The 288,358-nt window shown below is 36.1% G+C and overlaps 1 protein-coding gene and 1 pseudogene across 6 annotated transcripts; one reads left to right on the plus strand and one right to left on the minus strand.

Moving 5' to 3' along the window:
* Nucleotides 1-61,621: 61,621 nt before the first annotated feature.
* Nucleotides 61,622-226,282, plus strand: Klhl13 (kelch like family member 13). Of its 6 annotated transcripts, XM_070039852.1 has the most exons (9): nt 61,622-61,878; nt 124,334-124,407; nt 159,980-160,045; nt 192,179-192,320; nt 210,015-210,147; nt 210,676-210,872; nt 213,332-214,127; nt 222,408-222,521; nt 224,709-226,282. In XM_070039852.1, exons 2-9 carry the CDS (start codon nt 124,358-124,360, stop codon nt 225,194-225,196), a joined length of 1,986 nt encoding a protein of 661 aa, XP_069895953.1. In that variant the 5' UTR covers nt 61,622-61,878; nt 124,334-124,357; the 3' UTR covers nt 225,197-226,282. The 6 variants fall into 6 exon arrangements, with proteins under 6 accessions (XP_069895953.1, XP_069895958.1, XP_069895954.1 ...); XM_070039857.1 differs by lacking the exon at nt 159,980-160,045 and having other exon boundaries at nt 61,623-61,878; XM_070039853.1 differs by lacking the exons at nt 61,622-61,878; nt 124,334-124,407 and adding an exon at nt 158,235-158,310.
* Nucleotides 108,371-108,440, minus strand: LOC138840536 (U6 spliceosomal RNA; annotated as a pseudogene).
* Nucleotides 226,283-288,358: the final 62,076 nt, after the last annotated feature.

Consider the following 288,358-nt stretch of genomic DNA (forward strand, 5'->3'; position numbering starts at 1 on the left):
TGTGCTGGTCCTGGGGCTTGAAATCAAGGCATGGGTACTGTCCCTGAGCTTTTTTGGCTAGCATCCTACCACTTGAATCACAGTTCCACTTCCAGCTTTCGTGATTAATTTGAGATAAGCCTGTCTAGGCTGTCTTTGAACCAGAATCCTCAGATCTCAGCTTCCTGAGTAGCTAGGATTACAGGTGTGAACAACTAATACCCGGCAGTTAATATTTTCTTTGACAGAAGAATTATTGTTACAACTGCAGAGGTGGTGTGTTGTAAAAAGTGGGTTTGTACACAGTTAATTATCTGCAGCCCAGATTTTATAGATGTTGAAAAAGTCACAGAGGTTAAGTGAGTTAACAGACTCAGTAAAAGAGACAAGCATAGAACATGACTCTGGACTTTTAGGATCATATAACCACTCAATTACAATTAGAAATTGGAACATATTTACCATTTATGTGATTTTTCAACAGCTTTGGTTGACTAATTATGCTATAGTCACAGCATGATTTTCCTAACAAGTATGTATGAGTTTATAATCTAGTCCCAGGCTGAAATTACCTTTATCACTGTTAACCATGGTTGTAAACTAAGTTCACATTTTGTTCCAGCTTTTATAAAGACAATGAATTCTATCAATGCTCTTCAGAAAGTCTTATTTAATAAAATCTATGATGCACAGATAGTTAAGATCTTGATAATGAATGATTTTTCTTGCCATTTTCTAAATTCACTATTGCAAACTGGACTAATCATAAAGGACTCTGAGTACCAAAAGCCTGGAATTGTCTGCTGTTCCATTTATCCAATACTGAGTCATTAGATAAAGGACTGTCAATTTCAAAAGGTCTTTTGAAAATGTCTTAAACTGTATAGAGTTTGTTTATATTGTGTGGTTAAAGTCATTTATTTGTTTATCAGTGGAAACACTGGGAATATTTCCTGTTGCAATGTTTGTTCTTGTTTTTAGGCTTACAATACTGATAGTTTTCAAGGAACCATATTAGACCCATATAAATCAATTACTTCACATGTATCTCATATTAATTTCTAAGGTTCTGAAACAAGAAACTGCAAGTGATCCTGGAAGACTATGAGGCTATCAACAGATCATGTTAGGTAATGACTATAACACGTAACTTGAGCCCTCATCATCAGAGGTAATGGTCTTTAAGATTAGGAGGGAATAGTTGAGAAAAACCTGAGTTAATAAACAAAGCCAAGACCCTTTGACCTTGTTGACATAACTAGCTTTCTGAGGAGAATGCCTCTGAGCTACTGCATATGATTTGGTTTCTGCCTTGCTATGAATTCCACTTCTTTTTTTCCACTTCTTTTTTCCTTATTTTTATTACCTTTAAGTAGTTGTAAAAAGGAGTTGCCATTTAAGAAAGCCGTTTATGAATATCATTCATCTTGATCAATGTCACCCCTTTCAATATTCTTACCCGTCCCTCCAAGCTTGCCACTCCCCCCACTTTTCTTGATTTCATTCTTCCCCTTCTCTTCATTCAGCTACCCATCTCCATTTGTCCCACCCTACCCCTTTCAAGTACCATTTCCTGGTCTTTATTTTGTTGAGCTTTGCCTTTCTAAGAATTACCCTGTTTGAATTCTCCCTTGATTTTGCTATATTTCAGTTAATGCATTTGTATACATTTGCAAAAAACCCAATGAATTTACCCATACAGTTATGTTAATTTTAACTTCCACATATGAGAGAAAACATGCAATTGTTTTTTTCTCCAGTATTGACTTACTTCACTGAATATTATTTTTCCATGTCCTTCCATTTCTTTGCAAATTATGCAATATCATTCTTTTTAATGGATGAATAAAATTCCATTGTGTATGTGTCACATTTTGATCCATTTGTGTATTGAGGGGCATCTGGGCTGATTCTATATCTTGGCTATGGTAAACAATTTTGCAATGAATGTGATTGTGCTGGTGACTTTGTTGTATTCCACTTCTGTGGCTTCTTTTGTATCTTTTGGAGCCCTGATTCCACCCTTCCTTGACTAATATGCTTAGTTTACTAAATGGATACTACTTTAGTTTATATTTTTGATCTGACTCTTTCCCCAAGCGCATTCTTTTTTTTTTTTTTTTTTTTTACTTTCTCTATAAAGTACATTTCTCCAGCACCATTCCCAGTTTGTCAATCTTTGGTCTCCATTTTACCTTAAACCTGAAACTGATGAAAACTTTGCCCTAGCTTTACTTGTTTTTAGTTGTCTTTACAAATTACTAATTTTGGATGTCACACAGCTGAGTAATATATTTTTAGTATCCTACTAGTTTTCTGTAGGTAATACCTCTAATGTGTAATTTATGATGATAGTGGTTGCCTAGGTTACATTTCAGAAACTTGAAAGCCACTTTTGTCAAAATAGACTCTTTACTAAGGTCTGTGAAGGTGTCCATGGTGAAACAGCTTGGCATTTCTGCCCCCACATTATATTTATCTCCTTTGCTACCTTAACCTTTGTGTCAGGCTGTTTCTGTTTGACTCCACACTTAGAAATGTTAGACATTTATGGAATGTTTGGAACTGGTAGTACAAGATTAAAATATTGGAATCTTCTCTAATCTCTTTTCTCCTTTTTATACACCAAGATAAGGATAAGTAAGACATTTTAAAGATTTATAAGGGCATCATGACCTTGTTATTATAAGCATACCAGCCACTGGGTTTCACAACATCCTGTTCTAGACCACCAGAGCAGTACCTACAAGTTTCCAGTCATTACTTCTTTCCACATCTAACCCTCCTTCTTTCCCCATTGCCTAAAGATAAAAGGAGCTTGAAACATGCCGAGTTAAGATGGTCTTTTCAATTTATGTTGAGATAAGATGGTCTTTTCAGGATGCTATTCCGCCATCTTCTTGGTTTGGCTGGTTTATTGAATAAATCTTTTTTTTTTCTTAGCCCAACATCTTGTTCTCAATTTGTCTATTCCCTTTTGAGTGAAAATAGAATTAGGTTCAGTAACAAATCTATTTATTTATTTCTACCTCTTAACATTATGCCTTCCTTATTTTATTCCTGGGCCTTATATATTCCCCAGTAGACTGAGGGGTGTAATTGGTTATTTCACTCATATTTTTTCAATGACAGTTATCTATCCACATCTGTTCATTCAACATATATCCATTGTGTGCTTACTATTGTCACTGTGGTAGAAAGGAAGGACAAATCAGTTAGGGTGATTGTCATAGTGTCTGCTCTCATGGAGTTAAATATTTAGCAAGAGAGATAGTCATTAACCCAATAATCATATTAATGAAGATAGGCAAACTTTGACAAGGTCTTTAAGGGTAAAAATAGGTTTCATGAGAACATTTAGTAAAGTAAGTTTATTCAAGCAGGGGTTAGAGGGTTGGGATCAGAAAAAGATTCTGTTAGAAAGTCATACTTTAAGCTGAGATTTGTAGGAATACAAATGATACAGTTGAAAAGATGATACAATTTGTGGGTGGAGATGGGAGGGAAAAACTGTGAGAGAGTGAGGGAAGGGGTGACATTGTCTAAGAAGAAATGTACTCATTACCTGACTTATGTAACTGTAACCCCTCTACACATCACCTTCATAATAATAATAATTTTTTAAAAAAGAAATGATACAGGTAGCTGTAGTCATGTGGATGCCTTTAGAGTGGCCTTGGAAGATGTGCTAAAATGGGATGTGTAATTGCTTAAGAGCCTCACCTGCTATGTCCTAGCATTTCCCATAGTTGTGCCCACTTATGACTATTGTGAGGATATTAAAACAGACTGGTTCCCTTGGGGATGTCTGGAGTCCTTTGTTGTTCAGTTTTGGCTCAAGGATGTATAGAAGCTTCCTTGGTCTGTGTGGTAGATAGTCTAGGATACTTCCTCACAACATTGTCTCCTTTTGCCACAAGAGGGTCAGACTTCAGCATGGGTCCCTATGTGATTTCTTTCACAGCGGCATTTCCCTTAATAATATATTTTGATGTTTAATTTGAGCTTGAAATGTACTTCTGGGAAGTAGAAAAACACTATTGATGTGGGTTTCTGAGATGCAAGGAAAATGTTTAATTTCTAGCTTTAGATTTTAATCACATGGCTTGCTATAATGCTGACAAGAGTGAAAGAGACACACACAGTGGGAAGACCACATGAAGACACAGTGAGAAGATAGTCATCTACATAGAGCTAAAAGGAAAAAAGCTTTGGGAAAACCCAAATCCTGTCCACACCTTGATCTTGGACTTTGCCTCTAGAACAGTGAGAAAATAAATGTCTGTGGTTGTTTGGCTTTATTTTAAAAGAAGACTGAAAGCTGTGAGGCTCCAAAAACTACTTGTTGGTAGCTATGCATGCGAGACCAGATTATTAGACATAAAATCAGAGGGCATAAAAAGGTAGACATTGTGGACTAGTGGCTGTCATTCCCTTCTGCCATCTAAGGTTTGGAGAAAGGTCTTTGAGCAGTGGCCTTGGAGACAATATTATCTATTTTCTCCCACCTGCTCTAGTCTATCTTCCTGGCTACAGCTCCAATACCAGATTGAATTGTTACACTTGCCAAGTGAGGCAATATTCAAAACAGTATTTGGAATTTCAACTAACAACTTTCATCAAGATGCTCTCAGTCCATCAAGGCCTAGTTTCCAGCTTTCTAAGGTCTCACTTTTCTTCGACCTTGAAAGCTTGTTCAGAGGTTCCAGTGAGGGAGGGCAGTTGCTCTTACATATATGACCAAAGAAAAGTCTTCCTCTCTCTACAAATGTTGTCCTCTTCAACCATGGGCCAAGGTTTAGGAGGGAAAACAGATAAAGTGGTAAGGGAGGAAGGTGGCATGGTGACACATGCCTAGATAGCCAGATCAGCCAAATCAACCCTGCTGATGAGTGAGATTACAAATGACATCTCATTTTTCTTGGTTTAGGACTTTATTTCCAAGCCTGAAATCTTTTCTTTTCTTCAGTCAATGAAAATTCCCTTCTGGCATCTTGATCAGTGGGATCCCCTTTAACTATTCTTTCCTTACTTATCTTAATTTTGTGGTATATACAATGAATTCTTGACTGCATGCTCTTGTCTACCCTTCTACCCTTGCCCCCATCCCTTTGCATGTATCCATTTCCTGGTGCTGATTCTTTTGGGCTTAAAATAAAAATGATAATAAAATGATAGTACCTAGCTCCTGAGATTGTTGCAAGAGTCACATGACATAGAGTATAGAGAAGGGCCTTGTATTGGCACTCAGAAAATGTTTGTTCCTTTTTAGCTCCTTTCTATCCTTCCTCTTGGAATTCTAAAATTTTCTTCCCTTTTTAGATTTCTGGTTCTCACAGCAGATTTCCTCTTTTCAAGACAATGAGAACTTTGGATGAGTCATTTCCTTCTGGATATTTTTCTACATTCTATTTTTCTAAGCACAAGCACATCCTTTTGCTTATTAACTTTCATTATCCAAAACTTCAGCTCACTTGTCCTTCATATGAAAGGTTTCAACTCATCATAGAGATACAGAGCTTACAGTGTCACAAAAGGCAAAACTGCAAACTACTGATTAGATAGATACCACTCACTCATTCATTTATTCACCAAATATCCATCAACTTTTATTTCTCCCCTGGGTAGGGTATAGCTGTCCCAATGTTTACTTTTTCAGGATAGAACATAACATAGTGTAAGAACTGATACAAATTTTGATATAAAAGATCAAGATTCTGGAAAGATTCTGGTCCATATCCCAGTATGAAAAATATCTGCTATCTTTTTGGGTTATGCAAGCTATGGCCAGGAAAACAGACCAGTGTATGCAATGCAGGATGGTGAGGATAAACAGCATTGTCCCCAAGATCATTCCACTTTGCTGTGCTGTGGGGGATTGCTCTTTCTCCACAACTTTTCCATTTTCCAGCTGTATAGCTTGCTATGTCAGTTGCTAAGATACTTGTAAGTTGTTTACCTTAAAGACACTGTTTTTATTCATTTGTAAAATAGCATAAAATTATTTTCTCCCAAATGTTATGAGCTGTACATGAATTGACATATATAAAGTGCTTTATACAGTGCCTGGCACATAATGAGTACCCAATATCTGTCAGCCTGCTAACAGTATTATAATCATTATTATTCTGGTGAAGTGAGACTAAGAGCCTATATTCTCAGATTTTACATGTTCACAGTATTTTCTCTTTTCATTGTAGGAGAATGTCAGATGACAAGTATGAATGCCAACGCTGTCATTTAGTAGCCATGGGAACTTCAGTAAGACAGTATCACTAAACTACAATTTTCAGATCTGCAAAATGAAGAGTGTAACATCTCGTATTTTATGAGGCTTTTAGGAAGATTATATGGAGCAAGGTATTAGTGTGTGTGTGTGTGTGTGTGTGTGTGTGTGTGTGTGTGTGTGTGTGTGTGTGTGTATACATGTGCCTGGGGAATCTCAGATAGGCTAGACAAGTGCTCTAATAGTGAATTGTACTTTCATCTCAGTGAATTGTCAGTCCATTTTCTGCTGCTTTAATAGAATACCACAGATGGGTTAAATTACAAACAATTATAAACACTCATTGGCTTATGTTTCTGGAGGCTGGGAAGTCCAATACTAAGGAGCTGCATTTGGGAAGGACTTCCTTGCGGCACCATAGCATGACAGAAGTAATTTTTGCATTGTAAAAGAGAACACATATGAGGAATGACAAGGGAGGAAGGGAGAGAGACAGAGAGAGAGAGAGAGACAGAGACAGAGACAGAGAGGGACGGAGGGAATGAGGGAGGAAGAGGGAAAGGGAGAGGGAGAGAGAGAGGGAGAGAGAGAGGGAGAGGAAGAGAGAGAGGGAGAGGGAGAGGGAGAGTTTCTGCATCTGAACCAAGACAAGTTATTAGAAGCCAGATAAACATACACTTTTATCGAGACTACTCCTGAGAATCAGCATTAATCTATTTATGAAGGTACAGCCTTCATGTTGTAACTACTTTTTTTTTTTGGCGGTCATGGGGCTTGAACTCTGGGCTTGGGTGCTGTCCCTGTGCTTTTCAGCGCAAGGCTAGTGCTCTACTGCTTACGCCACAACTCCACTTCCAGTTTTCTAGTGGTTTATTGGACATGAGTCTCACAGACTTTCCTGTCTGGGTTGGCTTTGAACCATGATCCTCAGATCTCAGCCTCCTGAATAGCTAGGATTTCACGTGTGAGCCACTGGTGCCTGGTACTGTTGTAACTACTTTTTAAAGTTCCCATAGGAGTTTTGGAGGGGACATTGAGAACCATAGCAGGTACTTAATCCAGTGTCTGAACTAACATGGTAACATGCATTGGAAGATAGGTATTCTAATTACAGAGTTACTTTTCTATCCTTTATAGCCTCTCTTCTTGCATTTCCTGCTAGGGGAGATAGACCTTCCTCTTCCTCTTCCTCCTCCTTCTTGCTTTTTTATTTTTTGTGATGGTCCTAGGGCTTGAACTCAGGGACTGGTTGCTATCCCTGAACTATTTTACTCGAGTCTAGCACTCTACCATCTGAGCCACAGCTCTACTTCAGGCTTTTTGGCTGGTTAATTAGAGATTAATCTCATGGAATTTGCTGCCTGGGCTGGCTTCAAATCACAGTCCTCATATTTCAGCTTCTTGAGTAGCTGGGGTTAGAGCCCAGGCACATAGTTTTATTCTTTAAACAAGCAGTTAGATCCCTTTGACTAAATGACCCCATTTCAGACTATACTCTGGGCTATTGTTATTATCACCTAAGGGTCCATGATGATTAGTTTAATGGTTTATACTAGACAGAAGAGCAACATCCTGCATTGATCCTTCAGATAGATTCTGCTGTCCCCTCATCCAGTGAAATATATAATCTATCTATCTATCTATCTATCTATCTATCTATCTATCTATCTATCTATCTATCTATCTATCTATCTATCTATCTATCTATCTATCTATCTATCTAGTTTCCCCTTCATGGATCACAATGAATGCAACAAATCATTAAGCAATGATTTTAGGCATCATTCTAAGATCTTAGAACTCATTGACTCAACTATGAATCCTTTCCTCTTCTTTGCTTTCACCAATTCCAATTTAGAAATGTCTCTGACCTATTAATGTCAAATGTAATGTACTCAACACTGTTGTGCATGTGAGTAGTCTTTGGCCTTCAGATGCATTTATTCCATGTTGATCCAAGGAAAGTTTCTGGCCAGTCTATCTGAGGAGATAGGGAAAAGTATGTGCATGAAGTAGGAGTGAAGAACAGCAGTTAACTACAGAGTTATAAACCGCATGCTTACTATGTTATAAGAAACATTAAACAGCCTGAACCATCAATTTGCTGAAAATACCTTTAATTATTTCCACAAGAACTAGTCAGACATGTGAGCCTATAAAATAAACAAAGAGACACTAGCTTTTGATTTTAATGTCTCTCTATTTTGCCCAAAGCCACAATTTAATTAAAATTCGGAATAGAAAATTTAACAGGACATTCTCCTCCTTTAGCAGCCAGACAATGAAGATAAACCAACCCAATATCCTCCTGGAATTTGGAACATTTTAAACTAACTGCCAATAACAGAGACATTGATGAGAGGTGTTTGCTAAGCTCTATGCTTTAAATTGAGACCAATTGCATATGGATCAGACACTTGGCTATTTATTTTAGAAAGAAAGATACAGACCTGATTATTAGAAAATCAACCAAAAGAGATTCAGGCAAGTGTGAGCACTGGGGAAAAGGTATGGTTGTATTGATGTGGTTATCATTGGTAGAACAAGTGTCAAATCTGAATTTAGGAAACTTTGGTTCTGATTCTGGGTGCAATGATTAAAAATTATATTTTAAACAGATCATTACCTCAACTTTGCTGTCTGTAAAATGGAGTAAAGTAGGCCAGTGAGCTTTAAGGTCCTTCCATTATAGCATGCTATTTTTTTAATGGTGTAATATGAATACCAAAAAGAATTGTATAGACATCTATTTTTATGCTAACATGCCTGGAACGATGCCAGGGGCATAGTATATGCTCAATGCATATTTATTGGCTTCATATAGAAATTGTTTGAGTATTTGAGATTTCAGTTTTGGAAATTTTATTTTTAACTTTATTTTTTATTGATATATTAATTATTTACATAAATACATACATATATAGACATTATAAATTATGTCTAACCCATCTTTTTTCTCATATTAGGCTCTTACTTCCCTATCATTACAAATCACTATTTTGCTTTCAGGTCAAATTTATTTAGTTTCCACATAGGAATGAGATTCGGTACTTGTCTCTCTGAGTATGACTTATTTCATATAATGATGTCCTACAGTTCCATCCATGTTGCTGCAAATGATGTTATTTTGTTCTTATCAATAAATAAATAATACTCTGTTCAGTAAAGAACCACATTTTCTTGATCCATGTATCTGTTGAAAGGTACTTAGGCTAATTCCATAGCTTAACTATCATAATAGTGATATAATAAACTTGAGCAAGTAGGTCTTTGAGTTTTTATTTTTAATTACATACCTTTTTAGCCCATGTTTTGAGGCTATTTAAGATGTTTTGATGTACAGTGAAGAATATCTACTTAATAGGAACTATTAGGTACATTTGAAAAAATTATCTTTGGTTGTTATATTTAGACATAACATTTTAATTTGCCTTTCCCAGTCAATAAATTACTACCATAATAGATTTCTATTTTTATTTGTGCTGGGGTTTAAACCTGTGCTCTCTTACATGCTAGACAACATTCCACCTCTGAGTTATAGTCCCAACCTTACCATGAAGGAGTTTAAAATATGTCATCTATATATCAACTAGAATAAATCTTGGGGAGAGCAATAATTTGTATTCTAGCTCAACATAAGTTGCTGTGATTTTTATTTAACTTTGTGTGTATAAGAATTAAAGGCCTGGGGCTGGGAAGGTGGCTCAGTGGTAGAGCGCTTGCCTTGCATGACTGAGGCCCTGGGTTCAATTCCCCAGCACCACATAAGCAGAAAAAAGCTGGAAGTGGCGCTGTGGCTCAAGTGGTAGACCGGTAGCCTTGAGCTGAAGAGCTGAGGGACAGCGCCCAGGCCCAGAGTTCAGGCCCCACAACCGGCCCCCCCCCCAAAAAAAAGAATTAAAGGCCTATACACTATGGAATTCTATGTCTCCATCAGAAAGAATGACATTGCTCCATTTGTTAGGAAATGGGAAGACTTAGAAAAAAAATTATATTAAGTGAAGTAAGCCAGGAGCAAAAAAACATAGGTCCCATGGTTTCCCTTATTTGCAATAACTAGTAAGGTACCACATGATTTTTTTTTTTGTTGTTTTGTATGTCCCTGTCCCACGGTATAACCCCTGTTTTCACTGTATTTGATGTTGGTATACTTTGGGGAGTGGAAGGGAAAAAACAAATTGTTTAAATAGGAATACAGGTTGATCCATTGCAACAATGAGATGTACAAGACTCTATATCGAAAAACAAACTTTATTATGTTGAAAAACGAACTTTACAATTTAGGCGGGGGTGGGAGGTGGGGGGGAAATGTAGTTGTGGAGATGGGAGGGAAGGGATGGTAGGAGGAAAACAAAGGAGGAGGCAACAATGCTTGATAAGAAATGTACTCATTACCTTGCTTATGTGATTGTAACCCCTCTGTACAGTATTTTCACAATAAAAAACTTATTTAAAAAAGAATTAAAGGCTTAAAATAGTTTCACTTTCACTTTCCAATCATTTCTTTATATAGCTAATAAAGCATAAATACACATCTAGATTAAAAATCTTTTGTTCCACCATCACAGTTTAAGAAGCTCTTGTGAAGTTGAGAAAACCTTAATGTGTAAGCCCAACTTCTGATCAGCAGAAATGATTAAACCTTTGACTTTAAGCCATGAAACTCACTTTAATTTGTCATCAGATACTTGGCTCCCTTTCACAACAGCTCCAACAAATAATATTTCCTGACAATGGCTATAGTTTCTTTCATATAAGCTGCTTGTAACTATTACTTCCCCTGTAGTTAGTCTATTTCTTTTCTTCCCACTCTAGCTGTGCTTCTGAACTGTTTGACTTTCCTCATTCCTGTTTGTTCTGCATTGTGGTATGAGTTAGCACAGATACTGTTCTCATTAAAGTCACCAGTGACCATTCCAAACCAATGGATACTTTTCTTGTTTTGCAATGCATTACAGCATATGAAATATTAATTAATCTCTTCTTGGAAAATATTCTCTCCTTTGGCTAGTGCTTCTTTGTTTCTTTTACCTCTTACCTCATTGCCTGGCTCTGTTTCTTAGCTGGAAAGTTTATTGTTGTTTCTCAAGGCTCTAACCTTGACTTTGTACTCTGTTCTAAACTCTTTGTGAAGTCTAAACCATTATCATTTTTTTGGATGTGACTCCCACATTTATCTTTATCCAAGATCTCTCATTTAAGTTTCAAACCAATATATCCAGATGTCTTTAGACTTTTTCCACCTAGGTGGCTGATAGTCACCTTACCACTTCATCCCACTGTCTTTAGTCCTTGACACTGCTGACAAAGAAATTTTTTTAAAATGCAAACTTGATTAATTTTTAAGCTGAAAATCATTTTGCAGCTTTTCTTTACTTATAATATAGGCAATATGTTTGTTTATAGGGCATGTAAGACCCTTTTTATGACCTGACCATTGCTTTTTCTCTAGGTGCATCTCTCTGCACCTCAATCTGTTTTAAAATCCCTTACCAGAATCAAGCTCCTTGATATACTATGTCCCTTCATATACATAAATGTTTTCCCACACCCTTTACCTTTCAAGTCATCTTAAGTACAGCTTCCTTTGGGAAATCTTTCCTGACTCACTTTTTTATCCCATTTTACCAAATATCAATTTTCAGTTTCATTCATACTGTTAAACAATTGCTTCTATTGTGTATTAATTTGATTAGATACTGGTTAAGTTCTTCCAGAAGTAAAGCAAGAAGTAATCAGATGAGTCCCCATTTGGAACATGACTCAGCTTCACAGCCAATAGATAGAACACCAGCATACATATACTTTGATAATACTCACCATTATTCTAAGGAACACTGGAGAAGATTAGGATTCAATTCTTAACCCAAAGAGGCAGAGATGGTGGCAATTTCTTTTGGCTTGTAGTAAGAATTGCTGGTAGCATAATTCATAGACTAGATGCAACTTTCCTAATAATCCCATAGGCTATCAAAGTAGAGCCTTCCTGGCCACCTAGCAAAGTGATGACCCTTTGTCAGTGGGTTCCAACCATGTCATGAACTTTTAGTGTACTGTTGCCTCTGGCTGTCCCTTCATATTTTGGTAATAGCTCAGTATTGTTCTACATGTTATGGAAGGAGAGAATCTATGGAGTCCAGGCATCTTGAGTGCATTAGTACATTTCTTTTTCTTTCTTTCTTTCTTTTGTGTTTGTTTTTTTGCTTATGTGGTGCCGAGGAATCGAACCCAGGGCCTCATGATGCAAGGCAAGCACTCTACCACTGAGCCATCCTTCCCAACCCCTCTTGAGTGCACTAACAATGACAAAACAGAGGCTTGTTGTCCAAATCCATTGAGGGAGATTCAGCATTTAGGGGCTCTAGACAAATATATATATCCAGGACTTAAAACACATATGATTAATTTTAAGAAAACTTTCCTAGCACTGCAAAAAACATACAAAAACCCAAACCTAAATAAAATAAGACCATATATAATAAGACTATTAGACAATAATGAAAATAAAAGCTACTATATTATTTGTGGGTGAAAGTGGTTGTATGCATTTCTTTAGTCAACTAACTTACCTAATCATAGCAGAGATTATTTCATTGAACAATAGAAGTTTCTGGTATTTATATTGTTGAAATGTGAGTTAGTTTTTCTAAAGAATTATGCCATTTGAATTCTTCCCCACAACTATACTTTGAACGATATATTTGTGTTCATTTGCATACAACCCTGTATGTATTGACTTGTATATTTATATATTAGATCTAGCTTCCACATATGAGATTAAACATGCATTCTTTGTCTCTCTGAGACTGACTTACATAATTTTTTTCCAGAGTGGCAGTGAGGTCAAGTGGCAGGAGAAAGATAAATGAGGAGATGAAATGGGGAGAATATAGACATACTATTGAATGTAAATCCAATAAAGCTAGGAAACTTGTGGACAAGGGTTGGGCTGGGAGGGATGAGGGAGAATGATGGAAGAGGTGACAGCAATGAAGATGCATTGTGCTTGCAAACTGATTTGTTAAATGGCAGTTGCTTTGTACAACTACTTAAAGATAATGAAAATATAATAAAAGAGAGGTTTCTGATATGCTTGAATATTTCATATCTTAATTTATTGTGTTTCATTTAGGGTTTGTGTACTTTATATATATATATATATATATATATATATATATCAATAAGTTCAATAATAGAAGACCACACTAAAGCTACCAGCACAACTATGTTTATTGCAGCACTGTTTACTATAGCTAAGATATGGAACCAAGCCAGATGCCCCTCAGTAGATGATTGGATCAAGAAAATGTGGTATATATACACCATGGAATTCTATGCCTCCATCAGAAAGAATGACATTGCCCCATTTGTTAGGAAATGGAAAGGCTTGGAAAATATTATATTAAGTGAAGTAAGCCAGGCCCAAAGAAACACAGGCCCCATGGTTTCCCTGATTTGCAATATTTAGTATGTGTCTGAGTCAAGCAGAAAAGGTCAGATAAGGTGATGTTAGGGAAATGAACCCTAAGATATGTATTCAAATTTTTTTCTTTCATGAGATTGTTTCTAACACATTTATAAGATTATTTCTTTGTTGCTTTGCATGTCCTTCCCCCACAGTATAGTCGCTGCTTTCACTGTATTTGATGTCGGTATAATTTGTGGAGGGGAAGGGGGAAAACAAATTGTTTAACTAGGGATACAGGTGGACCCATTGCAACAATGAGATGTACAAATCGTTATGTTGAAAAACGAACTTTACAACTTTGGTGTGGGGGGAGGGGGGTAGCGGGGAGGATTGGGTGGGGGGTGCGGGGGGAGGATGGGAAGGAGAAACAAAGGAGGCTACAATGCTTGATAAGAAATGTACTCATTATCTTGCCCATGTAATTGTAACCCCTCTGTACAGTATTTTCACAATAAAAAAATAAAAATTAAAAAAATAAGTTCAATAATAGGAGAAAATATATATCAACACTTCATATTTCAAATATAATATTGATCCTTAAATTCAAATAGCTTTTTTATAATCATGTTTATTCATGGTTTTTCCAGCTTTAACTACCTTAGGGGTCACCGTGGTGGCCAAAGAAAGGAAAATTCTTTTTTTTTTTTTTTTTTTGCCAGTCGTGGGGCCTGAACTCTGGACCTGGGCACTGTCCCTCAGCTCTTCAGTTCAAGGCTAGCATTCTACCACTTGAGCCACAGTGCCACTTCTGACTTTTTCTGCTTATGTGGTGCTGAGGAATTGAACCCAGGGCCTCATGCATGCAAGGCAAGTGCTCTACCACTGAGCCACCTTCCCAGTCCAGGAAAATTCTTTAAACGTGGTTTTTCCTTAAAGGTGTTTAAGCCAATAAAGACTATAGTAATTGTCTGTTTTTCCCATTGTATTATAAGCCTTTCAAGGTCAAAAACATATTTTTCATATACCTATCCCAAGTGTGTACATACAGTAGTATGTAAAATCCAGTTGCCTCTACAACAGTTATATTCTTTTCCTGCAAAAAGTGTAGACCAGACAAAAGCTTCTTTTACCTTCTGTCCTTTTCTGTGTTCCTGTCCTCCATCTTGGTGCCCTACCTATCACCTCTAGCTCCTAGATGTTATAGTTGTAGCAGCTATTGCCTTCTGGAGGGGCATTGTGCTTGTTACACAACAGTCAGTCAGCAAAAAGGTATATTGGGGCACAGGTAGCGTTGATGACAAGGAAAACAAACTAGAAGAGAAAGTTTAAAAAAGTAGTAGAAGCCTGATATTGGTAGCTCATGCCTATAATCCTAGCTACTCAGGAGGCTAAGATCTGAGAATCGTGGTTTGAAGCCAGCTTAGGCAGGTAGGTCCTTGAGATTCTTATCCCTACTAAATGCTATCAAAAAAGCCAGAAATGGAGCTCAGGTGGTAGAAGGCTAGCGTTGAGCACAAAATCTCAGAGACAGTGCCCAAGCCTAGTGTTCAAGCCCTAGGACTGGCAAAATAAAAGGAAAAGGAAGAGTAGTAGAGCCCAGAGGCCAGAGCTAAACCTGGGGTCTTGGGATCTAGTTGCCCAGCCACTGGAACCAAAGTAAAAAAGAATTAGAGCCAATGAAGACTGGTTCTTGATAAGGTTTGAATAAGAGATTCAGGTAGAGGCTGCTTTTTGTCCAGGCTGACAGTTGTGAATTACCTGTAACAAAATTCTTTATGGACTATGCCTTGTAAGTTTGTTGATCTTAAAGTGGTTGTATGTATTTCTCTGCTTGTCAACAAACTTATCTAATCTTACCAGAGATTTATAAAATCACATTAATACTTCCTAGTTGTATAATTCTTAAGGTTTGAAAAATGTTTTTGTGTCTATTCCATTTCAACTGCAATCCTAGGAGGGAGCTGCAGAAAGTGTTATCATAATCATTTATCTGATAAAGAAACAAAGACAGAGAAAAACAGAATATTTTTCTCTGCATCACATAGGTAATCATTAACAGTCAGAGTAAGGATCCTTTGGAAATAAGTCTAATTGACTTAAAAAAATCACACTACATTACACTATGGATACCTAATAATGAATGATTTGAGGAGTTACCTTTCCTGATGAGATATACTTTTCCATAAGGAATTCTGGAAAATGGAAAGTCCTCTAAGACATAGAGAAATGACTTTCTAAATAGTGGAAATGTGAAGTGTTTTTTCAGGAAATGAGAGCAGTAGGGGAAGAGGCAGAGAGAGAGGGAAAAAGAAAGGAAGAGAGAGAAGAGAGAGGAGGGAAAGAGAGAGGGAGAGGGAGATAGAGAAAGAGAGAGAGAGAGAAAGAGAGTGAGAGTGTGTGTTTTGAGTAGGAGAATCTGTCCAATTCTTTTGAAATGTTCTCCTGAGAAAATCTCAACATGTAGTTGTGTTTTCCTGAGAAAAATCCCAGCTATATAGCCTATGGATTATATGTTCTCTGGGCCAAAGTGGGTGTCACAGGATAGTCCTTTGCCTCTTGCTCGACAGACAGATCAGACAGTGTGGCATAGTTGTTAAAGTCTCTGGAGCCAGACAGCTTGGGTTGTAATTATAGCTTTTCAATGTCCTGACTGTGAAGCCCAGGGTGAATTCTTTTACTTCTTTGTACCTCCATTTCCTCTCATGAGAAATGGGTAATCCTAGCAGGCTTCATTTAATGTGAGGATTCAATGATTGAAATGAGTTTAGAATAGTACTTGGTACACAAGTAAGTGTGGTGGAAGTTTACCTATTTTTTAATATTAGCATCAATTCATGTTAGATTTTTTTTTCTGGCGAGTGCTAGGTAACATGAGTGTTCTTGGGAAAGTTAATTAGGTAGAGTAAAAAATAGGATCTTTAGACAGATAAATATATGGAGCAGGAAGCCCACCCCATGGTTCCTCCTCCTCCATCAATACCTCAGGATTCTTGAATATTACTTTTGTCAAGGGTCAATATGCCTGAGCAGGCTATAGACACAATGGGCCCCAGATAGCAGCAGGTCATTTCAAAAACAGCTATTGCTATCCTGTGATGGCCATCTGATTATAGTCACCAAATTAATTGTAGAGAAATGTTTCTCCAAATGTTTGTACCATTCATGGGTAAAGATTTATATTTAATTCCCTAGTTTTTGACAGTATTGGGGGTTGAAAGTAGGGGCCTGAGCTTGCCAGGCAGGTGCTTTAGCACATGAGTCATTCCACCAGACCTTTTTAAACATGGGTTGTTTTTGACTAGGATCTTGTTTTATACAAAGAAGATCTGGACTACATTCCTCCTATATGTGCTTCCCAACATAGCTGGGATGACAGGCTTCCATACCCAGACATTGGTTGAGATGGAGTCTCATAATGTTTTTGCCCAGGCTCGCTTCAATCTACCATCTTCCAATCTCTACTTTCCAAGTAGCTAGGTTTACAAGCTTGAGACACTGCATCAGGCTAATTCCCTAAAAAAATTTTTTTGGTCTGGTCGTGGGGCCTGAACTCTGGGCCTGGGCACTGTCCCTCAGCTCTTCAGCTCAAGGCTAGTGCTCTACCACTTGAGCCACAGCCCCACTTCTGGCTTTTTTCTTTTTGCTTATGTGGTGCTGAGGAATCGAACCCAGGGCCTCAGGTATGCAAGGCAAGTGCTCTACCACTGAGCCACCTTCCCAGCCCCATTCCCTAAAATTTTTATGAGAGAGAATGTTCATTTATTCCCTGCATAACTAGATTGCAATCAGACCCTCTCCCCTTTACCATGGTTCTGGGAGATAGGCACGATCTCCGCGAAAGAGTGGTTGAAAATAAGTAATCGAGACATGTAAAATTCCATCCTCTTCCATGGCTTGTTTCAGGAAATCTTTTACAGTTGTTCAGCTTCCAGTGATCTCTCTGCCTGTAATCTCCAGAGTACTGACTGCTGCTCAGTTTGGCACTTAATTATATACTGCCTAAGGTGAAATCTCCCTTCCCAATTATAGTCCATTCAAAGTATACTCCTTTTTCTCCCAGCCAAAACCTGCCTGAGACAGCTGATATTTGAGAGGGAGAGTCTAAGGCATAAATTAACTATTTATTCCCCACAGTCCTGTCAGCTTTACCCTTGTGTCCAGTCTGCTTCCCAGATAATTGAACTATAATACTTTCCTCTCCCCATCCCATTCCATTCTTCTAAAATAGCCACTTACAGAATTCTGTTTCACCACGAATGTTAGCTTTTTATGTTTTCCTTTTCTTGTTGTTGTTGTAGTGGTGGTGGTTGTGGTGGTAGTGTGTGTGTGTGTGTGTGTGTGTGTGTGTGTGTGTGTGTGTGTGTGTGTATTTGTGTATATATTTTGGTTGTAAGGGGTTTTAACCCAGGGTCTTATGCTTGCTCAGCTTCCTTTCTTGGCTTACATTGTACCACTTAAGCCATGTTCCAGCTGTGTTTTGGCTGACTGTTTGGCTATTTCTGCCCTAGCTGGTCTCAAACTATTATCTGTTGGATCTCAGCTTCTTGACTGACTAAGCAACTGGTACCCAACTGTGTTTTTTAAACATCCCAAATCCTCCATGGAAGGAACCAACATGACCATAAATAAGAAGTGAGCATATACATACATAATTCAAAGTGAATTTATATTTAAAGTAGAAAATATTGTCCCCATAATTTGAATTCTGTATATGCTAATAAAATGAAGAATTGTGGAGGGATTGTTTGATGGGTGCACAGGGAGTAGGCAGAGAGGTAGTTGTTGAGAACTCAGGCTTTTAGATGTCTGTAGCTTCTGAAGTACCAGAAAATGTGAAGAAGTAATAAGTAGAAAGCTCATGACAGTGAATGGAGCAGAGTCCTGGCTGCCTGAAAATGGTTAGAAACTCTTCTCTGTTCATCTTTTTCCTTCTAAAATGTCTGTCCATGGAACCACTATTTTAGACTGCTGTTCTCTCCCTTCAAGCTTCAAAAAACGTCCTTACTCAATTTGAATATAGCATCCCAGTGTCTCTGGTGTATAGTTCCCCCCCCCCCCACTAAATAGCCCATGTACCAATCTTTTATTTAACTTATAATCTGTGTGTTTGGAAGCAAGTATAAAAATATATTTATGAACTGGTAACTAGTGGCTCATGCCTGTAATCCTAGCTGCTCAGGAGGCTGAGATCTGAGGAGTGCAGTTCAAAGCCAGCCTGGGCAGAAAAGTTTGTGAGATTCATATCTCCAATTAACTACCCTGTACAGAAGTGGAGCTGTGAATCAAGTGGTAGAATGTCAGCATTTAATGGAAAAAAGCAAGTGAGAGCATGAGCCCCTGAATTCAAGCCCTCATAGAGGCATGGGCAAACACACACACACACACACACACACACACACACACACACACACACACACACACACACACACACCACTCTCTCTCTCTCTCACACACACACACACAATAAAATGTTTATGGCTTGCGTGGCCATTTTTATGATTTTAGTTATGAGATGGAAGCTTATTTTAGATAAGTTGTAAAGTGGAATCCTGATTCCCCAAGGCCTGTTGATACTCTGTGGCAATGTGTGTTAGTATCAAGGAACTAAGAGAGGTGTCTGTCTGATAGTAGCTACCATGTAGCAATGGCAAGATTCTAGTATGATCTCTTCATTATGACTGCATATTTTGGGAATTAGTAGAAAACATTTTTTTCCTTAAAGTAAAAACAACATGTAGAAATTCAAATTTTTGTAAATAAATCAATGGATTACTTGCTCTACAGTGGGACTTACAGAGAATCCTTTAAATAGCAAATTCCTATGGTATATTGAACTATGGGTCAATTTATTTTTAAAATGCTTTTTCACATGTAGTTACTTTAGAAGCAAGCCTGTTAAGAAATATGCATATGCATGATGGTTTCTGGTTTGGTTTAGGGCCTAACAGAGTTCACTTGTCTCTATGAATTCACTTCTATCTTTGTCCAGGAAAGTCTTATTTTGACTTTGGAAGCTGAAGGTAATTGGATTAAAATCCTTTAAAAAAATCAACAGAGAAATACCATTCATCCTGCATTCTGTGGTGGTCTCAGACAACCAGATTCTTGTTGCAGGGGAGGCAAAGTAGTCTCAATAGTCCTTTTAATGCACTTCTTCCCTGAGGGTATTAGCAGAAAATGTGTTATTTAAATTTTTTTTGCTGGAGCATTTAGATTTTTAAAAATAAGTCAGAATCCTCTTGTAATGTGTGAAAACATGGAAAAATTGTATGTTTTAGGCAAAAGGTGACCTTCTGGATCATCTCAAGAAGACTGGTACACAGTCTTAAAATTTTAAATTAAAATGTATTTATTTTTATTAGCATATAGTCATGTGGGTAGTAGTAATGATTGCTGTTTATGTATCATTTACCACATACCACAGATTACTATATATAACCACAATTCTCTGAGGTAGTCTTTTTTTCTGTTCACACCAGATATACAATATCTTTTTGATACCAAACAATTTTCTTTATTATCTAAGGAGACCAATTAAATGCTCATCAATTCAATTCAGTTCTAATACTAGCTACCCAGAGTTATTTAAGACTTCTATGACCTCAGATGTAAGCTACAAATAGGGTCCCCAGATGACCTGCCCAGCTTGTTATTTATATGGAAATTTCCACATCTCTCTTCTTGTTTGTTAATTTGATAATGCAAAGACCTCAACAAAATACTTTATGATTCCAATTTATTATACAGCCTGAAGAATTATTGCATAAGGCATGATGGGAAGAGGTAGCAGTGGTAGGGCTTCTTTTACAGTACAATGTATTTGTTCACCAACCTGGAATCTCTCCAAGTCCACTTTCTGAAGAATTTTTTTGGGTCAGTTGTGGAGCTTGAACTCAGGGCTTGGGCACTGTCTTTGAGTTATTTTCCTCAAGGCTAGCACTCTACCATTTTGAGCCACAGCTCCACATCTGTTTTTTGAGTGGATAATTGGAGATGCCGTCTTCAGATCTCAGCCTCCTGAGTAGCTAGGATTGCAGCAGGCATGAGCCACCAGCGCCCAGATCCTAAGAATTTTCACAGAAATTCTTAATCCTCATCCCCTTTCTGGAGGTCTGGGAATTGAGCTCTAAGTTTCAACCTTTTAATATTTAGTCTTTCTTCTCATTGGCCCTCATCTAGAAGCTATCTAGGGACTCATTTGGCTTCAACTCAATAGCAAAAACTCTGGTCTGGTCACAAAGGGACTTGTTTTGAACAGCAAGACATTCTTATCATGTAGGAAATTCCAAGGCTTTTAGAAGCTTTGTTCCAAGGACTAGGGACAGAGGTTAAATATATTTTTTGTTATACAACTGGTAGCTACTTGTTGTTATTCTTACTTTAAAGATAAGTAATCTCAGACACAAAGAGATGAAGTACCTTGCTTAAGATCAGTAGCTGAGAAACAAATGGTAAAGCAAGTATTGAACTCAAATCTAGCTACTGTAAAAGCCATGTACTTAAGCAGCATGTCTACATGAACCGCATACTATAGTAATGGTAGAGGTTGGAAGGAAAGTTACTAAAACTCAGACTGCTCCCTCAACATACACTGGTAAGAGCAGGTAAAATTAGAGCTATTAGATAATGGAGAAAATAAAAACCCTGAGCCAACAAAGCAAAAATTAAAGCTAAATATTGCCACAATTCTCAAATAGCAAGGGTAGCAATGCTGAAGATCCCCATTTTTTAAAAAAAATTTGGTCTTAATTAAGTGTAATTATGTGAAGGGGGTATTGGGAAGTAGATTTCAAGTAACAGGAGAGTTGAGTTCATTTTGTGGAGTGTTCACTTGCTATTTGTCAAGGATTGTGCTAAATATGTCTAGTGAAGCAAGATAGAGTGAGAAAGAAATGTAGAAGTTAAACCTGTATTGAAATTTTAGCCCAGTAGTCACAAGTCAAAATGTATTATTCTTAAGTACAAAACAATTGTGGAACTCTGACATTCACCATCAATCATTGATTTGTGAGTTCTAAAGAGTAAACGCCATGAGTGTCATCTTCTCAGACCTCATGTGGAGGTCTGGAGGAATAGGTCAACCTAGAATAGATGTTATTCAAGGAGGCATAAGAATCCATTAGTAATATGGAGAGGTGAAGTTGCAGTTGTTCATTTTGTCAGTGAATCTGTGGTTCTTCACTGCATGGTTACCAAGGGCCCAGAAAAGTTGTTGAAAGTTGCAGAGGCCACCATAGATTGAGTGTGAGAGGAATTAAGAGATTATAGATTGCATTCAAAATCAGGATAGGATCTGGAACCCTTGAGAGAGGGCTTGAATGTCTCATGGCTGGGTAAGTGGTACCTGAATAACTTGGAGAACAAACAATAAGAATCTGGTGGAGGATTGGGCTTGCATGCAAAGATACTCAATTTGTGTGGCTTCATTTTACTTGGAGGCCCCATCATTTTCTTCCAAAGATTTTTTTAAATTGTGAATTCTTTGTTAGTAATATAATACCAATTCTGAATTTTACAGCTTTCCTAGTGATAGAAATGTGCTCTTTCTCATGGTTGAAATCAAGAAAGCAATTTCTTTTCTAGTGGCCCCACAAAAAATTAAATACCTAAGAGTTAACTAAAGAAGTAAAGGACATCTATGATGAAAATGTTAAAAACCTGAAAAAGGAAATCAAAACAGAGCTAAGGAAGTAGAAAAACCACCCATGCTCCTGGATTGGGAGGATTAACATAGTGAAAATGGCAATACTTCCAAGGGCTATCTACAAATTCAATTCAATACCTGTCAATATCCCAACCTCAGTCTTCAATGAAACAGAAGAAGCAATCCAAAAATTCATATGGAACAATAAAAGATTCCAAATAGCAAAAACAATTCTTAGCAGAAAGAAAAGTGCTGGAAGAATATCAATACCAAATTTCAAACTCTACTACAAAGCCATAGTAATCAAAACAGCTTGGTACTGGCACAAAAACAGACCTGAAGACCAATGGAATAGAATTGAAGACCCAGAAATGACCCCTCAGACCTATAGCCACCTAATCTCGATAAGGGAGCTAAAAAATAGAATGGAAGAAAGACAGCCTCTTCAGTAAATGGTGCTGGCAAAATTGGTTAAACACCTATAGAAAACTAAAGCTACATTATCTATCACCCTGCAATAGAATCAACTCCAAATGGCTCAAAGACCTTGAAGTAAAAGCAGACACCTTGAAAACATTACAAGAAGGATTAGGAGAAACTCTAGGCCTCCTTGGCACAGGCCAAAATTTTCTTAATAGAGACCCAGAAACACAACAAAAAAGAGAAAGGTTGGACAAATGGGATTGCATGAAATTGCAGAGCTTCTGCATGGCAAAGGACATAGCTAGCAAGATTAATAGAAAGCCCACAGATTGGGAGAAGATCATCACTAGCCACACAATAGACAAGGGCCTCATATCTAAAGTATACTCAGAACTCAAAAATTACATTCCCCCAACAACAAATCCTCAAAGAAACAACTGCCTGATTAATAAATGGGCTAAAGACTTAAAAAGAGACTTCTCTGAAGAGGAAATAAGAATGGCCAATAGACATATGAAGAAATGCTCAACTTCTCTAGCCATAAAAGAAATGCAAATCAAACCAACATTGAGATTCCATTTCACCCCAGTTAGAATGGCTATAATCAAGAAATCTAGTAATAACAGATACTGGAGGGGATGTGGCCAAAAGGGAACCTTACTGCATTGTTGGTGGGAGTGTAAACTTGTTCAACCACTTTGGAAAGCAGTATGGAGGTTCCTCAAAAGTCTACACATAGAGCTTCCCTATGATCCAGCAATTCCACTTTTGGGCATTTACCCAAAGGATCACAAAGAAGGCCATACGAAAACTCCCAGTGCAACTATGTTTATCACAGCATTATTCACTGTAACTAAGATATGGAACCAACCCAGATGCCCCTCAATAGATGAATGGATCAAGAAAATGTGATATATATATACATGAATTCTATTCCTCCCTCAGAAAGAATGATATAGTCCCATTTGTTAGGAAATGGAAAAACATGGGAAAAAATCATATTAAGTGAAGTAAGCCAGGCACAAAGAAACAAAGATCCCATGTTTTCCCTTTTTTTCAATAACTAGTATATGTCTAGGACAAGCAGAAGAAGTCAAAAGCTATGTACATACATGCTCATATAAGATGATGCCAAGCATAATGAACACCAAGATAGGGACACAAGAGGTTTTAATTTTGTTGCTGTTGTTCTTAATGTACTTATAATGTACTATGTGATTTTTTTGTTTCTTTTGTTTCTTCCCCCATGGTATAACTCCTGTTTTCACTGTATTTGATTTGGATGCCCTACATCCTGTGTATACATTTTTCTAATTTGGGAGGGGAAGGGAAATAACAAAATGCCAAAATAAGGATACAAGATGACCCATTGTAACAATGAGATGTACAAGACACTATGTTGAAAATGAACTTTACAACTTGGGGGGCGGGAGGGAGGAGTTAGGAGGTGGGGCGGGGAGGGATGGTAGGGGAAAAACAGAGGAGAGGGTAACAATACTCGATAGGAAATGAACTCATTACCTTACTCATGTAATTGTAACCCCTCTGTACAGTATCTTACAATAAAACATTAAAAAAAGAAATGTGCTCTTTCTGTACAGATGAGTTTCCCTATGGAGATCAAGTGTTGAGTCAGAAAATGATATTCCCCTTTAGACATGCACTGTACTAAACTGCTTGACTGATTTGATGTGCACTATAGTTGGTGCCATTTATATTCATTGGTCTTTAGAGCTATGTTTTGTAGCTCATGTCTGGGCAGCAGTCATTAATTTTATATTTAGTGTAAATTTCAGTATAACCAAAAGATACAGTGCTTATTTGTCATGTCTCTTCATTATAAATAACATTTATGCTTTCTATTTTATAATCAGAATAAATGGATAGCGAATATTTTCAGTATTCCTTCTATACTTTCAGAAAAGTCACAAATACTCATTTATGGACAGGCTAGAAGGCATAGAATTTAACTTGTCATGACTATTAAATTTATGGATTATGCTTATATTTGATAAAATTATTTAATAATAGTGTGCTCACTAGACTACTGTATTTTAAAGGATCTCATTAAATGCCATTAAGAGAAAAATGTGTTTGATAGGAGATTAATTATATCAATTCAATTCATTGTCCATCAATATACTTCGTAAGTCATTTTCCTTATGTGTTTGTTTTTGCTTCCTAGCGAAACATATCTCTTTCCTCAGATTTTTTTTTTAATTTTTTTATTGTAGAGATACTATACAGAGGGTTACAGTTACATGAGTGAGGTAATGAGTACACTTCCACTTCCTCTTGAACATTGTTACCCCCTCCATTGTTTTCCCCCTACCATCCCCTCCCTCCCTCCCTTCCCCAAGGTTCTTTTTTTTTTTTTTTTTTTGATCGTGATTAAGTGATTACTTAATTTCCGGAAATTCACAGTATTGTGGAATAATGATGCTCATTTAAAGTCACAAGTTCATTCTAACTTTCCTGGAGCAAATTGTCTATCACAGTCTGTAATATATAACGGTGCTCATATGTTATATACCATATATGTGATCAGCAGCATGGGGATATTTAGTAGTGGTTCAACCAGATGAGTGGGAGTTCTTTGTTTCTTAAGTCCTGTTAGTTTTGTCATATCACCTAACATTTTGGATTCATCATCCACTTATCAGGGAGACCATGTACTGTTTGTCTCTTCGTTCTTGGCTTACCTCGCTCAACATGATTCCTTCTAGCTCCATCCATTTCCCTGCAAATGCCATTATTTTGTCATTTCTAATGGCTGCATAATATTCCATTGTGTATAGATACCACAATTTTTGGATCCATTCATCTGTGGTGGGGCATCTAGGTTGTTTCCATATCCTAGCTATTGCGAACAGTGCTGCAATAAACATGGAGGTGCATGTGTCTTTGTATATTGGTTCCTGTTGTTCAGGGTAGATGCCTAGAAGTGGTATGACTGGGTCGTAAGGGAGGTCAATCTTTAGCTTTCTAAGGACCCTCCAGACTGCTTTCCAAAGTGGTTGTATGAGTGTACATTCCCACCAGCAGTGTAATAGCGTTCCTCGTTCTCCACATCCCCTCCAGCATTTGTCGTTGGCTGATTTGTGGATGTGGGACATTCTGACTGGGGTAAGGTGGTATCTCAGGGTTGTCTTTATTTGCATTTCCTTCACCACCAGGGATGATGAACATTTCCTCATGTGTTTCTTTGCCATTTTTATTTCTTCATTTGAGAAGTCCCTCTTTAGTTCCCTTGCCCATTTAGTAATTGGTTTGTTGGGTTTGGGAGGGATTAGTTTCTTGAGTTCCCTGTATATACAGGATGTTAACCCCTTGTCTGATATATTGCTGGTAAATATTTTTTCCCAATTAGTTGGTTGTCTTTCTAGCTTGGTTGCGATAGCTTTATCTGTGCAGAAGCTTATTTTAAGGTAGTCCCATTTGTCGAGTCTCTCTCCAATTTGTTGTGACCCTGGGACTCTGTTCAGGAAGTTCCTTCCTGTGCCTATTAGTTCAAGTGTCTCTCCTACTCTGTCCTGCAGTAGTTTCAGAGATTCAGGTTTAATGTTAAGGTCTTTAATCCATTTTGAGTTGATGTTGGTGCATGGTGATAGGCTGGGGTCCACTTTTAGTTTTCTGCATGTGGCTACCCAGTTTTCCCAGCACCAGCGGTTGAAGAGGCTGTGTTTCTTCCATTGTATGTCTTTGGCTCCTTTGTCGAATATCAGCTGGCTGTAGGCCTGTGGATTTATTTCTGGATCTTCTATTCTGTTCCATTGGTCTTCGGGTCTGTTTTTGTGCCAGTACCATGCTGTCTTTGTTATTATAGCTCTGTAGTAGAGTTTGAAGTTCGGCATGGATAGCCCTCCCATATTGTCTTTATCCCCTAGAATTGTTTTGGCTATTCTAGGTCTTTTGTTGTTCCATATGAATTTTTGGACTGTTTTCTGTATTTCAGAGATGTACGTCATTGGGATTTTAATAGGAATTGCGTTGAATTTGTATATTAGTTTTGGAAGTATTACCATCTTTACTATATTAAGTCGGCCTATCCAGGAGCATGGGAGGTCTTTCCATTTCCTAGTGTCTTCTGCAATTTCTTTCTTTAACTTTTTATAGTTCTCATTAAATAGTTCTTTTACATCTTTGGTTAGGTTAATTCCTAAATATTTTATTTTTCGGGAGGTTATTGTGAATGGGGTTGCTCCCTTTATTTCCCTCTCTTCCTGTACATTATCAGTGTATAGGAAGGCAACTGATTTTTGTGGGTTTATTTTGTATCCTGCTATTTTGCCAAAGTGATTTATGATTTCTAAGAGTTTGGGGATGGAGTTTTTGGGATCTTGGAGGTATAGTATCATGTCGTCTGCAAAAAGGGATAGTTTAACTTCTTCTTTTCCTATGCGGATCCCTTTAATGTCTTTTTCTTGCCTTATTGCCCTGGCTAAGGGTTCTAGGACTATATTGAAGAGGAGTGGAGACAGTGGGCATCCTTGCCTTGTTCCTGATTTTAGGAGAATTGGTTGTAGCTTTTCCCCATTAAGTATAATATTGGCTATTGGTCTGTCATAAATGGCTTTTATTGTTTTTAGAAATGTTCCTTCTATTCCTATTTTCTCCAGAGCTTTTAGCATGAATGAATGTTGAATTTTGTCAAAGGCCTTTTCTGCATCTGTAGCGATAATCATGTGATTCTTGACCTTGGCTCTGTTGATATGTTGGATTACATTTATTGACTTACGTATGTTAAACCATCCCTGTGTCTCTGGGATGAAGCCTACCTGGTCATAGTGAATTATTTTTTTTATGTGTTTCTGGATTCTGTTAGCTAGAATCTTGTTAAGGATCTTTGCATCTGTGTTCATCAAGGAGATTGGCCTGTAATTCTCCTTTTTGGTTGGGTCTTTGCCTGGTTTGGGGATGAGTGTGATATTGGCTTCGTAGAATGAGTTTGGGATAGCTCCTTCCTTCTCTGTTTCTCTGAAGAGCTTGAGGAGTATGGGTATTAGTTCTTGTTTGAAGGTCTTATAGAATTCTGCTGTGAATCCATCTGGTCCTGGGCTTTTTTTTTGTTGGAAGACTTTTGATAGCTTCCTGTATCTCATTATAGGATATTGGCTTATTTAATTGGTTAACTTCTTCTTTGCTCAGTTTGGGCAACTTGTATTTCTCTAAAAATGCATCCATTTCTGCCCGATTTTCTTCCTTTAGAGAGTATAGCTTTTGAAAGTAGTCTGTTAGAATTGTTTGGACCTCAGATTTTTAATGTATGCCAATAGTATATACTATTTATAAATTTGCTCATATTTGGTTGCAATACACTCTTTTCTCTACTTGTATACACTTTAGAATTCTGAACTTAGTTATACATTGTATTAATTATATCAGTTTTTGTCACTTTGGATTATCCTGAGAATTCTGGTTTGGCTCATATCCCTTTATATCACACGTATTTATCCTAACACATTTGTTTTCCAGACAAGATCTCAAAATGATTTTGCCCAAGCTGGCCTTGAAATCCTAGGATCCAGTGATCTTCCTGCCTCAGACTATTGAGTAGCTGGGTAAACTCCCAACCGACTCACTTCTTTATGTGCTTTAAAATTCTCCCCCTTTAAAGTAACTATGAAAGCCCATGAGAAAACAGATATTGTGTGGAAAAGGGATGACACTGATCATCATTTTTCAGCCATTTAAAGATGGTTTATCAAGTTATTTGATTGTTACCTTGGAAGATACAAAGATATTCGTACTGAAAAGCATATACTTTTAGTATGTGCTGGTTAGAAAGTCAGGAATCCTAAGTCTTAGGTTCTCTCTGCTTGATCACTAACAAGATATGTGACCTGATTCAGGTCACTAGTTTTCTTCAACCTTAATCTTTTCCGTCTATTATGGTAGGCTTTAGAGCCTACCATTATTAAATGCCTCTTCCTAAAGTGACTTTGTTCTGATCCCTGGAAACTGATTTTTACTTTATATAGCAAAAGGCAAACATAGCAGATATAGTTAATCAATGAGAAAATCATGCTGAATTATCTGGATGAGATTAGTATAATCATAACTGTCTGTAGTTAGAGGCAAGTGGAGACTAAATAAAGCAACACTAGTATCATAGGATGATCTGTGTTCTGAGTCTTAGCTCATAAGTGTTTTGGGGCCAGGGTGCCCTGTATAATTTCAAGAGTCAGGGCTAACCTGGTGGAGCAGGAAACTCTGTGCTCCTCTCATATACATTTACAAATCAAAATGACTCTAGATATACATTGGTCTCACAAAACTTGTGCTAAATTGGGCCCATTTGCTACCAGTGGGAGCCTTGGCCTAGTTCCTCTCTGAGGGCCCTCCAGCTCTGACCTTTCATTATTTGGTAGTACTTAAAAAATCTAGTCTGAAAGCTAAATGCTTTAAATCCCTGAAAGGAGGTCAAGTGGGTTGTGTGGCCAGACAGCATCTAGAAAGAAATGCTGAGAAAAGTCTGATGAAAAACCAAGGATGAGACATTGCTTCTTTTCTCATGTTTGCTTTCTTACCTAATGATGCCATTCTTTTTGTTTAGAACAATTCTCCACTAGATAGCCTTAAATCCAGATCACATCTAAATCTTTAGTAGTAATTCTTTACATTCTTTTCAATGCTTTTCTACATCTGCCAGGAAGCCAGGTGGGGCATCATAGTTTGTATTTGGAATTGGTGAAAAAAAAATACCTGATTTAACCTTTTCAAGTGTTGAATAATACTCTCCGATTATTATATTCCAATGTTTTATTTAGACCTATTGAAAATGTGAATGGAGGGGTGGAGGTATAGCGCCGCAGTATACCACCTTTCTAGCAAGTAAGAGGGCTTGTGTTTATACCCAAGTATTTACACTCAAAAAATGAGGACAAGAGCCTAAGCTCCATTTTTTAAAATAGAGCTATCCTGACTGCTTATTCACTTTAGCAGTTAAGGATTATTTGAGAATATATACATGCTCCAAAAGGCTTAGACAACACAGTTAATGTTTTGTGGTTCTGGAGTTTAGGTAAGGACTCTACCACTCAAGCCACACCACCAGCACTTTTTGCATTGGGTTATTTTTCAGACAGGGTTTTGATGTTTTCCCCTCACCCCGGGACTGCAATCCTCCTATTTGTGTCTCCCACATAGCTAGGATAAGTCTTTTTGTTGATATGGGGTCTAGCTAACTTTTTGCCTGGCCTTGCCTCAGACCATTATCCTGATCTGTCTCCCAGGTAGGTGGGATTTAAAATGTGAGACATTGCACCTGTCACAAAGGCAAAGGTGGTTTTTAATGACTCAGAAAATGTCAGAGCCAGAAAAAACACATGAAGGATATTATTTGTCAAAGGTCCTATTTTAGAGATCAAGAAAAAGTTCCAGAGAAGATAAGTGATAGTGATTTAGTGGCAGAGTTAGTGTTTTAGTGGCAGAGTTAGTCCCCAAACTGGGAATCCCTTTGACAATCTATTATTATTACTTTTTGTGCCTATCCTGGGGCTTAAACTCTGGGCCTGGGGACTGTGTTAAATGCCATTGTTCTACCACTTGAGCAACAGCTCAATTTCTAGCTTTTTTTGTGGCTAATTGGAGATAAGAGTTTCATAGACATTCCTGCCCAGGATGCTTTTAAACCATATTCCTCAGATGTCAGCCTTTTGATAGGCATGACCCACTAGTGCCTGGTTTCTTTATCATTTTCTAATGTGTGATAGCTACATAGAACAATTATAGAGATAAACCATACCCTCATTCATGTCTGGTACTTTCCTTATTAATAGGCCAATAAATAATTATGAACCAATGTGAATCACAGCTACTATGGAAAGCACTGTTATTGAAAACTATGCTTCCTCCTTGTAGGTTTATCATATTCAATACTTATTAATCAGTAGTAACACTTGGGATGTTTATATATCTGCTAGCTTCACCACTCTTAGTGCTAGCACTGATTTTAGTTGGATAAAGAACTCTAAACATGGTAACTACTGAAACATTTTATGTTCAAAGAGCAATTTTGTCCTTTTTAGTTTTAGTATTGACATGAATTAGGTGTTCAATCAATATGGAAAGTAGACCATTTTTTTCTGTGGGGGCTTTAGATTCAAACAAGCACAGAGACAAAATATTTTTAAAATATTGTGTCTGTACTGAATGTGTGCAGACTCTTTTCACATCATTATTTCTTAAGTGATACAGTCTAGTTCCATTTACACAGCATTTGCATCATATTAGATGTTCTTAGTAATTTAGAGATGATTGAAAGCATATGAAAAGATGTGTACAGGTTGTGTATAAATGTCATCTATATCTTAAAAACAATCCCCTGCCAGTACTGGGGGGCTACTGTACAGCATGAAATAAATGCTTCATTGCAATGATAGGTTTTTCTGTTCTATCCATCAGCCCAGCTTCCCAGGGGAAGCAGTTCTGTCTACATGTGCTTAGCTATAGGAAATCTGATGCTGTCCCCTGCTATGGCAGCATAAGCAAAGGGCTCTGACTATGACGTATTTTCCAATGGCATCTGTCTAGTGTACAGAGAAGGCTTACAAAATCACATCTGATCAGCAAAATATTCCAGGCCAATGTCAAATTGAAGCATTACTCTAAGGAACCTACCTAGGTAAGCAGGCTTCTTACATTTTGGCCATCTTGATGACACCTCATTATTTCTAAGGTCCTTCATTCTTTCTACAATACAAAAGATCACTGGTTATAGTGCTTTTCAAACAATTTGACTTTTCCTATTTGCAGAGGAAAATCCATGTGGACCTCTGACAAGTCAAGAAGTAGTTTGTGGTGACTTTTTTGCATATGAATCATTTTGGCCAAAATAGACATGTATTTTTTTGTTTTATGTTTGAGATTTCTGAGAACTTTAAAAAATTCGACTATTTCCCTTATTTCAATAGAAAATTATTTTCTTTTTCTTATTTTTTAAACTAAGGTAACAAAGAATTTAACAAAGTGAAAGTAAAGGCTGTTCAGAAGAGTAACAGGACTCAGAAGTTGGCTGTCTCTAGAAAATTATTTTCTCTTAGAATTTTGGGTACAATTTCCATGTTTCTATCCTGTGACATTCTCTGGGGCACATTATAGGAGCCTTATATGATGAACAAAGAATTGGAGAGTACCCAGGATATCCAGCCTCTCAATAAATGGTCAATATTCTTAGGTTATCATCTCTGATTTTTTAAAATTTGGAGCAGTAGCTTTCAAATAATTACAAAAGCCCATTCAAGTAATATTTAAAACAAAGCTGAAATAGAAGGCCAATATGTAGAATTTGGGTCTTTCTAGCTGAAGCATGCATTAGAAGTCAGTAACCTTACCTCATTGTGTCTTACAAGTTTTTTTTACACTGGCATGGGGTTCTAGATTTGATCTCCAGCACTAAGACAACAATAACAACAACAACAGGTAACATGCTACATAAAATACACAGCATATGAACATAATTCATAATCCTAAAGAGAACAGTAAAGCAAGGAAAGAAAACTGGAAGAGTTAGGGTATTTGTCATTAAATTTTAGAAAGTGTGACAAGGGAAACCCTCAATAAGATAAATTTTGAGTGAAGGTCTGAAGGGAATAAGAGAACTTGCCTTCTGGGAGATCTAGTGAAATAGTCTTCCATGTAGAGGGAAGAACCAGTATAAAACCCTGTGCATATACATTCTAGGAATAGCAAGGGTTTCATTGTAAGTGGAATAGAAAATTACCAGATAGTTTTGAGCAACTAATGTTTAGTTCTCACATCATGATCCAGGCCTCTGATTGCAGAATAGATCGAAAGTAGATCAGAGCAGAGCAGAAAAGTCTGGCCTCTGTGTGTGTGTGTGTGTGTGTGTGTGTGTGTGTGTGTGTGTGTGTGTGTGTGTGTGTGTGTGTGTGTGTGTGTGTGTGTGTGTGTGTGTGTGTGTGTGTACTGGAGATGGAACCTAGGGCCTCACACATGTATGCAATAACTCTATCACTAAGCTACATTCTATTCTTTCGTTTTTGAGATATAACCTTACCATGTAGCTCAGGCTGGCCTTGAATTCTAGATTCTTTTACCTCAGCCTTTCAAGTGCTGGGATTATAGGTGTGTACCATCATGCCTAGCATCTCTTAGGTTTCTGCAATAATCCAGAGGGGAAATGGGAATGACATGAGTCAGAATTATAGTAGTCAAACTCTGGCAAGAGGGATAATCAGATTTGCTACAGACCAAATGTGAGATGTGAGAAAGAAAGCAAAGAGAGAGGCAAGAATGACATTAAGGTTTTTGATATCAGCAATGAGAAGAATGGGGTTATTGTTAACTCAGATGGGAAGGCTTTAAAGCAGAGCAAAGAATATGCTTGAAGATGGGGTAGGTGGAAGAAAGCAGAGGGAATATCAGAAACTCATTTAGGAATGTTAAATCTGAATGTCTATCATATATCAAGATAAAGATAGCTACAAAGCAATTGGATTTATGGCTCTTGAATTAAGGGAAATATTGAGTTAGAATATTTTCATTTTCCCATGCCTTATAGTAAATTTGTGGCATATTACAAATACATTAGCAAATTGTTTGTGTACAAATGGAACACACCCAGAGGGTTAATGGTGTCCAGTCACTTGAGTCCACATCCTATTTGGCACATATACAGACAATCCTTTGCTTTTACCCTTCACCAAATGGGTTAGATAAGCATGTCCACACTTTCTTTAAAGGACCCCTAGGGATGACTTGTGAAATGGGGAAACCTAGTTCCATGGAACTATGTTTCATAATCTCAGTTCTAGAACATTGCTTTTCAATAGCAATATCCTCCTCAGGGGACCACAAAACTTTGGAATAAAGTAAGAAAAATTTGTTTAGCTATCAAGGCTGCTTTTGTAGGACCTAGGGAAGATTACAAATCCGGCATCATCCCACATGGTGAATGACTTTATCAAGAGGAAATCCTCTTCAAAGGAATGTCAAGAATAGTCTTGAAGGGAAAAGAAATTTAAAAAGTAACATGCAGCATGGGAGGAGGGGTGGAAAGTAGCTTTGCCTGGATAGAAGAATGAATGGTTTTCTTGATTTACATGCAAGAGATTTTCAGTTTCACTTGATGTCAGAGAGCCAAGCCAACTCCCTATATTCTAGTAGCTGCTCAACTCCAGGTCTGAAGGGTGGGAACTGGAGCAGTGCCAGTAGTCACTAAACACAGACAAATATAGAAAACTCCTGCTGTCTAAAATGTAGGAGATTGGAAAGAGAGGGGCTCAGACAGAAAGAGGAAGTAGGTGACTTACTGTAGAGTATTATTGTGAGTTTTACAAGGGTAAGCTAAAGATCAATTAAAGAAGACTGAGCAGTAGATGGCATTTGAATGACAAGTATGATTTGGGTAGGCAGAGATGGAGAAAGAGGAAATCCTAAGAAAGGGCATAAGCAGAGTGAGATATCTTCACGGACTAATAAAGCAGGCAGACTTAAAGCACATAGATAGGCATTAGAAGGAAGGCCATATAGTTTGGTTTAGTACATAGTTTCTGGAATCACACAGATACAATTTGAAACCTAGATCTACAATTTTTTCTGTGACCTTTGGCAAGTTACTCAATCTGTTTTACCCTCTGTTTCCTTGGTATAAAATGGACATAACAATATGAGTTGCAAAACACATTTGTATTTAATGAGGTAATATCTAAAATTTTGGCAAAGTTTTATTTAAGTGCTTGGTATATCTCTTTAGCCTAGTTATCAACATTGCTATGAAAGATAGCTTGAAAGAAATTACACGAAAGCAATAATAGCTAGCCTTAGATTGAGGGATTGTAAGTAATCTTATGTTGGTCTTGGGGTTTGAACTCAGGGACTAGGCACTGTCCTTGAACAATTTGCTCAAGGCTAGCACTCTACCACTTTCAGCCACAGCTCCACTTCTGGTTTTCTGGTGATGAATTAGAGATAAGAGTCGCACAGCTCAGGCTGGTTTTGAATCATAATCCTCAGATCTCAGCCTCATGAGTAGCTAGGATTGCAGATGTGAGCCACTAGCACCCAGCTATTCTTTTCTTTTATTAGGATTGTCACACATGATAATTAGGAAAAAAAGAGCAAGTTCTCATCATGTAGCCTGGGTTATGTAGGGAGACTTGTGTCAAAAAAGAAAATAACACACTGAAAGTTATATTTTACCTATATGATGGATTATATTTGGATATTCCTGGGCATGTAGTAATTAATTTGTATACAAAGTAATACTCATAAACTACTTATATATGGATGTTCAAGTGATTGTTAGTGGTAATCTTTCCTGCAATATTTTAACTTCATATGCTGATTTTAGAACTAAAATCTATCTGAGTTGTTAAGGAAGAACACAAAGTGCTGAGACAAGGAAACCGAAGGGCCTTGTGCTGATTGGGAAGGAAGCAGAGGCTCATTGCTTCTACTTTCAACCCCTTGTAGACTCTCAACAACCCTGATATGGTCATTATCCACACAGAAAATAATTGCCTTAAAATACAGCTCTCAGGCAGTAGTTAAGCTTTGTAGGAAAATAGGGTAGGAATTGGATATTGAAGAAGCATCCTAGGTGGTGATTCTGATCTAGTTTAGAAAGACTAAACCCCATGTTTCATACAGAGCTGCTCTTTGTTTTACATCTGATTTCTTCTACATGAATAATTCCCATTCTTGTGTTCAGATACAACAATCCAGCATTCAGTGTCATGATAAAAATAGAAAGTGACAGGCATTGATTTTTCATAGCAATTAGTTGTATGTCTGTTTTCTGATTTCTTGAACACACATAGCAAAACAGTCAAGGCAATGATATGGAAGAGAGTGCCTCATGCAGTTAATGGGAGAGAGAGGTTTTTGCAATAAGAAGTGTTATGATGGCTAGTATAACCTAAGCTCTTTGGAGTTCACATCATACTGCCATGTTCCCTGGATGGAGCTATAAGATTTAATATTTGCCCTGTTGGATTTCAATCTTATTTGGGTCTGAGTCTTCCTTATTCTTTTTCTTACTCTAATGCTATTACATCTTAGAAACATGAGACTTGGTTTTTACATCTACAGGGACTCACAACTGAATTTGCCTTGAATCTCAAAGAATACTTGGACTTTTGAGCAATGCTGGAAAAGTTCTGACTCTAGAAGAAGTATTAAATATGTTTTACACTATGAGGTAGACATGAATCTTTGAGGGCCAGGGGAACAATGCTGTGGTTTGGGAGTAACCCCCCCCCCCCCCAAGGCCAATTTGTTAAAGTCTTAGTTGCTATCCTGAGCCTCTACTGAGAGGTGGTGGAACCTTGAAGAAAGGAGGCCTAGTTGAAGGAAAGTGGGTTATTGTGGTACATGCCCTTGAAGAAAGTATTGGGGTCTTAGCCCTTCTTGTCACTAATTTTTTCTTCCTGGCTTTCATGTGGTAAACAGGCCTCATTTGTCATGTATACCCACCATAATGTATTGTGCTGCCACCAGCCAACAAGTCTAAAGCAACAAAACCAGATGACCATAAACTGAAACTTTTAGAACCATGAGCCAAAATAACCATTTTTTCTTAATATAAATTTTCTTATTGTAAAGATACTGTACAGAGGGGTTATAGTTATATGAGCAAGGTAATGAGTCCATTTTCTATCGAGCATTGTTACACCCTCTATTTTTCCCCTACCATCTCTTTCCTCCCCACCTCCCCAACTCATCCCTCCTCTCTGCCCCCCTCCCCAAAGTTGTAAAGTTCATTTTCAACATACTGTCTTGTACACCTAATTGTCACATTAGGTCATTCTGGTATTTCAGCATTTTGTTATTTCCCTTTCCCTTCCCAAATTAGCAACATGTATATACAAGATGCAGGACACTGGAATCAAATACAGTGACAACAGGGGTTATGCCATGGAGGAAGAACATAGAAAAGAAACAAAAAAATCACATAGTACATTATAAGTACATTAAAAAGAAAAGAAAAAAGATAAAATCTCTTGTGTCCCTATCTTGGGGTTCATTTCGCTTAGCATCAGGTTATATGGTCATATGTACACAGCTTTTGACTTCTTCTGCGTGACCTAGGCATATACTAGTTTTTGCAGATAAGGGAAACCATGTTTCTTTGAGTCTGGCTTACTTCACTTAATATAATTTTTTCCAAGTCTTTCTATTTCCTAACAAATCAGGTGATGTAATTCTTTCTGATGGAGGCATAGAATTCCATTTTATATACATATATATCTAAATACATATATATGTATATACCACATTTTCTTGATCCATTCATCTACTGAGGGGCATCTGGGTTGGTTCCATATCTTAGCTATGGTAAATAATGCTGCAATAAACATCGTTGTTCTGGTAGCTTTAGTATGGCCTTGTTTGTGGTCATTTGGGTAAATGCCCAAAAGTGGGATTGCTGGGTCATAGGGAAGCAATATGTGGAGTCTTTTGAGGAATCTTCATACTGCTTTCCAAAGTGGTTGAACAAGTTTGCACTCCAACCAACAGTGTAGTAGGGTTCCCTTTTGGCCACATCCCCTCCAACATCTGTTGTTATTAGATTTCTTGATTATAGCCATTCTCACTGGGGTGAGGTAGAATCTCAATGTTGTTTTGATTTGCATTTCTTTTAAGGCTAGAGAGGCTGTGAATTTCTTCATGTGTCTATTGGCCATTCTTTTTTTAAAAAATAAGTTTTTTATTGTGAAATACTGTACAGAGGGATTGCAGTTACATGAGCAAGGTAATGACTACATTTCTTATCAAGCATCATTGCCTCTTCCTTTGTTTTTCCCCTACCATCCCTGCCCTCCCATTTCCACAACTACCAACCCCCCTTCTCCTATCCCCCCACCTAAATTGTAAAGTTCATTTTTTGACATAGCGTCTTGTACATTTCATTGTTGCAATGGGTCAACCTGTATCCCTATTTAAACAGTTTGTTTTTTCCCTTCCCCTCCCCAAATTATACCAACATCAAATACAGTGAAAACAGGGTTATACCATGGGGGAGGGACATACAAAGCAGCAAAAAAAATCACATGATACCTTATAAATATGATAGAAACAATTGCAAGCAAGAAAAAAACCTTATCTTATTTCTTCAGAGAAGTTTCTCTTTAATTCTGTAGCTCACTTATTAATCGGGCAGTTGTTTGAGGATTTGTTGTTGGGGCATTTAAGTTTTTGAGTTCTAAGTATATTTTAGATATGAGACCCTTGTCTGTTGTATGGCTAGTGATGATATTCTCCCAATCTGTGGGCTTTCTATTGATCTTGCTAGCTATGTCCTATGTCATACAGAAGCTCTGCAGTTTCATGCAATCCCATTTGTCCAACCTTTCTTTGATTTGTTGTGTTTCTGGGTTGTTATTAAGAAAATTTTGGCCTGTGCCAAGGAGACCTAGAGTTTCTTCTATTCCTTCCTGTAATACAAAATAACCATTTTTTAAAAGTTGCCAGTCTCAGACATTCTGTCACACAAATGAGAATCTGACTAACATATCCTATTTCTGAGAGGGCTTTTTTTTTCATTTCAAATTTGACCTTCTCTTCCATGTAAGAAATATTTTTCTAAGATTACATGTTGTACAATTAAAACAATAACAAAAGCAACTTCATCAACTATTTTTGATCTCTAGCCATTTCTTACTTTTAGTTATTCTTTCCTTTTTCTCTTGTAAAAATGCTGTACAGAGGGGTTATAGTTGCATGTGTACATTTCCTATTGAGCATTGTTACCCTCTCCTTTGCTTTTCCCCTACTCTCCCTACCCTCCCCACCTCCTCAATTCCTCCCTCCCTACAAGTTGTAAAGTTCGTTTTCAATGTAGTGTCTTGTGCACTACATTGTCTTGTAACACTGTTACAATGTGTTATCCGATATTCTTGTTTCAGCATTTTGTTATTTCCCTTCCCCTCCCAAATTAGAAAAATGTATATACAAGATGCAGGGCATTGAGATAATATTTCTTAACCCTGTGTGTTTTGATTGTTCCAAAATCATATGGTAGGGCTAATTACATTAAAAAAACTATACAGGATTTTAGTCCTGATATTCTTCAATAGTTTTGCAACCATTTAGTGAAAGTCTATTCTGTGACTGGCATTTGCTAGGGGCCAGGAGAAGAAGACAGACAGTGTCAAAGACAAGAACTTGCATTCCAAGGGAGGAGGGTGGGCAGTTACCAAGACTATGGAATACATTCTGAGACCTTGCCCAATCACCTAGATAATCCAGTCTTCAAGGTACTATCCAAGCATCATAGCCTTCAGCAAGTGTTCCCTAGTTCTACATTCCCACCACAAAGTGTGCACATCTCTATCTCAGTGTTGATCTCACTATAATGTGATAGTTTGTGGTTTACCTCCTATCTCCTCTGATAACTTGACAATTACCTCCATTCATATTCACAAGCTTTTTAATTTGATTCAATCTCATTTGTCAATTATTGCTCTTATTTCCTGGGCTATTGGAATTCCATTTAGAAAACAATTGCCTTTACCTATGTCTTTACATGTCTTTCTTTTGCTTCATTTAGAGGTTTCAAAGTTTTGGGCATTATATTTAGGTGTTTGAACCATTTTTCAGTTGAATTTTATATAGGGTGTGAGAGAGTTTTAATCTTCTACATAAAGCCTGTCCTGTTTCTCAACACCCTTTGTCTCCTTTTTTGGCTCCTTTGTAAAAAATCAGATAGCCATAGCTGCTTGGGTTTATTTCTGGATATTCTATTCTACATGCTTGTTTCTGTGATTTTTAAAAAATATTATGGTTCTGAGTATAATTTGAAGTCAGGTTTTGTGATATCTCCAGTGTTGTTCTTCAGATTAGTTTTGTCTATTTAGGGTCTTTTATGTTTTCATAGGAATTTTGGGATTGATTTTTCTATTTCTGTGAAGAATAACATTGGAATTTTGATAGAAACTGCACTGAATCTGTAGTTTGTTTTCAGTAATACATATCTTTTCTTTTTTTTTTTTGTCGGTCATGAGGCCTGAACTCTGGGCCTGGGCACTGTCCCTCAGCTCTTCAGCTCAAGGCTAACACTCTGCCACTTGAGCCACAGCACCACTTCTGGCTTTTTTCTGCTTATGTGGTGCTGAAGAATCAAACCCAGGGCTTCATGCATGTGAGGCAAGCCCTCTACCACTAAGCCAACTTCCCAGTCCAATACAGCTATTTTCATAATATTAATTTGCTGATCCATGAGTAGGATCTTCAATTTTTAGTATCTTTAATTTCTTTTTTTGGTCATCTGTGGTTTTTTTTATTTTAAGAGGTTTTCACATCCTTAGTTAAATTTATTTACAAGTACTTTGTTGTGTGGTGAGATTGTGAATGGAATTGTCTTCCTAATTTCTTTCTCATCTTGCTCACTTTTGATATATAGAAAAGCTATTGATTTTTTTTGTATGTTGATTTTGCATCCTGATACTTTGTATCAGATTTAGGATTCTTTTGGTGAAGTCTTTCAAGTCTTTAAGATCATATAATTTGCAATAGGGATATTTTGACTTCTTATTTGTATTCCTTTACTTCTTTCTCTTTCCTTGTAGGTTTGGCTATGAATTCAAGTACTGTATTGATTAATAGAATGGATATGCTCGATTCATTCCTGACTTTAGAAGACATAATATCAATTTTTCTTTATTTAGTGTAATATTGGCTCATTATAATGTTTGTCATGCATAGCATTATTAATTTTAGGTACATGCATTTTATTCCTTGTTTATTCAGAAGTTTTATCATGAAATAATTTTGAATTTTCTGGGTGTCAGTGGCTTATGCTTGTATTCTTAGCTACTCAGGATGCTGAGACCTGAGGATCATGGTTAGAAACCAGCTGGGGCAGAAAAGTCCTTGTGAGACTCATCTCCAATTAATCACTCAAAGACTGGAGGTGCTGCTGAGGATCAACGTGGTTGAGCAAAAGAGGTCAGGGACAGTGCCCAGGCCCTGAGTTCGAGCCCCAGGACTGACAAAAAAGCATATGCTATAGTTTTTATCTTAAACGTTCTCTGAAATCCCATTTGTTAAGGGCTTGATCTAGAGGATGACATGTTTCTGAAGTAATGGAACCTTTAGGAAGTGATTCCTAGTAGGAGATCTTCAAAGTCATTGGGGACATGTCTTTTTAAAAAATTGGAACTTCAGTTCCTTTTTCTTTTTTGCTTCCTATGAGGTCAGTGATTTTGTTCCATCATGCACTCATACTATGATGTATTGTCTCCTAAAATCTTGTAACTATGAGCAATGTAAAAGTTTTCTTAATACCAATTGATTATCTCATGTATTTGTCATGATAATAAAAAATGGATTTAATAGCTTAAACACCATTATGTCCAGAGAAACCTCCCTGGCGACAAAAGAAAATTTACACAGGAATTGGTTGATTGTATTTGAGAAAAATATTACTATCTACCTTCTTGTGTTTATGTGTCAAATATGTAATGAACAAGAGAGTTAATTCTCTGTGGCAAAGATCTTATCATATAACAATTCTTCCCTTTTGTTTTTGTTGTTGCTTTGATGCTCATGATGTTATTTTGTTTTCGTGCTGGATCAATTGATTTGATAGTTAGCATGTGTAGAGGATATTGTTTTCAAGAATTTTCTGTGGACCTCTCCTGTTAATAGGATGAATCTTCTGTGAATATTACATTGTGTTTACTAGAAGTAATAAAAGTAGAAGTATTATTAGAACAATAGATGAGGAGCAATTGTCTGATTACAGAGGTGATGGAATCAGTTGACTTTGCAGTTGAGTTCTGACTTTCTTTTAATGTAGGAATTAAGATGAGTTGCTTATGGTCTTCCAGGCATTCCTTTGTATCTTCTATAGCATAGGGTCTATTTTTGAAAATATTTTATTATATTTATATCATGTTTTATTATTTTTATGTAGTTGTACAAAGGGGTTACCATATGACATTCTTAGCATAATTGGAGTGTTAATTGTTAGTTTGTAGTGGTAATGGCTGTTGAACTCAAAGCATGGGTGCTGTCTCTTAGCCTTTGTATTGAAGGCTGGTACTCTACCACTTGAGCCACAGTTCCATTTCTATTTGTCTATTTCATAGAATTATTAAGAGTACTGAATGATTCCTGCAAAGAACTTAACATGTTGCCTGACGCAGTTGGACTCAATAAACATTATAAATTATATTTTATTATTGTAAGCCTGGATTATCACTTGTTATTTGTACAATTCATTTATATTTATGATATTACTGATGATCTTTTATGCAAGTTTTACATATGGGCTAAATAAAATACTAAGTTCCTTGATGGAAGAATGTATCTTCATATTTATAGCATCTATTCACAATCATCAAGTGGAGGAAGTAACCTGAATATCCATTAATGGATGAATAAAGGAAATTATATATATATATATATATATATATATATATATATATAAGATGCAACATTATTCATCCTTTAAAAAAGATAGAACTCTTGTCATTTGTGACATGAATAGGCCTTAAAGACATAGTGTTAGGTAAAATAAGGTAGTCATAGAAAGACAAATACTGTATGATTTCACTCATATGCAATATTTAAAGTACTCAAATTTATAGAAACATAAAGAACATGATGTTTTCCAGAAGCTGAGAGGAAAGATGGGCTATTGTTCAATAGTTTTAGTTTTTTTAAGATTCAGAATTTTGGAGATTGGCTGTACAGCAATTTGACTATATTCAATGCTAGCATACAATTTAAAATTGTATTTTTTAATTAAAATGGTTAAGATAATAAATTTTATATGATATATTCTTTACCATAATTACAACTTGTTTAAAATTGAAGAGAATTTTAACATGTCTATTTAAAATACATTTATTTATGTATGTATTTATTTATTTATTGTCATGGGGCTTGAAAGCTGGACATGGACACTGTCCCTGAGCTCTTCAGCTCAAAGCTAGTGTTCTACCACTTGAGCCACAGCACCACTTCCAGTTTTCTGGTGGTTAATTTTTTTTTAATTTATTTTTATTTTTATTTTTTGTCCAGTCGTGGGGCCTGAACTCTGGGCCTGGGTGCTGTCCTTCAGCTCTTTAGCTCAAGGCTAGCACTCTATTACTTGAGCCACAGTGCCACGTCTGACTTTTTTCTTTTTGCTTATGTGGTGCTGAGGAATCGAACCCAGGGCCTCATGCATGCAAGGCAAGTGCTCTACCACTGAGCCACCTTCCCAGCACCTCTGGTGGTTAATTTTAGATAAGAGTCTCATGGACATTTGTGCCCGGGCTGGCTTTGACCCACGATCCTCAGATCTCAGCCTCTTGAGTAGCTAGGATTACAGGTGTAAGCCACTGGTGCCCAGCTAAAATACATTTAATTTTAACTTGTATTTTTGAGTATGTTCTAATATTATGATATATGTATGAAATGAATAATGATCAGATTAGGGTTGGCATATCCATTACTTCAGACATTTATTATTTCTTTGTGTTGGGAATATTTGACATTCTTTAGTTATTTTGAAATATACAATTAAATGTTACCAACTACAGTTCCTCTACTAAGATGTAATATTTTGTTGCAGGTTTAATATCAACACACCAACAGACCATGATGTGAGACAAAAAAACTCTTAAGTCCTTTTAGATTGATTATCTCAGATAGTTTTGCTAGAGCAATGTAAAGCTGACTAATACACACACACACACACACACACACACACACACACACCACACAAACACACACACACACACACACACAAAACCCTTTTTGGTTTTACTTATCTGGTAAACCTGACTAATACGAAGATTGCCTGAATTATATTACACTGAAGGATGTCACTTTCTTATGTTGTAACTTCTTCTAAATTATTCTATTAATACTATATCTTTTCTTCATTTGATTCCATCATAAGAATAATAAACCAAAGTAGCAGATCTGGGAAACTTTATGAACTGCAATATAAAAACATCTGTTTTCAGACTTTTTTGCTTTTGATATCAAAATTTACCATACACATAAAGACGTGTGGAAATATATTTATTTGATAGTGAAATACTGAACTTTGAAGCAAAAGACATTGTCACTATATTTCAAATGACTTCACTGATTGTGAAAGCTCTTTCACAGACTGGAAGAGGGACATATTAAGTGCAAGAAGTGGTGTTGTTATAGACCTTGCTTTCCTTCTGACATTGTATATAGCATAATGTTATGTAGTTGCTCAGGGTTGTGATTTTTCCCAGGACATACATTATTTAGTTAGTTTGTTTGATCAATTCAGATTCATTAAAATGCTTGTGTGGTCTTTGTTTTAAAATGTTTTGTGTCCGGCACATCACCAATATATTTACAAGCTTGAGAAAAAGATTAGTATGAGGTAATTTAAAACAAGAGTTGGATCCACTGTGAATTTAGGTCAGATACTGTCTTGGTAACTAAGCTGCTAAATATTGAAACTCCCTTTTCCCTAAAGGCATTTAAATCTTAGTTTGTATTGGACACCTTCCTAGTGGCTAAAAGCTAATGACTATGGACATTCCTAAAAACTGTTTTCTCAAGTTTCCTATATTTGTCTTTTCTGTTGCTTCTTCTTTGCTTTTTCTAGCTGCTTTTGTTTTAATCAGTAGTTTTCTAAATATTCAATTTCTTTAAATGTGTTCTGTAGAAAAATTGTATTTCTTGTTTATAAATGTGAACGTTTATAAAAATTATTTTTTTACTTTGAAATTAAATCGACTCACTAAACCTAATTTTGATTTCACCATAGTAGATTAATGATGTCTTTATGGAATTTACATATATCTTTCACCTAGAATTGTGCTTGAGACTTAATAAGTATTTCCTCAGTTAGTTTATAAAATTGGAAAGCAAGCATACTATATAGCAGTATTTTTTTTTGTGCTATTTGTGATGAAACCCAGAGCCTTGGGCTTCACCATTAAGCTATATCTCCAGGCACAAAAATTGTTCTGTTTTAATAAATATTCTACCTTCCTTTTTTCCTCCATTTAATATTTAAAAAATCATGCAAAGCTAGGAGCCAGTAGCTCATGCCTATAATTCCCAATATTAAAGGGGCTGACATCTGAGGATTGTAGTTGAAAGCAAGCCTGGCCAGGACCACGAAACTCTTTTGTTTTTGTTGTTGGTTGTGGGGCTTGAACCCTGGGCCTGGGTGCTGTTTCTAAGCAGTTCAGCTCAAGGCCAGTGCTCTGCTCTACTACTTGAGCCACAGCACCACTTCCAGTTTTCTGGTGGTTTATTGGAGATAAGAGACTCACTGACTTTCCTGCCTGGGCTGGCTTTGCACGGTGATCCTCAGATTTCAGCCTCCTAAGTAGCTAGGATTACAGGTGTGATCCACTGGCACCTGGTAACCATGATACTTTTATCTCCAATTAACCACCCAAAAGCCAGAAATGGAGTTATGACTTATGTGGTAGAATACCAGCCATGAGCAAAAAAGCTATGGAACAGCACCCAGGCCTTGAGTTCAAGCCCTAATGCTGGCATTCCCCCAAACACAAACAAATCATACAAATATAGTTTTATTGATTTAACTCTCAGTAAAGAAAGTAGATGGATATGTTAAGGGAAAGAAGTATAACATTTATAACATATTATAACATTTATAAGGAAATGGAAAGACTTGGAAAAAATTATATTGAGAGAAATAAGCCAGATCAGGGAAACAAGGTTGCATGGTTTCCCTCATTTGTGGTAGCTAGCATGGACCTATAAATTTATAAGTAAACACACCTAATGGTAAGCAAGTGTTCACAAATGAATTAACTGGAATATAATAGACTATGGAGAGCTCAAATAGTATAATTCTTTTTTATTGTCAAGGTGATGTACAGAGGGGTTACAATTACGTAAGTCGGGTAATAAATACATTCATTTCTTGTTGAACTTGTTACCCCTCCCTCATTTTCTCCTACTATCCCTCTCGCTCCCAATTCCCCACCACCCCAAGTTGTACAGGTCATTTCCAACATATTGTCTTGTGAGTATCATTGTTGTTCTACCCCTTGTCCTTTGTCCTTTGTCTCAACATTTTGTTGTTCCTCTTCCCTTCTGTAATTCAGATAAACATATATGCAATACCCAGGGTACCAAAATCAAATACAGTGACAACAGTGGATAAACCATAGGGGGAAGAACACACAAAGGAATAAAGAAATCACATAGTACATTAAAAACAACAACAACAAAATCCAAACAACATTGAGATACCACTTCACCCCAGTGAGAATGGCTATAATCAAGAACTCTAATAACAACAGATGTTGGAGGGGATGTGGCCAAAAGGGAACCCTACTACACTGTTTGTGGGAGTGCAAACTTGTTCAACCACTTTGGAAAACAGTATAGAGGTTCCTCAAAAGACTCCACATATTGCTTCCCTATGACCCAGCAATCCCACTTTTGGGCATTTACCCAAATAATCACAAACAAGGCCATACTAAAGCTACCAGAACAACTATGTTTATCACAGAACTATTCACCATAGCTAAGATATGAAACCAACCCAGATGCCCTTCAGTAGATGAATGGAACAAGAAAATGTGATATATATATATACACACACGTATACATATACATATATATGCATAATGGGATTTTATGCTTCCATCAGAAAGAATGAAACCACCCAATTCTTAAGGAAATGGAAAGACTTGGTGGCTTTCCTTCTGAGTAATACAGCAGGTCTATTAAAAATTTCTGTCAACTCTGCCATTACCAATCTAATTTGCATTTCTCTGTGTACTTGAAAAGAATGTAATTATTTTTTTTTCTTAAACAGATCTCATGCTTCCAAAGTTTTGCAAACTTAGGCAAAGAAGTATTACCTTTATTTTAAAAAATACCTTCTTTTCTAACAAGTCATTTAAATAAGGATACAAGTGGACCCGTTGCAACAATGAGAAGTACAAGTTGTCACGTCGAAAACGAACTTTACAACTTTGGTGGGTGGGGAGGATTGGGTGTGGAGGTGGGGGGAGGCTGGGAAGGGATGGGAAGGGTAAACAAAGGAGTAGGCTACAATGCTTGATAAGAAATGTACTCACTATCTCGCCAATGTAATTGTAACCCCTCTGTACAATATTTTCACAATAAAATAAATAAATAAATAAATAAATAAATAAATAAATAAATAAGTAAATAAATAAATAAATAAATAAAATACCTTCTTTTCTGAAGATGATACTGGACTTTGAATTGATCAGAAATGTAATAGCTAGTCTTTTTTTGGGGGGGGTCAGTCATGGGGCTTGAACTCTGGGCCTGGGTGCTGTCCTTGAGCTCTTCAGCTCTACCACTTGAGCCACAGCGCCACTTCCAGTTTTCTGAGTGGTTTATTGGAGATAAGAGTCTCACAGACTTTTCCTGCCTGGGCTGGCTTTGCACGGTGATCCTCAGATCTCAGCCTCCTGAATAGCTAGGGTTACAGGTGTGAGCCACCAGCGCCCGACTAATATGTAATAGTTTATGTGTAAACTAAACCCTTTATGCCTGTCATATTTTCTATAGAACATTTCATATAGTAGGATGCCATTGTAATTTACTAGTGGTACTTAGCAAAATCTCTAATGGCACACTTAAGTTACATTTTCTGTGCCATTTCTTACAACCACAGATTATTTAATCAGGGGAGAAGTGCTGGAAAGAATTATCTGGCATATATATTTCAGCCTCCTGCAAATCTATAAACCAGAAATCAATGTCTGTGAGGACAGTCACTAGCCACATGTCATTATCTAGAATGTGAAATGCAGCTCGTCTGAATGGAGATGTGATGTATGTATAAAATACTTTCCCTGGTATTCAAAGGCCTAGAACAAAATGGAGAATATAAAGTTTCTTATTGTTACAATGATTATATGTTGAAAATATTTTGATTCTATTGGGTTAAAATGTGTATTAAATTAATAGCACCGCTTTCCCACCTCCCTCCCTCTCACTATTTCATTCCTTTTATTGGCACTGGGCTGGAATTTAGGGCCTTGCACTTTAAGGCAAGTGCTCTTTTAGTTGAGCCATGATCCTAGTCTACCTAGATTTTTTTTCTTTAAAAATATGGCTACTAGGCCGGGTGTTAATGACTCATGTCTATAATCCTAGACAGGTGGCTGACATCTGAGGATCATGGTTTGAAGCTTGCCTGGTAGGAAAGTCTGTGTGTGAAACTCTTATCTCCAATTAAATACCAAGAAGCTGAATGTGGAGCTGTGATTCAAGTGGCAAAGTGAAAAAGCTCAAAGTGAGTGAAAAAGCTCAGAAAACATGTAGGCCCTGAATTCAAGGCCCAGTACCAGAAAAAAAGGCTCTTAATGATCTTCTGAGGGAGGAGAGACTAAGTAGAGAGGATGAAGAAGGGTGGATGTGGTTGAAGTACTTCATATATACATATGAAAATACAATGATGAAACCTGTTCAAATTGTTTTAAGAAAGAGGAATGAGGGAGAGTGAAGGAAGGAATAAATTTCATCAGTGTACATTGAATGCAGGTATGGAAATGTGATGAAATCTTTTTGTACAACTAAGATTAGTAGTTCATAAAGAGATAAGAAAAAATGTGGCTTCTAAAAAGTTGTATGTACCTAATGTTTGTAGGTATGTTTGTAGGTATGTAGTGCAGATTTATGTTTTGTGTTTACTTCTGCCCTCATCTTTATTTTGTATATGTAATCAAATGCAGAGGCCAGTCAGAAGACAAAGTTAACAAGTGCTGTGGTTGTTAGTGAGCATAGGGAGTTATCAGTGTTGGTGAGAGTATGGACTTTGTTATTATTAAGTACTTGTATAATGGGGTTACAATTCTACACGTCAGGTTTTGAGTATAATGATTCTTGGACAATAGAGTATGTGACTTTTGATGGTTTCCATTAATTACTGAAATGGATTAACATTGGTGTAGGTCTAAGACTTGTATAGCTGTTTCTATTCACCAGGAGCAATTTTATGAATGTTTAAGCATAATAAATTACTGACATGATTTTTTTATTGTGAAAATACTGTACAGAGGGGTTACAATTACATGGACAAGATAATGAGTACATTTCTTATCAAGCATTGTAGCCTCCTCCTTTGTTTCCCCTTCCCAACTGACATGATTTTGTAGATATATTCTTTTATTTTTGGCAGTACTAGATTTTGAACTCAACATATCTTACTTGTCAAACAGGTGCTAAACAGCTTGATCCACACTTCCAGCCTAATGTGATTATTTAAAAGATAGGACCTGGACAATAAAAAAATTTTTAAAGATAAGGCTTCACTTATGTTGCCTAGGATGGTCTAGAACTTCTAGGCTCAAGTGATTCTTGTAATTGTCTCCTGAGTATCTGGGCTTCAGGTGTGCACCACCTTGCTTGGCTAAGTATAATAAATTATTTAACCTCTTGGAGAGTCTAGATAGGTAAAGAATTATTAGTATTCCCAGTCTACAAACTGAGATTCAAGCTCAGACAACTAGTGAGTGACAGAGCTTGGATTCAAATCCAGGCAAACTTTTTACTAATGCCTCAGGGTGTGTGTATTACTGCCTTGGTGGACAGAAAAGATACAAAGTCTGTTTGGTCAAAGCAGAAATGTTTGTGTCAGGATGGCAAAAAAGAGGTATTTCTATTAAGATGATTAAATGAGCAAAGAAAGAAACAGGTTTAAGAGAAAGGAGAAGGGAAGATGGAAAAGAGGAATGTGTAGGGTCAGGCAGTGCTCCAGAAAAGGAAAAGATATGTAATGGAGGAATTGTGAAGCAACAATATGAATATTACTGTAAGGATTCATTTATCAAACCTCCAATATTCCTATTTAGCACAGACAGCTAAGAAATTTAAACTATGTGTAAGTCAATGTTGTGTTACCTTGGGCAAATAATTTTCATTTCCAAAATTTCAATTTTGCCGTTGGAGATATTGTGTTATCACAAAGTTGGCTTTATATACTTTTCTAACACTGGTTCCATGATTTTGGTGAGTTCTAATGTGAAAAGGAGAAAAGAATTTAAAAAAAATCTGAAACTATTATAGGGAAACGTCATAATTTTCTCTCTCTCTTCACCTTTCAAGTATATTTTATTTATTTTTTATTGTGAAAATACCGTACAGAGTGGTTATAATTACATGGGCAAGGTAATGAGTACATTTCTTATCAAGCATTGTTGCCTCCTCCTTTGTTTCCCCTTCTCATCCCTTGATAGTTTTTTTTTCTCAAAAGGCAACTAGACTTGTAAAAATCCAACACTTGCCTTAGATACTTCTACATGGTAAATGTGATATCCTTCACCTTGGAGTAGGTGCCCTGTACTCTTCTTTGTCTTTGACACCATTGCTTCTTTTTGCTCATATGCAGGTGACCTCTTTAATTTCCCATTATTCCTTTGGCATTTTCTCTGGCAACTAAGTCTTCTGTGAGTCTAAATTCCCTTGAGTTTTCTTCTTAATTGTTCCATCGATTTAATTACCATTTGTATATAAATACCTTCCAATTAACTGTGTTAATATTGCATGTCTAGTGTACATTATCTTATCTAAAATGACATGACTAAATATAATTGCATCAAAATTTCCTTAAAGCCTTTCCTTTTTATGTTTAAAACCACATTATTTATCTCTCAGTACAGAAAAAATTGAGAAACATAGAAAATAAAAAATACATTCACCTTATGAACTATTAATCACTATTGCCTTTTAATTTTATATATTTCTAAGCTATTGTCTTTGTATATTTATATATGAGTATTATACATACTATTTTGTGTCTCTCCATAAATGTCTTTCATAGGTAACTCCTACGTATCATTGGGATATATATTCAACTTAAGTTGTTTGCCAAATGATGCTTAGATGAATTCTCATTACTTGTCCCACACATATGGCACTTATTTATAGGCTGGTATAATAATTATTTGCAGCTATGATATAGTTTGTCAAAACATTTTTTTTGGTCGGTCGTGTGGCCTGGACTCTGGGCCTGGGTGCCGTCACTCAGCTCTTCAGCTCAAGGATAGTGCTCCACTACTTGAGCCACAGCACCACTTCCAGCTTTTTCTGCTTATGTGGTGCTGAGGAATCAAACCCAGGACCTCATGCAGGGGAGGCTAGCACTCTACCACTGAGCCACCTTCCCAGCCCCCAAAATTATGAATTTTTGAGGCCAGATCTTTTGTTTCTTATTTACCTCATACAAACTAGTTAGCTTTAACTTCTTATCATGGAAGTATCCAATCAATATTTGTTGAATGACTGGAGAGATGGTGTTCCAATTTTGGGTGACAGAGAGGATGATGGTACCATTGATTCACAGAAAGATAGTCTTTGGAGATAAAGAAGGATAATAAATATCACTTAACACATGCTAGTTTGAGGTGGTAACTATGCTCACTTTAAAAAAAAGAGCTTTTAACAAATCATGAAAAACTTTAGATAGTTGTCTGTCAATTCCATTTTAGTAGACTAAGCTAACCCAATTTCCAATAGTGATTTAAAGTCATGATAACATTTTCCAAAACTTGTTTTTGTATTTCATTTTGTGTTTGCAGTGCTGGTGGTTAATCACAGAGACTTGTGATAGGTAGGCCCACCTCTACTGAGCCTGCACCCCTAGCTATTTCCCCAAATTCTTATTGGCTACATAATGACGTTCCAGGACAGAGGGCAGGTAGTTGATAATGAAAGAGCCAATCAGAGGGCCTCCAATGAAATGTGGACAGGAGTTTTATATTTTATCATGTAGTCTACAAAGCAGAATAGTGAGAGAGGTTTCATGGTAATGTACAGAAACAAGATGAAGATAGTACTTTCAGCATTCTGTCCCTAATTCCACACCATTCCTGATTCCTGTATCTATTCCTGTTTTTTTAAAAGGGAATAAAAGGCTGGGAAGTTGGCTCAGTGGTAGAGTGCTTGCCTTGCATGCATGAGGCCCTGGATTCGATTTCTCAGCAGCGCATAAATAGAAAAGCCGGAATTGGTGCTATGGCACTAGTGGTAGAGGGCTAGCCTTGAGCTGAAGAGCTGAGTGACAGCGCCCAGAGTTCAGGCCCCATGATCGACAAAAAAAAAAAAAAAAAAAAAAAGGAATAAAATAGAAACAATGAAGTTGGTCCAAGCACATGAGTGATTGTTTAACAGCTTTATTGAGGTATAAATGACAAATAATGAGCTGCAGTTATTTAAAAGTATACAACTTGGTAAGAATGGTGTATGCACACACTTTAAAAACCATTACCTCGAAGCAATAAAAATATCCACCTCATCTATAAATTTCTTGTAAACATTTGTCCTTTTTTTCCCTTTTTTTTTTTTTTTTTTTTTTTACCAATTTTAGTCTCATCACCCTCCCAGGAAACCACTAATCTGATTTCTATTACTATAGATTCATGTTATTTCTTTTTTTGTTTTAGATTCATGTTATTTATCTGGAAATTTATATATATGAAATTACAGAATATGTATTCTGCTCCATGGCATCTTTCACTCAGAATAATTATTTTGGTATTTACCCTTATTGTTGTATGTATCATTCTGCAGTATATTCATTCATTTTTTTTGCAGAGTAGTATTTAATATATAGCTATGCCAAGATATAATACTCACCTCTGATATAACACTCATCTCTTAATGGTCATTTGGGTTATTCCTATTTTTATAAAATAACAAATATATTTGCTAGGAATATTCATTAATGAGTCATCATATAGACATACTTTTCTTTTTCTTGGTTACTCTCTAGAGATGGAGTAGCTTGGTCATATGACATATATCATATATATATATTGTATATGTATGACATATATAACACATAGTATCATATGATATATGATGACATAATATATACACACATAACACATATTTTTAGGAGTATGTACATTTTATTTATAATTTTTATTATTTTAAGTAGTTGTACAAAAGGAGTTGCCATTTAACAAAGCATTTGATGAATACAATGTATTATGTTCAATGTCACCCCTGTCAACATTCTCACCCATCCCTCCCAACCAATCCCTTCTCTCACTTATATACATACATATATATATATATATATATAATAAAGATACTGTACAGAGGGGTTACAGTTACATGAGCAAGGTAATAAGTTCATTTCCTATCGAGCATTGTTACCCCCTCCTTTGTTTTTCCCCCACCATCCCTTTCCTCTCCACCTCCCCAATTCCTCCCTCCTCTCCAAAGTTGTAATGTTTGTTTTCAACATAATGTCTTTACATCTCGTTGTTATAATGAGTCATCCTGTATCCTTATTTCAGCATTTTGTTATTTCCCTTCCCCTCCACAAATTAGAAAAATGTATATACAAGATTCAGGACACCGGAATCAAATACAGTGACAACAGGGGTTATACCATGGTGCAATCACACTTTTCTTAATTTTGTAAAGTATACATTAATTTTTTGACTGCATTCTCCCCCCTTCTCCTCTTTGTGTGCCCCTCTCCCCATGACACCAGCACATCCCATTCAAGTACCCATTTCCTGGTGTTCATTTTGTTGAATTTTGCTTTTTTCTAAGGAATTGCACTGAGTTCCCCCTTAAGTCCACCATATTTCAGTTAATATGCTTGCATACACTTGTATTACCGTCTTATGTATTTACTTATTAGTTTGTAAGCTGATTCTTGCTTCCATATATGAGGGAAATCATGCAACCTTTATCTCTCTGTGCATGACTTACTTCATTTAATGTATTTTTTCCAAGTCTTTCCATTTCCTTACAAATGGTACAGCATCATTCTTTCTAATGGATGAGAAAATTCCATTGTATATGGATACCATATTTTCTTGATCCAATTGTTCACTGAGGGACATCTGGCTAATTCCATACCTTGGCAATGGTGAATAGTGTTTCCATGATCATGGTTGTGTTGGTTCCTTTACTGTACCCTGGTTTATGGTCTTTTGGATAAATGCCCAGGAGTAGAATTTCTGGATTATAGAGTAGTTCTGTGTTTAGTTTTTTTTTCAGGATCCTCTATACTGCTTTCCAGAGTGGTTGAATAAGTTTGCATTCCCACCAACAGTGTAATTGGGCTTCCTTTGCTGTATCCTCTGCAGCATCTGTTATTATATTTTCTTGATGATGGCCTTTGTAACTGGGGAGAGATGGAATCTCAGTAATTCTTAGATTTGCATTTCCTTTTTTCTGATCATTAGACTTTTGTTTATATTTTTAAATTTAATTTTATTGTCAAGGTGATTTACAGAGGGTTTACAGTTACTTATGTAAGGCAGCGAGTACATTTCTTGTTGAATATTGTTATGGCCAGAGATGTTAAGTGTTTATTCATGTGTCTGTTGACCATTTTTGTTTCTCTATTTAGAAATCTTTAGCTGCTTAGTACATTTATTAATTGGGTTGTTGGTTCTTTGAGGGTTTAATTTTTTTAAGCTTTCTGTATTTTCTGGATATTCGGCCCTTTTTGATGTATAGTTGGTAGAAATCTCTCATTCTGTAAGCTGTCTTTTTAGCTTATTGGCAATGTCCTTTGCCATGCAGAAAATTTTAAGTGATACAATCCCATTTCTCAAGCCTTTCTTTGATTTGTTGGGCTACTGGATATAACTCAAAAAGTTTCTACCTGGGCTAAAGACTCCTAATATCTCTCTTACTCCTTCCTCTATTAGTTTCACGATTACAGATTTTACATTGGGTTCTCTAATCTGTTTGGAAATGGTGCTGGTGCAGGGTGATATATAAAGATCTAGTTTCAGTTTTCTGCACATGGATATCCAGTTTAGCCAGCACAAATTGTTGAAAAGGCTGTCTTCCAGACTATGTTTTTGGCTTCCTTATCAAATATTAGATGGCTATGGTTCTGTGGGTTGATTTCTGGATCATCTGTTCAATTGGTGTTCTGGCCTGTTTTTTGTGCCAGTACTAAGCTGTTTTCATTACTATAGTTCTGTGGTAGAGTTTAAAGTTTAGTATTGCTTTACCTTCAGCATTACTTTTTTGGCTAAGGATTGCTTTTGCTATTTGGGGTCTTTTGTGGTTCCCTTTGAATTTTTTGTATTGCTTTCTCTATCTCATTAAATGAATGATGCTGGGATTTTGATGGGTATGGCATTAAATTTGTAGGTTGCTTTGGGCAGTATTGCCATTTTCATAATATTGATTCTGCCAATCCAGAAGTATGAAAGGTCTGTCCATTTCCTTATGTCTTCTTTAATTTTTTTTTCAGAGCTGATGACTGTACTCAGATCCTTGCACTTGGTAGGCAAGTGCTCTTCCTCAGCCCCACCTTCTTCAAATTTTTATAGCTTTCACTGTAGAGGTCCTTCACATCCTTGGTTATTTTAAGGTGTTTTTTAGGCTTTTGCAAATTGAGTTGTTTTCCTGATTTCAGTCTTGATATTCTCATTGTTGACATACAGAAAAGCTATTGATCTTTCTGGGTTGATTTTTTGTATGTTTGTTATTGTAAAAATATTGTACAGAGGGTTACAGTTACATGAGCAAGGTAATGAGTACATTTCCTATACCATGCACTTTACCAAAGTTTTAAATCAGCTCTAGTAGCTTGGGGCAGGAATTTGTAGGGTCCTTTAAGTATTGGATCATGTCATCTGGAAAAAGGAATAGTTTTACTTCTTCCTTTCTTATTTGAATCCCCTTTATATTTTTCTCTTGGCTATTTCTCTTGCTAGGAATTCCAGTACTATATTGAAAAGGAGTGAAGAGAGTGGACATCCTTGTTTTATTCCTGATTTAGAGGAAGTATTTTTAGTTTTTCACTATTAAGAATAATGTTGGGTGTAGGTTTGTTATAAACAGCTTTTATTATATTAAGGAATGTTCCATCTATTTTTAGCTTCTTCAGAGCTTTTATCATGAAAGGATGTTGTATCTTGTTAAAAAGCTTTTTATTGCATCTATTGAGATGATCATGTAATTCTTGCCTTTACTTCTCTTGATTATCTATCTATCTATCTATCTATCTATCTATCTATCTATCTATCTATCTATCTATCTATCTATCTATCTATCTATCTATCTATCTATCCTTTTAAAGGTATTGCCAAATTATTTTTCAAAGTGAGCATGCTATTTTCCATTTAGTTTGCAGTAGCAATTTTGTTGAGAAATTTTGCAGTTGTCTATCTCTATATACATCTTAAAGAAATGCTAAATTGTTTTTGCAAAGTGAGAATGCTATTTTCAGTTTTGTTTGCAGTACTAATGTTATTGAGAAGTTTTGCATCTCTCTCTCTCTCTCTCTCTCTCTCTCTCTCTCTCTCTCTCTCTCTCTCTCTCTCTCTTTCTCTCTCTCTTTCTCTCTCTCTGTATTTTTAAAGGAACTCCTAAATTGTTTTTTCAAAGTGATCCTATTTTCCTTTTTGTTTGTTTGGAATAGTAACATATGGGAGTTCTACTTCCTTGCTAAACTTTGGCATGGTTATTCTTTTTAATGTTATCTATTCCAGTATGATGTAGTGTTATCTCATTGTGTTTTTGATTTGCATTTCTCCAAAGACTAATAAAGTTGAGAAACTTCATGTACTTTGAAAACATGTTTGATAGGATTCTATTCAAATCATTTGCCTGTTTTTTAAAAAATTGGATTATTTTTGTTACTGATATTTGAAAGTCCTTTATTTGCATGCAAGTTTTTATTATTAGATACATGGTTGTTCATATTTTATATCACTGTAGTTTCTTTTTCATTCTCTCAACAGTGTCTTTTATGGAGAATGTTTTAAATTGTTTTAAGTCCAACTTAACAATTTGTCATTCTATGGATCATGGTTTTAGTGTCACATCTAATAAATCTTTGCTGCAACTAGACTTATAAAGAATTTTGTCTACGTTTTCATCTAGTAATATTACATTTCTAGATTTTACATTTATGCTTATAATGTATTATTAGTTACTCTTTATGGATAATATGAGTTATGGATATTAGTTCAGGTGAATGTTATTTGAGCATTACTTATTGGATTTTTTTCCTTTTTTATTATGACAATACTGTACAGAGGGGTTACAATTACATGGGCAAGATAATGAGTACATTTCTTATCAAGCATTGGAGCCTCCTCCTTTGTTTCCCCTTCCCATCCCTTCCCATCCTACTTATTGGATTTTTTATACAAGGTATTTTTTCACTGACAAATGAATTTTTCATTTTAAATTGGCAAATGGTAATTGTGTTTATTTATGGAGTACAATTTAACGTTTAGATCTATGCATGCAATGCACATAGATTCAATGAAGTTAGTTAAATAGCCATTACCTTAACACTTATCATTTTGTGGAATGTTAAAATTGAAAAATTTCAGCTATTCAATGCACTAATTGTGACCACAACACAATGGATAATTAGCTGAGCATGAGGTCTCGTGCTTAGAAGTAGCTTGGACATCGTGGGCAAAAGTTAGTGCAACCCCCATCTAGATGAATAAAAAAATGGGCTTGTTGGTGCATACCTACCATCCTAGAAACATGGGACACTTAAGTAGGAGGATCATGGGCATAAACATGAGATCCAATAACAACTAAGCAAGCAGGTGTTAGTGTATAGCACAAAGGGTAGAGTGTCTGCCTAGCAAGCACAAAGCCCTGAATTTGGCCCAGTGCTGTCAAAATAATAGATAAGTAAAACATTAACTAAAACTTCAATTAGTATCTTCCCTTCCCTCAATCTTTTCCTCTCCTTCTTGTTCTCTAGTAAATACATTTTGATTCTCTATTTTTATGAGATTGAGTTCTTTAGATTCTATCTATGTGGGATTATACAATATTTGTCATTTTGTGTCTGGCTTATTCCACATAGCAAGTATCCTGTTGTTGTACCCATGTGGTAAAAATTGACAAAATTCCTTCTTTTTAAAGACTCCTTTTTAAAGGCAGTTTTGTGTATATGTACCACCTTTTCTTTAACTATTCATCTGGTGGTGGACATTCAGGTTGTTCCCATTCATAGCTATTGTGAATAGTGCTCAAATGAACACAGTGGTGCAGATATCTCTTCCACATACTGATTTTACTTCTTTTGCTTTGATTTATTTCTTGGATTGCTAGATTATACATGTAAATGATCAAAAGAAGAGATAAAAATATACAATAGATTCATAAAAAGTGCTCAACAGCTCAGGCCCTGTGTTCAAGCCCCACAACTATCAACCCCCCCCAAAAAAACGCTCCCCCTCAAAATGCTCAACATAACTAATATCAGAAAAATGCAAATTAAAACTACAATGAGATATTGCTTGATAATTGTTTTGATGGTTGTTATTAAAAAGATACATGATAACAAGTGTTGGTAAGGATATAGAGAAAGTGGAACTCAGGTATTATTGTTGGTTGGAAAGTAAGCACAACTATTATAGAAAATACTGTAAAAATTTCTCTGAAAACTGCATTGACTCTGAAACTTTGTTGGAAATTACTTGTCCATATATATGTGGGACTATTTGTGGTTTATTTCACTGTGAAATCTTACTATCTTCCTTACCACAGGTTTTAAGAAAAATCGAAATCAGCAAATGTTACTTCTCCAACTTCATTTTCAAATTGTTTTGTCTATATTAGGTTGTTTGAATTTACACATGAGTTTTAGAAGGTGCTTAACAATTTCTACAAACAAGCCAGCTGGGATTTTGACTGGGGTTGCTTTGTAACAATAGATCTATTTTGGGAGTAATGACAGCTTAATGAAACTACAGCTTCTGCCCTAAGAAGGTATCTCTTCATTTATTTAGGTCTTTTTATTTCTCTTATCAATGTTTGGTAGATTTTAGAGTATAGGTCTTGCACATATTTAATCGGCTTTATCCTTAAGTTCTAAAGCATAACCCTTCTTTGTATGCTATCCAAAGCTCCGTGAATTTTGAGTTTGCCTATCAATAGTGGTTCCAACCATAATGGACCAGTTAAATGTTTTGAAGAGACGCATATAGATTGGAGACAAAATGTGCCCTAATGTCTGTAAATCTGATCTTTAATCAGAGTTAGCAATTGAAAACCTTTCAATTTTTACATTAGATAAACAGAACTCTCAAAATTGCTTTTGTACTGACTAGATATCAGCTACCTGTTCTTTGCTCTTGGGTGAGTATGTGTATCTGTACATATGGGTATTCACACCTGAAATATGACCTCTTAGTGAATTTCATATTTCTAAAATTAAATTGATGACCTTTATGGTTGTGATAGACAGAATTTTAACGTGGCTCTTAAGGTTTGTGCCTTCTGCTGCACATTTTCTGTGTGCTTCCAGGGGGCTGGAATACAGCTCAGCAAACTTAAAGTACATGTGTGAAGGGCCCTTAGTTCAATCCCTAATATGACAAAAAAAAAAAAACCCAAAGCCATCAAGACTGAGAAGACTGGCTTATGTCTCTAATTACAGGCAAAAGCTTAGCAATACCCCATTTCAATCAACATAAAGCTGGGTATAGTGTGCATCTGTAGTTTCATGAAAGTGGGAGGCCATAGGTAATAAGATCACCGTCTGAGTCCAGGCTCAGGAAAAAACATGACACTATCTGAAAAATAACTAAAGCAAAAAATAGAGTAAGGATGTTGCTCAAGTGCCAGAATACCTGCCCAGAAAGCATAAGGTGCTAAGTTCAAACCGCAATACCACTCAAAGAACAAGGCAAGCCTAAAAACCAAATGAGCAGCTAACTCCAAGTACATACAACCAATGCGTATTAGAAGGAAAATAAATGTTACAGAAGTTTACAATTTCATCTTGATGCTTGTAAATAAATCAATATCAGTATATATAAGAAATCTGGCACATAAGTAAAAAACAGATTGAGTTAATATACATTCAAATCACTGCTTCATTCCTCTTTAGAAAGATGCAAGTGGAGTTACTTTAAAGTCAGACCAAAATAGCTTTTGTGCATAAGAAGAGAAACCCTTCCATAGTTTATGTCAAGGGTGTTAGGACATGAACAGTTACAATATCTATGTTTGAACTGTTGTATATATAATGTATATTTACAAAATGTCACAAATATACATTTGACTGTAAAATATTTAGGTTAGAATACTTTCTGGATAATCTAAAAGATCTTCTAACAGAAGACACTGTGTGTCCTGTAATACAAAGTTTGCCTATTTTTTTTTAATCTGAGGGTGTTTTGCTATGTTTTTCATGGGGCTAATAATACTGGCCAAAAATGCTTCACAATATAGCTTTAGTTTCATATAAGATAGTGCATGTGAAAGTACCTTTTAAATTTATACAATATATAAAAGTTTAATGTGATTTTTAAAAATTGGGCCTGCTGGGCTGGGAAGGTGGCTCAGTGGAAGAGTGATTGCCTTGCATGTATGAGGCCCTAGGTTCAATTCCTCAGAACCATAGATGTAGAAAAAGCCAGAAGGGGTGCTATGGTTCAAATGATAGAGCTCTAGCCTTTAGCTGAAGAGCTGAGGGACAGCACCCAGGCCCAGAATTCAGGCCCCATGACTGATAGAAAAACATGGGACTGCTTAGGGCTGGGGAAACAGGAAATTGTATTAGAAAAAAATAACTAAAGCTAAAAGAGGTGCAGTGTGGCTCAAGTGGCAGAGCACTTGCCTAGCATGCAGAAGACCCTAAGTGTAAACCTCAGTGCCAATTAAAAAAAAAATTACTGGACTTGTATGATGAAGGTAGACATAGAATCAAATATTTCATATGATAGTCTGGAGCCAAAATTTTGAAGAACTCATGCTTAGCATGCACAAGGACCTAGATTCAATGCCCAGTCTCAATAAAACAAATAAATAATCAACCAAATAAGTGCTTCAAATCTGAAAAATAGGTAGATGTAACAGGGAATCAGGCAGTGAAAAGAAAGACAGTCAAAGCAAAGCCTTACTGGTGAAAGAAAACTAAAAAGGTTGATGACCAGTATTTTTCCAAGGAAATGTGTGGAATTATAAATAGAAATGATTGAGGAGGTACACGAGGGTGGCCTCAGGCTATAGCCACCAAGAAGGCAAAGAATGACTAGAAATAGACAAGGGGAAAAACTGGCTTGACTGGGGTTTTAGTTGGTGGCTGGGCTGACAGAACTGGAAAGAAAATGAATACTCAGAGTTTGGCAGCACTAGAGCACACTGTTTAAGAGTTGGGGCGCCAGAAGCACACTTCTGGGATCCTGAGTCCTGCTTTGCTTATCAAGTCATTTTTTTTTTCATGTAGGCAAATTGCTTCATTTTGCCTCAGTTTTGTTACTTGTAAAAGGGAGATGGTAGTGTGTAGTTGGCAGAGTATCAGAGTTTAGTAAGTTGATAGTTCAGAACTTGGCTAACAGTAGACAGGAAAAATATGTCAGACTGCTGTATTTGTAGTTAGTCTTCACCTTTCTTGTTACTTTGTACTCCAGGAGAGATGGAAGCACTCTGCTTGCTATAAAAGCGATGAAATGTTAGTTGTAAGGACAGAGTGGGGCAGGCTTATTTGGGGATGGGAGTCCCACTGAGGATGAAGTGACACCAGTTTTCAGGGTACCTTCTTTACTGGACCACCCCCCATCCCACTCCGTGGTAACCATGAAAGAGGTCAAAGCCATGGCTGGCAGGATGTACTAGTGACCTCCTTGGCGTGGCTAACCCGGGGCTTCTGCATTGTTGTCCCTGGATACTTGACAATTTTCACTTCTGCCTTTTGGGCCCCAGAAGCCATGTGGGCTCCCACCCAAGTGTCCTGGTTTCTAAGACTTGAGGGCCACTTGGCGGTCATCCTGCTTCCGGGACCAGCCTGACCACGCATTGGCGGAGGAGTTCAACGCTGACCCCACACTCTCCTAGCCTCAGCTCCCCAGGCCTCCCGCGCAGGCGCCGCCTGGCCTAACCGTCCCCCCCCCCCCGCCCCCCGCCGCCATGTTGCCCCCGCCCGCCTGTGAGCTCCCTCCCACCACTCCCACTCCCTCCCCTCCCCAGCTGGGCTCGTGCTCCCATCCCTCAGCTCCCCACCCCCTGGTGAGGTCAGGCAGAGGCTCCTCCGCTGTGGCCGCCGCTGCCGCCGCTGCTGCTGCTCAGCTTCTGTTCCCAGTGAAGCCTCTAACGGGGACTTTTGAAAAGAACTGGAGCAGCGATCCTGTGCGTGCGCGAGGTCAGGGCGAAGTGGCCAGGGCAAACAGAGGGTGCAGAGGTCCGGGTGCTGGTACCTCGCAGCAGGAAAGGAACCCCAGCTGCACCGCACGACTCGCTCCCTCTTCGGCCGTTGGGGTGCAGCAGCTGGTGGACACGCAGCAGCGGCAGGGCGCCGGGGACGTGGCCAAGCAGGTGAGGCAGGATTGGGAAGTCACCGAGGCTGCCGCAGCCGCTCCTCGCGCCTCCGAGACCTGAGTCGCGCAGGGGTGCGACACTTGGAGTTGCTGTGTGCACCAGGGACAGTTAGGCAGGGAACTAGCTTCACTCCTTGTCCTCCCCCCCCCCCCCGCCTTCCTCCAGTTCCCGCGTGCTTGTGCGCACCCCGATTTCTGTACCTTTGCATCTGTAAGTCCCTCTTGGTCTCACCACATCCGTGAGTTCTAGAACCCTTCCCAGAGCCCACTTTTCCTAGGCTTCTTTGTCATCTCTCCAACCTCTTCTCCTGGCTTCTCTGTCGTTGCTCTAATAGCCCGGGGTCCATCTGTCTGCCTCAGCCTTGCTGTCCCTTCCCCTCTTCCAGTTTCCACTTTGTGTTCTCTAATCCATCTCTCCTTCAGAACCTTCTAAGTTGGGAGGTTGTGCTGCCAACTCCCCCACTTGGGACTTTTCCTCCAGGCTTTTAACTTAGTTCCGGACAGCTTCAGCTCTGAATGTTTTTTGGCCTTTGGGGTTTAATCACACTTGACTAATGATTTTTTCCCCCCTTGGAGATGTCTTATTTCTAGTCTACCGTTTATGGAGAAGTACTATTAAAGATCCTCTAGTAAAAATATCCGCTAAGAGCTTTAAAGTTTCTCTCTAGCTTTCAAAAACCTAGTCCAAGAACCACAGCTACTTAAACTGTGTGTCTTTGTGTTTGTATGTAATCCTCGTACATAGCTCTAAACTTCCCTGAGCAGGCTTGTTGGAGAATGGATTGGTGGGATTTCTGATGCCTGGCTGTTTTTCCATCTGTAAATCACGATGTTTCTCATTTTAATGTAGTTGGTGGTTTCGGAAAAGTCACTCAAGTTAGCACAGACTGCTTATTAAGCATATTTAATAGGAACTGAGAGACTCTACAGCTTAGAACTGCTTCTGTTTGGAAGGCACCTGCCTTCTTTTTTCTTTTTCTTTTTTTTAAAGAAGCCACAAATTCTTATACTACATTTGCTATTTATATAAACTCTCCACAAGCAGCATTTTAGAATCTCATAGTTCTTACCCAATGAACCCCTTACTATTAGCTGTGTTACTTTCTCTCCATGCAGTTGCAGTGTTAGTTTTCCCATACTGATGTTCCCTTGCACCCTTCTATGCTGTAATTAGTGAGTGAAGAAAATTGAATGGAGAAGCTGAAAGCAGAGGCAGATACCAATGAACCAGAGCATGCTGACGTTCACAGCTGTGTTTTTGGAAATTATTTACATCTACTGCTCAAACTTGAAAACTGAGAAAAATGGATTAAGCAACTCATGACATCATTTTAGGTCTAAAAATATTGGCTCCATTAACTGCAAGTTTTTATTGATAACATTAGACTTAACAGTCATAGATTTGTTTGCTGAGTGCGCGACTACTGTGATACCGTTGTTAAGAGTGTGCGTTAATTGGAAGCACTCTCCGAAGAACTCTAGTTGGAAAGAAGATGGTGAGTAAATTTCACTGTACTGGTAGCACTTATTTTGGCAGTGACACAATAAGACTAGTTTGTGCTGCAAGAGCAAATGATATAATTTTTGATGTGCCAGCCCTGGAACTTGAACTCAGGGCCTAGGCACTGTGCTTAACCATTTTTGCTCAATGCTACTGCCTTACCACTTGAGCCATAGCTTCACATCTGAGTTTTTCATGGTTATTTGGAAATAAGAGTCTCACAGACTTTCCAGCCCTGTCTGGTTTCAAGCCATGATCCTCAGATCTCAATATTCTGAGTAGTGATGATTACAGACATGAGACACCAACACCAGGCAAATGATGTAATTTTTTAAAATACAAAAATAAGTTTTTATTAGCTTACATAAGTAATATGAGAGAATGTTGTATTGTTCCATCCCACTTGTTTACATTATTTTCCAATCAATCTCTCCAATTCTTTTTTTTTTTTTTTGGGGGGGGCGTCCAGTCATGGGGCCTGAACTCTGGGCCTGGGCTCTGTCCCTAAACTCTTCAGCTCAAGGCTAGTGCTCGACCACTTGAGCCACAGCACCACTTCCGGCTTTTTTTTCTTTTTGCTTATGTGGTGCTAAGGAATCGAACCCAGAGCCTCATACATGCAAGGCAAGCACTCTACCTCTGAGCCACTTTCCCAGCCCTATTTTTGTTTCTTAAGTATACTGGCCTGAACCTATTTTTATGTCTAGCAGTTTGGCAAGAGACATACATTTGAGAAAATCTATAGAAAGCTTGTGGAAAAATGATAAACACTAGCAAAAACAAAAATTAGAAAAAATGGCTTTTTCAGTTTAGATATACTCATATAGCAATTCATTTTTATAAAATCTGTTGAGTGTCTTTTATGTCCAAAGCTGTACACTATGCAAAATGATAAAACTCATAAGCTATGACCCTTACTGTTGTGGGCTATAATCATAGTTGTACTCTACCAGATGATGATGAAACATCTGAAGAACATCTGTATGGATTGTAGAAAAACAATGAAGAAATGAATGTGATGCGGAAAACTAGAAAGGACATACTTTAGCAGAGGTGGTTAGGAAAGGCCTCAGTGGTTGGTAATTTTAGGTGTCAACTCCCAGATAATGGGAAACTTAGAAACTCAGTAAAACCTTATTTTAAATGTGTCTGTGAGAATTTTTCCAGGATTACTGTGTAAATTCTGAGTAGACTAGGGGAAGAGTCACTAGGTATGCATGCCTACCCCCTCCCTCCACACAGGTACATCATCCTATTGGCTGGAGAGAGAACAAATACCTAAGGCCAACCAGTCTCTCTTCCAGAGATAGGTGAGATTCTTTCCCTCTTGCCTTAGATGTCAGAGCTTGCTAACCTTTAGACTTGGATTCCAAGATTTAGATTAGCAGCCTGCAGATGATTCCTCCACTGCCAGAATTCTCCTAATAAATCCTCTCATATATATAATATATATACACACATATATACATATAATGCATATTATTATATTATATATAATACTATGTAATATATAGAATATATAATAATATATAATGTAACATAATGATATGTATTATATATGTGTAATATATATGTGTATATATATATATATATATATATATATATATATATATATGTATGTATTCTGTGTCTCTGGAGAACCCTGACAAATACAGCCTCTCAGAGAAGGTGATGTTTGAGTAGAGACCTGAAAGAGAAGATAGGACAGGTCTACCTTGTCAGTAACATAATCAGACAATATTCTTATAAAGAAAAGAGTAAAAGCCTAGATTTTGAGACAAGTAAGTAGATTTGATGCTCAAGGACACCAAAAAGAGCCTGGTGCTAGTGGCTCATGCCTGCAATCCTAACTACTCAATAGGCTGAGACCTTAAGGTCTTCATTTGGAGTCAGCAGCCTGGGCACAAAAGTTTGCTAGACTTCATTTCTAAAAAACTAGCAAAAAGCAGGAGTAGAGGTGTGGCTCAAGTGATAGAGTGCCAGCAGAGCAAGTGTAAGGCCTTGAGTTAAAAACCTAGTACTCGTCCCCCTTCCCCCCCCCCCCACAAAAAAAAGAGCAGACTGTAAGCCAGTTTGGTGAGATCCTAGTGAGCTGGGTGGGACAGTAGTTAAAGAAGGTGTTAAAGAGCTTAAATAGGGATACAGGTGGACCCATTGCAACAATGAGATGTACAAGTCGTTATGTAGAAAACGAACTTTACAACTTTGGTGGTGGTGGGGGATCAGGGAGGATTGGGTGGGGAGGCAGGGGGAGGGTGGGAAAGGATGGGAAGGGGAAACAAAGGAGGAGGCTACAATGCTTGATAAGAAATGTACTCATTATCTTGCCCATGTAATTGTAACCTCTCTGTACAGTATTTTTGCAATAAAAAAAAAAGAAAAAAAAGAGCTTAAAAGGAGTCAGATAATAGATAAGTAAGGCCTAAAGGTACTGATAAAGAATTTGATTTGGTTCTCAGAACAAGGGGAAACATGGAAGAGTCATTCCTGTGGAAAGTCAATTGCTGAAAAAATTTCTCATTGAAATTTAAAAAATGTTTTGCAGAGGATAAATAATAATAAATAGAAACATTATATATAATATAAACAAAACACTCAGTTGTTTACACTAAGAGATGTTTCTATTATTTTGGGGTATCTATATCATTTATTACTGCTTTACCTTTCATATACCCATCTGGTGTTATAAAGCAGTTTCTGTGAGAAATCATAAAACATAGTGCTTAATTAGGATGTTGTGTGGGTTAGTTAACCTCTATGTACCTCAGTTACATCATCTCTAAAATAGGAAGAGGTAAACATACCTCTTATAGTACTCATAAGGATTAGCCTGGCCCCAAATTTCTTTGCAATTTTCAAATTTCAAAAGCTCTGAAAACCAATAAAAATTGCATTTTGTAAGTCAATTGTACATGCTCAAGTGGTTAAAAAAACAATTGAGTTGACATGAAGATATGTATAGTCTTTTTTCTATTCAATGTTAATGTTTCTTTTCTTTTGCTTTAGAATTAGTAATATGTTTATTGGACAGTGTCACATTACATAATATATGGTATATACAGGGGGAATGAGAAATTTCTGAATTTGGATCACATCTGGCCTCATAATTTTCCAACAAGAGATTGTACAACTTACAGGAAAGTGCTTAAGCAAAGGACGTGGTAAGTTGTTGCTGTGGGTAGTGGACATTAGTGCAATAAATACTTTATCTTTCCCAATAGCTTGCTCATAGTGATTACTGCATAGATTATTACCATGTATATACATGCTAATTTATTTGCACAACATCATGGAATAGGGAGGGCTGGTTGTATAGGCCTTATATAATATGACAACAGATATGGCAGAATCACATGATTGAAATGAATCAGGACCTCAAGTTTGCCAGTACTGTTTAGTCTAGTAGCACATTAAGAGTACTTCCCCTGTGTGTGTGTGTGTGTGTGTGTGTGTGTGTGTGTGTGTGTGTGTGTGTGTGTGTGTGTGTGTGTGTGTGTGTGTGTGTGTGTGTGTGTGTGATTTAAAGAAAACCATGGTTATTTGGGACAAGATAATTTTGGGGAGGTGCAATTCAGTTAAGAACCTATTTAATGTGGCTAGATACTCATTCCTTGCAATTGCTAAATATTTATTAAACATGTCATATGTATAAACTCTGTATTAAAAGCAGAAGAAAGACCTGGGCACCAGTGGCTCATGTCTATAATCTTAGTTACATTGGAGGCTAAGAATGGTTCTAGGTCAGTCTTGACAGAAAAGTTTGTGAGACCCTTTTGCAACTAATAATTGGACACAGTACCTTATGCCTGTTATATCAGGATATGAGGGAAGTTCAAATCAGGAGGATCATGTTTCCAGGCCAGCTTGGGCTGAAAAGTTTGTGAGACTATCTCCATGGAGGGAAGCTGGATATAGTGGAATGTACCTGTGATCCCTATGAGAAAGGATCAGGAAGCCTAAAGTAGACAGATCACTTCTAGGCACACAATCAGGAAGGAAGGGACATGCTAATTCAAAAATGAACAGCAAGAAAAAGAGGTGGAGACATGACTCAAATGGTAAAAGCACTGGCTTAGAATGTGTGAGGCCTTGGGGTCAAATTCAAAAACAACAAAATAAAATGATATATAAAAAATATAAAACAAATGAGATATAGTTCCATCCATAGTTACATTGAATCATGTGTTTATGTTATAATTTTTCTCCATTAAGTTTGAAATCATTAATATTAAAATTATACAAAGGAAAGATTTAGAATAAATTAAAACGTCTTAGTGTTTATTACATGAATTTCTTTTTAATTACATTTGGTCTAGTTATTTGTCTAGGTAAGCATGTCTTCCCAATTCAACTAAAAGTGTATTTTTTTATTGATCTCCCTTATCAATGTGTATATCACACCTGAATATCCTATATCTTTGTATTTTTGTCCATTGCCAGTAATTATTTATCCCAAGTTCCTTCAGTTGACAGCCTTGAAATCATTTTACAAATTTGTTAAAAATATATGAAATATATATTATATCCCAAGCATTGCTCTAAGTCTAAACAAACAGACACTCTGACAGAGTCCTTACCACTACTTTGGGCTCCTCTAGACTAGAACAAATAAGTATTGAGGGAGCAGGGTGGTGACATGAAGTAAAGCAGCTTGTGCTTTCTCTTTGTTTCCTCCCGCAGTTTCAAAGGTTAGATTTTATTTTTTCATACCACAAATATTTTTACTAAATCAAGCACTTTTTTATTGTAAAGATGTTGTACAGAGGGCTTACAGTTACATGAGTAAGGTAATGAGTACACTTCCTATGGAGCATTGTTATCCCCTCCTTTGTTTTCCCCCTACTATCCCTTCCCTCCCCACCTCCCCAGCTCCTCCCCACCAAGTTGTAAAGGTCATTTTCAACATAGTGTCTTGTACATCTCAGTGTTACAATGGGTCAACCTGTATCTATGTTTCAGCATTTTATTATTCCCCTTCCCCTCCCCAAATTAGAAAAATGTACATACAAGATGCAGGGCACCAGAATCAAATACAATGACAACAGGGGTTATGCCATGGGGGAAGAACATACAAAAGAAACAAAATCACATAGTACATTACAAGCAACAGCAACAAAGAAAAAAAAACACTTGAGTTCCTATCTTGGGGTTCATTTCGTAAATCAAGCATTTTTTTTAGAGTTAATATGGTTAATCTATTGGTACATGACAATCACTGTACTTAAAAGATACTGGAAATGTATTGGAAAAATAATACTTTTTTTTCTTTACCTTACTTTTTAAAGCTTGTGCTTTCTTGAAGCATCTACTTAATACAAAGATTTGGAACACGAATAGGTAGTTTATTTAAAATATGTAAAAATATGTAAATAAATGCAGACACATTGTATTTTAAAATGCAATATTCATATGAAAATTTGATGTAACACCTAAAACTTCCCAGCAAGTCTTTGTTTGCTAGGGTACCTATGGTAACCTAGGATGACCCTTTGGATCTGCTCTTTTAGTCAAACAAGCATGTATTTTCTTTCATAGCTTTAAATTTTCATGATGACTTGTGACCATCAATGTTTTTCTGTAAGTTGCCTAATTCCTTTTAACACAAGGATGCACACTGTCAGATAATAGTTTAAATCTTAAAATGTGTTGAGATTCTTGGGGAACAGGTAAGACATAGCTAAGATTGAGAGTGACTGATTGACCAAGCAAGTGGTATTTTCAGAAGAGCGATTATTAGAACACAGTGACCATGAATTTAAAGCAGCACCATTAATGGGGTCAAAGTGCACATTTACCTGTCACACTGATTTTAAGTCATATTTGCTAACTGTAATGTTGCTTTCATTTACAACATGTTCAGTAAAAATGTTTTGTTAGTTGCTGGTCACTGGAGTATTCAGTTCTAGAAGAAAGTTGTCAAGGTTTGCTTTGAGTTGATCAAAGGTTTCTCCAATTTGTGATGGTTTAAAAAGTAGAAAAGCAATGGCTGTTACAAAGCAGTGGCTTAATTTGCTCAAAATGAGAAAGATAAAGAAGGCAAGTAAAGAAAGGGGGTGGAAGTAACTGGGGGAAGTCAAACACTGAATCTTTCAACTGATTTCATTATTGCTGTTCCACTTTTCATTGTGGGCTTCTGCCAGACACAGTTCACAGGGACTGGCATTGCTGTATTGTTGTGTTACTGCTCAAACATAAGGGAATGGCTCTAGAGTGCGGTGATTAAAGGAAACACATTATAATCTGTGAGGGAGTTGTGGCTATTCAATAAAAGGATTACAGATTTGTAGATTTTCCTTCTTGATTCCACTTTTCAATAATGACCACACATATCTACAGATAAATAGTGTTCTGATCAGCTCTTGACTATTTCTTAGTGGGAAGGCAGTAGAATTTAATGGGTAAAATCTCAGGGACTGGCATCACAGGCTGAGTTCAAAACTTTACTCTGCCTCTTGTTCTCAGTTTGATATTAGGCAATGAGTTTTATTTCTCTGAGATTTGTTTTGCTCCCTTTTCGTATCTGATCTAGTAGTTTTAAAGATTTAATTACATAATGCGCATAAGGACTAAGTACAGTTCTTGTCACATGATAAATGTAGTTGTTCTATATGTGTGCATGTGAAAGTTCTGGGATTGAACTCAGGGTCTCATGCTTGCTTGGCAGGTACTCTCCCACTTTAAGTATGGCCCCAGCCCTTTTCTTTTTGTTGAGATATGGTCTCATAAACTTCATCATATCTGGTCTCTAACTCAAGACCCTCCCATCTCTGCCTTCCAAGTATCTGGAATTATAGATAGGACTTACATTTCTAACAATGTTGACTTTTAGATGTTGAAAACATCCTCTGATAATTAAAGTGGTCTCATTCTTTTCTTGTTTCCAATTGTTCCAAATTAAGTATATCCAAAAAGAAACAACCAAAGCATTTATAATTGTTAAGTCACTGGGTAAAGGGCTAATTTTGTATAAATACCTTTTTATGTTGATATGGTTAAGCTTTTCTCATACAAATTCTAGACATAAATCTAATAATACCCTAAGAAATGATAGAACTCTATTGATAAATGAATGGATAAGTCAATTAAATTGATAATTGAGAGCATGTTCAAGTATTGGAGCAATTGTCTATCATTTTGAGATGAAGCTACCATTCTTGCTTTCCTACATAATTCCTTTTGGCTCCAATGACAGACATATGAGACACAGTATTCTCGTGGAAGCTAAGTTGATTATGGAAGGCCTCAGAGACACAAAAGGGAAAAGCCAGGTAATATAACAATCATATATGCTAAATACCCAGAAGTATTTTTGGTGACAATCATTATGGTAATATATATCTAAGTGCTTTAATAGTTTAGCTCACTACACATTATTACTATAATTTGGAGGTGAAAAGATAATGTTCAAAAATACTTTTAGGGCTGAGAATACAGCTTAGTGTCAGAGAACATTTTCTTTTCTTTTTTATTTTTATTTATTTTTCTTTCTTTTTTTTTTTTTTTTGCTGGTCATGAGCCTGAACTCGGGCCTATGCATGTCCCTCAGCTCTTCAGCTCAAGGCTAGTGCTCTACCACTTGAGACACAGCGCCACTTCTAGCTTCTTTTTTCCTGCTTATGTGGTGCTGAGGAATTGAATCCAGGGCCTCATGTATGCAAGACAAGCACTCTACCACTAAGCCTCCTTCCCAGCCCCTTATTTTTTATTTCATTTCATTTATTTTTTATTGTTATAAAGGTAATGTAGAGAGGGGTTGCTATTTCATAAGTTAGGTAATGAGTACATTTCTTTTTGGACAGTGTCACCCCTTCCCTTTCTGTTTCCCTGTTTTACCACTTGCATCCCCACCCACAAATTGTATAGTTCATTTTCAACATAGTTTCCATTTTATGCTCCCCCTAATCCCCCCCCCCACAGAAAAAATAACAGAAAAACCTCCTCTTTCTTGTTCCATTTTCTGGAGTTCATTTTCATATATGTGCTTTTATTAGAAGCATAGAGGCATTATGCCTTTGCATTCCTCCCCAAAGACTGTCCTCACTTGGTCTAACTGTATGTGAATGTCTAGAGTTCTGTATAATTTATCATGTAGTTTAGATCTAGCTTCTGCATTTGAGGGGAAACTTGTGTGGTTTGGCTTACCTCATTTACCATGTTTTAGGTCCATCCATTTCCCTGAAAATATCATTTCAGAGCACATTCTTTAGAAGTGTGAGGCCCTGGATTTGATCCCTTACACTGCAAAAAAAGAAGGATTTTTTTTACATATTTGACTTATTCTCTCCTATGGTGATTAGCTTATGTGTCAAGGTAGTTCACATTATTTATAGTGCATCTTCCTTTTGAAGCATTGTTAACTAGCTGTCCTTATTTTGTTTATTCTTATGGAGTATGTGCAGTGAATTTAAGTAATGCTGTGAGTGAGGTGGAGTCAAGAGTACAATGCTCTTGGTTTCTAACTCATTGCTTTTATAATAATGATACAAAAAGCTCTGTACTTCAAAGGATTCTTTAATATATCCAGCCTTACAATGAATGATAGCCAAAACATCACTGGTAGAGCTAGACATAATTGTAACTATAGCCATACACTTTCTTGCACACATCATGCTTATTAAAACTAGTTTTGTATTTATTAAGGAATTTTATACATGCTTTTGGCATCATGCAGGTGCACCATTCATTTAAACACTCTTGACTAGACATTGGTTGAGTATGTATATGTAAAGAACTCTATTGGGGAGAGGGAAATATTTTTTTCTTGGATACAGCTTCCAATCTAGCTAGGGGCAACCCAGAACAAAATAGGTAACTTTGGCAGCTGATACTAATATAAATACCAATGGTACTACATTATTAAAGCACTCACCATGAATCTGATACCATTCCAAATATTTCTGTGCATTAATACATTTAAAGCATCATAATATGATTAGATATGGGCTGTTATTTTCCTCAATGACAGACGAAGAAACCAAGGCACAGGAAAGTTTAGATAATTTGCTCAAAGTTTCACCTCCAATAGGTCAGAATTAGGGATAAAATCTATGCAGTCTGTTTATTGATTCTGTGCTTTTCACCACAACATGTTCTTGCATTCTATCTCTGGCAAAGGGCATTGTGTAAGAGAACACGATAGCTTTAAAAAAGGAAGGTTATAAAAGAGAGTCTAGAAATACACAGAGGAATGATCACAGGAGAGTGGTGTCTAGATTCTTTGAAAAAGGCACTTTTGAAGAGGGTCTCATTGAAAATTATTTGTATTTTATTGCCCAAATCCCTCTCTCTCATTCTCTGTCTCTCTCTGTCTCTCTCTGTCTCTCTCTGTCTCTGTCTGTCTCTGTCTCTGTCTCTGTCTCTCTCTGTCTCTCTCTCTCTCTCTCTCTTCTCTCTCTCCTCTCCCTCTCTCTCTCTCTCACACCCCTCTCTCCCTCTCTTTCTCTCTCCCTCTGTTTCTGTGTGTGTGCAGGTAAATATCATATGTACACATCTGGTTATTTTGAAAGACAAAAGGCAGAGGGTAAATAAGATTGCAAAATCCTTATATTGACTATTAGAGATCTGTTTTGGTGTGCAATATTTGACCTCACAAACTTGTGTTTTAAAAATACATAATTGACACACCCTATAATTCACCCACTTAAAGTGTACAAACCAATGGCTTTAGTCTATTCACTGTGTTCTGCCACCATCACCAAAGTCAATTTTCAATTAATTGCATTATCTTCCCTCCAAAGGAAAAAAAACATGTGTTTTGAAACAAATACAACCATGAAAGGAATGAAACTATAGTGTCTACTGGTACTGCTGCTTCCCTGTTCAGATATTCAACATGTGGAACTTGGGTCTTAATGCTAGTTTTTGTTCAGCTTACAACCCATTTGTTCTCAAAGCTCTTTTTAATTTCATTCGGACCAGTGGACTTAAGGATTCTCTAGTCAGTTTTTCAGAGGATTATCTATTTATCTGATTTTAAATTCTTAAATCAAATTGATTATATGTTTTTTCATTTATTTGTCATAAAATATTGACAATAGTAGTAAATAAATCTGTCAGACTTCTAATTTAAAACAAAACTGTTGTGATGGACAGGGAAGTCTAACCAAGATACATTGTATTCACATAAGGACATGTAAAAATGAACCCCTGTTGTATAACCAATCGATACTAATAAAGATGTGTAGAATAAATGCATAACTCAGTCCTCAAACTGTTAAAGTTACTAGTATTATTGGATACTTCTTTGTAGCTCAGTGTTCTTTACAGCAGGCTAGAACCAGAATTACCTGAGAATTTTATGGGTGCACACTAATACATTGTAGTATGTCTAGGGTTTTACCTGACATAGGTTACTAGTAGATAGATTATTGATATAAATACAACCCTCCCTCTTTTTTGGTGGAGATACAGGATTGGAGTGGTATGTTATTGAAAATACAATATTTACACCATGATACTCTATACAGATCTTTTGAAATAGTTGGATTAAAATTACTTTTCAGCTACTTAGGCTTTACAAAATAATATAGTGTGATAGTCAAGAACTGCATTTCAGGCTGGTTGGAATTAAACCCATGGTCTCTTTGTGTGTGTGTGTGTGTGTGTGTGTGTGTGTGTGTGTGTGTGTGTGTATGTGTGTGTGTGTGTGTGTGTGAGAGAGAGAGAGAGAGAGAGAGAGAGAGAGAGAGAGAGAGAGAGAGAGAGACAGACAGACAGACAGACAGACAGACAGACAGACAGACAGACAGACAGACAGACAGACAGAGAGGAGAGAGAACAGCAGACTTGTTTTCAGTAAGGTCATCAGTTACAGTGTTGTTTTCAGACTGAGAAACTGCTATTTATTTATTATTATTAAAAATAATAGAGTTAATCAGATATTCTAAGTAACACCAGTGTCTTGAAATGACTGATTTTTAGATTGTGGTTTTTTTATTATTTTTGATTTTAAATAATTTTACTTTTAGAGTTATTTTGAAATCTTACCATACTTCTCTATGCTTATTATGTACTTGAGTTTCTACTCTGTGGTCAAAATTTCAGTTAAACAGACTTGTTTGATTCAAAGTGATTTGCTGTAATGCTCATGTAGTTGTTATTGCCTTAGATGGACTCTCTTCTGTGTGTGAGAGAGGTGTGGTCTGGTCACAGCTGCTGGGTAGAATAAAATCTGATGGTATGGCTCTGCTTTCACTAGAAGAGGACAAAGTAGTGTTCCTTTGTAGTAAATGAATGGAAGTGCAGCTTTATCACCAAAGTTGCTGATGCTACCTGGAGTCAGGAAATCAGGTGTTGTGAGGTTTAACGTTACTTTTTAAAGACACTGGATTTATATGTATTGGTCTATATATTATACTGCTGCTTTTTTCATGGCTAGATTTGATTTATTAAGCATTTGTGATATCATGCTATATGAAAAGGGGTTGGACATTTGATCACTTAAGGCAAGCCAAAGTGCTCACATTGAAGAGGGCCAATCTGACTGAGAAAGTATATTATTTACAAAGAAGGATTTAGGGGTTGGAGATTTAACTCAGGCCTTTAGTTCATTCCTCAGTTCTGCAAAAACAAAACAAAACAATCCTAAAACCAAGGCACCTAGGAAAAACTATTTAGCATATTTTTTGTGTCACAAAAAATATTTATTGAAAAATGAACCAGTTACAATATAGTAGTCTATTATTTTTCCTAGTAGTTTGGTTTTCTGCTTAAATTAGTGCCTAAAATGGTTTAGAGTCTGAAATGGTTTATGAGGTTATGAGGACTATTTATGTGGATTATGTCTAGCTCCATGTTTTATAGATAGATCTACTTTACTTGAAGATAAAAACTATTTTAATTAGCCTCAGTATGTAGGACCTCACTTTATTTCTGTAAGAGGAAGTAAAGAATTTTATATATAAATTTATTGAACAAGAATTAGTATTTTAATGACTGAGGTATTTGGAAATGCAATGAAAAATAGGGTCAAGTTCTACCTTCTGTTTACTCTTTGTTGTTCTTTAAGAACATGCTATCCAAAGGCATTGGAAAGGAGTAGAAGAAAATACACTTTGTCCATTTAAGTATATACCTTAAGTGTTTGCATATACCACATTTATATATTTCACTAACCAGAACTTAGTTTTATGGTGACATCTGCTTACAAAGGGGGTTGCAAAACACAGTCCTTCACTCATGACTATGCCCAATGAAAAATAGTATTGCTTTAAGAGAAAAACCTATATTAGAGAATAACCAAGAACCCCTGCTATGCATCAGCTTTAATGTAAACCTTAAATCTAATTTATTTGGAGATAATAGCTCTAAAACATTGGCTATGTATTTGTTCCAGGATAAAACTTCAAACTTGTTAGTTTACTGTAGCTATGACAAACTACCTGAGGAAATCAACCTGTAGGAGACATGATTTGTTTTAGCTCACAGTTTCAGAAGTTTAGTCTGTGGTTGCCTAGCTCCATTGCTTTTGGCTGGAGGTGAAGCTGAATATTATGGCAGAAGTGAAGAGAAAGAGAACAAAGAGAGAAAAAGATGCCTTCCCCAATGGCCTACTTACTTCCAAAGTTTTATTATCTCCCAGTAGCCCATTAAATTATGAACCCATCAAAGTATTAATGGGTTAGAATCCTTATGACCCCATTTTTCTCAAGTTTTTGCTCAAAGGCAAAAACATGATATACCACCAATTTCCAAAATATTTAACATAACAATGTCAGAATTTTTCTTACTGAAAAAAGTAAGCCCAAGCAACGAGCTTGTAATATTAGTAATATGCATGTATTAGTCATGACATACTGTAGACAATTGCATAAACTCTCATGTTACGCCAATAAAGTGTAAAATTCCTTAAGTAATTGAGAACATGGTAGCAGCTGTGTATTAGCCTGTGCTACTTTTCCAGTTATTCAGAGACTAGACAAATTAGCATGAAGAAAATCATGAACCTTCCTGATGCATTTGGAAACCATTTTATTAAAGAATGATACTGTTTTGCAAATTAATATGGTATACTGTATTTTAGTACAAAACACAAAGAGAATAAGCAGGGCTCTACATTACATTAATTTTCATCTAAAAAATGTAAAGCATGATAACCAAGCATAACCAAAAAAACCCCACATCAGCACATAGATCAAGATTTGTTATGCCTATAAGGCAGCTTATTTGCATGAGCAGTGATGAGTATATTTCCTTAAAAGGAACTACATTTTTGGATCTGAGAGGGGACACACTGGATAGCTTTAACACAAGCTTTTCGATTCTAAGTTTAAAGTTTCAGAGATACATTTTCTATTTTACTTTTATTCCTGTACTGTAGAAACATTTTAATACTTATCTTTCTAAAGGGCCTTTGCTATAACATTTTTATTATCATTTATTTTTCTCCTAAGAATTATGAGAACATTCCAGTTAAATGAATACTGATATAAGTAATATTGATTTGAGTTTGGTATATTTGTTAAGCCATTTTTTAGAACATTGCTGCACAAGTATTTGTTTGAGATGGTGTACAATGAAATAGATACTATCCATTCAAAACATCTTTATACTTCAGCATAATGTAATTTACTTAAAGCTAACTTTGGGTAAGCTTTTGAAACATGACGTGCATATCAATAAAATTTCAATTTTTTTCTTCATTTCATTTTTCTTATTCTTTTATAAAGTCTGATAAAGCACAGCATATATTCCTGTATACCATAAAATCTGCAACAGAAACAATCAGTTTTTGTGTCATATCATAAATTTTTGTATCATAATATTTCAGGACAAACATATTGAATGTGCCATGTAGGAATTAAATCAGTTAGGCTTTCCTAGTTGTAACTTATTGAAAAATATTTGTTCTATTTCCCAACCATGTTGATTTCCTAATTGAAAGGCTTAAAACAGTTACCATGTGAGATGTAATAAAAATTGTTCAATATGCATCAGTATATGTCCTTTCTGTATATTACATAAAGTGGTACTTAAACTAAAAACTTTGGGGCTGGGAAGGTGGCTCAGTGGTAGAGCACTTGCCTTGCATGCCTGAGGCCCTGGGTTCGATTCCTCAGCACCACATAAGCAAAAGAAAAAAAGCTGGAAGTTGCGCTGTGGCTCAAGTGGTAGAGCACTAGCCTTGAGCTGAAGAGCTGAGGGACAGTACCCAGGCCCAGAGTTCAGGCCCCACGACCCCCCCCCCCCCAAATATAAACTTTATAATGTAGTTGTGAATTGCAAAGATAGTACAAGAGGACCTGTATATCCTTCATCTAGTTTCCTCCAGTAGATTTCCTTGAGTTAATCCTATTCAGGGTTTACATAGTTATTTGAATTTATAACTACAGTATATTGCCATAGCCCAGACACTGAAATTGGTGCAGTGTGTATACAGTTTTTATGTAATTTTATCATATTATATATTTGTGTAACCACATCCACAATAAAGATATAGAATTGTTTCATAAATGCTAATAATTTCAAGGAATCTTTCCCAAGAATAGAAAAAGGGAAAGTTGTATTCATATGTGTTTTTCTTATCATGTTTTACTTCCTGATGTAAGATTCCTCATAATTTTCTTCCAGATTATAGAACTTTCTTAGGTTCTTCTTTTTCTTTTTTTTGGGGGGGTCCGGTCGTAGGACCTGAACTCTGGGCCTGGGCGCTGTCCCTCACCTCTTCAGCTCAAGGCTAGCGCTCTACCACTTGAGCCACAGTGCCACTTCCGGCTTTTTTCTTTTTGCTTATATTGTGCTGAGGAATCGAACCCAGGGCCTCAGGCATGCAAGGCAAGCACTCTACCACTGAGCCACCTTCCCAGCTCCCTCTTAGGTTCTTCTTCTAGGGTGGTTTTACTGACAGTGAATGCTTAGTTTTCTTTCTGAGAATTATTCCTTGATCCTCATTCATTTCTGAAGGGTATTTTCATTGCTAGTTCTTTTCTTTCAGTATTTGAAGTCTTCTGTCCCTACCTTATCGCTTCCATTGTTTCCGATGAAAAATCTGCTGTTGATTAAAAAATAAGGTGTCATTTCTTTCTTGATGCTTTAAAAAATTTTGTTAATAATCTCTGAAAGTTTGAGTATGCCATGTTTTACAGTAGATTCCTTTCAGTTCATCCTATTTAGAGTTTGCACAGCTTTTTTAATTAATATGTTTCTATTTTTAATCCACAGCAGCAGATCCATTTAGTAAAGCATATACATGAGTATTTATTTTGGAAAGATGTATTTGGGAAGACAAAAACAGCTAATAAAGTGAAACTATATGTTTCTTTTTTTTGTATTTTTTTATTGTAAAAATGTCGTACAGAGGGGTTACAGTTACATGAGCAAGGTAATGAGTACATTTCCTATTGAGCATTGTTGCCTCCTCCTTTGTTTCCCCCTTCCATCCTTTCCCTCCCATCTCCACAACTACCACTGCCCACCCCTAGGCCAAAGTTGTAAATGTACAAAACACTATGTTGAAAACATTCTTTTTGGTTGTGCAGCTTGAACCAGGGCCTGGATGCTGTCCCTGAGCTATTTTTGCTCAAGACTATCCCTCTATCACTTTGAGCCATAGCTCCATTTCTGGTTATGTTTTTAGTAGTTTCAGCTTGCGTATTTTTAATTATTCATGGTTAATTTCAGTTTAAAAGTATTATTTGGAAAACTTTAGAAATAAACCATTCACATTTTAAATTCACACCATTCTGAGTAATGTCCTGCTCAGAATGTCCTGCTCAAGACTTGAACAATTTTGTTATATTGAAATATGTATTACCTGTGTTAGCTATCTTAGTTATCAGAATGACTGTTTCTGTCTGTTTGCTGTCTACTTGTCTGTTTTATCTCCCTCTTTCTCTCTCTCTTTCTCTCTCTGTCACACACACACACACACACACACACACACACACACACACACACACACACACACACAGAGTACTGGAATTTAAACTCAGAGCCTTAAGCTGCTTGCTAGGAAGGTGCACTACCATTTTGCCTTTTCAAGTAAGGTCTTGAGTTTTTGCCTGGGGTGGCCTTAGACCTCTATCCTCCTAGCTATGCTTTCCACATAGCTGGGATTATAGGCATGCATCATCATGCCAGGCAACAAATTGATTTTTCAAATTATAGTAATGCTTGTGTTTGAGTAAGCCTGGGGAGGGGGGTAGGAAGGGAGGGTGTTACTTTGTGAGAACTTGTTATAGTAGTTTATTATTATTGTTCTCTTTCATTATTGTTATTATTCTCTTTCTAGCTTAATTTATAAATTAAATTTTATCAGACCTAGTAGTCAATATATATTTTGTTAGTATCTACTTTCAAGCATCCACTGAAAGTCTTAAAATGTGCTCTGCTAATGAAGGGGTGGACTGACATAATGTTCAAACTTGTATTAATATCTTTCAGAGGTCCCTCATGATTTCCTTACTTTTTTCAGTCCATATTTTCTGTTGAGATTGTTTAGTGAATGTTGTTCTATCTTCCAATTCATTCCAACCTCTGTCTCTTGTGTTCTTCAGTTAAATATTTTGTTTTTATTATTGTATCATTTAGTTTTCAAAGTTTCATTTGCTTATTCGTTAGATGTTCTTCTTCACTGAGAATTTTGTTTTTTTTTTACTGAAATTCTTTTTTGAAGCATATTCATAATTGCTCATTGAAACATTTTCAGATTGCTGTCCTTCTTCTTTCTCACATAATTCCAATATGTTTGTCATTTGGCGTTGACATTTATTAATTCTTTTCTCATCAAGCTTGATCTTCCTGGTTCTTGGTATGGTACATGATTTTTGTGTGATAATCTAGAAATTTGGGGCATTATGTCATGAGATTCTGGATCTTATTTAAACATTTGGTTTTGATTGCATTCTTTTAACACCTCGCTGTCACAGGAAGGGAGAATGCTACCTTATTACTACCCTGTGGGTATAGACTCCCAGACTCCCCCATTGACTTCTGTTAGTACCCAAAGAGTATTAACTCCTTACCAATGACTGCAAGTGGAAGTCGTGGTTCCCCAGTAGTTCTTGAGAGGTGCTTCTTTTCCTAAGGGGAGTTGGAGTACCTTGTTACTGCTCCTTATAGACCCTGTATTGACACTATGAGGGAGGGCTGTTAATGTAACTACAGGTAGTGGTGAAAGTCCCAATTATCCACTAGACCTCCTCTATCACCATCTCAATGGAAGGAAGAAGTCTACCTCCCCATCAGCCCTTTACTGACATGGATAGAGTGCCACCTTTTTTGTTGTTGTGTTTAGCTGGAGTAGTGGTTGTTGTCTAAGTGTTTTCTGTCTTGCTGTTTTGTCCCTTTCCTAGTTCTTTGATTGGAGAAAACAAACTTTTCTTTTCTGACTACTGTATTTGGTCTTGAGATACTTAGATTGTTTTCATTTTCTTATCACTTTCAGAATCATGGTATATTTGCTTTATATAGAATGTCTATGTTTGCTTCTCATACTTTGTAGGAGGAATAGGGCAAAAACTCTACCTCCTTTGTCTTTTCAGAAGAAGAAATTTGACTTTTACTTATGGTACAGATGAGCTTCTTCTATGTCTTTTTTTGGCAGGGGGATTACTGGTTTTGAATTTAAGGACTCTCACCCTTGCTTAGCTCTTTCACTCAACACTGTTGCACTATCAGTTGAGGTATAACTTGATTTCCAGCTTTTTCTGCTTAATTGGAGATAATAGAATCATGGATAATAGACTCATGACTGGTTCCAAACTGATATCTTCCGATCTCAGCCTCCTGAGTAGCTAGGATTACAGGTATGAGGCAATAGTGCCTGGTTCTTGCTGAACTTTTGTTAAGGTATTATAGTTTACATTTCAAGTAAAAACTGTAGACTAATTATTGTCTTAACTAGGAGACATTTTAGAATGGCTTTGTATACCATTTTGCTGGCTTGATAATAATATTATTTGAAGTAATCTTTATATAAACATCATTTTTCTTAGTTTGTAAGACAATGTGCTGAGTCAATGAAAGATATTCCATATAGAAAAGACTGTTATACCTTTAAAGATTTACTTATAGGGCTGGGAAGGTGGCTCAGTGGTAGAGCGCTTGCCTTGCATGCTCAAGGCCCTGGGTTCGATTCCTCAGCACCACATAAGCAAAAAGAAAAAAGCCGGAAGTGGTGCTGTCTGTGGCTCAAGTGGTAGAGCACTAGCCTTGAGCTGAAGAGTTGAGGGACAGTGCCCAGGCCTAGAGTTCAGGCCCCACGACCGGATCCCCCCCAAAAAATTTACTTATAAAGAAACATATTTAAGGTAAGGGTAATAAAAATTAAGGGATATATATATATGTATATATATATATATGATGTAGATTTTGTGTGAGATAAAAGTACCAGTGTCATACTGTAATTATGTTTGGGTAATGGTTAAATGTATGTGTTAATACTGCACTAGTTAACTAGCAAGCACATAACCCATTAAAATCCTTTAGACACATATAATATTGGAAAATGATTACTTTGTATGTAGTGAAACAGTAAATATAGATTGAATTGATTGAAAGGCTGCCTGCTTTAGCAATAAGTTTCCTAAGTATGTCAGTATCTTACCATGAATTTAATTTATCTTTCCTGTCTCATTATTATGATGTAAGATTGTGAGCATGGCTTCAGAATAACAGCAGTCACAAAATTACATTGCTCTTGCAGTTGAGGTCCACTGACAAAGGAAAAAAAATCTATTAATCAGAATTAAATGTATTGCTACATTTATCCGGCCTTTCACTTTATAGATGAGGAAGCTCAGAGATGTTAAGTTACCCAAGAAAAGTAAAATTTCTATTTAAAAAAACTGGATCTCCTTGCCTGATATGAGTTGCTCATACATAAAATCCTAGCTACTCAGGAGGATGAGATCTGGCCAGCTGGATTGAAAAGTCCGTGAGACTCTTACCTCCAATTAGCAAGCAAGGAAGCTGGAAATGGAGGTGTGGCTCATGCGGCAGAACACTAGCCTTGAATTAAATGCCAAGTGAGAACACAAGGCTCTTAGTTCAAGCCTCAGTACCATCATCCACAAAAAAAGACTAGAACTCCAATTCTCTGATTCTGGGATCATTTGTTTTCAACTAGCTAGAATAATTATTTGAGACTCAGGCCTGAAGTCTGCCTTCAAAGAGTACGCACTGGTATCTCTGGGAATGGCAAAAGTAATTATGATACCAGCTGAAAAGTAACCTTTCCCACACAGATGTTCACATAAACTTCTGTGAACTTTTTAAAGTTCTGTAAAGTTCTGTAGGGATTAAAAATTTACTTCAGTTTGTACTATGAATACAAAATCAGTTAGTAATCTTGATTATTACATACTCTAAAAAGGCCCCAATTTATTATTATTATTATTATTATTATTATTACTAATTATTATACTGGTCCTGGGGTTGAACTTAGGGCCACTTCTAGCTTTGATAAGTTAATTGGAGATAAGAGTCTCATGGACTTACCTGCTTGGGCTGGCTTTGAACTGTGGAGCTTCAGATCTCAGCCTCTTGAGTAGCTAGGATTACAGTCGTGAGACACCAATGCCTGGCTCCCAAATTTATTATTTCCCTGGGATAGAAATATGGCTACTGGGCTGGGAAGGTGGCTCAGTGGTAGAGTGCTTGTCTTGCATGCCTGATGCCCTGCGTTTGATTCCTCAGCACCACATAAGTAGAAAAAGCCGGAAGTGGCGCTGTGGCTCAAGTGGTAGAGCAATAGCCTTGAGCTGAATTGCTGAGGGACAGTGTCCAGGCTGAGTTCAGGCCCCATGACCAAAAAAAAAATTAAATAAATAAATAAATAAATAAATAAATAAATAAATAAATATAGCTACTGCTTGGCTTATTACCTTTCATAGCTTATGAAACCCAAATTTTATTATACATAAAATATATCATGAATTAATTTACAGATTTAAGTATTTATAGTCTTAAACATTAGATTCTGTGGATAGAAATTCAAAGAACTAGATGTCATTTCAGTATCAGAGGATTTTCTAATAAGGCTATTGCAATATTGAATGGATCATTATCTGAGTATGGGGTGTTCCCATTACTAGAGGTAACCAAGTGGAGGTTTATTGACCTTGGTAAGAATAATGGTTGAGGGGCAAATTTGCCACTATGTATATGATAAAACCTACATAATCTCTAAAGTTCCCCTTGAATATCAAGGCTTTGTGATTTTAACTTCAATTCCTACTTAAAAATTTGAGACACACAGGCATAGTTTAAATATTTTATTTTTTCCTCCTTTTCCATAAGAGAAATCCTTTATTTCATGATTTTGGGAATACTAATGTATGTCTGACAGTGAAAAATAGCCTATGTCTATACAGTAACAGCCTCACTGTTTTAGGATTATGTCGGGCTCTCACATGTATTTCATCACATGGGATTACAGGATGCACATTTTGATACATCACATGTGGAATATAAGAATTTAAGCAGAAGATCAGACTGCCTCTCTGATTAAGATTTCCCACAATGATAAGATAGGAGTAATTTGTCCTTTACTTTCTAACTGTGGTCAATGCATGTTCTTTTTGACAATAATATGGTTTGAACTCAAGGCGTCATGCTTGCTAGGCAGGTGATCTACCACTGAGCCATACCGTGTGCCCTTTTCTTGTGCTGGTTATTTAATATCTTGTTTCTTATATAGGTACAACCTCAAGTCATGATTTCTCTGTCATAGCAGGGATGATAGGCATATGTCACTGTGTTCAGCTTTGCTCCATAGATATGGAGTCTTGTGAAGTTTTTGGCCTAGGGCTGGCCTGGAACTGTGATCCTCCTAATCTCAGCCTTTCATGAAGCTAAGATCACAGGCATAGGCCAAGGTGCCCAGCAGTGAGTTGAGAAGTAGCCTTTCAAACTTTTCTTGTGGGGGTGGCCTCAAATAGTAATCCTCCTGATCTCAGCCTTCCAAGTAGCTAGATTTGCAGGTATGAACTACAGGCTTCCAGCTAATCAATACATTATTAAATATTCCTATTCAGTATAGATATTTTGGATGTTTTTTTGTTTCCTTTTTAGTTTTACAGTTACTCCCATCCAAATGGTTATCAGCCCTAAGTTGCTTAGCTTCAAGTATCAGATGAAGTTGGTGTGTGACTATATCCAGATTTTCTCTATAATTTTCATTCTCTTCTAATAGTTACAGGTACCCATTACTCTTCTTTAATGATAGTTTCCATGTCTATTTCATCCTTACATTATTGGTCTGGAAAATTACTGCGGACCAAATTGTACGTTGTTAGATATAAGAGATTTCTTAGGATATTTTTAATTGTTCCTTCCTATTCCTTATACACTTTTAATGAAGAAACTGACAATCTCATAGGTGAATTAAAAATTTCAGTTGCCCCTTTCTGACAGTGTAGATTAGTTACAAAGTTTCCCCTTTTGAATTCTTCCTCCTGTTGTATCTTATTTTTTATTCGATTTGATATGCTCATTACAGTCATAATCATGTCTATCTGCTGATTTATCTATATAAACTGCCATAAAACTCTTCCTAGTAGTTTCCTTGGTGCAAAGGGATATAATGACTTCAGTTAAAATGTCAGTTTTACCTAAGGGTTTGCTTGTAAAGCAGAAGCCTGACTCATAAATCTGTCAGCCCTTATAGGTCAAGAAAAAAAAACAACAACCTGGTTCTTAAGGGTCTAGAATCACTTTGCATCTTTAAGAATCTGATTTGGATCACACACTCACCTAGTATAATTGTGCTTAGCATTTTCTGCGTGTAGGGGTTCTACTTATATTTTCTTAAGTAAATCTTTTTTTTTGTCTTTTCTTTTCTTTTTGCACTGGAGATCAAACACAGTATGTTCTAGGCAAGTGCTTTGCCACCGAGCTACATCCCAGACCAAGTAAATAGATTTTATTCACTTATACAAACTTACACAAATGTTTAAATTCTTCTTGGTGTCTGGACTGGTTGGTGGCAGATAGACCTCCCAATGTGCAAAATACCATATATCACTGACTTTATGACCATGTCATACATTTTTCCATTGGTGATTTTTCAAGGGCTGGTGATTAGATTTTAAGCCCTTTCTAAGGACTTAAAGTGTGACTTAATTGGCAGAGATCCTGTTGAGCAAGTGCAAAGCTCAGAGTTCAAACTCTAGTACCAACCAACCAACAAACCAACCAACAAAACTCATATAAAATCTATGTGCCTGCAAGACTATCAAGCCCACTCTAATAAGTAATTTTAAAATTGCACCCTTAATCCTTTCAGCACAAAATTTTGGTGAGGTATTGTTGGATTTATGAGGTTGTCTCTTTTTTTTTCCAGGGCTGAGGACTGAACCCAGGGTCTTGCGTGTGCCGGGTGGGCGCCCTTCCGCTGGGCTAAACTCCCAGCCCCCGAGGTTGGCTCTTATTTCCACTTTTCTTTTCTTTTTTTGGGGGGGGGGGTCCGGTCGTGAGGCCTGAACTCTGGGCTTGGGCGCTGTCCCTCAGCTCTTCAGCTCAAGGCTAGCACTCTAACACTTGAGCCACAGCGCCACATCCGGCTTTTTTCTTTTTGCTTATGTGGTGCTGAGGAATCGAACCCAGGGCCTCAGTTATGCAAGGCAAGTGCTCTACCACTGAGCCACCTTCCCAGCCCCTTATTTCCACTTTTCTATTCTCTTCCTTCACCATATAAAGTACCCAATGAATTGTTCTCTATGCTTCTACCTCCCTTCTAGTCATAGAATGTTTGAGTTAATGATGGAACACATCATGCATAGCAACAGCAGGGGGGAAGTTCATACATGGAGAGCCACTGGTTCAGCCTCCCCCCCAGTTTTTCCTGTCCTGAGGCTTGAACTCTGGGCCTGGGTCCGGTCGTTATGTTCTTCAGCTCAAGGCAAGTTCTCTACCGTTTGAGCTACAGCTCCACTTCTGGTTTTCTAGTGGTTTATTGGAGATAAGAGTCTCTCCTGATCCTCAGATCTCAGCCTCCTGAGTAGCTAGGATTACAGGCGTGAGACACCAGCAGCCGGTGGTTCAGCCTTTTTAACCTAGAAACTTGTTCACATGGTCTGTGAGGATTTGGAGCTTGATATCATATCCTTACCCCTTTCCCAAGGTCAATATACAATGGTTAAAATTCTTATGTTCTTATACTTTTGACAGGTGATGAAAGTCAGTTTTAGTCTTCATTAGACATTATATAGGGAAATACCAGGCAAAGTATGGAAGTGAGAGGTCATTACCATCTATGGGAGATGGAATCTTAGATGAAGCTAAGATCTATAAAGAAAAGAGGGAAATGAAAGATGGATTTGAAAGCCACTCAAAAACTCTACAACTTAAATGAACTGGTTAGTGTAAACATGTGGGGAATAAAGAAAGTTTAGTTTCTGGCTTATATTCCTTTAGTATAAGAATGAGGGAGGCTCTGGATTCAATTCTACAGTAATGACAGACAGACAGACAGATGTACTTATATGCTATCCAAGATATCTAGTAAACATTTGAAGCTCCATCCTGAAAACAGTCTTTTTTTGAGAAGAGAGATAATTATTTTCATATTAATGTCTTCCAAAGATTGGATGAGACTACTTACTTTATGTAGGACAATTCATTTTACTCAGAGTTTACTCATTTAAATGTTATCACATCCCAAAAACATCTAGAATAATGTTTGGACAAATTGCTAATTTGATACATTGAAACTATGATGAGATTCACCTTCTTCAAAACACAAGCAGTTTCACCAATGGCAAATTATACCAAATATTGTAAAACCAATGATAAACCCAAAGAATGGGAATAATTTATATTGCAATTGGTTAACTGTGTTACAAAGTCACATTTCCTGCCCTCCATCATTCCTTAAAATCAATTTCTTGCTCTTATGCTCTCGCCCTCTTCCCCTCTCCTGCTCTTCCACTTCTGCTTTCCTCCTCTCTCCCGCCCCCACCCCACAATACCCTATTGGTTCTGTTTCTCTGGAAAACTTTGGCTAATATGGGGATAAACATATTTATTATTTCAGGTATTTTGCTTTCCATATGTGCCTCTGTTTTTCCTGTTGGTTTACTGCTTTCTAGAATTATGTAGCACTCTTAATATAGTTGTGCTTTGCAGAAACTTCTGAGACCTGAGAGTGTATTTAGCCAGGCACACTGCCAACTGCTGTTGGTAGTTTCCAGAATAACAAAGCTAAACCCTTAACTTTAAGGGGTTTCCCTCATTTGTAATAATTAGTATATGTTTAGGATAGTCCTAGCATGGGATCACAATAGCTCAGTAGCTATGTACATATGACTGTATAAGATGATGCTAATTGAAATGAACTCCAAGATATGGAAATAAGAGGGTTTTTGTTGTTGTTTATAATGTACTATGTAAAGTTATTTATTTTTCCTTTCGTTTTTTCTTTTTCTTTGGTTTACCCCCTGACGTCATTGTTTTTGAATTTGGTACCGTGTGTCATGTATATACATTTATCTGATTTGGGGAAGGCAAGAGGAATCACAAAGTGGTGAGACAAAGGACAATGGGTGAACCAATGCAACAGCGATACTCACAAGACACTATGTTGGAAATGAACTTCACAACTTGGGAAGGGGAAAGATGTGGGGAGGGAAAGTGGGAGATAGATAAGAGAGGGGGTAACAATCTTAGACAAGAAATGTACTCATTGTCTTGGTTATGTAACTGTAACTCTTGTGTACAACACATTTACAATAAAATTCTAAAAGAAAGTAAGAAAGAAACCCACTAAGACCAATGACTTCTGCTTGGACATATGGGAGAGTTCTGGGCTGGTCCTTAAAGATGAATACAATTTAAATCATTGCCTTATCATGGATGCAGCGTGAGTGAGAAAGCGTATCAGAGACTGAGGAAACAAAGTAAGCAAAGGCCTAGGACTAAGCGACTAGAGTATACAATATAACTACAGTAGTGTCTTTTACTTCTTAAAGGAATGCACTTCATTGTAGATAAATTATATCACAATAACTGACCATTTAAACATTAAATTTAAGCTTCAGTGTAGAAGAAAAGAACAGTAACCTATGAACGTGACTAAGGATGAAAATCTAATGTAGAAAAGTAACTCAAGAGATTAAAAAACACAAATAAAAGAAAGTATTTGAAATTGCCCATTCATAGAAAAATAAATGTGAATCATATCCAATAACCATGAGAAAACAAAGCCTCTTAGCTAAGTTTCAAGATATACAATGAGTCATTCCTTTGTTAAAACACAACCCATATTAGATATACCCAGAGGATGGGATACATAAAAATTGAAAATAGAAATACTCTTGGTTCTAGTGATTCCATTTTGAAGACTAAACAGAATTTTAGTGTGTGTGCAATATTTATAAATAAGAATGGTTTATCTAATAGGACTTAAAATGAAGAATTACTGTAAAGTAAGTATATACCAGCAATGAGAGTGGATAAAGAATCATCTCATTGCATTAATCTTCATGTAACTTTTCATGAATGATTTTGGGCATCTTTTCATGTACTTGGTCTTTGGGAAAGTGTTCAGTTTTTTTTTGCTAGTACCAGGGCTTGAATTCAGGGGTTGCTGTTCTTGCTTGGCTTTCTTGCTCACAGCTGGTGCACTGCCACTTGAGTCACACCAGCCTGGTGATTTTTGCTGGTTATTTTGGAGATGAAATCTGGAGTACTTTTCAGACTAGGCTGGCTCAAACCAATATAATCCTGATCTCCGCCTCCGGAGTAGAGGTGTGAGGCACCAGCGCCCTGAAGAACTCAGATATTTGCCTATTAACAGAATTAGACTGCCCCTACTAGTAATTTGTAATTGCTGTTTTGGTTCCAGATTCACATTTTCAGTAGATATGTGGCTTGCCCTTTCATTCTCCTTAAAGAACTAAAAGTTTCTCTTTCTCGGAATAAACAATTTAAAATTTGGATAAATACCAATTTATCAAGTTTTTTTTTTTTTTTTTTTTTGGTCGGTCATGGGGCCTGAACTCTGGGCCTGGGCGCTGTCCCTAAGCTCTTCAGCTCAAGGCTAGCGCTCTACCACTTGAGCCACAGCGCCACTTGAGCCACAGCGCCTCATGCATGCAAGGCAAGCGCTCTACCACTGAGCCACCTTCCTAGCCCTAATTTATCAAGTTTTCTATGTGTCAGGCTTTTAGTAGCATAGATGCATTTGCACAACTTGTGTAAGACAACTTTCCATCTCTGGGACAGGAACCTGAGATAAACAAATCAACAAGGAGGAAAGGTTTATTCTGCTTATTATTTCAGCAGCTTTGGTTCATTGTCACTTGGCCTCATTACTTTGGGCCTACAGTAGTAGTGGGCTGTGGGCCCAAAGTAATGTGGTGATTTTTGACCTCTTTTCATTCTGACCAAAAGTAAAAATCATAGTTGTTTTTGTAATATAGTTACTCAGAAGTGTGTATTCTTTGTGTGTGTGTGTGTGTGTGTGTGTGTGTGTGTGTGTGTGTGTGTGTGTGTCCTGGAGCTTGAACTCAGGGCCTAGGCACTGTCCCTGAGTTATTTACCCCAAGGCTGGTGCTCTACCACTTGAGCAACAGTTCTACTTCCTCGCTTTTTTCTTTCAGTGGTTAATTGGAGAAGAGTCTCATGGACTTCCTGCCTAGGCTGGTTTTTAATAGGATCTCCAGTTCTCAGCCTCCTGAGTAGCTAGTATTATAGGTGTGAGCCACCAGTACCCAGCTAAAAGTATGTTTTCCTAACTTTAATTTTTAGCTGGTCAATTTTATTGTTGTATTATAAGTTACCTACAATGAAACAATACATATCTGCAATACCAATATTTATCCTTATTACTTTCCATGCACTGGTTCTTAAAAATGACTCTTTTGTGCTGGCCCACTAAACAGATTTCCTGTCCCCTAATGTGTCTAGATAATTTGAAATATGTGCCTATTTAACTCTTTCTTGGAGTCACAGTCACCACTTCATTTGCCACTAAACATTACTCATTCTTATTCTTCTCTTTCTCAATCAATTTTTCTGATTTTTATAACTTTAAAATTATTCAGATAGTACATCATTATGTTAGTAGAAAAATGACAGTAAGTGGAGTAAAAGAACTTACAAAAAGCTAGACATCTCTTCTTATTTTGGTGCTGATTAAAATAGCAATGTGCAGCTCCAGAAGAATTATAACTCTTCAGTATTTGTGTTTCATTACCTGTTTATGTCATGACTTTTTCTGTGTATCAGAAATACACTGGTGATTGCACTGCCCTAATGGGATCAGAAGAGAACAAGAGCAGGAAACTGGAGTGGCTCAGTAACCTTGTGAGATAGTGTCACTTATAGCATATGTGTTCTGGGTTACATCCATGTTTCCTTATTATGTGATCTCTTAACCTTCTCTCTCTGCAGACTGACTTTCTTTTATACTGTGACCATGGCTGATCAAACACTGAAGAGTTTACTTCTACCTAGACTACAATTACTTTGTTCTATTCTCAGGAAAAATTGTGAACTTAGTTATGGTTAGGGAAAATTCCATTCCAGGTCCCATCAACTTTGCTCACAAGTGATGGGATCAGAAAGAACTGTCTATGCTTATCTTTGTAGGTAGAAGATAGTTTTCAGACATTGAGAAGTATGTTGGTTTTATGAAAAATTGTAAAAATGCTGGGTGAATTTTAATTAAGTTGTTACTCAGGATGTAAACTTCCTAGAAATTTGATTTAAAAGCTAAAAAAACAAGCCAGGCAACAGTGGTTGCTGCCTGTAATCCTAGCTATTACAATTTGAGGATCGCAGTTCAAAGCCAGCCCATGCAGGAAAGTCCATGAGACTCTTACCTCCAATTAATCACAGAAAAAGCTGGAAGTGGCACTGTCGCTTAAGTGGTAGAGCACTTTAGCAAAAAGGAGTTCAGGGACAGCATCCAAGCCCAGAGAATGAGCCCCAGTACCGGGGAAAAAAGGCTAAAACATGAGAACTAACTGAAGGACTACAAAACTAGGCCATGTACTAGCGTCTTTATCGGATGGTTTTCCTTTTCTGTCTTCATTAAATAAATAATTAAACTTACACAGCACATAGAAATTTAGTCAACATTGACCATAGGCTACTATTTTAAAAGATAGTTGTTGATTAATATACAGAGTGTTCTGTAGATTCAATAATAGGAGTTAGATGTTAAAAAACACTTAGCTAGGAGTTGGTGGCTCATGCCTGTAATACTAGCTAGCTACTCAGGAGGCTGAGATCTGACTATCACATTTCAAAGCCAGTCTCTGCAGGAAAGTCCATGAGACTTTTATCTCTAATAAACTACCAAAAAGCTGGGAGCAGAGCTATGGCTCAAGTGGTAGAGCACCAGTCTTGAGTACAAAAGCTCAGGGACAGTACCTATGCACTGAGTTCAATTCCCAAGACTGGCACAAGTGATATTTAAAAAAAATGAGACATGTATTATAAAATTGTCTCTAAACAATTTTATTTATTTATTCATTCATTCATTCATTCATTTATTTATTGCTAGTTATGGGGGCTGAACTCTGGGCCTGGGTGCTGTCCCTCAGGTCTTCAGCTCAAGGCTAGTGCCCTACCACTTGAGCCATGGCACTAGTTCTGGCTTTTTTCTGTTTATGTAGTGCTGAGGACTCGAACCCAGGGCCTCATGCATGCAAGGCAAGCACTCTACCACTGAGCCAACTTCCCAGCCCCTCTAAACAATTTTAATTTCCACATATTAAAATACAGAATTGCCTTCAAATAGGAAAGGGGAGATATGAAACTAATGTTATTACATTTTTGTTTTACTAGATACTTAACACATTATTCCATTCAATCCATAGACCCATCCTTTAAGAAGTAAGCCTTATGTTGTCTGAGAACTAGGAAGAAATTAAAAACTAGGGAAAACATCCAGTATGTTTATGTCAAGGTTTGGAGTTAAGCTCAAATCTGTGTCTTTGAGAATCTTTTCTCTGTTTAGTAGAATGAAAAGCTTATTTATCAAGCCTCTCTAAAACAGAGGTTGTAGGTAGGACTCAACTGAAGCTTCTAGCTCATTTTCTTTTCTGTGTACTTGAGACTCAGTTCCAAATGCACAGCAACAATTTGTCCACATTAGGAGCAAAATAGAGTTCAGATAACTTGGCTAACTTTAGGAACTTCAGCACCTGGATTTTTCTGGGGTCATGAAAGAGGGAAATCAATATTTAGAAATAGCAGTAGCCTTTTCAGTTTGGAAAGTAAAGTTTTTAAGCCTTATTATTCTAAACATTACTGTATGCTAAATTTGGAATTGGGGGAAAAAGAGAAAGGTGACCTTTTTTTTTTAGTCTTAACAAACAGAAAGGAAAGCAAAGACTGGCTGAAGTGTTTTAAGAAGCATTTTAAGCCTTTCATTTTATCTCTCTCGAAACCTGTTATTTTCAGGGTCACATTTTAATGTGAGAAATTAGAAAACAGTGTGCTTTAGGAATTTTTGGACTGTTTTTGCAATGATTAGACAAAATAAATTTAAATTATCTAGTACTGATGATATAGAAGTAAATCTGTCCCTCAAGTACTCATTTTTACCTGTGAGTAAATGGTAATTTACCTTCTAATTTATCAACCAAAGTAGCTCTGACCAATAAAATAGAAAAGTTATTTGGTTATTGTGGCTCAGACTTAGTCTGAAAACTTTTAAACTGCTTCAAAAGCATAATTCCTAAAATAGCTATTTTCTTGTCTGGATGATAAAGAATATATGTTAAATTTCTAGCAAAAGATAAGACTGTGCCCTTTTTGTAAGCAGTCTGATTAAATGTGGTTTCTCTGGCCTAATGTTTTATTAAGAATTCACAATGGCCTTTTCAAAATAGGACAGGAGATGGCAAGATGATCTTGATGTTCCAGAGTTCATATTGCTACTGTCTTTCAGGACATGAAAGGAGAAACCAAAATCGTTTTTGCTCTTCCATTAGAAGCTATCTTTTCAAGTAATAAACTAATATAGTGTGACATATTTTAAGCATCAAGCATCAGAGGTTTGACCAAACTGATCTCAGCATTTCTTTTCAAAAAGTTCCTAATTAAAAGTAGTCCTGAGATACTGTCCCAGATATTGGTCCAGGCTTAGGGAAAATGAAGCCCACTTAGAGTTAATGGATCAAACCCATCATCTGCTAGTTTCTTTTGGTGCCTCTAATGTTTTTCTCATATGCATGCCTGGAGCAGAAATTAGAATTTATTACTGATAGTGTGTTCTTCTAAAGCTGAACCCTCAGTGTTTTGACCTCTTTAACTTTAATTCTCTCTGACGTTGTGGCCTTCTTTCCATATTCCTCTGAAGCCCTGCTTATATAAAAGCTAGCTGATGCACAGTTTAGCAGCCAGTATGCTATATGGACCAGAGACTTTAGGTAACAAGTTGACCCATTAGTCAAATCCAGCTTGTTAACAATCTTGAGATTCAGATTCTTGCTTATGTGTCATCTCTCTTAGGCCCTTTATTCAATTCCCATGCTATGGGGCTGCTGCCAAGTCTAACAGCATTAATGGGAATCAGAATTACATATTCATAGTTGATTGTTGGGTTTCCTATAAACCACTTCTCCATTTTAATTATTTTACTTCTGATTTCTAGGCTACAACTTCTTAGGTCTGTTTAATTATTAGTCAGACAACCACTAATAAATGATATTTCCCCTATTCACTTGAGCAGAGTCACAATCACTTCATATCTTTCTATTTCAGTTCTTTGTAAGTCCCCTATAAACACTTCCTGTATAGTAGCTAGGTGTTGGTGGTTCACACCTGTAATCTTAGCTATTCAGGACACTGAGATACAAGGTTTGTCCTTTGAAGCGAGCATGGGCAGGGAAATCCTAAGACTCCAATTAACTAGAACAAAGGCCAGAAGTGGAGCTGTGGCTCAAGTGGTAGAATGTTAGCCTTGAGCAAAAAAGCTCAGGGACAGCACTCAGGCCCTGAGTTCAAGCACCAGGACTGGTACAGAAGTATTTTTAAATAATACTTTATTTAATTAATCAAACATAAAATTTATAGAGATGGGCCCAGTAAAGTCAACATTTTAAAATTATTTATGGCACAAGTAAAGATTCTAGGAAGAAGACCAATACCAATACTTGTATCTTCTCGTATTTTTACTTATGTTTTAGTGTATCATTGTGCACTTTTTAAAAAGTTTTCTCACTAGACATTTTATTAAAGTATGCATGAACTCATAACAGCAAGGAAAAATACAATCAGGGTTCTAAGCTAGTCCCAAAGCACCTGTAGACATTACTAGTACTGTGTAAAGAGTTAGAGGCAGCCACATAATCCAGTATGCATCATCTACATTGTGCACTTTTTTAAAGTGAACTCTATGGGAATTTGACAAAGGCATTGCCTTTCCTGAGGATCATCACTTTGGCTATTAACACCATCATTATTATTTCCCCAGACAGAATGACTTCAAGTGATTCATATACAAGTTTTGGTGTTCCTGGGTTTGAACTCCGGGCCTTGTACTTTCCAATTACCTGTAACCTTCCATACTGTGGCCCAGATTCCACACCACTTCTAGAGTGATTTTGTCACTCTTCTTAATGTTTCCTGAGCTTGCTCACTTCCTTGTATTATATTTATATAAAGGAAAATTCCTATGGAAAAAGCAGGATAAATGCCTTACTTTTACTTTATTACTAATTTCTAAAGGAATGAGTTGGGTTTATAGTACCTAAGACAGATATTTGGTGATCAACGTTAATATCACTGTGAACTTGTATATTTAGACATATTTGATGTGTTTCAATCCATTGCAGTTATTAGTCTTATTGATACCCAAAGGGTCACATATTTGGCCAATGGAAGCATGTTTAATTTGGTTGCAGTAGTCTGCAATGGGATAGTGTATCATACATTTCCTGATATGACAAGGTACTCCAGGTTTGTCTTGCATTTTTTTTCTGGTAGACCCCATGATCAGCCATTTTCAAAAAGAGTGTTTGCTTTTTGTTGCAGGGTTGGTTTTATTTAGACATAACAATATAGGTACTAGGAGTATTTTGTTGCTAAACTTTAATTGTTTTAAGGTTTTTCCCTGTTACAAATGTGTAATTATCTTTTAATAAGGTACATATGAAAGCATTTTATTAATAATTCTACTTCATACTTTAGGTAACCTAGTAGATGTTGCATGTTTATCTTCTGTCTACAAAGTCTAATAATTATTGTTTTATTACCTCATTATACCTACATAATAAACTTATAATAATACTCTACTGCTAACAACAATATGATCATTAAGAGAAATTAAAAACTAATAAGTAGTCATTATGTCCTTCAAGCATATCCTTTTAGAAATGCACAGTTAAATTGTTTCATGGTCACTAGAAACAGAATTCTTTTTAATGAATTCATATACCAAATAGAATAAACAACTAAATCTTTTACTTTTACTTTTTATAGTTAGTTTTCAAATTAAATTAGATATGCTATTTACAGAGTTTCAAAGTCAAATGAACAAAAGAAGATAATATTCAAAGCAGTCAAAGTATTGTCCTTGCCCCTTTCTCAGACAGATTAACATCCTTTTTTAGAAAAGTAAAAACTATGCACACTATTTTTCCACTGAGCTTTTCCTTCAGAATATATTCCATAAATGCTTATGCCTTCTTCATTTTCCAGCTACTCTGTAATCTACTGAGTACTTTCTCATTTTTTATACATTTTTATTGCAAAACTACTGTACAGAGGGGTTACAGTTACATGAGCAAGGTAATGAGTACATTTCCAATCAAGAATTGTTACCTCCTCCTTTGTTTTTCCCTTACCATCTCTTCTCTCCCACCTCCACACTAGCCCCCCCTAAACTGTAAAGTTCATTTTTCAACATAGTGTCTTGTGCATCTCATTATTGCAGTGGGTCAACCTGTATCCGTATTTAAGCATTTTGCTTTTACCCTTCCCCTCCCCAAATTAGAGAAGTGTATATACAAGATGCTGGGCACTGACATCAAATACAGTGACAACAGGGGCTATACTGTGGGGGAGGAACATACAAAGAAACAAAAAAATCACATGGTATAAATACATTAGAAACAATAGCAAGAAAGAAAAAAACACTTGTGTCTCTATCTTGGGGTTCATTTCGTTTAACAGCATCTTTTCTGGTCATATATACATAGCTTTTGACATTTTCTGCTTGTCCTAGACATATACTAGTTATTGCAAATAAGGGAAACCATGGGACCTATGTTTCTTTGGGCCTGGTTTACTTCACTTAATATTTTTTCCAAGTCTTTCTATTTCCTAACAAATAGGGTAATGTCATGCTTTCTGATGGAGACATAGAAATCCATTGTGTATATATACCACATTTTCTTGATCCATTCATCTACTGAGGGGCATCAGGATTGGTTCCATATCTTAGCTATGGTAAATAATGCTGCAATAAACATAGTTGTGCTGGTAGCTTTAGTATGGTTGTGTTTGTGATCATTTGGGTAAATGCCCAAAAGTGGGATTGCTGGGTCATAAGAGAGCTCTATGTGGAGTCTTTGGAGGAAACCTCAATAATGTTTTCCAAAGTAGTTGAACAAGTTTACACTTCCACTAACAATGCAGTAGGGTTCCCTTCTGGCCATATATGCTCCAGAATCTATTGTTAAAGTTCTTGATTATAGCCATTCTAACTGGGGTGAGGTAGAATCTCAATATTGTTTTGAATTACATTTCTTTTATGGCTAGAGAGGTTGAGCATTTCTTCATGTGTCTATTGGCCATTCTTATTTATTCTTCAGAGAAGTTTTTCTTTAAGTCTTTAGCCCACTTATTTATTGGGCAGTTGTTTCTTTGAGGATTTGTTGTTGGGGGAGTTAATTTTTTGAGTCCAAGGGTATTTTAGACATGAGACCCTTATCTGTTGTATGGCTACTGAAGATCTCCCAATCCGTGGACTTTCTATTGATCTTGCTAGCTATGTCCTTTGCCATGCAGAAGCTCTGCAGCTTCATGAAATCCCATTGGTCCAACCTTTCTTTGATTCGTTGTGTTTCTGGGTCTCTTAAGAAAATTTCGGCCTATGCCAAGGAGACCTATGGTTTCTCCTGTTCCGTCCTGTAATGTTTTCAGGGTGTCTGCTTTGAATCTGAGGTCTTTGATCCATTTGGAGTTGATTCTGGTGCAGGGTGATATATAAGGATCTAGATTTAGTTTTTCTAAAAGTGATTAACCAATTTTGCCAGCACCATTTGCTGAAGAAGCTGTCTTTCTTCCATTCTATTTTTTTAGCTCCCTTATCGAAGATTAAGTAGTTGTAGGTCTGTGGGTTCATTTCTGGGTTTTCAATTCTATTCCATTGGACCTGAGTTCTCTTCTTGTGCCAGTACCAAGTTGTTTTGATTACTATGGCTTTGTAGTAGAGTTTGAAATTTGGTATTGATACCCTCCAGCACTGTTCTTTTTTTTTTTTTTTTTTTTGTCGGTTGTGGGTCTTGAACTCTGGGCCTGGGTGCTGTCCCTCAGCTCTTCAGCTCAAGGCGAGCCCTCTACCACTTGAGCTACAGTGCCACTTCCGGTTTTCTGGTGATTTATTGGAGATAGGAGTCTCACGGTCTTTCTTGCCCGGGCTGGCTTTGAACCGCGATCCTCAGATCTCAGCCTCCTGAGTAGCTAGGATTACAGGCGTGAGCCACCAGCGCCTGGCTTCCAGCACTGTTCTTTCTCATAAGGATCATTTTTGCTATTCAGGGTCTTTTATTGTTCCATATGAATTTTTGGATTGCATCTTCTATGTCCTTGAAGAATGAGGTTGGGATATTGATGGGTATCACATTGAATTTGTAGATAGCCTTGAGAAGTATTGCCATTTTCACGATGTTGATCGTGGTTTTTCCACTTTCTAAGTTCTGTTTTGATTTCCTTTTTCAGGTTTTTAAAGTTTTCATCATAGAGGTCCTTCACTTCTTTAGTTAAGTTAATTCCTAGGTATTTTATTTTTTGTGGGGCTATTACGAATGGAGTTGCTTTCCTGATTTCAGCTGTGCTCTTCTCATTGTTGGCATACAGAAAAGCCATTGATTTTGGGGGGTTAATTTTATACCCTGCTACTTTGTCAAAGTTTCAAATCAGCTCGAGTAATTTGGGAGTGGAATCCTGGGATTCTTTAAATACAAGATCATGTCATCTGCAAAGAGGGAGAGTTTTACTTCATCTTTCCCTATTTGGATCCCCTTTATGTTTGCATATTGTCTTATTGCTGTAGCTAAGCATTCTAATACTAAATTGAAGAGAGGTGGAGAGAGTGGACATCCTTGTCTTGTTGCTGAGTTAAGAGGAAATGGCTTTAATTTTTCACCATTATGTATAATGCTGTAGGTTTGTCTTATACAGCCTTTATTGTATTGAGAAATGTTCCTTGGATTCCTAATTTTTCCAAAGCCTTCATCATAAAGGGTCTTGTCAAATGCCTTTTCTGAATCTATTGAGATAACCATGTGGTTCTTGTCCTTGCTCTTGTTGATGAGATCAATTATATTGATTTGTGTATATTGAACCAGGTTTGCATCCCTGAAATGAATCCTATTTGATCATGGTGTATGATTTTTTGGATGAATTATTGAAGTTGATTGGCCAAAATTTTGTCAAGAAGTTTTGCATCAATGTTCATCAAAGAAATGGGTCTATAGTTCTCTTTCTTTGATGAGTCCATGCCTGGTTTTTGAATGGTTGTAATGGCTTCATAGGAAGAGTTCAGTAGTGAATTTTCTCTTTCAATTTCATTGAAGAGTTGGAGGAGTATTGGTGAGAGTTCTGCTTTGAAGGCATTGTAGAATTCCCTTGTAAAACCATCTGGTCCTGGGCTTTTCTTACATGGGAGGTCTCTTATTGCTGTTTCTAGTTCAATGCTTGATATGGGCGTGTTAAGTTGGTTTAACTCATCTTGGTTTAGTTTTAGCAGGTCAATATTTCCTAGGAAATCGTCCATTTCATCTAGATTCTCAAACTTATTAGCATAAAACTTTGAGAGGTATTCCCTTATAATATTCTGAATGGTGGGTGGAGATGTTTGCATTTTCATCTCTAAGATTATTTATTTGGGTGTGTTCTCTTTTTTTCTGATAAGATTTGCTAAGGGTCTGTCAATTTTGTTATTTTTTTTTGAAGAACTAGTTCTTTGTTTTGTTGATTCTTTCTATGACTTTTTGGATTCTAATTCTGATTTTATTTTAATTTTTTTGTCTTCTGGATTGGGGTTTAGCTTACTGCTCTTTTTCAAGGAGGATCAGATGTCTCATTAAATTGATGGTTTCAGATCTCTCCAATTTGTTGATGTAGGAACTCAGAGCTATAAACTTGCTCCTGAGTACTGCCTTTGCTGTGTCCCAGAGGAGCTGGTAATTGTGTGTTCATTTTTGTTGAATATCATGAACATTTGAATTTCCTTTCTAATCTATTCCATGACCCACTGGTGATTCAACAGTGAGTTGTTCAGCCTCCATGTGTTACAGGACTTTCTTTGGTGTCTTTTGGTGTTGTTCTAATTTCTTAACTTGGACGTTTGCTTTGTCACCTAAAATGTGGTCTATTTTGGAAAATGTTCCATGTGCTGCTGAGAAGAATGTGTATTCTGATGCGTCTGGGTGAAATATTCAGTAGATGTCTGTTAAATCTAGTTGATCTATGCAGTTGTTTATATCTGCAGTATCTCTTTTGAGTTTTTGCCTGGTTGATGTATCTCATGGGGATAGTGGTGTGTTAAAGTTCCCAACAATTAATGTCTTTGGATCTATGTGAGATTTGAAGGAAAGTAGTGTTTCTTGGATCAATTTGGGTGCTCTGTTGTTTGGTGAATAGATATTTAGAATTTTAATATCCTCTTGAAGGACAAATCCCTTAATTAGTATGTAGCAACCTTCTTTATCTCTTCTCACTAATTTCAATTTGAAATCTATTTTATCTGATATTAAAGTTGCAACTCCTGCCTGTTTATGGGGGCCATTTGCTTGGTAGATTTTATTCCAGCCTTTCACTTTCAGAATATGTTTGTTTTTATGACAAGGTGTGTCTCTTGAAGGCAGCAGATAGAAGGATCTTGCTTTTTAATCCAAGTAGACATTTTATGTCACTTAATTGGTGAATTATTCCATCAATATTGAGAGGTGTTTGGTAGTTCCTGCCATGTTATCCACCTTCTTGGGGTCTGTGACAAGTGGGTTCTTCCTATGGTTCTTGGATTCTCAGTATGGGTGCAGTTTCTTGGCCTTTATTGTACTCTTGTTGGTTTTCTATGTGTAGGTCATCTTTAAGTATCTTTGTAGGGCTGGTTTGGTGGAGATAAGTTTCAGTTTTTGTTTGTTATGGAAGGTTTTTATTTGGCCTTCGGTTATGAAGGAGAGTTTAGCTGGGTACAGTACTCCTGGTTGATGGCTGTTTGTCTTTAGGGCATTGCATACATCATTCCAGGCTCTTCTTGCTTTGATTGTCTCTGCTGTGCAATCTGAGGATATTCTAATTGGCTTCCCTTTATAGGTGATGGATCTTTTCTCCTTGACAGCTTTAAGGATTCTTTCCTTGGTCTGAATTGATCCTGTGTGGATTATAATGTAATAGTGGGATGTCCGGTTCTGCTCTGGTCTATTTGGGGTTCTAAAAGCTTCTTGTATCTGAATAGGTCTATCTTTTTGCATGTTTGGAAAGTTCTCTGCTAGGATCCCGATAAATAAATTTCCTAGACCATTAACTTCTGTCTCTAGGAGGTCCTCTACACCCATTATCCTCAGATTAGGTCTTCTGATGGTGTCTTCTAAATGTTGAATAGATCTATCATAGTTCTTGCATTTGTCTTGGATAGTTGTATGTTCTTTCTCTATAATATCTAGACTGTCTTCAGTCCCAGAGATCCAGTCTTCTGCATGGTCTAACCTCCTGTCAAAACTGTCTTTTTAATTTCTTTTCCTTCTAGTTGGTCGGCTTTAATGGCTTCAAATTCTTTGTTGGAGCTTTGTTATAGATCTTGTATGTACTTCTTACTTCCTTAATTTGGTTTTCAGTCTTTATTCTCAAATCCTTTAGTTGATTGTTTATGGTTTCATTGGGCTCCCTTTCCTTCTGACAGGCTCCATTCAGCATTCCCTTTGTGGTCTCCCTGTATTTCTTCAGCTGTCAGTTTATGGATTCCATAAATGCCTCTATTGTTCTTTGTGTATTTTCATCCTGCTCATGCAATTCCTGTATTACTCTTTGATTAGGTTCCTCACACTCACGAGATTCCTGTATTAACTTTTGGTTAGACTCATCATGCTCGTGATGTTCCTGCATTAATCTTTGGTTAGCTTTGCCTCATCTCTATCAAGCTCACACTGAATCCTTTGCAGGTTTTCAATCTTTTCATTCACCATGTTTACCAATGGTGTTTGTAGCACTTTTTGGGAACTCTTCTCTGGATTATTCATTAACTGTTCTGTTACCTGATTACCATGAGTGGGAGTTGAGATACCTGGACTTGCCATTTTTCTTGTGTTTCTCCTGCTTTTTCTGCCCATTTGGTATGAAAGTAACACCAATTGCACGCTACAACACTATTTTAAGGCAAGCATCAGAGTCCTGCAGTTGCACATTCAAAATGGCTGCAGAGACAATCTAGTTCAAGAGATATAATCTATCCAACATCAAATCACTATGTATTAATGGGCTAAGAACATCAAAGAGGGATTCATCAGATCAGAAATTAACAGGTTTAGGGATAATTGTGGGGGAAAATAGGATTAGAGGGATGTGGAGAGGTAAAAGGAAAACTGTGTGTGTGTGTGTGTGTGTGTGTGTGTGTGTGTGTGTGTGTGTGTGTGTGTGTGTGTGTGTGTGTGTGTGTGTGTGTTTTAAGTCCCTTTTAACATTTTGGTCCTTTTTTATTTTTATTTTTTGCATGACTTAATTGCTGTTCTGCTCATCCCCAGATACATACCCGTCGTTGAATTTTAGACCTTATCCTTCATTGTGTACATACTTAATTCAGAAATTGATTACTCAATTCACAACCTTGGAGCTGAGTCAGGTCAGGTTCTTGTGACCTGCTGAATGGCTCCTATTGTTTTCTTCCAAGGCCTGATTTGGAGCCAGTTGCTAGGCTGTGCCTTTGTCAGTATTATAGATGAAGTTCTTCTCTGGTGAGGGGGGAGGGGCTACCTTCCCACCACTGCTCCATGAGAAGGAGTAAGGATGTCTTGGCATGTACTCACTCAAGCCTCTTGGTTTCTGGGCCTTCCCTGGTCTGCGATCAGCAGGATGAAGACTTCTGCTCCTTATCAGTTCTTGCTGGTGATGAATAGAATCTGTTTGCACATGGCATCTGGTGCCTTTGTCCCGGGCTCTCTGTGTTAATATGGCAGCAGCCGCCACCACCACCGCAGACACTGGCAAGTGCTCAGATCTGTCTCCTTGACCAAGCTGCCTGGATTTTTCCTCTCTGGCCAAACTCTCTGTAGTGTGATGGCACACTTGGTGTGATTCTCTAAACTAGGACTGTTCACTGGAACACTAAAACTGCTTTCTATGTGAGAACTTGTTTAGCCTCCAGCTTCTCTGCCCTTTTACAAGTATGGTGAGTACTTTCTTCTGCCAGTCCTCTACTGATGGACTGGTTCTCCTTTGCAAACTGTACTGCAATGCCTAGCTTATGTATGCAAGATCTTATTGGACCTCTTAGAGAACTTTAACTTTAAATGAAACTTCAGGATATCCTGTCCAGTCTGGGACTGAAAACATATAAAATGCCTGGTGGTGATCTAATGCCTGTGTGGCAGGCCTGGTTATAATTATGTAGGTTTAAGAAGCTAAGGAAGCAACTATTTATTGTCTCTGCCTCTTAAAAGGATTTATCAAAGGTTCTGACTCATTTCCTTCATTTGTTGTTCATGGTAGCTCTTATCTGTCTGCTTCTATGAGGTGCTTGCCACAACAGCCATCTAAGACTGCCTGGAGATTTTTCAAGGACAGTATGTTAACATGGCCCTTTCTCCACATATATTGTGAAAGGAAAATAAAAAAATTCATCTCCTGTTTTTATTTTCCCCATCCTTTTTTTCCTTCTATCAGAATTGTGTGTGTGTGTATTTGTGTGTGTGTGTGTGTGTGTGTGTGTGTGTGTGTGTGTGTGTGTGTGTGTGCAGCATCTCTTATGTTTCTCAGCTGGTTTGCTGCCCCCTTTTCTATGATCTAGAGATAAGGGACTGTCCAAGTGCTAGTCTTCAAGTTTGGAAAAAGGACATTTTAAATGTGAGCTTTGGTGTTCTAGATATTTCTAGTTGCTAGATTTCTCTCTCTTACAAACCCAAACCCAAACCCAAAGCAAATCTTTTTTAAATTATATATGTATATATATTTATATATATAATAAAAATACTTTACAGAGGGTTTACAGTTACAAGTAAGGTAATGAGTACATTTCCTATTGAGCATTGTTCACTCCTCCTTTGTCTTTCCCCTACTAACCCTATCCTTCCCACCTCCCCAACTCCTCCCCTCCAGAATTTCTTCTTTAAAATTTTTTGTTGTGAAAATACAGTACAGAGGGGTTACAATTACATGAGCAAGGTAATGAGTACATTTCTTATCAAGCATTGTTGCCTCCTCCTTTTTTTCCCCTTACCATCCCTTCCCCCCAGAATTTCTAAAGTTTGTTTTCAACATAGTGTCATGTACATCTCATTGTCACAATGGGTATCTTTATTTCATCATTTTGTTATTTCTCTTCCCCTCCCCAAATTAGAAAAATGTATATATAAGATTCAGGGCACCGGAATCAAATACAGTGAAAACAGTAGTTATACCATGGGGAAGAACATAAAAAAGAAACAAAAAAAATCACATAGTACATTATAAATACATTAAAAGCAATAGCAAGATAGATAAAACCACTTGTGTCCCTATCTTGGGGTTCATTTTACTTAGCATCATCTTATATGTTCATATGTACATATGCCCTAGACATATACTCATTATTGGAAATAAGGGAAACCATGGGACCTATGTTTGTTTGGGCCTGGCTTACTTCACTTAATATGATTTTTTCCAACTCCTTCCATTTCCTAACAAATGGGTCTGTGTCATTCTTTCTGATGGAGGCTTAGAATTCCATTGTGTGTGTGTGTGTGTGTGTGTGTGTGTGTGTGTGTGTGTGTGTGTATACATATATATATATCACATTTTCTTGATCCATTCATCTACTGAGGAGCATCTGTGTTGTTTCCATATCTTAGCTATGGTAAACAATGCTGCGATAAACATAGTTATGCTGGGAACTTTAGTATAGCCTTGTTTGTGATCCTTTCGGTAAATGCCCAAAAGTGGGATTGCTGGGTTGTAGGGGAGCTCTATGTGTAATCTTTTGAGGAACCTCCATATTGCTTTCCAAATTGCTAAACCAAATCTTTTAGCCTTCCTGACCTTTTGTTCAAACTCAGGTTCTCAAGCTTGTTAGGCATCTTACTTCTTGACCCATATCCATAGCCTAAGTTCTCTTTTACAGTTACTAATATGAACTCAGGGGAGAATGAAGAAATATTTTCATTGGCAATAACAGAAGGGACCATTATTTGTGTTTTCAGAAGTAAATACAGAAAAATGGTAAATTTTTCATTTCTAGTGTAGTTAGGGAGGTAGGCTAGTTTTTGTTACTACCAAGAAATACTTAGTGAAGAAAATGTTTTTCAAATGATACATTCCTCTTTTATAGAAATGCCTCATGCTTCAGTTTACAGGGTAGAGTCCCAAGTTTTCAGCCATTGCCACTGGTAATTTTTTTTTTTTTATCAAATATAGGTTTTCAAATTTAGGAAATGAAATGCAGGATGCCCAGTTAAATTTGTATTTTATACAACCAATGAAAATAAAAGTATTCCTTGTATTATTTAGAGTGAACTTTATGCTAAAAAGTTATTTATTTGAAATTTGATGTTAACTGGGTACTCTGTACTTTTCTTAATAACCTCATTCAAAATCACTTAGTGGCTTGATACCAAACTTCATTGTACTAGTTTTATTATCACTGCCATTTGCTGATGAAATATGAATAAAAATTGGTTTTATAACCTTAATTACTATATATCCCTCTAGTCTAATTACAACTTTGTAGCCCTTGACATATGTACCCTTTGTACCAATCTTTCTATTCCTCCCATGCCCCAGATTCTTTTTTTAAAATTTAATTTTATTGTCAAGGTGATGTACAGAGGGGTTACAGTTATATATGTAAGGTAGAGAGTACATTTTCTGTCAAATTTGTTACCCTCTCTCTCATTTTTGTCCCACTTACCCTTTTCCCACCCCCAAGTTATCTTGTATCACTGTTGCATTGGTTCACTCTTTGTCATTTGGCTCACCATTTTGTTGTTCCCCTTCCCTTTCCTAATTCATATTAGCGTAGATACAATACTCAGGGTACCAAAATCAAATACAGTGAGAACAGGAGATAAACGATAAGAACAAAACACAAAAGAATAAAGAAAATCACATAGTACATTAAAAACAACAACAACAAAGAAAAACCTCTTGTTTCCTTGTCTTGGAGTTAATTTTGCTTAGCATCATCTTATATGGTCATATGTACATAGCTATTGAGCTATTCTGCTCATCTGCTAGGACTACTGTAGGTATATACTAATTATTACAAATGAGGGAAACCATGGAGCCTATGTTTCTTGGATCTTGCTTACTTCAGTTAATATGACTTTTTCCAAGTCTTTTCACTTCCTTAAGAATAGGGTGATGTCATACTTTCTGGTGAAAGCATAGAATTCCATTGTGTATATATACCACATTTTCTTGATCCATTCATCTACTGAGGGGCATCTGGGTTGGTTCCATATCTTAGCTGTAGTAAATAATGCTGCAGTGAATAAGGTCATGCTGGTAGCTTTAGTACGGTCTTGCCCAGAAGTGGGATTGCTGGGTCATAGAGGAGCTCTATGTGTAGTCTTTTGCAGAACCTCCAAACTGCTTTCCAGAGTGGTTGATCAAGTTTACACTCAGTAGCATTCCGTTTTAGCCACATCCCTGCCAGCATCTGTTATTATTAGATTTCTTGATAATGGCCATTCTAACTGGGGTGAAGTGGAATCTTAATGTTGTTCTGATTTACATTTCTTTTATGGTCAGAGATGTTGAACATTTCTTCACGTGTCTATTGGACATTCTTATTTCCACTTCAGAGAAGTCTCTTAAGTCTTCAGCCTACTTATTAATGGGGCGGTTGTTTCTTTGAGGATTTGTTGTTGGGGGATTTAATGTTTTGAGTTCTAAGTATATTTTAAATATGAGGCCCTTGTCTATTGTATGGCTAGTGAAGATCTTCTCCCAATCTGTTGCCCCAGACTCTTGTCACCACCATTCTCTGAGGTTTTTTTCTAAGAGAACCAAGATAAATGCACTGAGATTAAATCTGGGACTTTCTAAGAGTCATTTTAAGTGCTTAAAAATGAGAAGGATGTCATTGTTTAATAGCATAAAGAGCCATACTGAAGTCTGGGACAAAGTGAGAAAAATTGTTAGCATTCTTGCTGTTCAAGGCACTTAAAATACTGACAGTTTGTTCATAGAATTTTTCTTTAAAGCATTTTGTACAGTTTTATTGAGAATTCTACTACCTTGAGATACATTCATTTAAATATGTAATTCTGGATTAGGAAGAATGATGAAATGGGTGACATCAATCAAGATGCATTGTATTTATAACTTGATTTTTCAGATGGTAACTTCTTTGTAAACTACTTTGGGATAATAACAATATAATGAAAAAGAAATAAGTAATTATATAATTATTAGTATATTCGTGGATACATGTGACTATCGATACAGTTTTAAATATTTTGGGGGGACTGGTCCTGGGGCTTGAACTCAGGGCCAGTGCACTGCCCCTGAGGGATTTTTTGTTTTGTTTTTTGTTTTTTTATACTGGAGGCCATTGCTCTACCACTTGAGCCGCAGCTCTACTTCCAGCTTTTTGGTGATTAATTAGAGGTAAGGGTTACTCTGTGACTTTCTTGCCTGGGCTGGCTCTAATCTGTGATCTTCAGATCTCAGCCTTTTGAGTAGCTAGGATTACAGGTGTGAGCCACCAGGGCCCAGCTAAATTTAATATATTTTATCACCAGAAAATAATCCTTGTGTGCTTTATCCTTTACAGCCAAGCTATCATTCCCTCTTATCTTATTTTTCTTCCCTCAGCCCCATTAACACTAATTTCATTAGCATTCTTACATATTTTCCTATTGAGAAGGTTAGCATGTTTTCAAAAGTCATCTACACTATAATGAATGTCAATACTCTGTTACTTTTTAAGAATGATTTTCTATTGCATTAAAAAATCCATCTATGTGTTACTGGACACTGGCATGGTTCTTACCTCTTGCCCAAAGTAAGTAGTGCTAGGAACATGCAGGTAGAAGTGCTGAATTGAGCAGCTGTTTTGTGTGTGTGTGTGTGTGTGTATGTGTGTGTGTGCGCGCGCACACACACACACACACGCGCGCACGCGTGTTGTTGGGCCATATGGGAATTCTATTGAACTTCTATTTAATTTGTTGAGGAACTACATTCTTACTATGGTGTCTCTACATATTTATATTCCCACCAAGGCTTCCCAGATGTCCATTTCCTCTCCCACATTTGTTTTTTTTTTTTTTTTTGATAATACCATCCTCATGCCTCATGGGAATGAACTGGTATGTCATGGCCTTGATGTACATTTCCAAAACAATTAGTGATGTTGAGTGTATTTCCATGAGCTTGTCCATTATTTGGGTATCTTCTTTGTACAATTTTTTGTTCAAGTTTCATCCCATTTTTAAGCTGCCTTTTCTATAGCTGTAAATCTGTCTACACGAGGTTATCAGATAAGTAATTGCATTTTTTCTCTTTCTGTAGGTTTTTTGCATATATTTGGCAATATTCATATAGTACAAAATTTAAACTTTGATGAAGTCCAGTTCATTTGTTCTTTTTTTGTCTGAGACTCCTTTGTTGATCTAAAAGTAAGGTTCTAGTTTTATTCCTTTGCACGTGGCTTTTTGGTTGTACCTGTATTTTGCACAGAGGTCATGCTAATCTTCTCTGTATCATTCCAATTTTAGTATATGTGCTGCCGAAGCTAACACTGTACCTGTATTTTGTATTGAATAAATCATTTGGTTTTGGAACCCTAGGCTAAAATAACCATAACATCACTTTGCTTTTGAATTCTTGGTTCTATTTCATTGGCTTGTATGTCTGTCCTTGCACATACTACATTGTTTCTATCACTGTTGCTCTGTAGTAACTTTTGCAGCCAGGACTGTAAATCCTTCAGGTTTATTCTTCTATGATTACTTTTTTAAAGCTAAAACCTTTACTGAAAAAATCCCAAGGACACTATGTTGGAAATGAACTCTACAGCATGTGAGGGGGAGGGAAGAAACCGGGGAGGGAAAGTGGGAGAAAAGGAGGAAGGGGGTAACAATGTTCCGACAAGACATGTACTCATTTCCTTACTTATGTAAGTGTAACACCTCTGTATATCACTTTTACAATAAAGAAAATTAAAAAAATTAAAAACTCCCAAGAGAAATGACACATAACACAGTGTATTTTGACAGAGAGCCAGGGGAAGAAATGTTCTGAAGGGCTATTACTAAAATAGGTATATCTAAGTGTTTGGAGGATGATGAGGAAGAAAAGAATAAAAGGAAGTTATGTATTCTTACAACTCTGAGGATTAAAGAGACAAATTTGCTTAAATAGCAAGCATATGACCTTTGTTGTTAGTATTCTAAGATTGTTCACATTGTTGCTTTGATAATGAGACTCTGAACCAATGTCTAATTAGAAAAATGAAAACGCACAAACTATTTGATCAAGGAGAATTTAGTACAGATAATTATTAACTATTTGTATATAGTTATTAACTAAGTAACTAAAAGTATAGTATCCAGCACAGGTGATATTCTATAGAATAGTTATTATGTGGCTTTTGAGTGCTTGAATATAATAAACCATCCTATTTCTACAAAGAAGTTAGTTATTATTTTGATCATTGTTGCATTAAATCTGTAAGTTACTTTGGGGAATATTGCCATATTAACATTAAATCTTCCATTTTATGAACATAGGAGCTTTCCCATTTATCTTTTAATTGTGATGCTGTGATTGAAACTAGAGCCTAGGACATGCTATATAGGCACTGTACCTTTTAGCTATTCCTCCACACCCTACTGCTCCATCTACTAAGTGTTAGGTCCCCCTGAGAGAATTGGCCTCTTCCCTTGGCTCTCACCCCAGGCACCCTAGAAGTCCCTGCCTAGCACCTGTAACCTAAGCAAGTGGCACACCTGGGGGGCAGTGAGAGGTCCCCCAGGCTCTGAGGTCATTTCCCCATCTTCTGAGGTCACCTCTGCTTCTACTGTGTCCACCCCTGTCCCCACCTCCCCTATATAATCTCTCCTCCTCTGCCTGACTCCATCTTCTGTGGTTGGAGGTTTGCTCTCTCACTCTCTAAATAAACCCTTTTCACCTGAACCGAGTTGGAGTTTCCTTTTGGCAACCATTACACTAAGATCTTATTCAAGCTAGGCATGGTGGGGGTATGACTGTAATTTCAGAATTTGAGAGGCTGAGTCAGGAGCATTATGAATTTATGTAGTGAGTGCCCAGGAAAACCAGAGTTGCAAAGTGAGACTGTGTAGGGAAAAAAACCACAAAACTTTTTCAGTTTTGGTTAGCAATATTTTATTGTTCTCAGAATTATCTTGTACATTTTGTTAAATATATTACCAGATATTGTATTCTTTTTCACATTTATATTAATGAAATTGCTTTTTTATGTTTTTATTGTAAAAATATTGTACAGAGGGGTTACAGTTAGGAAATTGCTTTTAAACTTTGTCATATTATTTACCATCATTGTATAGAAATGTAAGTTAAAATTTGTATGTTGCAACTTTATTGAAGTTGATTTGTAGTCTGTTTACTTATTTATTTTATCGTTCTTGGGTTTGGACTCCGCTTCATGCTCATTAGGCCAGGTGCTCTATCTGTTAAGCCAGGCCCCCTGGGGTTTGTTTGTTCTTAATTTTTTAGACCTTAGTTGCTTCCTTAGTATTTTCTCTATATATGATCATGTCATTGGCAAATTAATTGGGTTTTACTTCTTGTTTCAGTCTGGATACCTTTTATTTTTTTCTTGACTTCTCTGGCTTGAGCTTCTAGCACATTGCTGAAGAGAAATAGTTAGAATGGACAACTTTAGTCTTGTTTCTGATCTTAGGGGTAAGAATCAAATCAAATATCTTTAAGTATTGAACTATGATTTATCTTTGTTACTAATTTTTTATTGCTTGAATTTTTGGTATTAGTATGCATTTTTAATATGAGGAGTTTTCATTGTGATATTTCCATATATAAGTGCATATGTCATATATAATATCTGTTGATCTTCTTTATCCTAAAGTATCTTCTTATCTTCTTTCCTTTTTCACTTCAATTGGTCCCTCCTATAATATCCTGGATTCAAAAGGGACACTCAGTTAAAGAAGCTAGGAACTTTATTTCAGCTGCGCAATGACTGCTTCCTATTACCTGGAAAGTAGGAGAATGGGCCCCCAGCTCAGGTTAGGATAGGTTTTTTTTTTTGTGAAAATAAAAAATAAGGTAATGAGTACATTTCTTATCAAGCATTGTTGCCTCCTCCTTTGTTTCCCCTTCCCATCCCTTCCTATCTCCCCCCCCTCATCTTCCCCCATTCCCTGCCAAAGTTATAAAGTTCGTTTTTCGGCATAATGTCTTGTACATCTTATTGTCGCAATGGGTCCACCTGTATCCCTAAACAATTTTTTTCCCTTCCCCTCCAAAAATTACACCAACGTCAAATACAGTGGAAACAGAGGTTATACTATGGGGGAGGGACATATAAAGCAACAAAGAAATCATCTTATAAATGTGTTAGAAACAATCAGAAGAAAGAAAAAAAACATTTGAATCCTTATCTTGGGGTTCCTTTTGCCTAACATCAACTTATCTGACCATTTCTGCTTGTCTCATAGAGTCACATAGAAGGGCTATGCAATGTTGGTTTGGCACATTTTCATTGGTATGGCTACATGGCCTTTAAATTTATTTGCTCTTTATGGTAAATATCATGTATAATAATTTGTGATAGGCTGTCCGGGTGGAACCACTCAGTGGCAGTCTTCAATTGAAGAGTAATGGTGGTACTGCTGATGGGCCCTGTTAGGAAAATGGAGGAGAATGGAAAAGGAATAGGCTGGACTGTTTATTGAGGAACAGCTAGGGGCACAGACCTTACTTTGGGCTTGGAGGTTTTGCCTGAGAAATGGGACAGCAGCTGGGTTTTTATAGGAGGTCCGGGCAAGGAGGTAGAGGTTAGTGAAAAAGCCACTAGGTCAAGGAAGGTGGGGGCCTTTCAGTTGGGCCCACAATGGGATGTTTACAGCTGGGCTTAGGTGGATTGCCCTGCCTGCACTTCAAAGGAGTTCACTCACACCTGGAATCTGTGTGGGCCTGGGACAATAGGGTGGGGGGGTCTATCCTTCAGGCCCAAGGCTTAGTTGTTGAGGCAAGCAAGCAAGGTTACAGAAGCAAAACATAGCTTTGAGTCACAAGAGCATAAGCAAAACATAATTTTGATTTCATCAGCATGACTAATACTATCAATACTGTTGACACTATTGATACTTGATTACAAAAAGTCAAAACAGATCCTTGGATTATACACAACCTTGGGTGGGGGTAGTCTGTTTTACAAAAATGGTTTTTTTTTTGTCAGTTTTGGGGTTGAACTCTGTGCCTGGGCACTGTCCCTGTGCTCTTTAGGTCTACCACTTGAGCCACTTCTGGTTTTCTAGTGGTTTATTGAAGATAAGAGTTTCATGGCCTTTCCTGCTTGGGCTGGCTTTGAACGGTGATCCTCGGATCTCAGCCTCCTGAGTAGCTAGGATTACAGGCGTGAGCCACCGGTGCCTGGAAGAAATGATTTTTATTGTAAGCTCCTGACTAATACAGCAGCTCAGTGCAGCTGGTGATAAGCCTCAAGGTTGTCAGTAGCCTTCTGCAAAGTTGCCACCTTGGCAAACTTAAGTGAGGGAGAGTTGTTCTTTTGATTTTTAGCAAGGATAGAAAAGAGGCTAAGGCTGACTGCTAGTCAGCCTTTGCCTAGGGTTTTTTCTTTACCAAGAAGTTTTGCCCTTTATCAATAATTTTGTTCTGTTTTCTCATTTCACATTTTTTAAATTGTGAAAATACTGTACAGAGGGGTTACAATTACATGGGCAAGATAATGAGTACATTTTTTTTATCAAGCATTGCAGGTCCTTTGTTTCCCCTTCCCATCCCTTCCCAGCCTCCCCCCACGCCCCCACCCAATCCTCCCCCCCCCCACCAAAGTTGTAAAGTTTGTTTTCGACATAATGACTTGTACATCTGATTGTTGCAATGAGTCCACCTGTATCTCTATTTAAATGATTTGTTTTTTCCCTTCCCCTCCCACATCAAATACAGTGAAAGCAGGGGTTATAACGTGGGGGAGGGACATACAATCACATTTTTTGTATATTTTTTATTGTAAAAATACTGTACAGAAGGATTACAGTTACATGAGTAAGGTAATGAGTACATTTCCTAGAGAGCATTGTTACCTTCTCCTTTGTTTTTCCCCTACCATCCCTTCCCTCCCTGCCTCCTCAACTCCTCCCTCCCCCTCAAGTTGTAAATTTTCTTTTTTTTTCTTTTTTTTAATTTAATTTAATTTTATTTGTGAACATACTGTACAGAGGAGTTACAATTACATGGGCAGGATAATGCGTACATTTCTTACCAAGCATTGCAGCCTCCTCCTTTGTTTACCCTTCACATCCCTTCCCAGCCTCCCCCCTCCCCTCCATCCCAATCCTATTCCTTCCCCCCCCCCCCCCGCACCGACGTTGTAAAGCTCCTTTTGGACATGACAACTTGTACTTCTCATTGTTGCAACAGGTCCACCTGTATCTTTATAGAACTGGTGTTTCCCCATCTCCTCCACAAGTTATACTGACATCAAATATAGTGAAAGCAGGGGTTATACTGTGGGGGAGGGACATACAAAGCAACAAAGAGATAATCTTATAAATGCATTAGAAACACATGCATGAAAGAAAAAAACATTAAAATACACATCTAAGGATTCATTTTCCTGACATCACATTGTCTGACCTTTTCTGCTTGACTCATACATATACTAGATATTACAAATAAGGGAAACCATGGGACCTATGTTTCTTTGGGCCTGGCTTACTTCACTTAATATAATTTTTTCCAAGTTTTTCCATTTCTTAACAAATGGGGCAATGTCATTCTTTCTGATGGAGGCATAGAATTCCATTGTGTATATATACCATATTTTCTTGATCCATTCATCTACTGAGGGGCATCTGGGTTGGTTCCATATCTTAGCTATGGTAAATAATGTTGCAATAAACATAGTTGTGCTGGTAGCTTTAGTGTGGTCTTGTTTGTAAACATTTGGGTAAATGCCCAAAAGTGGGAATGCTGGGTCATAGGGGAGTTCTATGTGAAGTCTTTTGAGGAAACTCCATACTGCTTTCCAAAGTGGTTGAACAAGTTAACATTCCCACCAACAATGAAGTAAAGTTCCTTTCTGTCCACATCCCCTCCAGCATCTGCTGTTGTTAGAGTTCTTGATTTTTGCCATTCTAACTGGAGTGAGGTGATATCTCAATGTTGTTTTGATTTGCATTTCTTTTATGGCTAGGGATGTTGAACATTTCTTCATGTGTCTATTGGCCATCCTTCTTTCTTCTTCAGAGAAGTTTCTCTTTAACCTCAGGACCAATGGAATAGAATTGAAAACCCAGAAATGAACCTACAGACCTATAGCCATCTAATCTTCGATAAGGGAGCTAAAACAATAGAATGGAAGAAAGACAACCTCTTCAGTAAATGGTGCTGGCAAAATTGGTTAACTACATGTAGAAAACTTAAGCTAGATCCTTATATATCACCCTGCACCAGAATCAACTCCAAATGGATCAAAGACCTTGAACTCAAAGCAGACACTCTGAAAACATTACAGAATGGAATAGGAGAAACCCTAGGTCTCCTTGGCTCAGGCCGAAATTTTCTGAATAGAGACCCGGAAACACAACAAATCAAAGAAAGGTTGGACAAATGGGATTGCATAAAGTTGCAGAGCTTCTGCAGGGCAAATGACATAGCTAGCAAGATCAATAGAAAACCCACGGATTGGGAGAAGATCTTTACTAGCCATACAACGGACAAGGGTCTCATATCTAAAATATACTTGGAACTCAAAAAATTAAACCCCCCAACAACAAATCCTCAAAGAAATAACTGCCCAATAAATAAGTGGGCGAAAGTTGTAAATTTTCAGTAGCAGGAGGGACTGAGGGCAGATAATAGGAGGAACTTTCTTCCAGTGAATAGCAACTCAGATGTCACACCTAGTAGCTAATATTCCTTTTACAACTCACGACCATTACCATTGCTGTTATCATCATTTGTATGGTGATTTACAGTTTTGGATATATGCCTAATTTACTTCACTACTTCTATTCATACAGTTATAAAAAAATTAGGGGAAAATTCCCAAAAGGTCTTAAGATTATGAAGTCAAGTTGTTCCATATTTGTATGTTTTGTGGGTTTTTTTTGTTGTTGTTTACCAGTGACTTTTTTTAAAGACAGGATTTGGCTATGTGGACCAGGCTTGCTTCAAACTCAATTCCCCTTACATTAGGATCATAGGCATAGACCACAATACCCAATCCAGTAAGATTTTTTTTGTGAAATCTGGGCTTGAATCTATGAGTTTGTGCTTGCTAGGCAGGAGCTCTATTACTAAGCCACACCCCAAGCCTTTTCTGTATTGGTTATTTTTTGAGATAGGGTCTTGCTTTCTACTTGTGTGCATGCCTGGACTGTGATCTGTAAGGTCTTAGGTGAGGAAAGAACACGCAGGAGGAGGTAAAGGTGAAGAAAGTTTATTGGGGTATGCTCCCCGGCGAAGTCAAGAGAGGTTGCCCAGAGTCTGGCTGTAGTAGGTTTATATGGCCGGGGTCAGCAGGAGCTTTTAGCATGTAACTTGTTTTTCGAGCTTAAACAGTTTAGGGCTAGTGCCCCCGAAGAACGATTGGGACAGGTGGTGTCTGATTGGGACAGGTGGTGTATAAGGAAGTGGCTATTCTCAGCTGCCTCTGCCCTCCAGTGACCTGTCATTATCCACCTATTTTAAGCTTCTCACCAGAGCTGAAATGACAGTTTCTTTCATTTTTGTGTTTTCCCAAAAGCAAATCTGTATCATGGTGGTAAAATTAATTTATGAAATACGGTACATAATCCAGCTTGTAGGCCTTTCTTCAGAGAAATCTTTGGCTTTAGATCTAACAATAAAACACATCCGAAAGATTTCACCTCTAACTTTTTGGACTCCCTGAAAAACTCAGGGGCTTAATGTATTGTGTAAGGTGGCCTTTACTGTGACTGTAAAAGATGATGGGAAAGATAGTCCCAATTGTACTTCCTTTCCTTCGTTCTTTCATTTGTATATATTTTCTGAAATTATCTGTTAAAGACCCACAACTGCTGTTCACTTTATCCAGACCTGCATGAATCCCTCACACAACAGAGGGACCTCATTAATCTGTATTACCACACTGGGTCAGAACAGGGTTTAACTGCTTTTTACTTAACTGAGTTATGCAGATCATGACTGAAAAGGATGGTACTTAGTATAATGTCTACTATCTTTTAATGTAATGTTGAAGAATATGGTAAGCCATTTAGTGTAATGTAATGTTGAAGAATGTAATGTGATAAGCCATTTAAGGAATCGTTTGCAATTTTCTAAAATTGTTGTAAATTGCAATGTATCTTAATTCATAATTCATACTGACCAAAGCTTTTTAGAGAATGAGGAAGACATTTTCTTTTTGTAGCATTGCCATAGTGATCTGTAATCCCAACTACTCAGGAGACAGAAATGGGAGGATCATCTTTGAGGCCAACCTGGGAAAAGTTAGATGTAGTTTAGTGTTTAGTAGATTCCTTAGCTTCAAAGATTCTTTTATGAAGAAAATAAAGTGATTTGTTTCTTTGCTTTTACTCTACCAGGAGTCTATGATGTAAAAATGCTGCATTGCTTCTAGATTTCAAGTGTCACACTGTGATAATGTTTTATTATGTTAAAGATATCATTTTTTAAAGATAGCGTATGAAGCTTATTTTGCTTGGATAAACAGCTTTCTGCTAAGGTGATTACTGTAACATAAAACCACTTAAGAATTTTACCCTTTGGAACATGGAAGACAAATTGAATTATGACCTGGTAGAGTGGAGATGAAGGAAAGAAACCATCTGCACCTGCTTGCTTAATCATTCCTAATTGAAGCTGTAATACCTGAATCTACTTAGTTTCTTTCCCTCTAAAATGCTCTACAACTTTTGTTTATTTATCCTCAATTTCCCCTTATAAAATTTGTATGTACCTTTCCCTTTTTGTCCTTTGCTATCTTTCTCTTGTTTTACATTTTATGGGAATGTTTTGCATGCTAAGAAGGACCCAAGAAATAGTTTACTTTAGATGTAATTTATAAAATAAAAATATAAAATGTACAAGTTTATCATGATTTATTTTTAAAAAATTTTTCTCTTTTTTACAGAATGTTTCTAACATAGTATCTTGTGTATATTGCTGTTGCATTCGTTCACCCCTTGTCCTTTGTCTCATCATTCTGTTGTTCCCCTTCTCTTCCCTAATTCGAGTAAATGTATATATAATACCAGGGTACCAAAAGCAAACACAGTGACAACAGAGGATATACCATAGAGGGAAGAGCATACAAAAGAAACAAAGGATCACATAGTACATCAAAAAAACAACAAAGAAAAACCTCCTGTGTCCATGTTGGATGTAAAATATGCAAAAGAACAATCGAATGTGCAATTAATGAGATTTTAGCATGGCTGAGGATTTTCTCTCCATTGTTTTCATTCATTTGAGTATGTGCATGAATATACATACATACATACAATTGTGGTTGAATATTTTTTATGCTTATGCTCTTTGTTGCTATTTTTATTTATTCTAGTGCTATTGCTTGAACTTAAGGCTTCCCACTTAGTTGACTTGCTTGGTCACATCTGGTAATCTACCACTTGGTTCAGGCCTCTAGTCACACATTTGCTAGTTAATTGGGCATAGAATCTTGTGGTCTTTCCTGCCCAGGCTGGCTTTGAACCAAGATCCTCAAATCTTATTCTCTGGAATAACTAGGATAATAAGTGACAGCTGCCTGCATCTGGCATCACTTTTCTGTATAGAGCCTGTTCAGCCTGTTCAGCCACTTTCTCAGTGGGCTGCTTTCTTTTATTACTGAGGTTTGTGATGCAAACCTGACTTCCCCCTCCTTTGTCTAAGGGTATTTATTGTGTTTTGTAGCATATGGAATTTGTAACCTTTTAAAAAGCTTTTTATTTTTTGTGGTGCTATTACAAATGGAGTTGCTTTCCTAATTTCAGCCACACTTTTCTCATTGTTGGCATACAGAAAAGCCATTGATTTTGGGGGGTTAATTTTATACCCTGCTACTTTGCCAAAGTTTTTGAATCAGCTTGAGTAATTTGGGAGTGGAGTCTATGGGATTCTTTAAATACAAGATCATGTCATCTGCAAAGGGGGAGAGTTTTATTTCTTCTTTCCCTATTTGGATCCCCTTTATGTCTGCATCTTGTCTTATTGCTGTAGCTAGGCATTCTAATACTAGATTGAAGAGAAGTGGAGAGAGTGGACATCCTTGTCTTGTTCCTGAGTTAAGAGGAAATGGCTTTAGTTTTTCACCATTAAGTATAATAATTTACCATAGCTAAGATATGGAACCAGCCCAGATGCCCCTCAGTAGATGAATGGATCAAGAAAATGTGGTATATATACACAATGGAATTCTATGCCTCCATCAGAAAGAATGACATTGCCCCATTTGTTAGGAAATGGAAAAACTTGGAAAAAATTATATTAAGTGAAGTAAGCCAGGCCCAAAGAAACATAGGTCCCTTATTTGCAATATCTAGTATATGTATGAGTCAAGTGGAAAAGGTCAGATAATGCGATGTTAAGAAAATGAACCCTTAGATATGTATTTTAATGTTTTTTTTCTTTCATGCATTTGTTTCTAACACATTTATAAGATTATCTCTTTGTAGCTTTGTATGTCCCTCCCACACAGTATAACCCCTGCTTTCACTATATTTGATGTCAGTATAACTTGTAGAGGAGATGGGGAAAAACAAGTTGTTGAAGGATACACGTGGACCTGTTGCAACAATGAGAAGTACCAGTTGTCATGTTGACAACGAGCTTTACAATGTTGGTGCGGGGCGGGGGGGGGGGAAGGTGGGGAGGATTGGGTGAGGGGGTGGGATGGGGGGGAGGCTGGGAAGGGATGTGAAGGGTAAACAAAGGAGGAGGCTGCAATGCTTGATAAGAAATGTACGCATTAACCTGCCCATGTAATTGTAACCCCTCTGTACAGTGTGTTCACAAAAAATAAAAATTAAAATTAAATAAAAAGAAAAAAAAGCTTTTTACTATCTTAAAGTAGTTGTACAAAGGAGTTACCATTCAGCAATGCAGTTTATGAAATCAGTGTATCTTGAAAATACTGTACAGAGGGGTTACAATTACATGGGCAAGGTAATGAGTGCATTTCTTATCAAGCATTGTTGCTGCATCCTTTGTTCCCCTTCCCATCCCTTCCCATCTCCCACCCCTCACCCCCCACCCCCCAGCATATTTTTTATATAGTCCAACTACCTTCATTTGGATCTACTTTTTTATTTCATTCTATCAAAATCCCTGCCTGTTTACATACTGTCTACTGTGTCTTTATGTACATTTTAATGTAACTGAGAGGGCCTTTACACGTTGTAATCTTTTTGTGCTGGTCCTGGGGCTTGAACTCAAGGCCTAGGTGCTCTTCCTGAGCCTTTTGTGCTCAAGGCTAGTGCTCTACCACTTGAACCACAGTGCCACTTTCAGCTTTGTGGTGGTTAATTGGAGATAAAAGTCTCATGTGGTGCTGAGGAATCGAACCCAGGGCCTCATACATGCGAGGCAAGCACTCTACCTCTGAGCCACCTTCCCAGCCCAACCTCTTTTTGTGAAGTTCAGATTTTGTGATTTCAAGATCCTTTTGAATTTTTAGTGATGCTGCTGTATATAACTTGATTTAGAGGAATTCATGTATGTTCCATGTTTCTAGATTTTGCAGCATTTGGATTTTTTGGCAGTTGGCAGTTTTTTTTTTTCCACTAAGATTCTGTCAGCTTTTTTTTTTTTTATCATAGTGGTTATGAAAGTTTCATTTGAAGACAGACTATTACAGAAGCCCCTAAGATTCATTTTATATGCCATCAATTCCTAAATAGGACTTTCCTTATGTGGTTTGAAATTGGTTAGTTATCTCAGATCTCATTATTTTTAAAGCTATTGGTTCTTGGACAGAGTAGCAAAGAGTGATGAGGCAGATTTTAATTAAATGTTAAGTCATAAATGGGAATTTCTATTTGAAATTCTACCTAACTATATGCTAAGTATTTGAAAAGTATTAGATTTGTCAATTACTGAAATGCTTATGAATAAAATTTTTTGGACTCAGAAGCAGTTTTGTCAGTTTTATTTCGGTGAGTTAAGTAGAATATTTTAAAGGCAGAACCACAATTAAATCTTTGTCAGCTGTGTGCTGTGAGTAGTGGCTTGTTTCCCTTTTACTTATGAAGGTACTGTGACCAGGGAGAAGTGTGTTGCTTTCTTTTTGTATTTTCTTTGAAACATGGTCTCACTGTTATCCAGGAACTCATGATCTTCCTGCCTCTCAAGTGCTGTGTTACAGGGGTGCACCACCATGTCAGCAGAACTATAACTTTTTAATTACAGTGTTAATCTGATCATATTTTTGTCTTATTCTTTTTTAAAATAATTTTTCGAATATGCTGACCCTTATATATCATGTCTTGTCTACTCACCTATAGAGTCCCATCTTGAGGATACATATCATGCCTACTTTTGTTTCATTTTCATAAAGTATGTTAGACATATAGAAAAGTACACAGAGCAATACACCTTGTAGCCTTTACTAAATTATATAGCACTATCATTTTTGCTTCAGAGGATAAAACAAAAAATTAGATATAGTGAAGTTTGTACTGAAACCCTCCACAATTTTTCTTTCTTCCTCTTCTGAGGGACTTATTGACATTTTCATTTCCATGACACTCTTAATACTGCTTCCACAAGTGTATATGTACATACACATATATAAAGTATACATGTATGTGTGTAGAGAGAGCCAGAATGAGTATTTTATGCTTTTGAAATGCACATGTATACTATTGTACTTCTTCAGCTTAATGTCATGCTTTTTACATTTGCTTACTATACTATGTCCTTATTATACTATGTCCTTTATATCTCATTCCAATAATCACCCACTTCTTTGCTTACTATTAAAGAAAAACTTGAATTGTGTTCAGTGTTTTCCCTCTCCCTTTCATCTTTCTTGAAGAATGAAGTCAGCCTTGGTCTTCATCATTCCACACATCCCACTCTTATCAAGATCCTTCTTGGCTCCCAGGTTACCACACGGGGTTGTTATCTCTCATTTTTTTCACGTACAATTGCTTAGCAGTATCTAATATACTTGGATTACTCCTTTCTTCAAATAACACCTTATCTTTTAGGTTACCATGCTGGTCACCCTCCTGTTTCATGGTCTGACCCTTCTACTAGTTCCTCTACTAGTTCCTCTACTAGTTCAAGTCCTGGGACTTGAACTCTGGACCTGAGCATTGTCCCTGAGCTTTTGTGCTCAAGACTATTGCTCTACCGTTTGGGCTACAGCTCTACTTCTAGTGTCTTTAGTGTCTTTTTTTTTTATTAGTTGGAGATATTAATTTGAACAACTTTCCTGCCCCAGCTGGCTTTGAACTGCAATCCTTGGATCTTGCCACTGGCACCTGGCATTCTAATGAGTATTTCTTTAGAAATAAATTCAACAAAAAAGTATAGAATGAAAAGCAAACAGTTTTCCAAATCCATATTCCCACATATAAAAGGATTTGTGTGTGTGTGTGTGATTGCATGTGTGTTTCATAGGTTAAAAATTAATGCCTCAGTTTAAGAAATATTTATCTTAAGACTTATTTTTGTGCTTCTTGATTATGTTACTTTCTCAAATTACCATTGTGCTATATTATTTTCATTGATTAATATGTATGTGTGAATTAAAATCACTAGTCTGCTTTTAACTGTCATGTATATTATGAATATTTTTTCCTAGTTTACCAATTGCTTGCACATTTTGGTAGTTTTGAAGTATAGATTTTTCTTTTTTATGTAATCAAATTTAATAGTGTTTTATAGTTTGGGGTATTGTTTGCCTTCTGTATGATTATAAGAACTTTCCCCCTGAGTTTTGTTTTGGTGCCATTTCAACTTCACATTTTACCTTCCATTATTTTGATCCATCAAGAATTTATTTTAGTGTGTAACATTTTCAACATATGCACTTGTTGTGACACAATCTGGCCCATAATGTAGGTAGACAGGAATAGGAATGAGGGTATAAGGGCTACAAGATTCAACTATTCTTTGCAGATGAATCATGGAAGTCCAGATGGTCCATACTTTGGATCCTAGATTAATATACCCTATACCTTTGTTGTGGAGCCCATTCCACTTATTAAGGTCATGTGTGCACCTTGAGCTACCTGATTTTCCAAGGAGTACACTAAACCAGGAAGAACAAGGGTCAACCATGCAAGCACTTGCCCCCTTTCTCAAAAGAACAGGCACATGACTTCCACAATTAGGCAGCCACTGCCCAGCTGTGAAACAATCTAAGGAGGATCCATAAGGAGAAGGCCAAAATTCTGTCTCATGTCTCAAAGATGTAATGCCATCTTGATGATAAATCATTTCTTGATGTGGTTCTTTTTCTGTACCTGGAGGGAAAAAAGAATGTTTTGGAACACTTCATCTACTGGTAACAGCATAAGCTGTTAGAACAATAAAACTCCATTACTTAAAAAAGAATTTTTAGGATAAATAGTAAAATGGGGTATACTTTTATAAAAGTGCTTTAAAACTATAAATAAACAAAAACCCTCTAATTGTGTCCAAGTTATTTATTTGATCACTTGAGAGGGCACTTTATAAAAATTATCTGTATTTTCAAGATACTCAGAAGATCTTCAATCTATTCAATTCTGTCTTATTTTTTAATCAAGTGTTGTGTCGTTCCTTTTTAGTGATACTGATACAACTCTGTAAAGGAGTCCATACTCATTTATAATAGTCAAGTCAATCAATATATTCAAAATTTTCTTCTTCTGGACTTATATTTCCCCTAATTTTCCTTCTACCAGTTTTCCTTTTCTTTTCCCCAGTAGCCTACCTTACTCTGTTTCATTGGGATTCTTTTTCATGGCAAATGCACCCATGAGGAATATTTTCCAGTCCTATGATCTTGCCTATCATTTAACTGTCTACGGAAGTGCTATGTTAGATAAATATGTTCCCATCAAATGGTTGTCCTTTCAATATTTTTTCCTGTTTATATCCTGCATCACTTGATACCATCCATTTTCCATTACCAAAATGGATTTTATGGGGTGATCTTTGATGTCTCCTTATCCCTATAATATCTGTCAGTGATTTTTCAGCCAAAAAATTCTTAATCTCTCTGGCTATCTTTAGAGTCTTGTCTAGATTATTATTTTATCTCCTGACCATAGTAAATACTTTCTTAAAAAATTAAAATTTACTTTTATTTGAAAATGATTGTACAAGGGGTTACAATTTATGTGTGTAGAGTATCTTGGTCCTTCACTTCTTAACATAATGACTAGAAGAGGCTGGAGACAATGAATCCCCCTGCCTTGTTTAATTATGTTATAGTTTTACAACAAACATTTCTACTAACAAACTAAATTGAACATAATGCATTCTTATCTTTTGTTAATCTTTCAATATATAAGAAGTTGATTTTATATGTTGGAAATGATCTTTACAACTTGAGAGGTGGGAGGGTGGGGGGAGGGAAAGCAGGAGAAAAATGCGGGAAGGGTAACAAGTTTGACAACAAATGTACTTATTACCTTACTTATGTAACTGTAACCCCTCTGTATGTCACCTTGGCAATGAAAAACAGAAGTTGATTTTATTAACAAGGAACATTGTTTCCCAATATACTTGAAATAAATACAATACATTCATAACATGTATTTGATTAATAAATGTATAACATATACTCAAACATATACTCATATACTCCCTTCCAATATAATACATTAAGTATATTACATGGAGTTGACTTTCCTAAAACTCAGTGCTTTCTCCAACAAAAACATCAACCACTAAAACAATCCTATCCAATTAAATAAAATATTCCTATGTACTATGTTTTTTCTTCAAGATTTTGAAACATTGTAACTTTCTAGCTTGGGTTTTGTATAACCATTTCTAAATTTTTGGGCCTTTCTATGGGCTTCTCAAACCCTATATCCCATTGGCAACAGAGTCATTTGTGCTATCTCTATCTTTGGGTATGTTTGACTCAACTGTTTCTTTCCAATTATTCTTGTCTAATTCAAATTTCCCAGAGACTTTCTAGGTTTTCTGATTTTTCAGTTTTCTCTAACTTCCTGTGGATGTGGTTGATTTTCAGTGGTTCTTGTTAGCTAATGACTTCACATGAAATTTAATCAATACTATTTAATGGCTTATATTGTTTTCTATATACTTTGAGTATTCTATTTCTTAAAAACATTCAATTTCTTAGTTTTCACTAATATGGGCATTAGATACATGAACATATCATTCTGTTTTTAAATTAATCATGAAGTATTAAAAATATTACAAAAGCAAAATTTTGAAAATTCTGACTTTTTTGAGATATTTTGAAAATATTGGCTTTTTCCCTCCTGAACAGGTCATTATTCCACTTTAAGAGGTGATGGATCATCTACATAGAGGAGAATTGGTTGCTGCAATACTCCGTAACCGGTATTTATAAAAATAATTTTCTTTAAGTTACATGATATACCTTATACCTATTTATGTATTTGACATAGTGAGTACTCAATATTTACTGCATATCTATTATACAAAAAGAAGTATTTACTATATGAGTAAATAAGAGAATGAGTAATAAGGAAATGTAATGAAGAGGATCTTAATGACTGTTCTTAGCCAATGGGCTATAATTAGAATAATTAGAAACATAATTGATATATTTTGAAAATACCTGGAATACTGGAGATGTTTACTTGAATTTTTAGTTCAAAGCATATTGGTGAATAAATATATCCATAGCTTAAAGTACATGTCAACAACTTATTTTAAAAATAGGACTGTCCTGTGATTTTGTGTGTCTATTATTTTTCTGTTACTAAAATTTTAGTAAAAAATCTTCCGGAGACAGTTTAAGATTTTAAATTAATTGTTTAAAGAAACATAGTTTAGTTTTGGAGGTGTTCAAGACTATCTCCCTTCCTAATAGCTTGATTCTACAGTTTATGTGACATATTTGGCTATTGTGTACCTGCCATTCTGGTTCTGATGCTTGCTAGCAACGTAGTCTTAATTCTTAATTGTTGTATACCTCAATTTCTTAGTTGGGTGACTAATACCTTCCTATTTCCTAAAATGGGTCCAATAATACTTACAAGATTATTGTAAAAATTAAAAACAACTAGTATCAATTATGTGTATGTAGTGTTTGTGTGTAAATATGTAGACACTGCATGAGGGAGCAAGCTTGACAAACTGTAAGTGGTATATAAGTGCTTGTATTATTGAAACAAAGATGATATTTTAAGTTTTCTTTAATGTAGCACAGTCTTGCAATTTATATACTCTACATACAACAATGGTCCTGTAAAATTATAATGGAACAGAAAAATACTATTGCATAATGACCTAGACATACCAGCATCATAGGGCAATTTATTACTCATGTGCTTATAGTCCTGTTAGTATAAATAAACCTATTATATTGCCTGTTGTATAAAGATATAGCATATTACAATCACATACAAAATATCATATGTGATAATAAAGAACCAAGTTGCTGGTTTACCTACTTACTATACTTTATCATTATTTCAGTGAACTTTTACTTACAGAAAATGTTCACTATAAAATAGTATGTTGTTTGCATTTATAGCAACTTTATATGTTATGTGTTTACCACATCACTTGACTGTATCAAGAGGCTACATCAAGGGATTTATTTATGTCATTGAGGTTTGTGTAAATATATTATACAGATAATGATGAAGTTGCCATGAAGCATTTCACAGACCATGTACTCATCAATGAATGATGTATGAGTATGTGTGTTTTGGGATTCTCTGGTACTTTAAGATGCAGTGTACAATAAAAGAAAATAAATTGAGAAAGGTCAAGTAGGAAGGATATTATATATATATATATATATATATATATATATATATATATATAGTTATTTGGCAGATAACATGGATTTAATTTTATATGGTAATCCCATTAAAGAACTACAGTACCTGTTTCTGGACATGAGTAATGCTATCTATAAAAGAGTGGAATATTGATCCTAATAGGGGCTATAAACTATTTACTCAAAGATACAGAAGGTAAGAAAATCAAAATATGTGCAATCTATGTCTAAGTTTCATGGAAAGATAGGAGTATCATGGATGTTGAATTCATTGTTGCATATATAAGTAAAACCTTGTTTTCCTGCCTTGTGCAAATATACTACAATTTGTCCCATATTACTATTGTCTAATATTTTGGCTGTTATACATGTTATTATTATTATCATATAAATCTTTTTTTCATATGCATGTACTCATTTCATTTGGATATTGACTTGATGTACTTCCTTTGCCATGACAAAATACCAGAGAAAATCAAGTTAAAAAGAGGAATAGCTTACTTTGGTTCATAGTTTCAGAGGTTTCAATCCATGATGGGCTTGCCCTATTGCTTTGGGTTTTAGACCAGGCAGAACTTCATAGTAGTAAGAGAATGAGGAGATAGAGAATGAGAGGGGGGCAGTCAGGGCCCAATATACCCTTTTAGGATATTCCTTGAATAACCTAATTATTTCAATATGTCTACCTCTAACATTACCACCACCACCTGATTGAGCCACTGGCTGGCAGCCAAGCCTTTAACACATGACCTCTGAAGGATATTTAAAATGTATACCATAACAGATTTATACCAGTAGTAGAATTGTTGGGGCATAGGGTAGACATATGCATATGTCACCAACTCCTGGTATTGTTATTCTCAATAATTTTAGCCATTTTTAAAGTTCTCCACTGTGGTTTTCACTTTGCATTTTTATCATATGTTATGAGTATTTTTTTGTTATTATTAGCTATTTAGGGAACTTTTAGAAGCACATATCCAAGTCTTTTTTTTTTTGTCAGTCATGGGGCTTGAACTCTGGGCCTGGGCGCTGTCCCTCAGCTCTTCAGCTCAAGGCGAGCGCTCTACCACTTGAGCTACAGCGCCACTTACAGTTTTCTGGTGGTTTATTGGAGATAGGAGTCTCACGGTCTCTCCTGCCCGGGCTGGCTTTGAACCGCCATCCTCAGATCTCAGCCTCCTGAGTAGCTAGGATTACAGGCTTGAGCCACCAGCGCCCGGCAGCATATCCAAGTCTTTAAACCATTATAGTGAGTTACTGTTTTATTTTGATTTCATTGTTCGTCTCATTTCATTTCATTCTGGATATTAAGGTATCTCTCTCTCTATATCTATCTATCTATCTATCTATCTATCTTTATATCTATCTATCTATCTATCTATCTATCTATCTATCTATCTATCTATCTATCTATCTATCTATCTATCTATCTAACTGTAGCTTGCTCTCTTATTTTTATCTGTCTTTTAATGAAAGACCATTGTACCACTAATTGATAAAAAAGTAACCATTTACAAGGTATAATGGAAACAATCCTTTCAAAATAATCACCAATCATAAATATTTAGTAATAAGGCTAACAAAATATCTAAGGACTATGTGAAGAAAATTTTAAATCCTCAAAGATAGGAAATAAGACATTTAACAAATAGACATATTATGGTCTTTGATTACAAGAATAAGTGGTGGATTGAGATAAATTCTCCCCAAATTGTTCCATAGATTTGACACATTGAAGTGTATCCCCATTATTATTAATATTAATATCAATATAATTTTATTGCAGGTCTTGGGGCTTAAACTCAGGACCTGGGCACTGTCCTTGAGCCTCTTTGTGCTCAAGGCTAGCACTTTACCACTTGAGCCACAGCACCACTTCTGGCTTTTTCTGAGTAGTTTTTTGGAGATAAGAGTCTCTTGGATAAATAAAAATTAAAAAAAAAAAGAGTCTCATGGACTTTTCTGCTGGGGCTGGCTTGGAACTGTGATCCTCAGATCTCAGCCTCCAGAGTAGCTAGGATTAAAGGTGTGAGCCACCAGTGCCTGGCTTGGATCCCCATTATTTAACACACCAGTCTAGAGAATATTAAACATGTGCAGGAGGCCAGTTACTAGTGGCTCACGTTTCTAATCCTACCTACTCAGGAATCTGAGATCTGAATATTGCAGTTTGAAGCCAGCCCAGGCAGGTAAGTCCATGAGATTCCTATCTCCAATAAACCACTGAAAAAGCTGAAAGTGACACTGTGGTTCCAGTGGTAGCTAGCTCAGGGACAATGTCAAGGCCCTGAGATCAAGCTCCAGAATTGGCACAAAAATGCACAGGAGCTTTTACATAGGATTTATGCAAATATGATGCTATTTTGTACAAAGACTTTGATCATACATAAATTTTGTAATGTTCAAGGAGGTCCTAAAACCACTTCCTGGTGGTCACCAAGAAGCAGTTGTAATTGAGCCTCAATGACCTTGGTAAGTGAACTATTTCAGAGAGGGACTGGCTGTGAGTAATGCATTTTATGTCTTACATAGTGTAGAATGCAGGATTTTGTACAATGTGTAAATATTTCTAGAAGTTGCAACATCAGTCACGAATTATATATTCTAGAAGTTGCAACATCAGTCACCAATTATATATTGATGATGAATTTATTTGGTTAGGTGGTTATTGGTTTGGTTAAGGCAGTTTTTTTGTTTTTCTCATAATCAATTCCTACTTGTACTTAAGCAATTGAATCTTAAAGTGACAATATTTAAAACTGTAAATATTCTGTAAAGTAATGCAAATGGATTTAATTTACATTCTAGGAATAAGCCTAAGCATGTCCTCACATTTTCTCAGATGTTTGAAGTAATGATCAAATATATGTAACATTATATTTTATAATGATATATAATTACTTAATTTAATGTATAATCATTTCTTTTTTGTCTATTTCTTTGCCAGAAGCTGACTCTTAATTACAGTCATTTCACATAACCTTTCAGTACCATTTTTTATAGCTTACCCAAATTGTCATATTTCTAAAATGTTTGGTTTGGCCTCATTGAAATTTATGCTTTCACATTAATTTTTATCATTTACCAGGTCACTAACTACTTCCCCAAACTGAGATTATGAATTCAATTTCCCTAGATGTGAGACTTAGTTTAAAGCTGAATCACTCTCCAGGAGCAGTAGTTGTTTTTTCCTTTTACTCATTTGGCCCTGTTTGGTATTCTTACATAAAATTTTATTATTGTACTTATGTAAACCTTACACAAAGCTAGTATACTGTAATGTTGGTGTAAAATTTTCATGTGTCTGCCTTTTTTGTGCCAATCCTAGGGCTTGAACTCACGACCTGGGTGCTGTTCCTGAGCTTTTTCACTCAAGGCTGGCATTCTACCATTTGAGCTACATTTCCACTTCTGGCTTTTTTGGGTTATTAATTGGTGATAAGAGTCTTACAGACTTTCTTGCCTGGGCTGGCTTTGAACTGTGATCCTTAGATCTCAGCTTCTGGAGTAGCTAGGATTATAGATGGGAGCCACCCCCCACCTCTGGCTCTGCTTTCTTATAGGGGAAAAATCCCAATTACTTAAATAAGCTCCTTTAAATAGTGTATGTGGCCAAGGTCATACAAGATTGAGAATGAAGTCATTTTGTTCTTAAAAATATTGAGCTTTTATTATTTATCACACAATATCCTTAACTGTAGCATAGGAGGGTTGAAGAGTCTAGAATTAAGTTTTTAAGATCAATACATAGTAGATACTAAATAAACACTTATTTAACTAACTACATGTTAAGTTTTGCAAAATTATTAGTCATCAAATAACAGTCTTTTTATCGCTTTTTCATAATTTATAATTCTAAAGTTGAATGATGGCATCATTGTGCTTTTGATTTTTGTCATATTTTCTCCTAGAGGAGACATACAAGAACTGTATAATATAAAAGGATAACACCAGGTACTGAGTTCAGTTGCTTTTTATAAAATGCAATTTAATTTCTGAAAATCTTTGTATTTGTAACTCCACTGTACAGTATTTTCACAATAAAAAAATCTTTGTATTTGTTACACATTATTATAAAATCATAAGATCTTATAGTAGATACACAAATAATTTGTCAATTTCTTTGTTCATGTGACTGAAAAATTGTATGTTTTCATACAGAGAGCACACATATTGTAGTGTTGCAGTATTGTTATGTTTTATCTTTCCAGAGGGGTTTTCCAGGCCATACAGAGATTTTCTGTTCCTGGAGAAAGAAATTCTTACTGTGATTATTCTTTTCTAATACATTTTTTCTTTCTGTTCATATTCTGTACAGTCCTTTAGTGCAGAGTCATTAATAGTCATCATCTCAATCCTTACCTTTGTGCAGATAACCTTACATGGATTTGTCTTAATCTTCCTCATGAGTCTCAGACTAACATCTGTTAATTGCCTCTCTTCCCCATTTTTGAAAGGACTTAAGTATATAAATATTGCATATCTATTATGGAATACTTAAAAAGGAAAAAATGAAAAACATAAAAAGTCACCTAAGGTAATCTCTATTGAACATCTTGATGTATGTTCACTTTCATCTTTGGTGCATTTTAATGTAAGTAAGTTTAAATTATTGGACATGATCTGGTTATGGTGACTTGGTTAAGAGCAGGACATTTAATGTCAGTTTACTACAGATTATAATCAATCTCTTCCTCTTACTAGCTGTGTGAACTATGGAAAATTTCACCTCTCTGATTCTGTTTCCTCATTTTTTTGTTTTTGTATTTTTGTTCAGTCATGGGGCTTGAACTCTTGGCCTGGGTGCTGTCATTGAGCTCTTCAACTCAAGGCAAGTGCTCTACCACTTGAACTACAGTGCCACTTCTGGTTTTCTGGTGGTTAATTGGAGATAAGAGTGTCATGGACAGATCTCAGCCTCCTGAGTAGTGAGGATTACAGGCATGAGCCACTGGTGCCTGGCTTCCTCATCTCTAAAATAATATTTTTGTATGGGATTGTTCTATGGATTAAACAAATGCAAGATGGTAAAATTTTAGCATATTGTAATTGTTCAATAATAGCAACACTGTTCTGTTATACTATGTATCTTTTTCTTTTATCTTTCCTACTTATATCATGAACATTTTCATGTAAATATGATAGTTGCATGTTATAAAACTATGCTATGGTATAATTCCTTAATAGGAGTGTTTGAAGTTATTAGTTACATAGTATCTTCCCCATCTGTCAGCATTTCTCATTTAGTTTTGTTTTTTATTTATTTTGTCTTATACCATGTCACCTACAACTATGTAAATAAATTAATCATTTCCCTTCTTTCTATATTCTTGAGCTTTAACCTCAGCCTTTTCTCAAACTTAATCAATGCTGACATAATAAATGATTGCATGTATAAATAAATAAATTGTAGGAAGTAGTCTTTTTTTTCCAAAGAAATTCCTTGTGTATGTATGTTTTAAAATATATCTCCTCTAGGGAATAGAGCTTTATCTTTCCTGCCATATTGAGTGTGGGTTTTAATGATTAATTCTAAAGCAAAGTATATGGAACAGCCAAAAATGTATCTTTATAGTGAAGAAATCTGACAAAGATGACCCTGGATGGATAGAATAGTACCCCCAAAGAATTCCACATTCTAATTCTTCCAGTCTGTGACTATGATTCTATTAATAGTGAAAATGTCTTTGCAGATATGACTCAATTAAAGATTCTGAGATGAGAGATTGTCCTGGATTATTTAAGTAACACATTGTAATCATATGTGTCCTAACAAAGGGATACAAGAGTGTCTGAGTCAGGGAAAAGAGATGTGAGGAAGGACCCAGAGGTTGGAGTGATACTCTTTAAGAATAGAATGTAAGCCTGGCACCAGTGGCTCACACCTGTCATCCAAGCTACACAGGAGGCTGAGATCTAAGAAGCATGGTTCAAAGCCAGCCTGGGCAGGAAAATCTGTGAGACTCTTATCTTCAACAAACCACCAGAAAACCGGAAGTGGCTCAAGTGGTAGAGTGCTGGCCTTGAGCTGAAGAGCTGAGGGACAGTGCCCAGGCCCAGAGTTCAAGCTCCCTGACAAAAAAAAAAAAAAAAAAAAAAAAAAAAAAAAAAAAAAAAAAAGAATGTATCACCAACTAAGGAATGCAGATGACCTCTAGAAGCTAGAAACGAATGGGAAATGAAATTTTCACCTTAACCTTTGCCAACAATTTTGGACTTTTCACTTCTGGTATAATATTTGCATGCATGTACAAACTTGTCTGTATTTTGAATTATCTCTAGACTACTTATGATATCTAACATAATGAAAATAGTATGTGAATAGCAGTTACACTATTGTGTAGAGAAAAATGACAAGAAAACCAGGTTTGCATATATATTTTTCCCATAGGGAGAATTATTTTCAAATATAGGTGATTCATGGTTGATTGAATCTATAGATATGGAGCTCACAAATATAAAAATCTGATTGTACTCTGCTTTTCCTTATCTGTACATACCTATGATAAAATTTAAATTACAAATTAACAAAAACAGCAACTCACAATAGTTGTAACAGTGTATTGCAATAGAATTGTCAACATGACTATACTTATGATTTGTGGCCATTATTAAACAAAATAAAGATGATTAAAATATAACCCTACAATACTTTACTAAGTTTTGATAACTGAAATAACTACTAAGTTACTCTTGGGCAGGTGGCATATATGGGGTGGATTCTCTGGATACTGGGGACTATTCACATCTCTGGAAATGGAAAATGGATGGAGTATGATTTTATCTTGATTCTGAACAGTTTGAAATTTAAAATATAAATAGTTTATTTCTGGAATTTTCTATTTAATTTTTTTGGATCACCATTTGGTATTACATTTGAAAATGCAGAAAGTGAAATTCTGAGCAATCTAGATCCTTAGTTAATGTGGATACATATACAGGAGAGGATAAAGTTTCCCTGTTTTTCTGTAAATATTATCTTATATTTTAACTTGTCCATTTCATACCTCATTTTCCTTTTACAAGTACTTAATTTTAGGTTAATAGTGATCGCTCCCCGTTTCCTAGAGTCTCTATTCTTTCATTTGGATTATGTGCCTGCTGTCAAGGATTATGAAATTTATAAAAATTTAAGTTATGAACTCAATAAAATTGTAAGGCATAGATCTATATACAAAATTTAATTTACATTTAAAGGATTGTGATACTATTGCTCTTTGCTAAGAACCCAAAGCTATAATCTGCCATTGAGGTTAAGAAAGTATCTTCTCCCTTCCCAGGGCTCTCCTTTTTATAAAGTTTTATCAGTATTTTTGACAAGAAGAACTGTGACTATGTGTAGATGGTATCATTTATTATTTTCCCTGGCGCATTACATGCTAATATATAACTATTAACTTTATCTGAGATCAGCAATGATCCAGAGTTGGCATGTCTCTTATGATCAGCTTACCTCCCACTTTGGTCTTCTCAAGCTTGAATGACTGTTGGCATCAGTGAGAGATCACATTATACTTGGTTCTTTGACCGTGAAGGGGAATGTACATGAACATTAGCTTTTGATCCTGAACCACCCAGTTCCTCCTGGAACAGTTTATTTACTTGATTGATCCTTTTGTAAAATATGCAGTGTGTAACACTGGTGTTTGAAAAAGTTTGAAAAAGTTCTTCAGATCCTACAATTGCCAATATAGCTGTAGCAAATGTATTTAATCTGCCATTTTCCTCTCTCTCTCCCTCTACCTCTCTTCCCTCCCCTCCTCTGCCCTCCCCTTCCCTTCTTCTTCTCTTCCCTTCCCTTCCCTTTCTTTCTCTTCTCTTCTTTCCTCTTCTCCGTTCTCTTCTCTTTCTCTCCCTTCGTTTAGAATAGAAATTCTTTCTCTTGTTGTAAAAGATTAATGAGATTATATGCTTGAATCACTTTGTTCTCCCTGGAAGGTAGAGTCTGAATAAATTGAAGTTGATTTTTTTAAGGGAGCTGGAAGCAGAGCAAAGACTATTTGTTTTCCTAAGAATGGATGTGACTTCACAAGCAGACTAGATTTCTTTAGAGACAGAGAAAGATCACAGAGATAATGTACAACTCTCCAACACTTAAAAATTTATCTGATAGGCAAAGTTGAGTTTCTCCAAATCCACGTAACTAGACAAAGAGCAAAAACATAGTGCCCAGGGTTTCTGACACAATTAAGTGTTTTTTTAACTTTAAAACTGCATCATATTTACTGCAAAAAGCATCCTCACACCTCCTTGGGAAAATGTATTGACAGATGTTCAGTATTGTATACTACATGCAATAAATGTAACATTTACAATTTAACTGATGTAGCGTTTACTATTATTTTTCTGTATAAAATATTCATACTCTGAAATTCCAGTAGTTTTTTTTTCTGTGGGGGGTTTAGAGAGTAATTATTGATCAAGTAATTATTAGGCGCTAAGGAGCTACATGAAAATTAAAAAGGAAATTCCACCCATTCTCTTGTTAACATTTCCTGTGTATTATTTTGTCTTAAACAAATATTTATTTAATGACACACCTGTATCCAGGGTGTTCTCACTGTTAACAATAGTGTAAACTCAATTCCAATTTATTCTTCTGCCTAGGTTCTTTTACCCTAAAATAAATGCCTAACAGCATTATACAGTTTATTTCCAGCTTTATCTAGCCTCTCATATTTGTTTCCCACTGCTTTTGTTACAAATTACCATAAAATTGGTGCCTTAAAACAACAGACTTACTAGCTTGCAGTTCTAGGGGTCACTTGGTTAAAAATGAGAATGCTTGCAGGAAGGGCTAGGAGTGTGGCTCAAATTGCCAGAGTTCTTGTCTCACATATTTATAAGGCCCTGAATTAAAACCACAGTATCAGTATCACAAAAAAGAAGAGGAGTAGAATGAAAAGAAGAGGAGAAGGAGCAAAAAGAGGAGGGGGAGAAAGAGGAGGAAGAGATGCAATCTGGACTGCATTCCTTTCTTCAGCCTATAAGGGGGGAACTTCTTTGCCTTTCTCAGCTTCTAGTGCTTGCTTACTTGCCTTTGCCTTGAAGTCTATCAGTGTTAGGTTATGTCTTTGTCATCTTATGACTCAGCCATCTGATGCTTGCCTTTGTAATTTTAAGGACCCTTGTGAGTACATAGAGCACTTTTGAATAACTCAGGGTACTCTTCCCATCTCACAACCCTTGATTTCAATCATACTTACAAAGTTGCTTTTACCATGTAAATTAACAAACATACTCATTGGTCTCAGGGAATCAGGAAGTACACATTTGAAGGGAGGACAGGCTTTTTTTGCCTTTATTCCATATCCATGGCAAATGATATTCACCATGTCCTGTATATTCCTTAAGAGTGATAAAATGACTTTTCAATTTATAAAGCATTATCAGGAAACATCACAAATTATTTTTCTGATATTTCCTGTACAGGAGAATTTCTGCCCATTATGGGTAATCATTTAATACTTTTTATATGTAAAAATATAGAAATTTTGGATAATACATAGAAGAAAATAGCATACTTTATACTCTAATGTAAACCAGTGGTTGTGTTGGTATATTAACTTCCAACTGTTATTCTGTGTCAATTTATTTTTAATTTTGTAATTTATTTTTGATTGGCAAGTAATTATATAATTTATAGGGTATAATGGAATATTTGAATTCATCTTGACTGTGGAATGATTAAATAATCTAATTAACAGATACATCACCTTAGTTATGTTTTTGTTAAACATTTTCTTTTGATGCAGTACAGTCATGGAGTTTGAACTAAGGGTTTTGTGCTTGCTAAGGCCTTTGCTTCATTCATTTATTTATTTTTAGATAGAGTTTTGTGCTTTTTTCCCTGGACCGACCAGCCTCTGTCCATGAGTCTCTTGCCAACATTTCTCATTTAATTGGGATTACAGGCTGAAGTCCCTCTGTCCAACTTGTTACTTGAAACAAGATCTCACTATCTCCATTCTAGGCTAGCCTTGGAACTGTGAACCTATTATGTACATATCCCAAGTAGCTGGGATTAGAGGGATGAGCTACTGGTCCAGATTGTGATAACTTACAATGAACTATTATTTTCATTATAATCATTATCCTGTGTAAAAGTTCACTAAAGTTAATTCATTTGTGCTGTTTGCTTACCATCTCCTCTTCCCCCTCATACTGTATCTCTTTAAGACCCTGCAAAGCACCATTATATTTTCTACTTTTATGAATTCTAGTTTTTTTTTTAATATAAAAGCCATATATAAGTGAAATTATGTGACTATATTTGTAACTGGCTTATTTCAATTAACCATAAATTATTTAATAAGTGATCACAGTGCATGTACAACTTTCAAAATTTTCTTACATAATGCAAAACTAATACTTTCTGCATTAATAGTCTTCCTGATAATCAACTAATAAAATATTTTCTTCTTGTAAAAGTCAATCTATATAGCAGAAAAAATAGGAAACATAAAAAGAAAAGCAAGGAAATATAAACCATGTAATCCAATCACTGAAAAATAATATTAGCTAACAGTTTCATCTTTAGTTAGATGAAACTCATGGCCATATGGTATTTTGTATTTTTGTTTTTAACTTGGCATTCCAGGGACCTTTCTGGAAGATTTCTCTTCAATACCACCCTGGTAATACATGATATAGGCTTAGAAAATATTTATCTATTGTGTAGAACATGATAAACACTGTGCTATCATTTGCTTATATAATTTCTGTTGTTGTCAGCATCATCATACATGTATGAGTTGGTTGTATTACTGTGTCAAAGTTTTGTGTTCCCATTTTCCTATTTATAAAACTTCATTTTTGAACCAATCTCAAATTTACAGAATACTGTAAGATCAATATTTTAGTGAGACCTTTCATCCTTGTAACAACTATCTGAGAGAATAACTTAAGAGGAGGAAAGGTTTATTTTGGCTCAAGGTATCAGAAGTTTTTGTCTGTGGTCTGCTTGCTCCATTGCTGTAGGCCTATGCTCAGGTAGCTATAAGATCTATAACAGAGCTAAGTTGCTCACCTCATGCCCACTAGGGTGCAGAAGGGAGTCTTTCCATGTCAGGTTAGTTCCCAGATTTCAATATGACATCATATTATAGATTTATCAAGAACTAGCCCATTGTTTAGGCAGGAGCCCTCATGATCAAATAACATTAAAATAATTATATCCACCAGCTTGGTACCATGCTTTTGACACAAATCTTTGGGGGTGATATTTTTATCCAAACCATAATTATCAGTACACAGAGCATTTCTTTATGGTAATCCATTTTTCAACTAAGTTTTTGGTACAGTTCTTTTCAGCTTCAATTTCTCTATTGTATATGCATGAGAACACATAGTTAACTTCAGTTCATCCATCAAATTTAGGAAATTAACATGAGCACATTATTACATTCTAATGAAACTTATTTGGTTTTTTCTATTATTTCCCCCAAAAGTTCTTGATAACAAAATGTTCTAGTTTAAAAGCAGACTGTGCATTTAGTTGCAATGTCTGATAGTTTTCTTTCATCTGATTACTCCATCTTTTCTTAATTTTCATGATCTTGGTTCTTTTTTTTTTAATTGTGAAAATACCGTATAGAGGGGTTACAATTACATGGGCTAGGTAATGAGTACATTTCTTATCAAACATTGTTGCCTCCTCCTTTGTTTCCCCTTCCCATCCCTTCGCATCCCCCCTCCAAAGTTGTAAAGTTCGTTTTTCGACATAATGATTTGTACATCTCATTGTTGCAATGGGTCCACCTGTATCCCTATTTAAACGATTTGTTTTTTTCCCTTCCCCTCCACAAATTATACCAACATCAAATACAGTGAAACCAAGTGAAAGCAGGGGTTATATTGTGGGGGAGTAACATACAAAGCAACAAAGAAATCATCTTATAAATATGTTAGAAACAATCGCAAGAAAGAAAAAACATTTGAATCCTTATCTTGGGGTTCATTTCACCTAACGTCACCTTATCTGACCGTTTCTGCTTGTCTCAGACATATACTAGTTATTGCAAATAAGGGAAACCATGGGACATATGTTTCTTAGGGCCTGGCTTACTTCACTTAATATAATTTTTTTAAGATTGCAAGCTAATTTTTTTAATTTTTATTTATTTTTTATTGTGAAAATACTTTACAGAGGGGTTACAATTACATGGGCAAGATAATGAGTACATTTCTTATCAAGCATTGTAGCCTCCTCCTTTGTTTCTCCTTCCCATCCTTTCCCATCCTCCCCCCGCCCCCCAATCAAAGTTGTGAAGTTCGTTTTCGACATGACCACTTGTACTTCTCATTGTTGCAATGGGTCCACCTGTATCCTTATTTAAACGACTTGTTCTGTGGCAAGTGCTTCAAGAAGCCAGACAGCGTTGCGGCTCACTGCAGCAAAAGCCACTCGTCTTTGCTCCCAGCTGCCCCAGAGAAGGCCTGTCCCGGGGTGTCTGCACCTAAGTCCCTGGGGTCCGCTTCCTCAGGCTCCCACCTCGGCCCCGGCCCCTTGGCAGGAGCAGCGAGCTCCTCCTCTGAGCCAGGATGCCAGCCCCCAGGCATTGAGAAGGTGTAGGAGATGCCCCCTAGCCTGGCTCCTGGGATTACAGGGAACGTAGCATGGAGGCAAGAAGGGCTCTAGCAAGCTAATTATTTTATGGACTGTCTCAGTTTGTGCTAGTCTTAGGGAACTCCATGATTAAGTTTGTATTTGGTTTCTTCAGCAGGAATTCACAGAATTGAGTGTCTATTCTTTTTATTGCAACCTGTCAGGTGGCATCTTATTTTGATCTATCCCACACAGATTTTAACTGGATCAAGGTGGTATCAATGTGTTGCTGTATAGTAAAGTTATGTTCTCTTCATTATTTTTATTTATTTTTCTCTTTTGGCTGTACTGAGATTTGAACTCAGAGCCTTATTTCTTTTCTTTTTAAAATTTGTGGTATTTATAGGGAAGTGGGGAGCCCTTTGGAACTTTATAAACAGCTTACCCCTTAAACCTTTGAAATTTATTTATTTGTATGGAAAATAGTTTCCTATTTAATTAAGAGAGTTATAGTGTGTTATTTATTTTGATGCCAAATGCTCTCAGATTTTTTCCAGCCGGAGTCCCTTCAAATTGGTTTCTGTGTCCTTTTAACATGTCTTCATCACTCTTCCTTACATTTTAAGATCATTTTGTACTTTCCAAGTTCTTATATTCCAGTTCATCTTGTACTTTGTCTTCAGCAGACAAAGTTTGTTTTAGTGGACAGTAATGTCTAGAACAAAAATTTGTGTTTTATGAGTATCCATGGCTATATTGAGCTATGGATGCTTCTGGACAGAGCTGGGAAATACTGTATATGTATAAGCATGTATACATTTATGTCTACATTTTGATGTTTATATTTGGAAGCCATGAGATCTTAGCAATCCTTCAAATTAAAATCCAACATCACAGGGTTTATTCTAGTTTTCTACATTTCCATATTCTCCTCTTCAATGGCTAAAGTTGAGAAATGGGTCTCTAATTATGTGGCCAGTTTCCCTGCGGTACAGAGCCAATGCCATGTTGATGTACCCTTACATTCCTGAACATCTTTTTCATCTGCTTGGCTTACAACAATACATGCCTTCTTGCTGCTTCCTTGCAGAAATATTCTTCTCATTCTGTTCAACTTTCAACTCACCATGCCAGGTCTCCATGGATGCTGTCTTCATCCAAGGACACCTTCCTCTTTCTTGTGAGTTCTTAGAAGGGACTCCCTCATTCCCTCCATGGGGCATGTCCATCTTGCTTGATTCCATGAGTGGATTAAAAGTACTTTTTGTCAGCCCTAAGACTTGAACTCAGAGCCTGGGCACTGTCCCTAGCTCTTTTGCTGAAGACTAGTGCTCTACTACTGAGCCACAGCTTCCTTCCCAGTTTTGGGTGGTTTATTAGAATGTGTGCTTTGCTAATGCTGGAGGAATGGCTCAAGTGGTGGACTATCAGCCTGAGTTCAAGCCTTGGTCTTAGAAAAAAAGGGCAATTTCCTTAGCATGAAGCATGGAACACAGTTCTCTGGGCCTCCACCCTACCTTTGTCACTTCTCATTTTGTTATAGTAGCACATTATTCACCCTTCTTCAAAGGGTACATTCTTTCATATTTTTGTGACAATGTTGTGTTCTCCAGAAGGTAGATAGAACACATAAAGTATTAACTAGGCATTGTACCTAACAATGAGAAGAAAAGAGTATTTAATATTTCATGAGCATAAAAGTTTTCATCATCAAAAAGTTAGATCTTTGTTAGGCTTCCTTACAACATATTTGTAGTTTGGAACTATTTATCTTTTGAAACACAGGTAAGGGAGAAAGCATAGCTTTTCTCTTTAATTAAGACTTCCAAAATTTTATTTAGACCCTCTTTGTGCTTTTATTATTGTTAGACATTAACGTTTTGAGCCATGCATCTAGCCAAATCACATGGCATTCCATCCCATAGTATTTTATTACACATTTGTCATATTCTTAGTACACGGTGCAATTATTATTTTTCAATAGCCTCTCTTAAACCATGAAGTCCATGAGGAGAATGACATGTTCCTGGTTAGCCATTTATTTTCTGCAGCTAACCTAGTGACTTGTGCCTTGTAGAAACTCATTAAATCTTGTCAAACTGAATAATTTATTGTCTTGTTTATAGATGCAGCTGGTGGCCCTTATAGAAGAGATTAAATTATTTGTCTTAAACGGTAGAATGCTTGATTCATTAGCATATGCTGGGATAGAATTTGACAGGTACAGGTAGTCTGCTTTGTTAATACATCAAACTGTTCAGAGAATAGGCAGAGATCAGAAATAAATCATATGAAACAGTCATAAGGTTCTTATGCAAAATAAAAGTTTTGTTGGTGATTTTTCTTTATTTCTCAATATTCTAACCATCAGCATGCATCTTCAATTATTTTGGATTTATTCCTGTACATTCAGGAATAATTCCCATGTTCATTAGTTCTGTCAATTGTTTAAAAAAATCAAAGAAGATTGGGGCCAGGCCTGCAAGAAGCCACATTAGGAGGATCATGGGTGTAAACTTGTCCTGGGCAAAAATCAAGACTTTATCCAGTTTTAAAGAATAAAGGACAGGAAATGTGACTCAACGGCTAGAGGGCTTGCCTAGCAAGCATACAACCCTGTGTTCAAACCCCATTACCACAAAAAAAATCAAGAAATCTTTTCAATTAGGCTTGGACTGGAGTTGTGTATACTTGTGATTTGTACAGTAGAGGCAGTTCAAGTAGAAAAAATTAAAAATTTTGTTGTTGTGTGATTGTAACTGATTTCTGACTGTTTTGCTGAATAAATATAATTTATCTATGGCATGTAGAAGCTATATAATAGTTAAAGTCAGTTTTTTCGTTCTTTACTTTTTATTGTTATTGTAGAGTTGATATACAGAGGAGTTACAGTTACATGAATCAGGTACAATCAGTACAATTCTTTTTGAACCATTTTCCCCTTCCATCACTCTCTCCCAATCTTTTCCTCCTATCCCCAGTCATAAGATAGCTAGTTCATTTTCCATATAGTGTCTAGTGAGTATAACTCTTGTATTTGTTCATTCTTGTTCCACCCTTTATGTGCCCTCAATCTCCCAAATCCATGCACATATATATATATATATATATATATATATATATATATATATATATATATATATAGTAATAGTCCTTCTCCACATTACAGAAAGCTTCCAAAACCATCCTTTGCATGAGGAGCCATCTGAAAAGGATGTTTTTCAAATGGTAGTGAATTCTCCCATTCTAGTTAGCACAGGTTTGTAATGAAATCCAAAGAGCAGTAATGTAATCTTTCCTCAGAAACCTAGCTGTATTGGTGATAAAGTACACCCTTTACTTTGAGGTTATCCTTCATGCTTATTGGTTGTATAAATTCCTTTTTGTCCTTTCTCTAAAGCAACAGTGGTGATCAGGGAGTATGAATCTATCCCCTCATCAGAAATATTAGAGACAAGACATATTTCAGAATTTAGGTTTATTTTAGATTTCAGAAAGGAAATACAGTTCATGTGTCCTTGTTATATAACAGTTCTACCAAGGGCCAGGGTGATGGCTCATTGTTAGTTACAATAATGTTTCTACAGTAAAACATAAGACTATTTGCACTAGATGAGAGAAGAGGCCTGTGGATAGCCTCATGCCAGTTCAAGTCAAGCTTCCCTTATATTTGACTTCAGGTCAGTTCATGTTTTGATGCCAAATAATTTACAGGCAAGAAAAAAAACACACATTTGATTTCCAAATGTTTGGGTTTTGAAATTGTGAATAAGGATTGCCTTTAAAAATATTCTTACTTTTTACAAAACCAGGTTGGATACCTTACATATGACCTCAAATTTTTTATAAATTTCACTGGTCCACAAAATCCAAAAAGCATGGGAAAAACTCCCTTGGAAACTGTTGAAGAGACTGTAACTTCACTTTTATACTCATTGTTAGCCAATAATAATGTCATTTTCTATTTTGTCTGCAAGGAAATACATTGTTGGTTATAATATTTGAATGTTTCAAGATTCTTCAAATATGCTTTTAATCCAAGTAAATTAAAGCTATTTAATACAGCAATTTAGGAGATTAGAGCAAGAGAGAAAGTTTCAGCGCAAACTCATCCACAGTTCCCAATAATAGCTTAGGATTCTCTGATAATAATAGATTGTAGCCTCAAAGTTACACTTGATTGCATTTGTTTGGCCAAATGCAAGAGTGAACTTAGGACCCTGGAAGTTGGCATTTGTTGAGGAAGGGCATGGTCAAATATCAGAACTTAGGTTAACTTTGGTGTTTATAATTTGTGTTCTTATTGAGCAAATGGGGCTAATGGTCCCCGCCTTTACAAGTATAAAATAAACCAGTATCTATGTAACAAAATATGTATTTTGAGAAATCATATAGTAAGGAGTAATAAAAAGTACAGGTACACAAATCCTATCCTAGCAAATCTGTCCAGAAAGTAAATTTACTAAAATAGGTGTTTGACTGAGCTGGGCTATAATTTGGCTCTTGCTTAAAAAAAAACAAAAACCACCAATATTTCTCTGTTAACTATTGTGTTAGTTATTGATTTATGGTTCTTCAACTTTAACTTCACTCTATAGGTCTTCTGTTTGAAAATGGACCTGAACTTGTTAACTATTTTGTTTCCTTGACTGTCTTGCCCCTGTAGTTTTGTCAATAGTGCTGGAAGGGCTTGTGGAGCTTAGTTTTGTTCCCTAGATTCTGTGTGCTTGTTCAGCAGGCTGTTCCTTGGACATCCTCACTAGTGTTTGTCTTCTGGTGCTCCCAGAGTCAGTTTTGTTGCAAAGTACATCCAGGGAGACACTTTCCTAAAGGCATATTTGGGGTAATGTTGCGTTTCTAAAAATTTCCAGTGTGTGAACATACCCCAAACACCATGAAGTTGTGCTCTCTAAATAAGCTCTAGAAACCATTCCTGGCAAAAGGTATTTCCTTGAGTGTTCTGTCTAGGCCCTAAGGGTTGGTGGTTGCTCCTGATAGCTGGGATTCTTGTATTGGTTAAATTTTTTTTTTTTTTTTTTTTTTGGCGGTTGTGGGGCTTGAACTCTGGGCCTGGGCGCTGTCCCTCAGCTCTTCAGCTCAAGGCGAGCGCTCTACCACTTGAGCTACAGCGCCACTTCCGGTTTTCTGGTGGTTTATTGGAGATAGGAGTCTCATGGTCTCTCCTGCCCGGGCTGGCTTTGAACCGCCATCCTCAGATCTCAGCCTCCTGAGTAGCTAGGATTACAGGCGTGAGCCACCGGCGCCCGGCTTGGTTAAATTTTTTTTTAAAAAAATTCTACTTACCACTAGCCTATTTCTCATCACTCCAATTATTTGTTAGTCCAATCTTTTTTTCACTGTTAAGTATTCCTTATATACAACTCTCCTAGTTCAAAATAATCTGTAATTTTCTCCCCTGATTAGATCCAGACATGTACAGATATATGCAGTTCAAGATCTCTGGTCTACCATGTATCACTTAAGGCCTATTCTTGAAGGAGGATATCATTGTACCTGCAGTAAAAATTAGACAAAATATTTCAAATACTTTTTAGAAGAATCCCATAATATTGACAAATTTTCATATAGGGTCTCTGTGTACTTGTGTATTTGTCTCTTCTCAATCCTCACATCCCCCGATTTCTTACTCTATTCTTAATCTTCTCCTATTTGCTGTCATAAACTTAGTCTCTAATCCTAGATTTGCTGTATAACAAGTTATCACTTGATCTCTTTGGGTCACAGTTTCCTTCTTGGTAAAACAGAGATATGAAACAACACAAAGGAGGTTTGCAATTAGTTAGGAACCAGGCAAAAGTAAGGGGATATTGCTTATGTTATTAGTTTTCTCTTTCATGTGATTATTTTTTTTTGAGGTACTGGGGTTTGAAGGCAGGGCCTTGCATTTGCTAGACAAGAGCTGTATCACTTATCCCTACTTTCAGCCCTCATGTGCTAATTTTAAAATTCTATTTTATTTTACAAGGATTGAAGTATCTGAAAAGGTGCTTATAACTTATGTAAGAGATATGTAAATACATAGAATTATTAGAGGAGGCTGAGTTTACTGGGTGCTAAAATAGGAGAACAAATAAGACTGCCGTAGACTTGACAATTAAACTTAACTGACCTGAGGATTTATGGTTTAGTTCCAAGGAGAGCTACCTGATCTTGAAGGATCAAGTTTGCTTTTGCTAAACTGTTTGTGACACAAGGTGGCCTTGTGCTAGGCACTTTACCTATGTTATCATATTTAACTTTTACATTTATTTTTTTGGTTCTTAAATCATTGTATTGTCTTGGACTTGTTTGAAAATATTTGGCTTTGCTGGATGCTGGTGTCTCACAGCTGTAATACTAGCTACTCAGGAGGCTGAGATCTGAGGATGGGTTCAAAGCCAGTTCAGGCAGGAAAACCTATGAGACTCTTATCTCTAATTAACCAGCAGAAAACAAGAAGTGGAGTTGTGGGTCAAAGTGGTAGAGTTCTAGCATTGAGGAAAAGGGCTGAGGTACAGTGCCTAGGTCCAGTTCAAGCCCATGCCTGACAAAAAAGTCAGTGATGGGCAATATAATATGGGACCTCAGAACTTGTAGTCTAAGCCTAGACATCAACACGCACACATTACACACATCCTTGAAATATGACATTTATTTTGCTGGGTGCCAGTGGCCCACACCTGCAAATCCTAGCTACTTATGAGGTAGAGATCTGAGGATCACCGTTCAAAGCTAGCCAGGGCAGGAAAATACATGAGACTCTTATTTCCAATCAACCATCAGAAAACCAGAAGCAGAGTTGTGGTTCAGTGAGGTAGAATGCTAGTCTTGAGTAGAAAGCTGAGGGACAGTGCCATACCCCATGACTGACAAAATGAAATTTGTTTGAGGACAGATTCGTGTTCATATGTTATTTTATTTGTTAGGAACCACCTCTAGTTTTGTGAGTCAATGGCAATAAAATATTAAGATAGAAAATTCTATTTCATATGCAGTCTTTTAGCTCCATTCGATTTTGTATCTATGAAAATCTGCATTTGAAAAAAGACTTGATTTTTTTTGCCTTAGAACTAGACTATATGGAAAGAAAGATTAGATAAAAATCTATATTAAAAAAGGAATATAGTTTGAGAATGGGCTTATGAATTTCCAGAGAATGACATACTTGGTTGAATATAAGAAGAAATGTAAGCTATTGTTTAACTTAGAGGTGATTACGCTGTGAATGGAGGGCATCCTGTCAATCACAGGATGAGGGCATCTCCCAGTGGAAAATGTTGCCAAGTGCAAGTGACCATGAATACTCACTAAGGCACTTGTCTTACAGCTTGCATTTCATGACATGCGCACTGAAGATACTCCGTTTTTCTCTGAGGAAGTCAAAGGATGAGCTTTCCGTTTTATTAGAAAACCCTTTTCAGGTTCTAATTTGTTTGTGATGAGTCCACACTTTGTCAGCTTGCTAATGAGATGGAACATTCCTCTTTCTTTGACAATCAAATATGTGAAAACTGTGCAGGTTTTAAGGAATGACTTCTGTTAGATCAGGATTTTCTTAAGAGTAGTGGTCATACTACCAGTAGTATAAATACTACTGGAAGTACATAGACACACTTTGAATAGATTTTCCACATGTTTATTGCTTTCTAGAAAAAAAAGCATAGCGTAGTGTAGCATAGTTTTCATTCTGTGAATATTATTGCTGAAGTCAAGAAAAACAGGTAAGAACACTGCATCCAGACAGAGTGACTTACTGCTGTGATGCTCAGGCCTGCCCAAGAATGCATCACTACCTTTTTTCTGGGATACAGCAAAGCCCTACTTAAAAAATGGTTAATATTTAAATATACAAAATATTTCAACTGTATGTAAAATGTAATCAGACTTGTGCTTTTTTTTCTTTTGATGTTGAAGTCAATATTGATCACTAATAAAAAGTGAGTTTTTTCAATGTAAAAGAACAGATTGTTATTAGGGGTGGCTTTGACAAAATCAGTCATATGTAGATATGAAAACTAAATTTTATAATTTCCAGAATAATCTGTTACTCTTACGGAAGGACCAACAACACACAAAACAATTATCCCATAGATATAATGAAAGTTCTATCTACAAAATTTATAGTTTCATAAGTATGATGAGAACAACCGTAATTTACTTGCATGTCACATGTTTATAGATATCAATTCTGATGTGAAACTTTTCAACCCTAAGTATTTTTTCAAAGCAGACAAATGCACAAAGAATGTTATATGAAACCTTCCTGAACAGTTTCTCAAAGTTCAGTCTAGATCAGGTTTTACTTGTCCTTTTGTTGTAGATAGGTATCAGCAGTAAAGGAGAAGGCTAACATAGAGGAATGGGGTGAAAGGGACAAAATAATGTAATAGAGAGGATACATCATATGCATGTTTGGAAATGTCATAATGAGACTCCATTATGTAAAACATATATACTAATAGTATTTTAAAAGTTCATCATATGATGTATAATTTGGCCTCCTAGGTATGTACACCAAAGAATTGAAAACTGATACTCAACCAAATGTACATGTGTGTTCAAGACAGCACTATTCACAATAATGAAAAGATAAAAGTAGAGAGTGGGAAGCAACTATTTAATGATTGAGAGTTTTGTTTGGGAATAATGAAAATATGGGACAATAAGTTATAGTGGGAGGTTCCACAATTTTCTCCTGTACTAGATTCCCTTGTGTTGTTTACTTTAAAAGCATGAATTTTATGTCACATGAATTTTTTTCCATTTTAAAAAATTTTTTATTGTCAAGGTGATGTACAGAAGAGTTACAGTTACATAAGTAAGGTAATGAGTACATTTCTTATCAAACTTGTTAGCCCCTCCCTCAGTTTTCTCCTACTTTCCCTCCTTCTCAACTCCCCCTCTCAAGTTGTACAAATAATTCCCAACATATTGTCTTGTTAATATTGCTGTTGCATTAGTTCCTCACTTGTTGACATGAAATTTTTTGTGTGTGGAAGCTGGAACTTTAACTCAAGGCCTGTGCTTTCCCTTGGCTTTTTTCTTTTGTACTAAAGCTGGTGCTCTATCACTTGAGCCACAGATCTGCTTCTGGCTTTTTGGTAGTTAATTGGAGATAAGTGGCTTAGGGACATTCCTGTCTGGGCTGGCTTTGAACTTTACTCCTCCTGTCTCAGCCTTCTGACTAGCTAGGATTGCAAGCGTGTCAGGCTGCCACATGAATTTTATCTAAGAAAAGAGAGATTGCCTCAATAGTGTGATATCTGCAGAGAATGGGATGAGGTAGGTTGTGTTATATATATACTGTATATATATATATATATATATATATATATATACAGTATATATATACACACATAAGTGTGCATTTATATATACATATATGTATGTGCATATATGCATATATATTTGCTATAGGAATTATGTATCTTTTTACAAGTTGCTTTTCTTTGTGGTAAATTCTTTTTTTTTTTGTAGTCGTGGGGGCTTGAACTCTGGGTCTGGGAGCTGTCCTTCAGCTCTTCAACTCAAGGCTAGCACCCTACTACTTGAGCCACAACGCCACTTCCAGCTTTTTTTTTTTTTTTTTGCTTACGTGGTGCTGAGGAATCGAACCTAGGGTTTCATACATGCGAGGCAAGCACTCAACTGCTGAGCCAACTTCCCCAGGCCTCTTTGTAGTAAATTCTATCACTTTTCCATTAGTAAAATAAATTTTCCTCTTAAGATAAGACAAATGTTAAGTTTAAAATTATTGATTTAAAGAAAAATTAAGCAACAAAGAAACAATAAAGGTGCCAGTGAGATGATAAATGAAGACAATTCACAGATGATTGAAAAAAATGGAAGCTTTAAGAAACACCATATTCTTTTTTTAGTAAGTTTTTTAATTGTGAAAATACCGTACAGAGAGGTTACAGTTACATGAGCAAGGTAATGAGTACATTATTAATTTTTAATGAGTACATATTGGGTATTTATATTCTTCAAAGTTGGTCAAGATTTTTTAACCTGGAATTATTCATTTTCATAAAATTGATAAGCTACAGCTATAAGTAATTCTGGTAAGAGGCTGAATGTGCCAATTTCTCAAACAGAGGACTAACAGACTGATGTCATGATTGGGAATGTTTGGTTACTAGCTAAGAAAATACATCTATTCACGGTCTCTATCATCTATCTGCGTATCTAACTATCTATGGAATGAACTTACATCTAAAAGTAACAATTTAGGCATCACTAGTTGATAGAAGGTGGGTTGGTTAGTCACTATTTTAGAGAGAAGGCTGCTATTGGAATTAGAGATGCTCAGAAATAATCAGTAAGTCCAAGTACTATATTCAAGTATCATATCCTGTGGCCTCTACCTTTTTCTTGCTCCATAACTTGGCAGTCATCTGGGATCCCCCTTTTCCTTGCACCCTCACATTTGAAGATAGTATATTATAAAACTTAAGGAAGTGAACATTAGGGCTAGAATTTCTTAGTTCAGAATTCAGGTTCAGTATTTATATATTGTGTGACTTTAGTTATGCCACTTCATTTTTCTGCACCTTAGTTTTGTTCTTTGTAAAATGGGGATATTAAGGATGCTTACATTATAGGGCTGTGGAAAGGTTTAAGTTGAATGATTAAGTGAAGGAAGAGCTTTTAATACTGCTTGGTACATAAGTACCAAGTAAGTGATCAACAAATGTTAGCTATTATCATCATCTTCACTATAAGTCATATGCATTTTATTTCCTAAAACTCATTTTGCATGTCCTTCAACAGCACTGCCTTACTTAAAGATCTTACGATGTTAAAATTTCAATTGTGCCAGATGGCTCATACTTGTATTCTTAGCTACTCAGAAAGCTGAGATCTGAGGATCATATTTTGGAGCCTGCCCAGGCGGGAAGGTTTGTGAGACTCTTATCTTCAATTAAGCACCAAAAAAAGCTGGGAGTGGAGCTGTGGCTGAAGTAGTAGAATGCGAGCCTTGAGCAAAAGGAAGGTGAGGGTCAGACCCTAGGCCCATAATTTAAGCTGCAGAACCCGGAAGTTTTCTTTCCATTATGCTCTTCCTAGTCTTGTATTCCCTCAGTCTGACTTGACTGCCTTACATGCTGTAGCTTATTGTATTTCAGCTTAGGTGTCATCTCTGTGAACCATGCCCTTATTCCCTTGCCTTTGCCCAGTTATGGCTATTTCTGTGCATTTACATTGATTGCCTGGAGCATTACTTCATAGTAATATGACTACTTAATGATTCTTAGATAGTGAGCATTTTAAAATTTGGAACTGAATTTGCCTAGCTTTGATATAGCTGTCCTCTCTCCCGGTACAAAAGTTGCTTATGCAATGCTCCAGTGGATGAATGAATGGATTTTGCACAATATGGAAAAATATATTTGAACATTATGTACTTGTGCTGCAAGAGTTGAGAAACAAAAGGACATTCTTTACATCAGCGTTGGAGCAAGCATATTAGGTGTCAGAAAGGTGTGGATAGTTCTCAACCTATAAATAATATTCTAAAAAGATTATTTGGTAATCATTTGTTTGGACATTACTTTCTTATACCTGACCCTTTTTGCATCTTCATTTACAAAACTTTATTCTCTAGGTATTTTATCTATGAAATTGACCTTAAAAAGGGTAGAGCTTGATTTGGAACTTAAGACACTCCCCACCCTACCTCTACTCTGGTGCCTAACTTCCTTTAAATAGTCCTCAGCCAAGGGTTCTAAGGTTCCACTAGGATCTCTTCCATCTCTAGCACACTCCACTCACTCCTTAGGGTAACAGTTCTTTACCATTTGAAAAGACGTGATTGAACTCATTTACACTGATGTGTAAATAGCTGATCTCCGCTTCATCCTGGCAGCTATACTTATTAGAATTTGAACAGACTTTAGCTCCAAGGAACCAGTAATTGCTGGAATTTCTGGCAGTAATGCAGAGCAAACAATGGGGTGTGGGTTAAGTTTGGAAAGTGAGGGAATTCCACACCCAGCAGATGATATTTTGGGGCTAGGATAGCCATGACGAAAGCCTCGTTTAATTTTGCCTTCTTCATCTTTCTCCTGCAGATCGTTCCAGTGTAGTCTTCATAAATTGACCATGAACTGCAAGTTGTATGATTTTTAGAAGACTAGCTGCACGGTAGTTCTGGGTGGTACTGTTACTCAATTGTACCCAAGCTAAGACCAACCTTAATGGGCAGTAGGATTGAATAGAAAGGTGGTGTTGGGGTTGAGAGTTCCTTGAAAGTTGATTCTACAAAAACATCCACATAAAGTCCAGGAAGGGACAGAAGATTGAGATGATGGCAATGAAGAGGGCACAGTTAACTGAACTTTTGGATTAGAAAGGATGGGGGTGTCAGCCTCAGTGTTGACTGAGATTCCAAACTAACCCATAAGGCCCTATATCCATCCATTCTTTCTTCCCACCTCTTTATCCTCTCCTGTCTCCTTAGAAATGTATCAAGATCTTTTTTACTTAAGCTTATTTTTCATATAGGATCTTACTTTTTTTTGTTTGGGCCAGCATTGAATTGCAGTCATCTTTCCTATGCTTCCTCTAAAGGTGGGCTTGAACGTGTGAACCATCAAGCCTGTCTTGATGTTGAGATGGAATCCTGCTAAACTTTTGCCCAGGATGTCCTTGAACTATTATCCTTCCTATGTCTGCCTCCTGAGTGTCTGCAATTACAGACATGGGTCATCATATCTCACCTTATACTGTATTTTAACATCCCCAAATTCAAAACCAATGTTAGCAGAATACTAGAACCAGATTGCAAGCCCATTTTTTTTATTGTGAACATACTGTACAGAGGAGTTATAATTACATGAGCAAGATAATGAGTATATTTCTTATCAAGTATGTTGCCTACTCCTTTGTTTCCCCTTCCCATCCCTTCCCATTTCCTCCCCTGCCTGTCCCCTCCTCAGCTCTGAAGTTGTAAAGTTCTTTTTTTGACATAACTGTCTTGTACATCTCATTGTTGCAATGGGTCCACCTGTATCCCTATTTAAACAATTTGTTTTTTCCCTTCCCCTCCACAAATTATACCAACATCAAATGCAGTGAAAGTAGGGGTTATACTGTGGGGGAGGGACATATAAAGCAACAAAGAAATCATCTTATAAATGGGTTAGAAACAATCTCCTGGAAGAAAAAAAAAACTTTTGAATACATATCTTAGGGTTCATTTCCCTAACATCAACTTATCTGACCGTTTCTACTTGTTTATTTTCTTTTTAGTAAAAGCCCCCACCTCTTCTCATGGTCCTCAGAATACACTAGATGTAGTGTAAATGATCTCCAGGAGCTGCCAGCCCCTCTCTCCCAGACTATGTCTGTTAAAAGCAGTTTGAAAATAAGCTCTTTTTGTGAAACCTACATGTATCTTATTCTTTGTATTTTACATTATGTTAATATCTTTGATATTTCTGCCCTGCCAGTCTGTGTAAATGAGGAGGAAATGAAGTGGGGAGACAGAGATTTGAGACAGGCCTAAATTATAATTCTCTGATTGGAACAGGATTCCCATGTCTTTAATCAGTGTATTTTTCCTTCAGTTTGCAAGTGAAAGGATCTTGTCAGCATTGTATACTTTCCTGTCCAGTGTTCACTGTACCATTTATATTACGGTATTGGCAATGTGCAGTGGCTTGCTTGGTTAAATTCACTATATATATATCCCCACACATATATAATGGATCAGTGGTTATCAAGATTGGATTTTGTGGTTTACTCTGTCATCAGTCGTAGCAACAGTAATTTAATAGTATCCAACAATCTAGAGAATAAGCTTTTTCTCTTTTTTTCCAAATACCAATCTGTAAAATTACTATTTTAAAAGATGCTGTTTCATATTTTCAATAGTCACTGGTTTAGAAGGTGAGAAACCAGTGAACATGCCTTTCTACATTCTAGCTGTACCAGTTCTGTCTCTTGACTTAGAAAACAGATGGCTGATATTTTCTTCCTTTTTCTAGAAGTGTTCCCTTGCTCATTTCAGTGACTGAATCACCCACTCTGTGACTATCTAGTGCCTAGGTGGTGTATATCTACTGTGTGTATTTACTATGCTGCACACATTGCCACACACACACACACACACACACACACACACACACACACACACACACACACACACATCAGAGAGAAAACACACATTCTTTGTAACTGTAGTCTTTGATTTCTTCTTATTCATATGTTAGTTTGGGGGAAGATAAGCTCCTTTAATTATTTCTTGTTTTATTATCAGAAAAGTTTTCTTAGAAATGTAGGAGGAAAGAACCTACCTACTTCTGTGGACTTGTTATGATTCCAATTGTCTTATTGTATGATAAGCAATGAGTTACATATGGTGAAAGCATATGGAGGCCCATCCTCAGATCTCAATAGTTCATAGTCGAGGGAAGAAAGTCACAATCTAAGGAACTATAATAGGAGACTAGAACCCTATGCTTGAACAGTCTAAGGAATGTATGGAAAGGTTTCAGGGAATGGGATATGCTGGAATACTGAAGCATGAGTAGAAAGTTGCTTGGTTGACAAGGAGAAGAGAATTACAAGTGGGAGCACAAGAAAACCAGTGAGGCCTAATAGAGTAGGCCCTGCTTGAGGTCTAAAGAGATTGCTGGTTGCTTAGATGAAATGTAGGTTTGGGAATTGACTTTAGGGATTTCTGGCAACTTCTCTAATATGGCCACCCCATAGCTTTAATGAACTGCTTTCTCTTCCTTCTTCCAGCACTTTTACATCCCCATGAATAGCATGTGAAGAGCCTTGTGTGTATGTGTGTGTGTGTGTGTGTGTGTGTGTGTGTGTGTGTGTGTGTGAGAGAGAGAGAGAGAGAGAGAGAGAGAGAGAGAGAGAGAGAGAGAGATGGGGGTGTGGTTAAGAAGTAATATTTATAGTTTCCTATAATAAATGATACAAGACAGAGTAGACTAATGACTACTGAATTAATGTCAGGACAGGCATTCCTGTTTTCCATTTCCTTCAACAGCTCTCACCTAATCAAATTCATTTAACACTTTGGTTGTTCTTTTTTTTTTTTTTTTTTTTGCTGATAAGGTGGGAACGTTAACACTTCATTGCCTACCTCTGGATAAGGGTAAAAATGAAAATGTGACCCTTAGGAGGTGTTATAAAATATTTTACTTGTAATTTTTCTGATGGAATTTAAATTTCCTTTCCAAACAAGAAAAATACCTTTGGTATATCTGGATAGAAGAATTAGGTTGGAAAATAACTGACAAATGAAAACAATCTTATTTCTTTGTTAGCCCAGTAAATCTGTTCTTATTCTTTAGGATTTCCCTTACTTAAATTTCAAACTAGCGTGATAAAGACTTAAAATTACTGATATTCTAGAATATATATCTTAGCTACTTTCAGATTCTTACCATACCTAAGTCATAATTGATTTAAGATTTAGATTAGACTCTACCATTTGAGCCACAGCTCCATTTCACACTTTTTGTTGGTTAATTGTAAATAAGAATCTCGAACTGAGAACGTGTGTTAGTAGTAGAGTATTTGCATGAAGCTCTGTATTTGTTTCCTTAGTACCACATAAACAGAAAAAGCTAGAAGTGGAGTTGTGGCTCAAGTGGTTGAGTGCTAGCCTTTAGCAAAAGAAGTTCAGGGACAATGCCCAGACCCTGAGTTCAAGCCCCAGGACTGGCAAAGGAAATCTCACCGATTTCTCTGCTCAACCTGGCTTCAAACTATGATCCACAGACCTCAGCTAGGATTATAGGCATAAGACCAATGGTTCCCAGCCATCTTGCTCAGTTTTTACATCAGAAAACATTTTTTTTGGGGGGGGGGCGGTCCAGTCGTGGGCCTGAACTCTGGGCCTGGGCGCTGTCCCTCAGCTCTTCAGCTCAAGGCTAGCGCTCTCCCACTTGAGCCACGGCGCCACTTTCGGCTTTTTTCTTTTTGCTTATGTGATACTGAGGAATTGAACCAGGCCTCATGCATGCAAGGCAAGCACTCTACCACTGAGCCACTTTCCCAGCCCCATATTGTTTTTTAAATCTATTTTTCCTTTGTTATATTTGCCTTTGTTATGTGAAAAACTGTTTATAAAATGTATTGGCCCACATCAACTGCATGTGGCTGGATGTCAGCAGTAGGCCTACTGTGTTTCTTATTTGTTAACTTACCTGTGTTAAAGAAAGGATTAACTGAGATAATATTTTTAAATACATTTAGTAGAGGTCCAGAAGCATAATAAAACTAGTAAATAGTAAGTAGTTAAAAATATTTAGGTTAATGAAACATGGACTAGTTTATTTTATAATCAACTTTGGATAATTACTATTAACTAGTTGGTTGTACTCATGAATTTCTGCCCATCATTTATGGTGCTATATAGTTGGGTGATCTGAATTTTGTTCCACTGTATAGACATGTATGAAGGTTGATTCATTTAATTGACATTGGGAAATTATGGAACCCTGTCTTCTGACTCCTTTGCCAGTTTTTCCTAATCCAGGCAAAAATTACTAGTAGCAATAAAGGACATTGCTACCTGTGTTCTTTCCTTTGACTACATATCCTCAATAGATTAAGTGGCAATATAACTGACACTTGATAATTCAATTAAATATGAATTTCTGGACTCTGGGAGTATGAGTGATTGCTCTGAATATGAATACTCACAGCAACCCTCTTTAAACCAATGATTCTTGAAATCTGTTATCCATAGATAGAAGGAGGACACACAACCCTACAAACCACCTAATTTACCTTGATGTAGAAAGACCAAGAGTTTTGTTGTGAATGAGATAAGGTGATATATTAAAAAGAGGTAAATGAATTGCTTATATGGAACTAATGTAGAATCTGTCATACAGTCACTAAGACAATAGGGACACTTCTCTACTTGGTGGTAATATCCCCACCCCCTTCTTTCCTTTTACAACTTTGAGATAAATTATTCATGCAAATTTGAATAATTTGACTAGAATACCTATTCTGGTCAAAATACTTACAATTTTTTCCTTCTTACGCCTGAAGGAAATAATCTGGTAATTGGTCTGTTTTCTAGACAAAGATGTAAGTGAATATCCTGTCTTATTTTAATCTGTTTTTAAAGCTATGATACAATTGATACATAGTTTAAGAACAATCTTCTGAAGACCAGTCAATTAAATCATTTTTATGTCTTCCTAACTACTGCCCTTTTTTGAAGATTACTTGAGAAAATGTGGCGCATCTCCAAAGTCACATGCTTTGCCTCCTTTTTGTTCTGAATTTTTTTCTTTGCAAGTTAGTGGTAAAGGGAACTGGTCAGATTTTGCACTCAATAAAAACAAAGGGAGGCATAAACAGCTTTCTTTCATCTGGGAAATCTTAAGTCATTGAAAACATACTTTCAACTATTAACTACTCTTTGAAATTATTGGCAGACTCCTCTTGATTCACTTTAACATAAAAATGGTTGACTAAGATGAAATATTTTTTATTATGTACACAAATGAAAGCATAATGGTTTTTGCATCATTGCATAAATCTAAGAGATTGTGCATACATAAAAAGGATGAGACAAAGCTGAATAGTAAATGCCAAAACAAACAAAGCTTGAGTACTTACTATTTGACGCTAAGGGTAATGGGCTGTGATTCCATCCAGTGAGAATAATAACTGTTCTTCTGATACAGCTTCTTCCTCTTGTCCTAGATTCATCTCTCAGCAAACACTATTAACCCTTGTTTTAAAAAAGTGTTTATCACACTGTCTTCTTAAACTTAGACACCCTGTGTTAATAGTTCATCCTCAGAGATTGTAACCCTAGAATGGATCACTGACTCCCATTACCATCTGTTTTTGTGGTCTTCATGAATTCTTTGTGTTTATTGTATGGACCTTCAAATGAATTATTTTTTTGGTTTAGTACAAGTAAACTTACAGGTTTATTTTTCTGGAGGCCGTAACTCCATATTTCAGTAATTGTGTAGGCATCCATTTGTCATCAATTCTCTGGAGTATGTTTTAAAATTGTATTTGTTATTGTTATCAAGTAGTTGTACACAGTGGTGACCATTCAACATCTCAGTATACAAGTACAATGCATCTTGAGCAATATCATTTTTTTTATCATTTCCCCCCATCCTTCCAAATCCAACCCTTCCCTTCAGTTTTCCTTGTTTTATAATTCTTAATTCTTGATTTGAATTCTGGAATTTGTCAACTGGACATGTGATATACACAGCCAGGAACATTACATAGCAACACAAAGTTGCTGTTTAATAAAGATTCTGCCCTTTTAACATTCCATATATTTTCCTTTTGAGGCCTGGGAGTGGTAAAAGAAGGTACTAAACTTAGAAAGGTAGTTTCTGGTGCCCGCTTGCCCTCAATCTCTGTCCTTTGCCTTACTGTTACTTCCCCACCATCCTGTTTCATATTATGGACATAGGATATACAAGATCTCTTGGACATTATGTGCTAAACTTTGGGAAGAACACACTGTGTAATGAAAAAAATGTTAAGAGAAAATTGTAGGGTTAGTTTACCATAGAAAATATCACTGAGGATTTAGAATGGAATTTGAGGTGGTCCTAGAAGGATGAGCTGAGTTCAGAAAAAGGAAGCAGAGAAAAATTTCATTCGAGGAGGACCTCTGGAACAAAAGTGAGATGGATGGGAAGCTGGTGTTCTAGGTTACAGTGGGAGTAAACTGGAAGAATAGGTAAGTTGGTGTGTATGAGGTGTTAGACTTTGTTTCTTGATTAATGATTTGATTGATGGCATTCACTCAACAAATGGTTTCACATAATCCACAGGATAAAAGTCAAACCTCTTCCCTGTTGTGTGCTGGTTTCTGCATACTGTAAAATTCACTGCCCTCAATACCATGAAGCCTCTTTTCAGTCATATTGAATGCTTTGGTGATGCTCACAGTACATTACAAATGTCTACATTCCTATAGACTATTTTCTTCTGGTCTACCTGATGAATTCTCCATTCTTAAGACTTAGCTGAAAAAGAATTTCCATTATGTCTCGGCTACTGTAAAATAATTGAGACTATACTATTAAATACTCTATCTAATATTTATTTTTGTTAGGGTATATGAGCTCACACATCCGGAGCTTTCTGAGAGTAAGAGTGTGTCTTATTTAATTTTGTGACTATCACCAAGTGTAGTACCTAGCATAGCTAATTAAGGAAACAAGTAATTTTTGAATGCAATATTTAGTTTACATTGTATATAGTTTAATTTTAAAAGAGCGATCTAAGAACAATGTGATTTATAGATTGAAGACAGGAAATGCAGAGAGACCAGTTACATGTGCCTTTTTTGCAGTAGAAGATCACAAGGGGTTAATTTTTTCTTGGAAGAGGACTTTTTAAAAAAAAAAAAAGATAAGTGATAATGACTGGCTGCTAAGGGCAAGAGAGAGGAGAGAGTTAAAGCCAGTGAATATTTCAGATAATATGACAATTCACAAAACATTGACTTTTGCAGAACATAAAGTTACTTTCAGGCAATTATGTTTTCTTCCCCCTAAGTCAGATCTCCTGGTGTTAGTTTTTGTCTCACTCCACCTTTGCTCTCAAAATAAAACACTTTGTTCCCGTTCAGCTTCCTAGAATGAAGCTCAGAACTCATGCGCTTCTCATTTTCATGTCTGATCAGGAGTTTAGATATGAAATATAAATAGGTCAACTACATTGACTCCAATTCCTATGGAGAAGGTGTGCAGTGCATAGGTTTTGAATATGTAAAGCCTGCTTGTGCTTTTGCCAGCAGCGTCTGAAGTGCTATACCAGGCAGATACACTGGGGTGCGCTACTATGTAGCAGAGCTGTGCATCACAGCTCTTAACTTTAAAACTCCAGAGAATTTGATGAGAGAGGGATCCACAAGAACATGACAAATGATGAGAGTTCAAACCTTAAGAGAAAAATGGGCTTATTGGTAAGAGACCTTTCTTTTCCTTTATTTACTGCTGTTACTTATTCATTAAAATAGCAAGGCTGTTATTTTCTGTTGTGGCTGTGAAGCGGTATACAAAAATCAATTTTATATGTATTGTAGAATTCAGGAGACATATTGGTAACCATGTAAAAATCATAGGGAGCTTGTAAAAGCTTGATTTTTGCATAAAATCTCTCAGGAGATTTTATTTGACTTCAGACTATAACATATTTATATATCTTAAATGCAATGCAGGTTAAGAAATATATATATTTAAAAAGTTAAAATAAAGAATAGTGACTTGTGTAGAGATGAATAATTTCACTCAGTTACCAGAAGGTGGCACACCAGATTTTTCTTCCTTACACAAAGAAAAAGAATAATATTAATAGGAATATAAAATAAGCTGTATTTAAAGATGTTTTAATGTATTTTAAAGCAAGAAAATAATATAATTGTTATTTTCTTGGTGTAGTTCAATGCTAGAACATGACAAATGTGAATTTAACATATTGTACCTTTTTATCATGGAATAATAATATTTGTGTGTATAGCATTTTAAAAGTAGACTTTGAAATAGTATTGTCATTAAAGACATGCTGCTTTGAATATACTCTTGTAGGGAAGAAATAAAATACTTACTAGCCACATTTTTTCATAGAAAGTCATATTTAGGACAACATTTTGAATGATGTCTTTGTCAAGGACTTCTTAAAGATACTATTAAGCTCCGAGTGATTTAGTTATGACTTTAATAATGCAATAGTGTTTGTGAGATGACCCAGAAAAATCTGAGAGTTTATTTTGAGGAAAACGTTAGATAATGTTTACTTTCTATAAGCTAATAACAGCACAAATGCCATAAAGGTAAATTAATTAAATATTGTGCTAGAGCTCCTCAAACATCTGCCACTATATTGTGAATTTTTTTCAGAGTTGACTGTTGTCCATATATAATATACTGCATTGCTTTTGTAGCAGTCTATTTTTAAAACTGCATTCCTAAGGCAGTATTAGAACTGTGTCTATCCAGTGTTTATTTTCGTGTATGAGCCTGAAGGAGCTAGCTATGTCACAAAAATCTAACAAAAATCAAATCTTTTGGTTACAAGTGTGCCTATTTATATGTTTTATTAATTATAAGCAGGATGAAAAAAATAGTAGTAAGTGAACCTAGAAGAACATTAGCCATCTGTTCTCTGAAAGCTTATAATGTGTGTCATTTGCTTTCAGGTTTTTAATGGCAAAGCAGTATATTAGCAAAGAATTGACCTTTAGGCTTAAAAAGCTAGAAAATGACAAATTATTCCAAATGCTGAGTATATATTTACTGGGCAAGTGTTTCTTTGTGACCAGATTTAATGAGTTTAGTCTTGTAGATCAGCTACAAATAAATGTTGTACTTAATGTCAATCTTTATTTCAGTGTTTCTGAAATATTATGAGAGCATTTAAAAAACAAATCAAATTTTATTTTCTAGCTAAGGTTTTAAAAATTAATTTACATCATTTTAAATTGTTCTGTGTGGCTTCATTTGTTCAGGATTTATAATTATGCTTTATTCATTTATAACTACTTCCAGGATATGCTTTGAAAATTTTGAACTAAATGCAATAAAGCCACAATTAACCAGTTTTTTTGTTTTTGTTTTTTTGCACTCCACTTTCAGGAGACGGAGGCAATTGTCTTTAAAACAAGCCGATTTCAAGGATATATTCAAAAAATCAACTTCAGGGTATGTCCAAGGGTCTGCATTTTCCTTTGCCTTCTTTTCAATGAGAATTTATTTTCATGAGAGACCCTAGGCTAGAAGATAGTTATCAAATACAATTTTAGTGATGTCACAGGTATTGTGTTTATCAGAAAATTTATTTTAAATATCACACATTCTTATACAATCCAGTCTGCATTACATTTTCCAGTCTATTTTCACAAATGTATGTTCGTTTGGCTTTCATCTCATTGCAGTGAAGGAACAGCAAAGGAGATTTTTCCCCTAATTTATAAACGAGAAAGGTAACACTGGAGATCCTAAAGCTAATTAGTGACAGAGCTGTAACCAGATCACAGGTGCCTGCTCTATCTTCTTTTGCATTCTTCCAAATGGAAAAAGTTTGAAACAAGTTTTTAACTTTACATCTCCATTGCACAATCCATATGATTTGTTACTACATTTTTTTGCACAATCACTATTATTTGTTAGTACATTTTTTCTAATTCTTTTTTTTTTTACAGTGAAAGCAGGGGTTATACTGTGGGGGACATTTTTTCTAATTCTTGTACCTCCTAATTCCCCACTCTGTATCTGTCTGCCTATGTGTGCCTATCTGTTTGCCAGTTGGACACCTTGCTTTCAGATTCTCCTAGACTTGGAAGGCTTTGGAATGTGGGAGGGCAAGATAATGACTGTGGACAGTTTGGCTAGACAACTGTTGGGAGCAGCCAATGTTGATATGCTAAGGAAGGCCAGGAAGTGAGAGAACAAATATAACTGTAGTTGGGGTAGGAGTTAGTAACCTTGACTTGAAAACGATGTTTCTCCAAGTCTAGTAGAGCTGGTGTGATGTCAGAATACTTGTTTAAAAAAGAGTATGGGTGCCCACCTCCAGATTCCCATGTTTTAGTCACTTTCAAGTGATGCTTAGCACACTAATGTTTGACAACATTTCCCTTAAAGGCATAAAACTTGTCTCTCTTGACTGTTGCAAGAAAAGAGCCCCTTTCCTTTCCACGACTCTGTGTTTCCTGTCAAAGCATATCAACTAGGGTAGTGGTGAGGACAAGGGGTTGGGCTGGCGAAGCTGCAAAATGATAGGCAGTATTTGTGTACATGATGGTATCTGTCAGATACATATTATAGTAGCTAATACGTAGTTTTAAAATTGTGTTATTTTGGAAAGGCTTATGTGCATTTTTAGACTTGAAGAAGGTAAAATGCAGGAAGATTTCCACCAGAAGGTGAAAAATAATTTTCCATATTTTAATAGGTAATTTTTTCCATGTGTTTTTATTTTAGAACAATTTTGGAAAGACTTGTCTATAAAATAACATTATCTAAAGGCTTATATAGTTAAGGGTTTACTGTATCACTATATTTATTCACAGTTGTGTCTCATATGTGAGTATTCAGTCTGCCTGATTGGATTGTGAGGAACTTGTAGCCAGGATACTGTACTCCTCTCTCTCTCTCTCTCTCTCTCTCTCTCTCTCTCTCTCTCTCTCTCTCTCTCTCTCTCTCTCTCTCTCTCTCTCTCACTCACTCTCACTCTCTCTCTCTCTCTCTCTCTCTCTCTCTCTCTCTCATATATATTTTATATATTAGGGTTTGAAAGGCTTCTATTTTTTATTTTTTTTTGGCCCATGTTATACCATTACTGTCTTTATTACTTTCATACTCATTCTGTAGGAGTCTTCCTTGAACCCATTGGCAGCAACCTTTAGCTTATTCCTCTAGTCTTCTCTATATGTGTAACATCTAGGAGAATCATATGTTTTCAGTACTTACTGATGGTTGTACTAATTTAGCATGCACTCCTCACTAGGTGTTTTGGGCTAGGCACAGTGAATTGATTGACTTTGGTATTTGTGATGTGTAAGAGTTTATGCTACATTGTGCTTAATATACTAAAGAGGCCTCAGTTGAAACATGTGCATTTTTAATTGGCAAATAAGAAAGCACGGTCTTAGTTAATAACTTTGTTAGTGCTTTTTTGTTTTCAGGTTAACTTCAGTCCTCCATCTTTGTCCTCCATCTTTGTCCTTTTTGAGATACAAGTTTTGTTGTTCTATACATTAGAAAGCGGAATCTCAAAGGTTGGCATATTTGGAAACTCCCCCAAATAAATTTGTTGTTTATAATGTATGAACAGTATCATAAGAATTTACAAAAAATAACCAGAACTTGTAATGAAAGGTTTATAAAAATGCTCAACAGTGTCTCTTACTTAGATCAAGCTAGATAAGAAATGAATGAATAAATATATACTAGCCAAAGGGAAGATATATTTCACTGAAGGTAGCTTCAGAAATCCATGAGAAATAACTGATTATTAAAAACACATATTTGGTTTTGAAGACATGAAATCATAGTTGAAGCAGCCAAATTTAGAAAGGTAGTCAAGAAACTCATGTTTAAATCACGTTTAGCTTAAACCTAGGGTGAACCTAGGAGATGAATTCTGTTTCTACTCAAAATTTCCTTTTCATGAGATAAAGGAAAAGAAATGGCTTATCAATTGGAAAACCATTGAATCCAAATAATAATATTAGACATAATAACAAAACAATGATGTAGTTAGGTCATGACACATGGATGGACACTTTTTAATAATGTACTAATGATATGTTACATCACAGAATTTTAATTAAATTGTTGTTTGCAGGCATAGCTATTTTATTTTTTGTTTCTTTTTTCATCTATTTTTGAAAAATTTTTTTGCCAGTCCTGTTGCTTGAACTCTCTTTGTGCTCAAGGCTAGCACTCTACCACAGAGTCACTTCTAGGTTTTTCTGAGTAGTTTATTGGAGATAAGAGTCTTATGGACTTTCCTGCCCAGGCTGGCTTTGAATCGTGATCCTCAGATTTTAGCCTCCTGAGTAGCTAGGATTGCAGGTGTGAGCCACCAGAATATTTTTATAATCCTAAGTAGTCGTACAGAGGAGTTGCCATTCACCAAAGATGCTTATGAATTCAGTGCTTCTTGACCAATATCACCCCTTTCAACATTCTCACCCATCCCTCCCAACCCATCCATTCCCTTACTTATATTAATTTTAGGTTATGTATTTCATTTTTTGCCATTTAACAAAGCATTTTATCTGTGCAATGCATCTAGATCTATGTAGACATAGCTATTTTATTTTATTTTTTAGTTATTTTAAATAACATGCTACTCAGCTCACTCCTATAATTTAGACTTTTTCAGTAAAACTGTTTATATATCTTTTACCTGTTTTAGAGAACTCAAAATAACCAAGGAGAATTCCAAATTTGAAAATGAAATATTTTCATGAAAATGTGAATGTTGACTGAATTGCTTAGTATCTTGGGTATGGGTTGGTAGATAAATACCATTATTATGAACTATGATCTTAAGATATCTACCTAACCTTGTCTATCATAATGGATTCCTAGGTCCCAGTTTGATACTGAGTTGTCTTTGAAATATGAAAGTTTCTCATTTGTTAGGTAATTATGTAAATTAAACCTTTTAGTTTTAGCAAAAAATTTAGATACTACTTCTTGTGGATTGTATGTGTAGGAAATTTAAAACTTTAATGATTGGATATGGCAAAAATTTTAAGGCAATTGTGTATATAGGTCCTTTTCATAGAAAGTTTGAAGAATTCATTACTGTGCTGTGGCTTCACTGCTATTTGTAACCTAGACTTACCAATGGAGATTGGAAGAGACTAAACAACCAGGTAATTTTCATTTTTGGCAATAATGCTGATGGTTCACATGTGGATGTAATAACTCTTTGAAAATAAATGCATTTTTCAAAGAAGTAGCATTTTGTTAACTTAAATTGGAATGTTGAAGAAAAGTACTATTTGAAATCTGTTTTTAATAAAAGATTAGGTGTTTTTAAAGTAGTGTACAACATAGAAAATACAGAATTTCTGTAATTGCCATATATTTGTGATTTGGCACATAATTTTTTATTATTGAAAATTTTTCAAATCATAAATACACATTAGAAATTGTTCACACTTACCAAAATACTGCAGAATTTATAAATGTAAAGATTATGGTGTCTGTTATCTTCACTTAACATTGGTGATCTTACTTCCATATTTGATGCTACCAAAATTAAATCAAAGCACTTGAACTATTTGAAAGTATGAATATATTTTTTCATACTCTCAACTGCTTCTTTATTTGCATTGTTTATCTTATTTTAATTATTTTAAAATTTGAACTCATGGCCTTATGCATACTAGGTAAGTGTTCTACTACCAAGCCATATCCCCAGCTTGCAATGTACATTTTACATGCACTTTCATTTTGTTTAACTTTGCAAATTTGATGTAAAACATATCACTAATGCTAACAGTGTGCTGTTTTATTTGCACAAAGTACTTTAAGGAGATAGCTTAGGAAGTTGCTGAGACATGACTAAGCACGTAAATGATCATTTTTTTGTGGTGAGAGCAAACTTTTTTATTAGAGCAATTATTTGAATAAGTCTGTATTTTAGATAATTTTCTTTGACATGCACTTATTTTTAACCATATAATATCTCTATTGTGTGGTTTCTCATTCCTGTGGAAATGTCTGAGTGAAACAACTTAAAAGGAAATGTTCATTGGAGCTCGCACTTTCAGAGGTTTCAGAGCAAGGTTGGGAATCCATTGTTTTGGGCCTAAATCAAGGCAGGATACCATGGCAATGGGAAGGGGTGGCAGAACCTACTTATTTCATGGTGGCTAGGATACTAACATCAAGAAAGAGGAAGAGGGGTTGGATAAGGTGCATTTTTCCAAAACATAACTTCAGTGACCTACTTCTTTTTTTAAAATTTTATTTTATTGTAATGATTCTGTACAAAGGGATTACAGTTACATGAGTAAAGTAATGAGTACATTTTGTGTCAAACATTGTTATCCTTTCCTTTGTTTTTCTCTTACTATCCCTTCTCTCCCCCACCTCCCTCATTCCTTCCCCCCTAGAAGTTGTAAAGTTCATTTCCAACATAGTGTCTTGTGAGTATCATTGTTGCAATAGGTAGTCCTGTGTTCTTGTTTCAGCATTTTTTAAATTTTCCTTCCCCTCTCCAAATTAGATAAATTTATATACAAGATGCAGGACACCACTTCTTCTAACTAGGCCCCACCTCCCAATGCTTCCACCACCTCCCTAAATGTTACCATGAGCTAGGGACCAAGGCTACAACACATAAATATGTGGTGGGACATTCCATTGTTCAAACTATAAGAAAATTGACATATTTTCATTTTAAGGATTTTGTAGCTTAAAAATAACAAATTGTTGCCTGGCACTGATGGCGCATGCCTGTAATCCTAGCTACACAGGAAGCTGACGTGTGAGGATCATGATTTAAAGTCAGCCTGAACAGGAAAGTCCTTAAGACTCTTCTCTCCAATTAGCGTTTTTCAGCAGAGCTAGCTTGGAACCATGGTAATTCTACCTGTAACTCCAGCATAACTGGGAATCGTAGGCATATGCCACCACTGTCCAGGTTTTCTATTGAGACGGAAATCTTACTTTTTGCTCAGGCTAACCCGAGCCCCAGTAGTCAGGATTATATGTGTGAGGCACAGCGTCAAGGATTCTTCATTAAAAGAAAAGTGGTAATTTGGTCCAGGCATCTGATTTAACATGGTTTTAGCTCAAAGTATGGCATTAGCATGGCTTATTTTTGGAGTATGGAATATAATTTCTCAATTTGATGCTTCTAAATGGTCTGTTTAGACTGCTTTTGTTCCAAAGATGTTCAAATGGTAGTGCAAAGCAGGTATGTAAATATTATATATTTAAAAACCATTGATTTCAAGTACCATCATCCCTTCCTTACAAACGCTCTGGTTTTGACTTTAAAGTATTACTAAATATATGGGAATTTTTTAAGATATTCAAGGGTAAGAGAAAAGAAAAACCAAAAAGGACAAAGATATTGCCCAAAAACAGAACAAAGAAAGAATGGCAAGAACTTCTGAATTTCTTATTGAGATTTACTCCCAATTTTCAGCTTCAACAAGAGAATGAGTAGTCAGAGTCTACCAGTCCTTGATTCCCCATCAACTAGATCCTGTAATGTGCTTTATATCTAATCTTTGTATTTTTGACACTCATCCCAACTTCTATCATATTCCTATTAATTTCTTTCATTTGACTGCCAACTGTAAAATGTTTGGTAAATATCAGGAAATACTACCATTCTGGATTTCCATTCCCTTTCAGCCAATAATTTTTCTTCCTCCTCACTCACTACCTGTCTTCTTTGATTCCTTACTTACTGTTTCTGTCTCTTTACTCACTGTTATATTGCTGTTCTGTACCTTCCCAATTTAGTACCCTTCCTGGTCATTTTAGTTTGTAAAAATGGGAGAAGTCCTGCCCTGCACATTACTTATAATTCATGGAATGAAGAATTCTCTATTGATAATCACAGTTGTAGCATTATGTTCATTTGCATTATGGAAGAGCTAGAAACTCTTTCAGGTCATAGTCATAACAACAATAGAGTATGTTTTCATGGATCCTTTGTAGGACACAAAGGATACACGTAGACCTGTTAAAAAAATTTCCAGTATAGAACTTTCCAAGGGGTTCTTTATGAGAAACATTTGGGATTTTCCATTTTAAAGTTAGCAGGGCTTTATGTTGTTATGTAGTAAGAAAATTTATGCTTTATTTTACATTTGATTTTGCATAAACAGAGGGGACACACACACATATATATATAATCATAATATATATAAATGGTAAACAAAATGTATGTAGCCATAAAGGTGAATGTTTTGGTTTCCTGGAAGAAGGAACCCTTAATATATTAAGCAATTTTATCTGTGTCTTAGAATTTTTTTTGCGTTAAAGATTTACCATCCAAGTAATTTTACTGACGGGAAGAATCAGTATTGGAAGAATCAGAATTGGAAGAATAGCGCTTATAGTTTCTCATGATTGGCCACCTTTTCTGTGCAACATGAATGATGTTTATATTCTGGATTAGTTTAAGAGACATTTTTAGACCTGGAGATTACATTGTGCCCATTCATATAAACTGGGCTAATGCTACGAATCTTGAACAGGATAAGCCAAAATTTACAACAAAAACAAAGGTCATCAGGCATATGAGGAAAAAAATGGAGACAGAAATTATGTGTATAACTGATTACTCAATTCATTTAATGATATAATACTGGTAACAGGCCATAGAAGTCAGTAAGGAAATTAAATTTTACTAGAAGATTGAGAGAAAATCAGATTATACTTTCTTCCATACTTAATGGTTTAAGTTTTGCTTACTTCTCTTACAATCCTTCTGTACTTTCTGAAATTAGGGTTTGAAAGTAGTATATACATTCACTTTTGCATTTTGGTGTTTCTTTCTGTCTTGTAATTTTGTTAGTGTATATCTAATAGGAGGAGTAATATGTTTTAGATGTCCTTGTTTCTTTAGAATACATTGAGATATGTATAGAGCACAGTTCACTTCATATAGGAACATTTATCTTATGGAATGTTCAGATTAAAGAGAGACTTTACTGATACTAGAGAGTCCTGGACTAGGAGTTGGAAACTAGTTCTACTGCTAACAAGCACTACGACACTGGATAAATGAACATCTCTAGGTTTCAGTGCTTTTCATCTATACAATGAGAGTTCTGAGTGAGATGATTTCTAAGAGTTCTGAAAATCTTTTCTTCCTATGTTTGGAGTCAGATAACTCTGAGTTGTACAATTTGGCTGAGAATTATTTTTTCCATGGCCTTCGCCAAATACCATCATTGTCCTTCAATTATTTTATCTCTGAAATACTCATTTACAGGTATTTTTAAGTGATTGATGTTTATAAACTACTTTCGATATCTTTTGGGTATATTGTCCTTCTGTCCTGTCTAATACAGTGATCTGAAATAGAGACCAAGTATTCTATAAATGAAATCAGTTTCCTATGATATGTCATTGTTATGGCATTTACCAGTTATAAAATTAAAGTTTTGGGATGCCGATTGTATTTAAGATACATATTTAATCATGCCCTTCCTTCTTAATGTACATAAAACATTTTTAGTTATAGAATATACTGGCAATTATAATTATACTCCTTGGTTGCTACTAGAATCTCTGCCAGGGGATTAAAATGTGATTAATTTGGATATTGCTAATTTGTAACTGGAGTGATTTTATCTAGTTGAAGTTTATTTCTGAAAGTATAAGAGATGTTATTAAGGAAATGAAAATAGTGTGAACTATAGTTTATTGGCCATATTTTTACCTTAAAGGCATTATCTTTAAAGCCTTTGGCATAATAGTTGTTTTCAAGTGAGAGATAATTACCAATGAATTAGCAACTTACTAAAGCAAAATTAAAAACTGAATATAAGAAATTGTTCAACATCAGATATAATTCTTTGGGGGTTTTTGAGCCTTTAAGGACATTGAAGCTGAGGTGGAGGAAAGTATTTTGTTTTCACTTTGAACAAATATTAAACTTTTTGGAGACTGTAAAGGATATAGATTAATCATTTTTGGAGCCTAATGAAATTAGGCAAGAATATGTTGATTTTAAAAAATCAATTTATTTTCAATGAAGAATTATCTTTGAATTTTTATAAAAATCAAATGACTTTCACAGTGTGTCTTAGAAATTTGGAAACTGTAGCCTTGTTTTCTTGTGAGAAATTTTCAACAGTTCGCATAGCAGATAAATTGCCACAAAGACTTCAGCACTATGATTTTACACAGGTCTGGGTGACTTTGTTCTAAAATGATGAGATCACATTTGCAAGTAATGCCTTGTAAAATTTTCATGAGCTTGAAAATTCAATTTTCTTCCGAAAACTGTTTCCTTGCAATATATGTCTAATATTGTTTTATGTTTTATATTGTAAATATTTGCAAATACTTCAGATTTTGAAAATTTGCTTGAAACATTCTGGAATGAGGCATTCTAAGCATTTTTTAATTCTTTTTCTTTCATCTCTCTCTCTCTCTCTCTCTTTCGTGTGTGTGTGTGTGTGTGTGTGTGTGTGTGTGTGTGTGTGTGTGTGTGTGGTATATTTTGACCATTACTGATTGTGCCTGGGATCTTTTTGTTCTATGTCATTTATCTTCTAATATAAAATATTTGTTTTTGTATTAGTGTCAGGGATTAATTTTTTAAATATACATGGGCCACGAAGGAATTGGCGAATATTCTTTTTTTCTGATTCCTTTAAAGCCTTCTCTGAGATAGTTTTGTGTGGGGTTAGAAATATGGGAGGAGTTGGAAAAACAATTTAGATTGCTTCACTACATTTCAGGGATTTATTTGTATATGATAGATTGAATAAAATGTGTATGTGAGATAGTGAAGATTGCTATCAACAGGATTTATGAAGTTTCTGTATTTCAAGTCAGTCCTTCAAAACAAATATCTTCTCTTCATATATCATGTATGTGTGCTACATATCTATATATCTATATTTATGTTTCATAGCAAATTCTTTTTTGCTTCCATATTGATCTGCATTTTTGACAACAATGTATTTGTGATTATCATAGGTGGTTTCATGCTATATTTCTAATATATTAATTGAGTATTTTGGAATTTAAATGTTTGAAAGTAGCTTTTCTCTATAAAACATTTATTAATTAGACATTTACTTATTAAAACATTATTTTCCAATAACTTATAAACGTGTACCTGAAAACCATCAGTTTCAGTTGGAAGCATAAGCTTATTGCTTGAATACAGGTGTGGTAGTAAATATGAGCTCTTTGTCATAGCTGTAATTTTTTTAAGGAAGTGAGTTTTGTGTCAGTGGTGATTTACTTTTACTAAACTTGCATAGATGGAGGCAGATAATTCTGTTTTTATGAAGAAATAGAAGTTAAATGGAAATGTAGCTATTTAGTGATGGTGACTTGCCCATATCAGAAGTAAAAATTGTCATACTAATTTTAACCTATTTTCCCCTGTTTAGAATGATCTAGTAAATTTGTGAGCTTCTTTTGGTATGTTAAACAGAAACTTAAAAGACTGCTGTCTTTTTGGGAGCATTAACAATGGCATTTTCTGACAATTGTTTAAAATCATATACATGAACCCTTTGTTTGCCATTGCTTTCGTGAAATACCTCAAGCTGCCTTTGACAGCAGCTTTAATTTTTGAACCTCTTTGACAATTGCTAATCTCAAGAGGTTACTGGACTGCTGCTGAACTGTGGAGTGGTCTCTGTTGGACACCTGCTTGGCCAGCAGTGTTGGTCTTTCCTCTAGGCAGTTTGTGAGCTGTTCTGGGCTGTGAAGGGAGGAGGGAGGGAGGGAGGTGAACTAGAGGGAAGAGGGGGGAGAAGGGGAGGGCAATATTGAATTAGATTGTTGATAGCGTCCCTCTGAGGACTGCTATTAAGAGCATGCTATTCTGTACTTCTCTGCTGCAGAAGACAGAGTGATATTCGTATTACCACAGCATGTTGTAAATTTATGAGATTTTGCTCATCCCGGCTTGGGAATAAAAATAGGGAAAGGAGAGCAACTTGAATCAGAAGCTACTAGAAGAGCGAGCAGAGTTCTGCAGCAGTTTATATTTGCTCTTATATTTTGGTTTCTTCTAACTGGAAAACAGAGGGACTGGCATTTTTTTTTTTTAAAAACGGGCTTTTCCCATAATGGCATTCTTGTATTGTGTGGCCAGAGCTTACAAAAGAGGAAAGGAGACTGCTGAATTTAGTCACTGATCTCTATTAGCTGTGGCCTAAGGCTATGCTGAGGTTTATATCCCATTTGTATTGTTGCAGCTCAAAAGAAGAATGTTCAGAGGATGACAAGTGTATTCTGAGTAGGTATGTTGTTTCATTTTCATATGAAACCCCTGTATTTTTTTCCTGCTACTATTGGTCAGAAATGAGGTTAATTAATAGGCATAGTATAGTGCTGCAGTATCCCTGTTAAAGAAGAACAATGAAATTGCAAGTTGTAAAAAAAAAAAAACAGCTGCTTTTATTAAATAAAACTGCATTGTGTAGTATGCACGGTGCAGATTTAGTGTGCATTGTGTAGTATGCACGGTGCAGATTTAGTGTGTGGGTACACACACACATATACATACAATGTACGTACACACATACTGCAGTCAATGCTTTCCTAACGAGGTGGCACTATTGTGGAGTTGGAAGGATAGAATCATCATATTGCTTTAGGGGACAGGAGGATTTAGAGGAACCTTGCAGTCCTATTTTCCAGATTGGAAGCATCGGTTTAAGGGCACTGGCTGAATCATTTGCTTGTTCTCCGCGGCAGCCACTGCTGTGTCAGTACAGTGTGGAATGGAAGTCCTAGTTGGTAGTCTGTTATGGAAACGCTGTTTACTGTTATTGTAGTACCCTGGTGACAACATGCCATTGAAATGGAAAACGAGCTCTCCTGCTATCTGGAAATTCCCTGTTCCTGTGCTTAAAACATCCAGGTCAACTCCACTTTCTCCAGCATACATGTAAGTGAGAGAAAATAGGATATTAACGTGGGATTTCATTCATGAATCTACGGTGTGGTAAAACGGGTGGGGGAAACCCCAAACAACAGCATCTCTGAACCCACAAGATTTAAAATATCCCTCAGATTGCCTATTTAAGGATATTAGTATGCTTACAGCTCACCTTTGTTTTGTTTTCCTAGAGTTTTTGTTTATATTCTCTTACAGTGAGTGCTTGATGCTAATTTACTTACTGATGTGAAGGTATAGGTAAAGGATGCCATAGAGAAACTTTTATTTTAGCATGGACTTACTTTTGGAATTTTCTATGTATAAAACACTTATGATTTATTTTGTTTAATGATTTTAAGTCTGATGATAATTGATGTTAGTGTATTGTAATGGAAATGCCTTTTATACTATTTTTAGTGAGTTTGAAACATTCCGAGTTAACACATTAATCAGAAAAATGAATCTTTCAATCAAAGCTTTTAGGCTTGTGAGTAAATATTAATGAACTTGACTTTACATCTCTCTCACTCTTATCATTCAAATTCTAAGTAAAAATTCAAATTTGTGTAGCTGGTATTTTTGTGAGCAGCTATTTATATATGGGATTGAAAAGAATATTCTATAAATGCCTGTGTTTCAAATATATTTAAAGCAAATGTGTGCTGAAATGTGTTGGGAAGTCTTTAGAATTTTTGAAGAAAAATCAAAATATTTTTAAAAAATTTGTAATGCTCTTAAAACAAAAATCCAGGAAATATAATACAAATGGTCTTTGAAAGTGTTATTTACAATTCTTTTTCTTTTGGAAGAAAGCTGGACCTTTAAAAAACTGTAGTAAAAGAAAAGCTTTTGAGTAAGAAAAATGTTTTTAACTGTGAGCATTTCCTGTAAAATAGTTTACATTAGCAGATATGTAGAAAGTTCTTCTTAATTTTGTGTTTAGAACTCTGGTTCATTGCCATTTTTAATTTAGTTTTTGTTTTATTGTGGGATCCACATGCACAGTGCTGAGTTGGGTTTTCTGAAAGGCTAGCTTTCAGTGGTTGAGAAAGTGCAGTTATGCTTTCTTTCCAACAAAAGTGATTCCCTGGAAAGCACTTAAAAATGAGAATATTTTAGAATCATTTTCGATTATTTTTAATATCCATTTTTATGAACTAGGTTACTGTATCAGTTTAGGTATTAAGGTCTTTTGTTCATGAAGTAAAATAATTTGAGATATGTTTGAAAAATCATCTGTATTTACTTTTCAAAAGCTCTATTTGTAAAAAGCACAAATGAATGGAGGTGACAAGTTCATGGGGTAGTCATGCTATTAGGGATTCAAATTAGTTGACAACGTTGTGTGAATTGCTGATTTTATGAATCTTAGCTCATGAGAAATGGCCAAATATTTACCCAAAATCATCGTTACCATGAACAACTTTATCATGAACAAAACCTATTGACATCAGTGGGTTATAGTAAATAATGATTATTAGTACTTAGAGTATTCTTACTTGATTTTGCTGTCCAGACAATCCAAATTACAACTGCTATTATAGCTTATTTGCTAGTTTTTACATGGTTAAAATATGCCTATATATTAATAAAATTCATACTAGCCACAGATCAAAATATAATTTGATATATTTATAATGGATCACTTACTTCCTTTTAAATACTCACTTCCTTGACCTAATGATGGAGTGAACTGATTTAGAAGTGAGAATCTAGAAAACAACACAGATCTTTCTTGTGGTGTTGAATATTGATTGTCAGTAGTACACATAAGTAGAATGAAAAAAAATAATGTTTGTAAATCTAAGAATAAGCTGGGCTATTTTGACTGGCAACAGTCTATATTATTTAATTGCCCTTAACTTTATAAATATGCTAGTATTTCATGTTTATAAATTGTACAGAGAAAAATGTTAAATGGAGGAAAAAGACTCTTTGGTAGTTCAAATGAAAGTTTTCAATAAATTACCTTTTTAGCCTGTTTTAAAATGCAGTTCACTGTTTTACATGGCCAGAAATAAAAATGTCATATTTAGCATATATTCTTACAGGTACTGTCTTATACTCCACAAACCATCTACACACAAAATAACAATTTAGCATAGAATTTCAAAAATGATAAAGACTTGGTTCAATTATTGGGTCAAGTACCATAGTTGTTCTCACAATTGGCTTACACACATGTTTGTTTAAACTCTTTACTTTGAAATAGAAGAAATTCTGACCCCTGAATAAATTGTGGTCTATTAGAGAATTTTACCTATAAAACATTTAAAACTTTGTAGTAATATTTTGAATATAGAATTCTTTTTATTTGGTATAAAATCTTTCTATATGCTTGCATAGCTTAAGTATTGGTTTGTAATATTTTATCAGTATGCATTGTGATTTTTCAAATATAGCTTACATGATTTTTATTGAAGATAAGTACTTTCTCAAAAAATGAAAATTTTAAAATGAAATTTTAAAATGAAAATTTTAAAATGATCAATGCAGTAAAATGCATTATAGGAATTGTGCAAGTATGGAAAAAGTCTAAAAGCTTCTTATAGTCCTTTCTAAACCCAGTGTAGGTTCAGCTTAATTGTAATTTCTCAATGATGCTATAGACAGAAAGCAGTTAACTTCAGAGCATTTTATTGACTGCAAACAGTAAGCAACAAAGCTGTTTTTTTTCCATGTGGATTTAAAGTCCAAGTTTGTTTTTTTTTCTTTTTTCTTAGAGCCTCAATGACAGTCAAAATGTTTCAACACTTTTGTTTGTGACTGGTTTTCACAAATATTAAGGTTTTTATGCAGTATAGAGAGTAAAATTTTGTTATGATGTGATATGGGAAGAGTAGATTATCTTAAAGACAAAATATTTGAGATAATAATACTTGGGTCCTTAATCAGATTGATGATGATCAAATATATAGTGTTATTTATTAGTCTTTCTTTGGCTTCAGCTTGGAGCTTTTGTAGTGTGGTAGGCCATCTATGTGGATTTCAGAAGGGATTTTCTTAAAAGATAGCAGGTCCTTGGCCTTACTTTTTTCTGTTGATGTTTGAAGGGGAAAGGGGGCGAACAATGAAGAGGAGAAAGAGGTGGTAAATGCAGATAAGAATCTAATGTATGTCCTATAAAATTAAGAAGATGGAGGGATGGGATGGGTAGGGGAAGGATGGGTGACAATGTTGAAAGAAGTGACATTGATCAAGATATATTGTACTCATAAACTGTGTTGTTAAATGGGAGCTAATACTTAAAGATAATAATAAAAATTCTTTTAAAAAAGAAATAAAATTTTTAGTGACTTGTGTTTGTTTCAGTATGTTCAACAGTAGGTTGAAGTTCAACCTTAGCCTGAGGGAGGTTCTCCTGGTTAGTGTAAATTGCATTAGTAAAGCTGTTACTCTTGACAAGTGCAAACCAAATAAATTACCCTGTTATTTTTCCTAAATTAATAAAGCTGAAAGGGCAATCACACTTAAGTGTATTTCTGCTCTTTTGGTATTCATTGTTTTAAAATAACAAATGGCTTCTTCAGGCCAATGTTGAGGGTTAATGTATCTTTTTTTTTAATTGTGAGAATACCATACAAAGGAGTTACAATTACATGGGCAAGATAACGAGTACATTTCTTATCAAGCATTGTTGCCTCCTCTTTGTTTCCCCTTCCCATCCCTTCCTATACTTCCCCCACCCCCACCCCCCCAAAGTTGTAAAGTCGTTTTTCGATATAATGTATCTTTAGAATTAAGGATATGCTGAAATAAACAGGATTAGCATTAGAACTCTGTTTATCTTTTCTTTACAAACAGCAAATGTTGACAGCAATAGTATGGCAAAAAGAAGGAAAACAACAAGGTGAAAATTAGTAAGTGCAGTGTCACAGTCAATTCTAGCAAGACAGACACTATGGAGTGGTGTTCTTAGAATTTTACCTTTTTCAAGCTATAAAATAATGAATGTTAGTGTACTAGAACTTGTCCTTCATTAGTTCCTGAACTATCTTCTTGTCTATAATTTTTGTAATAGGTCAAATATATTTTATAATAAATGTCAGTAGTTCAGTATTTTATATGGGTTGGGAGCTACTATTTCATCAATAAAATTCAGTTCCTAGATTTTTTGAGTAGATTATTCATAGTGTATAAATTCCCCCTGTTTGTGGGTAATCCAAAAAGCAGACATGATAAAAATATGTATTCTAATTTTTGTCATTTTCATTTCCTGACTGTCAGTTAATTGGATAAATTAAAATTTGTGGCTTGTGAAATCATTCCTTCTTAAATTATTAATCTCAACTTAGAATAGAATATGCATTCTGTTGCTTTTCATAATTACCAGATACATACACTTTGACTTGTGCATCTGCTTAATTTGTTTTTGTTACATAGGCATAATCGAACAAAATTGTTAATAAGCAGCATAGATCCTAAGAGCAATTTTGTGTTAATCTGTAAATTCTGTGACATGATACCTTAGGAGATTTTATTATCTGGGGCTCGCAGGAATGCTGGCCTGCTATTTATTGATGGAAAAATTATAGAAGTGACTTTGGAGGTCATTTGGAGAGCATGTACTGCCCCCTCTTAATGAATGCACAATTTCATTCTGTGATACCTCTTAAAGATTATAGTCCATGTTCTCCATGAACAATATCAATGGCAAAGAGCTCACTACCTTACAAAGGCAGCATCTTCCATACACAGACAAATTTTCTTTCATTGAGTAAAAGCAGTCCATCTTATCTTTTATCTTCTCAACCAAGTTCCATCTGACCTGGATATGCAATAAAAATATTTTCACTTCACTCTCTCAGTTGTCCTTACCTGTAGAGTATTCCCATGTTACTCTTCATATGGGATACTGCATCTGATCCTCTGTATTATGGTCCTACTAGAAGAAGACACAATCTTCTTTTAAACAGATGTTCTACATATCTAAAAGTTTTAAATCATAGGATTTGCACTGCATTCTTGTGAATTTAGACTTTGTAAACTTCCTTTAAAGAGGTTTCTGATTGGCTTGCTTGTTCCTTATGATCAGCATTTATTCTTTTAACTACTTAGTTCTCTTAGTCAGTCTGAGGAAACCTGGCAGGTGCAAGTAAAATTAAAATGTTCTATTCAAGCGTATTGTATAATTCTTAGAGACCTCTTAAACCATTTAATGTAACTAAAATACTGCAAAACAAAAAGTGGATGTGTCTATTGGTTTAAGTATCTCAAATATTTTTTCTTGCCAATAATTTATATAGAATTTAACTAATTAATTATTTTTTTGCCAGTCCTGAGGCTTGAATTCAGGGCCCTAGCACACTCTACAACTTGAGCCACAACGCCACTTCTGGCTTTTTCTGTTTATGTGGTACTGGGGAATCGAACCCAGGGTTTTATGGATGTAGGCAAGCACTCAACCACTAAGCCACATTCCCAGCTCCTTAAATGAGCATTGCATTCAAATACCACTTTCCCAAAGCCAATTAACTGAGAGACAAGAGGCAGAATTGAAAGTCTATGTACTACATGGAAGGTTCAGAACTACTAAGAATTTCATACATGAAAATGGACATCTAGAACATTTAGATAAGATATCTGTAGATCCACATTCAGAGGAGAGTGAAGGATAAGAAAAAAAGTAAGAGACAAGCAAATATTTGTACCAATAGCATTATTGAACTTAAAGAGTTAAGAATTGTAAGTACTATACACAGTATTTTAAAATTAAAATGGCAGCCATAATGTTGTTTTATTTCTTTGGGTCTATGAGAAAGGAGTGTTATACACATTATTTTCTCAGGAGAATCCATACATAAAGAAGTTCCTAAGTAATTCACTTCTGCAAGAGCTTGGCTCTCAATCATCTTGTACTTGAAATGTTGTATGTCCAAAACTCACTTATGATTCCTGAGATACTCAGGATCCCAGGTTACTAATACAGTATAGACTGTCAGTGATTCTCCCTTGTATTGGTGTAGCTAACTGGGAGCTTCAGCTTGCTGACTCTTCCCAGTATCATGAGAAATGACCATATTTCAGAAAGGTCAAATTCAGAATCCAAAATATGTTGTTTACTAAATATGGACCATAAAGTTTAAAAAGTTGTAAAGCAAACTATCATACATTGGGGATCACCCATACACTAAGTTTATGATATTCAGCAGTTGCTATTATATTCAAGGCACAATTCTTCTGGGTACCAGGAATAGAGTCTTTGTAGTCATTCAAAATGACTAATCTTTTTATTTTAATATTTTTATTATCTTAAGGTTGTTGTGCAAAGGAGTTGCCATTCAACAAAGCAGTTTATGAATACTGTGCATCTAGATCAATGTCACCCTTTCATCATTCTCACCGATCCATCTCCTACCCACTGATTCCCTCACCTTTCTTAAATTTTGTAGGATATATGTTGAATTTGTTATTGCATTCTCTCCCTTTCTTATCTGTATTTGAAAAATGGCTATTCCTTATTTTCCATACTATCTTTATCCATAAGCAAATTGCTTAATGTACACTATTGCTGTGTAGATTCTGAACCAAGACAAACAGGTTATACAAACTTACTGTACTTTCAGTATTGATAATAGATTTAAAGATAACGAGAATATTATAGATGAAAAATGTATCTAAGCTAAACAAAGAGAAATGAATTGGAGATAGTTACCAGATTTTAAACTGCATATTTCACTTTGAATAAAATTTATGCTTTAGCATACTAGAATCCTTTTAGATAAGAAGAATGGAATGCACCCTTTATATTAAAGAAGAAATAATTCATTAGTTAGTAGATGCTTTCTGTCACATAAGCATACATATATCACCTTCTAAGCAACAATAATATGGTCCCAGAATATAAGACGGAATATTGTTTAAAGTAAAATCGTATTTTTTTCAATTATACTGAAATACTTTTACTGATATGACTTGTGATGATGAAGGTATCTATTGCTTTTATTCGTTTTTATTCAAATTTATGTTATAAAGGGCAAAACTATGCCCAACTTGTTTCAGAGTACTTCTTTTATTTCATTTATTTTATTGTGAAAATACTGTACAGAGGGGTTACAATTACATGGGCAAGATAACGAGTACATTTCTTATCAAGCATTGTAGCCTCCTCTTTTGTTTCCCCTTCCCATCCCTGCTCATCCTTCCCCGCTCCCCCAACCCTCCTCCCCCCTCCACCAAAGTTGTAAAGTTCGTTTTCAACATACAACTTGTACTTCTCATTGTTGGAATGGGTCCACCTGTATTCCTATTTAAATGATTTTTTTCCCTTCCCCTCCACAAATTGTAACAACATCAAATACAGTGAAAGCAGGGGTTAAACCATGGGGGTAGGGACATACAAAGCAACAAAGAAATAATCTTATAAATGTGTTAGAAACAATCGCATGAAAGAAAAAAAAACATTTGAATACATATGCTAGGATTTATTTCCCTAACATCAACGTATCTGACCTTTTCTGCTTGACTCAGACCTATACTAGTTATTGCAAATAAGGGAAACCATGGGACCTATGTTTCTTTGGGCCTGCTTACTTCACTTAATATAATTTTTTTCAAGTCTTTCCATTTCCTAACAAATGGGGCAATGTCATTCTTTCTGATGGAGGCATAGAATTCCATTGTGTATATATACCACATTTTCTTTTTTTTTCTTGATCATCATCATCGCCAGCAACATAGTCACTAAAATGCTGAGACTCAGAGAATCAGAGTACTTCTTATAATATGGTTTGATAGAGAAGGGAAATAACATCTATTAGAAAAATAAAACAGCCTAAAACTTTGATTTATCACATATATCACTTTAAATTTCATGAGCCAATTTAAAAAGGTCCTCGTGTAGCATAGGTAAATATAATCTATTGAGGACTGATATAAAAGTATAAGCAAACTCTGAAATGTGTCTTCTCTTTTTTATTTACATTTACATAAACATTGGTTCAGAGAAGTTCATTTGCTTGTTCCATATATTATATACCAATGAAAAATGAAGCCAGAATCCGAAGTCTTCATCATCTGATTTTAAAGCTCTTCATTTTTTTGGTGCCAGTACTGGGACTTGAATTCAGGGCCTGAGCACTGTCCCTTAGATTTTCTTCCAGGCTGATGCTCTACTACTTGAGCCACACCTCTACTTTTTGCTGGTTAATTGGAGATAAGAGTTTTATGACCTTTCCTACTTGGGTTGGCTTCATACTTCAGTCCTCAGATCTTAGCCTCTTGAGTAGTTGGGATTACAGGCATGAACCTCCAGCTCTCGGCTCTTCATTTTATAATGCCCTTTCATTTATATAGATCTTCGTTAATTCTTATTTCATATTGTTTTGTATGGTTTATTTTATTTTATTTTGTGGTGATGGATATTGAACCCAGGACTTTGCTGGGGCTAAGCAAGCTGTGTACTACTAGCTGTCCCTGCCCAACCTAGACTTTTGCTGCTTTTATGCCAACTATCAATTGGGTTATATTTTACTAGGATTAATAATAAGGGAATATGATTGTAAACTGCCAAGTGTGAAGTTATAGGAAAATACCAGGCTAATTTTATTTGCTGAAATAATATTGGGATCAACTTCATTATTTCTTGGTATTCTTGAAGCATTATTCAATCATTCTCCTACATGGTATCTAACTTCCATTGACCATGGTTGTAACTGGTGTGTTGTTTTTAGCATGTTCCACAGAGACTACCTGAGTATGTTCAATATGCTCTTGACACAATTATCCCATTGCTTAACCATGTTCAAGCACTTAATAGGGGAAAAAAACCTCTCCATTTATTAGGTTTCTATTGTGGCCATAGCAAATTACTGCAAACTAATGGTCTGAAACATCATATATGTAACGTAATGTGGCAGTCTTTTGAAGTCAGAAATTTTTTACTGGTCTCACTTAGCAAGCTAAAAATCAGAAGAGGTCAAAAGTATAATCTGATGCTAAGTGACATAAACCCCAAGATAGGGACAAAAGAGATTTTATCTTTCTTGTTGTTCTTTTTAATGTACTTATAATGTGCTATGTGATTTTTTTGTCTCTTTGCATGTTCTTATCCCATAGCACAACCCCTGTTGTCACTGTATTTGATTCTGGCTGTCCTGCATCTTGTATATACATTTTTCTAATTTGGGGAGGGGAAGGGAAATAACAAAATGCTGAAGTAAGGATACATATTGACCCATTGTAACAATGAGATGTACAAGACACTATGTTGAAAACGAACTTTACAACTTTGGGGGGATAAGTTGGGGAAGTGGGGAGGAAAGGGATGGTAGGGGAAAAACAAAGGAGGGGGTAAAAATGCTCAATAGGAAATGGACTCATTACCTTACTCATGTAACTGTAACCCCTCTGTACATTATCTTTACAATAAAAATATATTTAAAAATCAGAGTATCATCAGGGCTGAGGTTCTAGGTGAAAATCTAAGTTCTGCTCATTTTCATCATTGACTACAAATGCTTCTCTATTACTGGCTATAAGCAGAAGGACAATCTCCACGTCTAAGGGCTACCTGTATTTTTTGACTTTTGCTCCCTTTTTTCTTCAATGGAGGCAGGTTGAATCACTTACACATTGCTCTCTGACCTACTTTTCCAATTTTAAAGACCAGTGTGGATAAGTTGGGCCATTTGGGCACTTCACTCACATTTGCAAAGTCCTTTTTGTCCTCCATATAACTACTTGTGATAACTTGCTTGGCTTAGGTGGTGATATCTTTGGGAGGTCATGGTTTTAGCAAGCTCTGAATGAACACAACCTTTCTAGATTAGTACAAGCATTGTAAGAAATTGTTCCAATTTTACAAATTTTCTTGCATGAGGTAGCTTCAAACTGTGCTCTTCAGATCTCAGCCTCCTGAGTAGCTGGGATTATAGGTATGAACCACTGGCACTTTGATGAAAAGAGTTTTATCACAAACAATTTATCAGTGGCCAAAATACTATATAGTCATGGCACATCAAGGAAGTTGTGCTAAATTTATAGTTAGTATACTTGTACTTAAATGATAATGTGTTTTATGTGTATAGTTTAATAAGAGAAATGAATGGCTAGGAGAAGAAGAAACTACTAGGATTTAATGTAAATAAATGTAAATTATTGCTCAAATTATCCTTATGTTATAAACTTCGGGGTAATTACAGAAGTTTAGCAGGTTTCATGTTTAAAATAAATGACTTAAAAATAAATGACTTTATTTGCATTCAAAATATTTAAATAAAATGGATTTTTCAAATGACTTGGGTTGTAATAAAAAAAGCATGGTTTTGAATATGTAAAGACAATATAAAAAAGCAAAACAATTGTGTGTGGAATATCAATTTGAATTTTTGTCTATCCTCTAATCATTTAAGATATATTTATTATGAGTAATCTGGTTGATCGTACAATTATTCAAAAAGGACTAGTTCAGAAGCCTTGAATCTTACAGTATAGGATTTAGTTTTTGTTTAACAAGCAATGAGTCACTGAAAGCTTCTGAGCAAGGGAGTGATTTTTCTGAGCTATAAATATTATCACAGTATGAAAAATGCTAGACACATGGATATGATACTTAGAAACATAACTAAATCCAATAATTGGCAATACAGTGTAGAACTGTGCTAGATGCAGTGATAGTAGAGAGGAGGTATAGAATAGGAACATGCTGAAGCCAAGCACAGGCAGCCCACACTTGTAATTCTAGCTACTCGGGAGGCTTAGATATGAGGATCCTGGTTTGAAGCTAGTCCGGACAGGAAAGTCCATGAGACTTGTATTTTCAATTAACCATCAAAAAGCCAGAAGTGGAGCTGTGGCTCAAGTGATAGAGAGCTAGCTTTGAGCATAAATGCTCAGGGGCAGTTCAAGCCTCCAGACTGGTGCATGCGTGAATGAGCAGAAACATACACACACACACACACACACACACACACACACACACACACACACACACACACACACACACACACACACACACACACACACTAGAGAGATTCACTAGCACTTAAAATTTGATTAAACAGAGGAGATGTGGAAGAATCAGTGGTCAAGGATGACTGAAATGTTATGATGAGAGCAATTGTCTTTTAGAATCTAAAACATTCTATCTATGGCTGTTGAATGTGTGTCATCAGCATTCTCATTCATTTGAGATTGCTGAAATTTCTTCTGCCTCACCAAGCTTCCAGAAATAATCATTAAGAGATATGTAGAGTATCCTAAGCATAAGAAAATAATGGATTTTGAAGACTTTAAACTGATGATTACTTTAAGAAGTAGCTCATGAATATTTGGCGAGAGTACTAGACTTTAGAGGAATAATTTCCATCTCAGTGGACAAACTTAATACCTTGACTCCCTGTTACTCCTGCCTACTTGATGACTCTTCTGAGTGTGCATCTCGCCTGCACTGTGGCAATTCCAGATTGTAATTTGGATGTGAAACACTGGTTTAAAAATCTGTATAGAAGCTAGTGCTGGTGGCTCATGCCTGTAATCCTAGCTACTCAGGAAATCTGAGATCTGAGGATCACAATTTGAAGCCAGCCTGGGCAAGAAAGTCCTTGTGACACTTATCTCCAATTAACCACCAGAAAATCAGAAGTGGGGCTGTGGCTCAAAGTGGTAGAGTGCTACCCTTGAGCAAATGGCTCAGAGACAGGGCCCAAGCCCTGAGTTTAAACCCCACGACCACCACCACCAACAAAAAAATCTCTATAGAAGGAAGGAAAGTAATGTTCTTTACATTAATTTACATTTATAATTGAAGATAGTATTTTATTGCTACCTCACAATTCAGAGGTCACTTTTTCAAAACACATACACATACAATCGTAAATTATTCCAATTTTCTTCCATTTGAAATTTCTAGTGCTAGGGATATACCTGAATGGTGGAATATTTCCCTCACATGTAAGAGGCCTGGATTGGATACCCAGCACTACAATCAATCAACAAGTTATCAATCAACCAGACTCCTTCCTTAGAGTAACTATACCATGGACTAATAGAAATGCTTCCTAGAGCAATTTTATTATTTTATTTAATTATGTGAAATTATCTTATTGTATAAAATGGAACATTGTAGTGGATCTTAGCTGAAATAGTCATGCAAGAATATAATAAAATGGTTAATCTTGATGGCATTTAAGGAGAAAGTTCAAGAAACAATTTCTGAGGTCAATAATTACATTTATACTTATGAAGTATGATATTTGAATGTATAGAATAGTAGAGCAATAGATAGTTAAATTATAATAAGTATTATTTTAAATTTTCTAACAACTTGAAGCAAATAATGAATATGTTTCTGTATGAGGTACACAGAAAGGAGGGAGCATATGAGTTCTTATAATATAGTTTTGTGGGTAAAAATCACTTCATGGTAAGGCAAATAACAAAAAAGGGAAAATAATTTTAATATAAAAATAATATTTAAACTCGATATCTTGCTTCCATTACCTCCATGTATGAGATGAGCTTTGGGAATTCAAAACTCACTACTTTGAGATATTATTTTATCTACCCCTGGACTGAAAATATGATCACATTAAAAACATATTAATGACTTGATACTAAAATATTCCTACATTCATTAAAATAGAGATGCCTCTGGGTTATTGTGAAATTAAGAGAGTTTTTTTTATGGATTTTGAATTTATATAGACAGTGGAACTCTTTGAGTTGTCAATTATATACTTTTAAACTCAGAATAAAATAATGATTACATATAATTATTTTTTTTACTTTGTTCATATTTTCTTTTAAAAAGAGAAATAAACATTCCACTCAGACTGGCCATGAATTACTAACTTTGTGATTAATGATTCTCCTGTTTCCAAATGACTTTGTCTCAGTGATTTCCAATTGGTTTCAAGTTTATGGAATTTCTTTAAAATAAACTTTAAAATTGGATAACTTGGATGCTTTGCATATTTAATAAACTGAAATTTTAGTCAAGTAAAATCCAATATTTAAATTGCACTGTAGCACAATGGTCACATTTCAGAGTTGGGGAGTTACAGATCATAGGAGTAAAATGACACCTTGGTCGAAAGAAATTTGGCTTGGTACTGATGAAGGGATTTGAGTGTCCATAGCAGTTTCTTCATTCTGTAATTGGAGAAGAAGGCAGGCTCACTGCTCCAGGTACAGTGAGACTTTTGAATGGGCAAGCCTTGTCCTAGCTGCAGAGTGGGACTTGCTGCTAGAACGTTTTTGTACTACCAGCACATACTATTCTCCATAACCCACTACTTCATAGTCCATCTTCCTACCACCATGTCCACTTGTGTACTCTCTCAAGTTAGATGACTTCCTAAAGGCAAGGAAAGCTTTGACTGAACTGTTTTATGTAGCAGGTGTAGAACAAATGTTAAATAGTTCAATAATTTTCTTAGTGTTTTATTTCTACTTCAGGAAGTAGAATAGGTTCTTATCTGCCTTCCATCCATCCATCCACCCATCCCTCCATTCACTTATTTACCCATCTTCCCATCTATCTATTTTGTTGTCACTAGAATATTATGAGAAATATGAACAATGAAAAACAATATAATACATAAGCCAAGATTCTTAAGTAGAAGAGTTTTTTGGTCAAGATGCATGAGACTTAAAGTTTAAGGACAAGATTTTTCAGTGCAAATGGTTTTTTGGTTTGGATAATTAACTTTCTTCTTGTTACGTGTATCAAATGAAGTATCCTTGGTCATTCCATTTGTCTAGCCTGATTCCTTTATCTGGTCATAGTGCTACTTCTGTGATTGTGATAGTTGGCACTGGGATTCAGAATCTGTTCTTTTAAATGTTGATATCAGTAATGTAAAATTTCCCCCAAATCAATCAATCAATCAATCAATCAATCTATCTATCTATCTATCTATCTATCTATCTATCTATCTATCTATCTATCTATCTATCTATCTATCTATCTGTCTGTCTATCCATTCTTACTCTGTATGTGTTGGGAATAATTTAACACTGGCATTGCTTTAATGGAAACACAATGGTAAAACTGGATACTTTTATTTAATTATCATATATATTAATTTTTGAGACAGGGCTTTGGTATGTTGTCAAGGGTGGTCTTGAATTCCTCAAAGGAGGAAACTCAAAGGAGTCTCCTGCCTTAGCTTCTTGAGTAGTTAGGATTACATATATGTTCTACTATGCCTAAAATATATTTTAAACTTTAAAATGGCACTTCATAATTGTAATATTTATGGGATATAGTGTTGTATGTTAGTACATGTGTATATTTGTAATGATCAGATTAGGGTAATGGACATACCTGTCATCTCAGAAATTTATCATTTATTATGGTTGGGAACATTCAATCTACTCTATTAGCTGTTTTTAAATCCTCATTTAATTCTTGTCCACCACAGTTTTCCTACTATTTTTCCTGCTGTTGTATAGAATGTTGGAAGTTATCCCTCCTATATACGGTTAATGTATCTATTCACCATCCTCTTACAATTCTTTCTCTTCCAAACCCAAAGAAGATAATTTTACATTAAATTAATTAAACCAGGAAATTTATTGCATCTAACAGAATTCATTTCTACTGTCCTCCTTGTACTGTCTTCTATTTAAAATTTTTAGCCTTCATGTAATGGGAACAGTGTGGGCTCTGGGTTTAAACTTGGGCTCAAATTATAATTATTAGACTCACAGCAAGTCCTCATATCTCTGGGTTTTACCTCATTGTCTTTAAAATGGGATTGTCAGGAAGATTAAATAGCATACTACGTGACTGGCACAGTGCCAGGTACGCAGCAGGTGCTGTGTAAGAGATCTTATTCCTATGTTAAAGCAGACATCAGCTATTTATTAATGTTTCTATTTTAAATATGACATGTGCTTATGAGATGCATATATATATATATATATATATATATTATATATACACACATACACAATAGCTTTCTACTTTGGAAACTTATTTTACAGTATAATCCTATCACCTTGAAATTTTTTCTTTTATGGACTCTGGTATTGTCACAGCAGAAAAGAAAGCTCTGGAAAAACAGCAGCTATTTTGTAAATACTATTCTAAGGTTTCCATTAGCACTATCATTTCATACAAACAATAACTTATATTTATGTAATTTAAGATACAGATGACTTATCAAAGCACTGTTATTCCTGATTCTTTTCAGGTAAACACTTCATTAAGAAGATTTGTTCCTTTTTAAGTTTCTAAAACAGATTAATGTATGCTTTATTAAGAGAGGTTACTGTGTTTTTTGTAATTTCCTCATACAATTATACTGTAAATAACATACTAGATGGGGGACAAATCTTTTAATACTTGTGAGTTTTAAGGTTTTTTTTGTTTTCTGCCTTTTTAAGTTCTTCAATGAAAATATTCAGAAATACAAATGGTAGTTTCAGGAGTTGGAAATTTTGTTTCTGATTTTTATTTAAAACACCATTCCTCATTTTTCATAATAGAAGTTGTGTGTGTGTGTGTGATTTTATATTCAATTTTGGTTGGAGGGTTAGAAGGGGAGACTAGGAAAGCTATTAATATCTTCAGAATTCAGTGCAGATATGCATACTTTGAATCTATGTGAAAACTAATGGGAAATGGCTTGTATCATCTTAAGTTGCTAAATTCATTACTCAAGGGTGGGAGGAAATACCTTGACAGATTTAGCACTCAAATTCAAATGAGAATGAGAGCAAGTGGCAACATTTCTCCTCCACCTGCCATGCAACTTTATCACAAGCAATGTTTCATTTAGCAAATGCTGTTGCCAGAAGACACTTCTCTGTTTCACAGCGGAAAAGTATGGCAGGGGAGTATTTTGAAGAAAACATTTTGTTTGATTTTCTTTTAAAATTGTGAGTGTGAGAAATATGCATTTTATTTTTTTTGGGAAATGGGTGGTGGAAAGCATGAGTCAGTACCTTGTCATGTTGTCTAAGAATTCATGGCTTCTTGTTTTTGTTTTGTGCTTATTGCTGTTTTGGCAGCAAGTTTTGGTTATGATTACATTGTTAACCTAGAACTTGAAAATATTCATATAGTACTTTAAACACTAACGCAAAAGACTCCTTTAACTGAGAGACTGCATTATTACTTTCCATTGTTACATTTAATATCTAAAAGCAAAGGAAGCATTATAAAACTAGTTAGTAACTAAAGAAAGGACAGAAGTGTTCTTCATCCACTTTAGAATTTTACTTATGGCCTGACTCATTTTTTTCCTATCACAAATTCCAAAGAGTACAGGAAAATACAAGGAGCAGTCATTTGTTCATAGATCTAGCAGTGTTATCCTTTTCATTTGGTATGGGCAAGAAAAAACGTGCCAGTTTAATAATTGGCACACATAACCTGTCTACCAAGAAAAGTCGAGTGTTTCATTGTACTTCTATGATAATAATTTCAAACAGCATGAAGATGTTCCCTTCTCTTTGACAATCACACCTATCTTTCTTAGTGTTGTAATATGAATTGGTGTTTGCAGTGATAAAACCAAAGGAAAGGGAATGCATTTTTGATAATTTACTAAGGTGAGTCCTCATTTTTTAAAAACACAAAAGTACTTATTTCAATGGATTTGGTCTCTTTTTGGTGTGGAGATGGAGTATTGGAAATTTTTTTATGGCTTTGTGCTCTAGTGATACAATTAAGACATATTCTTTCTTTCCTCAAAGTAGCATGCAGACAAACATTTTTATATAATAAGTTATAAGAATATATTGTTATTTATATAACCTCTACCAAATTAAACTTCAATATAACTGTTATTTGGAAAAATATTTGAATCAGGCTAATAATGCACATTTTCTCTAGCCCACCTTCCAAGATAAACATGTACTACACAATACTTCATTATCATGATAGTTGCTGTAAAAAGAAAAAAAATCCATTTAGTGGTTTGTAATATTTCTCTTCAAATATCCATTTAGATGAACAGTTCCATATAGAGCATAGGACATAGTGTTTTTCTGCACTTTCATTTTTTGAGAGTATGATTTCTTAATCTCTGATAATTTTACTGATTTAAAGATAGAATTTTTGTTTAAATTTGCACATTGTGGAATATTGATGAAGTTGAACATTTAATATTTTTAAGTACTAACCACTTGTACTTCCATCTTTGTGAATTGTATATTTATATTATTTACATATGTTTTTCTTAGAAGTAATTGTTAAAATATGGAAAATTAGAGGCAAGATTACAATGTTGGCATCACTGCATTAACATACGACAATTGCTTGGACTTCTCTCCTTTCTTTTCCTTCACACAACAGTACAGAGAAATGGCAGTCTGTGTTATGTTCAGCTTGGCCACATTTGCTATGCTTTCAGTGAAATGATTCGGCAATGCCTCTATCTCTAAACTAATACTCTTCAAAAAAAAGTAATTGTTTCCTTTGAGCAAATACAGTTGACTGATTCATGCACACTTTGTGAAAGATTGCTTTTGTGCTCTGTGGTTGGTCATTGTGTTGAAAATGAAATGTGTTCAATGTGCAGGGTTGCTTGGCAGCAGTATATAGACTATAATGTTGTAGAAGAAAGAAAGAAAGATTTAATTTTTTGAAAGAAAATTGTTGAATACAGTCTCTCCTCTGAGTACTTTTGTAGTGTTCTTGAAACGGGACCCTTTGGATAGAATTCACTAGCTTGTAACAGTATCTAAAAGTGAATGCAGATGACAATTATTTTAGCTAAATTAAGAAAACCATTTCTCTTTTTGCACATAATTATCTTATGAAGTTTAAAGCTACTATCCACTCATATGTTTGTGAACTGTTCATTTTTCAAACTGTTAGGTATGCGGAGAGAAGATATATTCTATTAGGTAGCCTTGGAAGAAATATTGGTAATAAATACTTCTGTTGTATTTTAATATTGTTAACGTTACTTAATGGAGTCAGCTAGAGGACTTGAAAATTATTTGAAACACAAAATTGCTTGAGACACATTTCATGAGGATGTCAATCCCCGTATCAGAATTTCCTAACCTAAGCACTCTTAACATGTTTGCCAGAGAACAGCTTTGACATACAGAACTGTCCTTTGTATTGTAGGATGTTTAGCAGCATCCCAAGAGATGACAGTAATTGCATGACCCTCCTTTTGTTGCTACAATGAAAAATATCTGCAGACATTGCCAAACGTGTTTTGTGGGAGGTGGTGACAGCAAAATGCCTTTCACTCCCCCCATCAATTGAGAACCATTGGCATTCATAATGCTCAATTACATAACTTAAGAAAAATACATTAATTTTTTTGTTCTTGGACTAACTCAGATCATTAGTCCTTTAAGCAGAGTCCAAAATAATTGTGGCCTAGGGTTTACAGAGAGGTGTCACCTCCTATCAATGTTGAAGAATGATGCCCTTCACATCCAGTTAGTAAACTTAATGAAAAGGAGGTAGAAAGGGAATGTCGAGTCTTCTAAGAAGATTGGCATAGCATGTACTCTTAGTGACACTGAAACAATAGTGTTTTGAATATTGACAAATCAAGAGAGACTGATAAAAAGTCATGAAGATGATTACTTTAGTGAAGGCTTCTTCAGAATTTGAAGTAATTAATTAGAAAGCCAACCATATCATACTTCCAAGAAAGGGCTGCATTTTCATATTTTGCTTCTCAATTTTAAGTAAAAGAGACATATATCATAAGTAAACAAGTTGTTATCTTTAGCTTATTCAGAAAAGGCTATTTCCAGGATATGTCATAGGGCAATGCATTATTAGCTTTAATCCTTTCTCTTTCATGTCTGCAGTTTTATAAAAATGATAATTGATGGTCATTTAAACACTGAATGATAAAGAAATGTCTTTGGAATGATCCACAAGAAATGAGATCTGTATTCATTTAGAGGACATATATTAAGCTTCTCTTGTCAGGCTCTGTGAAGGGAATATAGAAACTAATAAAATGGCCTACTTGAATGTCCTATTAAAATTACTACGGATGAATAGAAATGTTCTGGTTGGGGATACCAGTATCCATTAATATGTTCTTGAATTTTCAAATTGATTTTGTAGTTTTAAATGTCCATAAAATGATTGAAAAGTATATTTGAGTATTGCATATTATGCATATTATATGTAACAATTCTTTTGAAATCTATTTCTAAATCTTTTTCTGAAGCTCTAGTGGAAGGCTATATTCATTTTCTTAATGCTTGTTAAAATCCTATTTAAAATTTTCTTTATTAAATATCCATGACAGATGAATAAAACATGGTTATATATTATTCATTCATTTTTAGTTAGATTGTAGTTTTAGTATCATTAAGAAGAACTGATGTCCCCCTTAAGGCCAGAGTTTTTGCTAATTATTGCAAGATTTAAAACCATTTGGTTGGTTTCTGAATTCACAAAACAGACTTTATTGTATATCTTAAAACTCTAATTCTTGTCAAAGGTGATCAACTCAGGTTATAGATATAGGAAAATAGGTGGATTCTTTAAAATATTTGATAGTCCAGTTAGAAAAGCAAATTAAGTCAACATTAAGGAAATTACAGATAAATAGGGGAAATGGAAAACACTTAAATTCATTATCTTTATTTTATTTGTTTTTTATTGTGAAAATACTGTACAGAGGGGTTACAATTAAATGGGCAAGGTAATGAGTACATTTCTTATCAAGCATTGTTGCTTTCTTTTAAATTAATGATTATTTAGCAATTTCTATCATGAATATACACACCAATTTGGAACTGTAGCCTCCTTGCTTTTAGGCAATTGATTCAGAAAGAATTGTAACCATGTGTACCTCTTCTAAAGAATAATAAGAGGTCATTCCCTAATGGTGAATTTTCAGTTTAATATAACAAGAAGCCTTTTACTATCACATACTTCGTCCTCTTACCTGGACAAGTAAGTGTCCTATTGACTTCAGATTCTCCAATACTTTTTATGACCCTTGAAAAATTAGTTACATACATATGGGGAATGTCCTGTATTTATTTTATTCATTTGTATGAAAAGTCAGAGATGCTATTGGCTATAGCTATTTAGTTTAAAAATATTAAATTATTTCATGTATAAAATTTCACTCAGCCTGAATTGATTAAATGATCAGAAATGGAAGTAATTTATTAATATATTAGTGTTGACCTTTGACTTTTGTTAATGGAGACCTTGAGTTTGAAATAAGATTAGACCTTGATTTAAATCCTAATCCAACCATTTTAAGAACATTATGACCCTAGATAGGTTACTTTAACACTTCTTTCACTTGTTAGCTATACACTAAATAAACAGATGATAATAAAATAGGACCTACTGAATGGGATTTTTAAGGATTAAATGAGGTCATATGTATAAAATTATTGGAAAGTACCTGATACATATTAACTACTCAATAAATGAAAACTATTAGTTTCATCTTTAAAATTAGATATTACAAATTTAACTAAATAATGCCATTTGATGGCATTTCTTTCTTAGAGAAATAACAAAAGTGATGCTAGACTAATCTTTGTGACTATCATTTAATGCCATCTTTTAAATCATCTCCCAGTTCTTGTGTATATTTTCAATCCTGAAAAATATCTTATGTTTATATTTCTTCTATGATTCAAAGTGATTGATACAAGCCTGGAATGCAGTGAAACAAAACAAACTACATCATAATCTATAATCAGATGATTGACAGTAGTGACTGATTATGTTTAAAAATAATTTCATGATTGTGAGTTATTCATGTTTTGATTTGCTTTTCTTTCTGATTTTACAAAAATTTCAGATCTCTTGTGGAAGAGGAAGACCAACACATGAAACTGTCCCTTGGAAACAGCGAAATGGGCCTATCTTCCCATTTGCAGTCTTCCAAGGCAGGAAGCACTCGCATCTTTACCAGCAATACTCACAGTTCTGTGGTGTTACAGGTAATCCAAACTTTGCCTTTGGCAGTAGCAAAGCTTATAAAACCTACCAGAATTTTTGTGGTTCAGGACATACATAGAAGGAGAAGTTGTAGGTGTATATGAACAAGGCCAGGAGAGAAGTGGTGTGGTAAATTTCTGCATTTTGGTAGTCAGATATTGTTATGAACATAAAACTTCTCTAAAAAATAGAGGTATCCACCAAGGAGAAATCTTGATATAGAAGAGTATGCCTTCCTTAAATTAATAAAAATTCTAGAGTTTATTCATTGTTTTGGTTTGTGAAGAGAGTGTTGCTACATGCCACTTTCTTAAAGAATATCTTAGCTGTCAACATTGATTCTCCATTACACACAGCCAAAACAAATATCACAGAATCCATACACTAAATTTTCTAGTTTTTTCATTGATGTTGTTTTACAATTGTCTTTGTTATAGTATTAAAGATCATATTTATTTGGTGGCTTACCTCACATTGGTAATAGTTGGTATTAGAGTACAGGATGAGCTACTGGATGCAAACCACTGATGTAAGAAGTAGCAAATAACATGAATGGAGGGAATATAAAGACAAATTGAACATAGAATACAGCTTTGTGAAGCTATTCATGTGTATATTAATACTTCAAATACTTTTGACTTTGTTAACATTCACTGTCCTCTATAGTGCTAATGAATTAGAGAAATATACTGGATGTCCACAAATGTCTTCAAGATACAGTTAAAGTATATCAAACTTTTCTGCTTAGTGTAAAATGAGAATGCATATTTCAGAATATATCTTTAAATGAAATCTCCCAACGTGGTTTTCATGTGTATATCTGGTCAAAAGCCATTATAATGAGGTAGCATACAATATATAGTAAATGCAGGAGAAAGGCAGCACTTGCCATGTGGCATCAGTATTTAATATAATTTTTCTGTGCTTCATTCTCATAATTCTAAAATGTGAGTCTAGGTTAGGACAGCTCTATAGTCCCCTTTAGTTCTGATCTTTGAATCTAATGAAATCCCATTTTTTCCAATAACCCAGTTTCTAATGAGAGTTAGTCTATAAGGTTCATTGTCTCATGGATATTATTATAGAAATGTGAGAATTAGAGGCTGGAGATGTAGCTTAGTGGTAGAGTAATTACTTAGAAGTATGACTGTCAGGTAGGCGAAGTTTTCTAACCTTTGGTATCTTAATGCTGCAGAAATGGTGTAATTGTTCATTTATCAAAGCTATGGGAGGAAAGAATAAGGGTCAAACAGAAAAATAGGAGAGGTAGAAGTGTTTTGGTGTGTTTACGTTAATAATGAAAAAAATGAAGAGATAGCCTTACTCTTTCTATTATAGATATGTCCTATTTATGCCTGTACTGTAATCATATTTCAAACAAATTAATGTAGCCCGAATAATTTTGAGAATTTAAATCAAAACAATGACAGCTATTATAGTACAGTAACAGACACTCACAGCAGCAATTCCCCAATTTTAATACATGCCAGAATCAAAAGGACAGCTGAACCCCAATACAGTAGTTCCTGGTAGAGCCCAGGGACTTGCATTTCTAATAAGTTTTCAGATGATACTTTAAATGGGTGAATAGTATATATATATATATGAATTATATCTCAACACAGCTGTTTGTAATCAAAGTAATAGGGAAGTTTGTATTATATAACCCTATTTGTAAAAAATATGCATTAGACATAAATACCTATGCATATGAATGTATAACCATAAGCCATGTTACTTTTTGCTGGGTATAATGCTACAATGAATTTTTTCTATATGAAGTATATAACTTACAAAACAGAATGGTTGACAGCTATTTTAAAATTAGACTTGTTGAAATTAGAATTAGATTAGCTGCATCATGCCTTAGCTTACAGGTCCAGGTAAGAATGGTAATGTGAAAGTAACCAGAACACAAAAGTTTGTGTTACTTCACAATAAAACTCTTTTCAACTGATTTATTAAAAAAATAGCATTGATTAGTTGTAAAAGAGGCTTCATTGGGCTGGGAAGGTAGCTAAGTGGTAAAGTGCTTGCCTCACATGCATGAGGCACCACATAAGCAGAAAAAGCCGGAAGTGGCTCTGTGACTCAAGTGGTAGAGCACTAGCCTCGAGCAAAATAAGCTCAAGGACAGTGCTGAGGCCCAGAGTTCAAGATCCAGGACTGGCAAAAAAGAGAGGCTTCATTGTGACAAATACAGTATATATATATATATATAATGTACTTTGAAATTTATTCCATCTATATTATTTTTTGTTAGCCCCTCTTCCTCTTCCCCTCTCCTTTTGAACAGTTTTTGGTGGGTTTCCTTATGGGTTGTTTTCATATAGCATTCTATATTATATAATGTGAAAGTAACCTGAAACATTGCATTACTTGAAGCTAATTTTTTGCAACCAGTTTCTCATGTTATTGAAAATATTTTCTGTAGTGATGCAGACCTACCAACTTTATTTTGCTGTTGAAAAATCTAAGAGTTTGTGTTCTCCCAAACTGAAGTTTTTAAAACCTCACAAACACTCACAGAGAATCTTTTCATATCTAATATTAGGTGTGTGGTTGTCAAGGGAATAAACCAGAGAGGTCTTAAATATGTAAATGTTATCATTCTTTTTAAATTAGTAGGTACACAAACTCCAGCTTGAAAAAGGCATTGAAAGTGGGGTCAGGGGAACAGATCTACAAAGAATAACTGTTCTAAAAAGTGTCATTCTGTAGGAGTACCTATTGCCTAACTCTAGAGGGAATGACATGCTGTTCAGCCCAACTCAAATTCTTTTTTTATTATTGTAAAGATGCTATACAGAGGGGTTACAGTTACATGAATAAGGTAATGAGTACATTTCTTGTCAAGCATTGTTACCCTCTCCTTGTTTTTCTCCTACTATCCCTTTCCAAATTATGTCAGCTAATTAAATGACTTTGGGAAAGCTACTTATCCTTTCTCGACCAGTTTCCTTATTTGTAATTTAGATGAGAGATAGGAAGATTAAATGTCACAATTCCTTGAGAAGTAGTGCGTGTGGTAAGTATTCATTTCTTTTTCCTTCCATCCAAAGTAAAGAGAAACTGTGAGGAAATGGAGCTGGACAGAAGTGATTGGAACACTCCAAAATGGTGTCCATCTGCTTGGCACAGATAGGTCTAGTAGATTAGTCATCTTCAGTAAATGGGCTTTAACAAATTAAGCTGTCAAAAACAGTGCTTAGAAAGACATTTAATATGGGGTTAGCCTACATTCCTAGAATCTTGAACAAATACCAGAAGAATCCATGGTGAAGTTAGCAGTGCAAGTTATTTTTTCTTAAGTCAGGAAGATTAACCAGGATTAGTTTACCTTCCAATTGGAAAAATGAAAGATAATTTCATTTCTGTTACTTGTTGGCTATCACTATGCCTGTGAAATTGACAGGGTTTTGCAAGTATCAGAGAATTGTCTGTTTAGAATCATTGGCCATTTTCAGTTGAATCTTTTATATTTTTATTGTTTAGTAGTAAGTTTGTACATACACATATATGGGACATGATTTGCAAGTATTTTCTTCAAACATCTTTAGTATTATGCTCCTTCATTAGTCTGCATAGGTACCATGCAAAGTTCCATTCCCTTTTCCATTTGACAGTCTATTTCTAATTTGATGGTACATATTTGGCATTACTTTTCAGATTTCTGATTTTTCATTGTCCTCTACACACATATTATTCTTTTACATATCAGTTGTTCTTGTACACACTTCTCCCTGGGATGCTCTTACTTTATCTGTCTGGTAAGCCCTTGTTCATTTATAATGATTCATTCTAAGTGATATCTCTCTATGAAATGTCCCTTGTTTTATCATTTAATTTTTTTCTGACAAATAAAAATAGAAATATTAATGGGGTAATATTTGATGTTTTGATACTGAAATGAGTTATATAATGTTTAAATCAACTTAAACATATGTCCCTTCAAACATTTATCATTAATTTAGGGTAAAAACTTCCAAACTCTTTAAATATAAAAAAATTACAATACATTATTGTTATCTAGAACTATTCACCTGTTCAATAGCACATTAGAATTTCTTATTCTTAGCTAATTATAACTTAGTACTGCTTGATCAACCTCTCCCTGTGCAAAATATTTCTTGACTGAAGCAGCTGGTGGCTTCTAATATGCATACCATTAAGTGTGATATAAATAGTGTTACCTCTCAGTGAGAGCCTCAACATCTAGGCTCCGGGTTGTTGTTTCTGTAAGCCTCTGATCTAGTGCTAGGGTACAATTGATGCTTAATAAAAGATAACAAATAGGAAGATCTTAACCTGGTATCTAATGTAGAGGAGCTAACACAATGTCTTTTTATTGCTCAGATGGGCATTATTTATGAAATAAATGTATTTGAATGACAGTCCATTAATCACTTGCATCTATACTTGATTCACTGATATTTAATATAATGTCATGAAAGAGAAATGGCAAGATTTGTTATTTCCATTTTATAATTTTATAAATAAGGAAACTGAATTCACAGGATGATTATATATCCATTAACTAGCAAATACTAGGACTTGACCCAGATTTTTTGACTATGAATTTGCATCTGTATTCTGATCTTGCTCTAAACTATGTTAGCTTTTTTCCAGTGGCACTGAAGTTTGAACTCAGCACCTTATGTTTGCTAGGAAGACACCCTACCATTTGATCCATATATCTAGTCTTTTGCTTTTATTTTTCAAATAGAGTCTCACATTTATGCCCAGTTCAGCTTGGACTGTGATCTTACTTTTAAGTTTTCCTTGTGGCTGGAATGACAGGCACATGCCACCACACCTAGTTTTTTAATTGGTTGAGGAGGATTCTTGTAAATATTTGTTACCTGGGCTGGCCTCCAACTGTGATCCTCTTCGTCTTATCTATACCTCCTGGATCACTAAAGATTATAGACAAAAACCACCACATCTGGCTTATTTTATAATGTGCATAAATATTAAGTATTCATTAACTATAAGTGAAAAAGCATAACAGACAAATATAATTTGGCATGAATGAAATCGATTTTATTTTCGATAGAAATAGCAGAATCATGCTGTTTATGGATAACATGTATCCTTCTTTTCTTCTCCTCCTGCCAAAAAAGGAAAAAAACCCCAAACATAGCTAGCAAAAATATTAATTAAAAGATGGATGCATACACTCCTGTTAGAAAAATGAGAACATAACTAAGATACCATGCTTCAGTTGGTGGCCATATATGTCTGTTGTAGGATATTTCCATTGATGGAAACAAGTGATGTCTTGAATATTGGCTATGCTTATCCAAACACCTAAAAACTTGAAAAAAAAAGCCTCCCTGCTCCAGATACCAAGGATTATAATGAGCATTTTCTATCTTAAAGATTGACATGTAATTAGATTGCTCTTTTCACATTTTCTTCCATTTTAGCTTTATTCTAATTTATTTTCTTCCTTTCTCCCTCCTCTCCCTCCCTTTTTCCCGCCCCTCCTTCCTTCCCTCCCTCCCTCCTTCCCTTTTCTTTCCTTTTCTTTCCTTTTCTTTCCTTCCTTCCTTCCTTCCTTCCTTCCTTCCTTCCTTCCTTCCTTCCTCCCTTCCTTCCTTCCTTCTTTCCCTCCCTACCTCCCTCCCTTCTTCCTTTCCTTTCCCCTTCCCTTCCCTTCCCTTCCCTTCCCTTCCCTTCCCTTCCCTTCCCTTCCCTTCCCTTCCCTTCCCTTCCCTTCCCTTCCCTTCCCTTCCCTTCCCTTCCCTTCCCTTCCCTTCCCTTCCCTTCCCTTCCCTTCCCTTCCCTTCCCTTCCCTTCCCTTCCCTTCCCTTCCCTTCCCTTCCCTTCCCTTCCCTTCCCTTCCCTTCCCTTCCCTTCCCTTCCCTTCCCTTCCCTTCCCTTCCCTTCCCTTCCCTTCCCTTCCCTTCCCTTCCCTTCCCTTCCCTTCCCTTCCCTTCCCTTCCCTTCCCTTCCCTTCCCTTCCCTTCCCTTCCCTTCCCTTCCCTTCCCTTCCCTTCCCTTCCCTTCCCTTCCCTTCCCTTCCCTTCCCTTCCCTTCCCTTCCCTTCCCTTCCCTTCCCTTCCCTTCCCTTCCCTTCCCTTCCCTTCCCTTCCCTTCCCTTCCCTTCCCTTCCCTTCCCTTCCCTTCCCTTCCCTTCCCTTCCCTTCCCTTCCCTTCCCTTCCCTTCCCTTCCCTTCCCTTCCCTTCCCTTCCCTTCCCTTCCCTTCCCTTCCCTTCCCTTCCCTTCCCTTCCCTTCCCTTCCCTTCCCTTCCCTTCCCTTCCCTTCCCTTCCCTTCCCTTCCCTTCCCTTCCCTTCCCTTCCCTTCCCTTCCCTTCCCTTCCCTTCCCTTCCCTTCCCTTCCCTTCCCTTCCCTTCCCTTCCCTTCCCTTCCCTTCCCTTCCCTTCCCTTCCCTTCCCTTCCCTTCCCTTCCCTTCCCTTCCCTTCCCTTCCCTTCCCTTCTCCTTTTCCCTTCCCTTCTCCTTTTCCCTTCCCTTCCCTTCCCTTCCCTTCCCTTCCCTTCCCTTCCCTTCCCTTCCCTTCCCTTCCCCCTTCCCTTCTCCTTTTCCCTTCCCTTCTCCTTTTCCCTTCCCTTTCCTTTTCCCTTCCCTTTCTTTTTCTCTTCCCTTCCCTTCCCTTCCTTTTCAGTTGGCCATGGGGCTTGAACTCAGGGCCTGGGCACTGTCCACGAGCATTTTTGCTCAAGGCTCATGCTCTACCACTTTGAGCTATAGCTCCACTTCCAGGTTGGGGTTGCTAATTGGAGATGAGATTCTTATGGACTTTCCTGCCCAGGATGGCTTTGAACCACAACCCTCAGATCTCAGCCTCCTATATAGCTAGGATAACAGGCATGAACCAACAGCACCGGGCTTTCTCTATTTTCTAAGACATCATTTCATAACCCTAACTTATTATCTAGCTAACAGAATAGTAAAAAAAGAGGGGGACATTTCAGAAAACTATTCAAATTAATGTGTCTTGCTTTCTCTTGGGTCATTTTCATTCAATGTTTATACTAAAATAAATGTTTGGGTTGCTGATCATGTCATGTTGATAAAATGTACCCTATTTCAAAATTTTATGATTCTAAGATAAACATTAAAATGTATTCTTAACATATGGCATGAATAGAAGTTAAAATTTTATAAAAGAGCTCAAATACTTGGATTGTTAATGTTTCAGTGAAAATTACATTTTAATTTCTTTTTAGTCCCTTAATTGTTGCTGAAATATAAAGAAATCATTCCACAGATATTTCTTAAGAATAATTCTTGGAAATGGACTCATTACCTTGTTCATGTAACCGTAACCCCTCTGTATAGAATCTTTACAAATAAAGTATATATATTAAAAAATTCTAAATAAAGGAGCCCAGTCAGGCTCAGTCTTTCTGAGACTTCTCCCTTTGGACAAAGAGTTCTGCTTTCCTTTCTGTGCCAATAAAAGTCTAGTCTTTTGGCAAAAAGAATAATTCTTGGAGCACTCAGAAGAGAGTGCAGTAAATTTTTCCTGTACTTCCAATTGAGTGTGTATCTTCAGGATGTGAACTGCAGGAGTTAGACTTTTCTTAATTTAGTCTCCTTTAGTTTGTTATCCTGCCATCTCAATTGAACACTAGTGATTATTTAGTAGCTATTGACCTGATAGATAGGCTTACTCAAGAGTCAGTTATGCAAACTACTAAACTATTAGTTCTAGGAGAAGGTTCTTGCTTTGTTTTTTTTTTTTATGTTAGGAGTAAAAGTGTCCAAATTTATCTGTAGGTTGCTATAGGTATTATGAAGTTCTTTTCTATTCTTTGTTTGCTGGCAATATTTTTCTTAATCAGGACTGAATGCTGGATTTTGTCAAAAGCCTTCCTTTAGCTATAAAATGGTATTATATTTTTTTTTACCTTTAGTCTGCTAATATTGTAAATTATATTGATTTACCTTTTTTGCCAGTCCTGGAGCTTGAACTCAGGGCCTGGGCAATGCCCCTGAGCTTCTTTTGCTCAAGGCTAGCACTCTACCAGTTGAGCCACAGCACCACTTCCGGCTTTTTGTTTATGTGCAACTGAAGAATCAAACCCAGGGTTTTGTGCATGCTAGGCAAGCACTCTACCACTAAGCCACATTCCCAGACCTCTTTTACATTTTTAGCATCAATTAGACAGGTTAGTTTCATTTTGACATGTCCTTATGTACATAGAATACAGTGTATCTTGATCAGACTCACCCAGTCCATTGCTCCCTCTCATTCCTCCTGCTTCCCTCCATCTTCCAAAACCATTCTCAACAAGCTTCATTGTTCAGTTTTCACAAATGTACAGAATATTTTGATCCCATTCATCTTATTTCACTTTTCTATGTTCTCCTCCCGTCCCACTATCCTCTTATCTTGGACAAGTCCTGGTTTTCATTTCTGTCCTTTATCTTGTTTTTTTTTTTTTGTGTTTGGACTGGGGCTTGAACCTAGGGCTTTTTTATCTCTCTCAGCTTTTTTGTTCACTGCTGACACTCTACCATTTGAGCTATGCCTCCAGTTCTGGCTTTTTGCGGATGAACCGGAGAGAAGAATCTACAGGACTTGTCTGCCCAGGCTGGTTTCAGACCATGATCCTCATATCTCATCCTCCTGTGTAGCTAGCATGATAGACCTGGGCTAATGGTGCTATGCTCCTATCCTTCATTTTTAAGTGCATGTTAATTGTTGTAAGAGATTTCACCATGGTATTTTGTACATGTATATCCAACAGTTTATTTAGATTGCCCCTCTCTCTTACTCTCACTTTCTCCATCCCACTACCCCACTGTTAGGCAACAAGTTTCAGTGAGTTTAGTTTTGCTCTTTCTAGTTACAGGTGCAATGCACTTCAATATTATTACCTCTAACTTTCTTTTTTCCTTTTTTTGATTTCTCTATTCCCCTAAAACACTGTCCCTCATTGCTTAAAATCTTGACTTTCTTCTGTCTTTGATTTTGTAATTAAGAATTTTGGTAGATGTCACACAGATTCAAGTATTGCTTGAGGAAATTTTAAATTCAAATTCAATTTTATAGCATTCAGGTTATCTGTTTCTTCTAGAATAAACTTCGGTAGTATCTATCTTTCATGGGGTTTGTGCATTTCAATTGAGTTGTCTAACTTATTGACCTACAGTTGTTCATTTTTCCTTATATCCTTTATAATTCTAGTCATATCATTTCATATCAATCCTGCTTTTAGTAATTTGTATTTTTTCCTCCATAACTAATCTAGCTCAAGAAACAGCTTTTAGTTTTACTGACTTTACCCTATTTTTGTTTTGTATTCCATCCATTTTTGTTAATCTTTGTTTTGTCTTTTCCCCTGCATAATTTGCAGTTAATTTGTTCTTCTGTTTTAAATCTCATGAATGGGAAATGTATGTATTTCATATGAGACATTTTTCAAATGTAGTCATTTACTAGTATAAATTTCTACATATAGCTTTAGCTGCATCCCCCAGTTTTTGGTATACACATAATAATTTTATATTTTTAAATATTCAAAACACTTTCTAGTTTCCCTTTTGATTGTTTCATGTGTTATTTGTGAATATGCTTGTAGGCATACTATTTGGATTTCAAATATATAGAACTTCCCAGAGATCTTCACAGTCTTCTCTTACTTCTCATTTAATTAAACTAGTCAGAATATACTTTGTGTGACTTGAGTCCTTTAAATTCTTAAGACTACTTTGATAGCTCAAAATCTGATTTACATTGGTAAATTTCTCATATGTTCCTGAAAGTATTTTATACCATACTCAAAATCTGATTTACATTGGTAAATTTCTCATATGTTCCTGAAAGTATTTTATACCATACTATTTGGTGAAGAATTCTATAAATGATAACTAGATCAAATTGGTTGATAAAGATAAAATCTTTTTTTTCTTAATTGATGTCTGCCATTCAATTATTGAGATGGCAGTATTTAAATCTACAAAAGCTATTATAAATTTATTTCTCTGTAGTTTTTCCAGTTTTAACTTCATGTATTTTGAAACTTGGCTGTTAGATTCATGAACATTTAAGACTTTTATGAATTTTATTACATTGAGGCTTTGATTATGAAATGACTCACTTTATCCCCACTGTCTTTGATCTGAAGTCTATTTTGTCTAATGCTATGGTCATGCCAGCTGTTGTTTTCTTAGTATATATTTTACCATTATGTTACTGTTCGTAGATCCCTAGTGTCTTCTCTCTAAAGATCTCTTACTTATTTATTTATTTTTATTGTGAAAATACTGTATAGAGGGGTTACAATTACACGGGTAAGGTAATGAGTACATTTCTTATCAAGCATTGTTGCCTCCTCCTTTGTTTCCCCTTCCTATCACTTCCCATCTCCCTTCCCCACTCCACCCCTCATCCCCACCCCCCCACCCCCCAGCCAAAGTTGTAAAGTTTGTTTTTCAACATAACGACTTGTACATCTCAGCTGCCTGAGTCACCTCAGACTATCAACTCTAGGAATTTTTTTTCTGATTCCTACTCCTTCTACCTCTGTCTTGGAGCTCTAGACAGTATGTTGTGATAATTATCGTGTTCACCTAATTTATTTATCATCTTTTGCAGATGTTCTTCCTTTGATCTTCCAAGGTGTATTTTTAATGTATTTTATCTGGTTTCAATGTGTTTCAGGAATTAACATAAATCTAGTCTCTGTTATTTCATCTTCACTGAGAACAAAAATTTATAGTCTCTAATTAAATGCTAAATTGTGAAACCCAGATCGATGGAATCCAGTTATTTAAGAGGAGATTTCGTTGGAGATAGCTTTACAGATCAAATTTGAAATAACATTTGTAGGAGGAAGGACATACATGTGAAAAATAATGGCATAAATACAAGTACTGGAAATGGAGTAAGTGTTTTTAAATTAATGAATCCGTCTAAAGAACAATCTGATAAAATGTGTGAGAGTACACAGGGAAATAATAAAAGTTAGATTAGGGCTATATTCAAGAAGTCATTGAAAACCAGGACTTGTGAGTTAAAATAGTAATGTGAATCCATTATAAGTTTTTATACTTCAAACAGTGTTATGTAAAGAAAACAAAGTTTAATATTAATATAAACTTTTATATCCTATCTGTATATTTTTTTAACTTAAATGCATCTTTTACTTTTGTCTTTTCTGAACAAAATGAAGAACAACCTCATACAATTATAGCTGGTATTCCTTTGATCAAATGTATTTCATTTACTCAAAGATAGGAATAAGCCTATTACTTAACTTATTTAGTTATTTTATTTTATTTTTTTTGGCGGTCCTGGGGCTTGAACTCAGCTTGGGCACTGTCCCTCAGCTCTTGAGCTCAAAGCAAGCGCTCTACCACTTGAGCCACAGTGCCACTTCCGGTTTTCTAGTGGTTTATTTCCTGCCCGGGCTGGCTTTGAACCATGATCCTCAGATCTCAGCCTCCTGAGTAGCTAGGATTACAGGCTTGAGCCACCGGCGCCAGGCTAACTTCTTTAGTTCTTTAGTGTGTGTTTATAAAAATATTTTGTTGCAGTAATTTTTATTTTTTGGATGCATGTATTATCTTCTTTACTTCCTTTTCAAAATTATAGTCAACAAATCAGGTGTTTCTTTGCATGGGGCCTTGAACTCTGGGCCTGGGCGCTATCCCTCAGCTCTTCAACTCAAGGCTAGGGCTCTACCACTTGAGCCACAGCACCACTTCCGATTTTCTGAGTGGTTTATTGCAGATAAGAGTTTCAGCGACTTTCCTACCTGAGCTAGCTTTGGAACATTTTCTATGTTACCTGTTTACACGACGGCATATTTTATTTGAAAGGTACTGACTTCCAATCAAGTTTTATAATAAATTATGTGTAGCTTTCTCATTTGCATAACATTTCTGAATGTCAAGTCATTCTGTTTTGTTTTAATATGATTGTTACAAAATTTATCAAGCACAGGTAATATGTTTTAATTTTTTAGGGTAACATATTTTAGAATATCTTCCTCTATTTAGTAACATTGATGTTTTGGAACATTGGGAACCAATTTACCAAATTGACTGAGAACCACCACACGCAGCCCTGTCGTGTCAATTGAATTTAATTCAGAGAATAAAAAAAACAAATCCACATTTTAATATTCTGGAGAAAAAGAAAACAAAAAAGAAACCCAGGGAGATTTCTAGAAAAGGGGAATGGAAATACTGAAGAAACTAAAAAAAAATCATTTCACTAGGGATACAGGTGGACCCATTGCAACAATGAGATGTACAAGTCGTTATGTTGAAAAACGAACTTAACAACTTTGGTGGGGGGTGGGGAGAGGGTTGGGTGGGGGAGGGGGGAGTATGGGAAGGATGGGAAGGGGAATCAAAGAGGAAGCAAGAATGCTTGATAAGAAATGTACCCATTAGGGAGGATAGGGTGGGGGGGGGGAAGGATGGGAAGGGATGGGAAGGGGAAACAAAGGAGGAGGCTACAATGCTTGATAAGAAATGTACTCATTATCTTGCCCATGTAATTGTAACCCCTCTGTACAGTATTTTCACAATAAAAAAATAAAAATTATAACAAAAAAGAAATGTACTCGTTATCTTGCCCATGTAATTGTAACTCCTCTGTATGGTATTCTCACAATGAAAAAAAAATAAAAAGATACTGGAAGACAGACAAGTTCCTCTTAAAAAAAAAAACCAAAGCCCTGAAGAAATAGAAAAATATAGAACTGATACATGTTGAGACACAAAGAAGATATATATATATATATATATATATATATATATATATATAAATCAATAGAAGCAGTTTTAAAGACTGTTTCAAAAACTAATTGAACTCTATAAACAGTTTGCATAAAGTAGAGCTACTTAGGTGTATGGTGAACAAGCATGTGGAAATAGGCAACAATGTTGATAGAAATTTTAGAGGAATAAGTACCAATGATGGAATAAAATGACTTTACAGCAAAAGGATAGATTCTAAGTGAGGAGAGTACCATTGATAGTCTTTTTAGAGTAAAATAGGAGGAAAGATTCTAAGAGTAAAAACAAAAATAGATATTCTGAAGTTTGATGAAAAGTGTGTTTTAATGTACTTACATACACATACAAAACAACCACTTTGATACAACAATGTATTATAGAAGGAACATCTCTTTAGCCATACCTAGAATATCAGACAAAGGCATATAAACAAAATATTTAAAATCTTTCTGGAGGTCTGTGTATGTGACTCAAGTTGTAAAATGCTTGTCTAACAAATGTTGATGCCCTTGAGTACAAACCCCAGTACCATAAAAACTAAAACAAAATAAACATATAAAACATTTGAAATCTATTTAGAAAACAATCTGAATTGATAGGTCTCATTTGGATATAAGTAGCAATAATCTGGAGTAAAACTGGAAAATACAAAGTTGGATTGAGATTATTCGTGTGTATGTATGAAGATATAGGAGGTGAAATGTATAGAAAGCATGCAAGTGAAAATACTTTGCATGCAGTGAAAATAAGTTCACACTTTCACAAATGCACATACTTTGTCAAAAGTAGATAAATTAAACTTAAAACAGGATATAATCAGAATTAAAATGATTTAGGCAACTCAGTTTCTTTTCTTTTAGGACACCAGATTGTAGAAAGAAAAGGTAGGCCATTTTTATAATAGTATAAAGACACCAAATGATCAAATTTTTGAGTAAAGACTCTTGATCTTGGGTGAGCTGAGACGTCCAGATTTAGAAGACTGGGTGCCCAGCTGTATAAATTATTTTACTAGAATATAGATAAAATGAAAAATGAAACAGTTGATGATAGAGGAAGGATTAGCCATGCCTTTTTTCAAAGGGAAAAGTGAATGAAGGGATGAAGCCCATTGAGTTACTCAGTTCCAAATATAAAATAGTTTTATAGGAATATTTTAATGCCATGAGGTAAAGTAAATGCCCCTGTTTTCTGTTTTGTTTGTGGTTTAAGGAAATAACAGCTTGGAGGCAATCATTGCTTTTGAATAAGCTGTAATTGTGTGTGTGTGTGTGTGTGTGTGTGTGTGTGTGTGTGTGTGTGTGTGTGTGTGTGTGTGTGTGTGTATGTGTGTGTTTAGTGAGATTGGAGCTTTGTGCTTGTTAGGTAGGCCTCTGCCACTTGAATCATGACTCCAGGACTCTTGGATTTGGGCATTTTTGAGGTAGGGTCTCACTTAGTTTGGGACATGATTCGCCTATCTGTGCTCCTCCATGTTGCTAGGGATAGCATGGACACATCCTTTGTAGCTTGGGTGACAGGTACACCCACATGCCCCGCCATTGACAGAAATGGAATCCCATTAACTTTTATTCTTGGGATGGCCCTGAAGCACAGTCTCCTGAACTCTGCCACCCAAAGACCTTGGATTACAGGTCTAGCCCCAATTTTTTTGAAGATTACTATCTGCATTGCTTTTAGAGATTAAAATGTATTTGATGAATAAAAATGAAGGAAGATGGCATAGTGTACCTTGTCTTACTGATATCTAGAAATATTTCTTTCTGTTATTTGCCAGTACCTAACATATGATAATTCCCTAAGAAAAATCCTTCCACTTGCCAGTAGCTATCAAAACACTAAAAATAATTACTTTTCTAATCAACAACACTCCTGAGAGTATTTCACCCAAACATACTTATCTAAGTATGTATATATACAAAGAGATTTATTGGAGCCTTCTTCATAATTCAAAAGTTGAACGACAACCTAGATATTATAGTATATCCCCACTGTGGAATACTATACATCTTACAACAAGAAGAATTAAATCTTTGTACTCTCAGACAGGAGGCTGTCTAGGTTGTTCAAGTGGAGTTTAAGATGTACAATGGTAGATATAGTATCTCACTTGAGATTAACTTTAGTTTTCAGTTTATATCCTCCTATATTATTTTCTGAGACAAGGTTTCTCTATATAGCCCAGGCTGGTCTCCAACTCACAGTTCTCTTACCTCAGCCTCCCTAGTGCTAGGATTATAGGTAGGCACTAACATGTCAGGGTTGTAAATTCCAAATTTAAAATATTTCATTTTAATATATAGCATATATTGAACTTGATGTTTGAGGCAGGAAGAAAAACCAATCCTTTTTCATTTTTATTATTGGAAGAAACTCCAGAAGTATGTGTTTGAGTCCTAGTTAACTTGCAACAAAGTCAAAGTTATACGCAATGTGGTTTCATGGTTTTAAACTACTAACTTGTGCCTTTGGGGCAACAGTTGGTTTGTCATGTTCATGTCTTAATTGAACATTTAAATATGATGGATGTGCCAAAAACACTGGCTGGTTTCTCAACTGTTCAGATGAGGGTTTCCTTCTCAAGTGCTTAACCCTGACCCCAGAGTACTCATTTAGCACTTTCTGACACTCACCTACAGTTGAAATGGGATTCTGATACACTTACTGCGCATGAGATCCCATATGTGAATCTTAGAACAACCACTTCTTCCTTAAGCATGAAAATGTTTTCCCCAAGTTGGCATTTATTTTACAAAATGAGCTATTATTGTTCTTTCACTTCTACTTTTGTAAGAAGGAAAAAATATGAATTAGTGAGGATGAAGTATGTAGTGTTTGTGTTTACAAAGGAAAAGGGATATTTTTAAAGGATTTTATACTTATGAACAAAAACATGTCATTCATGCTGAACAAAAACCAACATGCTACATAATCCTGTTGTGAAGTATATTTATAATGTATGGATATTGTTCTATCTAGAGAGAAAATAGCTGGAGCAGATCATCTCTTGAAGGTTTTAGCTTTATAGATTTAAGCATTTATTTTAAAAAGTTTTTTAAAATTTATGTTTAGACAGGTTTATACATGTGTATAATCAACATTTAAAATTTTAGTGTATTATGTGCATTTAGTGCATATTATGTGCATATTTAGTACATTTTAGAGTATTATGCTTCTTACATATTAGTGTATTATGTATTAAGTATTATGTGTTCTTACATATTATTCTTACATATTAGTGTATTATACTTCTTACATCTAGATCTATGAAGTGTTATTTTAACATAGTTTCCTTTGTGGCCCTTAAAATAGGGTATAAAGTAATCCTGTATATTGGTTCTTATTGTGTTCAGTTATTATATGCTTATAAAGCAATTTGTATTTGTATTTCACTGATTTTCTAATAGCAGAAATTTCTGTCTTTGAAACTACAGTCTTGCCAAATTCTTTTTTCCCTTTAATTAAATTGTATATTGTCACCAGTTGAGTATACTTTATCAGCCAATTATAATCTTTGGCTTATTATTATTATTATTTTAGTTAAAAATAGTTTTCTTTTCAAATTGTAACTTGTGGTAAAACATAGAAAAATGTACTAAACAAGCTTGGTATAAAACAGAGTAGAATTTTCAAATAAGCTCAAGGAGAAAGCACAATGCTGAAAAGGATGGGGCAACAAGGCTAGAGGAGAAAAGATTCACACAAAACTACCTATTACAATACAGAAAAAAGTATAAAATGTTCCTATTTTGGAACTTAAGTACAAAATGACACTGGCATTGGATCATTTCACTATCTAAACCTTAGGACCTCTCAGAGGGTGGGAGAGATGGTAGAAGAACAAAAGGAATTGCGGTTTTTAAATCTCAAGTTGATCAGTCCCAATTCCAACTGTTTTTCAGCTGAAATTTGCATCTCCCTTGATAATTTTTACCCCTAAACCAAAGTTTATGCAGGCCTCAAAATATTCTGTTAGAAATTCCACAAATACCCTACACATAGGGGCTGGGACCTCTATGCTAGAATTGGAAAAATAAAAAATAAATGTACAGGCTAAATGGTGAACACATTCAGTTTTTTAAAATTGTATCCCTGTGATATATATATATGTGTGTATGTATGTATGTATGTTTGTATATATAGATCTTAGATTTTGTGTGGATTGGTATCTGTCATGTAAAAGCTATTATTTTTATTATTTTAATTGTATTTGTCATCTAAAGCATGATATTGCAAAATATGTATACATTTGTGGAATCTTACAATCAGAAATGTTTTATACTCCAAAGGAGTAACTGCTTATTTGTCATTATTTGGGGCTATCAAGGATATATGCTCAGAGCTAATCAATAGGCATCCTTCTCACCAGACCCTTGTCTGTTCTTTGACCGGTTAGAGCTAGCCTGCTAACTCTCCATTAAACTTTTTAAGCATGTAGGGACAAATTAAGTCACCAGTTGGAGCTTCCTGGGCTCCATTCAACAAAGATACAAATTTAAAACTTGAAACTAGAAAGATAACTGGTCATGCAGCAGCAATATGGTAAGTATCAGAATATTTAAAACACAATCCTTAATTCTTAGAGAGATGGTACAACCCAATTAGTAGAATGAACTCCTATTGTGCAGTTATTTTGCCTTTGCTAAATAGAAATGTACCTGGTAAAAATTTCCCCAAAATAAATTGAAAGCACTTGGCCATATAAGTGAGTTAATTATTTATGTATTTTACCTATTTATTTTTAATCTAAATTGGCCTTAATTTCATCTTTTTTCACATAATGAAATACAATATACATTGTTGAGTAGCAAGAAAGCTACTGTGCTACTGTATTCTACTGAGTAATCATTTTTCTGGCTCTGTTTTCCAAATACGGCATATAATGATATTTAAAGAGAATTTTATCACATAGGGGTTTGTGACTCCATTTTACCTTGATTAGTGGCTTAACTTCTGTTCTTGTTACAGGGCTTTGACCAGCTTCGGCTTGAAGGATTGCTTTGTGATGTCACTCTGCTGCCAGGTGATACAGATGATGCCTTCCCTGTGCATAGAGTTATGATGGCATCTGCCAGTGATTACTTCAAAGCTATGTTCACAGGTAGCTTATTTTTTTAAAAAAAATTGTGATCATATTAAAACTATATGAGACATATGTGTTTAAATATTTTCTTTGTAACATGAAATGCAGATATTTTGGTCTCTGCCATTCTAATACTTTCAAAAGTAATATTCATCAGCATATGTGACTGTGTAGCATTGCCCCATTATGGAAAATTAATGTGCCTTTTCATGCTATCTATCTTTATTTCATATCTTTTTTTTTGGTATCTGAATGGCACATTGGAGACTGTGAGTCTTAGTAATAAGATCTTTAATACATCAAAAGAAGGAAAATGACAGGAGGGTATTTTGGAAGTATTTGCATTGTATATGACCTCCATTAGTATAGAAATAAATTTCTTTAAATACTCTCTTTTAACTGTAAAATATGCAGAAATATGATTCTGGTATGAATGCTCACACTGAATAAGACTTTTTCCTTGATTTTAATGCATCTCATTAGCAGCAGAAGTGAGTTTGACCTTAATTATTCACTTTCATTTAACTGAATGTCTTTTCATTTAAGGTGGAATGAAAGAACAAGATTTAATGTGTATTAAGCTTCATGGAGTGAGCAAAGTTGGTTTAAGGAAAATTATTGATTTTATTTATACCGCAAAGCTTTCTCTTAACATGGATAACCTTCAAGACACACTGGAAGCTGCCAGCTTTCTACAAATTCTGCCAGTTCTTGACTTCTGTAAAGTATTTCTCATTTCTGGGGTAAGATGTTTTCAGATTTTTTTTCCTATGGGGGACTGATGTAGAGCTTAGGGTAGGACTCACAAAATATATTGTCTACACTCAGTTATTGCTATTAGAGTGGTGTCATGTGAGTCTGGAAGCAAGCTGAGATTAAAAGACAAGTGCATTTGAAAAACAGAATCATTTAACCAGATCCTTCAGTATAATAAAATATGGAATACAAATAGTATATGATTAAGGATATATATATATATATATATATATATTAACCTGCTTGATAATATTACATAGCTTAATTGGAATTTATTCATGTTAGTGATTTCATAAAAGTATCTTTAAGGGAATTCCATGGAAAGGTAACCTGAGTTTCTAAAAGTCTGTTAAAATAGGTTTGGTTTTTTAATTGTTGTTGTTAAAATAGGTTTGGTGGATTTTTTGTTTATTGTTTTGTCTTTAATATGGAGGTAGATCTTAAGATATAAACTTACATACAAATCTGTAAAGATATATCTTGGTTTCTTAGAAACAAATCACTCACTGAATTTTTTTTCTTTTTTTAAAAAATGTATCCTATATTGGGTTTTGAATTTAGAAACTTGGATTTGCTCAGCTTTCTTGCTCAATGCTGGCATTCTAGTACTTTCAGTATATTCTTTTGCTAGTTGTTTTGGAGATGAGTTCTCCTGGACTTTTTTTTCTAGGCTGGCTTTTGAACCACTATCTATCAGATTTCATCCTCTTTCATAACTAGAATTACAGTTTTGAGCCACTGGTACCTGTCAGTATTTGCTTTTTAATAAGCATTTGATGCATTAATTAGCAGATAATGAGCTCCTGAAGATAGTGCTTTAGTTACTTTGTAGTTTATTCCTGTCTCACAATTTTAGGGCTTTTTTGATTATGAATATTTAGGAAACACCTCCTTTTAATATTTTTTAGCATCATTCTACATTGTTTATCCTTCATCCGTTGTGTTGAGGATGTATCCATGTACTTTCATAGTTGAGGATGTAACCATGTACTTTCATAGTGGGAGTCTTCCCTGTCAGAATTCATTATCATCTTTTGAAAAATAATAATTGGTAGACTGTTCTTTCCAGGAACACATAAAATTTGACTTTTCCTTTAATTTTCTTTCATGCATTATATTTCTGTAGCTAAACCCATATGTAGTCTTTCCCTCTGTATTTTCTCTTTCTTTCTCAGAAAATAGGAAAAACATTAGCCCTGGTTGCCTTTTCTACCTAGAGGAACTGAAAAATTCATGATGCTATAAATATTTTAAAATGAAGGTCGTTTAAAAAACTACTCCTATGTACTGTTATAATTTTTAAAAATAATGATCTTTTTTTAATATCTCCCAATCCCCCTCCATATTGCAACAATCGTATGTTGAATTCAAATGTTTTGGAGGAAATAATTTTTTAATTATATTTGAAACTAAATACCTCATATAACCAAAGTATTTGAGTTTCAAATTTTAGAAAGATTCCTTTTTAATACAATTCTATTCTTTCTCTTCTATTTCTTTCTTTCTTTCTTCATTATTAGCCCTATCCCTCATTGTGTACATACTTAATCCAGAAACTTATTACTCAATTCACAACCTCTTAGGCTTAACTTCTTTAATAGTAGTATTGTTTCTTTATATCTATATAACTTTCAAGTATTCCAGTTTTAAGAACTTTTATCTTTATTTTTTATTTTTTCTTTTTTATCTTGTCCCTCCTCTCATCCTATCCTTTTCTTCTCTCAATAACATTTCTTTATAACTTATGTAATTTTAAAGTGTTTTGTTTTTAAAATTTAAATTTTTGTTTTTCCATTTTTTCTTTTTTTTTGATCTCTCTCCTATCATTTGGTCCTATCTTGAGAGTTAATTCCCACTGTTCATTGTGAGTGATCCTTTTTTTTAAAAAAAAAAAACACACATTTTATCTTGATGTGTGGATTTCCTGCATATTACATGTGTTTTGCATTTCTTAATGTATATTAGATTTGTAAACAGGCATGCTTTTTAAGATTTTTTTTTTACTTTTGGGGAGATTTATTGCAATAGAGATGGCTACATAGATAATTACAGTTAATAGTGAGTCATTTTTTCTCTCCTACCAAACCATTCTTGATTTCATTATTTCCAGGGCTGTTATTGAGCAAGTACAAAGCGGCACAGAGGTTATTGAGGTTGTTCTGATTGGCTACTAGCTATGTTGCCCTAATTATTTTGGCCATAGTGAAGGTGGGACATTGTTTCTTAGCTTAACTTCTGACTGACAGGTCATTTTTCTTAGTCACTTTCCCAGTGAATTGGTTTCTTCCTCTCTGCAGATCAGTGGGGTATTTAGATAAGAATCTTTATTTGTATATATATATATGGATATTAAGAAGTAGAATTCACTCTACCATAGAACACATTTTTGTTTGACCAAAATGTATCAAGGATGTAGTCATGTTTGAATTTGTTATTGGCTTAACAGGTCACTCTAGACAATTGCGTTGAAGTTGGAAGGATTGCCAACACCTACAATCTGACAGAAGTGGATAAATATGTTAACAGCTTTGTCTTAAAGAATTTTCCTGCATTGCTGAGCACTGGAGAGTTCTTGAAACTCCCTTTTGAGCGTCTTGCCTTTGTGCTTTCCAGTAATAGCCTTAAGCATTGCACTGAACTCGAGCTCTTTAAGGCTACCTGCCGCTGGCTTCGCCTGGAAGAGCCCCGGATGGACTTTGCTGCCAAATTAATGAAGAACATACGATTTCCACTGATGACACCACAAGAGCTCATTAATTATGTGCAAACAGTGGATTTCATGAGAACTGACAACACCTGTGTGAATTTGCTTTTGGAAGCCAGCAATTACCAAATGATGCCATATATGCAGCCCGTGATGCAGTCAGACAGGACTGCCATTCGGTCTGACACCACTCATTTGGTTACATTAGGAGGAGTGCTGAGACAGCAGCTGGTTGTCAGTAAGGAATTGCGCATGTATGATGAAAAAGCCCATGAGTGGAAATCTCTAGCCCCCATGGATGCCCCAAGATACCAGCATGGCATTGCTGTCATTGGAAACTTCCTCTATGTCGTTGGTGGACAGAGCAATTATGATACAAAAGGAAAAACGGCAGTTGATACCGTATTCAGATTTGATCCTCGATATAACAGATGGATGCAAGTTGCATCTCTAAATGAAAAGCGCACCTTCTTCCACCTAAGTGCCCTCAAAGGATATCTGTATGCAGTTGGTGGTCGAAATGCAGCTGGTGAACTGCGTAAGTATGCATATTCATATTATACATAGACACCAATTTCTTTCTTTTCCCAGACACCCCTTTGAAATCATAAAATAACCAGTTCTGTGAACTTAAAGACAAAACCATAACCATAGGTTCATTTTAAACTATTTTCTTTTAGAAAATATCACAGACAACATGTATATCTTATCTGGGCCTATGTCATTAACAAGGGTTCAAATTATATCTTGTAAATGTACTGATTGGGTGAAGTCTATTTTATTTGTGAAATATATATATATAGTTTTCATCCTGAAAGTTCATCTAGGAAGTATATTCAACTAATCTAAATTAATTCCAGGGTAATCTTGGCAGATGTTTGACTCATTTTTCACTTTTAAATTCCCACATGGTATTTAACTTAATGGGTTAAAAAAATCCCTTGCAGAGGACTCACTTTTGTTGTTTCTTCTTTCCATAGTTTGATACCTATTAGGAGCCACATAATGAGATGATATTATTTATAGATTAAGTCTATTATCCAGTGTTTATTTACTGTGCTAAAAATCTGTGACTATTAGTTTAAAAATTTACATTCTTTTATTACTATATCATTGTAAACTGATGTAGTAAGTCATTTGATGGTTGTTTTTGTCTTCCTAGTCTAAGAACAGTCATAAATATAATTTAATATGGAAATATCTGGGCTATAGGTTAATCTTAAAATTTTAATTTTATTCTCTTAGTTTAAATTTGGATAACATAATTTTTCAAAAAAGCATTTTATATTGTAATCTAGATCTGTCATCACCATTATTAGTTGGCTTTTCTTACTCTTCTTTTATTCTACTATAAAAAGAGTCTTCATAATGCCCAGTATTCCAGGCTTTATTGTGCTGGAGGTGTCTAATCCATTGCCATTATCTCTAGATTAACTCTGTGTATTTCTCAGAATATTTTCTCAAATATCCTAAGAAGTAAAAAATAATTGAATAGATTTGAGGCTATGCCTTTTTTTTAGAAGAGAGTTACTCTTAGCTGTTCTAGTTTCCTGTTTATACAGCCTTTTCTTCTTAGTTATATGATCATTTTACCAACCATCATTGTTATGATTTTTTTCCTAAAACCAGATTTTCTAGATTATTGGACTAGGTGATGTTATTATTGTCTACATAGATTTCCCAATGTATTTAATTAATCCAATTTTTAATAGTAGTTGACACATTGGTATCCTTAGTGTAAAATATTCATTTCAGATCTCCTCAGTCAACCCACACAAATTATTATCTTGTTGTTATACTATTTAAATGTACGGTTTCAGAAATATCTCAAAAGTGCAAATAGTGGTTCTGTGGTTTCTTCAAAAAGAAACAAACATAAAGGTAGTCTTTAGGAATTCACAAATTATAGATAATCAACCATGGAAGTCAGTGGTCATTTTTAAAGCTTCTTTTACAAAGGGAATAGGCTCTTCTTCCGTCATTGCTTGCTTGTCAATGATATCCTCACTATGGATTTTTAATTTTCAGTACAAAATTCCTACTCTTAAGTAGAGATCTTACCTTTTGAGAGTTATAATCATCAGGCAAAGGAGCTAGAGGCTTTCTTTTTCTTATCCATTCCCATGTTCTTTGTGTTTTCCTATGAGAAGCTAGGAAACAAGTAGATTGCTCTGCTGGGTATGTTCATCGAGTATGACTTTCAGAAACCACTCCCCTCCTTCTGACTAAAATCTTCTTTAAAAAATTTTCCACAATAAAAAAATTTATTTTATTGTAAAGATGCTGTACGTAGAGGTTACAGTTAAATGAGTAAGGAAATGAGTACATTACTTGTAGATCATTGTTACCCCTTCCCTTGTTGTCCCACTGTCCCTTCCCTCCCTCACCTCCCACATTCCTTCCCGACCTCCCCCACTCCTCCCCATCCTCAAAAATAGTCTTCTGTAATGCATGGAGGAACACACCTATAAGGGAATCTTCATAATGACCAGTATTCCAGGTTTTATTGTGCTAGAGGTGTCTAATCCATTGCCATGATCTTTGAATTAACTCTGTGTATTTCTCAGAATATTTTCACTAATATCCTTAGAAGTAAAAATAATTGAATGGATTTGAGACTAAGCCTTTTTTTAGAAGAGAGTTACTCCAAGATATTCTAGCCCTGGGGAGTCTGAGAAGGAGTTTATCGTGATCTCATGTAGGCACCTTAGCAAGACCTTGACACAAACAAAACCTTCTGTAATTCATTTTAATTGTGTTTTTAAATGAATTATTCCTAAACTCATATTAATCATTTGATTGTATTTGGGCTTACATTATCCTGGATGATGTAAGATAATGACAAAAAATTCCCTACGATTATATAGGTAATTTTTATCTTGTTTCATTAGTGGTACTAATTCTGAACTCAGGATCTTGTTCTTACTTGGCTGGCACTCTACCATGTCAGCCACTTGGCAGATTATCTTGGAGATAAATCTGTCAAACTTTTCTGCCCAGGTTACTTCCAACTGAAATCCTCTAGTCTCATAGTTCTGAGTAGCTACAGTTACAGACCTGGGGGCCACTGGCTCCAAGCTTATGTACTACATTTTTCTTTGTGCTTGTACTGGGACTTTCACTCAGTGCTTCTTACTCAATTGGCTTACTTGTTCACAGCTTGTACTCTCCTAGTTGAGGCATGTCTCCAATCCATCAATTTGCTTGTTTATTGGAGATGGAGTCTTAAGAACTTTACTGCCAGGATTGACCTCAAACCATGATCCCCAAGGCCTCAGTTTCCTGAGTAGCTAAGATTACAGGCATAAACAATCAGCATCCAACTGAAAAACTACACGAAAAATATTTTTATTACCTTTAAGTAGTTGTACAAAGGACATGCATTAAAAAGGACGTGCATTAAAAAATGCACGCCTGATGAGGTGAATCTGTCAAGATCATTATGTGTATACGTGGCCATGTCAAAATCAAGCCCTCTTGTACAACTAACTGATGGTCATAATGAAAAAGAAAACTGAAAAATGCATGCTTGATTGAAATATACACAGTGACCCTTTGTGGCAACAAAACAACTCTAATTTCAGACCAGTTTTTGATATTTCATTTCATTTGGTATCTCCTGTCATCTACAAGTAACTAAAGTTTAGTAGAAAATGATTACTTCACTTAAATTCAGCATTTAAAAATATTTTGCTACATTCTGTAATAAAAATCTTATGTTAAAATATATCAGACTCTTAAAAATATGCAATTGATTTATTAAGTGCACTTCAATTGAGAGTCTTGATTGCAGGATAGCCTTCAGGCCAAAATGAGTGAAAACCCAGAAACTTGAAGTATCAGTTTTTTCTGCCCCCTCCCCCACTCCCTTTGAACTCCTGTATTATACTCAAGTAGAAGTAAGAATTATACTTCATTTTATAATGTTCTATGTTGTTGAGATGCCCACACTTGATATAACCTTCCCTAATTTCCTCTTCTCCCAATGAGCAGTATCAGTGGGTTCTTCTGAAGTTTGTCTGTTAATAATTTTCTGTATAAATAGAAATCAGTTTGTGTCAGTTGCCTTTTCCATTCTTTCTGACTCCATTACTTTTGAAGATTGGAAAATTTAGTTCTAAGGCCACTCTTGATTATATTTCTGAATGTTCAAGCCAGAGGCTCTCTTTAATTTTTCTTCTGTTTCATGGCTTTTTTTGTTGTTGCTTTTTAAAAGGAATTCCTCTCTACACACATGCAAATATCTGTTATGACAAGTCAACATTTGCATCTTAATTGACCGTTGGCACGTTCATATGCCTATATAGACATATTAAACTGCTTGGAAAGGTTAGATGGATAAGGAAGTCATTTAACAATTTTACAGATTTGTTGGCAACAGTACATAATTTTCTATTCATATGCACAATAAATATTGCCTACATATATAGAAGAAAAAATTTTTAGTGTATTCAGTCTTTTGAAATGCTTTCACAGAGTATATTAGGGACCTAAGGAAAAGCTAAGCCCATAGACCATCAAACAAAACAAAACAAAACAAAACAAAAAGGTTACCAGAGTTTCTGTGTGCTTGGCTTATTTTTGAAATATAAATTCCTTGAATTTGTCATCTTCCCTGATACTGGTTACAATGAAAAGGTAGGAGAAACTTAGAGGAGTTGTTACTTAAGTGAAAAAAAAAACTCAGTTACTTCTGGCACCTTTCAAAAGCTATGTCATATAAGCATTCAACCTTCCACTGAAGTTTTCTACATTGAAGAATAGGGTTCTTCATATATCTTTTGCTCCAGTTAAATATAGGAAAATATTTTTTGTCAAATAAGTGTATAATAAAATTACTAAGTTTTATCAAATGTGTCTTGATGTCTTTGTCATTGAATGGATTGGTGGTTTTCTTGATTTCAAGCAGCACCTTACCATTATAAAATCCATTATCCTTCTTTGTACAAATAGTTTCCTTTAGACCAGATATCAAAGACCTAGTGAGTCCAAAATTATCTCATGAGACTGATTCTGGATCCCAGTGGGATCTTACAGAAAATGAGAACCACTGATATATGTGTGTATATATGAACAAACAACCCAATTTAGCTTTCAAACAGAAGTGACTCTAATTAATTTAATAGATTGATTATTATTAATTATTAAATTAATTTTATAGACTATGGGTCACAACACATCTGTAAAGGACCAGCAAGTATGTCTTTTTTTTTATCCTGTGGACTGTTTATTCTTTAGAGCAACTAATAAACTCTTCTGTTGTAGTAAAAAAGCTACTGTAGACAATTAATAAACAAATGAATGACCGTGTCCCAAAAAGTGTTCTTTATTACTACTGAAATTTGAAGTTCATCTGATTTTCATATGCTACAAATTAGTCCTTTGACTCTTTTCTAACCCTTTAAAAATTTAAGTCCATTTGTATTGCTATCTGTGGAGATATACAAAAACAGACAGTGGACTAGATATAGCTATGGGCTGAAGTGTGCTGACTCCTGCCCTAGATTTTCCCAGGTCTTTTTTCCTGTTCTCTTCTTTCATTGACTATGATGGAACCACCACTATGGGGCTGCAGTTTCTTGTCTTCCATCTTTCCTTATTACCCCTCCTCCCATCAGAGTTATTGCCACTAATCCATGTCTGACTAACTTCTGTCTGTGATATAAACAGGAGCAGGTGCATCTTCTTTTTAATTAGATGCATTCTATTTTCAAATTATATATTACTGAGTCTTCTGATAATAACATTGTATCTGCAAATAGAATTTGTTTTGGTGGTGTGGGGCTTGAACTCAGGGTCTGGGTACTGTCCCTGAGCTTTTGCTGAAAACTCATGATCTACCACTTTGAGCCACACTTTTACTTCGTTTTAGGTGCTTAATTGGTGATAAGAGTCTCATGGACTTTCCTGCCTTGGATTGGCTTTGAACTGGGATTCTCAGGTCTCAGCCTCCTAAGTAGCTGGGCTTACAAGTCTGAGCCACCAGTGCCTGGCTGGAAGGAGAAGAATGAAGGAGTAGAAAAGTTAAAGGAGATTATTTGGAGGAAGGCAAGTTTAGGGATGATGAGCTATTCTGTAGTTACTATGGTATTGCACTGAGACCTTCTTGCATGAGAAAATATGGACAGATTTTAATAACCCCTATTAGGAAAAAAATGCAATTAACTCACACAGACAAAGCATTGTCTTTATGTAAGAGAATATTAATGCCATAAAGCATGATTACTTATTCAACTTCTAACTTTACCACAAAAAAAGAAAACCAAGGGAAATTACATCAGAATAATTTGAGTTAGACCTAGGAAATTTCAATGTTCAAGGCAAAGTCTTGCCTTGTGAAAAGCATACAACTAGTGAAATATGCTTTTGGCTTCAAATTCATGAGAATTTGATGATGGAAATCTTTTTAAACTCTTTTTCTGTTAGGATATATGACTGTATTCCTTTCTCATATAAAAATCCTTCAATAATTTGCTAGTTATAAAAACCAATCAATATACTAAGGCTGCTTTTAAATGTAGTGAGGGAATAATGCACACCCAGTAGATTTGCTGGACAGTTAGGTGAAAGTCATGCTTAAAGCAAATAGAAATGAACATTAAATAAGACATCTCCTAACTGGGCACCAATGGCTTATGCTGTAATCCTAGTTACCCATGAGATCTGAGGATCATTCATGAGACTCATCTCCAATGAATCACCAAAAACTGCTAGAAATGGAGCTGTGGCTCATGTGGTAGATTGCATAAGCAAAAAAAGCTCAGGAACAGTGCTCAGGCCCTAAGTAAAAGCCCCAAAACAGACACACAAAATAGACCTCTCACAAAAAAAGAAATAATAAATATCTGCGTTGGCATACATGCTAAATATACTGAAAAATATCCATGTGTCAAACTGTCACATCATGTTCTATAAATATATGGAATCATTATATGTTAATTAAAATAAAATTTAAAAAAGGCATCAGTGCCTTAGTGTAAAACAATATTGGGGTATATGGAAGTTTCACTTGTTATTAATCGTGGAAATACTCCATATTTTGTGAAAGATTATTTTATAAGATCTTGCTACTTGATAGATAGGCTTAGAAGAAGTAAAGTTGGTAAAAATGTAGGCCTGAAGTAATAAAACCAGAAAAAGATTAGATCAAAAGAACAGTAGGGTTTGTCAAGATGTATCTGTGATACTAGCTGTTTAGGAGGCACAAAATTGGAAGCAAAACTGTGGTTCAAGGTCACTTCAGGAAAAAAGTTAGCAGGACACCACCTCATGAGTATGTTGACTTACACATGTAATTCCTGTTACAACAGAGACATAAATAGGAGGACTGAAGTACAGTATAGGCTGGCCTCAGGGAAAAATGTAAAACTGCAATCTCAAAATAATTACAGAAACTGCTTTGTTTAATAGTAACTGTTTGTGCAACTACTTAAAAATAAAGTAAAACATACAATAAAATAATGCCGTGGCTCAAAAGGTAGAGCACTTGTCTAGAAAGCATTAACTCAGAGTTCAGTCTCCAGTACTGCCCAAAGAACCTAAATATAGTAAACACCTTTGAAATGAATTTGAAAATGTAATTGTAAAGTTAGTAGAAAAGGAAATCAGTAGGGAGATGAAAGTGTTAAAAATATAGCTATAACTGGAGGAGAAAAATGTGCTTTGCATCAGTGAATTTAGTGAAAAACGAAATTTGCTAATAGAGCAGAAAAGTAAAATTTATTCCTCTCTTCCTCCCTAACTGCCCTTGTCTTATTCTCCTTTTTGGGTTTAATTATTATGTAGGGTATCTCATTCAGTGGTTGACTCATAAAGCCAGGTACAGAAGGGTTCATGGTTCTAGTCCTGGTTGCTCAGGAGGCTGAGATCTGAGGATCTTGGTTTGAAGCCAACCCAGGCAAACAAGTCCATAAGACTCTAATCTCCAATGAACCAGTAAAAAGCTGGAACTGGTGGTATGACTCAGACTAGTAGAATATCAACTATGAGCAAAAAAGCTGAGTAAGTTTAAGCCCCAGTACCAGCACAAAAAAAAATAAAAAAGGTTTACTCATAGCTCAGGGTTGCATTTGGCTTTAAGTAGCTAAACGGTTTTCCCATGGAGATCACACAGTAGACTTTTGCTTCATATCACTTCCTAAAATTATATCATATTGTTGAGCAAATGGGACATTGAACTTCATTTTGAGTTTGGTGCACTGTTTCATTGAGCACTGTTGGCATTCTATTGCTAAAACAAAAATGCAGGCTTGAGAAAGCAAGAAACTAGATTGGCATTTGGCAGGGTCTGCAGTAAATCATCTGAATTTTGCAAATTAGTCTCAACTTGGTGCTTTTGACTAGAGTCTTTATGGTAGCACCATTTTTTTTCCTTTTAAAGAGGGATTAAAATAAATTTAAAAATAAAGGATTGAATTTTCCATCTGTTTGGACTGTCCTTGTACTGATATTGAGGTTATAACAGATTGATTGAAAGATATTTATGTAAACAGAGGTCACTTCTCCAAAATACATTATGTTAAAGATTAAAAGGATCCTTCACCTTTCTCTCAAAACTAAAATTACAATGTAGAAGGACCATTAATTAAAGATCTTAGTTTCATATACTGTCAATCATCTGTTGTCCTTAAAGTATGCACATAGGATATTGTCAGTGTCTATTTCATGGTTTGTATATGAATATAATTATGAGCTCCCAATGCATTTCTCATACATACAAAATGTATGTTTGCAAACCTTAGATATTACTGTTTTATCTAAAAATAGATATAATTAATTGCTAAATTTGAAATTAAAACAATTTCTTTTTTCTCAACAGCTACAGTAGAATGTTATAATCCAAGGACAAATGAATGGACCTATGTTGCCAAAATGAGTGAACCTCACTATGGACATGCTGGAACTGTATATGGAGGAGTGATGTATATTTCAGGTAAGCAGTTATCACAGGAGCACAATATAGTAATGCATATTCATTATAATAAATGTATTTGTATCATAACTAAGATATTCTTTCCATGTAGGGGAAGCAATAATAATAATAACCCTGAAAATGGATAATCCAAATAAAAATGTTTGTTGACTTTCTATGGTATTTTTGGTGTGGACATTTGCATATAAATGCTTTGAGCATTCATTAAGTCTATGAGTACCAGGAAATCAACCTGCCATAAATGTATAACTTAGAAGAATAAAGAAAGCATTCAGATTCTCCAATTTGTTCCTCAGTCCTTCCACCCTGTATTCTAATAGTGTAATTCACATTTACTATTCATTTTAGCAACAATGTGCTTGTCTTATTTAAAATATTGTCATTATATGAAGAAATATGTCATTATATAACATACGGGCTCTAGTATTTCCATTAATTCATGATGTTCATTCTCACAGTAACCCATAATATGTATGTTTCCTTTTTCCTTAGCTTTATCATGGTTCCCTACTATGGTCCCTTTCCATGGATAATTCTCTACTAATTGCTGCTATTTGATACACATTTAGAGATCTTTTTTGAGGAAATTCTGAAATGGCTACAATTTATCCAGTGACTAGTAACAACTTTCATTCTCTCAGTCTTAATGTTTAAATCAAGACATCTTAATGCAATGTGATCTTGACATTTAATTTTGTTAAACGAGTTCTTATCATTTGGTCCTTATGGAAGTCTGTCTGTGACCATTTTTACCTCATTGAAAGCCTGTCATTGCCAAGCCAACAGTTGCATTATTAGAGGACAAAGGTGTAAAGGGGATGTTTGTGGTCTGATCCTCTGAATACTGCCTTTATACCATCTTATGAAATCTGTAATCATGAAGGATCAGAGAAAGGTCTGTAGTGAGTGATTGGCAGATTCCTGGTATTAAATTCTTGGCAACCACAGGATGTCTAATTCTGAAAGAGCCATCCAAGAAATCATATGCTGTAGTAGTCAATGATTTTCACAGTCTACTTGTTTTATATATGTAACTCCAGTACCAATATAATGAAGTTTCCAAATCCTCTGGGAAAAAAAATGACACCTGATCTATTTTAGTGGTATTTTAGCATAACGAGTTTTTAGTGCAGAAATGGCCATCCCAATCAAGGGTAGGATAGGAACCAAGTTTGTTTTCTAACCAAAGGTTACCCTTTTAATTTGTAGAAATTTTTGAAAGCATAGCTATATTAGTGATGTCCATTTGGCTACTTGAAAGTAAATCTTTGAGTGTTATGGCTAAAAATCATATCTCTTCAAAATCTGCTGAAGATAGTGTCTGATACTTTCATTGGACAGACTGACATATTCTACTGACGAATATATTTTGCCTGTAGAAGGCCCTGTGTTCAATCCCCAGCATCAAAAAATTACGTTTTGTAGATGATACAGACTTAATAGAGCACCAAGCAACTGCTGCACATACAAAATTCCACATAGAGCATCCCAATTCTTTTTTGTTGTGTTTTTAAAAAATTAACTTTAAATAGTTGTACAATGAGGTTTCAATTCAACAAATCAGCTTATAAGTACAGTGTATCTTGATCAATGTCACTCCTTCCATCTTTCTTCCCCATTCTGATTCTTTACTTTTTTAAACATTCATTCTGATAGCAGATGACATTATTTAATTTCACCACACCCACCCAAAATGAAAAGATTCTATATTTTCTTGTACAAGTTCAAGTTCAAAGTTCAAAGGAACTCTTTTTGACCAATATCTCACTGCATAGCCAGCCACAATCTTAATGAGATAACTAGAATAAGGAAGAAATGGACACCTGGAGTTTAGAGTACTTTGAATCAGTACTCAGTACTCAGAAGATACCCACTTAAAAGGAGTAAGTAGACAATAATCCTTTGTAGTGAAACTTATTGTCCATCTCCTAACAGTGACCAAAAAATATTATCACTCAGTAAAACTTGTTAAGTACCATGGGTTTTGATGAGAGAAGTTCTCTGAAGTAGTAGAAGTCATTTTGTAGTCTAAAACATATTATCATTCAGTAATGCCTCTTAAGTACCATGGGTTTCCATAAGAGAAGGTCACTGAAATAGTAGAAGTCATTTTGTATTCTTTAAGAAGATAAAAATATCATTTTCTTAGGATCTGTTTACTTCATGTCTATTGTTTGCCTTCTTTAGGAGGAATTACCCATGACACCTTCCAGAAGGAACTAATGTGCTTTGATCCTGATACTGACAAATGGATCCAAAAGGCACCAATGACCACAGTTCGAGGCCTGCATTGCATGTGCACAGTGGGAGAAAGGCTCTACGTCATTGGTGGCAATCACTTCAGAGGAACCAGTGATTATGACGATGTCCTAAGCTGTGAATACTATTCTCCTATCCTTGACCAGTGGACCCCAATTGCTGCCATGCTAAGAGGGCAGAGTGATGTTGGGGTTGCTGTGTTTGAAAATAAGATCTATGTGGTTGGTGGATATTCTTGGAATAACCGTTGTATGGTCGAGATAGTGCAGAAATATGATCCAGATAAAGATGAATGGCATAAGGTTTTTGATCTTCCTGAATCCCTTGGTGGTATTCGAGCTTGTACACTTACAGTTTTTCCACCTGAAGAAACCACACCATCACCTTCTCGAGAGTCCCCTCTTTCTGCACCTTAAAATCATCCTTACAACTAAGATGCTGTAGTCCTATATTTGCAATGTGTCATGAATTATCTTCTTTTCCCCCTTAAGTAGTATATATGTTAGAATTAGCCTCCAGTAATTGATGCAGATATTTGAAAAAAGACAACATTGATGTTATTTGTGCTGTTAGTTTGGCCTAGAATGTTTATAAAGTGGTAACAAAACCATCCTGGAAATATATCCCATAGAAGCTGATGTTTAACATATGAAAAAAAAGTATTGTCTATGAAATGTTTCTTCAGTGCTTTTTAACTGCTGTGTACTGGGTGTGAGGTATTTGTCATCTTACATTATAAGCCAAGTTGAAGGTGGATTATAGTAAATGTACAACTATGTTCACTAGGCTTCAAAATAAAAAAGTTTTCCTTTCATCTTTGACTATAAGATGTTGAAGGGAGGCAGCCTGCTCCAACAGGAATCAATGCACAAAAGGTTGCCAACTCGCATGAGCTACCTCCCTCTTTTCATAAAGTATTTTTGACATATCTGTCAACCCACCTGACTGTGTGGGTGCATTGAGAACATACGAAGTTTCTTAGACACACAGGAGAAATAACTGAAACTCACCAATATTACTTTTAAAAAGCATGCCCCCTTGACTTGTTAAAAAAAAGGTTTGGATTTTTTAATGTGTATACCTACATACTTTTAAACGTGTATAGGTACACACATAATTATATCAAATATGAATTTTTAAAAATAATGTCACATTAAATAAATGTCAAATTAAAAAATCTAGAAATCAGCTTCGATTAAAATGGGAATTCAGTATGCACAATACTGAATGCATATTTGAGAACTATACTCAATTTAGGTGGAAAAGGGCTAGAAATTTTGAGCAACTAAATTTGTCACGACCAAATTTTATCTTCAAGAATTGTATTCTATTTCTTCTCCTTTGCTGTTGAGGTAACTTACATATTATATGTATTCTGTATACTCTGTTCAAGAGGTTATTTAGCACAATGTACAACAGCTTCACCTGGGGAGCTGCTTTTGCTCAGTGAATTCAACTTCCATGTTTTATTTTCTTTTGTTCAATAAAAACATTTAATGTCATTTTGATCTAAAGCATCCCATTATTGTGTGATTTTATTTCGTTTTATTAAACATCTCTGTTTTGGCAAAATTTGGTTAATCAGAATGGGAAACACTGAACAGCTTGGATGAATGGATATTTGTGATTAGAAAAACTGGTTCTAACTTCACTGGTGAAAATTCACTGCTGATTGTCTTTCAGGAATTAGTTCATGATAGATGCTCATTGTCAGCTCTGCATTCTCATAGAACTCTCAGACATGCCTAAACTATAACGCCCTAATTGCCTTTCTTATCCTTTCCTGTTTTGTAAAGATGGGTATCATGCTATGTTGTCCAGAGTGGTCTGGAATTCCCCAAGGTCAAGTAGTCTTCCTGCCTCTGCCTTCCAAATATATGGAACCACATAATAAATCACTTCACTAGGATTGAGAGCAATTACATTTCTGAGGTCAGTTTTCCTGATACCTAAGATGATGCATCTTGCCTACTGAGAAAGGATTATGTAAAATGACCTCATAGGTTTGTTCTTGACCTAGGATCCTAAAGGAAAAAAAAAGTTTTTTCTAAACAATTATTTGAAATTTATGTTAGGATCCTCCTGTGATCTCTCCCACTTTCTTTTTTTATATTTTTTTGGTTTTTTTATTGTGAAAATACTGTACAGAGGGGTTACAATTACATGGGCAAGATAATGAGTACATTTCTTATCATGCATTGTAGCCTCCTCCTTTGTTTCTCCTTCCCAACCCATCTTCCCCCTGCCCCCAACCCAACCCTCCTCCCCTCCCAACCCTCCTCCCCCCCACCAAAGTTGTACGTCTCATTGTTGCAATGGGTCCACCTGTATTCCTATTTAAATGATTTGCTTTTTCCCTTCCCCTTCACAAATTGTAACAACATCAAATACAGTGAAAGCAGGGGTTATACCGTGGAGGAGGAGCATACAATGCAACAAAGAAATCATCTTATAAATGTCTTAGAAACAATTGCATGGGGAAAAAAACATTTGAATACATATCTTAGGATTCATTTCCCTAACATCAACTTACCTGACCTTTTCTGCTTGACTCAGACATATACTTGTTATTGCAAATAAGGGAAACCATGGGACTATGTTTCTTTGGGCCTGGCTTATTTCACTTAATATAATTTTTTCCAAGTCTTTCCATTTCCTAACAAATGGGGCAATGTCATTCTTTCTGATGGAGGCATAGAATTCCATTGTGTCTATATACCACATTTTCTTGATCCATTCATCTACTGAGGGACATCTGGGCTGGTGGTTCCATATCTTAACTATGGTAAAAAAAAAAAAAGGCTGCAATAAACATAGTCGTGCTGGTAGCTTTAGTGTGGTCTTCTTTGTGAACATTTGGGTAAATGCCCAAAAGTGGGATTGCTGGGTCATAGGGGAGGTCTATGTGGAGTCTTTTGAGGAACCTCCATACTACTTTCCAAAGTGGTTGAACAAGTTTACATTCCCACCAACAATGCAGTAAGATATCTCTCACTTCTGCGCAAAATTTTGAAACTTGAACCAATCATTTAGGGCTATTCCAAAACCACTAGAGGGTCATTACATTTCTTCACCAATGGATCAATGGCACAATAGATATTACCACCTCTGTCTTGAGTTAAGCAGAATTAAAGAAAGCTTTATCTGTCCTATCTGAATTTTGGAAGTACTTGGTATGGATGAGAGAGATCTCCATGGGCAAGGATGTTCACATACAAGTACAACTGCTTCAGTGATTTGAGTTTTCTACATATAAAGCAGAGCATATTTAACAATTTGTATCTATCTACCACTTGGCTGAAAATGGAAGATGTATAGAGCATGCTAATAAGACAGAAACAGTCCAAGGTGGATATTTCTAGTCAGGTAGCTGTACTCCAAGCCATCCTGTGGCCTCTCCTCTTTACAGCTACAGAATCCTTTCCCATTAACAGAAGAAAAATGAAGTATTGCAAATGTGAGCGATGTAGTGGGCAAGCTTGAAAGGGATATACATCACTTCTACCCATATTCTGCTGGCCAACATTCAAGTCTTGTGGCTACATCTAAACACAAAAGGAAGTAAAAAATAGCGGCTGTGTGCCCTGAATGAAGTGGAAGTAGGGTTACTAATCTGTGTGCACTCTGCCACAGGGAATAATACAAAGCATATTCAGTTTGGTTTGACAGCTTACCTTTTCTGCTTCCATGCCATATGTTATTTAGATGCAATTAATTTCACACTTTACTGTAAACGCTATTATTAAACAATTCTAACAGCTGGGAAATCATTACACATTTTATTTAATTGTGAATTAATCATTTTTCTTTATGAAAAATACCTGATAATCATTTGTTGGCTTTATCAGTATACTTTACATTTTTCTTTCTTAGGATTTTAATTTGACTTCAAAAAGGATGTCTAGAATCCATGAAACCTGAAAAGGTTTATGAATGCCCTCCTTGGGCAAGGAGGCTTGCATGTGAAAGATTAAAGAATTTACTTTAAAGAATTAAAGGTTAAAGAATTTAGCAGCATTCATCTGATGACCATTATTTTCTATTAAAAGTGAAAATATGATCTGAAACATTATCATCTCTAATGTTAATGATTTATATATATATATATGTATGTATGTGCATATAATATTTCTTGGGGAGTCTAATTCCCTTGTATTAGCTCACAGTGCAGTGTTCCACAGGACAAATAGTGTTTTGTTTTAGTTACTTGTTACTCTTCATTTCAAGGACTTTTGTGTATCTTACTTGAAAGAACAGTAAGCAGACATTCTTGCCTGGAAAGTTGGCTCTGGATTTAGTTTATTCTTGGCTTCAGTGCCACTTCATGTATTTTTCATATATATTATTGTAAAGATACTGTACAAATGGGTTATAGTTACATGAGTAAGGTAATGAGGACACTTCCTATCCAGCATTGTTAACCCCTCCTTTGTTTTTCTCCTAGCATCTCTTCCCTCCCCACCTCCCCAACTCCTCCCTCCCCATGAAGCTGTAAAGCTCATTTCAACATAGTATCTTGTACATCTCATTGTTGCAATGGATCAACCTGTATCCTTCTTTCAGCATTTTGTTATTTCCCTTCTCTTCCCCAAATTAGAAAAACGTATATACAAGATGCTGGACACTAAATCAAATACAGTGAAAACAGAGGTTATACCATGGGGGAAGAACATACAAAAGAAACAAAAAAAATCACACAGTACATTCTAAGTACATTAAAAACAACAGCAAGAAAGATAAAACCTCTTGTGTCCCTATCTTGGGGTTCATTTTGCTTAGCATCATCTTATATGGTCATATGTACATAGCTTTGGACATTTTCTGCTTATCCTAGACAAATACTACTTATTGCAAATAAGGAAAACCATTGGGACCTATGTTTCTTTGGACTTGGCTTACTTCACTTAATATGATTTTTTCCAAGTCTTTCCATTTCCTAACAAATGGGGCAATGTCATTCTTTCTAATGGAGGCCTAGAATTCCATTATCTATATATGTATATATTTATATATATTTATATATATGCATATATTTATGTACCACATTTTCTTGATCCATTCATCTACTGAGGGGCATCTGGGTTGGTTCCATATCTTAGCTATGGTAAATAATGCTGCAATAAACATAGTTGTGCTGGTAGTTTTATTATGGCCTTGTTTATGATCCTTTGAGTAAATGCCCAAAAGTGGGATTGCTGGGTCAGAGGGGAGCTCTATGTGGAGTCTTTTGAGGAACCTCCATACTGCTTTCCAAAGTGGTTAAACAAGTTTACACTCCCACCAACAATGCAGTAGGGTTCCTTTCTGTCCACATCCCCTCCAGCAACTGTTGTTATTAGACTTCTTGAATATAGCCATTCTAACTGGGGTGAGGTATAATTTTAGTGCTGTTTTGATTTGTGTTTCTTTTATAGTTAGAGAAGTTGAGCATTTCTTCATGTGTCTATTGGCCATTCTTGTTTCCTCTTCAGAGAAGTTTCTCTTTAAGTCTTTAGCCCACTTATTAATCAGGTGGTTGTTTATTTGAGGATTTGTTATTAGGGGATTTAATTTTTTGATCTCTAAGTATATTTTATTTTATTTTTATTTTTTGTTGGTTGTGGGGCTTGAACTCTGAGCCTGGGTGCTGTATCTCAGCTCTTCAGGTCAAGGTGAGAACTCTACAACTTGAGCCACAGCGCTACTTCCGGTTATCTAGTGGTTTATTGGAGATGAGTCTCATGGCCTTTCCTGCCCGGGCTGGCTTTGAACCGCGATCCTCAGATCTCAGCCTCCTGAGTAGCTAGGATTACAGGCGTGAGCCACCAGCACCCAGCTTTTCTAAGCATATTTTAGATATGAGACCCTTGTCCATTGTATGGTTGGTGACGATCTTCTCCTAATCTGTGGGCTTTCTATTGATCTTGCTCTAGGTATATCCTTTGCCATGCAGAAGCTCTGCAATTTCATGCAATCCCATTTGTCCAACCTTTATTTGATTTGTTGTACTTCTGGGTCTTTATGTATTTTTCAATTTTAAGCCTCTCTAAACCAAAAGGTTCAATACTTTTCACATTAGGCAGCTTTTTGGGTCAGGAGAAAGAAATATAAATGCTAAACAAGTTTTCTTAGATTAAGTAAATATTGTATTCAAATGATCATAAATGCAGTGTTCAAAAACTTTGATAATGATAAAAATCCAAAATAGTATAAGAAGAAAGAAAATAGTCATGTCTCCTATATTATAAAATCATTATGAACTATATTGTTTTTATAAAGGTAGCATTTAAAAACCAGTATAATTTTGTATATACCATGCACAATATTTTCTGATACATCAATATATCATTTTCTGAAACAAAATACATTCTGACATATTAGACTTCTGATATAGAATATACCAATGAAATTTTTAGGATAGGATTTTCTAAACTCTATTATGAATAGATTTTGCTATTAAGCAATTTGTTGGGCTTCTGCTGAGTTTTTAAAGTAAACATTAAAATGTCTATGTAATTAATAATAGGGATATTAGAAAACGAAACTTTCATTTATATAATTTGGATCTTATGGTGAGTGGATATTTCATCTCTATTCAATTGTCTCCACTAATTCTGTATTACCAAAATATTGTCACATGCCTCTTTGTCTTAAATATTTTATTTGGATGTGACTAAGATAAATAAAGTTTAAATGAAATATAAAGCAAAACGGAAGGACATACTTTTATAGAAAAAAAGAGGAAATCATACAATAAGGCTTGGCAAATAGTTTCTGTACTGAGTTGCTAAGTGTTTTAATCCTTGTGTGCCATATGGTCTATACCTCAACTGCTCAAATCTGTTGTTGTAGTACAAAAGCAGAAACATAAATTAATTATCATGCATGTGTGCCAATAAAACTTACAGACTGAAGTTGGAAGAGTTTAGAATTTTTGTGTATTACAAACTGTTACTCCTTTTGACCTTTTCAATCATTTAAACAAGTGAAAGGTATTCTTAGCTCATGAACCATTAGAAAATAGGCCACAGGCAGGATTTGGCCCACAGGCAGTAGTTTCCTGACTCTTGCCTTACAGGAACATGTTTCATTACCATTCATTGATTCTCTCAATCAACATTTATTGCAAACCTAATTCATCATAGTCAATGAAAATTCCTAGGAGGACAAAAATGAATATAAAACCTCTATTCTTGTGAGCTCAATTTAGTTGTGCAGTACTTCCAACATAAGGTGCTACACTGCAGGCTATGGCGGATGTGAAAAGAGACATCACCTCAGCAGAATCATAAGAACAGGTGTTGGTAATGGGAATGAGTAAATAGTTGTAAAAAATGGGACGGTCTGCCTTAATAGACTACTTCTATGGCCACAAACATGGAAATAAAACACAGAAGGAAAAGGCAGCCAATCTTTCTAAATCCTCATTTCTGTCCTCTGTGATAAAACATCACCTTGCAAATGCCTCACTAATTACTGCCAGTAGCAACTTGCTTGCTTCTGTGCCAGACAGGGATGCACATAGCCTGCATTTTAAATGTTATATAATTCAGTAGAGACCAGGATGGAATATTTCATAAGGCTTTCTTAAAATCTAATTGTGTTAATATACTTTTCTATTACAATGAACAGAAAACCCCATCTCTAACAATTAAAACAAAATATTTCCTTGCAGATTGGAAAAAAAAAACTCTTGGAGGTCCCAAGCATGGTATAATTTAATCAGTGTCCTAAAACACCCAGTTTTTTCCTGCCTCCACATGCTGCATTGCCAGTAGCATCTCTAACTCCCATTCAGACAAAGAAAAACCCTTTCTCCAAGCATAGAATTTAAATCTTTATTTTCAGTTTGATGACATCAACATAGGAGATTTGACTGCCCCTTGACCAGTTGCTAGGGGAGTATCATGCATTAATTGTTTCAGACTAATTATCTGACATGAAATTATTGTTGTAGAATTAACCATAATATATTCTCAATTAAGAACAAAAGTGAAACATACAGGGAACAAAATTTAGCTAATTGAATTTGCTTGGCTCAATTTGTGTATAAATAGCTTGTATATTTTCTATGTAAACATTTTCAAAGGTCTGGATCACAACTTTTCTTTTTTTATCATAAATTTTAATGAAGAGGTTCTCAAAGTGTGGTCCAGGCACCTACAGGTTCCCAAGGCCTATTAGGGCAAATGGGGTGAAAACTATTTTTATCACAATACTGACTCACTCACCTGGTGCCTTCTCCATCACCCATGAGTGTACAGTAGAGTTTTCTAGAGGTTAAGGAATCCTGTCATGATTATACTGGTTGGTAAGATAATGGAACATGATTTTGGAATTCCTATATTTTAAAATATTCTATTTTTCATGTCTAGCACACTAAATACAATCCACATGATCCCTTGATGTCCTCAAAATACATTAAGTACAAAGAGGTCCTGAGATCAAAAAGTTTAAGAACAGCTGGTGTTAAAACCCAATTTTAATGGGTAATAACATTTCATACAGAAATAACATAAAGTTGTTCACTCTATATCATAATTTTAAGCATTCTTTGATTTTTTGATTATTAAATATGTGTACACATGTGCATTTAAATGTATACAAATTTCAACACACATATGTGCATACCCTCAGATATATTCATGATGTAGAAAAAATTCTCAATACTTGCACAAGTAAGCACATACACACATTCACATTTGGTTGCAATATAAGCAACATCAACATAGCAAAATGACAGCTGAGCATCGTATTTGTATTTCAAATTTGATGCTACAAATTTGGGGAACACTCACAATTTGGGGATTACTTACAAAGTATGTAGACTTTTTACATTTTATCTTTAATATTAACTTTTTTGATATATTGACGTGAGAGAGTAGTGTGATGAATGAACTTGCATATTCAGTATTTATATGTAATGGTTATAAACATTTTCTATTTCTGCAGAATCTATTTTTCGTTAAAGCATTTTAAAATAAATTATGGACATTATGACATTTCTTCCCTAAATATTTCAGGATGCATACATATTTAAAACTAAACAAATGTTTCTACATATCTTGCTGAGCAAAACACATAATTCCTTAGCACACATTTAAATAGTTGCTAAATATTTGTAAACCAAGAACACATTTTTTGAGTGTTTTCTAATAAGACAGCAAGGAAAGTCGATGCCATTTATCTCTGATGTCCTGGCCAGCACTCAGCACCAGTAAATTCTATTGCTCTTATTCATGTAGAATATGTAAATGGTGTCCTTAGAGGCTGGGACAAGGAGGAAATGAACTTGTGTGTATGAAGTCATCCACAGAGGTCTTTGATTCTGATTGTTTGCACTGTACATACTCTCCATTTTGGCACTGTCTCCAATATGCTGTCTGACACCCTCTGGTTGCTCACATTCAAATGACCCCTGAAGCAATTGAAGTGTGCTACTTCTTGGTCAGCATAAGATACAGAACAAACTTGGCATTTAATTCAGGTAGTTCTCTTGACTTTCTCTGGTGTTGCATATTGGAAGTCATTAATGTCATGTGACCTTAGGCAAGTCATTTAAAGTCTCTCTCATTTGTCTCATTAAAATGGAAAAAAAAATACCCATCCTACTAGCTTCTTGGTGTTACTGGAAAGATCAAATAAGATCCAAAAAGACCTCATTTATTAACTTGATGTTAATTTAACCAACATTTATTAGTCAATGTCACTATAGCAGCCTTTCTCATTGTTCTCAAGATGCCTCTAGAGTCATAAAAAAAGACACACTTGCAAAAAGGTGATATCATAGAGATCATGGAGTAGGGCTTTTGACGCAGGAGGAAGGGTGAACAGCTCCATAGTACAAGCAGAGTTCACTGTCAACAAGATTATCAAAATATAAACCTTGGGGCTACATTGGTGCAGAGTTCTGTCAGAAGAGCAGCATTTTGGTGCCATAAATAATGCTATCAAATCATCCCTTTTGTAACTTTATAACACTCGTTCTTTTGTGGTGTCTAGTATTTTTTCTCCTGGTTTCATGTCATTTGTCCTCCCTTCCCCACCCCTACTACCAACAGACTTTTGAGATAAATGTGAATTCCTGTTATCCCTATGTTTCAGGCAAGGAAACTCGAGTTCAGAGGCATTAAGAGATTGTCCAAGATCACTTTTCCAGGCAAGCTGCTTCTTGGCTGTCTATTTTATGATGAATGCTCTTATTGTTTTTTATGGGAACATAATATATTGAAGAATGGGGGTGGGATGTGGAATGTTTATTTCTATTCATCATACTCTGCATTTCTTTGAACTTGGTTGGTAAGCTCTGGAGCCTTGGAATCTGACTGGCTTTAGTTAATGTTGCCTGATCCTCTTGTGGATGGCATTCTGGAAGGTTTCCATGTAACACATGAATCATAGCTTCATGACTCTGACTATACCACTGTGCCCAGTGGTTCAGCTTCACCATAGTACTCTGCCATAATTGAAGTAGGCAAGATAACAATGCATACTCATGATTAGCATATTAATACGCTTCACATTGGGTGTCCTGACAATGCTTTTCATTACTCAAGAGGCATTACAAAGTTATTCTCCAAACACCTGAAAAATATCAAGTCTAACTCTAGCAAATATGTGATTATAAATTTCACTTCCTTCATCTAGAAAATGGCCATACTGGGGGGGGGGGAACCTCCAGGTGCTACCTAATCAGAGATGAATGGTAAAACAGGAGCCTGACAAAGATGCAAAATGAGAGCTCCACTTTATTGACTCATGGGACTTAGACATTCCCCATATAACCTGAAATAATCAATAAACATTCCACAAAATAACTCACTAGTACTAATCGAAAGTGTCAAGGTGACGAAAGGCAAAGGCTAAAGTACTATCACAGACTGGAAGGGACTAACCAGATACAACTATTATATTATGGGATCTTATGGGACATTAGTGGAAGAAGCATGCTGAAATTTTAATAAGGTCTGTAATTTAGTTAATAAAACTGGACTAATGTAAATTTCTGATTTTTATCATTTCATTAAGGTTATGCAAGTTGTTAGAGTTAAAGAAAACTGGAAGTGAATTCCCTGGAGTATTTCTGCTCCTTGTTTCCTAAGTCTAAAATTAGGCTTAGAATAAAAGTTAAAAATGGAGGAGTTCCGGGAAGATGGCGGAGGAGAAGCTGGAATCTGAACAAGCTCTCGCACAGAAAGCAGTTTTAGAGTTCCAGTGAACAGTCCTCAGCCAGAGAATCACACCAAGTGTGCCATCACAGGACAGAGAGTTAGTCAAGAGAGGGGAAGCCAAGACAAGGAGACACATCTGAGCGCCTGCCAGCAGCCGCCGCAGCGGTGGCAGGGTTGCAGTGGCAACCGCAGCCGCGGCCATACCTGAGCGCTCACACAGAGAGTCCGGGACGAAGGAGCCAGATGCAGTGGGCGAGAGGATTCTACTCAACACCAGCAAGAACCGACAAGGAGCGGACATCTTCATCCTGCAGTTTGCAGACCAGAGACGACCCAGGATCCAAGACTCGGCATAAGTACAAGCCCGCCGTCCTCACTCCTTCTCAGGGAGCAGAGGAGGGAAGGCCACCCCTCCCCCCCCAGCACCGGTGATCTCCATCTTGGATACCGACAAAGCTCGGAGGAGCTGCCAGCTCCAACTCAGGCCTTGGAATAAAACGAGTCATTTAAGAGGTCACAAGAACCTAACGGCGAAGTGACCTGCCAGACTCGGTTCCATCCAGGGAAAAGTCACCCAGCTCAGGCACCAGCCATTAGAGTGGCTTTCCTCACTGGGTAACCAGAGCCAGAGGCTGCCCCTCCCTCTAGCAGCCTCCACAATCAATTGAAAAACAGAAACCCTGAGAATGGCTCCAGGCTGGGCTCTGTGAATTTTTCACAAAATAGCCCCAGGGAAAAGCTACTGTTTGTTGAAAGGCCTCAACTCTACCAGAACCTAGCCTCATCACCCCTCTTTTGTGATTCTCAAAGCAGATCACCCTCCCATTAAACTAACCTGGGAGGGGAATCTCAAAATCTTGGGTAAAGCAGAGCATTTTTCTGCCTGTTCGAACAAACTGACTTAAGAAACCAATCAAGCCACAGGACCTCAAGCTGACCAGAGACTCCAACAAGAGGCTGGTTACAGACAAAAGGGAGATACAGGATTCTTCCCACCCCTCCCAAAAAAATAAAAAAAAAATCAAAGAACTTTTTTTTTCTTCTTCTTCTTCTTTTCTTTTTTCTTTTTTTGGTACCTTATATATATAAAAAATTTTTTTCCTTTTCTAAAACTTTTATTAATCTTTAATTTTTGCCTTTTTTGAAAAAATAATTGTTTTCCAGTAACTTTTTTTTTCCCTCTTATAATTTTTATTTCAGGAATACATGAATGTGCGTTTTCCTTTCTATTCTTGTCTTCTTTCTCTTTTTTTCTTTCTTAATTATCTTTTTGTTTTTTTGTCTAGCTCTACTGAACTTCTGATCTTTTTTTTTCTCCCTTTCTTATCCTTTTTCACCTTTTCCTTTCTTTTGTTCTTCTGTATGTGACTTAACTCTTGTCCTGCACATCCTCAGATAAACCCATAGTTAACTAGTAGACCCTATCCCCCATTGTGTACACACTTAATCCACAAATTTATTACTCAATCCAAAACCTCTGAGACTTAAATTCCTTAATAGCAGTACTACCTCTTTATACCTATATAATATTTTAAGCATTTTTTTAAGTTTTTCACATCTCCTCTATCTCCCTCCTGTTTTCTCATTATATTCACATTCCTCTCTAAATAGATGGTCTTTCAATCTCCATAACTATATTAATTTTTACATTTCTAATTTTTTTCTGGTCTCTTTTCATTTCCCTTTCCCTTTCTTCTTTTTCTCTCCCTCTCTACTTGCATCCTACCCAACCTATTTCCTGCATTGAGATTAGGACATAGTTAACTCTCCCTGTGCCTCCCTACACCAATCTATTCCTATTTTTTACTCACATCTCTCCCTAACCCTAAAAATTTCTGGTTTTCCAAATTCTTCTCTGTGGTTCGAAGCCCATTAACATATAGTTGTTTGATGTTGAATAGATGTATCTGTTGAACTAGATTGTATCTGTAGACTATTGTCTGTATAAATGCAAACGTTGGTTGATGGTTGCCTTAAGATAGTATTCTAGCACAAAACTGGTGCTATTTTCATCTCAAATGGGCAGAGTAAGTCGGAAAAACACAAGAAAAATGGCAAATCCGGATATCTCAATTCCCAATCTTGATAATCAGGGGTCAGATCAGATAATGAACAATCCAGAGGAGAGTTCCCAAATAGCTCTACAAACACTGGTGGCAAACATGATAAATGAGAAGTTTGACAACTTACAAAGGACTCTGTATGAGCGTGATGAGAGGAGGCATCTCAAAAGTTTATACAGGAATATCATAAGCGTGAGGAAGCTACTCAAAAACTGATACAGGATTTGCGTGAACAACTTGATAATACTCAAAGAGAAAGGGAGGAATGGCGTGAGCAGGATGAGAACACTCAAAGAGAACTGCAGGAATCCCACGAACAGGAGGAAAGAGAACTGCAGGAATCCCACAAACGGGAGGAAGCTAATCAAAGAGTAATTCAGGAATTGAGAGACCAGGTAGAGAATACACAAAGATCACTAAAGGCATTCATGGAATCCATTAACAAAGAGCTGAAGGAAGTCAGGGAGACCTCAGAGGGAATGCTGCATGGAACCCAACAGAAGGAATGGGAGTCCAAAGAAACCATAACCAATCAACTAAGTGATTTGAGAACAAACACTGAACACCAAATTAAGGAAGTAAAGAAATTCATACAAGACCTAAAACAGAGCTTCAACAAAGAACTTGAAGCCATCAATAAAAAACAAAGTAGAGAGTCTTGACAGCAGGTTAGACCATGCAGAAGATCGAATCTCAGGGATTGAAGACAGCCTAGATATTATAGAGAAAGAACATACAACCATCCAAGACAAGTCCAAGAAGTATGATAGACCTATCCAACACCTGGAAGACACCATCAGAAGGCCTAATCTAAGGATAATGGGTGTAGAGGAGCACCTAGAAACAGAAGTTAATGGTCTAGGAAATTTGTTTAACAGGATCCTAGCAGAGAACTTCCCAAACATACAAAAAGATAGGCCTATTCAGATACAAGAAGCTTTTAGAACCCCAAATAGACCAGACCAGAATGGGACATCCCACCATCACATTATAATCCACACAGGATCAACTCAGACCAAGGAAAAGATCCTTAAAGCTGTCAAGGAGAAAAGGGTAATCACCTATAAAGGGAAACCAATTAGAATCACCTCAGATATCTCAGCAGAGACAATCAAAGCAAGAAGAGCCTGGAATGATTGCATGCCATGCCCTAAAAACAAACAACTATCAACCAAGAATACTGTACCCAGCTAAACTCTCCTTCATAACTGAAGGCCAAATAAAAACCTTCCATAGCAAAGAAAAATTGAAACAATACATCTCCACCAAACCAGCCCTACAAAAGATTCTTAAAGATGTCCTACACATAGAAAACCAATAAGACGGCAACAAAGGCCAAGAAACTGCACCCAAACTGAGAATCCAAGAACCATAGGAAGAACCCAGTTTTCGCAGCCCCCAAGAAAGTGGATAACATGGCAGGAACTCCCAAATACCTCTCAGTCCTATCTCTTAACATTAATGGACTGAACTCTCCAATTAAGCGACATAGACTGTCTAGTTGGATTAAAAAACAAGACCCTTCTATCTGCTGCCTGCAGGAGTCACATCTTGCCCGTAAAAACAAACACATTTTCAATGTTAAAGGCTGGAACAAAATCTACCAAGCAAACGGCCCCCATAAACAGGCGGGAGTTGCAATCCTAATATCAGATAAAATAGACTTCAAATTAAAATTCGTGAGAAGAGATAAAGAAGGTTGCTACATACTAATTAAAGGATCTCTCCTTCAGGAGGATATTACAATTCTAAATATCTATTCGCCAAACAATGGAGCACCCAAATTTATCAAAGAAACACTACTTTCCCTCAAAACCAAAGACATTAATTGTTGGGGATTTTAACACACCACTCTCCCCACTAGATAGAGCAACTCGGCAAAAACTCAACAGAGAAACCGCAGATCTAAACAGCTGCATAGATCAACTAGACTTAACAGACATCTACCGAACATTTCCCCCAGCAGCATCAGAATACACGTTTTTCTCAGCAGCACATGGAACGTTTTCTTAAATAGACCACATTTTAGGCCACAAAGAAAACTTGTCTAAATTCAGAAAAATTGAAGTTATACCTTGCATTCTCTCTGACCACAAGGGAATAAAATTAGAACTCAACACCAAAAGCCACCAAAGAAAGTTCGGTATCACATGGAGGCTGAACAACACACTGCTGAATCAAGAGTGGGTCATGGAAGAGATTAGAAAGGAAATTCAAATGTTCATGCTATTCAACAAAAATGAACACACAAATTACCAGCTCCTCTGGGACACAGCAAAGGCAATACTCAGAGGCAAGTTTATAGCTCTGAGCTCCTACATCAACAAATTGGAGAGATCTGAAACCAACAATTTAATGAGACAACTGAACCTCCTTGAAAAAGAGCAGCAAGATAAACCCCAATCCAGTAGACGGAAAGAAATAATCAAAATTAAATCAGAATTAAATGAATTAGAATCCAAAAAAACTATAGAAAGAATCAACAAAACAAAGAGTTGGTTCTTCGAAAAACTTAACAAAATTGACAGACCGTTAGCAAATCTTATCAGAAAAAGAAGAGAACACACCCAAATAAATAAACTCAGAGATGAGAATGGAAACATCACCACGGAAACAACCAAGATTCAGAACATTATAAGGGAATACTTCTCAAAACTTTATGCTAATAAGTTTGAGAACTTGACAGAAATGGACCTTTTCCTAGCAAATATTGACATGCCAAAACTAAACCAAGATGAGTTAAACCAGCTTAACAGGCCCATATCAAGCATTGAAATAGAAACAGCAATAAGAGACCTCCCAGCTAAGAAAAGTCCAGGACCAGATGGTGTTACAGCGTAATTTTACAAGGCCTTCAAAGCAGAGCTCACACCAATACTCCTCCAACTCTTCAATGAAATTGAAAGAAAAAGCTCACTACTGAACACATTCTATGAAGCCATCATAACCCTCATCCCAAAACCAGGCAGGGACTCATCAAAGAAAGAGAACTATAGACCCATTTCTTTGATGAACATTGATGCAAAACTTCTCAACAAAATTTTGGCCAATCGACTTCAACAATTCATCCAAAAAATCATACACCATGATCAAACAGGATTCATTTCAAGGATGCAAAGCTGGTTCAATATACGCAAATCAATTAATATTATTCATTACATCAACAGGAGCAAGAATAAGAACCACGTGGTTATCTCAATAGATGCAGAAAAAGCATTTCACAAGATCCAACACCCCTTTATGATGAAGGTTTTGGAAAAATTAGGAATCCATGGAACATTCCTCAATACAATAATGGCTGTATATGACAAACCTACAGCCAGCATTATACTCAATGGTGAAAAACTAAAGCATTTCCTCTTAACTCAGGAACAAGACAAGGATGCCCACTCTCTCCACTTCTCTTCAATCTAGTATTAGAATGCCTAGCTACAGCAATAAGACAAGATGCAGACATAAAGGGGATCCAAATAGGGAAAGAAGAAATAAAACTCTCCCTCTTTGCAGATGACATGATCTTGTATTTAAAGAATCCCATAGACTCCACTCCCAAATTACTCAAGCTGATTCAAAACTTTGGCAAAGTAGCAGGTTATAAAATTAACCCCCCAAAATCAATGGCTTTTCTGTATGCCAACAATGAGAAAAGTGTGGCTGAAATTAGGAAAGCAACTCCATTTGTAATAGCCCCACAAAAAAATAAAATACCTAGGAATTAACTTAACTAAAGAAGTGAAGGACCTCTATGATGAAAACTTTAAAATCTTAAAAAAGGAAATCAACACAGAACTTAAAAAATGGCAAAACCTCCCATACTTCTGGATTGGAAAGATTAACATCGTGAAAATGGCAATACTTCCCAAGGCTATCTACAAATTCAATGCCATACCTATCAAAATTCCAACCTCATTCTTCAAGGAAATAGAAGAGGCAATCCAAAAATTCATATGGAACAATAAAAGACCCCGAATAGCAAAAACGCTCCTCAACGGAAAGAACACTGCTGGAGGAATATCAATACCAAATTTCAAACTCTACTATAAAGCCATAGTAATCAAAACAGATTGGTATTGGCATAAGAACCGACCTCAGGACCAATGGAATAGAATTGAAAACCCAAAAATGAACCTACAGACCTATAGCCATCTAATCTTCGATAAGGGAGCTAAAACAATAGAATGGAAGAAAGACAGCTTCTTCAGTAAATGGTGCTGGCAAAATTGGTTAACTACATGTAGAAAACTAAAGCTAGATCCTTATATATCACCCTGCACCAGAATCAACTCCAAATGGATCAAAGACCTTGAACTCAAAGCAGACACTCTGAAAACATTACAGGATGGAATAGGAGAAACCCTAGGTCTCCTTGGCTCATGCCGAAATTTTCTGAATAGAGACCCGGAGACACAACAAATCAAAGAAAGGTTGGACAAATGGGATTGCATAAAGTTGCAGAGCTTCTGCAGGGCAAATGACATAGCTAGCAAGAGCAATAGAAAGCCCACGGATTGGGAGAAGTTCTTCAGTAGCCATACAACGGACAAGGGTCTCATATCTAAAATATACTTGGAACTCCAAAAATTAACCCCCCCAACAACAAATCCTCAAAGAAACAACTGCCCAATAAATAAGTGGGCTTAAGACTTGAAGAGAAACTTCTCTGAAGAAGAAAGAAGGATGGCCAATAGACACATGAAGAAATGTTCAACATCCCTTGCCATAAAAGAAATGCAAATCAAAACAACATTGAGATATCACCTCACTCCAGTTAGAACAGCAAAAATCAAGAACTCTAACAACAACAGATGCTGGAGGGGATGTGGACAGAAAGGAACCTTACTTCATTGTTGGTGGGAATGTAAACTTGTTCAACCACTTTGGAAAGCAGTATGGAGGTTCCTCAAAAAACTTCACATAGAGCTCCCCTATGACCCAGCAATCCCACTTTTGGGCATTTACCCAAATGTTTACAAACAAGACCACACTAAAGCTACCAGCACAACTATGTTTATTGCAGCATTATTTACCATAGCTAAGATCTGGAACCAGCCCAGATGCCCCTCAGTAGATGAATGGATCAAGAAAATGTGGTATATATACACAATGGAATTCTATGCCTCCATCAGAAAGAATGACATTGCCCCATTTGTTAGGAAATGGAAAAACTTGGAAAAAATTATATTAAGTGAAGTAAGCCAGGCCCAAAGAAACGTAGGTCCTATGGTTTCCCTTATTTGTAATATCTAGTATATGTATGAGTTAAGCAGAAAAGGTCAGATAATGTGATGTTAGGAAAATTAACCCTTAGATGTATATTTTAATGTTTTTTCTTTCATGCACGTGTTTCTAACACATTTATAAGATTATCTCTTTGTTGCTTTGTATGTCCCTCCCCCACAGTATAACTACTGCTTTCACTATATTTGATGTCAGTATAACTTGTGGGGGAGATGGGGAAAAACCAGTTGTTTAAGGATACAGGTGGACCTGTTGCAACAATGGGAAGTACAAGTTGTCATGTCCAAAACGAGCTTTACAACGTTGGTGGGGGGGAAGGGGGGAAGGAGAAGGATTGGGATTGGGGGGGAGGGGGGAGGCTGGGAAGGGATGTGAAGGGTAAACAAAGGAGAAGGCTGCAATGCTTGGTAAGAAATGTACGCATTATCCTGCCCATGTAACTGTAACTCCTCTGTACAGTATGTTCACAAATAAAATTAAATTAAATTAAAAAAAAGTTAAAAATGATCCGAAATCTGTAGACATACCTTACTGGACAACATGAAGGGGGGAAACTAGCCTTATAGTAAATAGGCTCTATGTTTGTCTTGGGGTCCCAGTCTGACTTATGTTTCTTCTTTGACCTTACAACCCAGTAATGTTTTGCAGGTTTTTGTATATATGAGTACCAAGACTCCTAGTCTAGGCAGAGGGATGATTCTGAGGAGATCATTTGTGGTTGGGATCTGAGTTCTATGGCCTTCACCTCTTTGTAGCTCAGTTTCCTCATTTAGATCATATGTCTTATTTTATTCTAGAATTGTGTATACATTCATTATTTCAGTTTTCAAGATAAGAAGATTATAGCAAAATAGATCCTCTTTGCTTGTTACAGGAATTCAGCGAAGTAGTTTCCTCCTCTGTTCTAGGAAATGTAATACGAGCAAACACCATCATCACACCTGTATTCCTTCAGTCTTTGTTACTTTTCAAACAATGGCTAAATCATAGTAGCTTTGTTCCTTCTTAACCAGCCCTGAAAGAGTTAATCCATTTATGTCTATTGTCTTTTGACAAGAGGAAGGGAAACTTTTGGAAATACTAATCCATGCATGGACCATAAATAGGTTTATGTGCAGAAGAGTTAGGAACTCTGCAAAGGATAATGCTTAGTAATGTTTTGAATATTTTATTCAAATGGTTTTTCTGTCTGTAGGGTTGTTACCATTGACTCAATGGCTGAACGTTTTCTCACTTAGATTTAAACTTTTTAGAACATTATCCCACTACTTCTAAGGCATAGCAAGTCCTAATTGTATTCTCCAAGAAGCCGGAGAAGAGGGAAATATTTCTGTGAAAATTGGCATTCTGAAAGAGCTAACTAAGCTAACGTGGTGAAAGTAATGGAAAAATCGTTATTTTATATTAGTATAATGTATTGTTTTACTTTTTCAATTCCACTGTCTTTACTAATTTTACTTGTTTTCTGTATTACATCACAATTAAAATCGAGTACATTCCCTCTTAATCTATCTTAATCTCAAAGAGCTGATCTCATGGAAACTTTTCCTGGATTCAGGTTTTCCAGTTGAATAGAGTACTTGAGCACATGTTAGTAGCATCAAATGAATCATTATTTAGTTCCTTTCAATAATGAAGTGATAGAAAAGAATTTCATATATTTTGATCTTAATTCTGTAGATAATTGCTTACCTCTAGGAGGCCTAAATTACACTTGTAAGATTTATTAAAGTTTTCTTTGGAAGTAAATTTTAGAATGATTTCCTCCTGATATAACACCTCTTTTTACAGACTCCAAAGGAAAAAATGACTAGGGTCTAACAATTTTCTGCAAAATATAATATTGTAGCCACAGGAGATTATTGGTGATAGGCTAAATTCCAAGATGACCCTCTGTCACGTTGATATCCATATTGTGAAAATGATGACATATTTTCAGAAGTTACCTTATAAAAGAATGAATTCTAGCTACTCAGGTGGCTGAGATCTGAGAATCATGGTGTGAAGTCAATTTGGGCAGAAAAGTTGGTGAGACATCTCCAATAAACTAGCAAAACCCTAAAAGTGGAGCTGTGGCTCAAGTGATAGAGTTCCAACCTTGAATGAAAAAGGTAAGGGATAGTGCCAGGTCCTGATTTCAAACCACAGTACTGGCTTGCACACTACACACACACACACACACACACACACACACACACACACACACACACACACACACACACACACACACACACACACACACACACACACACACACACACACCAGAAAGAAAAGGTAATCCAGGGGGGAGTCATCTAATTAATAAAGCCTTTAGAAAAAGGCTTTTTCTCTTGAAGTCAGAGGGATTCAAATGTGAAGACATGATATGCTGTTACTGACAGAGACAAAAAGGGTCCACTGGAAGGAGTGGAGAGCCTCCTCCAGAAAGTGAAAATCAGAAAGAAAAAGGAGAGTTCACACCTAGAACTCCTAGAGCTGCATTGCATGAAAATTACCAGCAATCCAAAGGATCCCACTTCCCAGAGCCTCAGGGGAATAACTTGATTTTTGACTTTGTCAGACAGCACAGAACTCAGAGGAACTCACTGACCTCTGCTCTTCAAATCCAGGAGGTAATTATGGAGTTTTTGTTGTTGTTGTTGGATTTGGGGCTTGAATGCAGGGTTTGGGCACTCTCTGAGCTCTTTCACTCAAGGCTACCACTGTACCATGCATAGTCACAGTTCCATGTCTGTTTTTCTAGTAGTTAATTAGGGATAAGTGTCTCAAAGACTTTCCTGTCCCATCTGGCTTTGAACCACAATTCTCAGATCTCAGCCTCCTTAGTAGCTAGGATTACTGGCGTGAGCCAACTGTGCCCAACAATTGTGCTTTTTAAGCCCCTAAATATTTGGTAGTTTGTGTACAGCAGTAGAAAACTAAGATACCTTTAATGTGGCCTTTTTCTGTAGTCTACTGGATAAATGCCCATGCGTGGGATTGCTAGGTCACAGGGAAGTTCTATGTTTAGTCTTTTGAGGAACCTCCATACTTCTTTTCAGAGTGGATGAACAAGGTTACATTCTTACCTACAGTGTAGTAGCTTTCCCTTTTTGCCATATCCCCACCAACATCTGTTATTGTTGGTTTTCTTGATAATGGCCAACTTAACTGGGGTAAGATGGAATCTCAATGTTTTTTGGATTTGCATTTCTTTTATGTCCAGAGATGTCGAACATTTCTTCATGTGTCTATTGGCCATTCTTACGTCTTCTGAGGAGTCTCTCTTTAAGTCTTTAGCCCACTTATTAATTGGGTTGTTTCTTTGAGAGTTTATTTTTGGGGGATTTAATTTTTTGAGCTCTAAGTATATTTGGATATGAGGCCCTTGTCTTCCCATTCTGTGGGATTTCTATTTATCTTGCTATCTATGTCCTTTGCCATGGAGAAACTCTTCAGTTTGATGCAATCCTATTTAGCCAGTCTTTCTTTGATTTGTTGTGATTCTGGATTTTGGGAAGGTTTAATACATTCCTAGGAGCCCTAGGGTTTCCACTATCTGTTCTTGTAATACTTTGATGTTAGCTGGTCTTACATTGAGGTCTTTCATCCTTTTGGAAACGACTCTGGTGCATTGTGATATATAAGGAACTAACTTCAGTTTTCTGCATATGTATAGCCAACTGTGCCAGCATCTTATCAAAGATTAGGTGGCTATAGGGCTGTGGGTTCATTTTGGGGATTCTATTCTGTTCCATTTGTCTTGAGACCTATTCTCATGCCAGTACCAAGCTGTTTTTATTACTATGACTTTTTAATAAAGCTTGAAATTTGATATTAAGAGTCCTCCAACACTGTTATTCTGGTTAAGGATTGTTTTGCTATTTGGGGTCTTTCATTATTCCATATGAATATTTTATTTTCTTTCTCTATGTCATTGAAGAATGTTGTTGGGATTTAAATGGGTATTGCAATGAATTATACATAACTTTGAGCAGTAGTGCCATTTTCATGATGTTAATGCTTCCAATCCAGGAGAATAGAAGGTTTTTCCAGAGCTTTCATCATAAAGAGTTGTTGGGATCTTGTCAAATGCTTTTCCTGCATCTATTGAGATAATCATGAGGTTCTTATCCTTGCTCTTGTTGAAGTGATGAATTATATTAATTGATTTTCGTGTATTGAATCAGCTTTGCATCCTTGAAATGAATCTTGTTTGATCGTGGTGTATAATTTTTTAATGAATTATTGAAGTCAATTGGCCAAAATTTTATTGGGAAGTTTTGCATCCATATTCATCAAAGAATGGGTCTGTAGTTCTCTTTCTATGAGTCCCTGCCTGGTTTTGGGATGAGGGTTGTGATGGCTTCATAGAAAGAGTTTGGTAGAGAACTTTCACTTTCAATTCATTGAAGAGTTGGAGGAGTATTGGTGTGAGTTCTGCTTTGAAGAACTTGTAGAGGCAGCTGTAAATCCATCTCATACTGGGTTTTTCTTGTGGGGGAAGTCTCTTGTTGATGTTTCTATTTCAATGTTTGATATGGGTCTTTTAAGTTGGTTTAAATCATCTTGGTTTAATTCTGGCATGTCAATATTTGCTAGAAATCTGTCCATTTCTTCCAGATTCTCAAACTTACTAGCATAAAGGTTTGAGAATTACTCCCTTATAATGTTCTGAATCTTGGTTGTTTCTGTGGTGATGTTTCCATTTTCATTTCTGAGTTTGTTTATTTGGGTGTGTGCTCTTCTTTTTCTGATAAGATTTGCTAAGGGTCTGTCAATTTTGTTAATTTTTTCAAAGAACCAGTTCTTTTTTTGTTGATTCTTTGTATGGTTTTTCAGGGCTCTAATTCATTTATTTCTGATTTAATTTAATTATTTGCTTCCATCTTCAGACTTGGCATTTAGAATGTTGATCTTTTTCAAGGAGCTTCAGGTGCCTCATTGAATTGTTGGTTTCAGATTTCTCCAATTTGTTGATGATGGAACTCAGAGCTATAAACTTGCCTCTGAGTACTGCCTTTCCTGTGTCCCAGATGAGCTGGTAATTTGTGTTTTTTGTTAAATATCATGAACATTTGAATTTCCTTTCTAATCTATTCTGTGAATCACTGGTAGTTCAACAGTGTGTTGTTGAGTCTCCTTCTGTCACAGAATTTTCTTTGGTGGCTTTTGGTATTCAATTCTTTTTTTAAAAAATAAGTTTTTATTATGAAAATACTGTACAGAGGGGTTATAATTACACAAGCAAAGTAATGAGTACATTTATTATCAAGCATTTTTGCCTCCTCCTTTGTTTTTCCCCTACCATCCCTTTCCTCCCATCTCTACAACTATACTCCCCCACTTCCTAATTTGTGAAGTTCATTTGTTGACATAATGTCTTGTACATCTCATTGTTGCAATGGGTCAATCTGTATCCCTAAACAATTTGTTTTTCCCCTTCCCCTTTCCAAATTATACCCACATCAAATACAGTGAAAACAGGAGTTATACCGTGGAGGAGAGACATACAAAGCAAAAAAAAATCACGTGGTACCTTATAAATTTGTTAGAAACAATATCAAGAAAGACAAAACCACTTGTGTCCTTATCTTGGGGCTCATTTCACTTAACATCATCTTATCTGAGCTTTTCTGCTTGTCTCAGATATATACTAGTTATTGCAAATAGGGAAACCAAGGGACCTATGTTTCTTTGGGCCTAGCTTACTTCACTTAATATAATTTTTTCTAAGTCTTTCCATTCTCTAATAAATAGAGCAATGTCATTCTGATGGAGCCATAGAATTTAATTGTGTAGATATACCACATTTTCTTGATCCATTCATCTACTGAGGGGCATCTGGGTTGGTTCCATATCTTAGCTATAGTAAATAATGCTGCAATAAACATAGTTGTGCTGGTAGCTTTAGTATGGTCTTGTTTGTGAACATTTGGGTAAATGTCCAAAAGTAAGATTGCTGGTTCATAGGGGAGCTCTATATGGAGTCTTTGGAGGAACCTCTATACTACTTTCTAAAGTGTTTGAACAAGTTTACACTCCCACAGCAATGCAGTAGTGTTCCCTTCTGTCCACATCCCCTCCAGAATCTGTTGTTATTAGAGTTCTTGATTATAGCCATTCTAACGGGGATGAGGTGGTATCTCAATGTTGTTTTTGCTTTGCATTTCTTTAATGGCTAGGGAATTTGAGCATTTCTTCATGTGTCTATTGGCTATCCTTCTTTCCTCTTCAGAGAAGTTTCTCTTTGAGTCTTTAGCCCACTTACTTATGGCAGTTGTTTCTTTGAGGATTTGTTGTTGGGGGATTTAATTTTTTGAGTTCCAGGTATATTTTAGATATGAGACCCTTTTCCGTTGTATGGCTAGTGAAGAGCCTCTCTCAATCCATGGGCTTTCTATTGATCTTGATAGCTATGTCCTTTGCCATACAGAAGCTTTGCAACTTCATGCAATCCCATTTGTCCAACTTTTCCTTGATTTGTTGTGTTTCTGGGTTTCTATTAAGAAAATTTCTGTCTGTGCCAAAGATACCTAGGGTTTCTCCTATTCTTGCCTGTAAGGTTTTCAGGGTGTCTGCTTTGACTCTGAGATCTTTGATCCATTTGGAGTTGATTCTGGTGCAGGGTGATATATAAGGATCTAGCTTTACTTTTCTGTAAGTGATAATTGGTGTTAAATTCTACCTTTATTCCCTTGTCATCTGAGAGAATGCAGGGCATAATTTCAGTGTTTCTGAATTTGGTCAAATTTCCATTGTGACATAAAATGTGGTATATTTTGAAAAATGTTCCATGTGCTGCTGAGAAGAACATGCATTCTGATGCTACTGGGTGAAATATTCGGTCAGTATCTCAAGTCCAGTTTGATTAATGCAATTCTTTAAATCTGAGGATTCTTTTTTGAGTTTTTGTCTGATCTATCCAGCATGGATAGTGGTATGTCAAATCCCCAACTATTACTGTCTTTGGATCTATGTGGGTTTTGAGGGAAAGTAGTGTTTCTTGGATAAATATTTGACAAGTAGATATTTAGAATTTTAATATGCTCCTGAAACAGAGATCCCTTTATTAGTATGTAATGTACTCCTTTATCTCTTCTCACTAATTTTAATTTGAAGTCTATTTTTTCTGATATTAGGATTGCAACTCCAGCCTGTTTATGAGGGCTGTTTGCTTGATAGATTTTATTCCAGCCATACTTTCAGAATATGTTTGTTTGGGGGCAAGGTATGCCTGTTGAGGGCAGCAGATAGAAAGATCTTGCTTTTTGATCCAACTAGACAATCTATGTCGCTTAATTTGAGAGTTCAGCCCATTAATGTTGAAAGGACTGAGAGGTGTTTTTTTTTGTAGTCTCTGCCATGTTATCCACCTTCTTGGGGGCTGTAGCGACTGGATTTTTCCTATGATTCTTGGATTCTCTATTTGAGGGCTCTTTCTTGGCCTTTATCATGCTCTTGTTGGTTTTCTATGTGTAAGACATCTTTAAGTATCTTTTGTAGGGCTGATTTTGTGGAGATATATTGTTTCAATTTTTTTTGGTGAGGAAGGTTTTAATTTGACCTTTCATTATTAAGGAGAGTTTAGCTAGGTACAGTATTATTGGTTGATAGTTGTTTGTCTTTATGGCGTGACATACATCATTCCATGCTTTCATTTCTCCGCTGAGAAATCTTAATTTATTCTGATTGGTTTCCCTTTATAGGTGATTGATTTTTCCTTCTTGACAACTTTAAGGATCTTTTCCTTAGTCTCAATTGGTTCTTTGAGGATTACAATGTGATAGTGGATGTCCTGTACTAGTCTGGTGTATTTGGGGTTCTAAAGACTTCTTGTATCTGAATGGGCCTATCTTTTTGCATGCTTGAGACATTCTCTGCTAGGATTCTGTTAAGTAAATTTCCTAGACCTTTAACTTCTGTCTTTAGGACCTCCTCTACACTCATTAGCCTTAAATTAGGCCTTCTGATGGTGCCTTTTAAATGTTGACTATATCTATCATATTTCTTAGACTTATCTTATATACTGGTCTGTTCTTTCTCTATAATGTCTAGGCTTCTTCAATCCCAGAGATTTGATCTTCTGCATGGTCTAACCTACTGTTAATATGTTCTCTTTGTTTTTTATTTCCTTTCTGTCTAATAGGTCAAATTTGATGGCTGCAAATTCTTTGTTGAAGCTTTGTTTTAGATCTTTTATGGACTTCTTTACCTCTTTAATTTGGTTTTCAGTGTTCATTCTCAAATCCTGTACTTGATTGGTTATAGTTTCATTGGAGTCCCTTTCATTCTGTTGGATTTCATTCAGCATTCCCTTTGTGGCCTCCATTGAATCCTCCAGCTTTCTGTTTGTAGATTCCATGAATGCCTCTATTAATCTTTGTTTATTCTCATCCCACTCACGCAATTACTTTATTAATCTTTGATTAGCCTCCTCAGGCTTCCAAAATGCCTATAATAATCTTTGGTTAGCTTTATCATACTCATGGATTTCCCCATCACACTCACACAGAGTCCTTTGCAGGCTTTCAGTCTTTTCATTCAGCCTGTTTACCAGTAGTGTTTGTAGAGCATTTTGGGAACTCTCCTCTGGATTATTCATTAGCTGCTGTGATTCCTGATTATCATAAGCAGGAGTTGAGATACCTGTATTTGCCATTTTTTATGTTTCTCCAGCTTGTTCTGCCCATTGGGTATTAAAGCAAAACCAATTCTTTGCTAGAACACTATTTTAAGGCAAGCATCAACCAGAATCTTGTAGTTGCACAGATTGTTTGACACAGTCAGAATGAGTACATGTATAATCTAGTTCAACAGATACAATTTAGCTCAACAACAAACAACTGAGGATCAATGGACTAAGAAAATCAAAAATGGAATCAGCAGACCAGAAACTTAATAGGTTTAGGGAGAATTGTGAGGAAAAAATAAGATTAGAGGAATGTGGGGAGAGAAAGGGAGAAGGGGAATATAGCCAAGACCTAAATTCAGAGAGAGGAAAAGGATAGAAGAAAGGAGAAGACAAATAAAAAATAAAAAAAAATAAAGAATTAAAAATGAAACACTTAAAAATTATATAAGTATAAAGGAATCATACTAAAATTAAGAGAGTTAAGGCTGATTGTGAATTGAGTAATTGATATCTGAATTAAGTATGTACACAATTAAGAATAAGGTCCAATATTCGAAGATATATATATATATACATATATATATATATATATATATCTGGGGATGAGCAGAACAGCAATTAAAGTAAAAAAAACAGAAAGGAAAATAGTAAAAAAAAGAATAAAAAACAGCAAAAAACCCAAGCCTAAAATAAAAACCATGAAAAAATTATAAACAATTTTTTAAGTTAAAAAATTATGTAGAAAAAAGAGTTCTTCGATTTTTTGGGGGGGGATCTTGTGTCTCCCCTGTGTCTGTAACCTGTGTCTTGGTCTAGTCTCTGGTTTGCTTGGTGTTTGGTTTTCCTGTGGCTTGACTGGTTTCTTAAATCAGTTTGAGCAGGCAGAACTAAGGTCTGCCTTACCAGGAACTTTATTACCCTCCTTCCAGGCTAGTTCAGTGGGAGGGAGATCTGCTTTGAGTATCACAAAGAGGGAGATGGCTGTTTCCTCTAGGTTGGAGTTGTTGTGATGGGGCTAGGTTGTGGGTAGGGTTGAGGCCTGTTAGTAATCAGTAGCTTTTCCCTGAATGGCTAACTCCTGAGACACTCACACAGCCCAGACTGGAGCCATTCTCAGGATTTATATTTACTGAGTTTCCAATTGTTTTTCTTTTACCCTCCTTCAGTTGGGTCTGCTTCCTGTGCTACAGTGGGGTGGAGTAGGCTCTGGCTCTGTTTACCTAGTGAAGAAGTCACTCCTCCATGGGTGGAACTGTCTCTGCCTGGGAAGGCAACTTTCCCCTGGGGTGGAGCTGAGCCCTGCAGGTCAGGTTCCTTTGACCTGTTGAATGGCTCCTATTGTCTTCTTCCAAGGTCTGAGTCATGAGCTAGGTGCTCTGACCCGGTGTTTGTATCAAACATGGAGTTGTTCTCCGTGGTGGGGGAGGGGCTATCTTCCCACCGCTGCTGAAAAGGAGTGAAGATGTCTTCTGTGGTACTCATGCCTTTTCCTTGGTTTCCGGGCCATCCACTTCTGCAACTGTCTGTGGTCAGCAGGATCAAGATTTCTACTCCTTGTCAGTTCTTGCTGGCAATGAGTAGAATCCACTGGCACACCACCTCTTGTGCCTTTGTCCCGGGCTCTCTCTGTTGATATGGTGGCTGCCCCTGCTGCTGTAGACACCAGTAAGTGCTTGAGTCTGTCTCCTTAACCAGTCTGCCTGAATTTTTCCTCTCTGGCCACACTGTACTATGATGGAACACTTGGTGTAGCTCTGTAGCCTTGGACTTTTCACTGGAACACTAAAACTGGTTTCTATGTGAGAGCTTGTTTAGCCCCCACCTTCTCCTCAGCCGTCTTCCTCTGGACTCCTGTGAGTTATGTTTTCTGTACCTCTTGTCTTGTATATAAGTTTATCTGATTTGGAGAGGGGAAGGGAAACAGAAATGGCGGGACAAAGGGTGAACAAATGTAGCAGTGATCTAGATACTGTGTTGAAAATAAACTATATACCTTGTGGGGATGGGGGTTTAGAAGGGAAAAAAATGAAAATGAGGGAAGAAGTGACATTAAATAAATAAAATAATTAAAGAAATGTACTCACTAACTGATTATATAACTGTAACCCCTCTGTACATCACCTTTGCAATAACAATAAACAAACAAATACAAAAACTAAAATACCATTCTGGAGGTAGAAGAAACTAGGGGACTATTTATTGTATGTAGAAATGACTGATCAGGAACATTTGGATAGTTTTTCCATGTTGAAATAGTAGTATTCTTTCTTGTCAATGAACAACACCATCCCATAAAACCTTATGTTATAATGGAATGTTCTATCTCTACAATGTTCCCAGCAGCCACCACTCAGAATAGGGGTAGAGCATGTGATAAATGACTAGACCCAAATAGCTATATATGATTATTTAAGAAGGTTAAAGCACAAAAAATGCATAGAAGCACAAAGGCAGTGTATCGAATGCAGCATAGCAAGACTGCTACTAACTGTATCTTTGAATGGATAGAATGTCAGGCCTTTAAGTAGCAATAGTACACATTAAGATATGATTAAAACAGCAACCCAACCCAGTAGCTGAGTGCTTGGAGCAATCAGTTTAGAGGCACTTTATGGACTGGAGGTAATTAGATGTATGGACTGTATTTACATAATTGTGGAGAGTTCTGAGAAATGGGAGGGCTTTTCCAGGAACTGGGGACTTGAGAATACTTTGCCTAATAATGTACTTTGGAACAAAGATGGCAATTTGAAGGATAGTCTGCTCATTAAAGCACAACTATAACGAGATATGTATGAAATATATGGGTAATCTTTAATGTTGAGATGTGCCCTGGTGAGGCCTATTGCTAGGAGCCAGTGGCTACTGTGCCACGTAGCTGCTCACTTGTGGCTGATTTTAACTCCAGGACAATGGTGGAACTCACTTTTTGGCAAAATGCACTTTGCTCTGGTGCCACACTTGATCTATTGCTCTTTTCCCATTGTACCAACACCATATCTGGAAGACTACTGCTTTGGGATAGAACTATGTACAGGCAACCTCTCTGGTCTGTCAATTTTGAGATTCTTGGCTCTTAAAATTGGAGCTGGCTTTACTGAATTAATAAGGAGCTTCTCTATCATATCAGGAAATAAGATAAGTCACTTACTTTCATGTTCTTTTATATATCTAGTTTTTCCAAATGCCAGGAAAAATAATTTTTCAGTCTTTTTAGGGGGAAGGAGGAAGGATGTAAAATTTCCTATTAGTAAATAATAAAACTCTTTTCAAATGCAGTACTATTTTTGAGGTGAAATCTATAGAACATCAAATTAAATCATTTTGAAGCATACAATCCAATGGCATTTCGTATAGTCAGGATATGGCAGTCTTTCTCAGAGGAGGTTTTTCTGGAGAGTTTCATTAGCATTCTTTGTTTTATGTCCTTAGTTCTAAGCTTGAATTATCATCTTGACTGTTGGGTCAAATAGGCTTTTAACTCTTAACACTTGACATTAGGAGTTAAGAAGATAGGCTATGCAGTCTTGTCAGCTGGGGCAAAATTCCCATTCACCTGTCAGTAATCTGTAACTTCAGGTGAGTTGTTTCACTTCTTTGAACCACTATTTCATTATTGGTAAAGGTCAGACAACCTAGTATCTATGTCAGTATGCTATGATGACTAAATGAGTTGTTAGGAGCTACCTTACATAGAGAAAAATGTTCTTTGTGATTAGCATTCCTATCACATTAAATATTAACATTAGAAATAACTTGTGAATATACATATATGCACACAAATTCATATATACACATATATATGTATACACATGAACATACACATACCCCACATATATACATATATGTGTGTGTATACATATATATATATATATATATGTATATACACTCAGGAAAGGAGACCATCTTTTTCTAGCATACATTCCTGTTGAACAGTGATGAGGAGTGGGAGGAGCAGGAAGAAAGCACCATCTGGGTTAGGCTCAGTTTTTCCTTTGGCTCTAAAAGCAGCAACAACAACTCTGCCTAAGTGAGAAAAACTAAAATTTAATTTAGGTAGTTGGTGGATGTCAGTCAGTCTCTTGAATGTCTAGGAAAGAAAAGAAATTGCTTCTGTGAGAGTTTCTATTAAGTGTCTTGCTGTAGTATTTTCTCCCACCCCACTGACCCTTTAACCTTTACCAAACCTTTTAGATATTCTCAGTGAAACTTCAGAGAAGGTTGAATCTAAGCATTATAATCATCTCCAATGAGGGATTATGTAACAAGTTCCTTGGAGACTGTGAGGGGAAAACTCAGCTCCTTATGTGACCACAGTGTAATGTCATTAGGGAAAACTACATCTATGACTTAAGTGCTTCCAGGACTTTGGGGGAACGTTTCAAGAGAAATGACAAGGTTTCCTTCTCTGTAAGGTGAATTTTCTTATGACTCTACATTAATGCTTACATTCAACCAGCCTTTTGGCAGTGACAGTTCTCTATTGCTTCTGGGCATGCTAGAATTTTTTCTAGCAATGTGACCCATTTATGGATTTTAATGATCTTTGACATTTACAAAGATACCTCTTCCTTTTCTCCCATTTATTCAAATATGAGATTTTATGAAGGTAAGAGGAATTTTATTTCTGTCTGTTGAAACAGCCCCAGAGAAATAAATGTATAATTGAATGTAGTCCAACTGTTGATACTATTTCAATTACAAGCGTGAAATATCATGAGAGAATTGCAATGGGCCTCTCACATGTGCACGTAGCTACATAAGACAGAAACATGGATATCTTATTTAAGAAAATATCTCAGATGTTCATTTTGCAAACAAGAGCCCCTTTTAAAATGCAACAAAAAAGTGGAATTGTGGCTAAGAAGGAGGAATAGAGTGAAGAGCACTGGAGGAAACCTGGGTCCTGCTTCTGCATCCCACAATCACTGTGGGACTATACCTAGTCTCTTATCTTTTGTGTCTTCAGTTTTCTTGTTTGTAGAAAAATAGCATTGAACAAGATGAACTCAAATGCCCTTTCCAGTTACAAAATCTGTGCTCCAGTACTATCGGGAGAAAATACAGATAAAACTATTTTGTTAGCTTTTGGTAACCAGGATAGTTATGATTTTGTGCTAAAGAATACCTGATTTGCTTTTTTGATTTGTAAAAATTAACTTGCAGTAGCTATTTGTCTTGTCAAGGATCATTAGATCCAACATCCTGTGCTTGGAGACAGTACAATTCTCAGAATATGTCTTACTTGTTACTTGTATAGTCTTCCATTTAATTGGGTTTCACAAATTTCCATTTTTTTAATTTACAAACCTTGAGGGCATAAGTTGACCATTGTCTCCATTTCCATGGATAAGATGAAGATTTTGAGGCTCTACGGAGTGAACTAGTCATGATCACATGTCTAGTAAATCATGGAGTTGTATTTTCTTCGCTCATTTCCTGACTTTGAGACTAATTCCTCTTTTGTTCATATATTTTCAATTATTAAAATTATTTGATTGAGCAATTGTTTTAGATAGATATAAGGATTTTTATTCTCCTTCCAAGACAAGGGAGTTGTGTTACAAGAAGGAGATATATCTTGGTCAAAATCAAATATGTCTTAGAAGATGGAGCTGAGGTCAGATTCCATGCATATTAGATTTTAACTGTGTTCTTTGTCATGATATTTTGAACAATTGGTAACCATGAGAAGTTTGGTTTTCTTTTAGAGCAACAGGGGTTTTGGATTTTAGTTTTAGACTTAGATTATAGTTCTAAAATATGAAAAGAGCTGTCTTGGAACAATAAAATAATTCACACTTAAAATGTACATTTTATAACTGATAATCCTGAAGGTAGAAAATTTGGCAGCAAGGTCTCATTAGTAGTAACAATGATTAGACAAAAGATATGTTGACCAAAATATGAAAGTTGAGGTTAATGGAGTTAAAGAAACAGAATGATGGAAATTTAATAAATATATACATAAAAACTGAATCTTGACTCAAAAAATTAAAACCCTAATAAAAAAGAAAAAGAAGCATAGGATGTCTGCAAACTCCATTACTAAGGGTCACTCTTCAAAAATTTATCTCTGATATGTATCATTTTGAAGTAAATTTCAATTAACTTCTGGTTGTGTGATTTATTTCATTTTATTTTTACTATCTGTAAGTAGTTTACATAGGAGGTGCCACATAATGATACATGTTGATCAGTGGCATCCCCTTCAACCATCCTTCCCTTACTTTTCTTAGTTTTGTGGTATGTGCAATGAAGTCTTGACTGCATTCTCCTCCTCTTGTCCTCTTTATTTGCCTACCCTTCTCCCCTTGGCCCCCAAATTCCTCTTGGATTTACCCATTTCCTGGTGTTGGATTTTTTTTTGGGGGGGGGGGTTAGTTACCAGGTATGAATTCAGGGCCTGCATGCTGTCCCTGAGCTTTTTTGCTCAAGGCCAGCGTTCTATCACTTTGAGCCACAGCCCCACTTCCAGTTTTCTGATGATTAACTGGAGATAACAGGTTGACCCATTGTAACAATGAGATGTACAAGACACTATATTGAAAATGAACTTTACAACTTGGGGGGTAGGAAGGAGGAAGGTAAGGGATACTGGGAGAAAAACAAAGGAGCGGTTAACAATACTCATTACCTTACTCATGTAACTGTAACCCCTTTGTACAGTATCTTTACAATAAAAAAATCTATACTTACTATAAAAAAAGAGTCTCAAGACCTTTATTGCCCAGGCTGGCTTCCAACCATAATCCTCAGATATCTAGCCTCCTAGGTAGCTAGGATGCCATGCTTGAGCCACTAGCAGTGTTGATTTTCTTGGGCTTTGACTTAGTCTCTCTAAAAAATTATACCATTTATGTTCTCCATAGAGTCTATTATACTTCAATTAACTCATATGTAACCACTTGCATACCATCAAAGTGTTTACTTGCAGATTTATAGGTACATTCTATCTGCCAGAAATAAAAAGAAATCATGCAACCTCTGTTTCTCTGGATCTGGCTTACTTCACTATAATTTTTCCGAAGTATTTCCATTTTCTTATGAATGGTAAAATATTATTCTTTCTAATAAAAGAGTAAAATTCATTCTCTGCCTCTGTCTCTCTGTCTCTCTGTAGGTGTGTGTGTGTGTGTGTGTGTTTCTTTGTGTGTGTGTGTGTGTGTGTGTGTGTGTGTGTGTGTGTGTGTGTGTGTGTGTGTATTTTTCATCAGTTTATCCATTGAGGGGCATCTGGGCTGATTCCATATATTGGTTACTGTGCTACCCTATAACCCAATAATCCCCCACTTGGCATTTATCCAACAGAACGCGGACAAGGTCACAGTAAGGCCATCAGCACAACTGGGATCATTACAGTGTATTCACCATAGCCAAGATCTGACTGTGTTTTTATGAACATGATGGAGCAGAATCAAATTTTGAATAAGAGTATATCATCCTAGTTTGGAAAATAATTTCCATTAAAATGATTTGGAATTCATTCTGTAAATCATGCCTATAATGATGCTAGAACTCTGCTTACAGAAATATTGGAAGACTATACCTTTATAATTTAATGGAACCAATTTTCCTAACAGTATCTCTTATAATTTTCCATAATTATTCATCAAAATATACAAACATTGACAAATTGTTGGCAATAATTCTCAAATAGGGTGACAATGCACTTAAACATCCTTCGGTTAGGTGCTCAAATACCAGTGTGGAAATGACACAAAACTTTGTTGTTCTGTTTTACCAGAGATTAGGGAGAAAGTTATTTAAGACCTGAGACACTTCTTGGGAAATATTAGAAAGTATAAAAAAGCTTTTTACTATAGTTTGCTTTACTTTTTGTGTGCTGGTCCTAGGGCCTGGGCTCTTTCACAATGGGAGCCACAGGTCCACTTCCAGATTTTTTTGAATAGTTGATTGGAGATGAATCTCATGGTCCTGTCTGAACTGTCTTCAACTGCAGTCCTCAGATCTCAGCCTCCTGGGTAGCTAAGATTACCAGTGTGATTACTGGTGCCTGGCTTGCTTCATTTTTTACAAATAAGTCTGTCTTCCATGTTAAGGCAATCATTTTCCAAATTTCTTTAAAAATGGTGCTTGTTTGATCTATCTTACAGATGACACATTTCAGGTAGTCTGTTATGTGCCAAATAAAGAAGTCAAGAGAAATTAATGGCATTTTTCTTAAGTAAACTAATTTTGCATTAATAGTTTCTGTAATACACAGCTTTGAATGGCTAAATTACTAATTGCCAGACACATCTTTTGGGGCATTTACCCTATCTACTGATTCAAATGTTTTCGATTATAAATATCTTAATCCCTCCATTCCTTCAACTCCTTTCTCTGACTTCAGTTGAAGGATATATATCTTCCCTTATAAGGTGCTGATGGAACTTTGCTAGTTTGAGTTAATTTCAGCACATTCAGTACCAGAGCTAACACCTGTCATTTTCTAACACCCAGAAGAATAACTTGCGTAGGCATGATCACTCTGTAGCCCACTCAGTAACATGAGTAATGATCTTTAAGTGAACCATATCAAGACTGCAGGGCTTTGGATAATGTAGACAGCAAAATTGGAACAAATCCACATTTCTCTGAAAAAATGTCTGATTTTCTGTTTAGTGGGACTACGTGATTTGTTAATGCAAAACACCTCTCATGGGACTAGAAAATATTTTCCTACCAAGTCAGGAAGGGTGTGTGTCTGTGTATTTATGTTGTGTGTTTGCCTGTGCATGTATAATGCAACATTTCACCAAAGATAAGAATGGATACCACAATCTTTTTCAGACTCAAAAATAATACATACTGGAAAAGGAACACATATGATGTTTTCTTTCTATTTCTTAGTACTGCATGTTAGTCCTGAGATGATTTCTGGCCTCAGCTCCATTCAGGAACTCCTAACTTGACATTAATATCTTACAAAATGAAGAACTTTTGTTCTCATAGGTTAGTTAATACCCTACTCAGCACCTCTTTGGCAAAGGGAGGAACATTTGTTGGATATTTGCTGATTATATTTATACCTGAAGGATTTAAATTTTCTTAGTTTGAGCCTAGAAAGAGTATATCACAGTACCAGCTGAAAACTTGGGCAGAAGTGGAAGCCAATGTAGGTAAGGGAGGCTGAAATAGAAGACCTAGTACATAACCCACTGGAGAAAATTAACTAGGATTTTTTTGTAAAAAATTATTTTTGAATATATTATTTGAAAGTAGTTGTACAAAGGAATTGCCATTCAACCAAGCAGTTTATGAATACAGTGCAACTTATCAATAGCACCCCTTTCAACATTCTTATCTACCCCTCACCAACCCCCCCCCTTCTTCCCTCAATTTTTAATTTTTGGATAATGTATTGAATTGTTTTGTTTAACATTTAACAAAGGAGTTTATGCATACAATGCATTTTGACCTGTATCATCCTTCCAACATTTTCACCCCCGCTCCCGCGTGCCCCCCCTCCCCGCCTTAGACCCATCCCTTCCCTTATATTTCTCAATTCTTTGGTATATACAATGGATTTTGGCCTGCATTCTTCTCCCTTCCCCCTCTTCATTCTTCTTGACCCCACCCTCCCCTCTTGCAAGTACCCATTTCTTGGTACTTATTTTGTTGGACTTTGACATAACCTTTTAAATGAATTATACTATTTAAGCTGTCCATAGAGTCTATTACACTTCAGTTAATTCATCTGTAACCGTTTGCATACCACCCAAGGAAGGCTTTCCAGTATCTTTGTTTCTTGTGGAACCTCAAGAAATAAGCTGTATCAATAGCACTATCTCCACTTTTTTCTACATTTTTCAGTTAGTGCATATTAATTTTACAACATGGAAGGTTTCATTGTGATATTCCTATATATGCATATAATATACTTTAAACATAGTCACACCTTTTATTACTCTGTTTTTACAACCTTCTTCCACTCCCTTTTAGTAACCCAAGTTTATAAATAACTAGAGATTGAGGGAATAGTTCACACAGCTTGTTTGTGGCCATGTCAGAATTGATTTTATTTTCAGTTCTCTTGTTGATTGTATCTCTAGCACACAATAGCTTGCCTATATGTTTTTGTCTTCAATTTACTTTTTTTTTTTTACTGAAAACAGTGAACAGTTTAGTTCATTAATGGATCCTGTCTACTCTTGATTCTTGTTTCTGAGCAATGTGACTGAAAAGAAGTCATTTCCCTTTCCTGAGCTCTAGTTTGATTCTCTGAGGATTGAGTCACAGTCTCTCCTGAGTCCTCTTTCAACCTTGACCTTCTACCATTAATAAGAGTCATTGAGCACGATTTCTTAATCATTTATATAGTATCTTATTCTCTTAGCTACATAGTTATTGCACTGGCAATATTACTGCTGTCTGAATGTGAACTGAGGAAGAGTTAATATTTAAACTTAGACCTCAGGGTAGCCATTACTTGTTCAAGGAAGAATTTTAAGGGTACTTTTTGTCCAGTGACCTGCATCAACACAAGTGATCCAGAAAACTGCTCATGCTACATTATGACCCACTTCACCATCACCAGTGATGCTAAATGATTGTGATAATCCCTGAAGGAAAAAAATGGGAGCACATTTGTTCCTTCAATGTATAATTGGTCTGACACTGAGTCCCAGAGACTGTGCACATCAAATCTTTCTCTGTTGGTAATAAATGCTGTATGTGTCATCTTGTCTGGCCCTGATTAGGCTGATGTGCCTTTTATCTGCCTATGACTATTTTAGTCATCTTCCCTTTCAACCTTCTTTTTTATAGGATTGTGCTAGGATTGTTGTCCTTTTCAGAAACTGGGGAAAAATGCCATCTGGCTGAGTAGAAAAAAAAACGGGTTTAGAGTTCAGTCTTGGCTACATACAGGATGTGTGATCTTGGGCAAGTTACTCATGCTCTCAAAACTGTAGTCATTTCCTATGCAAAATCATTATGATAATGCCACTTTTTAAGGGATGTTGTAATTGTTGAGTACCCAGCACAGTACCTGCTGATTAAATCAAAGTCATTGCATCAGGGGAGATCAAAGATCAGCATCATACTCATGTTGTTTCTGTATCTGCATGTGTTTCTAGGATGACACATGAAATGGAACCCAGGGCTTGTTTCTTCCTCTGTGTTTCTACCTCAGTGCCCAGTGCAGTATCTAGAATATAGTCAGTATGTTTAAGTTTGGGGTTGCTGTGATTAAATACCTGACAAAGTAGCCTTAAAGTAGAAAGATTATTTTGGGTCATGGTTTCTGAGGATTCAGTCTGTCATGGTGGAGAAGGCATGGTGGAGCACTTTACATTGTCATGCGAAACTTTAACAGTCAGCATTCAATAATTTTTAGTTAAAAGAATAATTGAGTAAATAAATGACAGTGTTATAAAATAGAAGATGCAGTTATTATTCCCTTATCAGCAAATTACAACTCCTAAGTTAGCAAAGTCTAGTTTCACTCATATACTTCCTAATTCCAAGACAAGTTTTCAGCAGAATTTATCTTGCCAAGGAATAATTATTCTCTTCTCCCAAAATTTAGGATTTGAGTTCAGGGCTTAATGATTGCTAGGTAGGTACCCTACCCCTGAGCTATGCCTCCAGACTCCCTTTTTAAAGTACTTGCTTGAGATAGAGTCTCACTTCCTGCATGAGGCCACACCAAGACCACCATCTTCCTACTTTAAATTTCTCACTATAGCTTGGATGATGAGAATGCGCTACTAAGCTCAGTTTCTTCTACTGAGATAGTCTCATGGAGTTTTCTGCTAAGGCTAGCTTGGAACCCTGAACCTTGTAATCTAAGCCTCCTGCTATCTGGGATGAAAGATGACACCACTGTGCCCAGCTATTAGTTGAGAAGGAGTATCTCATGAACTTTTTTGACTGGGTTGGCCTTTTTCCATGATTCTCACCATCTCAGCCTTCCAGGTAGTTAGGATTATAGGCATGAGCCACAAATATTCAAAACTAGCCAGGGCAGGAAGGTCTGTGAGATACTTATAACCAATTAACTACCAAAAAGCAAAAAGCAGAGCTGTGGGTCAAGCAGTAGAATGCTAGCCTTGAGGAAAAAAGCCGGGGAACAGCACCCTGGCCCTGAGTTTAAGCCTTAGTACTGACACCAAAAAACAAAAGAACAAAAAAATAAGATACTGAATCTGTAATAATAATGGTATGGGTTTTGATGAGAACTACTTTGATTGTATCTCTACCTGTGGCAGAAGAAGTAGTTGTTCCAGTCACTACAGAACTTTAATTTTCATAATACCTAAAGTATGCTAAATAAAAGCCCAAATCCATGAAAAACATCATGTAATGTCAGCTTCAAATCATTCAGCCTCCCTTACCAAAGACATACCTCTACTTTATTGAATTTTTGGAATGGCCATTGGGTTTCGACTATGTGCCAGGGATAATGCCATGTACTTTATATCTCTATATTTAGACTGCATCCATTAATGGATATTCAGTTATTAGAATTATCAGTGCCATTTTATATACAAGAACGAAAGTCTCTAGTTGAGGCACTTGATCAGATCATGTGAGTAATAATAAGACTGAAATTTGAGCACAGACCCACATAACTCTCAGACTATTCTCTCTCTCTCTCTCTCTCTCTCTCTCTCTCTCTCTCTCTATATATATATATATATATATATATGTATATATGTTTTTATTGTGAAAATACTGTACAGAGGGGTTAAAATCCCATGAGCAAGGAAATAAGTACATTTCTAATCAAACATTGTTGCCTCCTCCTTTGTTTTGCCTCTACCATCCCTTCCCTCCCACCTCCACAACTACATTACTCCCCCCCAACCCCCTCCCCCACCTAAATTGCAAAGTTCATTTTTGACATAGCATCTTGTACATTTCATTGTTGCAATGGGTAAACCTGTATCCCTATTTAAACAATTTGTTTTTCCTCTTCTCCTCCCTGAATTATACCAACATCAAATACAGTGAAAACAGGAGTTATACCGTGGGGGAGAGACATAAAAGGCAACAAAAAATCACGTGGTACCTTATAAATACGTTAGAAACAATAGCAAGAAAAAAAACCCACTTGTGCCCTTATCTTGGGGTTCATTTCACTTAACATCATCTTATCTGAGCTTTTCTGCTTGTCTCACATATGTACTAGTTATTGCAAATAAGGGAAACCGAGGGACCTATGATTCTTTGGGCCTGGCTTACTTCACTTAATATAATTTTTTCCAAGTCTTTCCATTCCCTAACAAATGGGGCAATGTCATTCTTTCTGATGAAGGCATAAAACTCCATTGTGTATATATACCATATTTTCTTGATTCATTCATCTACTGAGGGGCATCTGGGTTGATCCGTATCTTAGCTATGGTAAATAATGCTGCAATAAACATAGTAGTGCTGGTAGCTTTAGTATGGTCTTGTTTGTGTTCATTTGGGTAAATGCCCAAAAGTGGGATTGCTGGGTCATAGGGGAGCTCTATATGGAGTCTTTTGAGGAACCTCCATACTACTTTCCAAAGTGGTTGAACAAGTTTACACTCCCACCAACAATGCAACAGGGTTCTCTTTTGGCCACATCCCCTCCAGCATCTGTTGTTGTTAGAGTTCTTGATTATAGTCATTGTCACTGGGGTGAGGTGGTATCTCAATGTTGTTTTTATTTGCATTTCTTTTACGGCTAGAGAGGTTGAGCATTTCTTCATGCGTCTATGGGCCATTCTTATTTCCTCTTCAGAGAAGTTTCTCTTTAAGTCTTTTATACAATTTTATTAATAAGTTTTTATTGTGAAAATACCGTACAGAGGGGTTACAATTACATGAGCAAGGTAATGAATGAGCACATTTCTTATCAAGCATTGTTGTCTCCTCCTTTGTTTCCCCTTACCATCCCTGCCCTCCCATCTTCCCCCCTCCCACCCTTACCCCCACCCCCTACCCTCCACCCCCGCCAAAGTTGTAAAGTTCGTTTTTCAACATAGCATCTTGTACATTTCATTGTTGCAATGGGTCCATCTGAGACTTGCAGCATGGCGCAGCACCTTTTTGCAAGGGCCCTCTTAAGCATCCGGCCTAGTCCAGGGAGACCCCAGACTTCCTGCCGGGCACAGCGCCTCCCTGCACCAGTTTCTTTAAGTCCTTAGCCCACCTATTTATTGGGCAGTTGTTTTTTTGAGGATTTGTTGTTGGAGGATATAATTTTTTGAGTTCCAGGTATGTTTTACATATGAGACCCTTGTCTGTTGTATGGCTAGTGAAGATCTCCCATTCTGTGGGCTTTCTATTGATCTTGCTAGCTATGTCCTGTGCCATGCAGAAGCTCTGCAGCTTCATGCAATCCCATTTGTCCAACTTTTCTTTGATTTGTTGTGTTTCTGGGTCTCTACTAAGAAAATTTTGGCCTGTGCCAAGGAGACTTAGGGTTTCTCCTATTCCTGCCTGTAATGTTTTCAGGGTGTCTGCTTTGACTCCAAGGTCTTTGATTCATTTGGAGTTGATTCTGGTGCAGGGTGATATATAAGGATCTAGCTTTAGTTTTCTACAAGTGATTAACCAATTTTGCCAGCACCATTTACTGAAGAAGCTGTCTTTCTTCCATTCTATTTTTTTAGCTCCCTTATCGAAGATTAGATGGCTGTAGGTCTGTGGGTTCATTTCTGGGTTTTCAATTCTATTCCATTGGTCCTGAGGTCTGTTCTTGTGCCAGTATCAAGCTGTTTTGATTACGAAAGCTTTGTAGTAGAGTTTGAAATTTGGTATTGATATTCCTCCAGCACTGTTCTCTCTGTTGAGGATTGTTTTTGCTACTCAGGGTCTTTTATTGTTCCATATGAATTTTTGGTTTGCCTCTTCTATTTCCTTGAGGAATGAGGTTGGATATTGATAGGTATCGCGTTGAATTTGTAGATAGCCTTGGGAAGCATTGCCGTTTTCATGATGTCGATCCTTGCAATCCAGGAGCATGGGAGGTTTTTCCGCTTTCTAAGTTCTGTTTTGATTTCCTTTTTCAGGTTTTTAAAGTTTTCATCATAGAGATCCTTCACTTCTTAATTCCTAGGTATTTTATTTTGTGTGAGGCTATTACGAGTGGAGTTGCTTTCCTGATTTCAGCTGTGCTCTTCTCATGGTTGGCATACAGAAAAACCATTGGTTTTTGAGGTCAGACTATTCTTATTCCATGTTGGTGAGAGCATCTTGGGCCACAAAGGTTGGAAGTGCTCACACCCTCTTGAATGTACATGAGAATAAGCAAAAGAGCTCTAGCTCTATTGCAAATGGAGAACTCTGAAATTTCCACTACTTAGCCTGTGGTGCAGTGAACCCTCCCTTATGCAGAAATCAAAGACCTTGAAAAATGAACTCCATCACTGAGCTGAAACATTTCATTTAAGTACAGGCTGTATATGGAAATTATTTTGGTTGTATTGCACCAAAATTGTTATCCTTGGTAGTCTTTCACTAGTTTTGTAAAATCCAGACTGGTTAATAACCAAGTTTTTCTAGATACAGAATATTTGAAAGCATGAGAGGTGTTGCTAATATCAATCTTTTAAGCCTCCTCCTCACGGATCCTTCCAGAAACACTTGAGCATCCCATGTTGGAGAAGAGTGAAGCAACATGCATGGGTCACAGTGCCAGGGTAGGACCATGGAACCAGTTCCACAGATTGGTTGGAGACATTTTCCCTGGGTTAGCTGAAGGGTATCTAGGAAGTTGCATGTATTCATGAAACACAATGAATTATTTCAGACATACTTTATTAAAAGTTTCACTGTAGGTATTTGTCTTTTTTATCTCTACTTGATTTAGATTTCAAGGCAGAATGAGGTTCCTGAGTATAGATCAGCAATCCTCTAAAATTTTGATTCCCATTTATTATTAAATTTACAGAATTTCCTTTCTGCCAAAGACTCCTACTTTTTTTCCTTGATGCTCCTTGTTTCTGCTGTGTTTTTTCTTTCTTGTTCCTCTCTCTTGTTATATTATTGATAAAGCTTGTTTGTTTTCCTTTTCAGTTCACAGCCCTTCTACTATATACTTCCCATTTCACTAGTTGTTTTAATGTGAAAATTCACTGACATAAAGTTGTATTACATCTTTTGATAAAACAGTCTTATTTAAACGTTACAAGGATGTTTTCTATATCTTCTCTGGAGAAACAGCTAATTTCTGTTTCATATCAATGCTAAGGTTTCTTCTTTGTCTTCCTCTTGGTCATGGTCCTTGTCTTTGCCTCCTCCCCTCCCCATCTTCCTCCTCCCCTTCCTTTTCTCCCTAAGACCCCTCCCCCCAGCTTGGACTCAAGACCTGGGCACTGTTCTTTAGCTTTCTTTTGTTCAAGAATGGCATACTAACATTTGAACCACAGCTCCAGTGGCTTTTTGGTGGTTAATTGGAGATAAAAATTTCATCAACTTGCCTGCCCAAACTTGCTTTAAACTGCTATCCTGAGATCTTAGCTCCTTGTAGCTAAGATCACAGATATGAGCCATAAACCTTATGGTAGCACCATGCTGAAGCAGAGTTAGGAGCTTGACAAAGAAGACATATTTCTATACTAGGGAGAGCAAGTCATGATCATCCTTTCCTTCTGAGTAATGTGAATTATCTTTTTAGTTGTGGGTTGATTCAATCTATGTGTGGCCAAGATGAACACAGGTGTGGGTTGATTAGAAGTAGCATGTAAATTCTTCACTGAGCTGAACTTAGTTTCCGTATTTGCAATCATGGAAGAATCCCCAATCACTTCAGCATTTTATCCAGCTCCTGACTGGCAGGTTAGTGATATCTATTTCTTCTGCTCTCATCTTTCCTCAGAGTTTGCATACCAGCTGGTTAGCACAGTTCAAACTTTCCATCAATGTGGTGACCATATTTTCCAATTGCAAGTCAGAATATATGATCTGACAAATTCCAGTAGACTTAACAAGACAATGGAATGGAAGAGTTGAAGTTCAACTTCTCATAGAATGTATAGATCCTATTCTTCATAGAAGAACAAACACATTCAGCTCTGATTGTATGTGACTAAAGATGTGTTTTTTTCTATTGATCTTTATTTTCTTCTTTTGAGATCTTTGATTTGTTCGTTGCTGTGATTGAAGGCTATGTTAGATCAGTTTTAGCCCTAGCAGAGTCCCTCTGAGTTCTGTCTGTCCTATATATTTGATACTCTAGCCATTTGGCACAGAAACTGTATATTGTCAGAGTAATGCATCTGAGTGCAGATAACAAAGTAAGGTGTCATACTTGATTATGATTGTGTAAACCATAAAGGACATGGCATGTGGCTGGTATAATTGGTAATTTTGTTAAATGCTTGTACCTCATGCATGAAAATTTCAGATGCATGTAACTTTTAAAAGTCTTACAAACTCCTCTTGAACTAGAGAGAATAATGTGGTCAAAATTCATGGTGATTTCCCAATAGAAATTGGAACTTCCTTATCTGTAGATCCAAAAGAAATGCTTTATTAAGGGAGAAGCCATTAATTTTTCTGGAAAGAGCTCTTTAAGCCAGGTCAATCAGACCATTAGGAGAGTCCTAAGTGCATGAGACATGAATATACAGTTGGATCATATGTCAATTGTGTGAATTTTGTCTTCAAAACCACAATGGTTATTTGTATATTTTAGTATGGTCTAAGAACTGAATGTACAAGTAGAATAGGTTTTTAAACTCATTTTGTTTTTTCTATGGGCATTTCCTTAGCCTTTTTCCAAACCAAGAATTAAATGTTTGTGGCTTGTCAGAGTTTAAGATAGGGCTGTGGTAATAGCAGCTCTCTGTGGCTTCACTTTCCCAACTGTGGGGATCTGAAGATGCTATTACTGCCTTCAGTTTGTAGTTGTCACTACACTTGCCCTAAATGCAATCTTTCTATTTGATACAGATCAAGGGAGAGGGGATGGAGATGTCTTAGTATTCCTGGTTTAAGCTGTGATCTTGATGAAGCTAAGTGAGTGAGTGTATGCTCACCTCCTGAAAAAGGCCTCAGAAAACAGATTGAGAAGGCCACTGCAATTGCTGAGGTGCAAATTAAAATGGTTCTTATAAATTCTATTTCTTGTTAGTAAGGAAACTTCATTTGGATATTGAATCATCATTCTTCAGGAGAGAAAGGTATCATTCTTCCTTTTAGGATATAAGTCCACAGCATTATAGGTTCCTTTATCTTGTATTATTTATGAAACAATGTGACCTGGAATCCAGTTTGCAAAGTATATGAGGTAAAATCTAGAATAGTAAAAATTCCCACTCTTTGGATTTTTTTCTCTCATTCTTTCCTTCATTCACTATACTTTTATTGAACTTTGAGTGTTTTGTCAGAAATTGGATGAAGCACTAAGGACACAGGTATATATATATCAACATATATATGTGTGTATGTATATATGTATATATGTATATATATATATATATATATATTATCTCAATTTTCAAAAAGTAGCCACGTATTGTAGTAATCAAAGAAACAAACTTACAACCAGATTGCCTGGGTTTGAATCTTGCCATTGCTACTTGATCAGCTGTTTGAGAGCAAACAAGTTCCTGAACTTTTCTATGCCTGAATTTCTGCATCTGAAAATGAAATGATAGTCATATCTTCATAGGATGGTTACAGGGACTAAATGAGTGAGTGGCCCACATTTAATAGGATATGAGTTTCTATTAAGTAACATGAACCTTACATATATCTAATAGAGAAAATGGATCCTTCCAGGTCATGGTAAGTGACAGGAACCAGAAGGTTGATGCAGCTAGTACCCTGATACCAGTTATAGCCTTTTTCCTGGAAAAAGGAATCTAATCAAATAATTTACACTGTAAATGGAACATTCTACTTTTTCTGTCTCATTAAGATATTTCATTACTATATATTACTTGTACACAGAAGTTTTTTTTCTTTTGCGAGGCAGGTGTTTTCTAGACAAGCACTCTACCACTTGAACCACATTTCCAGCCCCTTTTTACATTAGTTATTTTCCCCACCTGGGCCAACATCTGGACTACAGTTATCTTAGTTGTGCTTCCTTAGGTCTCTGAGGATCAAAGGTGTGCACCACTGCGCCCAGCCATTGTGCTTTCTTCTTATCTGGGATAATAGGTATGTGCCATAGAACAGAGCTATTGATTGAGATGGAGTTCTCCATCTTCTTTGCCTCCGAGATCTCTTGTTCTCTACTTCTCAAGTAGCTAAGATTACATGCCTGAGCCAGAGTTCCTGTCTACACAGAGGTTTCATTTTGATATTTCCATATATAAATACAATTCATACAATCAAGCCCAGCCCCTCTATCTTCCTCTCATTCCCCATATCTCTTTTTTACAATAATTTAAAAGGGTTTTGGTGTTCCATTTTCATACATGTATTTGAAATACTTCAAGATTAGACCCCTTATTTGTCACTCTATGAAAATTCTTAATATATTTATATTTCTCCAAAAGATGAAAGTTCACACTAGATATAAATGTGCTTGTTAAACCTCAGTGTATTTTAGAATCATCATGGATGCCCCATTCCCAGAATTCAAATTGGCTGCTAGGATCCCTGTTATTTCACTTATATCCAGACAACAAAATAGAAGAAAGCAAGAGAGTGCATGTTCTCTCTAAGAGGTTTCCCAAATTTTGAGGTTTTATTTTCATATGTCTCATTTTTAATGAAAAAGTTATTCCTATGTTTATTAGCATTTTATTTGTTTTTATTAATTGAAAAATATGTTTCATCAGGACATTTTCACATAGTCACACATACATACATACATACATACATACATACATACATACATACATACATACATACATATGCAGAAATAGACATTTATGCCAATGGAGTAGAATAGAGGATCATAAAATAAGCTATTTGATTCTCAACAAAGGTATAAAAAACACATTTGTATTTGGGAGGGTTTGGGAGGTACATAAAAGGTAGAACAAGGATGATCAATGCAGCAGTGGTGCTCACTGGACACCACGTGAACATGAACTAGATATGCTGTGGGTGGAGACAGGAGGAAAAAACTGGGAGAGCAACAGAAAGGGAGACATGGTTCAAAAAGAATTTTACTCATTACTCATTACCTGATTCATGTAACTGAACCCTCTGTATATCAACTCTATAATAACAATAAAAAATACATTGGGGATAGGCACAATGGTTTATGCCTCTAATCTCAGCTACTTGAGAAATGAAGAACAGGAGAATTGTGGTTGGTAGTCAGCCCACAAAAAAGATTAGACTCCATCCAAACAAATAAACTTATTTTCTATAAGCTATAGGAGGTCATAGGCAGGAAGATCACAGTGTGAGATGGCCTGGGCAAAAATAAAAAGCAAAGCAAAATAACGAAGACCCTGCCTGATTAATAACTAAAAAAAAAATAATCAGAGACCATGTTCCAATTGATAGAGTTCCCGAGTTCAACCTTAGTTCCACAAAATAAACAAAACTCAAGTTAGAGGTGTTTCTTTTTCAAGTGATGCTAGAAAAACCACATATCCATAAGTTGAAGAATAAAATTTGATCCATACCTCATACCCTATACCAAAAGTACCTCTAAAATCCAAGGACCTCAATGGAAGTACTGAAACTTATAAACTACTATAGGAAAACACTTCAAATATAGTTATTAATAAGGAGTTTCTGAATAGGACTCCAATCTCTTGGAAATAAGAGCAAGAATTCACAAATGGGCTTTGTAATTAAAGAGCTTCTGCACAGTGGAAGAAGCAATCAACAGAGTGAAGAGATAGCCTTCTCCAGCTATTTATGTGACAGAGGATTAATATCCAGAATATATTAAACAGTGAAACAAATAATCCAATCTTTTGTGTGAGTTTTAAAGCAGAAAGGATAGTATTTACTTTTCAATGGCAGTTATGGAGATTAAATGAGGCAGTGTAAGCAATACTTTTAGCATCGAAATGAATATTATTTTATTTCCTTTTCTCATTTTCTCTCCTTTCTCTTCACCTCCTACTCCATAGTCTCCTTTTCCAGTGTGCTATAGTTAATCTTTTTAAGTTATTTTCCTTGGAATGTAATCTATGTTAAACTTCCATGCCTTTGATTTTATCATCGCCTCTTTCTGAAATTTCTCTTTTCCTCTTTTTATAGACTGGTGTCTTGAAGGCCAAAGTTCTGCCCACTGAGTGTTTTATTTTGTCCATACATTTTTATTATCTGCTTAAATGAGGGCATAGTATTATTCATTCAGTATAAATCCCACCACATGTTATTTACTCGCATTTATAATTATGTTCTCTGTTTGGCTCCTGGTTAGAGACACCTCCATCCTATTTTAAATATTGCTCATCATTGGAAGATCATCTCAAATGACTTCTCTTCCATGCAAATCCTCAATTTTTTGTACTCTGAAATTTCTTGCCCCTTCTCATTTTGGTCCTGTGGTGCATAAAACTATATTTCTTCCTTAGGGTGTGTGTGTGTGTGTGTGTGTGTGTGTGTGTGTGTGTGTGTGTGTGTGTGTGTGTGTGTGTGTGTGTGTGTGTATTATATGTGTGTTAAACAATGTCTCACTCTGTAATTCAGTCTGGCCTTGAACTAATGATTCTCCTTCCTCTACCTCCTGAGTGCTGGGATTACAAGTGTGCACCACAATGCGTAGCTCAGTTTTGTGTTAATGTTGTGCTCAGGTCTCACTTAAGCATTTATGCTGGAAGTCTAAGCTTATTGAAAACAGGGATGCTGTTTTGTGCATCTGTGCAACCTCCACATTAGTACCTAGCATTTGCTGTGTTCGTGTTAGCTACTAGATACTTATTTTCTGGTCAGTGAAACCATCCTTTCTCCAAAGCTGAGGCACAGAAGTGTGCAGAATAAAAAAAGTATTTTGTCAAAACACATTTCAAAAATGGATAATAACACTTCTTGGTAGAAATTCAGGAAATATCCAACCAGATGATTCTCTGGAAAAGACAGAAAGGAGTTTTTCACTCAATCAGCAATGCTGGCACAGGATCTGTGTTTCTTTAGCTTTGCTTCCAAATTGGTATTGACGTCAGTCACTGAGAAGTCTTGGCTTGAGCTAAATTTTCTATTCAACAGGATGGGCTTTGAAAAATAATCAGTGACCAATTAAGGTGAAGTTTATGACTGTTTCACTCTTTCACCCTGAAGAAATTTCAAGACTGGTCACACACCACTTCCTATTGACAACAGGGAGGCCAGAAGGGTCAGAAAGTGAACGTCATTGAGCATTTCAGTTCTGTCATAGGATGGGCTCCAGTCTGGAAGAATAATTATTCTCAGCAGGTCATTTGGTTTTCTTTGGAGATCCAGGAAGACTGGGATGGGTCCATACAATCAATACAAACTTTTGAGTAAAGTGAAAAAACATTGATGGATTCTGTACTGTGGAAGCAAATACTGCCTACAGCATTTGCAGGCATAAAAGGAATCATTTATAGCCTCCAATAAATGGGGAATAAGGCCAACACTGAATTCTGCTACCCCAGCCTCTCTTTCCTCTGTGGCTTTGGTGCTTTGTGGCTTTTGGCTATTTTCCCTAGCAGGAATTAGGGTATCCATCTCCTTCACTGTCTCCCTTGATCAGTGCATATTATAAAAAGACTTTTATTTCCTGTGTAGTATTTGCAAAAACAAAGACAGAGACACAAATAAAAATCTACCAGTAAAGGATCAGATAACTAATATACTAGCAGAAGATAAGCAGCAATTTGAAAAGACAATAGGTCCATATATATTTTCATAGATTTCTGAGATATATATCTTTAAATGCTGGAAGCTAACCTTACAGCAATACTGTTTTGTATGCATGTTCACACATGTATGTATACACACTCACAGGCACCTGAGAGGATATTTACTGCAGACTGGCAGCTCTTTATTCTGCTGGCAGGTGTATATGGAAATTATAGGAGAACTGTATTCTACTTTATATTATTCCATGTTCTTTATGTTTTTGGGGGGGGCATGCTGGAGATTGAGCCCAGAGCCTTGTGCATGGTAGGCAAGCACTTGACCACTGAGCCACATTCCCAGCATCATCCTTCATGTCTTTGTGACAAGCATGATCTGTGTGGTAGAATCAATCAAATAAAGAAATATTCTTTTTTTCAAAAAAGAAAATGGAAAAGTCTTTTTATTTACTGAGATGTGAATCACTGGCATGATTCTGAGAAACATGAGAAGCATGAGGATGGAGGAGTAGGGTAGGATTTCATCAGGTGTCTAATTATTACCTGATGGGAGGTATTTTCAAAGGTAGCATGGCAGCCAGTTATTGGTGAACTGAAACTAGATATTCCATGTTGAATTCTTCCTGGCGGAGTTAATTTTGTTGGGATAAGTGACTCTCAAACTACTCTCCACAGGGCTAGCAGATGAGGTCTTCAGCCCTTTAAGGGTATTTTCACTGCAGCAGCTCTTCTTCTACCTTCTTTTCTGGTGTTATGATTGCAACTAGGATGAAATATTCTACTGCTAATAAAATTTGTGAACCATTGATCTACACCACACTATATGATAGTTGGATTGAAAATATTCTGTGCTGAAGACATGCTCAACTTCTCTGGCCATAAAAGAAATGCAAATCCAAACAACATTGGGATTCCACCTTACCCCAGTTAGAATGGCTAGAATCATCTTGTATATGCATTTTTATAATTTGGGGAGGGGAAGGGAAATAAAAAATGCTGAAATAAGGATACAGGTTGACCCATTATAACAATGAGATGTACAAGATAATATGTTGAGAACAAATTTTACAACTTTGGTGGAAGAGGGAGGATTTGGGGAGGTGAGGAGGGAAGGGATGATAGGGGAACAACAAAGGAAGAGGTAAAAATGCTCTATAGGAAATGTACTCATTACCTTACTCATGTAACTGTAACCCCTCTGTACAGTATCTTTACAATAAAAATATAATTAAAAAAGAAATCTAATAACAACAGATGCTGGAGGGGATGTGGCCAAAAGGGAACCCTACTGCACTGTTGGTGGGAATGTAAACTTGTTCAACCACTCTGGAAAGCAGTAAGGAGGTTCCTCAAAAGATTACACATAAAGTGCCTCTGTGACCCACCAATCCCACTTTTGGGCATTTACCCCAATGATCACAAACAAGTCACAAACAAGGCCATACTAAAGCTACCAGCACAACTATGTTTATCACAGCGTTATTTACCATCGCTAGGATTTTATGGAACCAACCCAGATGCCCCTCAGTAGATTAATGGATCAAGAAAATGTGGCTATATATATGTGGAATTCTATGCTTACATCAGAAATAATGACACTGCCCCATTTGTTAGGAAATGGAAAGACTTGGAAAAATCATATTAAATGAAGTAATCCAGACTCAAAGAAATGTAGGTCCCATGGTTTCCCTTATTTGCAATAATTAGTATATGTCTAGGATAATCTTATTGGATGAACAGAAAAGCTCAAAAGCTATGTACATATGACTATATAAGATTATGGTAATGAAATGAACCACAAGATATGGGCACAAGAGGTTTTTCTCTGTTGTTGTTGTTGTTTTTAATGTACTATGTGTGTTTTTCTTTGTTTCTTTTGTATGTTTTTCCTCCTGTGGTAATTTGGGAGTCATCCTAAATTAGATGACTCATTGCAACAATGAAACTCACAAGACACTATGTTGGAAATGAACTTTACAACTTTGGTGAGGGGAGTCAGGGAGGGAAAGGAGGGAAGGAATAGTGGGAGAAAAACAAAGGAGGGGTAACAATGCCTGAGAAGAAATGTACTCATTTCCTTACTGACGTAATTGTAACCCCTCTGTACAGAATCTTTACAAGAAAATAAAATTAAAAAAAAGAAAATACCCTGTGCTTATGGATAAAGTTTTGAGGTTCTGAGTGAAATGAGTTGCTTTAGAAGAGACATGGAATAAGTAGTAGACTCAAGACTTAAAGCTAGATCTTTTAGTATGTTCAGCAATTCCTATCAAGTCCTTACTTTTTGTTCCATCATGGGGCTTAAACTCAGGGCTTGGGTGCTATTTGCTCAAGGCTATGCTCTACCACTTTGAGCCACAGCTCCACTTCTGGTTTTCTTCCCATAAACTATTGAATTAATTGCTTGTTTATAACCAACATCAATTAGATGAATTTTAAACCTCAGTTTCCTTCCTGCAATGTGGTCCTTGGAACTTTCTTAGAGATTGAGTGCTACATTATTTCTTATGCTATTTGGCAATAATTGTCCAAAGTTATGAGATATAATGTGCTGTTTCCATAGATGTTTAGATTATCTAATGATCAGATCAGCTGATCTTAAACATCTATTCTTATTGTGGTAAAGTATTAAAATGTCTCTCTTCTAGTGATTTTGAACTGTATAATACATTGTTACCATTTATAGTAACTCTGTAACACAATGGAACATCAGGAAATGTTATCCACATCTTACTGAACTTCATACCTGTTATTTCAGTACATGCTTGAGAATTCTTACCTGACTTTTATTTCCCCTCTAGCCTAGGGACTATTTTTCACTTCTGCTTGAAGCAGATCTATCAGGCTTTTCTGTATTCCTTTGGGTCTGTCTCAGTGTTAGAGCAGCTTTGGCGAGGAGGTATCATATTGCTTTTCATTTGGAAGCAATTTCAATAGCTGCAGATAATTTTTTTCCTTTGGATTTTCATTTTATTCCTAACAGAAATCCTTACAATCAATTGCTGAAATAAGAGATATTTATTGTAATTGTAATACACATTTCCCTCACTACATTGTATCAGTGGCCACTCATCTGGTGCTAAGGCTGTGAATGATGCTCTTCTCCTGGTGTATATCACCCAGAGAGCAATATGGCTTAGGTGAGATTAGAGTGCTACGGGGAATGGATTACTTTGAGCTTCAGCTATGTTTACTACAAGGAAACAAGCTAATGAAAGCTTGTTAGTTTGTCATGAGCAATTTATTTTCAGTAAACAAGAGCAAATGTTTTTTTTTAAGTTGATCATTTACAAGAACGAAGAGAAATTGCCTTACTGGTAGAACGTTGCACAAAGCCTGAAGTGTAAGTGTAGGACTGTGAGTGTTAAGGGAAAAGAACTGTTTTGGTTGTCAGGATGTATGAATACCTGCCTTGGTCCTCATACTGATTCATATATTGATATTGTAACTGTTGTCTCGTACTGGGTCTTGAACTCAGGGCTAGGGTGTTTTCCTTCAGCTATATCCTCCACTTGAACTGCACTTCCAATTCTGGCTCTTTGGTGGTTAATGGAGATAATAGTTTCACAGGCTTTTCTTCTTGGGCTGGCTTTTAATTGCAATCCTCAGATCTCAGCTTTCTGAGTTTTTAAGAATACAGACCTGAGGGCTGGGAAGGTGGCTCAGTGGTAGAGTGCTTGCCTTGCATGCACGAGGCCCTGGGTTCGATTCCTCAGCATCACATAAGCAAAAAAGAAAAAAAAACCGGAAGTGGCGCTGGGGCTCAAGTGGTAGAGCGCTAGCCTTCAGCTGAAGAGCTGAGGGACAGCACCCAGGCCCAGAGTTCAATCCCCACGACCGCACCCATAAAAAGAATACAGGCCTGAGCTATCAATGCCTGGCCTTTGGACACTGATTTTTATACATTATGATACCCACTTCTGAAATTGGAATGTCTGATTGTACTTCCTTACCTAGAAAAAGGGAACAAAATACCTGGCTTATTTAATGATATAACATTACTGTCATTATCAAAAATAAGATAAGAGAGTTCCGGGAAGATGGCGGAGGAGAAGCTGGAGTCTAAACAAGCTCTCGCATAGAAAGCAGTTTTAGAGTTCCAGTGAACAGTCCTAAGCCAGAGAATTACACCAAGTGTGCCATCACAGGACAGAGAGTTAGGCCAGAGATGGAAACCCAGGCAAGGAGACACTTCTGAGCTCTTGCCAGCAGCAGCCGCGGCAGTGGCAGCTGTGGTGGTGGCGGCGGGCGAGCACAGGAGCCATACCTGAACCTCAAAAGTAAGATAAATACTCTAGCTTTTTGAAAATATTTACACACATACACACACACACACACACACACACACACACACACACAGACTCACCAAGTCCCACCTCTGAAGTAATTCTGATTCTTTCTCTTACCTATAATTTTCTGCCATGAACCTTTTCCTGGGATAGTCAATATCTCAACATTTATGTTTCTTTCTTCTACAATCTGTTCTTCACTCTGCTGCCAGATTAGTCAACCTAATCTATCTTCTCCTGCTCTGACACTTCTCATAACCATCCTATTCTTTAAATCAAGTCCAGATTGGTATACCAGTCCGGCCTGGTATTCAAGTGTTCATGATTTAATTCTTTTTTTTTTTTAATTTATTTTTTTAATTTTATTTTATTTGTGAACATACTGTACAGAGGGGTTACAATTACATGGGCAAGATAATGCATACATTTCTTACCAAGCATTGCAGCCTCCTCCTTTGTTTACCCTTCACCTCCCTTCCCAGCCTCCCCCCTCCGCCCCACCCAATCCTTCCCCCACCCCCGCTCCCCCCCACCGACATTGTAAAGCTCCTTTTTGACATGACAATTTGTACTTCTCATTGTTGCAACAAGTCCACCTGAATCCTTAAACGACTTGTTTGTCCCCATCTCCTCCATAAGTTATACTGACATCAAATATATTGAAAGTGGGGGTTATACTGTGGGGGAGGGACATACAAAGCAACAAAGAAATAAACTTATAAATGCGTTTAATGTTTTTTTTCTTTCATACATGTGTTTCATGATTTAATTCTTACCAAGATGTCTATCCCCATTTAGCACTCCTCAGTATTCTTCTATACTCCATGTACCTTGTCATACTTATCCTGTCAATACTCAATGTTTCCTTAGAGTCTTTAGAATTTTTTTATTGTGAAAATACCATACACAGGGTTATAATTACATGGGGAAGATAATGAGCACATTTCTTATCAAGCATTGTTGCCGCCTTCTTTGTTTCCCTTCCCATCCCTTCCCATCTCCCCTCCTCCCCCAGCACCCCCCATTGCCAAAGTTATAATGTTCGTTTTTCGACATAACCATTGTTGCAATGGGTCCACCTGTATCCCTATTTAAACAATTTGGTTTTTCCCTTCCCCTCCACAAATTATACCAATATCAAATACAGTGAAAGCAGGGGTTATACCGTGCGAGAGGGACATACAAAGCAACAAAGAAATCATCTTATAAACCAGTTGTTTAAGGATACAAGTGGACCTGTTGCAACAATGAGAAGTGCAAGTTGTCATGTCCAAAATGAGCTTTACAATGTCGGTGTTGGGGGAAGGGGGGGAAGGAGAAGGATTGGGATTGGGGGGGTGGGGGGAGGCTGGGAAGGGATGTGAAGGGTAAACAAAGGAGGAGGCTGCAATGCTTGGTAAGAAATGTAGGCATTCAACAATGAGAAAAGTGTGGCTGAAATTAGGAAAGCAACTCCATTTGTAATAGCCCCACAAAAAATAAAATATCTAGGAATTAACTTAACTAAAGAAGTGAAGGACATCTATGATGAAAACTTTAAAATCTTGAAAAAGGAAATCAACACAGAACTAAAAAAATGGCAAAACCTCCCATGCTCCTGGATTGGAAAGATTAACATCGTGAAAATGGCAATACTTCCCAAGGCTATCTACAAATTCAATGCAATACCTATCAAAATTCCAACCTCATTCTTCAAGGAAATAGAAGAGGCAATCCAAAAATTCATATGGAACAATAAAAGACCTCGAATAGCAAAAACGCTCCTCAACGGAAAGAATACTGCTGGAGGAATATCAATACCAAATTTCAAACTCTACTATAAAGCCATAGTAATCAAAACAGATTGGTATTGGCATAAGAACAGACCTCAGGACCAATGGAATAGAATTGGAAACCCAGAAATGAACCTACAGACCTATAGCCATCTAATCTTCGATAAGGGAGCTAAAACAATAGAATGGAAGAAAGACAGCTTCTTCAGTAAATGGTGCTGGCAAAATTGGTTAATCACTTGTAGAAAACTAAAGCTAGATCCTTATATATCACCCTGCACCAGAATCAACTCCAAATGGATCAAAGACCTTGAACTCAAAGCAGACACTCTGAAAACATTACAGGATGGAATAGGAGAAACCCTAGGTCTCCTTGGCTCAGGCCGAAATTTTTTGAATGGAGACCCGGAAACACAACAAATCAAAGAAAGGTTGGACAAATGGGATTGCATAAAGTTGCATAGCTTTTGCAGGGCAAATGACATAGCTAGCAAGATCAATAGAAAGCCCACGGATTGGGAGAAGATCTTCAGTAGCCATACAACAGACAAGGGTCTCATTACAACAGACAAAGGTCTCATATCTAAAATATACTTGGAACTCAAAAAATTAAACCCCCCAACAACAAATCCTCAAAGAAACAACTGCCCAATAAATAAGTGGGCTTAAGACTTGAAGAGAAACTTCTCTGAAGAAGAAAGAAAGATGGCCAATAGACACATGAAGAAATGTTCAACATTCCTAGCCATAAAAGAAATGCAAATCAAAACAATATTGAGATATCACCTCACTCCAGTTAGAATGACAAAAATCAAGAACTCTAACAACAACAGATGCTGGAGGGGATGTGGACAGAAAGGAACCTTACTTCATTGTTGGTGGGAATGTAAACTTGTTCAACCACTTTGGAAAGCAGTATGGTGGTTCCTCAAATGACTTCACATAGATCTCCCCTATGACCCAGCAATCCCACCTTTGGGCATTTACCCAAATGTTTACAAACAAGACCACACTAAAGCTACCAGCACAACAATGTTTATTGTAGCATTATTTACCATAGCTAAGATATGGAACCAACCCAGATGTCCCTCAGTAGATGAATGGATCAAGAAAATGTGGTATATATACACAATGGAATTCTATGCCTCCATCAGAAAAAATGACATTGCCCCATTTGTTAGGAAATGGAAAAACTTGGAAAAAATTATATTAAGTGAAGTAAGCCAGGCCCAAAGAAACATAGGTCCCATGGTTTCCCTTATTTGCAATATCTAGTATATGTATGAGTCAAGCAGAAAAGGTCAGATAATGTGATGTCAGGAAAATGAACCCTTAGATATGTATTTTAATGTTTTTTTTCTTTCATGCATGTGTTTCTAACGCATTTATAAGATTATCTCATTGTTGCTTTGTATGTCCCTCCCCCACAGTATAACCCCTGCTTTCACTATATTTGATGTCAGTATAACTTGTGGAGGAGATGGGGAAAAACCAGTTGTTTAAGGATACAGGTGGACCTGTTGCAACAATGAGAAGTACAAGTTGTCATGTCCAAAATGAGCTTTACAACGTCAGTGCGGGGGGGGGGCAAAGGGGGGGAAGGAGAAGGATTGGGATTGGGGGGGAGGGGGGATGTGGGGAAGGGATGTGAAGGGTAAATCAAAGGAGGAGGGTGCAATGCTTGGTAAGAAATGTATGCATTACCATGCCCATGTAATTGTAACCCTTCTGTACAGTATGTTCACAAATAAAATAAAATTAAATTAAAAAAAACATAACACTCTTTCGGACAGTACTTTAGCAGATTAAACTTTAATAAAAAAAAAGAAATGTAGGCATTATCCTGCCCATGTAATTGTAACCCCTCTGTACAGTATGTTCACAAATAAAATTAAATTAAATTAAAAAAATGTTAGAAACAATAGCAAGAAAGACAAAAAAACATTTGAGTCCTTATCTTGGGGTTCATTTCACCTAACATCAACTTATCTGACCATTTCTGCTTGTCTCAGATATATACTAGTTATTGCAAATAAGGGGAACCATGGGACCTATGTTTCTTTGGACCTGGCTTACTTCACTTAATATAATTTTTCCAAGTCTTTCCATTTCCTAACAAATGGGGCAATGTCATTCTTTGATGGGGGCATAGAATTACATTGTGCATATATACCACATTTTCTTGATCCATTCATCTACTGAGGGGCATCTGGGTTGGTTCCATATCTTAGCTATGGTAAATAATGCTGCAAGAGTCTTTAGAATTTTTATTTCTTTTTCATTTTCAATCATGAAAAATCAATGTTTTCAGCAGTGCAACGTCCTGAGTTCTCTCTCCAGCACCCTCCACCTCAAATTTCAGTGTTTTAAGGACCAACTTGGAATATCATCTTCTCCCCCAAAAATTGTTCTATATCTCCTTATAGTCTGTATAATGGGAATTTCATTGATTATGTTGTGGTTGAAAAAGATGACTTCTTAGGTTATTTCTAACTCAATGCCTCTTCTGAGTAGTAATTTTAGCGTAAAAAAGAAGGGTGAATATTTTGATAAATCAGGCCAAGGAGATTCTTCTTAGAGTCTCCTTTCTCCTTCCACCTTGAATTTTTGCTTTCTCTGTTCATACCAGCAGAGCACCTTCTTTATTCCACCAAAGAGGCAATAAAATTAGGATGTTTATTAGAGCAGGAAAGATGTGCATCAACATAGCTCTAAAAAAATAGTAGCAGTCTGTTGACCTAGTACACATTATTAGAAAATGGTTTTTAATCATTGCAATTACTCTTTCCTCTATATTTTTCCAGTACTTTGTATCACTCTTCAACCAATGTCTTATCTTCCTAACTTCTATACATATGTATCTTCTGTTGACTTTGAGCTTTTTGAGAACAGGGACTTTCTTTATTATTTTATTCCCTAAAGAACCTACTTGGACTGACAGTGAATGAATATCTTATTGTACTTTTTTCTGGGGTGGAAGGTACAAAATAAAGGATTTCTTTCTGTGACATAGCCTTTGTGAAGCTTCTTTGTGGCTGGACAATAACCTGTTTCTTACTGTGAGTGAAAGATTGATCCTGCAAGCACAGTTCTGGGCTTTGAACAGCAATTCTACTGAGTTCCTAGGAGAGAAAACAATTTCAGAAAGAATGATTTGTTTATTTGGTTTCCAGTCCAAGTAGGGAAAACAAATAGCAATAAAGCATAGCATAGCTATGAACATTTTTCTAGGAATCATATAGCCTTGTGACACACAAGTTCAACAAAATCTCATAGTAAGAATAGAGTGCAACAACCATAAGATATGAGATGCCCATCACCCTGACAAATAGGAGGAAGGAATGAATATAGGTGAGCCTGATTTAGTATAGTTAGTGAAGAACACTCTGGGTGTTGCTAGAAGGGAAGCACTCAAAGTATGCAGAGCAATGCAGACTACATCAGATTCTGTTGTTGTTCTTATTTCAACTTTAGTTCTGATTACAAGGAAAAGATGAGAGTAATTTCAATAACCAGTGAGGGACTGAGAAGGTGGCTCAGTGGTAGAGTGCTTGCCTTGCATGCATGAGGCCTTGGGGTTCGATTCCTCAGCACCACATAAGCAAAAAGAAAAAAGCCGGAAGTGGCACTGTGGCTCAAGTGGTAGAGCACTAGCCATGAGGTGAAGAGCTGAGGGACAGCACCCAGGCCCAGAGTTCAGGCCCCACGACAGGAACCCCCCCCCAAAATAACCAGTGGGTTACTGAAGAGGTAAGCAAGGACACTTGCTTCAGATCTTACCTATCAATTTCATATGTTTGTATATCCTCTTATTTTCTTGGCCTACCCTTAAGCCCCTTAACCTTCAGAGAAGCAAGAGGAAGAAGAGGGTGAGGAGGAATAAGAAGAAGAGGAAAAGCTGGTACCTGTGATTAAAACTATAGGTGAAATAAAAACACTAGTGATGCCTAATGATTTCTTCATAGAGACTAATAAGTGTGTGTGTGTAGGGGGGTGGAGACTCAACAAACAACTTGAAATACTGAGTTTTTAAATTAGATTGAGTTCTCTACATAGAGGCAATAGTAAGAAACCCTCCAGTTGATGAGATACTGACTCACAAAATCAACACCTATTGGTTTCAGACAGAATATTGTGGGTTAAGCTAGGAATATGGGGGAAAGATGTGACTATATCTAGTATTCTCAGTTTTATTATGCAAAAGAAAGAATGAGTCAATGGAGAAATGTTAGTAAGGAAGCCCAAAATGGCTAGGGCAAGAGTGACTCAGACACTGATTCTAGGAGGCATCCCCATGCCAGGTACCTGAGGCTATCTTTTTATCAATTAGGAGGGAGCTTCATTATGGTCCTGAAAGAGCTGCATCATTTCTGTGCTCTCAGTTCAAGTACACGGGGAATTTGCATCACTTGTGTCTTAATAACAGGATGATAATTGAACAATACAAACAAAATTTAGCTTCTACTAGGAATATGCCTTAAGTAATATTCAGGGGCTCTGAATAAATGTTTTATGAATTCCATAGTATAAGCCAGTCTTCTTGGATCTTGGTCATATGTGGAAGTACCTATGAGACGTGTGTGTGTGTGTGTGTGTGTGTGTGTGTGTGTGTGTGTGTGTGTGTGTGTGTGTGTGTGTGTGTGTGTGTGTGTTTGCCAGTCTCAGGGTCGGAACTCAGGACCAGGGCATTGTCCCTGAACTCTTTTGCTCAAGGCTAGTGCTCTACCACTTTGAGCCAAAGCTCCACTTCTGTTTTACTGGTGGTTAATTGGAGGTAAGTGTCTCACAGACTTTCCTGCCTTTGCTAGCTTCGAATTGTGATTCTCAGCTCTCAACCTCATGAGCAGCTAGGATTTACAGGTGTGATCCAAAGGTGCTTGGCTGAAACTAGGTTTTTATATATGTAAACTTGAGGAGCAAGCTCTGGGCTTTTATTTACTTGCTGAAGGCTTCCAAAATGTTCTTGAGTAGGTTGGCTTGTCTGTATTTGCCTTTGGCAAATCCCATCATGACCCTCTTCTAATCGTTGTAAAGGGAACTGATTACCTTTGCCCCTCCCATGGCATGCTGTATAGAGACTTCAAACTCTAGAAAACATCTCTTCTGTGCTCTCCACTCCTATCCTTGCTGTTGGGGGATGTTCCTCTTGTTTGCCCATTTCCTCTTATTTGGAAAATTCTTCAGCTGTGTTTATGTCTTTTCCTTCCTTCAGTTCAGAGCAATCTGTTCAATTTGAAGAGCCAGCCACTTGCACAATGTGCCAGGAAAATAGGGCCTGAGTAACTAGAAAGTTGGTTTTTTTTTCCTGTTTCAAATATCCCAGGCAGGGTAAGCAGTTGGTAGAAGTTTATTCACTAAATCCAGTAGATTTGTTTCTGATACCCTGTATTGTCTTCTCTTTATCTCATTTAATTACTTATTACAATAAGAAAATCACTGCTCTGTGTTATGTTTGTTCTGAGGTTATCTCTTTTGTATAAGTAGAAGGTAGAGGCACAGTTACTTCTCCCCTTATTTATAAGAAAGTGTGTGTGTGTGTGTGTGTGTGTGTGTGTGTGTGTGTGTGTGTGTGTGTGTGTGTGTGTGTGTGTGTGTGTGTGTTTTGGGGAAATGGGCTGAGGAACCTTCTGATTTGAGCCTGTGGTCTAATTTGCCATGTTCTCAGTTTTATCAAGTTAGTTTTATCTTGAAAAGGACTAACTACTAGAATTCATCTAGGTCATGTTTGGACTCTGCATTGGAAGGATCCTGCCAGGAGCTTATGATGGAACAACACAGAAGAGCACTAGAAAGAGGATGCCAAACCTTTCATGAGGCTACAGGTCTGCCAAAGGCCTTGTCTCTGGCTCGCACTTGAGGGTAAAGTCTTGTTTCTCACTGCTGCTCATTCTTCAGCACCCTCAGCAGCCTGGGTCTAGTACCTTGACTTTAGGCTTCTGATGTTCTGCCCATTGCATTATAGCTTCGGGTATTCAAAGCAGGATCTGTGGAAAAGGAAACAAGTGCCAAAGTCTTTCTTAGGTCAGTATGGTCATTGCAGAGGCCAGCCAGGAAGGGCAAGGCCTGTGTTCTCAGCTTGCTTGGCTTGTAGCCAAAACACCAGAGCTGTTCCAGTTGGAACAACTTTCGAGGAACCAGAAACTATATCTGGCTTGTGTGTTTTTAAGTAGTTCATTTTTTCCAAAGGTAAATTTTGGTATATTGGTGAAGATTCAAGGAGTACTAGTTATATGCAGGATGACAATATTTCCTAATCCCAAATTTGGTTAGATGATGTAACCACTTTTTAAAAGAATTTATGTATGTGAAAAGCTTTAAGAAGGTTTAAGATCATGTTTAGTTGACAGTATCACAAATCCTCTATATTGAAAAGAATAGCTACATGATTTTATATGAAATTAGGATAGGAAAAAATAAGTCATAACATATTTTTATAGCGCTCCTATGAGCTGAGCAGAGTTCTCAGTATTTGCAATGTATCAGGGTACAAAATAAATGCCCAAATCTTGACCTCATGAAGCTCACATTCAAAACTTCCTGAGGGAATTTTTTAATCAAAATCTTTTCAGGTGTCAGCCTTTTAGTAAACAATGTTTGATGAAGTGAAACCAGTTATAGTATTTGTCTATGCCATTTGGGAGAGCTTGGAAAAGCCATTTGGCACTTGCCTCAAGATAGCACTTGTCTAACATAGGACTTAATTTATGTCTTGGAGTGATTTAATCTCATGTTCCAGGTACATCTTTGTTATGATCCAGTAATGAAACAAAGAGCAGTGTGTTCTGGTTATCTGACTATACTCCTTTTAGAATTTCATTACTTGATTATTTTGAACTGATGTGCATGTTGTTTGTATTGAGCTATGGCTTTTGAATTGGTCAGCACTACTACCACATGTCAAAGTCTAGACCCACTTGCTATGCAGTTTCCTGTATGTGACTGTCATTATGTACCTTTGCTGTATGTTTTGTGTGCAGCACCGGTTTTTGACACATAAGTGGTTCTTATAAACATTGAATAAATGAATAAATAGATGCTTACATGATAGTTCCTCCCGCTAGCAAGGAGAGTTTTGTTAGTTCATGTTAAATGTGTGCAAAATTAATGGAGTTGGGGGTGCATGATTGCTTACCACTACTCCATCATTTGAGCCATTTGAGCTTTTTTGTTTGTGATAGAATAATGTGTTTTTACCCCAAATTGTGATACTCCTACTTTTACCATGCAAATATCTGGGATTGCAGGTATGTGCCACTATTACTGGCCATAGAAGACAAGGTAATGAATGTATTTAGAAGGCTTAGCACAACACTTGGCCTAATGCTGAAGAAACATTGCGTTCATTTCTTTGTTTATCAGTAGCTTGTATGTAGTAGACTGCAAATTAAATATCTAAATGAAGATGCTAGTACTGGTTGAGATGCTCAAAAACAAGAGAGATTTTAGTTAAAATTCATATTTGACCTTTATATTTAACTAAGGTTGAGGCAAATGCCACTTACAGTGCTAAGTGAAATATTAATGCTAGAAAAACAAAATTCACTTGCTGGTCTTCTTCTGACTCCAAATATAGTTCAACAAGTGTTCAGGGTATTAGATTCTATAAGAGAATGAAAGGCCAAGTGTTGGTGGAGGTGTTTTAGCCTGTTTAATCCTGGTTTAACACGTGAACACCCTTAGTTTAACACTCCATGTCATATGTTGGTCAGTAGGTAAGCTAAATCTAGTCTTGAAATACTTCTGTTTTTCTATTTAAAAATCTCCATCCAGCAGAAAAGC

The sequence above is a fragment of the Dipodomys merriami genome, unplaced genomic scaffold (assembly GCF_024711535.1).
Source record: "Dipodomys merriami isolate MVZ:Mamm:240054 unplaced genomic scaffold, mDipMer1.0.p SCAF_3, whole genome shotgun sequence".
Taxonomy (NCBI): Eukaryota; Metazoa; Chordata; class Mammalia; order Rodentia; family Heteromyidae; genus Dipodomys; species Dipodomys merriami.

What these genes read in the sequence shown, in the direction of transcription:
- Klhl13 (XM_070039852.1), top strand. Translation starts at nt 124,358, where the DNA reads ATGGATCATCTACATAGAGGAGAATTGGTTGCTGCAATACTCCGTAAC. An exon ending in AAATGCAGCTGGTGAACTGC is followed by an intron (nt 214,128 to 222,407) that starts GTAAGTATGCAT and finishes TTTTCTCAACAG; the next exon opens with CTACAGTAGAATGTTATAAT. An exon ending in AGGAGTGATGTATATTTCAG is followed by an intron (nt 222,522 to 224,708) that starts GTAAGCAGTTAT and finishes TGCCTTCTTTAG; the next exon opens with GAGGAATTACCCATGACACC.